The sequence below is a fragment of the Leucopleurus acutus genome (assembly GCF_964270905.1).
Source record: "Leucopleurus acutus genome assembly, chromosome: 10".
Taxonomy (NCBI): domain Eukaryota; kingdom Metazoa; phylum Chordata; class Mammalia; order Artiodactyla; family Delphinidae; genus Leucopleurus; species Leucopleurus acutus.
In genome coordinates, this window is record NC_139153.1 from 85,728,855 (window position 1) to 85,972,805 (window position 243,951).

A 243,951-nucleotide genomic window follows, 5' to 3' on the forward strand; every position below is an offset into this window, starting at 1 on the left:
AGCTCTTCTTTCCTTCCTTCTTTGACAACCATGTAAACCTTCCCCCTTCCAGTTTTTTCTCCCTCTTCGCTTCTGCGCGGATGGTGGCGTCCCGCGGGGTGCGCAGCCGCAGAGAGTTCGGGGCGGTGCCGGTGAGGGGCGGGTGACGCAGCGGCCGTCGCTGCCATTTTAAGTTGTTTGTTCTCGCTTCTCTTCTCAAACGCGACTCTGCCCCGGACCCGGGAGGCGTCGAGGTCGCCGCCGCCGCTGCCGCTTCCGCAGCCACCGGTGGGGGGGATCCGAGCTGTGCCACCGCGGAAGCCCACCCTCCGCTTCAGCATCTCTCCCCTCCTGGTCTCCTCGACCTTCTTTCCGAGAGCCGGAACTCGACCCGTGCGGAGAAGAAAGACTCCAGAGCAGATGCTTGAACTGAAATAACTTTATTTTGGGGGGTTTACTTCGCTGACAGGCCCCCCCCCCTTAGCGCAGGGCTCCCCTCCCCTTCCTCCCTTCCCCCTCTGCCGCCAGTACAAATCCGACCCCCCTCTTCCTCCTCGTTTCTCCTTCTCTCTTTCTCTCGCCGTCGCCGCCGTACCCGCGTCCTTCCAGTCCGCCGCCGCCCGGGGCGCCGAGCCAGACTATGGGTCCCAGGTGGGGGCTGAGCGGCGGCAGCAGCGCGGGCGGCCCGGTCACAGTGCGCACTGCAGCGGGGATGGAGGGGCTCAGTTGGCTGGTGGTTTTCTCTTGACATGGCTCCTGCCAGTGCTGCGAGCAGCGCCCCCGCCGCCGCCTCCTCTTCCGCCGCCGCCACCGCTCCGCCCGCGGGCTGCGGCTAGAGGGCCCGAACCCCACCCGAGAGTCGGTCAGTGAGTCCCGGTCTCCGCGGGGACAGGGAGGGGACTTCCCCGTCACCCACCCCCGACCCAGCTGCCTCGAGTCCACCCTCTACCCCTTTGGGAAACCAACTAACGACCCCGCCCTAAGCAATTCAAACTCGGGAAACATGGTCTGTTCAACGTGAGAGCGGAATCCGGGAACTTAATTTTTTTTTCTTGGGGGGGGGGTGGGGTGGGCATACTTTAAAAAATAATATTAACGCAACTATTTTCTTTTCTTCCCACTGATCCTTCCCATTTACCCTCTCCCTCCTCCTCTACCCGGGCGGGGATTGTTTCCACGATGAAATGAGTGAAAACCCGAGTGATCCAGTGTCTCCCGTGGTGCGAGTGAGTCGCTGCCGCTGAAGGCAAAGGGTGGGGGTGGGACCTGGGGGGTGGAAGGCCGGTGGTCCCCAGGCACTGCCTGGGATTTGGGAGAAGAGCCCGCCACCTTTGCCTCAGCAATGCTCACACGAAGATAAGTCGCACTCCCCACGGTCGTGCACGGGGGCAGATTCATAGGGAAGGCTCCCTTGGGGAATGTAGGACTCATTGCAGGACTTGGGGTGTTGGGATCCCGGGCGTTAATCAGGTCTAACCACAGAGCCGGAGTCATTACTGTATTCTGTACCCCCTTTCCCTGTGCCATCATGATTCTCCTTGGCAGCAGCATTAGCAGCCGCCTGAGGGTGAAAATGTGGGTGATGGGGAAGTTGGTAATGACTCCGCTGTTTTTTCTTATGGCTCCTTTGGGCAACAGCTGCCCGCCCCCGGTATACACTGTAGTTGATTGCAGGGAAGCCCTGTACCTCTCCCCTTCCTTCTCAACCGATTTTGCACTTTTCTCTTTGCTCACGACCAAGTGTAATCAATAACACGCACTGACAATATATAGCAATAGTGAAATCTGAAATAACTAAGAATTAATTAGGTACTACAGCCATGGATCTGGCTGGGTAAAATCCAATTGGATATTTCAGTTTCATTCACCTACCCTGTTTTGGGGGGTTATTTTGGTGGCTTTTTTTTCCCCCTTTCCTTTTTTTTTTTTTTTTTTGACATTCAGAAAGCAAGGATCACAGTCCCCCTCCCCATTCCTTTTCATTATCCCTTCTCTGAAAAGAGGGAAAAAAATCCGGATGGATTTTAAGGATTGGACTGATGTCAGCTGTGTTTTATTGCACACCTAAATCCTATTAATAGGTTTTTCAGTTCCCCCACCTTTATTTTGGCAGTTAAGCCAAATGTGTTTTCCAAAAAGTTAGTTCAAGTATTTTCTCCTCTTTCTTTCCTTCCTTCCCTTCCTTTTTCCCATCTGACCCCAAACGTTATTGTCCAAACATGACTGGACAGCAGCTTTTGTTTCTTGACCCTGTAATATGACAGTCTGCTAATATTGCCAGAAGGTGCAGTTTTTGGGTTACAGTCTTGATTTTAGCTATTCAATCATATTAGCAGGAAAAAAATGACTTGTTTCTGTTGTACTTGAGTCTTAAGAAAAAGTGCCCATAGTTTAGTGACAATTTCCAAAGGCTTTAGTACCACCTGTATTTCAAAATGGGGGACCCAAACTCCCGGAAGAAACAAGCTCTGAACAGACTACGTGCTCAGCTTAGAAAGAAAAAAGAATCTCTAGCTGACCAGTTTGACTTCAAGATGTATATTGCCTTTGTATTCAAGGAGAAGGTAATTTAAAGTTCTTAATGTGAATTAGCACAAGTGATTTTTGTAAGTGTATATTAGGTTAAAGAGTCTACATTTGTGTGCTTTAACTTTGACCCTTGTGGGTAATTATCTCAATCAAAGGAGTTGCGGTATAACTATGAACGGAAGGCTTGAGTGCTCTTGGTTTGGTATTACTTAATTCTAAAGCTTCTTAGGATCCACTTTTAGTTAACATGGGGTGGGTAGCATTTGTAAAACTCATTTATGTTTTACAATGAATTTCATTTATGTGGAGTTACATAAAGAACTTGATAACTGAATTTAAAGATTGTTTAAAGTATACAGAATGTTTGAAAGTAAATTAGAATCAAAATGTTTATATGCTGAAAGCGATCTGGTTCATCAACTCGTTACCTTTTCTTATGGTACATTTAACGAAATAGAATGCACTTTAATTCTTAGAGCAATTGATTACTGTAAAGGTTTAATTTGTGTTTAGAAGTGCAGTTGATTAAAATTCAGAATGACCAAAAGGAGTTTAAATTTTTTTTGTCTTAATCGGAATTAATTCACAGTTAAATAGCAAATAATAAGTTGTGAGGAGAACATGATAAAAGCAGTAATTTTTTGCAACTTAAAATAATGGACACTTTCTTAGATAATCGATCTCTCTCTGACATGAGGTCAGGTTATGAATATTAAGGAAATACTACTTTGATTTTGTGCTTAAATTATGAGCTAATTTCACATCAGAAACATCATCTTAGCTTGGTATCCCTTTAATTTTCCCACATTTTTACCCCACTATTAAAGATACTAGTATTCAATATTTAAGAATGCTCTTAGCTACTAGAGTATAGCATTTTAAAGTGGTTTCAAAAGTGGTTTGTTTTGAAATGATATCACGGATTTACTTCTTTTCTTTTTTTCCTTTTTTTGTTAATTGCAGCATTGATAAGATGAGATTTTAGTTGAAGCCATTATAATGTAGGTTCACTAGAAATAAATACAAGATATAAGTAGTGAGACTAGATATTTGAATGTAATCTGTGAGATGCCCCAGATTATACCATCTGGCTCTTCTAACACCTATGAAAACCTGCTTTTATTCTTTGAATGGACAGTATCCAGGCAGTTGTCTGAGCAGTTGATAAATTTTATAACCTAAGTTGATGATGAGCCCTTGATCTTAACTACGTTTGAAGATTTGGTAGACTTTTTTTTTTCTTGAATGTTGACGCTTGTAGTTACATAATATCCAGAAGGAGTAATGGAAATTGACCCTTTTAAGGAGTGAAGCAGTTAATTTGTCTGAAGAGCTTTGATTTTAAACTGCTGAGATTTTAATTTGGCTGTATATAGGACCAGTTAAGTGAATTTACATCAAGAGTAAATCACCGTTTTGTTTTTTTAACCTTAGGGGTATCTGGTTTTTGTTTCTCACACCATTTAAGAAATATTGTCTAAAATAAGTACTTGCTATGGTTACCATAATGCTATAAAACCATGCAGTTAAAACATTCTGATAATAGCCTGTTTGTGTGTGGTAGAGGAGTAAGGGGGTTGGGAGAAGAACAGAAGAATCCACCTGTTTGGAAATCTGTGTTTTCAGTACAAAAATTACATCAGTTAAGAATTTTGCTGGGTTAGAATAACGGTACATGACATTGTAATATGAACTCTGGGTGTTAAGACAGTGTGCTACCTGTGGGTTAATACACTTTTTTTTTTCTTTTAGAAGAAAAAATCAGCACTCTTTGAAGTGTCTGAGGTTATACCAGTCATGACAAATAATTATGAAGAAAATATCCTGAAAGGTGTGCGAGATTCCAGCTATTCCTTGGAAAGTTCCATAGAGCTTTTACAGAAGGATGTGGTACAGCTCCATGCTCCTCGATACCAGTCTATGAGAAGGGTAAATTCTATTTTTGTCTTGGTTTTGGTAGGTTTTTGTGAGTTAAACTTGGGTTTTTCTTCCTCCTAAGAATGGGTAGTTAATTATGGTCATAAATCTCTTTAAAAGTGGAATTTAAATAAAGCATGGATAACTTTCTTATGTGTTATTACGTTGGTAATTGTGTACATCGTTGCTGTGGTTCGTGGTTTATATTACTGTTCATTGGGATTTCCTTTTTCAGGGGAGAACATCATGCCCCTTATAAGTAAGGAATTTTGCTAAACTTCTGCAGCTCATTGAAAGAAAGTTAGTCTGGGCAAACTTGAACAAGAGGTCCCCGGGATTAGTGGGCTTGTTGGGGAGGCTGGAGATAACCATATACTGGTCTGGAAGAGGTTAGTTGGCCTCGATAATCAGCATACAACAAAAATAGCATTTCACCTGTGATTAGAAGGTAGTGATTCATATTAGAAGTTCTGATTTTGAAGAGTGAAAATAATGGTACAGGACTTTTAAAAAAAAAAAGAAAAAAAATTAGAGCTGCGGTTGGAGTTTTCACTATGCACTGAGTTAAGATCTTGATGTGAAAAACATTGGACTGAGTGATTATATGTGGACTCTATAAGATAAAAATTAGAATTAGGTCATGAGCTGTTCAAATTGTATACAAACCTCATAAAAGACATAAAGTGATACATGGTTGACCCTTGAACAACACAGATTTGCACCAACTGCCAGGATCCACTTATAAGCAGATTTTTTCAATAAATACATATACAATACTACTCAATCCACAGTTGGTTGAATTCACAGATGCAGGACTGTAGGTGTATGGGGGGCTGGCTATAAAGTTGTGTGCTGAAATTTCGACTCAGCTCAGTGCCCTTCATGCCCAAGCTGTTCAAGGGTCGGCTGTATAGTGGACCTTTTGCACTTGTAAAACGTTTCTGTAGTCAAACCCTGTAAGTTGTGACACTGCTTGTTTCGGCTTTGTTTCCTTGAAAGTAAATTTTTATTTATTTTTTTTTTGGCATTTTATAGGATGTAATTGGCTGTACTCAGGAGATGGATTTCATTCTTTGGCCTCGGAATGATATTGAAAAAATTGTCTGTCTCCTGTTCTCTCGGTGGAAAGAATCTGATGAGCCTTTTAGGCCTGTTCAGGTATTTTATTCTAAAATAAGTGTGGTGAACATGTAAACAAGTTGAAAACTCAGAATAGGGTCCAATTAAAGAAATTCTTTGGGAATATGCTCTCTAATAAGTTTTACTTCATGAGTCCCTCCTCGCCTTTTGACTGTTGTAATGCAAGAATAGGAAGCGTTTGGATTATAGAATCTCTTGAGAATGAGGTGGTTCTAACTATCCAGTGTGTCCTTGAAATTATGGTCAGAGAAAATCTTTTAAGGTAGACATTTGTTTATTTATAGAGGAGCCCATAGATGAACTTCAGAAAATCTCTTCCCCTGCACCACACACTCTCCTAAAATACTTTATACTTAACCCTGGTTGTCAAAGGAATCTAAGAAATGAATTAAACCCTTTTCTAGGAGTTGATTTGCATAAAAACTTTATAGGAGAAAAGTAAATGTAGTAGTGGTTCTTAATTAACTTTCCTTGACATCTTGCTATGTTTTGACTTGTCATTTGATGTGCTTGACAATTCTAGTGCTTTATTTCAGGGCATTTACCTGGGTGTTGATGATTTTAATTTTATTTATAGTGTGTGTGTGTGTATATAATATATATATATATATATATATATATATATATATGTGAATGGAAGGAAGTACAACAAGATCCACCAAAGTGTTAATTATGATTAGTTTTAGGTCAGATATAGCTAACTTTTCCTTTTTAAATATATGTGTTTCAGTAAATTTCTATATGAGCATACTTATTTAACAATCAGAAAAACAAAGAATTTGTTTAATTCGCTACCCTGTACTGTAGAAAGCTCCGCGAATGATAAAACGTTAACTTACGGACTGAATATAAGCAGTAAGATATAGGTAATAGCTTTATAATTTTAGAATTCTACTGCAGTAAATAAGGTAACAATGTAAAAACAAATACACTTCTCTGAAGTAATTTAATATACATAAATATCCTGAAAAGCTTTAAATAAAAATAACATAGTTTTTTCTCTCCAGATAGATGAGAAAAGGAAAAGTAAACTTTAACTCACACTTTTTTTTTTTTGACTTGAAGCAGTTTAAAATCTGAATACTTCAGTCGTGAGATTTAATAGGAACCAGAGTAAAGATTGTTTTAAAATATCCAGTTCTACTGTATTCATAGTGCTGTGAAGTACAGAGAAGTACTAGTAAAGTAGATCTCTTCTTTCCTCTTCATCCCTTATGCCGTTGCCTTAGGTTAGCTCTTCTTCACACTATTAAAACATTCATTACTTTTCTTCCGGGAATTATTTCTTACATGGTACTTATGAGAGTTTTCTTTTCAGTGTGGACCGCTTCTTCCCAAATCTTTGGATATTCAAATAGGATAGAACTGAAGTGCCATAGAAATACGGACAAGGCCTTTTCCAGTCTCACTCAAATCTCTTTTCAGTGTGATACTCTACTGGCCTCTTCCATCCACCCTGATATTTGCCATATTGAAACACTTGAGGCTTTCTTTCTTGAGCAGTGTCTTGATTTTGACACTTGTGTTTGTGTAGGTTCTGTTTGCTATAACGGCATTTTCCAAGTTACTTACCATTACTATTTTCTCCAAGGAAAATTACTGTCATCTTTCAAGGTCCAATGCAAAATCACTTCCTAATATTGCACTCTTGTCTACTCTGTTAATTCTTTCTTCCCATAGCACTTTAACAGTAAGAACCCATTTTAGGTTTTTTACAAATAACCACATCTTATTCGGGTAAAGATTTGAAGCAGGTTAGGTTTTATATTTCTGTGTGCTTTTCCTCTTCAGCAGTATGTGAGTCCCTTAAGGTTGAGATAGTCTTATTCATATTTTTCAGTATCTGATAACATGCTTTTTGTATTCTGAGTTAAATAAATATTTGAATTGTGCAGAGGTACAATTCAGTATTACATTTTACATACAGTAGTACATAGGGGATACCATAACATCTTTTGCGTTATGGTTTATGAGAAAAACTACTGGGTAGTAAAATCTTAGATAGCAGGAACTGATGTTTTTTCCATGTTAGTATTTTCTGCTGTCTTTGACATAATAGGAGAATAAAGATTGTTTGAACTGAATGGACTACTAATCATTTTTACAGTTCACTATCTAAATATCAGATTAAAGTTTCCAGGTTTCTCGAATTCCCCGTTAGCCTGGTGTTTTCACCTAGCATTTGGCCTCTTCACAGACATTTTGTGGGAGGATTGTGTTAATCTTCCTCATGTTAAAAGATTAAAAGAATATTATGACTGACTTGATAACTGTTCTTCATAACAAAAAGTTATTTTTTAATCATCTGAAAAAATACATATAAAAACGTTTTTTAAAAATTTGAGGGGGGGCTTCCCTGGTGGCGCAGTGGTTGAGAGTCCGCCTGCCGATGCAGGGGACACGGGTTTGTGCCCTAGTCCGGGAAGATCCCACGTGCCGCGGAGCGGCTGGGCCCGTGAGCCACGGCCGCTGAGCCTGCGCGTCCGGAGCCTATGCTCCACAACGGGAGAGACCACAACAGTGAGAGGCCCGTATACTGCAAAAAAAAAAAAAAAAAAAATTTGAGGGGTTCCTGTATCCTCAGGTGCTCATCCTTGTGAGGACTGGAAGCATATTTCAGGTGTGGGCTTTACATTTCGTTTACTCCTCTTAACTGATGGGTTAGAGCCCTGTTTTAAGTCTTAAAAAGTTAAGGGATTTGCACAGGTCGTATAAGTAGTGAGATGTGCAGCTGGGATTGGAATTTGGAATATAAATACATTTATTTCCAAGAACCATCTACAGTATTCCTTATATGTTATAATAGCAAGAAGGGATGTGTCATTGGGCTTAAAATACTAAGGTAGGGGTCTTGAGCTGAGTGGGTTTGAAAATCTGATTTTATGATATTTGGCTTAAAATCATTGAGTATTAGGATTTAGTCAGTTTGGTGTAGTTTTTCTTAAAGGTCAAACTATGAAGTGCTATCCACTAGAACTTTCTGTGATGAAGGAAATCTTCTGTATCTCAAGAGACTAGTTAGAATGGAGGCCACAAGCCACATGTGACTATTGATCATATTGATATGTGGCTAGTACTACTAAAGAACTGAATTTTAAATTGCATTTAATTAATATAAATTTAAGTAGCCTCTATTGGTTACCGTACTGAACAGCACAACTCTATGCATACGAGTGCAGTTGATGTTTCAGGTGGTATATAACATGTTTGTGGTTACACATAAACATTTATATTTCTTAATTAGGCCAAATTTGAGTTTCATCACGGTGACTATGAAAAACAGTTTCTGCACGTACTGAGCCGAAAGGACAAGACTGGAATTGTTGTCAACAATCCTAACCAGTCAGTGTTTCTCTTCATTGACAGACAGCACTTGCAGGTAAGCAGTTTTTTACTTTTCTTTTTTTTTTTTAAACCACATAAGGGCTCATTTTAAAAGCTTATTGGTTAGCATACTGTTTTCTATATGTTACTTAATTCTGTTTTGCTCCTTCGACATGGCATTAATTTTGAAGTTACTTAAAAATTAAGAAACAGACGTCCTGACCTTAACCGAGAACAGTGGTTCCCAAAACTTTGCTGCATATTAGAACTACCTGGGGAGCTTTTAGAAGTCATGATTCCAGTGTGCAATAATCAAAATCTTTACTTTGAATAAAATCCTCAAGTGATAACACATTATGTTTTGAGAAGCACTGGCCTAGACCTTTTAAATAAATATCTGAAAGGATGAGGCACATCTGTTTTTAAAAGGTCCACATGTGTTTTAAATAAGTACTACCAATTTAAATAGCGATCCAGGTATTCCAAATTGATTTTTATTCTGTAAAGTGTTGTTTATTCTTACCTATCTAAGCCTAAATATCATCACTTAGAATTTATAGTAGATAATCGATACTTTGTTATTAACTTTTAAAAATGGCATCATTTCAATTTATTTAGCATTCATTCAACAAATGAGCGCTAAGTGCCAGGCACTTAGTACGGCAATGAACAAGTTAGAAATTCCTTTTGGGTTGACATTCCATTGTGGGAGACCTAGAAGTAGATAAGTAAAATATATAGTTAGATAGTGATAAGTGCTAAGAGAAAAGAGGGAATTACATAAACTGTTGGGTGTGAATTCTTAGATGGTGTCACCAGAGAAGGCCTCATTGAGAAGGTGATTTAAATTAAGACTTATTTTAAAAATACACTATTAATTACATTGTAGAACATTTTTGTTTTTATTTAAGAGCGAGTCTATGCAAGGTACTAGAAAAATACAAATGGGAATCATACTGCTACCTTCAAGGAGCTGATAGGCTACATGGGAAGATTGTACATTTTCCATTTTGTAAAAAGTTAAGTAATTATGGTGTAGGTACAAATAAAAAAACTGGGAATTAAGAAGATTAGCTTCCCTGGTGGCACAGTGGTTGGGAGTCCGCCTGCTGATGCAGGGGACATGGGTTCGTGCCCTGGTCCGGGAGGATCCCACATGCCGCAGAGCGGCTGGGCCAGTGGGTCATGGCCGCTGAGCCTGCGCGTCCGGATCCGCGACGGGAGGGGCCCCGGCGGTGAGAGGCCCGCGTACCGCAAAAAAAAAAAAAAAAAAAAAAAAGATTAATTTCACTGGAAGCATCTGATAAAACTGATAGAAGAACCATACAATTTAGGTGGGGTGTTTTTGGCTTTGGCCTTATTGTTTGTTCTCAGTTTCTTCTTTACCTCAGCTTTCCTTTGGTGAATACTTTTTTTTTTTTTTTTTTGCGGTACATGGGCCTCTCACTGTTGTGGCCTCTCCTGTTGCGGAGCACAGGCTCCGGACACGCAGGCCCAGCAGCCATGGCTCACGGGCCCAGCCGCTCTGCGGCATGTGGGATCTTCCTGGACCGGGGCACGAACCCATGTCCCCTGCATCAGCAGGCAGACTCCCAACCAGTGCGCCACCAGGGAAGCCCTTGGTGAATACTTTTTAGTTGACTCTTTTTTCCTTTTTAATTGCCTGTAGTGTACTTTCATTTGAGTTACTTGTTGAGAAAATACTGTATAGCAGGGTATTGACTTATATTGTGGAATCCACAACAGAGATTTTTAGTCATAGATTTAATAATAACATACACTAGTGTAGCAACTTCATTTTCACGTGAATATATATGAGGTCAATAATACTGTATAGAAATGACTAGTGAATTGAAGGAGTTTCTTGGCTAAATAAGTTAACAAATCATCTTTTTATGTATCGAGGTCAGGTGTTAATATTTTATGAAGCAAACAGCTTGAATCCTTTTAATGAAAAGAAAATTATAAGCTCATAAGCTAAATTTGGGTTGAAGGTAGGATGTGACCAGTAGTCTCAGTTTGTCTGGAATGTCCTGGTTTTAATACTGGAAAGTCCCAGGTCCTAGAAACCCCTCAGTCAGTCCTGGGCACACTGGGATCACTGGTATCTGCTAGTTGTAGATGAATTTGTTCTTCAGTGCTCTTAGTCCCCTTCTTCCACTCAGGTTCTGTTCTCGATCTTCATAAGCTGGAGATGTGTTGCTGTATTGGCATTATATGGAAGAATCAACCTCCACTAGTTCATGAGGGAATTGATATAATAGTGGTGGCCACCACCTATAGTATACAGTTGATGCTTCAACAATTCAGGGGTTAAGGGTGCCAACCCCTGTACAGTTTGCATATGACTTTTGACTCCTCATAAACTTAACTAGTCTACTGTTGACTGGAAGCCTTACTAATAATGTAAATGGTCGATTAACACGTATTTTGTATGTTATGTGTGTTACATATTGTATTCTTAACAATAAAGCTGAACAGAAGATGTTAATAAAATCATAATAGAAAATACACTTACAGTACTATACTGTATTTATTGATACCTAAGTTTATGAATTTTATTTACAAGATGAATTGTCAGTAACTACAGTATTGTTTTATATGATACAAAACACTAGGTGTTATATTAGTAACATCTACTAATTATATTAGTAACATTAGACATCAAAAAGATAATGTGAAAAAGAAATTTATATTTATTTACAGGTATAATGATCCATATTTTGATATTGAAGAAGTGCAGTATGGTTGCTTTATGACAGCGTACTGTAATCGATACGATTGCTTCTTGGTAGCCTAGCTGTCCACTAACGAATGCTAATGAATGAATCATTATTAAAGTTTTATGGCATACAGTATTATAGGCATATTCATAATACAGTATTAGAAACATTGTAACATTTTTTTAAAAGCCACTTACAGGCTATGTTATTTCTCCAGTTGTGAGAGAGGCATACTGTATGGTAATGTAATCCTTTGAAAGCAAAGCAATATAACAGGTAGAAAGCTAACACATTAATTATATATTAAATGTCACTCACCTTAGGCCGATGTAAGAATAGACGAGGGTCTGCAGTTGACCCTTGAATGACACAGGTTAGAGCTGCGCTGATCCACTTAATACAGGAAGTTTTTTTAATAAATACATACTACAGTACTGCACGATCTGCAGTTGGTTGAATTCGTGGTTGGTTGAATCTGCTGATCTGGAACCGAGTATATGGAGGGAAGACTGTAAACTCTGCAGATTTTCAACTGCAGGTAGGGTCGGTGCCCCACCGCCTGTGTTGTTCAAGGGTCATCTGTACATATATTTTATGCATTCATGACACTTAACTGTTTTTGAAATTTCTAGACTGCGTGGTTTGTCTATTTTTTCAAATTATCACAAATCTCCAAAATTTTCCCAGTATATTTATTGGAAAAAAATTTGTGTATAAGTGGACCTGAGCAGCCCAAACCCATGTTGTTCAAGGGTCAACTGTATTATGCACCAGACTCTATACTAAGAGCTTTACGTGTATGAGCTTATTTAATCCTCACAGCAGTCTTCTGAGGTGTAGATCTTACTACTACCATTTTATAGCTAAGGAAATCCAGAAATTAAGAAATTTGATAAAAATCATCTAGCAGAGATCTTCTGTCCTTTATATCCTAATATAATATATATAAGGGCTACAGCAAAAAAGAACTTTGAATGCGCAATGGCATAGAGGCATATGCCTAGAGTCTGAATAGTCATAGGTTGTTTTAAAAGTTAAAATGAAAAAATATATATGTATAGGTTCATTTACATATGTAGGTAGCTAGTCTGCTTCAGACATTGGCAAAGGCAGTCTTTAACCTTTTTTTTTAAGAGGTGCTATAGTGAAAAGATGCAAAACTTTGAAGGCAGTTCTGGGTTCAGATTTGTCTTCCACTTACTAGCAGTGGTTATTTGTGAAAGCACCTAGCATTTGTTTATCACATGTTAGATGTTAAAATAGTAACTGCTTTTTAAAAAATACTTAGGGTTTGATTTAACTGTTAATACTTTGGCCTTCTAGTCCTTTCCCCCAGGATACACTTAAATCTTTTTTACCTATTTCTAATCTCTCTACCATCTACTCTCACCACATCTTCTGTCTTTCTGTATACAAATGTGATTGCAAACCTCTGTTCAAATCTGTCTCCATGAAATGCTTTTAACCCTGATTTCTTTCAGCAAGTAGTCTGTGTTTGACTTTCCTAACTTTCAATTTTTTATTCTGCATAAACTCTGTAAACATTTAGTTTATAATCATGTTTACTCTGTTTTCTCTATATTTTGTATGGCAAGGTTCTGTCCTATTTAGGCTAAGGTCCCTATGGATGGGAACCATAATTTCTTCCCTTACTCTGTATGCTTTGTTACTGTGTCCATTAAGTGCTTAATAAATTGTGGGAGATGGACTTCATGTGATAATCGGTCATTTATGTTAAAGTCTTTATTTATTAAGAATATTAAAAAAAATTTTCCCCTTCCAGACTCCAAAAAACAAAGCTACAATCTTCAAGTTATGCAGCATCTGCCTCTACCTGCCCCAGGAGCAGCTTACCCACTGGGCAGTTGGCACCATAGAGGATCACCTCCATCCTTATATGCCAGAATAGAGTGCTGACCAGCAAAATGGAGAAGATCAGAGAGTGCAGCAGCAGTTTTTTTTCTTTTTTTCTTACCACTTTATTCTTTCAGAGTTTAAAGAAAATGGACTCATGCACAGAACACTATGCATTTTGAAACTTGTTCATCCTGGATTTTTTTTTTATCATTTGTATCTCAGAACTTAAATTAGATGTCTTCTGCACAGACTGTGTGAAAGAAGATGCTTTGCATATTTGCTGCACTGCATCAGCATCTTACTAAAAATGTGAAATGAAAGGACTATTGTACACTGAAATGCTTAAATGTATCTGAAAGCACAAGGTGATACTCATTTTTGATAGTCTTTCCATTTGTGCTGGTTTTTGCCTCTTTGACATCTGTCATCAGTATTTGGAGGGTGAGAAGTGAATGTAACAGGTATAAATAACATTTTAAAAACTTAAAGCTTTGTTATAATCACATTGTTCCAGAGCACTGTCAGATTCATTCTAATGACCAGAAGTGGTTGTTTTAAAAAAAAAAAAAAAAGAAAGAAAGAAAAAAAAGAAAATACAACCATGGGAAAGAAATCTTAAATGAAAAAAGCATCTCATTGTAGGCATTCTTGCCTCATATATTACTGGGCCATGTTTGTTTCCTGGTACTCATAAATATATGTATTTTATTTCCAGATCTCTCCCCAAGTTGGTGTTATGAAAGAGCATTCTGCTCAGTGTGGATTCAGTTATACACATTAAAGCAGATCTGGAGTCTGAAGTAGCTAAGCAGCTATAAAACTGGGAGATACATTCATAGCTGCAGAAACCATAATAGGTAGAGGACTTTCCTTTTGGTTTTTGTTTTTAAAAAGATTTTTATTATAAAGGAAAAAATTCCAGTGAATTGTGCAGAAATACTGGTTTTTACACCACCCTAAAGGAAAACTTAGGGTTTTTTGAAGTAGAAAAGTTACTAAAGTTGGATCTTAAATTGTGAAAACATACAAAAACACCATTGAGTGTCAAAGTTCTAAAAGGAGAACTCATTTTGTGCAATGAACATAAGGAAAGACTACTGTATAGTTTTTTTTGGTTTTTGGTTTTATTTTTCTTTTAAATGAAGAAAAGCTTTGCTTAAGGGTTGCATACTTTTATTGGAGTAAATCTGAATGATCCTACTCCTTTGGAGTAAAACTTAGTGCTTACCAGTTTCCAATTGTATTTAGCTTCTGGTTGGAATTTGAATAAATGAAAACCTAAATAAAATAGGTGAAAGTTCCCTGACTATTCAGGTGAATACACAAAACTTGAAGTGGTAACTTTTCTTCTAAGTCTCTTGGGTACCCGTTATTGATGACCTTAGGAGGGTTTATAAACATGGCTAAACAGTAAACTCAAGAGAAGTTGGGTTTATAATTTCAACAGGTATGGGAATCAAGGACATTTTGTTAGCTTTTAACAATTATCATCCTGGCTTTATGCCTGGCTTCATGGAAAAGAAAAAAAATATTCTTAATTTTAGAATAATTTTTCACATGTTTTCTGATCAATTTAAAATTAGAATCTATTTGAAATTAACACTTTATCATGGCTGGGTACTGTTCTAAGCTCTTATCTTAACCTAACAACCTTGAGGGGATCTAGATGCAGAGGTTTAGGAACTTGTCCACACTCATTGTGAGTAGGGGAGGATTTAAAACCTGGCTGTCTGGCTCTGTAGAGTTAAAGTTTTTATTTTAGAATAATTTTAATTGGGAAAGTTATAAGTAATACAGAAAGCTCCTGTATAAACTTCACCCACAAAATAACTCTTGACATTTTGACGTTTTGTCTTTTTCCATATATTTATATGTATTTTCTGAATCGTTTGGGAGTTTGATCCCTTCCCCCTCGGTACTCCATATATCCCAAGTACAAGGATATTATTACCACAGTAAAATTATCAAACTCAAATGTAACAATGATATACTTTAATTTACCATCCATATTTCACTTTTGTTGATTGTCCTCCTATCTTTGATTATGCGGGGTTTTTTTATTTCCCTATAGTCAGGATCATTGCATTCAGTTGTCATGTTTCTAGTCTCCTTTAATCTTGAACAGTTCCTCAGCTTGTTTAATGACCTTGACAGTTTGAAGAGTACAGGCCAATTTTTTAAAACACAGAGTGTCCTTATTTTACATTTGAGTGATGTTCCTTCATGGTTAGATTTGGATTATGTATCCTGGCCAAAGCCCAATGTAAGTACCTTATGCCCCCTAGAAACACACTGTCCGTGTACACTGTTGATTTTCATTTTAATTGGTCAACGTGATGTCCTATTTCCCCATTTTATAGTTATTATTTTATATCTACCCCTCCACATTTACCAGCATTCTGTTAAAAAGGAAGAGCTCTCCTGTCTCTGCTGTTTATTCAATATTATTACCTAAACAGTATGGACTCCCTTTTCAATGCTGTATAATTTTCATGCCTCTCATCATTTTCTTGAGCACTTCCTTACTTTCAAAGCACAAGATATGTTCATCTTGTAATTTCCCTATCTCAGCCCCCAGCTCTGAAATCAGGTATTTCTCCAAGGAGCCCAAGTTACTTTTAGTGGGAAATACTAGATCTGGGTTTCTTGTGTGCTCACTGCTACTATCAAGTCTGCTTCTGTCTTTTCAGCAGACAGATCAGCATGTATTCTAATACAGCCTTTAACTGTTGACTGTGTTTCCAGTTTCCAAAGTTGCTTTGGAACTTTATGATCTTCAGTCATGAAATGTTAACTAAGACCCCCTGATGGCAGAAACCAACTATTATGAATGCCATAGTCAGGGAAACTTCGAGAAATGGACTAAACAATTTGTGAACTTGGTCTTTCCAGTACTGCAGATTGGGAGATTCAAGATCTGCATGGTTTTATCCTAGGTACGAGAAAAGGGGCTAATAGTATGCTGCCCCCACCACTATAAAATATGCTAATCCTGTAATAAATTCTCAGAAAAGCAGTGCACCCACTGGACTATTTATCACTAATGTGCTTAGCCTTAAACTTTGTTGAGGACTACTCAGTCTACTTTATTTTCCAGTGTGGCGTATGGTTCATCTATTTTGAAGTTCCATAATCTTGAAAGTGGGTTAAAAAATGTAACATTTTAGAGCTGAGAAGGACCTAGAATTTGTTAAGGATTAATCGTTAATTTGTATTTCTCCTTTATCTTGAATTTTAGTTTCAAGGTAATCTTATCTCAAAATGGTCCTGCTAGCTTTGCTTTACCTGTTTTCAAAACACTTTTGAGCTACGAATGTTTTCATCCAAGTATCATGTATGATTATAAACTAAAACTAAAGAGGCTTAGAATATAGACAACTCTATCCTATATTCCACTTGATCTCGATGGCATTTTCCCCAAAGAAAATATTTCTTAGCCACTTCTGGTTGTGCTAATTTATTTTGAAAATTATATTTGTTCAAGTCAGATTTCCTCTGGACATTCATTGTTGAGTTTCTTTAGGTCACCCTGCTGTTCTCAGTTTCCCAGGTGTTTTGTGTGTCTGCCTTGTGCTATTAATTTTCCCGTGGCCTTGTTCATCAGATCCACAGAAACAAATGCAAGTGTTTTTCCTTGCTTCAGAACATGTGCTGTAATCACTATATCTTCTCCCATTTTAGCAGGTGACATGTACCTTGAAGAGAAACATTTAAATTTAGTTAACAGCAAATAGGTTTTAAAAGAGAAAGTTGTGTGCATCTCATAACAGCCTTATGTTACTTATTTACTCCTAAATAGTTTAAGAATAATATCCTTTCTAATTTGAATAGCTGGTCCTGGCCAAGTTATATCTTACTGATTCCTTATGCACACAAATTTCTTTTCCCAAAAATATAGGAAGGGGTTTTCAACTGCCCCTGCCTCCCCGCACCGCCCTATTTTTTTTTTTTTTTTAGTTTCCCACTTAATATTTATTTGTGGCTAGAGGTTTCCTTGAGCTTTCACTTAATTGGCTTAACTTCCTAGGTGAAGTAACACTTGGTGTTAATATCTTGTCATATCAATATGCAGAACTTATTGAACTCTAAAATGACTTAATAAGAACTATAAGGAATTAATATGAGGCCCTTTTGAATCTCAGGCAGCTCTTGATGGTGGCCAATACTTTGGCAACACATTCTTTGAAAGGCCAAAATTATGTTTAGCTTATTAAAAATCCTTTAGGATTGTAGCAGCAGTATCTTAGAAGATCAGGAAATGCAGTGCTAGGTTGGAAGATCTCTCTGCTCGTAGAGAGATCTTAAGGCAAAGGGTCGTAGAGGGTCTTGAGGCAAAGCAGAGTCATCAAGTGGTCTTACCCTTATCATGTGGAATAAGGTAAGGACTGCTGAATAGGCTCACCAGTGCCCAAGCAGATCCTTCTTTTTGTACGTCTTAATTTCAAAACACCATTTGCATCTTGTCCTGTGATTTGCTTACTGTACTCTCAATTTATTCCCATAGTAGAGAGAGACTGAAAGTTAAGTTAGCCTAAGAAAAGATTTAGATTGTTTAAAAACCTGATACATTATTTCCATTGCCCTTGTGATATATCACATTGGCTTTCCCACCCTAACCCCTGCTTCCCCTTCCAACAAAAATCTTTCTTCTCTTGCTTAGGTGGAAAAATCAATTGTCTTGAAACTAAATCCCCGGGCCCTGCACTCTTTAGTGAACGGGACACTGGCAACAGTACTAGTTAATGTGGGAATTTAATTTTTTGCATCTGGAAGTGTTTGACCCCTGCAGGCATTTTCACAACAGTGAGTGACAAACCTGACATCTGGGGTTCTGCTTCCTTATCATGAGAGCATGTCTGTGCAGTTGCAGAAAAACATGAAGTATTGCAAAACTGGACATTTGTGTTACAAGGCAATGGCGATGTATACATGAAGGTTTCCTCAACTTTTATTTTTATTCTAGCTTTTCTCTATAGGTACTCAGTACAACCTTCATGAGACATTTGTACAAGTGGCACTTTTAAGGATTGTATGAAAAACAGTTACAAACCGTGAGTTTGTGATGATTTTTTTCCCCACCAGTATGCATATTAGAAGCTGAATGTTTGCCTTTTTGAGTGTTTAGATCATTCCCCATTTATTACTGGTTATATTACTGATTACTTATTATTACTGATATATATTGTACTTGGAAATTAATTCCTCTAGTTCTAGATTCTAAAACCATGGAATATTTTAAGGCAAATCTATAGCTGCATTTAAGGATGACCAGCTAAGGGCACCTCATGCTTTATTTATGTTACGAATGTGTTTAGTCTCGGTTGTTTGAAATGAGTTACCACGTTGGAAAAAGTTATTTGGGGTACAGTTTGGATACATACGTTATGTTCATGTCGACACTGACTCCGGGTGCTCCCCTTTCTGTGCACAGCAGAGCATATGTTGATACGACATCCACTAAAGTGGCTGTCATGCCACCATGGAGGGTGCCCATTTTATTGGTATGCTGCTCTTCTACTTTCACTTCACAAATCACTTTCCCAGGGACAGCAGAAACAACAGTCACCTAAGTGTAAAAAAAAAAAATTTTGAATATTTGGTGGTATTAGAAAAGCCCAAACAGCCTAACAAGAACTATCATTGGATTAAACCAAGTCACCCCCAAAAAGTTGATTCAGAAATTGAAACTCAAGTTACCAATCTCTCTCTGATAGAAATTAACTCTGATGTAAACTGTTTTGAAATAAAAAGGAATACTTAGGGAAAAACAGGAGTAGTTTTTCTTAATCTCCACTCCTCTGCAGAAATCAAACATTCCGTCTGAGCTTTTCAGCCTGTGTACAACAACCTGGCATCTCTTAACGTCTCCTTAGAAATTTTGCACCAACAAAGCCAGCTGGTCCTTGTGATCTGTTAACCCATTATAGTTTTAATTTGGATGTTCTCTAGTTTTTGCACAAAGTAGTTTTTTAGAATGACTTCATAATGAATGGTTTAAAACCATTTATTGGAAGAAATTGAGTAATTCAATGCATTACTAGAATTAATAAGCTTATACCATAAACTTATTTTAATATGAAAAAAGTTTGATAGAATCCAGCAAAGGTAAATTGCTGCTTTTAAGGTCCTGCCCCATTTATGGTATCATAATGAAAAACTTATATGAAAGATAAAATGTGGAACAATGAATTTAAAATGTTATATCAAACATCTTTAGAAAGGAAACTTAAAGAAAAATAATAGAAATATGTTTCTTATATCCTATCTAAATTACTAGGAAAAAACATCATAGATAATATTTAGAAGCTGGAACTAAACTGTGAATGGAATGTGCTGCATCCAGCAACGTAATTCTCAACGTCACTAGAAGTGTTCAGGCAGAATATGGATGAATATTTGATGTGTCTGTTTTTAGATACAGGAAAGGATGTCTCAAGCATTAAATGGTTTAATTCTAGATAACTACCATTTATTGAGCACTTTCATGTCAGGCACTGTGCCAAAGTCTTTCCATATACTATATAACAAGGAAGGGATTATTTCCAGTTTGTGTAACTTAAATTCAGAGTGGTTTACTCTCAAGGTCACCCAGGATGTGACAGAACTGAGATTCAGATCCAGGTCTGTCCACCTCCAAGTCTCCCTAGTTGCTAACTATAGAATCTCAAGGTATTCAGCGGCCTTTATGCTCCCACCAGGAAGACATTTCAGCATTTCACAAACTATGACTTTAGTTGTTTGTTGTTGTTTATCCCCTAGAAGGCCCTGATGTAAAACAGAAACAGAACTATAAAATATGAACCATCCTAAATAATATGTTTTGCTTAATGGGTAAATCAATGGAAAAGTAAACGTTAGAACGGGATCAAGTCTATTTATACAATAAATGACCTAGCCACAAGATGTCCTCATAAGCTAATAATACACACCAAGCAAGCCCAAGGTGTAAACTCACCTTATTGGGGGCATTTACCTGAGTCTGTCAAGCACTGCAGTCTAAAGATGAACGAGATCAAATCCCTGCTTTTAAGGGGTTCCCAGTCTAAAGGAATAGACACACATGCACACTGCAGTAGAGCAAATTACTGCAGATAGGATAAATACAGGTTGCTGGAAGTAAGGATCTTACTTATCAAAGTATGTTTTCAGGGAAGAGACATTAGGGGAATTATTTGTGGATTGAAGGACGGGCAGGGGTTAGGCAGGTGAAGACAGGAAAAAGCCAGGCAGTTCAAAAAATAGAATCGAATAGGAAAGCATCATAGTCACCAAAGGTAGTTTAGTGTAATTTTAAGGTATGGTGTGTTTAGTAGAGGTCAGTTCTTAAAGTTCCATTTTGTTATCTAACTGGCTGGGATGACAAAAGGTAAAATAAATGTCAATTGGATTTTCTACTGCAGACTACCGATTTTGGTTTTTTTGGTCTGCATCAGATCTTAATTGCAGCATGTGGGATCTTCGTTGCAGCGTGCGGGCTCGGTAGTTGCAGCACATGGGCTTAGTTGCCCCACAGCATGTGCGATCTTAGTTCCTTGACCAGGGATCAAACCCATGTCCCCTGCGTTGGAAGGCGGATTCTTAACCACTGGACCACCAGGGAAGTCCGCCAAAATACTGATTTTAATATTTATCTTTTTCCACAACTTGAAAGGACAAAGGACATACTAAGATACAAAACTGGTTGAAAAGGTACGTTGGAATAGAGATACTTTTGTACTGGTCAGCCAGATATGGCAGAGAAATGCTTTTATGTGTTGCCAATTCTTTTTGGTTTTTTTGGCTGGGCTGCATGGCTTGTGGGATCCTAGATCCCTGACCAGGGACCGAACCCGGGGCCCTCAGCAGTGAAAGTGTGGAGTCCTAACCACTGGACAGCCAGGGAATTCCCTGCATTGCCAATTCTTGTCTCCCTCAGTAAAAATAAGTAAACCAATGGAAGAAGGGATGTCCAACATTGGGATGTCCATCCCAATGAAGGGATGTGCTACCCAACCTCCCAGAACTAAGAAACAGTCTTGCGGTGGAAGAAACCAATGGAGAGCTACCTGTCTGATGAAGAATGGGGCTGGGGGGGCTTCCCTGGTGGTGCAGTGGTTGAAAATCCACCTGCCGATGCAGGGGACACGGGTTCGTGCCCCGGTCCAGGAAGATCCCACATGCCGCGGAGCAGCTGGGCCCATGAGCCGTGGCCACTGGGCCTGCGCGTCCGGGGCCTGTGCTCCGAAACAGGAGAGGCCACAACAGTGAGAGGCCCGCATACCACAAAAAAAAAGAATGGGGTTGGGGGGAGGACACTATTTTAAAAAAAAAGAAAAGATCTCAGTCAAGATATATATAGGCTGTAGAGAGCACACGTGTTTATTTGGTTACTAACTATGGCTAACTTTGTGTTACAGACCATGCTCAGAAATGTACATGCATTGTCTTATAGGCATTGAGACCCTGTCTCGATCCTCACAAATCTTTGAAGTAGATAGTGTTATCGCCATTGGACCCAGGTGTCTCTGGCTTAACCACTAATGCAAAACTGCCTCCCCTCACATCTCACCTGGACTGCTGCAGACAACTAGGACCTCATGCATCGGGAGGAAGATGGGCGTGTAGCCTTTTGTGATGCCATGGGATCAGAAATATAGCTGCCATGGCCCCAATAATCCTGCAGGTTGGATGACTGCAATAGATTGGCAAGAACTTTTATGGCTCAGCCCAGTCTGACACAACAGACTCCTCAGTTTAGCATAAAAATGGTCTTAAATGGACATGCGCTCATATAAACATCTGCCCCTTTTCTGTATGGCCTGCAGTGTACTGTCTCTTCCCTGCATCTCAGGCATTCACATGAGTTTATATGACTCATGCTACCACAGCATCCCCCACTGCCACCCCTGACCTGCAGGCTCAAATTCCATCACAGAGAGATATGCTTCAGGTGACGAACACAGTTTCTCCCTTCCTCACTTAGCTTTTCAGTAAAGACATTGAGAAGGGATCCCTAATAGTCAACAGCAATGAAGGAGACAGTCCCTAATAGGAAGCTCTGCCCAGAACCCAGAATTATTCTTAGGCCTTGAGGTTTCCAATCTTTCTGGTCTTTAGGAGTCACCGCCTGATTGGGACTGCTGCTGATTGCTGAGCAGCACACACAGGGCCTCTGCTAATGGATAAAGAAACATATGTCTCTGGCTGTGTAAGGGTGTCTGCAACGGGCCTCAAGGAGTGTGGCACATGGCATGAGAAAACCTGCACGTATGTACAAACGTGAGTCAACCAAGGAGATGGAATGCGAAAGACCATATGTATGCACAAAAGCACAGAGAACAGGTAATACTGGTGGATGAGAATTTTGTGTATTTGTAAAGGAGGCTGTTTTCAAAGCAATTTGCCCTGATGATGGACACAGCTGATTTCACATGTGACACAGTGCAGATACCAGAGGAAGTGTGTCTGAGGATGATGTAAAAATGCACCTGCATATAAGCAGGAAAAGAGGTAAAGAGTAAGGTAGAAGGTGGCAGTGTGATGGGGTGGCAACGGCAAGAAAAATAGTTGGAAATTATGTTAAGGGGCCATAAAAGGGCATAAGCTATTCAAGAATTGTGGTTCAGCCATGCTGCTGTATCAGCCCAACATTTCAGTTTTATAATAAATGTATGTTTTAGTAGCTTAATTACACAGGTGACTAGACCAATAGTTAAGAGTACTAGCTCTGGAGCCAGACTTAGGCAAGATCTTTTTTTTTTTTTTTTAATTATTTTTGGCTGCATTGGGTCTTTGTTGCTGTGCGGGCTTTCTCTAGTTGCAGGGAGCGTGAGCTACTCTTCCGTTGAGGTGCGCGGGCTTCTCATAGCAGTGGCTTCTCTTGTTGCAGAGCACAGGTTGTAGACGTGTGGGCTCAGTAGTTGTGGCTCGCAGGCTCTAGAGCGCAGGCTCAGCAGTTGTGGCGCACAGGCTTAGTCGCTCTGTGGCATGTGGGATCTTCCTGGACCACATCCCCGGCATTAGCAGACAGATTCTTAACCACTGCACCACCAGGGAAGCCCCTTAGGCAAGATCCTTAACTGACGTTTCCTTAGCTGTAAAGTGGAGATGATAGCACTACCCTCCTAGAGTTTTATAAAGATTAAGATAAAATTCAAATTAAGTTAGAATGGGGCCTGGCATATCATAGGTGATTAAAACATTTTAATTCTCATCCTTATCAAAGTTGTGACTCAGACACAACCATCAAACTTAAAGTTGGTTTGGATAGTTTCACATTTGCTTAAATTTTTAAAATTTGCTTAAAATTTTTATTTTAAGCAATTTTAAGGTGCAGGGATTTGCTTAAAACTGCCCAGTTGGAATTGTTTCTGTTGCCAAGATCAAGGATGACTTAATTACTAAATTCAGTGGATGCTTTTCAGCCTGTCCCTTACTTGACCTCTCAGCATTCTGCAACATCTAAACTGTTTTCTGGCCTTTCCTGAACTCCCACATTCACACCTCTGGATTCTTTTCCTCCTCCACTAGCCACTCCACATCCCCTTTGCTGGCTCTTATTCTGCAATGCCCGCCAGGAGTCAGAGGGTCAACTAATCATTCAGACTCACAAGCCCACCAAAGGCTACAGTTGGTGCCAGTTTCACTCAGGATACAGGACAGTTTCTCTAAGGTTAGGTACTATAATACAATGTTAACACACAGGCAGGGAGCGGACAACTTGGGTTTAGATCCCCCTTACTAGTTGCGAGGCCTTAGAAAAGTTAAGCTTCTATTTTCTCATGTGTAAAATGGGGATAATAATAGTACCTGCCCCATCGGGTTGGCAAATGGCAGATTTTATTAAATTATTCTAGGATGCCTATAAAGGTGGATGCTATGAAGGCCTCTGTCACATCAATCACATTGGCAAGATTTCTCTCAAATACAGCTTCTCTGCTGCCTTGAACCTGGAAAAGAGGGGCTAATAGAGGAGGAACTTCCTCACTACCTACAGACTGAGGATTGGGGCTATCCACTGCTCCAGATCTCCTCTCAAGAGGGAAAGCACAAACTTGGGTAGAATTTTTGCAGCTGATCTAGTTTGGAATGTAGTACCTGAATATAGAGTCATTCCCAGGAAGGAATTATGCCCTCCAGGAATGTAAATATGGTGAGCCAGTTATGATAAAGCCACAAGTCAAACAGCAACAAAGAAGTTGAAATAATCTCTGTTCACTGAGGAACAGTATTCCAGAAATATCAATTGGCATATCATGTTGATAAATTTTAAATAATATTACTGTCCTTTTGTGGTAGATCCCAAAGCCTCAAAGTTTTTCTAGTAAGTATAAGGTCAATTCTTACCTTCCTAATCATTTCTGTAGTCTTCAAAGGCTGCTTATCTTTCTCAACCCTGTATGTCCTCAAGGTTCAGTCCTAAATCCTTAATGTTCTCTCTAGTCTGTGTTCTTCCTCTTGAGACATCTCATTCACCTACACATCTTCACCTCTCATTTCCACAAGGATGACTCTACACAATTTTACCTTGCTTCGGAACTGCCCTCCCTTATTTCTTTGTGTGTTGGATTCCACATGGTATTTCCAGATCTCACCTGAGATTCCAGATCTCACCTGAGATATGTCCTTCCACATGTGTTATTGTGGGGGAAGGAGTTCCACTGGCAAGTTACTTAAACATAATAAGGTTAAACATGTTCATCACAGAACTAGTCAAAAGTTTTAAGATATAAAAGCGATATAATGGCTCCACTCAGAGGAGATACATAGTGTAGCCAAATTCAGAGAGACAGACTGTAGATGAGGGTTGCCAGGCTGGGGAAAAAAGGGAATGAGAAGTTATTGTTTAATGGGTAGAGTTCCAGTTTTGCAAGATGGAACTCTGCTATGGACTTGCTCCCAAAGAGCTCTCAGTGAGGAGAGGGAAGACAGAAAAATCAACAGATATTTTCAATAATGAATAGTAAATCCTATGATAAAAGTTATCATAGGAAAGTTCTGGAGATGGATGGTGGTGATGTTACAACCATGTGAATGCAATAATTACTATTGAATTGAATACTTTAATATGGTTAAGATGGTGAACTTTATGTTATGTGCATTTTACTACAATTTTAAAAAGGGGGTATACAACGTCAATGTTTTCTGAAATTATTTATTCATAGAACTCTTTTTTCTCAGGGCACATCTGATGGGACTGTTCCTTGGAACCCACTTTTCTCCTCTGAGACGATAAACTCCTAGAGTGCGAGGAATTGTGATTGGCATTTCTTTATAACCTAGAGTACTTAGTTTGTTGACTGATTTAAAAGTGATCTTATAGCAAGAACAGGACACTTTCTTTTTTGGGCTTAAAACAAAGTCATTTATTAGATTTTGATTCTGTCAGTTGGCAATTTAGGCTGGGCTCAGCCAGCCAGTTCTTCTGTCGGGCTTGCCTGGACTCACTCTTGTTTCTACAGGCAGCTGGCAGATTGCTAGGAGCTGGTTGACTTAGATGGCATAATTCACATGTATGGTGCTTGGTGCTGGCAGTTGGCTGGAGTGATGGGAGTGACAGACCACATGTAGGACATTTATTTTGCATGTTAGTTTTTCTGAATCAGTGTTTTATAAAAGATAGGTTTTGTGGGTATTTATAAACACTGATAAAACAGAGGTTTTAAAAAGAGAACAGGCTTAAATAAAGAAGTTCTAATGTATGATCTCATGCACTGACTTTACATCTGTACCATGACTAATTTTGCAATTTGCCTTTTTCAACAGATCATTTTTAGAGGAACAGAAAGTCACCATCATTTATCAGATTCTATATGCCAGGTCAAAACATCTGTCCAAAAAACAAAATCCCCACTGGAATATTATCAGCCAAATTTTCAAGTGTTATTCTACTTGATTCATTGATTTTGTGGGAGTGGGTGATGGAGCAGACTTGACACAATAGTACTGTACATCTCACTTGCTTCTTACACCCAGAAACATTATTCCTTCTCACCTTTGCAAAAGCAATGAGGTATAGAGGACAAGTGTGTCTGAGAGACCATATACATCTTTACTCCAATTTAGTTTTAACAATATTCTTGCATTTTAAAATCCTGCACTTAAAAGTGAGCATTTCTTGCCTTGAAAAATCTCTGGTGTCATATTTAAATCACCAAAGGGACAATTCTTTGACATAAAATAATTTTGTCAGTCAAGGTCCAGTGAGGCGCAAAAACCACACTAGTTATATTAAGAGACTTAAAGAATTGTTGGGACTTCCCTGGTGGCGCAGTGGTTAAGAATCTGCCTGCCAAAGCAGGGGACACGGGTTCGAGCCCTGGTCCGGGAAGATCCCACATGCCACGGAGCAACTGAGTCCGTGCGCCACAACTACTGAGGCTGTGCTCTAGAGCCCGCGAGGCACAACTACTGAAGCCCGCGCGCCTAGAGCCCGTGCTCCGCAACAAGAGAAGCCACTGCCATGAGAAACCCGTGCACCGCAAAACGAAGAGTAGCCCCTGCTCGCCGCAACTAGAGACCCAGTGCAGCCAAAAAATAAACTAATTAATTAAAAAAGAAGAATTATTGGGCTTCCCTGGTGGCGCAATGGTTGGGAGTCCGCCTGCCGATGCAGGGGACACGGGCTCGTGCCCCTGTACGGGAAGATCCCAACATGCCGCGGAGCGGCTGGGCCCGTGAGCCATGGCCGCTGAGCCTGCGCGTCCGGAGCCTGTGCTCCGCAACGGGAGAGGCCACAACGGTGAGAGGCCCGCCTACCGCAAAATAAAAAACAAAAACAAAAAAGAATTATTAACCAAAGATTTAGAGAAAGACCACATTCAGTTCCATGCCAACACATGTAGAAATCGCAAGATTTGAACAACCAACTGAAACTTCAGTGCAAAGACATGGTTCATATATTCCTATAGAGAACAACAAAGTTGCAATTTATCTAGTTTTGACCTAGGACAAAATGAATGATAAGAGGATGGTTTAAGTCAAGGGTTCAAAACCTCAGCACTGTTGACGTCTGGAGTGGGTGATTCTCTGTCGTGGGGACGGGGGAGGGAACCTGTGCAGTGTGGGATGTTCAGCAGCATCCCTGCCAATAGCCGCTAAATGCCAGTCCCACCCCTCCCACCACACTCCAGTTGTGATGATCAAAAATGTCTCCAGACACTGTCAAATGTCCCATGGGGAGCAAAACCACCCTCAAATGAGAACCACTGGTCTAGATCACGTTACCTTAAAATTTATGGTAAAAGAAACCATGTTCACGACTGGATTTATACATCACTAAGCATAAACCTGTACTTTAGCCTGAGCAACTCTTCCCACACGAAAAGTAGACAACTACAAAATCCATTTTTGATAAAATTAACAAATACAGAGCACCTACTATGATACTGACCTGTGCAGTTAACATGGTAGCCACTAGTCACCTGTCAGTATTGAGCACTTGAAACATGGCTAGTATGAATTGAGATGTGCTGTAAGTGTAAAATTCACACGGGATTTCAAAGATTAAGTACAAAAAGTACTCTTTTCTACTGATTACATGTTAAATGTTTTGGATATAATGAGTTACTTAAAATATTTTACTAAAATTAGTTTCACTTCTTTTAAAAATGTTTATAATATTGTAATAACAATTATATATTACAATTATAAAATTATTATTATAAAATACCTCATTCAAAATGGAGTTGGGAAGCCCTGAAGGGGGAACTTTCCCCCACTTACCACTCCTCCCAGCTTACTTTATAAACCCCAGCAGGAAAAAGGAAGATTTTCTCCTCGTCCAGCAACAACCCAGCTGCTGAGAAACCTCCGCAACTCAACCAATGAGACGACCACAGCCCCAGCTCTCCTCTCCTCCAGCGAACTTGTTCAAAACAGCTCCTCTCAACATTCTCTTCTCCTCGCTATAAAGTAACAGTTGAGGACTTGCCTATAGTTGGCCACAGTTTGCATGTCCCAAAGTGCAATTCCTCTGCTATTTTTGCTGGCTAAGCCATTTTGCTGACTAAACCACTTACGTTTTCGTTTTAAAGGCTGACAGATCAATGTAGGCACACCTAGCACATAACTGTGCTCCATTAAAGTAGTAATTATTATTACTAAGGTGAATTTAGGGACGCAGTCCAACAGAATCTAGCCAGAGACAATTTATTCAGCGCTCACCACGAACCAAGCATGGTGCGTTCTTTCCCTTCATTAGAAACCGCGCCTTCGCCTCTAATACCTTTTCCAAACTTCTGTCAAAACCGAGAGCCTTTCCTGAGAACTTTATCGCCTCCAGCAGACTCTTTGCCTTACAGCTCATCGTGGACCGTTCGCCGGCTCCCAGGCCCCACTCAAGAATGATTCTTGGAAGAGCAGGGAAGCCCGGAAATTCGCAAAAGAACAAGGACAGAAAGGGCTAAGGGTTTGCAACCTTCTGGGCCCGCGACGCGCTCCAAGTCCGCACTCGCGAGCACCGGCGGCCACGGTGCGACCGCGGCTCGCGCACTGACGTTCCGCGCCTCGTTGTGACCTCGCGCGCACGCGCCGTTTAGCCCTCGCCAGCCCGGGCCCGCTTTCCTGCTGCGCAGGCGCGCTGTCGTCCGCCGAAAGCGGAGCGCGTTTCCGCAAGAGGAGGTTGATGCTCGAGCGCCGGGGCGCTGGGCGCCTGCGCAGAGGCCCAGGCGTCTCCCCGCTCGGCCCGGGTTAGAGGGAGGTGAGCTGGCGGGGATACCATGGAGCAGAAGAGCGGTCCGGACGGTGCACCGGAGGGTGAGCGGGAGGAGGGAGAGCCCGAGGTGAAGAAGCGGAGACTTCTGTGTGTGGAGTTTGCCTCGGTCGCGAGTTGCGACGCCGCCGTGGCTCAGTGCTACCTGGCCGAGAACGACTGGGAGATGGAAGTACGCTTTCGCTGCTTCTCTCTTTCCCGCTCTTTACTTTGGTCCGTGCAGCGCACACGTCCCATCCCTGTGTCTTTGTTTTGCAGAGAGCGCTGGACTCGTACTTCGAGCCGGCAGTGGAGGAGAGCGCTTTAAAAAGCCATCTTGAGACCGCCTCTGAGCCCGAGCCATGGTGAGTGATGAAGGGGCGGGGACGACTCTGGGCGGGGGCAGTTTGTACTGGGTTGCGTTGGGCGTCTTGGGACCTGCAGTCGAGTTGGACGACCAGGTTTGAGTAGAGGCAAGTCTCGCCTCTGAATAGCCGGAGGCTGAGGGTTTTTGTTGGTGTGTAGGATGGAGACGCGTCCCAGCAGTGGAGCTGACGCTTCTCTCCCGAAGTCCAGGCTGTCACTTCGAAGGTACTTCGGAGTCGGGGGGTGGGGAGTGGGGGAATATCTGAAATGTAATTTTTTGACTCCAAGTTTAGGAAATATGTAAGCAGGAGTTTCAAAACAAATGAATGAGGCAAAATCCTCTACTGAGGAATGGCAACTTGGAAGTCTTCTTGCTTCTTGTATTGTTGTTGTTTATTTACTCTTTGCCGCCCGGCCAGGATAATAGTTTTTATAAACTGCATATCCGCCCCTATTATTCCAGTGCTCCCTCCCCAATTCATGCACTTCTGCTCTTAAAGTCCAGGTGCCTTACAGGTCCCTCCACGGTTTGACCATATTTCTGGGTTCGTTTCCTTTCACACTCTCTTTCCTACCCTACAAAACTTCCAGGCATACCAAACTTTCCCTTTCTCCAGTGGGCCATTTTTTCTTGCCTTTCAACCTTTGTAAAGATATTTATCATCTCTGCCTAGAACCCTTTTCTTCCTCCTTCCTTGCTAAGTAACATTTATCTTAAAAGTCCAGCTTAGACATTGTAAGGTCGGATCTTAACAAACGGCACCGCGAAACAGAGGAAAGCTTCAAGTGAGCTTTATTAGGGAGCGCTCCCGGGCGAGGTTCACTGGTCCGAGAGAAAGGGGCCAGAGAAGTCGCGCCCAGTCTTAGGCGTGGGAAATTTTTACTGGGGTGTAAGGGAGGGGTGGTTTGCTATGCAGGGTGATTCCTTATTTGGTGAAGCTACGGCTGGGCTAGGTATTGACCAGCTTACTTTCAGGGGTTTGAGTCTCCCACCCCTTACCCACCCCCCACCCCCGTCCTTGGGACAGGAAGTCTGGGGAGAGTCTCTGTTGATTCTCAGAATACGTGAGAACGCTCTGCCTCAGTGCTTCTTCTTCCTGGAACCAGCTGATGCTTCCTCTTTCCCGGGCCAGCTGGCCTTACAGACATGACTTGTCTTCAAGAAGCTTTCCCTGATTTCCCAAGTCTGGGTAAGGTTCTCCTCTTAAGTAATTCTATATAGCATCATGCATGACAACTTAATTCATATTATAATCGCTATTTAGTATTTTATATCTCCCACTAGACTACACGTTTGGTGAAGACAGTATCTGTTCATACATTGTTGATTTCCCAAAGTCTCATACAATATTTGGCATGTAATAAGCTCTCGATAAGTATGAACTGAATATATAAAGTTCTCCCAGCTGTATGGGCAGCCTCTACAGTTAACTGTTCATCGTAGATACTCTTTCCTCCCTGTGATCTTTTCAGCTGCACTGTCTTTTAAATGTGATAAGATCATTTCATTAGGCTCCTTTCTCCGTCTGCCTGGCCTGTTGTTGGGGAATTGGCTACCCATTCATAGTGACATATCTCTGGCTCCCATGTTGTATCAGCTAGAGCCAGTTAGATTAGTAGGTGTTCACCTAGCCCGTGCTGGCCAGTCAGATCCTCTCTCCTGGGATTAGGACCAAGAGTGTTTAGTGAATCTTCCTGTCAAGCTGGGACTGTACATGTTAACTCAGTACCTGTGGGGGACCCATAGCCATACTCTTTTGTGCATGGGGAAGCTGAGAATACTAGTCTGCAGAGAGAGAGTGAAACCAAGGGACGCTGAGTAGGATTGAGAGAGAGCCTTGATCGAACTTCCATAGGCATAGCTGTGTTCCTTTACTTGGCTCTGGGACACGATTGTTTCCTTGTGAATCCTTTTGTTTTACTCAGACTAGCCTGTGTTGGTGTCTGTTAGTTGTATCCTAAATTGTAGTCAGTAAAGAAATTGGAACAAAGGAGGTGGAGTCCCTGAAATCGTCCCTCAAAAAAAAAGTGGGTGGAGCTGAGTAATGGTGGGGTAGAGGACCATTAGGAGTCCCCTAGCCCAGAATCATGAATTGGCAGAAAACAAGCAAAGTGATGGATGAGGCTGTGGTCTGTTGTCTCTTGGAACTCAGATCAAATGCCAGTGAGAGTGAGGCTTTATCTATAGCATAGAATAAGAATCCACACTGATATAAATACATTTGTCCAGGAGTGATGGGAACACTTTCCCTCACAGTAGAATTCCAGCTACCAAATGTTGAAGGCATGTGAGAGTTAGAAAAAAAATTACCATTTGGGAACTATCTTGGTAGTAATTATCTCAGACAGGAATCATCAATGGACACTAAAACTAAGGGACTTGCCTGGTGGCGCAGTGGTTAAGAATCTGCGTGCCAATGCAGGGGACACGGGTTTGATCCCTGGTCCGGGAAGATCCCACATCCCACCGAGCACCTAATCCCCTGCACCACAACTACTGAGCCTGCTTGCTGCAACTACTGAGCCCATGTGCTGCAACTACTGAAGCCCGCACGCCTAGAGCCCGTGCTCCACAACAAGAGAAGCCATTGCAATGAGAAGCCCACGCGCCACAACAAAGAGTAGCCCCTGCTCGCCGCAACTAGAGAAAGCCTGCACGCAGCAATGAAGACCCAACGCAGCCAAAAAAATAAATAAATTTAAAAAAAAACAAAAACTAATAGGTAAAAGTTGATGAGAAACAAGACATTTACATAGTCTCAAAGTACCTACCCGCAAAATACTTATTACATGGGGGGAAATCATAACTGTGCAGTGGAGAAACCAAGGGATCAAAGTTAAAGTGACCAGTACTGGAGACAAATCCAGTACTGTTGGATCAGGCCTCCTGACCTGATGCACTGAGGAGGACACCCTATCACTTCTGTGTGATTCCTGCCAAAAAATGCACATCCTCAGAAAACATCAGACAAACCCAACCTGAAGGACATTCTACAAAATAAATGGCCTGTATTCTTCAAAAACATCAAGGTCAGGAGAGACAAAGACGGAAGAACTATTCTGGATCAAAGGAGCTTGAAAGAAATTCATGCCATCTCAATGCAACATGTGATCCTGGATTAGGACATTACTGGCACAATTGGCAAAGTTTGAATAGATCTTTATATAATAACATTGTATCAATGATAATTTTCTGATTTTTGATAATTGTACTAGGGTATGTATGTATGTCCTTATTTTTAGGAAATGCATTCAGAAGTATTTATGCAAATGTTTCAGAATAAAAAGAGTAAAGCAAGTAAATGTTAATTAAGTAAAACGTTAACATTTATCTGAATGAGTGGTGAGTAGAATTCTTTTTACTGTTTTCTAAGAGTCTAAAATTATTTCAAAAAGAGTTTAAAAGTTAACTAGACTTATCATGGTGATCATTTTGCAGTGTATACAAATATTTAATCATTATATTGTGTACCTGAAACTAGTATAACATTATCTGTTAATTATACCTCAATAAAAAAAATTTTTCAGGAGTTCCCTGGCAGTCCAGTGATTAGGACTTGGTGCTTTCACTGCTGTGGCCCGGGTTCACTTCCTGGTTGGGGAACTAAGATCCCAAAAGCTGCGTGGCGTGGGCAAAAGAAATTTTTTTTAATTAAAAAATAAAATTTTTTTAAAGAAGTTAAAAATTGGCATTACATTTATTAAAATTATAAATACAAAACCCTAGTTCTTAAATTTATGTATATTTTATAAATGCTTAGCAGTCGCCTTTTAATAATGTTTGTCCCTCCACTCAAATGTCTGGGCCTTGTTGGGAAAGGTGGGGTCAGGCAGACCTGTGGGCTGGAGCCCATACACATGGTCTCTCCAGCATGATAGTCTCAGAGTAGTCAGATTTCTCATGTAGCAGCTCAGCGTTCTTGTTGGGCAGAGTGTTCCAAAAGGCTTGAGTGAAAGCTACAAGGCTTCTTATGGCCAAGCCTCAGAAATCCCAGAATAACCCTTCTCACTATATTCTATTGGTCAAGCAAGTGACTAAGGTCCAGATTCAAGGGGAAGGGTATTAGTTGGACTTCACCTCTCAGTGAGGGGAATAACAAAGAATTGCAGCCATTATTTATCTGGCACAATGAGATCTTATTTCAAATGTGATTTAAAGTGAATCCAGATAAATGTGGAAATCTTACGTTACTCAATCTGATTTGGGGTCATAATTTATCAAATCATTTTAGTGACCTATGTCACTGAGGGATATTGAGTTGGTTCTAAGTGAGCAGACATTTGGATAACACAGTAAGAATCTATTTTTCCTCACTCATCAGACTCTTGCTCTTCTATAGGCAGATACTTTTAGGACTATTAAAGTTTATTTACCTGTAGAATGAGGGCTACAGAGAGTCACAAAATAATTTTTAAATTAATCAGTTTATAGATTATTTGCAAAGTTGTGTTTCATTCTTATCTTGCCAGTGTTGACCTAACCAAGGAAGAAACAAGTGATTCCACTAGTTCTAAAACCAGCACATCTGAAAATGTTCAGCAAGAAGATGGCAGCATGTTCTCTTTCATTACCTGGAATATTGATGGATTGGACCTAAACAATCTGCCAGAGAGGGCTCGAGGGGTGTGTTCCTATTTAACTTTGTAAGTATTATTACATCTGTGTCATGGTAATGTGATAACGTGTCTTACCTGCCTACAAGGAGGGTAACAGTTCAAGGTTATGGGCTTTGGAATTGGTCCTGACTTCAGAGTCCAGCTATCAGAGGAAACATCTGAAGGAATTGGGAGTGACTGCCTCTGGGAGCAGGATTGTGGCTTGGGGTACAGAGGGAATGCTAATTTTTGTTCATAGCCTTCTAGTACTATTTTATTTACTAAACTGTGTGTATAATTATTGCTATGAAAAGAAAATTACCAAAAGGATCCGTATCTGCCACACACTAGTTCTGTGACCTTGTGGAACCATTTGTAAGCCACTTCAGTTCTCCAGAGCTCAGTTTTCTTCATCAAGGATAATAACTGTTTCAAGAGGATTGAAGAAAATAACACTTAAAGCATCTGTTAAGAGTGAGGACCGGGGCTTCCCTGGTGGCGCAGTGGTTGAGAGTCCGCCTGCCGATGCCGGGGACACAGGTTCGTGCCCCGGACCGGGAAGATCCCACATGCCGCGAGCAGCTGGGCCCGTGAGCCATGGCCGCTGAGCCTGCACGTCCGGATCCATGCTCCGCAACGGGAGAGGCCACAACAGTGAGAGGCCCGCGTACCACAAAAAAAAAAAAGAGTGAGGACCATTGTAGGCTCTTAATATTATTGGTTTCTAGTGTCAGTGATTCCTGTTCTTCTAACTTTGAAGGGTTGTCATGTATATGTTTTTTTTGTTTGTTTTATCTTTACAGTATTATTTGTTAAATAGCACAGGTCTTTCTCATTTTATAGTTATCAAAGGTCAGCATAAATATTGAATATTAGGTGTCCTAGAGGACTATAATTTTGTGTTTCTTTTATGCTGTGGCATTTTCCTAATCTAGGTAGCTGCAAATGAAATGATATACCTCATATTTTTCATAAATTGATGTGTTTAATTAGGTACAGCCCAGATGTGGTATTTCTACAGGAAGTTATTCCCCCATATGCTGCCTACCTAAAGAAGAAAGCAAGTAGTTATGAGATTATTACAGGTAACAGTTTTCCTGTTATTTAACTTTTTTTTTGAAAAACAAGGTGAGAGATAAACCAAAGTTAGACAATTGGAACATAGACAGGAAAAAGCACAAATAAAGTAAGTTTGAGAAAAAGAAGTCAGACACAGGATACTAAAAAAATCATAGGAGAATATTACATATGTGGAAAAATGGTTGAAATGGATGATTTTTCAGGAAAATATAAATTGCCAAAATTTGAGGCACTAAGTAGCTTTTTGGTGAAATCAAATTGTTAGAAAATGTTTAAATGTGGTGATTGCACTGTGGTTATGCTTTTTCAAAAAGTCTTTATTAATTTTTTATTTATTTTGTTCTTTTTCTACCTTTTTGCCCTGAATATTTTAGTTTTTGATTTTTCATCTATTTTGTTTTTACTAAGTGCATTTTAATATACCACTGTGGCTTCATTTCGTGACTTTTGGTTAAATCTCATGTTTTCTTTGACTTTCACTTTTACCTAGTGTATGATTTTAATTTTGATTTACTTTTTAATCCAAAATTGCTGAAGAGAGGGTTCTCTCTATCTGCCTTTCTCTCTCTCTCTCTTTGCGGGACAACTTTTCTGCATTCTCTTGGGGATTCCTTTTGCCTGTCTTCTGTTTTGGTTATCTTGTTTTCTGAATCCCATGCTTTCTTCCTTGTTTTACTTCCTCATTTTATTGGAGCACATTCTCTGGTCACTTTCTAAGAAGTAGCACATGGGGAGTGAAGTTTTTGAATCCCAGCCTATTTGGAAATGCCAATGTTTTATTCTCATAGTTCCTTGATAGTTTGGCTGGACAAAGATTTCTAGGTAGAAAGTCATTTTCCCACAGAATTTTGAAGGCATGATTTCAGTGTTTTCTAGTTTCCATTATTGATGATTAGAAGTCTGATGCCATTCTAATTCTTGATCTTTCTTCCCCCCCTTCCCGCTCTGGAAGCTTTGAGGCTCTTCTTTTTTTTTTTGCGGTATGTGGGCCTCTCACTGCCGTGGCCTCTCCCGTTGCGGAGCACAGCCTCCGGTCGCGCAGGCTCAACGGCCATGGCTTACAGGCCCAGCCGCTCCACGGCACGTGGGATCTTCCCAGACCGGGGCACGAACCCGCGCCCCCTGCCTCGGCAGGTGGACTCCCAACCACTGCGCCACCAGGGAAACCTGAGGCTCTTGTTTTTAACTCCAGTGTTTTGGGGGTCTTTTTTTCATTTATTATGCCAAACACTTGGCAGGACCTTTCAATCTGGAGATTTGTGACCTTCAGTTCTGGAAAATTCTTTTCTCTGTCTCTCTCTTCTTTCCTCCCTCCCTCTCCCTCCTCCTTTCTCTCCCTCTCCTCCTTCTTTCCACCTGCTGGACTCTCCACCTGCCATCTTTCTAGTCTGCTGCCCTCCTCCCTGCCCCTCCCTTTCCCATTCTTCTCCTTTCTCTTCCTGTTCCTCTTTTCCTGGTTCCCCTTCGTTCTGATAAACCAGTTACCACTGCTCCACCTACTTAGTTCTCTGAAAAACTTGGAAGCTTTCATTCATTGCCCCTCCATTTCTGTTTCTTCTTGCAAGTTTATACCTTTCTAAAGTTTTTATTCACTTACTGTGATTTTTCTGGTGCTTCCCGAGTGAAAAGTAACTGCATGTCAAGTTGCCTCAGTTTAAGTGTCATCTACTCTGCCTTTCAGAAATTTTTCAAATTTTTATGTTTGGTATTGGCACTGTTAACTGTTTTGGGCACTTATGTAAATGCATTTTTATTTTTGTATTTCTTCCATACTTCCAGTTACACTTTTATATTTCTTCCATGCTTACAGTTACAGAGGGACTTGGTTGACCATCTTCAACTATTTTGAAATAATAGTTTACTTTTAAGATTTATATCCATTTAAATATCTATACCTGCTTGTTATAAAATTTTCAGTAGGGGAGCTTGGGATAAACTGCAGATACCCCTGATCTCTCAGCCTAAATTCTTTTCCGCACACATCTGAAGGTCGTGAAGAAGGATATTTCACAGCTATAATGTTGAAGAAATCGAGATTGAAATTTAAAAGCCAAGAGATTATTCCTTTTCCAAATACAAAAATGATGAGAAACCTTTTGTGTGTGCATGTAAGTAATTTTTTTAAATTGACTGGTTTTTTAAAAAAAAGAATGAACTGTTTTTTTCACAGTTCCATGATGGGGTCCTTTTTAAGAAACCATTGTCTTTAGAAAAATATTTACTCCTCACTTATAGGTTCTTTTAAATAGTCTTAAAGAACTTTATAAATTAAATTTTTACATACATTTCAAATATAGACAAATTGTAAAAATAAAATCCTTGATTCATTAGATGTTTTCTTAATGTATAAGAGTTTGCTAACATTCCACAGTTGCTTCCTAGTTTTTTAATTTTTTAATATTTTTTATTAAATGCACTGTACTTGGTACTGTGTTGTACTCTGTGAGTCTTACAAAAATGAGTCAAATAGATCTTGGTCTCATAGAGCTCATAGATTAGCAGGGGAGAGATTGTATGTGTAGTACCTAAAATAAACGAAAGGCATAAATGCCATGGGAGAGGTATAATGATATGCCATGGAAGTTTAGAGAAAGGAAAGATGATTTTGAGCTGCACTGTTTAGTGAACGTTTCATGATGGAAGTTGGGTTTGAATTGGGCCCTGAAAAATATGTAAAATGTAGACATTAAGAACAGTGCAGGGCTTCCCTGGTGGCGCAGTGGTTGAGAGTCTGCCTGCTGATGCAAGGGACACGGGTTCGTGCCCCAGTCCGGGAAGATCCCACATGCCTCGGAGCAGCTAGGCCTGTGAGCCATGGCCGCTGAGCCTGCGCGTCTGGAGCCTGTACTCCGCAACGGGAGAGGCCACAACAGTGAGAGGCCCGCGTACCGCAAAAAAAAAAAAAGAACAGTGCAGGTGGCAGAACCACCATGAGCAAACATTTGCAAATTGTACATAGCAGGGTATGTATATATGAAAGAGGGCATGTGTAGCTATAAACGAGCCTTCTATTCAGTGGGATGTAGAGGGCACAAAGGGGGTAGTGTGACGACAGGTTGGTAAAGTAGGTTGGATCCGGATTATAGGAGATCATGAATGCCCAATGTGAAGGAATTTGAACTGGACTCTGCAGGCAATTAGTTTAAATAATGAGAGATCTTACATTGTTGGTATCTTAATTGCAAATGGTAAGTGATTCTCATTCATTCATTTAACTGACATTATTTTGAGCTACCTATGTGCCAGGCTCTCGGTAACATAGTAATAAATAAAAGAGCCATCTTTGCTTTCAAATGACTCAGGGCTTTGTAGGAGAGAGAGAACTGTGCTGCAGTTCGATCTAGGGGACTTTATAAACAGTCTACACAGCGTGCTGTAGGAGGATAGGGGAGGGAGCCACTGATGCCTGGGATGCTGGGGAAGGGCTCCCAGTGGAGTTGACATTCAAGGGAGGTTTTGAAGTATTAGTGGGTACTTGCTCAGTATTCTTTGACCTTTAAGGATAAGCACAGTGCTGATTATATAGTTTCAGTCTAGTAAATATTGATATATACCAATCAGTTGAATAATTACTGATTCTGTTAACAAAGTTCAGTGTTAATTGTTAGTGGATCATTTTAACAACTCTAATTATTTATCTTGTTGCAGGTGAGTGTGTCAGGAAATGAACTTTGCCTTATGACTTCTCATTTGGAGAGCACCAGAGGGCATGCTAAGGAACGAATGAATCAGTTGAAAATGGTTTTAAAGAAAATACAAGAGGCTCCAGAGTCAGCTACAGTCATATTTGCAGGAGATACGAATTTAAGGGATCACGAAGTGAGTGATGAAGTCATTTCAGTGTTTATGGGCAGATTATTGCTGTGGAAACTCATTTAGGTTTCTTTTGACTAAAGCTATTAAAACTAGGACTTTGATCTGTTCATAATGTATACGTGACCTTGCAGGTGCAATTCAGCAAATGATTATTTAGCCTGTGCTACTTGCCTAGCACAGGGGAAGCAGAGGCAGAAGGGGCTGTTACATTATTGGGTGAAAACATATATATGGTATATGAAACAGACAACACAAAACAATATATATTGATTAACAAGAGGGGTTTAGAGAAAATAATGATTAGAAGAATTTAGAAAAGTTCATTTATTTGCAGTTTCTTAGTTGTAAGATAAGAAGAACAGAAAGATTTGACTAACATAGTTGTCCCTAACTCTCTTCCTTCTGGATTTTCTGTTTTCAACCTTTTTTACCTTCATGACATTGGATTTGGCAGTGATTTCTTGGATATGACACCAAAAGCACAGACAACAAAAGAAAAAATAGATAAGGTAGACTTCATCAAAATTAAAAACTGTAGTGCATCAAAGGGTATTATCAATGGAGTGAAAAGGCAACCCGTGGAATGGTAGAAAATATTCGCAAATCATATATCTGATGAGATATTCAGAATAGTCAGAATATACAAAGACCTCCTACAATTAAAAAAAAAAACACACTGGGCAGGGGACTTCCCTGGTGGTCCAGTGGTTAAGAATCTGCCTTCCAATGCAGGGGACACAGGTTCCATCCCTGGTCGGGGAACTAAGATCCCACATGCAGCAGGGCAACTAAGCCCACACACCGCAACTACTGAGCCCACGTGCTGTGGAGCCCAGACACCACAGCTAGAGAGCCCGTACGCCACAACTAGAGTGCCCACGTGCCACAGCTTTGGAGCCCACATGCTCTGGAGCCCACGCACCACAACTAGAGAGAAGCCAGCACGCCGCAATGAAAGATCCCATGTGCCACAACTAAGACCCGACACAGCCAAAAATAAATAAATACAATTTAAAGCTTTTTTTTTTTTTTTTTTTGCGGTACGCGGGCCTCTCACTATTGTGGCCTCTCCCGTTGCGGAGCATAGGCTCCGGACACGCAGGGTCAGTGGCCATGGCTCACAGGCCCAGCCGCTCTGCAGCCTGTGGGATCTTCCCGGACCAGGGCACGAACCCGTGTCCCCTGCATCGGCAGGCGGACTCTCAACCACTGCACCACCAGGGAAGCCCTAAATACAATTTAAAAAAGAAAAAAATGGGCAAAAGATTTAGACATTTCTCGAAAGAAGATATACAAATGGCCAGTAAGTTCATGAAAAGATGGTTAACATCATTGGTCATGAGAGAAATGCACATCAAAACCATGATGAGATACCACTTCACATCTATTAGTATGACTATTATAAAAAACCAGAACAACAGAAAATAACAAGTGTTGGCAAGGATATGGAGAAATTGGAACCCTTGTGCACCGCTTCTGGGAATGTAAAATGGTGCAGCTGCTGTGGAACATGGTGTAAGGATTCCTCCAAAAATAAAACAGACTTTCCATATGATCCAGCAAGTCCACTTCTGGGTGGATACAAGCAAGCAAAAGCAGAGCCTCAAAGAGATAGTTGTACACTTGTGTTGGTAGCATTATTCACAGTAGCTAAAATATGGAAGCAACCTAAGTGTAAGTGTCCTTTGACAGATGAATAAACAAAATGCATATATTGATACATGAAATAGAATATTATTCAGCCTTAAAAAGGAAGGCAATATTGACACATGCTATAACGTGAATGAACCCTGAAGACATTATGCTAAGTGAAATAAGCCAGTAACAAAAGGACGAATGTTCATGATTCCTCTTATGTGAGTTTCCTAAAGTAGTCAAATTCATACAGACCGGAAGGAGAATGGTGGTTGCCAGGGGCTGGGGGGAGGGTGGAATGGGGAGTTCGTGTTTAATGGGTAGAGTTTCAGTTTGGGACATTGAAAAGGTTCTGGAGCCGGATGGTGGTGATGCTTGCACAATCATGTGAATGTACTTAATGTCACTGAACTGTAATGTTAAAGTCGTAAATTTTATGTATACTTTACCACGTTAAAAAAAATTTTTAATCCTGGAGTGTGAATGGGAGGAAAAGTTAATGTTGTTAGTAAATTTCAAATAAAACTGAAGGCATTTGACATTATTGGATCATATAAATGGTATACTCAATTTATAGATTAGAGTAACAGTTTTGCCTTCTTTACACTTAATGTTCATTTTTTTAAAACTACTAATAGCAATAACTGAGACCACGGATTTTCAGTCTTCCGAGTTTTATCTGACTCCCAAAGTTAGGAAGCTACTTGTGGCAGAAGAGAGAAGGGGCAAATTTCAGACCTCTCTGTCTCTCTTGATATTTTTATATTACCTACTTATTATCATGCAGTAAAATAATTTTATAATATATCTGGTTGTATCTAGTTTTGCATTTGTGCATTAATAAATAATCTGTGGCATTCTGATTTGAAAAGTTGCACTTAGATGTGGTAACGGTAAAGACCTTTTTAATATAAGGGAAAAAAAGACTGAAAAGAGTTTTCTTTCTTTTTCTTTTTAGGTTTCCAAATGTGGTGGTTTACCCAGCAACACTTTGGATGTCTGGGAGTTTTTGGGCAAACCTAAGCATTGCCAGTATACATGGGATACACAGATGAACTCTAATCTTGGAATAGCTGCTACTTGTAAGCTTCGTTTTGATCGAATATTTTTTAGAGCAGCAGCAGAAGGCGGCCACATTATTCCCCGAAGTTTGGACCTCCTTGGGTTGGAAAAACTGGACTGTGGTAGATTTCCTAGTGATCACTGGGGTCTTCTGTGCACCTTAGATTTAATATTGTGAACTGCTTTTCAAATACGAGTTTTAAATGTTCTGAGCAATTTTGTTCTGTGTTTTTGCAAATATAATTGCTACCTGTCTGGAAAGGTAGTTTAATATGGAGGAATTAATATACTGGATCATTGTAACAAAAGAAAAAACGACTGTGATTTTATTTTGTGGATTGTGTCCTCAGATTTCAGAACTAAATCTTAGTGTTTATTTAAATGGAAGCATACCTGTGTTCAGAACATGAGGCCTCTTAAGGAAAGGTCACAAAGGCTATCTTGTAATAGTGCCCACAGCTGCTGGCTAGATCTGCATTTAAATAGAGCGCAGCTGCCCTACATCAGACTTTTTGTCAGCTAACAGTGCCTAATTGGTAAGCTAGAAATGAACTCATGATTTAAGATCCCTTAACTTTTAAAAATTCATGTTTGTAGTTATGTCACCAACAGAGGCAAAGTTAGGCTTGATAATGATTAAAGTCAGTTTTATAGAGGCATTGGACTTTTTTTCTAAGAGAAAAATAAATGTGTAAAAAGAATTAGCCTTTTAGTTTTGCTACTTGTAAAACTGAATTTTTTTCAAGACGTGAATGAGGAGCACTTCTACATGTGCTTTAAGGAAACATTTTTTTCCCCCATAAGAGAATGTACTTTAAATAAAGAATTCTGCTTGTTTATAGTTTGTTTTAGTATGTTTTTGTGCTCATGTTGAGATTGAAGTTTTTACCTGCTTCCTGTTTCTGGCTCCACTGCTACTGTTTCACCTTTGTGTGGAAGAAAACGGCTTTCCACGTTGCTTCTCACTCTGCCAAGTATTGCCAAGAATATATTGACTTCCTCAGTATATAAAAATGAAAACTGGCGGTAATAATTAGACTGAGAAGTGACAGAAACTTATTTTCATCAGGGGTGTCAAAATTAACAACTAAAACACCTAAAAAAAGACAAGCTGGGGCTTCCCTAGTGGCGCAGTGGTTGAGAGTCCACCTGCCGATGCAGGGGACGCAGGTTCGTACCCCAGTCCGGGAAGATCCCACATGCCGCGGAGCGGCTGGGCCCGTGAGCCATGGCCGCTGAGCCTGCGCATCCGGAGCCTGTGCTCCACAACGGGAGAGGCCACAACAGTGAGAGGCCCACGTACCGAAAAAAAAAAAAAAAAGACAAGCTGAATTTATATATAACATATGCTTTGTCATAATGGAAAAGTTTTATATGTTAATCATAATTTTAATCATTTAAAATGAGTATTAATGCTAATATTTTAGCATGTATTACGGAAGCAATAGTTCATTTTTGTGGGAAAAGGATATTTTTGGCATAAATAGCTTATTCACTTGGAAGCATAATTAAGTTAGAACTCTACCACACTTCAAATTACAAAAAAGAAAAAATCTAGATGAGTGAAAGGCTAAATATAAAAAAATAAAATATGTAGTAGTGTGTATTAGATTAAATAATTATCAAATTGTTTTAAAACTGGAAGGAGTATCATTTTATGACTCAGCATCCAAGTGAAATACCTTCCCATTTACTCCTTATAGTGACAAAATGTAAGAAACAAGTTATAAGTGAATAGGAACAAAACTACTTTTGGTCTGCTTTCGATGGGCAATAGTTCTCAAATAATGCAAGAATTAAGAAACTACTAATATGCAGTATCTTGAACTTTTTACTTTGAATCTCAAGTTTTCTCAGTATAGTAGCTTTGTGTACCTTACCCCCCTTCTTGGTGAAATCCCAACTCAGAATGTTATATATCAATATGCTAAGCATCATCTTTGCCACTGATGCAGAATGTACTTGAATCTTGCTAGGCCTGTTTCTCCCACCTTCAAAAAAAGATAGTTCCTTGTCTTTTATTGTGCAGTTTAGTAAGAACACATGTCCCAACCAACAACATATAAAAAGCAGACGAAGTCAGAAAAGCTGTACTAAAAATACATCATTTTATCCTTAGTATTTACTATAATGTCTGGCATGTAGCAGGAGCTCAATAAATGCTGAAATGAAATGAGACAGTGCCCTCACATTTGTGTCCTAGGGAGGCAGACTAACATTTTCATAAGTCAGTACCAAAATAGATATTATATGTATCAAAATAGGTATTCATTGTAATGGCTCTGAGTTTAGAAGTCTAGGCTAAGCTTATATATATGTAAATATGTATATATGTAAAGACTTTAAGCCCATGTATTAATGACTTAATTTTTATTTAAAGACTCCTGGGAACGGGCTTGTTGTCTGAGTACATCAGATTTATTGATGTGAGAAAGGTCACTCTGGGGGTACAGTAAATGCCACTGGTGAGAAGAGAAAGGATGGAAGTGTCTTGTAAGGTTTGGGTTCCCTTTGAAGGAGGGTCTTGGAATCAGATTGGTACTGTTGCTTACTCTTTCAGAGGCAGGTTAGGAGAAGCAGGGACTAACTATGGACTGGGTGCTGTCATGAGGCAAGGAGAATTCAGCAGTGGGGTATCACAAGTTACGGATGAAAATAGCAAAGCAAAGGGGGCGTCTGTGGTAGGAAAGCAGTAGTCATTCAAAGAGGGGATTGTTATGTCATTTTACAGCTGCTGCACGACTTTGGGGGAAATATTTCCTGTTAATTTTGCTTCTGGCTTAATCTGTGCCTATCCTCCCAGCCCGATAATTGGCAGGGTTGCCATTTTCTTTTTAGTCCAAACTGATTTTGATTCTTTCAGTCCCAAGCAGTTTTTATTCTTTTTTTTTTTCTTTTTTTTTGCGGTACGCGGGCCTCTCACTGTTGTGGCCTCTCCCGTTGCGGAGCACAGGCTCCGGACGCGCAGGCTCAGCGGCCATGGCTCACGGACTTAGTTGCTCCGCGGCATGTGGGATCTTCCCGGACCGGGGCACGAACCCGTATCCCCTGCATCGGCAGGTGGACTCTCAACCACTGCGCCACCAGGGAAGCCCAGTTTTTATTCGTTAAACGTGCATTTTCTTTTAATCCCCACTATCATCCTAAAGGAATGCTATTACCATCTCTATAACTGACAAAACAGGTTTAGCAAGTAACTCATCCAAGGCCCAGCCATAGCCAGGGAGTAGCTTAGTAGGGGCTTATTCATCAGGTCTAAGCACTGTACTGTAGTCATGGGGATGTGCAAGGAATGCCCTGGCTTCCTTTTGTGCCCTATGTTACCATACCTAGATGCATGAATCTTTCTTACAAGAAAACAGTATAAATACAAGGAAGAGTCTTCCACATGAGTTTTCTATTGTTCAGATGATCACCTTCCCATAGATGCAAATGTAATCTAAATACTTTGGGCACCTGGTTAACCTATAAAGCGTGGGGTTGACCTGGGCCCCTCCTAACACCTGTTTCCATTCTCATTCAGAAAGCAACACGTGCTCAAAACATAGGGCCTAAAGAGGCTACCGCTGGAGGAGTGGGACTTGTGCGTGTGGGGTGAATTTGCTTCGGGGGAGACATTTGCAAAGGGTTTTTGACCCAAGTAGTGTGCTCGCGCCTCCCTAGAGCCACCCTGGTCCGCGGCATTTGGAAGAGGCACTCATCCCCCAGGCCGTTTAGGACCACGGTGTCCGTCAAAGTGTTGGTGAAGGAAAGCGGGTGGGGCATGCAGGCCGCCCTGCTGCCCGAAAGCCTTCTGCTTGGTCGCCTGCGGGGTGGGAGTCCGTCACCTGGGTACCCATCTTTAGAGCCCGAGCTGGGAGTCGGGAGTAGGCAAGAAGGACTGCTGCCCGCCCATTCCCTAGGGGCGCGTGTGCGCGTGCGCGCGCGTCGCTATGGTAACGGCGCAGCGGAAAGGCGCTGAATCACGGGCGCGCGCTTTCCCAGCTCTAGCAGAAGCTGATGCGGGGGGCGGGCGGGGGTGCCCTCCTGGTTGCATCCTGACTAGACCGGGGCTGACCCCGGCGGGCCTGGCTGGCCTGGCGCAGAGGAGCGGTGGCCAGGATCTCTGTCACTACTGGAGGTAAGAGCGCAGCAGGAGCCTCATCCTGTCTCCGGTTTGGGCAAGAGTCTGTCCTCGGGGGCTATATCCTGGGGAAGAGAAAGCGAGGGTTTGGCTTGGATGGGGCGGTACCTCCTCCCTGACAACAGATGCGCGTGCCAGTGTGTAAAAGTGTGTGTGTGTGTCTGTGTCTGTGTGTGTGTGTGTGTGTGTGTAGGGCCGGGAGACGAAGAAGAAGAGGAGCAGGTGGGACGGCAGGTGATGCTCCTAGCCCGCTGCACCGACTAGGGCTAGCTTTAGTGCGGCCAGCAGCGCCTCGATGCAGTATCCCACTTCCCAACCCGTCTGGCGATTGATGGGAAGGGAGGGCAGCAAGTAGGCAGGTTATGCCAAAGAAAAATAAAATCAAGAGGCCCTGAGTTAGGAGGTGACTTTCTTGAGGTTCTTCTGAACATCTAGGAAAGGGCTTTTCTTGATTGCTGCACCGATTGATTGTTTCTCAGTAGGGTGGAGTCGAGGAAATTTGCATCTGTTCCCAATCTCATGAATTGAATTTCTTAGACCTGTAGAATCGGTTTTCTTTAAACTTCGTTTGGTAATATGTATGTGATCTTTGCTATTATTTGCTAAATTTATTTTGTCTCTGTATCTTACCGTAATCTGAAGCTTGAAACCTTTGAGTGGCTTTTTTTCTCTTTCCCTTTGAACTTCCTCCACAGAATGGATATGAATCACGGTATTATTAATCAAGAGCATAAACCTAAGATTATGAAAGTCGTCATTCTTTCGATCATTCATTCTCTTGAGTATATGGAGAGAGAAAAGAATATGATATACCCACTCATATCCATTTTTATTGTTAGATTTCTCATCTAAACATTTTTGTTTGTGGGTTAAATGTTAGTGGTTTTTCCAGTGCTTAAATAGAAAAATTGAATGATATTTTTGATGATAATAATAGAAAAAGTAAATTTTAGACACCCCCCCACAAAGAAAAAGAATTTTTGTTAGTGTTTATTTCTTTATTCTGAAATGCATGTTCAATGTCCATATGTTTCAAATTGTTTATTATAAGAAGACCACAATCACTGAGACTCCCGAGATTAGGCCAAATGTAAAATTTTATTTTGTGCTTATCATTTTACATAATTTTTCATACAGATGAGGAAATCTGGAAGTATCAGTTCAGCTATAGACTTAGGCGTCATACAGAAAGCTGAATTCCTCTGTAATTTGTAAAAGAAAAATATAATTATATATCAAGACTTCCTAGAGCCACAGGTGATAGAAAGATTCATCACACCTTTGCCATATAAAATGCCAAGTCAGGGAATTAATTTCCTTTCAGAATAACAAAAATAATTCAGCCAAACTCTTTATGTATTAAAAATAGTCAAAAGAGAGCTTCAGTAATTTATTAATGTACAAGAATGGATTTGCTGTTAAATTTTCTTGACTTATTTTTTTTTCTAGCCAGACAGATAAGCAGCATTCTCTTTAAATAAACCTGTAGGACCAGGCATGACTGTTTCTGGGGCCGTGATGTATTAATAGATTGCCAGGTCAGATGGCCTGGGTTTGGTCATGGCTCTGCCACTTAATGGCTGTGTCACATTTGGCAAATTCCTTAATTCCTCTTAGCCTCAGTTTTTTCATCTGTAAAATAGGGATAATAATATGACCAACTTAATGAAATTCCTGTAAGAACTAAATGAAACAATATGTATAAGAGCTCTTTGCTCATTGCCTGGTATGCAACTAACTTCAATAAAAGTTAGTTGTTATTGTTATTCTTTTTTTTAAATAAATTTATTTATTTATTGGCTGCATTTGGTCTTCATTGCTGCAGGGGCTACTCTTCGTTCCCGTGGGCAGGCTTCTCATTGCAGTGGATTCTCTTATTGAGGAGCACGGGCTCTAGACGCGTGCACTTCAGTAGTTGTGGCACGCAGGCTCAGTAGTTGTGTCTCGTGGGCTCTAGAGCGCAGGCTCAGTAGTTGTGGTGCACGGGCTTAGTTGCTCCACAGCATGTGGGATCTTCCCAGACCAGGGATGGAACCTGTGTCCTCGGAATTGGCAGGCGGATTCTTAACAACTGCACCACCAGAGAAGTCCCATTGTTATTCTTGACATAAGTTTTCTTCTCAGGAAATATTTTCTATGTCTTCAAAATAATTTCTCACTAAAAATACAATTATTTTGATGTGACCAAAACTTGTTCTTGTTTGTAATGTCAAATCATCATAAAATGCATAAATTTTTCCTTGCAGCATCTTTGCACCAACAATAATAAATATAATAATTACAATCTTAGAGGCACGTCAATTCCAGGTAATTATATTTGATACCCTAAGGAAGGAGCTTTGCTTTAGTAGGCCTGGAATAATTGCTGGGTTATTGTTTTATTTGTTTTTTAAAATCTGTATTTTTAGATACGATTTATGTGAATTCCATAGTGAGAAACTTTCTTATTTATTTCTATTAAGCAGTAAATATGGTGGGGCCAAAATAACATCTATTTTTGCATCATTTGACAGTCTTTTAACCAGAGGTGTTTGAATTTCAAAGTAAGTCTTCTTAAATGACGCACAGGTAGATAAAGATATGGTATTGGAGTTTTAACTCGAATCCCTTCCAAATAACCTTGGTAGAATATGTTACCTGTTGGAAAGTGTTACTATGTCCAACCTGCTGTGCATTCTTTTCCTTAAGTCAAATAAGCAAGGGATTCTAGTAAACATCTGTTTAAGCAATGTAGCTAGAGTAACAGGATAACTCCGACCTCAAAGTGAATTTTCAAAGTTGGTTTTATTGCATGCTATAATGTAAAGCACCAGAATTATTAAGTATCGAGGGCAAATTAACTCCAGTGTTGCCACCTACAAATTTTACTACTTTTTTTAAAAAATAAATTTATTTATTTATTTTTGGCTGCGTTGGGTCTTCATTGCTGTGTGCGGGCTTTCTCTAGTTGCGGGGAGCGGGGGCTACTCTTTGTTGTGGTGTGTGGGCTTCTCATTGCGGTGGCTTCTCTTGTTGTAGAGCACGGGCTCTAGGCACACGGGCTTCAGTAGTTGTGGCTCGCGGGCTCTAGAGCGCAGGCTCAGTAGTTGTGGCGCACCGGCTTAGTTGCTCCATGGCATGTGGGATCTTCCTGGACCAGGGCTCGAACCTGTGTGCCCTGCATTGGCAGGCAGATTCTTAACCACTGCGCCACCAGGGAAGTCCCACCACCTGCAAATTTTAAATGTTACAGTGTGTAGAATGTTTTTTCATGTGGTGGTGGGGAAGTAGGGCTTGCTCCTCTCTCGGATAACAATCCTGTTATTCTAACATTGTGATTATCAGCATATCTTACCATTTTTTTTCTATCCTCATTAAAATGAAGTGTAGGATGTCTTCTGGTCAATATAACATAGTTGCCTGTCTTAAAAATTTTTTCAGAAGAATCTCTTAAGATGACTTATCTTCAATAAAATTATTGGCTTTACCATCTCTCTCAGTATATGTGTACTTATCAGGAGGTTGAAATATTTTATTAATTTAGTATCTTCAGCCTCCTTGTCTTAAAGCTTCAAGACATTCAAATTCCAGGTGCCAAATGCTCAACACTTTATTGTTGTGTGGGGAAAGCTTCTTTCCAGACACACATGTGTTTAGGAGGATGCTACTAGCAGCTAACTAGTCTTCCCTCGTTTATATCAGGCTTTCCTAACTACTCCTATGCAGCAACTGCTCCTCCCCAAATCAGGAGAAACTTTTTCTGACCTCATTTTACTAGACCTCTTCCACCCAGTTGACCATTCTCACTTTCTTGAAACAAGAACCTCTCTTGGTTCACAAGTTCCATCCTTCAGTCCCCTCCTAGGGTTACTCTCTAAAGCAGTTATATGAACATGTCACACCTCTGCTTCAAAGTCTTCATTGTCATGTCCATCAGCGGATGAATGGATAAACAAAATGTGGTCCTTACATACAATGGAATATTATTCAGTCTGGAAAAGGAAGGACATTGTAACACATGCTACAACATGAATGAATCTTGAAGATGTTATGCTAAGTGACATAAGCCAAATAGAAAAGGACAGTATTGTATGACTCCACTTATATGAAGCATCTAGAATAGTCAAACTCATAAAGATAGAAAGTAGAATAGTGATTACCAGGAACTGCCAGAGCAGGTAATGTTATGGTTCAGTGGGTACAGAGTTTCAGTCTGGAATGATGAAAAGTTCTGGAGATAAACAGTGGTGGTGATGATTGTGCAAGAATGAATGTACTGAATGCTACTGAATTATACACTTAAACATGGTTAAAGTGGCAGATTTTATGTTATATATATTTTATCATAATAACAAAAAAAATTTTTTTAATCTTCAATGTCTCCCCACTGCCTACTAAATGAAATGCTGACCTCTTAGTGTGACCTGGACAGTATTTACTATTTCTTCTTGGTTTACATTTTCATCCTCTTATCGCAGCATTTCCCGCACATATTCTACATTCCAGCCATATGGAACCACTCAAAATATGCCATCCCTTGCACGATCCCACGCTTTCTCTCTGTAGTCAGTCCCTACAACCTAGAATGCCTTTCTTTCTTCAAGAAGCAACCACTCATCCCTCAGGATAGACCTTACATGTAACGTTTCTGAAGTCTTCCCTCGAGTCCTCAGTTCCTCTTGCTTTGATGATAGCCTAGCTTGTGGCTGTGCCTCCACAATGTCCCTTATCCCATTACTGTATCCTATGAGCTTCTATAGAGCAGGGACGTTTTATTTTAAAAATGCATATTTTCTTTAAAAAAAAAACCCTGAAGTTAATGTTTCCATTCTTCTCCAGAACTACATAAGATCTTAGGATACTTTAATCTGCCCCTCGTCTTTCACTTCACTATTGTTTAGCATTTTTTTTTTTTTGGATAACATTTTTATTATTATTTCCAACACTGTTAGTCAATTTCTACCGTACTGATGCTTCTTCTGTCCATCTGTGCAGTTTTCCTTTCATAGCTCTTTTAGTGAGGACTCTGTGTTTATGTAAAAAAAAAACAGAAACCCTTATTTTATTGTCACTCTTGAATGACAGTTTAGTGAGTATAAAGTTCTAGGTTGGCAGTTTTTGTCCTTCAGGACTTTTGAAGATGCTATTTCTATTCTCTTCTGGCATCTACTTTTTGCTGATAAATCGTGTTGTCAGTCTAATTCTTGCCCCTGTTAAGATAATCTGTCTCTTGTCTCTGGTTCTTTATAAAATGTAATCTTTGTCTGGAATTCTGCAGTTTCATTTCAGTGAGAATAGGAATAGAATTATTTTAACCTGCTCAGTACTTCTTGTACTTCCTGGATATGAAGATTTTTGTCTTTCATTGATTCTGGAAACTTCTTGGCCATTATCTCTTTACATTTTGTCTCTTCCCAGTTCTTTTTATTCTTTCCTTTTGGAGTCGTCAGAAGATGTATATTGGACCAGTTTTTACTTCAGGACTCTTACTCTTGCCTTTGTATTTTCAATATTTTATTTCTTTGAATTGCATTTTGGGTTACTTCCTCATACAACATAGCTTTCATTTCAGTTCATTGAATTTTAAAATCCAGTGGCTTTATTTCTAACTACACAACTTCTGATTTGGATCTTTTAAACTATGCCCGTAAAAAAAATCTTACTAGGGCTTCCCTGGTGGCGCAGTGGTTAGGGATCGCCTGCCAATGCAGGGGACGCGGGTTCGAGCCCTGGTCCAGGAAGATACCACATGCCGCAGAGCAGCTAAGCCCATGAGCCACAACTGCTGAGCCTGCACTCCAGAGCTTGCAAGCCACAACTTCTGAAGCCTGCACGCCTAGAGCCCGTGCTCTGCACCAAGAGCAGCCACCGCAATGAGAAGCAGGCACACCGCAACAAAGAGTAGCCCCTGCTCCCCGCAACTAGAGAAAAGCCCACGTGCAGCAAGGAAGACCCAACACAGCCATAAATAAACAAACAAATAAATAAATATCTTACTGTACTGTTACTTTATTATGATTTTTGTCTCCTCTCTTCACCTAATGTGTTTCACCACTTCAAACATACTTATTTTGTAGTGTCTCTTAGGGGTACTTTTACTTCTTTTTCTTGCTCCAATTTGTTACGTCTGCCACCTCTCCTTTGTACTGGTTTGCTCGCTAGCTTGTATTACTTTTGTTTTTAGGGTGGTTCACCTTCAGTGGGGATTGTTTTTCTGGTGGAGTTCTATGTGCTCTGTGTTGAGGACTGTCCTTCTAGACAGATTTTGCATTGCTTCTGCATAGGAGCTTAGCTATGTGTTAATAAAAAAAAGTGTTTTTTTTGTTGTTATATATACATATGCTTCATTTAGCCTGGAAATGGAAGTTATAAATTAGTTCTGTAAGGGTTGTTAAAAGAAAGTCCCCGTAAAGAGGCACATCTTGGCAATCCTTGCTCGTTTTGCTTTCAGTGTCATCATGACATGCCTCTGGTTTCTTCTAGTCCCTATTCTAGGATGCGTTAGTCCTTCTAGGCTGCAGTGGTCTTTGTGAGGCTCCTCATAATATTTTATAATGCCAGTAGATGTTCAGCTACTTTCCTGCTGCGTTAGTCTTTGACAATATCTAATTCCTTAACTGACCCAAATTATTTTTGTCCCTGCGTTTGAAACTAATATTGTATTTTCCCTCCTTCTCTTTCTTCTTTATAACTATTCCCATTTGGTTTTTGTTTGTCTTTTGAACATTCAAGTAGATTTTCCTTCTAGTTAGGAATATATAGTTATCATAAGGCATCTCTTAAAAAGTAATTCCCATCCCTTTGTTTTGTTACTCCTAGTTTGTTACAGAGTAAGTCCTAATAAAAAGTCAATTTGTTACCGAGTCCAAGCTCACTCAGCTCGTTCAGGGCAAGACAGGCCAATAAATGGGAGACAAGATGCTAAAGCAAGGAATACGACTTTATTCGGAAAGCCGGCAGACCGGGAAATGGCCGACTAAGGTCTCAAAATAGCCATCTTACCGGGATTTGGATGCCAGTTACTTTTATAGCACAGAGATGGGGAGGAGATGAGGTAAAGAAAAAGGCCATAAGTTTTGCAAATATCTCCTGGAATGGCCAGGTTCCTGGAGGGGATGTGTTAATTTCCCCTTTCTTGTAGCCATCCACAGGTGAACAGGGTCCAGATATTTCCCTGGACAAAGGCACTTTGGTTTAACATTCAAGCAGAGGGTCAGGGTTCCCCAGGCAGGCCATTATGTACAGACAGTATCCTTTTAGTGAACAAAAGCAGCGGAAAGCAAGTTAAAGTAAAAGAAACAGATCCAATATGTAGTCAGATTTGGTTCTTCCCTGTTACAATATTAGTTTATATATTTTAGGTGATTTTTGCTTTATAATGAGTATGAGAATCTACCATTGTCTTTTCTTCTCACTCCCCAAATATCCTTGCATATTTTTGCCTGTTTATTTTTTGCAGATGGATTTTGTTAAGTACTTTAAAGCATTCTGTTGAGTTTTAATTCATTTTGTTTCTTTGTTAACCTAATATATTGTTATCTTTAATACCTATTGTCTTTCCAGGTTATACAAGGTTTCCCTCCCCAATTATTCGTATCTCCCATTATCTCTCCCAGTACAGTTTTATTATTGTATTTAAAGAGATTCTCTGTCACATTGTAAGTCCTTTTGCATATTTGTAATGCTTCTGGCCATGCCTAGGAATGGGATCTCTCTCATTAGTGCTCTTTCTATCTGTATATTCGTCTGTTTTATACAGAGATACTGTTGCTTCAAAGAACTTTGCTGATCTTCACCAGCCTGCTCGTATTAATCCTAGTGCTGATGTTTCTTTCATTAATTTGATGAGTTTAATGATAAGGAAACATCTTGTGTTACTCTTTCCACCATCTCCTTAATCATCTGATTCTTTTATTTTCTTTTATTTATTTTTTGGCTGCACCACGCAACATGCAGGATCTTAGTTCCCTGACCAGGGATCGAACCTGTGCCCCCCTGCGTTGGACGCGCGGAGTCTTAACCACTGGACCGCAAGGGAAGTCCGACATAATCTGATTCTTAGAACATTATTAAAGGAGGGATTTGACACTTTTTTTTTTTTTTTTTTGGCTTGTATTTTCTCCTATTTGCTCCCTGGTCCGCCCTTTGGAGCGTCACAGAATCTGTTCACTCCCCATTCCACATGAATGCCCTTCCTGTGTTTAAAAACCAATGCTGGATCCTGTTTCCCTTAATGCTGCTTGATCTCCTAGTGGGAAGTCATCTTATACTGTAATTGTAAGGCATTATCTCTGATGCCAGTAAATTCTTGGGTAATCCTCTGTGTTGATTAGCACAGGCTTTCTAGAACTTATTTTACTTTATCAGCTTCCAGTGGAGAAATTCAGAGCATAGATTTCACTACTGAAAAATTGCCAAGTTTTTACCTTCTTGGCGAGACACCTAACTACATGTATTGTCTGAGTTTCCTCTGCCTTAGCTCCTTGTTTTTGTTGGTGAGGATTCGGGGGCTTGAGAGCCCCTTGTAGATGCGGGAGCGGTGGGTCTACACCTCTTCTACAGGTACTTTCTCAGCTGCTTCCTTTTCAAGACTGCTCTCCAGGCTCAGGCAGGTCAGGGGTGAAGGAGTGGGACTCATGGAGAGTTTATCAGTTGTCTTGGCAAGGGAAAGTGCTGCAAGTGAGAAAGACCAGGAGAGAGCAATCCTGACTCCGTTTTATCCTTTCTATTCCTTACCCACTGAAACTTAGAGGCTTGTTTTGGAGAAACCGGAAACTAAGTTCTGATTAGTGAGCCGCAGAATTTCAACTGATTCAACCAGAATATTCTGTGTACCTGTTGGGGATGACACATATCTATCTTACCTCTCTCAGATTCTTAATGGGAGCTTCAGATAATATGAAGTATGTAAAATTGCCTTGTGAATAAAAGGACTATTATAAATGGCTATTATGTTGATGATGAATATTATAAACCATTTGTAAAATGTTCTTATTACTAATAGGATAGATTATTAACTGACAGTATTCTACCTTCTTTCATTTTGTCCTTTTCTTTCATAGGGAATAAGTGAATAATTATTTCCTTAATGCCAGAAAGTTAAATTCTAAAGGTAAACTCTTTTTTTTTAATTGAAGTATAGTTGATTTACAATATTGTGTTAGTTTAAGGTGTACAGCAAAGTGGTTCAGATCTTTTAGTTTGCAGTCCTTTTCCGTTATAGTTTAATACAAGATATTGAATAGAGTTCCCTGTGCTATACAGTAAATCTTTGTTGTTTAAAGGAGAACTCTTTGACCAGCTAATCATAGGCCTGCTGATAAATGGAATTGAAAGACTGAACAGTCTCAGAATTGATGAACAGTTTGCCTGATTCATAATTTTGGTAATCACCAGCTGTCTTCAGAATCTGATGCAAAGCAGATTCACTGTCATTGACACACAGGATGTCTGGCATCTGAACTTGGACATCACAGAGCACAAACTGGGTTTTCCCCCAAAGTCTCTGGCAGATGGTGTCTGCACTCTCTCTGGCCTTTCCCTGTGCATGTTTTCTGAAGGTGATGATTTAGTTATTAGAGCGCAGGACAAAGCATTTATTTAGAGCACAGGACAAAACATATTATTTATTTAGTTGACCCCATTAGTAAGAATTAAATTTAAGGAGAAGGAAAAGTGCTGAGCCGATTGAAAGCTAAGCTACTCCCATAATTAGGGAGACTGTTTAAAGCCCCATGATGGACACTTAAGGTTTCACCTTCTGAAAATTTTCCTCTTGGTTTAGGAACAGTATCTCCAGGAATATAAAACTCTGGTGTTATTTATAATACACAGACCGTGAGGCAGTGTGTTCATTTGCAGCAGTTTAGAAAAGATGGTAAAATGTATACCCTAGGAATCAGTACATTAAAAAAATAAATATAAATGTCTCTTACCTTTTCTTCCTCCTCACATACGACCTTTCACTGAACGCTATCCACCTGACCTTTGAGTTGTTCTCTTACCTGTTTCATCTGGTTACTTCCAGGAAATCACCACTTCCTTTCTAAGGTTGCTTTGACTCGTTGAGTGCAGGATGCTCAGATGGTAACCCATGGCCTGCAGTCACCCCTGCGGTTAAAGGCTGCCTCAGCAAAGACAGTTTTGGTCACAGTAGTGGCTGATAAAGCAAGGAATGAAGAATAATAAAAGACAAGAGAACATCTCCGGCAGCCCCCAGGGGCTAAGCTGAAATAGCAAAATACAGCTCATCTTGTTTGAGTTCACTGGCTCTGAAAAGCAGGTGTTTACCAACCAAGTTTTGTTAGCCCGTAAACCACAAACAGGACAAATTATAAACACAGTCTGTTCTGAGTAGCCTGCAGGAAAATGCTGTCCAGAAGAGCCATTGGGATCTTTGAAATTAGGCCCCCTTTGAGCTGTTTTCATTTACCTCAGACAGGCAAGCTGCAACTTGCTTTTTTTCTGAGCCTGTAGAGGCGTTTCACTGAAGCGTTATTGATAAAAAAGCCAAATATCACAAACAACCTAATGGCCTAGCAATTAGGAAATGGTGAAGTCAGTTATAATAAGCACCTCAATGGGATGTTGCAAGATAACAAGAAAGAGTAATGAAGAAGAAAGTATCAATAGCGATGAAGGATACTTTTGTGATAGAACGTTAAATGAAAATGAGACCATGTTCCTCTAAGAGGGTAGCTTTGCTGAAGTGTACTGGCTGGCTTACTGGCTAACAAAACCCGGTTGGTGAACTCCTGCTTTTCAGAGCCAGTGAACATGCTTTATAGCATGTTGCCACTAGCTATCTAGTATGATTTGATTGTCATGTTTTTAGTGTACATTTTTGATATTCTAGTTAAAGAACGAGTTATTTCATTCACTCAGCCTCCATCCGGCCAGTGTGCCAGAGCTTGGGGCACAGACAACAACCAATAAAAGGCAGTTCTTCTGGGGTTTTGCACTGTATCATTTTAAAAATCATACTTTTCCCCTTGATCAGAAATGCTATCGCAGAAATAATGCAGCGCCTGAGGAACAGCAGAGTTTCATCACGAAGTTCATCTTTCATAGCTCATTCTGGCTTTTTATTTCAAAAACCAGCAGCAGCCACAATAAACCATCACCATTCAGCGTCTATAACTTCTGGCTACAACGTACCTTGTTCTGGACTGGAGGTTTCAAATATTCTGAAGTCCTCTGTCACTAATTCTACCTTGGTTCTGACTTGGCTGGTTTCCTTTGGGCAGAGATGAAAGAATATCCCCAGTGTCTGAAGACCTGAGTTATTCTTTCTTCTCACTGTGAAATGGTTGGCTTTTTTTTTTTTTCTTTTATCCTTAAACTTAGAGAATGCTCTCTGTTTTAGGTACCACGGAGTCAATAATGGGACAAGGTGGGAAAATTTCAGAAAGCCCTTCTGTTGAAAAATATAAAGGATGGTGTCATGGGTTGCATGTGTCCTCCCCAAAAGATATGGTGAAGTCCTAGCTCCTGGTACCAGTGAATGGGACATTATTTGGAAATAGGGTCTTTGCAGGTGTAATTGAGTTAAGCTGAGGCCTTTAATCCAATATGACCAGTGTGCCCTCATAAGAAGAGGGAAATTTGGACACACAGGCAGCCAGGGAGAATGTCATGTGACAACAGAGGCAGAGATTGGAGTGATGCGGCTGCAAGCCAAGGAATGCCGATGACTGAGGCAAAGAAGGATTCTGCCCAGAGTTTCAGGGGGAGCATAGCCCTGCTGACACCTTGACTTCAGACATCTATCCTCTAGAACTGTGAGAGAATAAATCTCTAATGTTTTAAGCCACCCAGTTTGCTGTGCTTTGTTATAGCAGCCCTAGGAAACTAACACAGATGGTAAAAGCAAGGATTATATTTTTTTTAATTTATTTTTATTTTTTAAGCTATTTCTATTTATTTATTTGGCTGCATCGGGTCTTAGTTGCAGCATACAGGCTCTCTGTTGTGGCGCGCGGGCTTCTCTCTCGTCATGCGGTTTGGGCTCCAGAATGCGTGGGCTCTTTAGTTTGCAGCACACAGTCTCAGTAGTTGTGGCGTGAGGGCTTAGTCGCCCAGCGGCATGTGGGATCTTAGTTCCCCGACCGGGGATCAAACCCACGTCCTCTGCATTGGAAGGCGGATTCTTCACCCCTGGACCACCAGGGAAGTCCCCGGATTATACTCAATAAGAAAGCACTTTGATGAGCATCCGAGGGAGCATAGAGATGGATAAGGCATTGTGGACCTGTTCAGGCTTTTAAGACCCTAGAGGACAATGATGCTTCAGAACTTTTGTATGAGTCAAACACAGCATATTAAAAGTAAAACAATTTAAAGAAGAGAACTTACAGGCTGGAAAATAGGAACACATAAGGTTACTTAGAAAACTTTTTGCATTGAAAGCAAAAGAAGTTAAAAGTGGGAAAATTCAGAAAATATGTGATGATTAAGTATGTTTGTACATTTTAAGTGCTAAAAACAACCTGGGCCTGGCACATAGGAAGCACTCAATATATATTACCTGCTAGTATCATCAGCTGTTATTTCACCTGTTCATTCAGTTTTTATTCTAGCAATCCTATCTGAACTTCCAAGAACCTTTTCTGCTCTGATTTTTTTTCTCCTCTTTTGTAGCAACTACTTTTATTTTATGGAGGATGTACCATCTCAAGTCTTTCTGAGGATATTACTTACCATGTTTAAAGTTTTTCTTTGTCCTTTTAACTGACCTCCTATTTGTTTGTCATGGTCCTTCTCTTCAATGCATTGTTTCTCTGTTTCTCAAATGTAGGGCAATTTCTGATTGCCTAGTCTTGTTGATTTCTGAAGACTCTACTGATGCGGGCGTGGCTGCTTTCCTCCGGAGCTGTCCATTCACTGTCTGAGTGGGAGGTTAACTGTGGTGTCTGAGTATGTGGGTAGGCAGGGTCCGGGCAGGTTTCCCTCTGGTGTGGGTGGGTAGGGACTCCCCAGGTAGCCACAGGGAGGAGAGCTGTGCTCTAGAGGTGCAATGCTTTGGAATGGAGTATGTTTCTTTCCAGGACAGTCTTCAGATTCTCTTGGCTCTCCTTTTTTTTCAGAGGCCCGCTGCTGCCACTGAAGCCCTATGAGGACAAATCTCTATCTCTTGAGAGAGAAGTTTTCTGGAATAAGCTTGAGATCTGTCTTTTAGTGCATCACCCAAAGTGCTATATGCTGGCCCATCCTGTTTCTACATTCCTGGGCTCAGGGCTTAGAGCTTCTCCAGTGACCCCTGAAGGTCCTGTGCGTTCTCAGTTTCTAGGGAGTGGGTTTCCTCTCTCTCCATCAGTTCCATGCCATCTGCTTTCTATCTTCCAGGGAGTTTTTTGGAATTTCTGGTCTATTATTTTTAGTAGTTCTCATTCTTATTTTTCTGCCGTTGTGTTGTATTTTCTTCCATCTGTTCACATGCCCCGCCTACCTTTCTCCTTTATTTATTTTATTTATTTATTTATTTTTAATATTTATTTATTCGGTTGCACCAGGTCTTAGTTGAGGCACACAGGCTCTTTAATTGTGGCATGCAAACTCTTAGTTGCGGCATGCACGTGGGATCTAGTTCCCTGACCAGGCATCGAACCCAGCCCCCCTGAATTGGGAGCACGGAGTCTTATCCACTGCACCACCAGGGAAGTCCCTCCCCTTCATTTTTCAATGGGAACATAGGAAAGAGGGGAAACAGATGTATTGATATGTCCAGTCTGCCATCTTGAACTAGAAAGTTTCCTTTTTATTCTCAGCTTGCCAAAGTCCTATTAATGAAGCTCATTTCCCCCCAGGAAGATTAATGTGAATATATTTGCTGTGCAGCCTGGGTCTCTGGACAGTCCTTGGAATAATGGTGACCCTTGTCTCCAGGATCTGCCTGTTTAGAGAACTCAACCGCTTCGAACAGCAAGGGTGGAACCATCCCTCTTTAAGGAACACCTAGGGACTTGATCTATTACTATAGCATCCTGCTTGTCTCAAGCTTTGAGGATAAAGTAGGTGTGTTAAGTAGCTATGATTAGAGAACCATAAGACAAGCACCTACCCCAAAATATCTCCTATACTGCCATCTGTCAAAAGTACCGAAAATAGCCTTTGGTCATCAGGAATCTCTGTGTGACAATGATAGCATTCTCATAAAGAATACGAGCTTAAGGCTTAAACAAGTAATAACAGCCAACATCTGTTCCTGGAAGCTTGGGTTTATAGAAACCTGAAGGGAGGGGATTGATGGACGGGAAGGGGAGAACCCGACCAAGACTCCCTAAAAGGGGAGAGAGGCATAATTATGTGCTTCTTCGTTGTCCCGTGTGCCCACGCTGGCTGCTATCATGTTGCTTCTGTTTCTTGCTTTGAAATGAAATACTAAAGAGAATTGGCAGCAGGAAGGTAAGGCCTTTGCCTGCACAGGCACAAGGGATAGCAGTTCTTCAGGGATAGGTTGAGGATAGACAAACACAATTATAGATTGTCAGCATTCCCTTTCAGGGCAAAAACCGAAGAGGCCCTCATGTTTGGAATCTTCCTAGCTAAGATTAAAGCCAAGCTCTGAAAGGCTGCAGCCCTGCTTACAAAAATTGACTTATAAAAAATTTCTGAAGTAAAATTTCATATTTTGTCGTGTCTCAATGTCAAGTTCAAGAAGCCTGACTCTCCTACTCACCTCCAGTGTTGATAAAATATATTGAAAATAAATTTCTAATTTTTTCCCCCAGTGGTAAATTATTAACCAAGGATATACAGAACAGGATTTTACATCAATTAATCTGGTAGTGTTCAAATTAGCAGCAATCAGAATCCACTTAATTACGGCTTTTGTCAGTTGAGCCTTTTAATCAGCCCGGAGCTATATTTGGTTTGCCCTGGCGGAAGCAGCCAGGGAGTTGCTACCTTGTGACTTGCACCCCTGCTGACAGCAAAATGTGGCACTGTCAAGATCAGAAGACCTCCCTGTGGGTCCATCTGACTAGATGAGAGCTGTTGTTTATGGAACCGTTTGAAGATGGGCCAGTCCTTTCACATACACACATCTCCCTTCTCCTACCCAAGTCCACCACTCAGGCAGTTCTTCCCCCTCTTCTCTTTCCTTTATACTTCCTCTCTTGGTGTTTAAGCGGTTCTGTGGCTTTCAATACCAACTCTACGGCTCCCCATTTATACCTCCAGCACCTCTCTCCTCTGAACTACAGACTTGTTTATCTGGTGCCCTGTTCAACACTCCACTTGGATGTCTTGGGTTGGTGCCCATTTCAGGTCATGGCAACCCCATTCTTCCGGTTGCTCAGTCATCCTGATCACTTGTCTTTGTCTCATATCCTACATCCCATCCAAGAGCAAATCCTCAGGCTCTCCCTGCAAAATAAATCAGGAATCTGACTCCTCAAGACCTTCACTGTTACCAGCTCGGGGCAAGACGCCATGCCCCCACCCAGATAACTTCACGGGCTTCTAACTTAGCTCTCTGCCTTCTACACGCTTGTCAACACAGAAGCCAGCAGCTGAGGGAGCTAATCCTGCAACACTTCCCATCTCAGAGGCAAAGCCAAAGATCCCTCGTATTGACCTACAAACCAGCGTGGCCTCCATTGCCTCCGTAACATTGCCTCCTGGTGCCTCCCCATTTTCTAGCCATGCTGACCTTCTTGCTCTTCCTGGAATACAGGGCACATTCCCTCCTCCAAGCCTTTGCATTTCGTGTCCCCTCTGCCTGGAACTCTTCTTTCAGACAGCCACGTGTTTCATTCTCTCATCTCTTTTAAGACTTGGCTCAGATAGGACCTTCTAAGCTCATGAATTCTTCAGCAGTGTCTCATCTGCTCTTTAACACATCTGTTGAGCTTTTGATGAGCAAAAAATGTTATCTCGTTATTTTTACACCTGTGCTTGGTTATTTTTCAAATCTGCCAGGGTCTTTGTGTGTGTGCAAATCTTATACCTTACTTTTTCTTTTCTTTCTTTAAATATTTTAAGCATCTTATTTTATATTTGTATGCCATGATTTCATTATTTGAAAAGCTCGGGGACCTGATTCTCTTGTCTTTCTTTTCTTTTGTTTTTAAATTTTATTTATTTATTTATGGCTGTGTTGGGTCTTCGTTTCTGTGCATGGGCTTTCTCTAGTTGCAGCGAGTGGGGGCCACTCTTCATCACGGTGGGCGGGCCTCTCACTGTCGCGGCCTCTCTTGTTGCGGAGGACAGACTCCCGACGCGCAGGCTCAGCGGCCATGGCTCACGGGCCTAGTTGCTCCGCGGCATGTGGGATCCTCCCAGACCGGGGCACGAACCCATGTGCCCTGCATTGGCAGGCAGAGTCTCAACCACTGTGCCACCAGGGAAGCCCTTGTCTTTCTTTTCTGTTACCTTTCTTCATGGTGCCTGTGTATTTTGTAATTTGGAATTCTAAGTTCATGTTTGTCTGGGTTCTCTTCAGGGGTTGAGGAGAGTTCTTCCAGAAAGGATTTATCATTGCCTCTGCCAGGTATGTGTGGGAATTACCAACCCAGGACCACTTAAAGGTAATTTCTCCCCTTGGGATTAATTGGACTAAACTTGTAATGAAAAATGGTGCAAACCTGTGGTTGTCAATTCTCAAAGGAGAATTATTTCTTTCCATAGAGCACAGTGGCCAGACTTTTTTTTTTTCCTAGTTCATCCTTTCACCCACAAGGATGCATCTCTTAAAGGTTCCTGGTTTTATGAGGCACTTTAGTTCCAACACCTCATCTCGAATGCACCCAAGGCTCTAACTTTTGTCTGTGTTGTAGCCATGAAACTCGCGTCTCTAGGTCTAGAGACCAGCAGATATCTCATGCAGCTGCGGCCTCAGCATCAGCTTTCCAGCTTCCTGTTTGTTCTCAGCCTTGGGGGATTTTGCTTATATTCTTGTGAATGCAGTTATATATTTAAAAGGTGTTTGTTATATTTTCCCCAGTAATTTCAATATTTTGCTTTGTTGCCATTTTGCTAGACACAGAAATCCAGACTTTCCCCATGCACGTGTAATACTGTTTTCTTTTTAAAATCTGCATCTTGCATGTAGTACTGGACCATAGACTTCATAGTAATAATACAGGGATGTTATACATCCATGGGTTATACAATAATATTTAATTATACCCTAATATTGGATATTATTGCTTTTATAAATTAGAAGAAAACCCAATTAGCTTTTTTTTTTTTCTTTTAATGGAGAGAGACACATAAGGCAGTACAGAATAGTGGAAAGAACATGTTCTCTGGTGTCAGACATACCTGGATTGGGTTCCAGTTCTTGGACATTTTAGATTTTCTGAGCCTCGGTTTCATAATCTATAAAATGGGATAATAGTATGCAATTGGAGGGGTTATAGAGGATTAAAATGAGTGCATGTAAAGTGCCAGGGACATTATGAAATAAATGGAATTTTTACACGTTAATGTACTTCTCATACAATGTTATATTTGTGGTGATAATGTAGCCTTGATGTGTCCCGAGGGGACGGAGCAATGACTGAAGCTTGGAGGTTATGTTTGGGAAGCTGAGGAAGGCTTCTTAGAACTGGCTTTTGAGCTGGCTATAGGCAGGGTAGGGGAGGCTGGTCGATGCTGGAAAGAAGACTGGGAAGAGGGGGACATGAAGAGTTGTGTGATGAGTTTGCTCTCCTTTCTCAAGGTGTCTGTTCTGGCATATTTCAGGGATTTGTAACACTGTCTCCAGTCGTCATCTGAACCGTCTGTGTAAGATGTACGCAGTCACCGTAATCCCAGGAGGCCTGCCTGGGGCCACGGGATGCTTCCTACTTGGTTGACCTGAGTTTATTGGTCACAGCTACTACAGTGACTTTTTCTTTCTTTTTTTTTTTGTGGTACGCGGGCCTCTTACTACTGTGGCCTCTCCCGTTGCGGAGCACAAGCTCCGGACACGCAGGCTCAGCGGCCATGGCTCACGGGCCCAGCCGCTCCGCGGCACGTGGGATCCTCCCGGACCGGGGCACGAACCCTTATCCCCTTCATCGGCAGGCGGACTCTCAACCACTGCGCCACCAGGGAAGCCCTCCTTCTTTTTTTTTAATGAATTTATTTATTTATTTTTGGCTGCACTGGGTCTTCCTTGCTGCGCGCGGGCTTTCTCTAGTTGCGGTGAGCGGGGCTACTCTTCCTTGTGGTGCGCAGCTTTCTCATTGCGGTGACTTCTCTTGTTGCGGAGCACGGGCTCTAGGCGCGCCGGCTCAGTAATTGTGGCTCACGGGCTCTAGAACACAGGCTCAGTAGCTGTGGCGCACAGGCTTAGTCGCTCCGTGGCATGTGGGGTCTTCCCGAACTTAACCATATGACCCCACTATGCTGCAGGGGGTGTTGGGAAATGTAGTCTTTTAGCTAAGTACTCTGGTGCCCCAAATAATTATCTGAATCTTATTACTAAGAAATAAGGGGAGGACATTCACTGAATAGACACCAGCAGTCTTTGAGCCTCGCTTTTCCTGCATCCTTGACCCTCATCCCTTTCTTGTCCAGGACAAGATGTGCGCCATCTTTATTTGTTGAATACATTTCTGTGCTTTGCTCTTCTCTGAGCTCAGCCCATTTCTAGGACTCATTCGCTCTCTAACACCATCCCTGAGCCTTATGTCATCTCTGAGTCAGTGATGTCATCACCATTATCCAAAGAGAAAGAAAAGTTGGGGTGAGGCTTCCAGGATGGTCACGGATGACAGGAAGCTCAGAGATGGGGTGATGTTCAAGAACAAGATTAGGCCAGAAATATAAAGAATCAGAAATAACCGTTTTACATACGGCTTGGTAATTTTTTTTTTTAATTTTTTAAATGCTATGTTAGAACAACCATGGCAAAATACCTAAGCCTTCTTTAAAAATGAAAATATAATTGTATTTTATTAATACAAAGGTAAGATGTATTCATTGTATATAAAAAAAGAAAATACAGATAAGAGAGGAAGGAAAAAAGGAAGAGAAAAAAATATCAGAAGGGAGAAAAAAATTACTTTCACCTTGGAAGGGGCATTTCTTTCAGAACTTCACATGTATAAAGTTGATCCATGCAGAGTTTATGTAAGGATCTATGCATCTGTACTATTTATAACGTTTTGAACTTGTTAAACCTTATTTTAAAAGCCCTATTTTACTGCTCAGATTCAGCTCTATCTTTGACTGAAATTTTTAGGAAGCTAGTGAGGCTTTCTATGTGAATTCTTTAATATTTTTCTTTCCCTTTAATGAGAACATGAAACAACGGGAAGGTAGGCAGAGGCAAGCAGCAGGAGAGGGCATGATTCTATCAAGAGAATCAGGCAATTCAGAGATTCAATAATAAGGAAAGAGGGGAGGTCTTCTTAAGTAACCCGGAGCAGAATGTTCTTACTTCCGAGAACCATAGAGGAGGACTGGGGCAGCTACAGGGCAAGTCTGAGGTCCAGAGTCTCAAGACTGACTCTAAAACTCAGTTTCCTTTTGTGTAAAATGGGAATAAGAACTCCTACCTCAGAGAGAGTTATTATCAGGATCAGAAGGGAAAATATATGTCAAAACATGGTTTAACTCATGAGGTACTCTATATCAGCGATCCCCAACCTTTTCAGCACCAGGGACTGGTTTTGTGGAAGACGGTTTTTCCATGGATGGGCGGGGGATGGTGGATGGTTCAGGAGGTAATGCGAGTGATGGGGAGTGACGGGAACCAGCAGATGAAGCTTCCCTCGCTCACCGCCGCTCACCACCTGATGTGCAGCCCTGTTCCTAACAGGCTGCAGACCGCCACCAGTCCACGGCCTGGGGTTTGAGGACCCCTGCTCTATATGTATAAAAAAACCCAAAACCTAGGGACTTCCCTGGCGGTCCTGTGGTTGGGACTTTGCCTTCCAATGCCGGGGGTGTGGGTTCGACCCCTGGTCGGGGAGCTGGGATCCCACATGCCTCGCGGCCAAAGAGACAAAACATAAAGCAGAGGCAATGTTGTGAAAACTTCGATAAACACTCGGATCATGGTCCACATCAAAAAAAAAAATCTTAAAACAAAAAAAGCCCCGGGCTCCCCTGGTGGCGCAGTGGTTGAGGGTCCGCCTGCCGATGCAGGGGACACAGGTTCGTGCCCCGATCCGGGAAGATCCCACATGCCGCGGAGCAGCTGGGCCCGTGAGCCATGGCCGCTGAGCCTGCGCATCCGGAGCCTGTGCTCCGCAACGGGAGAGGCCACAACAGTGAGAGGTCCGCGTACCGCAAAAAAAAAAAAAAGCCCCTGTAAACTTAGAGCTAAAAAGATTTTTGATAACATGAAGTCCATACGCCTTTTAATGTTGAGGAAATGCAGATCCATTGTTTGCTTATATTAATGTACTGAATAAAGGAACCTTACAGATGATGTTGAGAATAGGAAATGCTTTTGTTGCTGAGCACTGTAAGTTTGCACTAAGATAATTGCTTTCCAGAGCTTTCCAGGTACAATATGTTTGTGAAGGTACATTGCACAAGGGCATCTGCCGTAGGGTCAAGGGTTTGGAAATCCGGCCCTTTTACCAGGCTGTGCGCCTTTGGAGCAGTGTCTGCCCACAGATACACCTTTTATTAATTCGGCTTAAGGTACCCTATGGTATGGCAGGGGCCCAGTCTTTATCCGTGGGGTTCCTGACCAACTGCCCCCGCCTGACAGCACCTTTGCTACTGTGGGCAGCGTCTTGGCAGCTGGCATCACGGGAGGGCCAGTTGCTCTTCTCCTGCCTTTTAGGTAGGGCGTGGTCAATCACTGCAGACAGGAGATGGCCAATCTTTTCTTCTATCCACTTCCCATCCCAAACCACACTTTCCTTGCTGCAGGGCAAGGAAGTTCTTAGTGGCAAACTGTTTGCACCAGCAGGCGGTCTCTCTCTGGGTTGTTAGGCATGAAGCTTATGGGACGCTTACTGAACGTTCACATTCTCCCCTTTACCTTATTGGAAGCTCGTGTTCTGATGGCCTCTGTTATCCTGACACAGAGAAACGTTATACCGGCCTCCTGAACTTACCTTCGGTCACCTGCACTCTGGTTCCTTTCCAGTCTCTTGACCTAACTCGGCTCAATAACACAGAACCCCTGGAGGCCTCTTTTGAACTCCGCCGGGCACCGGCCAGTGATGCTTGCAGGCTGGGCAGCAACCTTGTTCCAGGTGGGCAACGACAGAGCCATCAGTGCGGTTCAGTGGGAGGCCTTCTTGTGATTTGAGTTGTTTCTTGAGGAAGAGTCAAAGCAAGGTCCAGCAGTTTCCAAGCCCTCCTTCTATAGGATGCTGGGTTTGACTGTTTTAATAGGCTCCTTGTTCTTTCTGGTTGCCTCTGACAAAGCTAATTCACATATCAGGACCTTCAAAGTGGAAGCTGCCCCGGTGGCCCGGTCCACATCCCAAATCTAAACCACAGTCAGCCTGATCTCAGGTGGCCTTGGCCAGCAGCGGCCTGAAGCAGGACCTCAGTTTCCCGACCAGAGACTGAAGCCAGGCTGTGGCAGTGAGAGCACTGAATCCTAACCAGACCATGAGACCACGAGGGCTAGTGACAAGGCTCTGGCTTGTCTACTTTGTAGAAATGAATTTCAACTAAGAGATGGAAAGCAGCGAAACAAGTAAAGTGTTTATTAGGAGGGGAAAAAAAAAAGTACATGTGAATAGACACATGGGCGGGCTCAGAGAGACAGCTGTGCCTTCGCGGTAGTTTAAGTCACTTATATGGGGCATTTCTTCTGGGTTTCCTCTGGCCAGTCACCTTGCTTTGCCTGGCTCTGAGTTCATATTTGGTATAACTCAGGGTCCTCCCCTGTGTGTGTCTGCATCTCTTAGCCAAGATGGATTCCAGCTCAGAGGGCTGTGGAAAGGTTGACATCACCTGTTATGGGGTGGAGACCCCTCCCTTTTGGCCCCCCGAGGAGCCTTTCTGCACAGGTGTAGTCAGGAAGGTCTTCTTGACCTCCAGAATGAGGTATATGTGGTCTCTTTATCTCTTATCTGGGCAGGACTCAGCTCCTCTCTGCTCCAGCTATTTTCTTTGTCTTGGAGTATCTCAGCCTGGGGCCCATCTATCTCCTGCCTCAAGCTGCATTTATGGGAAACGCCTGTCAAGGAACCCTCAGATACACCAATCGCAATCCTCCAGCTCAGCTTAGCTAGCTCACCTTACCCTAGAAAGTAGGACCTGCTTGCCTCGTAAGGAAATCCCCGACCTCCTAGCCAGTCATGCCCTGTTTCCACGTTGCCACTTCTAATGTTCTGCAAAACTTACTCTTGCCCACAATCCCTCAGGGAGAGTGGTCCACTGCTTATGACATCCTGTTCTCTCCCAATCCGTGGATTATTTTCCCTTGAATAAAGGACAGCCAACTCATTACTAAATTGTTTCTTTTGTCATCTGATACCCCTCACCTCCCCTAGATTACCACATCATTTCCCCCCAAATTTTGTGTATTCTAATAACATATAGAGAGAAAAATATACAATATATTGGTAAAGAGGGAAAAAAATCACCCAAACTTCAATGTATGAACCTAAGTACTGTTCAGTGTGTGAACCCAAGACTGAGTTCCTTCCGGTCTTTCTCCAGTGATAATAGTTTTTCTGGTTGTAACCATAGCAAAATGTAAATTTGTGTCTCTGGTGGATCTTTGTCATTGTGTTTGAACACAGGGTATCCAAAAAAAAAAAAAAACTCTGGCTAACTTCTGCAATATAAGGAATTTATTTAAACAACATTAGTTTCTGGGGAACTGGGAAAACAAGGCTGGAAACTACACAGCCAGGAATGTGACAGACCTAGTCCAAGGAAGATGCTACGCTGTTGTCACTGGGCACAAACATCTCACCTGCAGGGCCAGCAGTGCTAATGCTGGGGTCTCAACACAAGCCTGGAATCACTTCTGCTGCTCCTCTGGAAATTAAATGTTACTATATGACACTTCCACCACCACCCCACTGGGTGGAATCTTGCATTCCCTGTAACCTCAAGTCACCAGTTTCTGAGGGTGTCTGGTTGTTCCAGGACAGCACTTTGGGTTCAGAGGACGTCATGAAAGCAAGGATGTGGCATTTTCAACTACTATAATGGGAGGAAGACCCTGTCTGTTATGGAATTCTCCATGTCATTCTTAAATGACTAACTAGGAGGCCTCTTCTGGGGTGTCCCACTCTTTGTCATCCCTAGTTCACATGTAAATTTCTAAATGTACTGAGATGCTTCTGGAAAGGGGGCGGGAAGAGGGAAGGTGATGAGTCTTGTTCTCTCCTAAAAGAACAAGTGTAAGCTGTGTGGGTGGGGAGGGAACAAGGAAAGGGCGGGGAGAGAGTGGTGTGCACTGGGATTAAACTCTACCATAACATACCAACTAGTAACTCACAGCAAGGCTTTGGCACGCTCTAGGAAGCCCTTATCTAGGTGTGCTTACTCCTGGAAGCCTTGTTACATATTTGAAATAACAAATACTTGGAGTCCAGACCTCCTTGTACTGGTTCTTCTTCAGCCTTGAGCAAATCAGTGAACTTTTTTGAGCGTCAATTTCATCATCTTCGTACTATCGAAAGCGTAGATTATTATATTGCCTGGGTTGTTGTGAAGATCACATTGAAGAAAGTGCCAGGTGAAAATAAAATGCTAATATTACTCTAGTTCATTGAATCTAAGATGCTAATGATTGGAAGAGCCATCATTATTTTAAACACCTTGAAGGAAGAAAGAAATCCTGTCAGTTATACCGTAGCACATCACTTTCTTATCCTGTGAACTATTTCTACACATTGAAAGAGATTTTTGGGGGTTGCTTTGGCAGATTTTTATCCTGAGTCTTTCTTGTGCATATATAAAAAGGAAATATAAGTGAATATACATTAAGGTATTTTTAAATTTCCTGACAATATTTGTCCATTTCTGCTGAATCACTTATCAAAGCATTTAGTGAGGTCTGTGTTTTTTCTGCACAATTTTGCCTCTCTGTCGTCATGAGCATTGGGGATACAGCATTTCTGAAAAGAGTGCTTCACATTGCCTTATTTCAAGCCTCTGACACCAGTTCTGCAGAGTCCACGTGTGTGTACAAGCAATGGCATTATCTTCTGCCCAGTGTTTGGCCAACTTAAGACATCCCAATTTCAGAGATGGTAAAGCATGAAAATATTTACATGTTAGAACTGATGAAATATAGTAGTATGATTGACTCTATTTCATTCCCCAGGTTTGGCTTATAAAGGGAGAAAGCATGAGAAACCCTTTGCCCCTTCTTAGGAACTGTACTTGCTATTTGAACAAACTTCAGTGGATGGTTTGCCTGAGATATGGTTGTCAGGGTGGGGAAAATTTCCCCCTTCTGCTCTTGGTCCTTTTGCCTGGTCAAATAATTAAAATGACATAAGGCAGATTAACAAGAGAAAACCAAATTTAATTGCTTACGTACAGGAAATCCACATAATGTGAGAGATTCCAGGTAAAATGAGAGTCAGTAAAATGAGGTATATATGTCATCCTGGACCAAGGAGAAGGGGGTAGGGGTCTGGGACTTCAAAGGGAAGGAAGGCAATTCACAGGAAGATGAAAAAGAGCACATGTTTGGTAAACAAATGTTTGCTGCATCATACAGAGACAGAAGAACACAGAGAGGAATTTTAACAAACAGACTTTGCTATGTTCCTCCCTGTCTACCACACCTAGTTCACATTATACTGTATTTATTTATGGTGAGAAGTCCCTTCCTGGAACAGGTCTTCTATCTAAATCCTTTTGGGCAGTTAGGGGGAAGGTCAAAGATTCTTCCTGAATCCTTTAGACCTTGACTGAAATAATCCACATGCCAAAGTGGCACATCTTGGCGTGTCCTGCCCTGAACCCCACTATGGCCCTGGGATGTAAACAAGACAGGCTTCCCATTGCCATGAATAAATAATAGAAGTAACTTTGTATGTTTCTGCGTTTACCTGTTTCTTCCTTCCTGTCTCTTTTCTGTTTTTCCTTTGAAGTTCTTGAGGCCGAATCTGGCTCCTAAGAAACATCAAAGGAAGCCTGCCCCAAAGACCCCCCAGGGCCATCTCTGAAGCCTGCTTCCACCCACCGTGTGAGTCAAAATGGCTCCCCCCACAGGTGCGCTCTCTTCATTGCTGCTGCTGGTGACCCTTACAGGTAGGAAACCGTTACCCTGGAGACACCACCAGACATCACACTTGGACTTCCTATCTTTGGCTTAAGTAACTCAGATCAACCTGAGGAGGTGAAGGTGCTGTGTGTTTGCTTTCCAATAGACTTATTTCACATATAAAAAGGCAGACCTCGGGCTTCCCTGGTGGCGCAGTGGTTGAGAGTCCGCCTGCCGATGCAGCGGACGCCGGTTCGTGCCCCTGTCCGGGAAGATCCCACATGCCGTGGAGCAGCTAGGCCCGTGAGCCATGGCCGCTGAGCCTGCGCGTCCGCAGCCTGTGCTCTGCAACGGGAGAGGCCGCAACAGGGAGAGGCCCGCGTACCGCTAAAAAAAAAAAAAAAAAAGAAAGAAAAAAGGCAGACCTCATGCATAAGTGGTTTCTGGAAACAGGCATTTAAATTTTTTATCATGACTATTTTGGGGGAAATAAAATCACATTTCATATATACCAGGAAAACTTCATGTATTTATTTAAATAGTAGATCTTTTTTGGAAAGCAAATGACAGACTTTTTTTTTTCGTAAATCTTTATTTTCATATAGTCTGTTTGCTTCTTGTCGACACACCGTGGCGTAAAATCATTGGTGAGCATCAATTCTGATGATTCATGCCCCAACTAGGCCAGCCAAGCCAGCTGAGCCCCTTTGAACTTACCAAAGATTGAGGATGGAGATATGGCCAGGGAAACTGGTTTTATATCCGGGGTTTGTCCAAGTATGGTAAAACCAGGCTGAGGCTTCCCTGAGAGTGACCCTGGTTAAAATGTGGTTTCCTGGGCCACATCCAGACCTACTGAATCAGAACTTCTAGTGGGTGTGACGCAGGAGTCTGAAGCATCTAAATTTTTATAAGCACAGTTTTAGATCATACAAGGGCCACTTCAGGAAATACTACAATCGGGAAAGCCCTATCGTTTCCTGAAGTTTACTCTCCCCACGCCATCCGTCCGTCTTATTAAATTCACCACTGCTTAGTATGCAAGGCAAGATGTTCCTTTATTCCATACTCAGTGTACTCTTTACTCTGGAGAATGCTGTCGTTAATGTTTGAGCCCTCTTTTCTCTCTCTCTCTCTCTCTCTCAAATCCCCACTTTTTCACTGCTTTTCGTCTTTTTCTTATGAGTTGTTTTCCATTAATTCAAAGTTCCTGAGTTACTGAGCCCAAATAATGTGATTCAGGGTTTGTCTGTCTTTTCTCTCTATCCTCTTTACCTTTGATAAGATGCTAACCGATGATTTTATTGATCTGTCAACAATCATGGAGTGCCCACTGTGTTCATGGATTGGGCTGCCAATTTGTAGAGGGGACAAACATGTGAGTGTTTCCGGTCTCTTCAAGAACGTTCTTGAGTGAGTCTAATGGATTCTAAAGTAATTATGGCAACTTGGCCCAAAGGGAGAATGGTTTAGTTGTTGCGAAACCCACCTTTTCAAACTTCTTTCTTTAGCGTTCAGATCTCTGCTTAAGGTATGTATATCTAAACAGCCCATTCAGGTGATTTTTTGCAGAACAAAATGATGATCTGTCCCAGAGGTATGGGGTTGGCCAAAAAGTTCTTTGGGTTTTAAGTAAAAATAAAAGACACATTTTTCATTTTCACCAAGAACTTTATTGAACAATGTATTCACCATTTTTTTTTTTTTTGGATTCACCATTTTGTTCCACTACCTTTTGCCATTTTTCAGGCAACTTCATAATTCCGTCTTCCCAAAACTTTTTATTTTTTTGAGCAAAGAACTGTTCCAGGGACCTTTTACAGTCTTCCAGGGAATTCAAATTTTTTCTGTTAAGAGAATTTTGTAAAGAATGAAATAAATGGAAATCTGAAGTTGCAATGTCTGGTGAATATGGTGGATGAATCAGAACTTCCCAGGTAAGCTGTAACAGTTTTTTCCTGGTCATCCAAGAAACATGAGGTCTTGTGTTACCCTCATGGAAGATTATGCGTTTTCTGTTGACTAATTCCAGACTCTTTCATGGAGTGCTGCTTTCAATTGGTCTGATTGGGAGCAGTACTTGTTGGAATTAATCGTTTGGTTTTCCGGAAGGAGCTCATAATAGAGGACTCCCTTCCAATCCCACCATATACACAACATCACCTACTTTGGATGAAGACTGGCCTTTGGTGGGGTTGGCGGTGATTCATTTCTCTTGCCCCATGATCTCTTCTGTTCCACATTATTGTACAGCATCCACTTCTCATCGTCCGTCACAATTTGTTTTAAAAATGGAACGTTTTCATTATGTTTCAGTAGAGAATCACGTGCAGAAATACGGTCAAGAAGGTTTCTTTCACTTAACTTCTGTGGAACCCAAACATCAAAGCAATGATCATAACCAAGCTGGTACAAATGATTTTCAACACTTGATTTGGATATTTTGAGCATGTCGGCTATGTCCCGTGTGATATAACATTGATTGTTCTCAATTAATGTCTTAATTTGATTCCTGTCAACTTCAACTGGTCTACTGGACCACGGAGCCTTGTTCAGTGAGAAATCTCCAGCACGAAACTTTGCAAACCACTTTTGACATGCTCGATCAGTCACAGCACCTTCTTCATACACTGCACCAATCTTTTTTTGTGTTTCAGTTGCATTTTTACCTTTCTTGAAATAATAAAGCATAATATGCCGAAAACGTTGCTTTTTTCTTCCATCTTCAATATTAAACTGGCTACACAGAAATTCACCAATTTTGATAAGGTTTTTTAAAATGCACGCTGATATGACAGCTGTCACAACTGAATCTAACAAAATTGTTTCCAATGAAGTTAAAGACAACTAAGTGCTACTACAGCCATCTTATGGCAAAAAACCAAACGAACTTTTTGGCCAACCCAATAAATGGCGATCTCCACCTTCAACCTGATGGAAAACTGCTTTAAGCTTTGTGTTGAAGGTTCCTGCCATGCTTCTTACCCACGTGTAACAATTTGCTTATTCCAGGATCACAGCCTTTTCCCTGTATAATGGTTTCTGTGACACAGTTTTATAAATTGGCTTTTAAGCTTCTGGTGGCCAGAGCCAGAAATGAAACATGATAGTTCTTATGAATCATATTGCCCAAAAGGAGAGGACCCAACAGTTGTTCAAGGGAAATAAAATATATCCTACCATTTGTGTTTGAAAGAAATTTCTAGTTTGAGTCTTCATTTAAAGGCCCCTTCATTTAAAGGAATGTAGTGATGTCTTTACAAATAAGGACACTATTTTTGAGAGTAGAACTGGAAGTTGGAGGTTACCTGCCTATTTTATACGCTACATCGTCTCTTGACCTTAATTAGAAATGCTATTTTGTTATGTTCAGCAGAATTATTTTTTTTTCCTCCTCTCCATATCTGAGACTAAGCTTTTCTTTAGAAAATAGAAGGCTAAAACTATTAAGGTGATTTTTTTACAAAGTAGATTTGGGGCTTCCCTGGTGGCGCAGTGGTTGAGAATCTGCCTGCTAATGCAGGGGACACGGGTTTGAGCCCTGGTCCGGGAAGATCCCACATGCCACGGAGCAACTAGGCCCGTGAGCCACAACTACTGAGCCTGCGCGTCTGGAGCCTGTGCTCCGCAACAAGAGAGGCCGCGATAGTGAGAGGCCCGCACACCGCAATGAAGAGTGGCCCCTGCTTGCCACAACTAGAGAAAGCCCTCGCACAGAAACGAAGACCCAACACAGTAAAAGTAAATTAATTAATTAATAAACTCCTACCCCCAATATCTTCTTAAAAAAAAAAGTAGATTTGGTTTGAGAAAATGTCATTTCAATTGAATTAAAGTGGTTTGTTGCTAGCTTATTCATTAGGAAAGATGTATATTTATTATATCTAATTCTTATTGAATTGGACCAATTAGACTTTCCTGTAGAGCCAGTGTTAGTCATTGAATGATTCTGAAAAATTTATAACAATGATGATATGTATACAGGTAAAAAAAAATAAGATGATTCTTATACTGTATTTAACCATTTCTCTTACCTCCAGTTAGAAGTGATCTCTGACTGTCATTATGAAAAATGTAACAGTTATTAAGAGAATGATCAGTGATGAGCCCTCACTAGAAAAGAGATCCTTTGCTGTTCTGAGTTCTGCAGCAGAACAGTGCTCATCAAACTATATGTGCTGAGGGACCAATTCGTTTTTATTTCCAATCTACCACCGACAGATTCTTTGGTAAAAAAAATCAACACACAATTTCTACTGAAAGAAAAATGCACAGGGTAAAAGTTGTGGGTTTCAGTTTTATTCAGGGACCTTCCCAAAGACTATAGCCCAGGAAACAGTCTCTCGGTAGCTCTAAGGGAACTGTTCTGAAGAGACAGGAGAAGCCCATATATATATGATTTGGGGCTAGAGAATTCGTGCAGTCAAGCACACATTTTAGTAAACGATTACTGCTAGTCACAAGGAACAGATATCTCAGCTGATGATTTTAGTGCTTTTCTATGTAAGGGAAGATACAAGAATCTGGGCTCATTAAAATTCTTCCTAAGATATGCATCTAAGTATCTATGGGGCCTGTTTGTCCAAAGCACGGAGCGCCTTATCCTGTTTCTCATCCTGAATTCATTTCTGGGTGCACTGTCAGTGACTGCAGTGGGTAATGACTTTATCCTTGTAGAACTGGGTGGTGGGCAGCATTCTTTGTTTTACAAAATAAACAAAAAAGCAGGAAAGTGATTTTTGTCCTTGGAAGTCAGGGAATGACAAATTGCTGCAGGGCTTTCTAAAAGCCCCAGTTGCCCTTATTCTTTATGGACTGGTCACAGTGTTTGTGGCCTGCAGGTCACACTTACGTAGCACCGCTCTCCTACCTGCTGTATTTGCCAGCTGGCACCATTTGTAGTTCATGGTTTAGAATGTGCTTAAAGCTAGTTGTTACAGACCCGTATTTAGGACAAGTTTTTCTCTCCTTTGATATGTCATCAGAATTGATCTATCATCAGAATAACCTGAGATGTTTAAAAATTCAATTAACAGCATGACATTGTTCCTAAAGCAAACCTTTATAGCTGGGTTTCGGGTGAGGAGCAAAATATTGTAGTGTAAAGGCGAACACGCACGTAGAAAAGAACGCCTCTCTTCGCTGAGTGGAGTAACATCATATAAAGAGAGAGGGTGGACGGTTAGATGGACAGGTGGGAGAATCGATGGATGCATGGATGGGGGTGAAAGGATGGGAGGACAGGTGTACGGATGGGGCTGTTGATGGATGGGCTCTAAAGCCGTGGACTTTCTATAGGAGATGCTGGTGGTTTATTTGCTTGCCAGAAGTGATATGCCTCGCTTCCTTATTGGAGACCGCGTGTTTGTAGGTTGTGCCTGTACGCAGTGCAGTGAGGGGAGGACGTATTCCAATGCCATCATTTCTCCTAACTTGGAAACTAGCAAAATCATGCCAGTGCCTCAAACCACGCCCGTGGCAGACTGCACATCTGCCTGCTGTGACCTGTACAGCTGTGACCTGGCCTGGTGGTTTGAGGGCCGCTGCTACCTGGTGAGCTGCCCTCACGAGGAGAACTGCGAGCCCAGAAAGATGGGCGCCGTCAGGTCTTATCTGACCTTTGTGCTCAGGCCCGCCCAGAGGCCCGCACAGCTGCTGGACTCCGGGGAGCTGATGCTGAACAGGGGCTCCCCGTCAGGAATCTGGGGGGACTCACCTGAGGATATCAGAAAGGACTTGGCCTTCCTGGGCAAAGATCGGGGCCTGGAGGAGATGTCTGAGTACTCACATGGGGAGCTGGAGCAGAGCCTCTTCCGGCCCATCGGCAAGCAGGAGCCCCGAGGGAGCTCCGGGTACACGGATTGGGGCTTGCCGGCCCGTGGCAAGGGAGGTTCCAACTCCTCTGCTGGAGGCAGCCCAGCAACATCGGCGGAGAAGCAGCAGGAGGGCCCAGAGCACCGTGAGCTGAACGAGTCGGCGTGGACCCCGGCCCCGAAACCCTCCCCCGGGGGAAGGTTTTTGCTTCCCTTGGTCACTACTCCACCTTCCGGAAAGGAACTGGAGAAAGAGACTTTGCAGCTCCAGGAGCAATCCAGCAACAGCTCTGGAAAAGAGGTGGGTGTGGCTGGCGTGTGTAGGAGAGGGTGGGAGGGGCTGAGTTCGCTTTCAGAGCCCGGCCCCCATTAGGACACACGTCGCGCAAAGCTTCCTTTTGGGGGCACCTATTAAGGTATCATCTAAAAAAATGACTCTCAGAACCTTCCAAACAAAACATCCTCCTCCTCTGTTGTGCACTCATGACCAGACTGTTTAAAAGAGCAAATATTTCTTCTGCCTTCACAAGTCAGCCGCCTAATGATGATTTAGTGCTTCTCCTTAGAGATGCCTCTACCGGTATCTCAGATGAATGAGGTTTTATAGAAGTTTCTGGAGCCAGCCCATATACACAGCGAGTGTAGCCAGAGGCTTTGCAAATCTCTCGTGGTAGGTTTTGTAGGAGCAGAAAAAAATTTTCTCCTTTCCAAGTTTTTTGGTTGGGGTAATAATTAAATTGACGTAAGATAGATTAACAGGAGGAAAACAAATTTACTTTGGTAAATTTACTTTGGTAAATTTGGAGACCCCATAAAAATATGAGAGGTGACCAAAGCAGGAAGGCTTTGTATCTTTTAAACAAAGAAACAATCAGTCTGTGAAGAATTGACAAGCCAAAGAGGATTAGGCTTGGGGTAATAAATTGGTGACAAAGTATCTGTTAAAGAGAAGTATCTGAAGCATATTAACATTTTTAAGGGTTTGAGCAAAAATGCATTGAAATCAGTCAGCATCCAGCATAGCGGGTATAAAGGAGCTCCGAGGAGCGGTACAAAATGAAAGACTTTTTTAGGCAGGAGTGGAAACAAGGAATATAAGGCAAGAAAGTGGCTTGGTTATTACAAGGTTACTTTCTTTTAAGGGGTCGTAGGGGTTTATCAAGCAGATTACCTCAAAATTATTCCTGATTGACTGGTTTAAGATTCCATTTCTGGGAGGGCTGAAACTGTAATTAAGTCTTGGTTTGGGGGCCTAACATAAAGGACTCTATTTGGGGCCTGTTGCTTTAACACGAGGTTTGTTTCTACAGCCTTCTCAGCCCTAAATTTCCCCTCTATGGTGATAAGGATACCTTCTATCCTCCTGGTACAGTGTTTTATTTTCCACGAAAGTACATATTGTCCCCTATAGTCAATTAAATTTTTTTGAGCTGCATTAAGTTGTAGATAATCCTTGAAAAGAAGGGTACCTTTTGCATGGGAGATTTGTCTCTTGCTTTCAGGGGGGACAAAGGAGGGTCAGAGTGTTCTTCTTGCACTGGCTGTTTCTCAAGTACCTTTCATTCAGAATAATCAGCATGCCAAAGTGCTATATTTTAGAGTGACATTCTGACCCGCTACAGTTTCTTCAAGACCCAACAGGTTCTGAGGTTGCTTGAAACTCACCAGTGAAGAATCAGTTGGATAGGAGGAACAAGATACTAAGGAGAGAACATAAGCTGTACAGAACTTTCCATGAAAAACACAGGTGAAAAGAATGGGAACCTTTGGGAGAGCAGACATACCCAAAACAGAGGGAAGGTTCAAGTGCTAACAGCAGAAGGTCAGGGAGATAGAGAAGGAGGCTGCACTGTGGGGAGAGTAGTTGGGAGCTCAGAGACTGCTCATTTGGGAAATACCAGGACAAGGTGAGGATATAGTGAGTGTGTCGATCAGGAGAAGCCAAATGCAGTTGGCAGTAAAGTGACAAAAGGACAGGTCATGGGAGAATTTAGTGTATTTCAAGATACAAGAGAGCAAATCAGAATGTAAAGGGGCATAAACCAATTAAGATTTTTTTTTATAAAAAGGAAAATATTATTTAAGATATCAGTGCTTAGGTTAGAATAAGTGAGGAAAGCTGGATTGAATTGACGAGACATTATAATCTCAACCATTAAAACTTGCTAAACATTCTTTTAAGCTGTGAGATTATCAGCTTTTTTCCTGCTTTGATGTATTTTTCGTTTCAGAGTTTTCATATTTTTCTGTCCTTGTACTTATCTTAAACATTCTGAAGACTTTCAATTAAAAAATAAAGTCTCAGGGCTTCCCTGGTGGCGCAGTGGTTGAGAGTCCGCCTGCCGATGCAGGAGACACGGGTTCGTGCCCCAGTCCGGGAAGATCCCACATGCCGCGGAGCAGCTGGGCCCTTAGCCATGGCCGCTGAGCCTGCGCGTCCGGAGCCTGTGCTCCGCAACGAGAGAGGCCACAATAGTGAGAGGCCCGCGTACCGCAAAAAAATAAAATTAAAAAATAAAGTCTCAAAGAATAACGGTGTTCTTTCCCCCCATCCCTGAGTATTAACACATTTTACCTTCTTTTATGTGGCTAAGTGAACTGCAAAAAAGAGTAGCTGTGTTTTCAGTAAATACCAGCGCCCCCCTCTAGTTAACATTTGAGGTGCAGCTTTGCTTCCTGTGGTTCTCACACTCAGCCGCCCCTTTGGGTCTCCTATCTTCTTAGCCTGAGTTTTACTTATCTGGCTCCATACAGGCCCTGGCAGTTGGAGCTCAGAAGAGCATTTTATTATCATGTTGTGAGATTTTCCCCCCGGCACATAATATTTAATTTAAAACTTTAAGTTGGATAACCCTATAACCATAATCTTAAATTATAAATTATATGCAGTGGATGATATGAATAGAGATCATTTACTCTAGAAACCTGTTCATTGTTGAATTATCTGATTGTCTTCAATCATTGCTACTCTAAGTATTTTCTCTCTTTTTATCTTGAATGTTTTCTGTATGTGTATGTTTGCCTATAATAATTCTCCAACCCAGAGTTGCCTTACATTTTTAGCAGGTAGCAGAGAATATTTAAAAGAGATGGTCTAGAGTTCCAGTGGTTTGCAATGTTAGACATGGTATTTCAAATGCTGCCGAGTCTAATTTTTGAAAAAGTCAATGACATGGTGTTGTCTTAAAGAGTTCAACCTTTGTTTTTCCCCCATAACAACTATGCTTGTAATTGATCTCCTAGGTCCTAATGCCTTCCCATAATCCTTCTCCAACCAGCCTGGAGTTCAGCCCAGCCACCATGGAGAAAAGCCCAGCTCTCACAGTCACCCCACGGAGCACAGAGCATAGCATTTCAACCCTTTCCGCTAGCACCCTCCCCACTGAGTCTGCCCCATCTCAGCAACCTGTATCTGCTCCTACTGCCCCCAGGACAGGTAATTTAAAAAATATAACTGGAAGGAATGTACTGAAGACACGCTGTAGAATATAGTAGTGACAACTTCGAAAGTTTACTCATTCCCTCCGGGCACGTTTTTGAGCATCTATCGTGTGCCAGAAATGATGCTAGGCACTGGGAATAAAAAGATGAATAGATATTGTCTTTTCCCTCCTTGACTCTATAGTCTAGAGGATGAGGCTGACAGACAAATAGATGGTTTGATACAATACAGTAAGTGCTTTGAGAGGCTGCTATGGGAGCAGAAAAGGAGCAGCCCGGCTGACCGGCTCAGAGAGGCCACAGAAGCCTTTCCAGAGGTGGTAATGCTAGGATAGATGAGCCAGCAAAAATGGAGTCAGCATGCTGTTCAGGTCGAGGGAGCGACATGTGTAATAACAATAATGATAATTACATTTACTGAGCACTTACCCAGGGCCAGGCACCACGCTTGGCATTTCCTGCCCATCCTCTCATTCACTGCCTGTGCCAGGGAACAGAGGGACAAGAGCTCAAGGGGCATTTTGGGAAGAGCTATAAGGGGTTCAGTATGGCTGGCACTGATCATGTAAATGGAGTGGAAATGGCAAGGTCTGAGTCTAGAGTATTTTGAAGGATCCTGTGTTCTGTGCTAAGGAATTTGTGCTTTATTGGATGAGTAGAGAGAATCCCTGAATGGTTTGAAGCAGGAAAGTGAAATGATCAGACTGGTATCAAGAAAATAGTATGGGGTTGACCTGAGGCAAGAGGATCCATTAAAAAAACTGTAGTGAGTGGTTGCAGGGATGGAGGGAAGGAACCAGATTCAAGCGGTATTAGAAGGGCAGAATCATTAGAACTTGGTAAGTGGTTGAAGGTCACGATGAAGGTAAAAGGACTCTAAGATATATGAACACATGGAACTGAAAACTAGATGAGTGGTTGGGCTGAAGATAAAGGACTAGGTGTCTTCGGTGTAGAGGTGATAGTTGAAGGCCCTCCAGGGAGAGCCACGGGGTGGGCTGGGGAGAGGCCTGAGGGGTGGAACTTTGGAGCCATCATTGTATTAGGAGCTGGGACAGCAGAAGGAGCCTATAGAGCTGACTGAGTGGCTGTGACAGAGAGGTAGAGAAAGAGGAGAGCGTGGACTGAGAGAAGGAGAGAGGAGAGGTTTCCACGTTGGAAGAAGTGATGAAGGGGCTGGGTGTTACAGGAGGATTGAATTTAATACAGGAGGATTTAATACTAAAGAAGTTACTAGAGACTTTTGTCATGTTTCCTGAGCCTTTCTTTGGTAACGTACTTTGAGGGTTACCCTCTCTTCTTTGGTTATTTACTTTGATCCTGAGTTGCAGTAGAGAGAAGGATAATGGTGGAAGAGCTGTACAGTATATGGAAAAGGAGACTGGCCTGGGAATTAGCATCCTTGAGTTCTAGTAGCACCTGTTGCATAGAGTAGTTAGAGGATGAAATGAATTGATAATCTTCAAGTCCTTGGAACAGAGCCTATCAGAGTTCAATCTCGTAGATAAGTGGCTGTTGACATAAATACAGTTTAAATTAGTCAGATATTGGTGGGTCTATTGCTAATGACCCACATAGCCTCAAGAAACTTATATTGCCTCTCCGGGGCTCAATTTCTTTATCTGTCAAATGATGGGTTTGGACCAATATCCCTTTTTTAGGTCCACAATGGCTGATTTTTCTTGAAAAGAGTCAGTGAAAGTGACAGGGAAGAAGAGCCAGAGACGTCAGCGAAGCCTCTGCAGCTGGTCTAGGAAGGCACTCGAGGGACTGAGTACAGACTGAGAGAAGTAGATTTAAAGGAGCCACACCTCCATCTAACATCTCCAAGCAGCTAGGACCTCTAGAGAGCACGCAGCTTTTCTTTAAATCTTTGCTTTTCTCTATGTGATATCTTGACGATCTCAATTGTATTTTACAAAGGGAGACTAATGTCCAGTTGAGTCAAGCCAATTGAACGTATCAGTATAATCCTGGTTGTGGAGCAAGGAAACAAGCCTTGTTCTGAATGCTGATTTAGTGACTACGTGCTTCTGATGAGAGTGGATGTGCTTTTTGCTGCTTGAGTTAAAATAGCCTTTTTATATTGAGGTTGACAGGCTTTTCTCTTGGAAAGTTTCCAAGACCAAGACCATTGCAGTAATTCATGGGGTTACTATCAGAACTGAGTGGCGTGTGATTAATGCTACAGAAACACTTATGATTACACTCCATCTTTTTAAGACTAAAAATAGCACATACCAGGGGGTCAAGCAAAGCTGGAAGCAAGAGAGAAAATAGACCCAGTCCACAGTACCCTACCTGTTTTTGCGCAACTCTTGTCACCGACACCTTGCTCAGTCGATCTGAAGCGTTTTCTCCACAGTGCCTACTCACGTTGACAGTTTTAAATTTATGAAATCTACCCTGCAACATAATATAGGGCACAGTTCAGTTACTAGCCAGAGGGAAAAAAGTATCTTAGATAAAATCGCATGAAGAACTATTACAAAAATATGGGTTATCTTATGGATACTAAAAACAAATCTATCATAGGGCAGTAAGTTAACATCATTGAAGTATATGATGAAATGTACTATTTCTAATTAACTTTTAGTGAAAGAACTCACGGTGTCTGCTGGTGATAACCTAATAATAACTTTGCCGGAAAATGAAGTTGAACTGAAGGCATCTGTTGTGCCAGCGCCACCTGCAGGTGAGAGTTTGACTTTCCTCTGGGACCAGTAGGGGCCCATTAGCTGGTGTGTCCTTAAGGTGTCTTTACTGGTTATTTACAACTTTGATTCATTTTCACAACATAGTGAATGTCACTCTCGAGTGGATGACAAGGCTTTGATGATCATAAGATTTAAAGTTTATTGAAATATTTTAAAATGGAGTGAGAGTATAGGAATTAAATACAGAACATTTCCTTTAATTGGTCAGGATAAGAAGTCATACATTTCTGATGATGCAAAGCAGAGTGATATCTTAGAACAGGAGAGGTTTCCATATACCAGCTTTTGACTTGTAATAACCCACAGAGCCTGGGAATGTTCCACTGTCAGGTGAGGGAGGTAGCACGTGCACAAAGGTTGTTTGCAGATATTGTAGTGGCAACACGTCTCTCAGGTTCTCAGGATCCTCACACCAGTTGTTCAAAAAATGTTTAAAATACTTTCTTCTGCTGATCCAGCACTCTGCTCTTCAGCAAACATTTGACCTATTCCTGTGACCTGTCAAATGCATTCTTTCTTAAAAGTATATTCATTTTTAAGGTGTTTGAATATTTCTCATTCAGGTTAGTTCCTTTATTCATTTTTCCCTATCACACATGGATCAAAATTTAAGCATAGATGTTAATATTTGGCATTTGTCATTTACTCCTTTCAGCTGAGGTAACTCATGCTTTAACTATTACTAGAATCACAAGGTGGAAGACAGCTTCATCTTAATATAAAGATATTTAATCTGTTCTTAGGCCTTATATAAACCCCTACGACAGATGGAATGAATTTAAATCTCCTTGCCTTTTATTAAAAGGAGAAAAGTACAGTGGATTATACTATGTTAAAATTTATATGTATAGTCAGGTGTAGTAGTCTGGAAGGAAAGTCATCAAATGCTAACAATGAAATTAGGGCAATTTTTAAAAAACTTTCTATATTTTCTAAATTTTTATAAGTTGTATGTTCTTATAATAATAAAGAAATTTTACATTAAAAAGATATAGAGGGCTTCCCTGGTGGCTCAGTGGTTGGGAGTCTGCCTGCCGATGCGGGGGATGCGGGTTCGTGCCCCGGTCCGGGAGGATCCCACGTGCTGCAGAGCAGCTGGGCCCGTGAGCCATGGCCGCTGAGCCTGCACGTCCGGAGCTTGTGCTCCGTGGCAGGGGAGGCCGCAGCAGTGAGAGGCCCGCGTACCGCAAAAAAATATATATATAATTAAAAAAATAAAAATAATAAAAAAATAAAAAGATATAGATACCTTACTGTTCCTTACCTGAATGATAGTTGAAAGTTGAGTGCAGTCTATCTAAATTAATTTCTGCTAGTAGATTGAAGACTGTCATTTCCCTCCCTCTGCCCAGATTACAGTGACATCTGAGAGTTTATAACTACTCATATTTTTCTTTGCTCTCAGAAACAACCTACAACTATGAATGGAGTTTAATAAGCCACCCTGAATACTACCAAGGTGAAATAAAACAAAGACACACGCAAACTCTTAATGTCTCTCAGGTAAGTAACTGGTAACCGGTAGTAACTGACAGCATACCTTAGAATTCAGGTAACACCTTCTTAGCTGTTGAATCTAGAAGTCTCTCTTACGATTAAGATTAAAAGAAGAATATAAATGAATCAGGTTTCAAGCATGTAGGTAGACAGGTAGATTTAAGTAAAGGGGCTTGCGGGACCTTTTCTTTATTTGACTTACGTGGCGTATCAGCCCAGGGAGGAGAGGCTGGCCCAGGCTGCTACGGGTCTCTGTAGTGAGGTTAAAGCCTGTGTTCCAACTCTTGATCCCTTTGCAGTGTTAGAGACACTCTGGTCATCTCTGATTCTTAGTCAGGCACATTTCTAGGATTGCCAAAAATTCCATTCCGGTTCACATATGGTTTGACTACCAAATATTGCTCCAAGATATAAGTCCTCCCAAGAAGAAATGTTCCCTCTTCTTGGCCCATAGATGATTATGTTCGCTTCATTTCTGATACTGCACAGCTACTGGTGCAACATGGGTTAGCATCACCCCCATGCCACTGGGCGCTGTTTCTCGAAGTCTGGTACCCAGACCATTGACAGCTGACCCACCAGTGCTACTTGGTAAAAATGCAAGATTCCCATACACTCAAGTTTGAGAACTGCCGCCCTCGGTTGGTCCGTGTCACATATGCCTCTGTAAGCCCCGTGAACATCTGTAACTAAGCTGAAGGCCTTCCTGGGTGATCTTCAGTGTTGCAGAGTATAGGCTTCAGACATGTGGCAGTGTGTCCACAGGTCCCGAGCCCCTTCTCTATGCTGATTCCAGGAGAACGGCTTCTGGAATATTTAAGGATTTTCTAGGCAGTGGACCCATCCTGTTGTTTGCATGTTTATCAGTATAACTTTTCTTCATCTTGCAGTTGTCAGTAGGAATTTATTCCTTCAAAGTAGCAGTTTCTAGTGAAAATGCCTTTGGAGAGGGATTTGTAAATGTCACCGTTAAGCCAGGTAAGCCTGTGTAAGAGGACAGCCTCCTGTTTATCTCAATTTTTGGTGCCTGAATAACACGGTAATATATATTTTTAGTCTTACGTTAGGCTCCATTGTAGAGAGAACATGCAAAGATTATACGGTTTTTTTCTTTCTTCTTTCTGTATAATTCTTAGTACTTGCTTGACACCGCTGTGTAAGGTTGCAAGGTTATTGCTTGCTGTTCTTAGGTGTGGCAATAGCCTCCTCCGTCTGACATTTGCTGTGTTCACCCTTCTACCTCCATTCCCCGTGACTCAGCTTGTCCTTAGGTGAAGGGAGCAACTCAGGGGTCAAGGGAAATGTATGCCATGGGCTTTCAAGCCCCCTGGTCCTTTCAGGCCACCACTAGTCCATAGGTCAGTGCACTGGTGTGAATTAGAAATAGTGGCCCTTTGTCTGGGTGGGCACAGCCCTGGCTCAGTGCATGGAGCATGGGCCTTGAGCCTCTGCCACCCCCTCCTCTGGGCACAAGGGATGTGGGCCAGCTCAGTGCCAACCTCACCTCCAGCCTCTTCCCCAGGGGCTGACAGCTCCCCATTTTGCACATTCTGCCTGGTTATTCTTAGAGCTAAACGTGGTTGGCGGGGGCGGGGCCGGGGGCGGGGCTTCAAAGAGTCAAGAGCCCGCTAATCGTAGGAGCTGGAACCCTACTCCGTCGCTCCTCTCTTGCAGTTGCTGCTCAGGTTCTGTGACCAACCCCTTGCTTGTTATTACATGTGTTCATTGAGCCTGGGCTTTCATACAAAAATCTAAACCTGCAGACGTGCTCCTAAAGTGTATAGGGGGGTTCCAAAACATTACAAGTACTTTCCATAGTTGAGGCCTGCAGGATAAACACCTTCCGGACAGGATATTTATAACCAGTTTTTGAAAATCAGATGCTTTATTTGGGTGGTGACAACTTGGGCTCAGCCCGTGTCCTTTTTTCTGTCACAGCCGGAAGAGTCAACCTGCCTCCCGTGGCAGTTGTTTCTCCCGAGAGACAGGAGCTCACTCTGCCTCTGACGTCGGCCCTCATCGATGGCAGCCGTGGGTATCCAGCCATACTTCAGGGGGTTTTGCCCTCTGCACTATGAGACGTAATGGGAGGTCTCTATTGAGGCTGTGAGGACTTATGGGCTAACTCACCAATAGATGAGCATCTATCTGTATCTTCAAGTCCTTCAGCTCCTTTAGCACAACTTCTCTGTCTTAGGCTGAATTTCCCTTCAGTTATGTCTCATTTGTCTATGAAAAAATTCTTTAGGGTCTGGCTATTTGATCGAAATTAAAGCAATTATTAAAGAATCTCATTTCGATGTAGTATATGTGATGAGCAGTTGGAAACCACTTTTTAAAAAAAATTATTATTTATTTTATCTATTTTTTTTTGGCTGCGTTGGGTCTTTGTTGCTGCGCACAGGCTTTCTCTAGTTGCGGTGAGCGGGGGCTACTCTTTGTTGCAGTGCACAGGCTTCTCATTGTGGTGGCTTCTCTTGTTGTGGAGCCCGGGTTCCAGGCACGAGGGCTCAGTAGTTGTGGCTCACGGGCTTAGTTGCTCTGCGGCATGTGGGATCTTCCTGGACCATGTCCCCTGCACTGGCAGGTGGATTCTTAACCACTGCACCACCAGGATAGTCCCTAAAGCCTGTTTTAAATGAAAATATTTACATGAGAAAATACATTACATTTTGATTCCTCTAATTCAGTGCGATTTAGTTACAGGAAACTGTTCAGGATTATTAATCTGTTGCATGAACTTTTCTTTCCTTAAATGAATTAGATGAAACTGGCTCCCTTCCAGGTCTAAACTTAGTACATTTTGTTTGCTGTCTTTTAAAGTAGAAATAGGAGGTTTTCATGTAGGATACTACCTTTATCTGGATTTACACTTAATGATTAGGGTAGTAAAAGGTGTTTTGTAATTATATAAAACATCTCAATTCTTTATGAATCTGTCAGTTCAGATACCTATTTGAATTATCAGTAAGATATCGTGTGCTGTAGTTGAAGTGAGTTAAAAAAAAAAAAGCAGCAGTGCCTGTCACTTTGCTTTTTAAATTCACAACTGAGTCGAAACACCCTCACTCAAATCTGGTGGAAACCCAGAAGAAAAATCATGATGATAATTTAGAAAGAAGAAGTAATCCTCCTTCTAACACATAATATATGGCCATTGAAATCTGTGCAATTATATAATTTCATATAAAATCAAATGTAAACCCCAATAATGTAAATTACAAAATTTATGTTTTAATATTCTTGTGTTTAATTCTAGTTTTCATTTATTTGTCAATCTTTCTAGACAGTACAGATGATACTAAAATAGTGAATTATCACTGGGAAGAAGTTAATGGGCCCTTCCAAGAGGAGAAGACCTCAGCTGATACCCCCGTCTTACATCTGTCTAACCTTGTTCCTGGAAACTATACTTTCAGGCAAGTGGGTTCGCTTTCCAGCACTGATAACTTGACTAGTTCTGATAGATGCCGATAGAACATTGTGCTGCTTTTCATTTTGATCAGGAGGCGGCAGATTTGGTTTCCTCTGGGGTTTTGGTTGTCAACCACTTTGCACTCTGATACCATCATCAATAATATAAATTACAAGTGTGTATTTATTGGAAACCTTTGGATTTTGTTGTCAGGAATAGTATGGGATGGCATCTATTTTGCTGTGTTGAGATACGTGAAAGAAAGTTTCTCTCTTCAGAGTGAAAGTGAGGCAGATTTATAGGATTTACCTGTTTCTTTATCTTTTTACAACTTTTAAAGATATAACTGAAATGTAATAAACTGAACATATTTAAGGTATAAAATTTGATGAGTTTTGACATTTGCATACACCTGTCAGACCATTGTCACATTCAAGATAATCAACATTTCCATCATCCCCAAAAGTTTTCTCATGCCCCTTTGCAATCCAAACCTCTCTCTATTCCTGTCCTTGGGCAACCACTGACCTGCTTTCCCCCACTTTAAATTATCTTGCACTTCCTAGAATTTCACATAAATGGAATTGTACAGTAGGTGCTCCTTTTTGCCTGGCTTCTTTCACTCAGCAAATGATTTTTGAGATTCATTCATGGTGTTGTCTCTATTGATAGTGTGTTCCTTTTTGTTGCTGAGTACTATTCCAATGTATGGATATACCACAATTTATCCTTTCATCTAGTATGGACATTGGGTTGTTTACAACTTTGAACTATTACAAATAAAGCTGCCATGAACATTTGTGTACAAGTCTGTGTGGACATGTATTTTCATTTCTGTGGAGTAAATACCCAAGAGTGGAAAGGCTAGGTTCTATGGTGAGCTTATGTTTAACATTGTAAGAAATTGCCAAACTCTTTTCCAAAGTGGGTATATTATTTTATATTCCCATCTCTAGTGGTTGAGAGTTCCAGAATCCACATCCTCACCAACACTTGATGTAATCAGTCTTTTTAATTGTATCTAATTTGATGGGTGGTTGTATCTCATTACGGTTTTAACTTGCATTTTCCTGTTGACTAATGCTATTAAGCATATTTTAGGTGTTTACTGACCATTCATATAACTTCTTTTGTGAAGTCTCCATTCAGATCTTTTTCCTGTTTTAAAAATTACATCTTACTTAGTTGTAAGATTTTTATACATTCTGAAACAAGTTCTTTGTTTTATATATGTGTTGTGGATATTTCCCAGTATATGACATTTTGTTCTCTTAATGGCATCTTTTAAAGAGCAAAAGTTTTAAATTTTGATTGTCTAATTTATCAATTGTTTCTTTTATGTTTCATGCTTTTTGTGTTCTATCTAAGTAAACTTTGTTTAATCACAAGATTGCAAAGATCCTGTTTTCTTTCTAAGTTTTATAGGTCTAGGTTTTATTTTTAGATCTGTGATCTGTTTTGAGTTATTTTTATGTATTGTGTGAGATTTTTGAATGTTAAATCAACCTTGCATTCATGGGATAAACCCTATTTGATCATGATATTCTTTTTGTTTGTTTGTTTGTTTGCGGTACGTGGGCCTCTCACTGTTGTGGCCTCTCCCGTTGTGGAGCACAGGCTCTGGACGCGCAGGCTCAGTGGCCATGGCTCATGGGCCCAGCTGCTCCACGGCATGTGGGATCTTCCCAGACCGGGGCACGAACCCGTGTCCCCTGCATCGGCAGGCGGACTCTCAACCACTGCGCCACCAGGGAAGCCCCCATGATATTCTTTTTATGTAGCATGGGATTCAACTTGATAATATTTTTGTCAGGATTTTTATGTCTGTCTTCATGAAAGATTTGGTCTGTGCCTTCTTCTCTCTTTCTCTCTCTCTCTCTGCATTGTCACAAGGTTTTGATATGAGGATTATACTGGCCTAATAAAGCAAGTTGACCAGTGATCCATCCTCCTTTATTTTCTGAAATACTTATGAACAACTGGTGGTATTTCTTCCTTGAAAGTTTTATAGAATTCACCAGTAAAATCATCTGGGCCTGGAATTTTCTTTTGGGGAAAGTTTTGATAACAAATTCAATTTCTTTCATAGATGTAAGCCTATTTAGATTTTCTGTTTTTTTTTAAATTTTTCTTTTTTATTTTATTTTTATTTTATATTGGAGTATAGTTGATTAACGATGATGTGTTATCTGTTTTTTTCTTGTGTCAGTTTTTAGTAAGTTGTATTTTTCAAGGAATTCACCCATTCCTTCTAAATTATCATATTTTTTGGCATAAAGTTGTTCATAGTATTTTCATATTATCCTTTCATGTCTGTAGGATCTGTACTGATAACCTCTTTTTCATTTCCAATATTGGTGATTTGTGTTCTTTTTCTCTTGATAAGTCTAATTAAGGGGTTTGTTAATTTTATCTTCTCAAGGAACCCTACCTAGAACTGTTTTAATTATATTTGCCTGTTTTGTAATTTGTTCTTTTCTGCTCTTTACTGTCTCCTTACTTCTGTTTGCTTTTGATTTGCTTTATTCTTTTTCTTCTAACTTCTTAGAGTAGAATCTTGGTTCATTCATATTAGAGCTTCCTTAAAAGCTTATAAATCTTTCACAGGTATAATTTTCCTCTAAGTGCTGCTTAGCTGCACCCCACACACTTTAGCTTATTATATGTTTAAGACCTCATATACTGCTTTAAGAATCTGATGATTTCAGAGAAGGAGCCCGTACATATGTATTTATGAATCCTCAGAAGTCTAGCCAGCTTAAGAAACTCTCAAGCACCTGACTGGATTCATCTTTGACTAAAAAGTCCACAGAGGTGCTCTAAAATGCTTTGGATTTTACACATGTTGTAAAAACTTCTGTTTTGGTTTATTGGAAATCTCAGCTTAAGAAGCAGTTTACTCCATTAGGATAGCTATTATTTAAAAAATGGAAAATAACAGGTGTCGGTGAGGCTGTGGAGAAATGGGAATCCTTGTGCATTGCTGGTAGGGATGGAAAATGGTAGAGCTGCTGTGGAAAATAGCTCGGCAATTCCTCAAAAAGTTAAACATAGAATTGCCGTATCTGCAATCTCACTTTAGATATATACCTCAAAGAACTGAGAGCAGAGACTCAAATAGATGCTTGTACACTATCTTCGTCCATTCAGGCTACTATAACAAAAATAACCATAGGCTGGGTGGCTTTTAAATGACAGAAATTTATTTCTCATACCTCTGGAAGCTGGGAAGTCCAAGATCAAGGTGCTGGTAGATTTGGTGTCTGGTGAAGGCCCTCTTCACACGGTTTATAGACAGCCATCTTTTCACTGTGTCCTCACATGGTAGAAGGGGTAAGGGAGCTCTCTGAGGTCTCTTTTGTAAGAGTACAAATCCCATTCAGGAGGCCTCTGCCCTCATGACCTAATCACCCAGAAGGTCCCACCTCCAAATACCAGTCGCATTAGGGATTAGGTTTCAATATATGAGTTTTGGGGGAACAGAAAACATTCAGTCTATAGCATACTCCAATGTTAATAGAACAACACAAATGTCCATCAACCGATGAATGAGTAAACAAAATGAGGTATGTACACACAAAGAAATATTATTCAGCCTTAAAAAAATGAACTACTGAGACATGCTACAGCATGGATGAACTTTGAAGACATTTGGTTAACTGAATGAAGCCACTCACAAAAGGACAAATGTTGTATGATTCCACTTAGTTAAGGTGCCTAGAGTGGTCAAATTCATAGAGATAGAAAGCAGAATAGTGATTGCCATGGGGTGGTGGTAGAGGAGAAATGGGGAGTTAGTGTTTAATGGGTACAAAGTTTATGTTTGGGATGATGAAAAAGTTCTGGAGATGGATAGTGGTAATGGTTATACAATAATGTGAATGTACTTAATGCCACTGAATGGTGCACTTAAAAATGGTTAAAATGGTAAGTTATATGTACTTTACCCCAATAAAAAAAAAAGAAATTTACCTAGCTCTGAAAGCTTATTTTATTATTGAGTGGATTTCTGGGAATCTATAGGCCTTGTAGGGGTAGAGTGAGTAGCCACATGGGGCATCCAGTGCTCATGTGTGGGTTTTTTTTTTAAACTTTATTTTTTTAAGAGCAGTTTTAGGTTTACAATAAAATTGAAAGATACGGAAATTTCCCATATGTCCCCTGCTCCCCACGTGCTCAGTCTCCCTGTTATCAACATCACTCACCAGAATGGTTCATTTTTTACCAAGGATTAACCCACATTGACACATCATAACCACCAAAAGTCTACAGTTTACCTTAGGGTTCATTCTTGGTGTACATTCTATATGTTTGGGCAAATGTATCATGACGGATATCTATCATTATAGTATCATACAGAGTATTTTCACTGCCCTAAAAATCCTCTGTGCTCTGCCTATTCATCCCTCTCCTTTTCCCCCTCCTCTGGTAACAACTGACCTTTTTACTGTCTTCGTAGTTTTGCCTCTTTCAGAGTATCATACAGTTGGAAGTATATAGTAAGTGGCCTTCTCAGATTGGCTTCTTTCATGTAGTAATATGCATTTAAGATTTTTCCGTGTCTTTTTATGGCTTGATAGCTCATTTCTTTATAGTGGTGAGTAATATTTCATTGTCTGGATGCACCAAAGTTTATTTATTCATTCACGTACTGAGGGACATCTTGCTTGCTTCCAAGTTTTGGCAATTGTCCATAAAGCTGCCATAAACATTCATGTGCAGATTTTTGTGTGGACAGAAGTTTTCAACCCCTTTGGGTAAATACCAAGAAGCATGATCGTATGGTAAGAGTATGCTTGGTTTTTTTGTTTTTTGGGGTTTTTTTGGTGGCCTGTTTTGTGGCTTATTAAACATACATTGTACATTTGGTTTGGCCATTGAGGAGGAGAATGCATTTAAAAGTCAAAATAGAGTAGCTTTTGTTTGTTTATCCAAGGTAAAACTAGGTGGCCATTGTAGACGTGATTTCAGACATGTTTGTGTATTGCTGAGAACTTGAATTTTCTGAACTGTATGGGATCTAAGGACACCACCAGTCATTCTCAAAACAACATCTGCTAGTAGCTTCCAGCTGCAACCTTATTGTCTGAAAGTCATCATCTCTTATAGAGTATGTTCAGTTTTGTAAGAAATTGTCAAACTGCCTTCCAAAGTGGAGGCGCCATTCTGCACTCCCACCAGTAATGAATGAGAGTTCCTGTTGTTCCACATCCTCTCCAGCATTTGGTGTTGCCAGAGTTTCAGATTTTGGCCATAGTATAGGTGCGTAGTGGTATCTCGTTGTTGTTTCAATTTGCATTTCCCTGATACCGTATGATGTGGAGCATCTTTTCATATGCTTATCTGCCATATTCTTTGCTGAGTAGGTATTTATACTAGTTTGATCCCTGGTTGGGGAACTAATAAAAACATGTCGTGTATTTATGTTTAGTTTACCACACTGGCTGCCGCAGCTTGATCCAGAAGAAATATATGTTTCGAGAGACAAGTAACAATGCAGGTGTTTAAAAAAAATGATACTTTCTTCTTATAATAAGAATAATGCATGTTTGCTATAAAAATAAAAAACAGAATGTATCTAGAAGCAGAAAGAAGGAAATTAAACACCTCCCATAATTCCACTACCTAGGAATAAACATCCTTAAGAGTGTAGTACTAGGGAGACGCAAGAGGGAAGAGATATGGGAACATATGTATATGTATAACTGATTCACTTTGTTATAAAGCAGAAACTAACACACCATTGTAAAGCAATTATACCCCAATAAAGATGTTAAAAAAAAAATTAACATGAGCACATGGCAAATAAAGAAAATAACATAAAAGAAGAAGAAAAAAAGAGTATAGTACTTATATTTATGGTCTTTTTTCTATACACATAAACTTAAAACTCTTTTCTTACTTGGATCAAAATGTATAAGATGTTTTACAAGCTACTTTCTATATTTTCTTCTAAAATTAAAACATTTTGTCTTTCACGTTTACATTTTATCCTTCTAGAATTGACTGCATGTCTGACGTGGTTAGATCCAATTTTATTGGTTCCCACGTGGATAATCAGTCTATTGTCCCATTACTGTTTATTGTCTAGTCTGTCCTTTCTCAATCTGCAAGACCACATCTCTTCTATATCAGGTTGTCATATATGAGTGGATCTGATTTTGGATTCCCATTAATTATGGATATCTATGTCATTAAATATTCTGCAACATCATGTTTGATGCTGATACATCTTAGAAAATTAATTTAGCCCCATTATTCAACGTTTGGGGGAACATTCTTATAGTTAAATTTTGGAGTGCAAGTAAAATTTCTGGGTCAGAGGCCTGTATGTTTTTAAGGAGTTTGATGTATGTTGCCAAATTATTGTCTACGTCTTATCTGAGGGTTTTGCTAAGGTAAACTTGTGGAAACTTTATGACATAAAAGTCTAAGGGGACTTCAGAAAAGTTATTTTTAAAAGTCTTTCTATAACACTTATTTATTGGGGTAAAATTTATATACAGTGAAATGCCACTTTATGAGGTTCTTTTGATTAATTTTAATTTAATGACTCTTTACCTGTCTCATTGAGACAGGCCTACTTTGTTTTTATGTTGTTGTTTGTTTGTTTGTTTTAACTCCCCAACCAGGGATCAAACCTGTGCCCCCTGCATTGGGAGCACGGAGTCTTAACCACTGGACCGCCAGGGAAGTCCCAAGGCAGGCCTACTGCTAACCCCATTTTACTAGGAAGAAATTCCCTTAGGGGCCCAGAATGTGTCCTGACTCAGCCTGGTTGAGGAGGAAGGACCTTAGGTGTTTAGTTTGCCATCAGAGCGAGAACTGGAGTTTGGACCCTGGTTGTATGGAGTATGTGGGATAGAGGCCCAGAATATGGGGGCCCCCTGTACAGGTACCTTACCTACAAATAAGGCCTGTGTTCTTTCCAGAGCTTCATTCTCATATTCTTGTTTATACCTGTTACACATGCATTGCTGCTCCAAACTAAATCTTGGCCCCAGAAGAATGAAGTGACCTCATTTCACTGATCCAGTTGCCACATCACCAATGAGTTTACTACGGGAGGGTCAGTGCAGCTCTCTGTGTTGTTTGTGTAGGCAGAGTGTCGTTTGTATTTCAAAGTGCTTAATCCTAAAATTGCTTTGCAAGGAGTGTCCTGAAACACTTCATATTAAGTCCTCTAGAAAAGAATGAGAAAATGAAAAAGCTTTGTAGCTGAAAATTCAGGAGTGATTTGCTGTCTCTACGTGCTCAGGCCTGCAGGCAGGACTTAAAGCGGATACATTTCGAGTGTCAGGTGGTAGAGAGAGGCTTCTGTGTTGTCTGAGGATGGTCTTTTCATCCAGCATCTCAGAGAATAATGAGAAACCCAGACAAAATAAAACTCCATCGTGTGAATATATTACTAGCTAAAAATAAAGTACATCAACAGAAACAAAGAAAAAATATAGCCTCAGGTCTCTGTTCTTTCCTCAGCTTCATCCTCAAATTTCTATTTACACCTGCTCTCAGTTGTTCTGAGAAATGTACCATAAGCAGACTAAATTGACCACTTGCCTTGAGATTTCGCATATTCATGCAGTGTAATAGCTTCCTCTCCTTTTCACAGACTGACTGTTACAGACTCAGATGGAGCCATTAGCTCCACAACAGCAGCCCTGATAGTCAACAGTGCTGTGGACCATCCACCAGTTGCCAATGCGGGACCAAATCAGACCATAACTTTGCCCCAAAACTCCATCACTTTGAATGGAAACCAGAGCAGTGATGATCACCAGATTATCCTCTATGAGTGGTCCCTGGGGCCCGGGAGTGAGAGCAAAGAGGTGGCCATGCAGGTGAGTTCTCCATCCTGCCTTCAGACTTTTATTTGTCTATCTGTGTGTTCATCTGTCCGTCCATCCATCCATCTATCTATCTATCTAAAATATTGGTACAGGGGGCAGCTAAATTCAGAAAATGTTTTATAAAGTTGTCTGATATATTACAACTAATAGAAGAACAGCTAAACTCACAAATCTTCCAAATTTATGTCACTTTCCTTCACCCACTCTATATAAGCCCAGGATAGCAACTAAGCAGCTCCTATACAGACAACTTGACCTTGAGGTTAGCTTAGGAAAAGTCTGACCTAACATTTGCTACAGAAATATTATTTTAGTATTAGGATAAACCTTAGGAATAATCTAATCTAAACCTCATTATCAGAAAATTCCTTTTTATTTTGTTTCTCCCATTTTTAGAAACTGCATGTTACCTTTTCTGGATCCAGTGGGCTCTTGTTAAGATCTTTTTGTATTTACCTTTTGATTTGTTCAGATTGCGAATATATCTGTCTAAAGTCATAATAACCTTGAAACATTGCTGTATTTGTATGCGTGAGCATGTGTGAGCTGTTTGCTTATTCTACTTCTGGTGATGGCCAGCTTGTTGTTTTTTTTTTTTTTTTGCAGCACGCGGGCCTCTCACTGTTGTGGCCTCTCCCGTTGCGGAGCACAGGCTCTGGACGTGCAGGCTCAGAGGCCATGGCTCACGGGCCCAGCCGCTCCGCGGCATGTGGCATCTTCCCGGACCGGGGCACGAACCCGTGTCCTCTGCATCGGCAGGCAGATTCTCAACCACTGTGCCACCAGGGAAGCCAAGCTTGGTATTTTTGAAGTTATGTTATTATTTAAGAGTTTAATGGAAGAAAGATAGTACCTTACATTACCACCTTCCTCTTCTCCTTCAAACTCCATCTCACCAGTCCAAGACAAATTTCTCATTAGTGTTTATGGTGAAGTCAGACATTCCATGAAAACTGACCTACTTTACTTTTTGATATTTCTGGAAAGTGCTTTGTGATTATGATGAATTAAAAATGACTGGTTGGATGCATGGGTCTTGAAAGAGCCGTGAGTCCTCTAGATACCCTTGGAGAGCACTTAGTACAGAGTTCATCTCTACCTAAGAGTTGTGGCAAATGCTCTGTTTGCTTCTGTTAGGTTAAGAATTCGCATTTGGTGGGGTTTGGATACAAACAGGAAGATGGGTATTTTGTATTTTCTCAGTTAAAAAATATTCCAAATTTTCTTTCCCTAATTACTGGGAAGTATGTGCCCAGAGCTAATGCCCCAGTACATCCAAGTCTAATGAACATATATCCAAAGGAAGTCACTAGTGCTGGGCTGCAGACCTAGCCTCGCTGCTCTGAACACCTGCCCATCTGCTGCAGACACTCTTAGATTATCCACAGTAACAATGTCACTGCCTTGTGATTGACTGATAAGATGTCAAAAGGGGTGACGCTTTTTATGAATTGGGGCAATCGCAAAGATCAGCTCTTAAACCAGCCTCTCTTACACTAGTCTAAAAATCGCCAAGGCAAGCTGCAGAGGCTGTGCTTTGCGCTGGGGAGGTCACTGAAGGTCACTGAAGCCTGTGCAGCTACCTGAATCCTATGGCGGCTTTGAGGGCTCTCAGGGAATTAGTCTGCTCACTTCGCATTTGCCACAAGATTCCTTTTTACTGTGTGCATAAGCATTCATGTAACCATATTAATTTTGAGGCACATATTACTAGGAAATTATACTTTATAGAGCTCTTCAGAAAAAAAGTACTTTGCTCTACTGAGTCATAGTAGGGAAAAGCCCTTTTTTTAAGTTCTTAAAATAATGCATTTCAAATTTCAGAAGTTCCCCTTGTGATAACACACTTGACTTTCTATCCATTTTTTTTCCATTTTTCCACTAAAACTCTAAAACACACACACACACAGGGATTTCCCAGGTGACACAGTGGTTAAGAATCTGCCTGCCAATGCAGGGGACACGGGTTCGAGCCCTGGTCCGGGAAGATCCCACATGCCGCGGAGCAACTAAGCCCATGAGCCACAACTACTGAGCCTGCGCTCTGGAGCCCGCGAGCCACAACAACTGAAGCCTGCGCGCCTAGAGCCCCTGCTCCACAACAAGAGAAGCGACCGCAATGAGAAACCTGTGCACGGCAACAAAGTGTAGCCCCCACTCACCACAACTAGAGAAAGCCTGCGCGCAGCAACGAAGACCCAACGCAGCCAAAAATAAATAAATAAATAAATAAATAAATAAATAAAACAGATACATTTATCTTTAGACAATCTTGTGATCTGTGAAAATAAATAAATTATAATAGGACTTAAAGTTAAAAATTCTTTTCAGGATGCCATGAACTTCAAACATAGGCAATAACTGGAAATATTACCAACAACACAGCAGCAACAAAATGAAAGGGTATTAACCTATAGGCAATAAGTAGCTAGCTACTATATACTCAATTGAAAAAATGCCTTATTGAAAAGATTTGTTGTCCTAGCATTTAAAAAATTTATATTTACAGCAAGGACTTACTGTATAGCACAGGGAACTATATTCAATATCTTGTAATAACCTATAATGGAAAAGAATCTAAAAAAGAATATATATATATATATATACACAAATATATATAACTTAATCACTTTGCTCTACACCTGAAACATTTTAAATCAACTATACTTCAGTAAACATTTTTAGAAAAGAAATACATGCAGGGCTTCCCTGGTGGCGCAGTGGTTGAGAGTACGCCTGCTGATGCAGGGGACACGGGTTCGTGCCCCGGTCCGGGAAGATCCCACATGCCACGGAGTGGCTGGGCCCGTGAGCCATGGCCGCTGAGCCTGTGCATCCGGAGCCTGTGCTCCGCAACGGAAGAGGCTGCGACAGTGAGAGGCCCACGTACCGTCAAAAAAAAAAAATATATATATATATATATATTTTTTATTATTATTAAATTAAATTTATTTATTTATTTTTGGCTGCACTGGGTCTTTGTTGCTGCACGCGGGCTTTCTCTAGTTGCGGCGAGCGGGGGCTACTCTTCGTTGCGGTGCGCGGGCTTCTCATTGCGGTGGCTTCTCTTGTTGCAGAGCACTGGCTCTAGGCACGCGGGCTTCAGTAGTTGTGGTACATGGGCTCAGTAGTTGTAGCTCACGGGCTCTAGAGCACAGGCTCAGTAGTTGTGGCTCATGGGCTTAGCTGCTCCGTGGCATGTGGGATCTTCCCAGACCAGGGCTCGAACCCGTGTCCCCTGCATTGGCAGGCAGATTCTTAACCATTGGGCCACCAAGGAAGCCCACAAAATTTATTTTTGATTATAAAAGTAATACATTAATTACTTCCTGTGGTTAAAAACAAACAAACAGGGCATCCCTGGTGGCACAGTGGTTGAGAGTCCGCCTGCCGATGCAGGGGACGCGGGTCCGTGCCCCGGTCCTGGAGGATCCCATGTGCCGCGGAGCGGCTGGGCCCGTGAGCCATGGCTGCTGGGCCTGCGCATCCGGAGCCTGTGCTCTGCAGCGGGGGAGGCCACAACAGTGAGAGGCCCACGTACCGCAAAAAAACCCCACAAAAAACAAAAAACACACAAAAAAACAAACAAACTCAAATTCTGATAAAGTGAAAATACACCTTGACCTCTTCCAAGTCCCTTTACTCAAGATAATTACTTTTATGAGTTTAATGTGTGTGCATACCGAATCTCCTCTGTGTGTTTGCATACATGTGTATGTGCATGTAGCAAATATCTATCATGCTGTATCCATTGTTTCGCAGCTTTCTTTTTTTGCTTCGTAATATGTCTTTGACATCTTTCCACTTTATTCTTTATAAATCTACTTTATTCTTTTAAACTTCTTTTTTTTCAACTAGCATCCCACAGTGTATTGTGGTGGGTTTGGCCATTCTCCTGTTGATGATTGTTTAGATTGTTTCCATTTTTTTTGGTGTCATAGGCAATGCCTCAGTCAGCACCTATGGGCGAGTCTCCATAATTACACACGTGGGCGTTTCTCTAGTGTAGATACTCAGTAGAAATGCTGGGTTGAAGAGCATGTTCTTTTAACATTTGAATGGATGCTGCCAGATTGGCTTCCAAAAAGGCCATATTAATTTATATTCTTTCAATAGCATCTGAGGATATACAGTGGACTTCAGATCCCATTTTCCTGGGACATGCACATTTTTTTTTAAAGCAGGATCTCCACATTTAGTAAAATCACTAGTTTTTCATTATGTCATGCTAATTACTTGTGCTTCGTTAATATTATTTTTTCTTTTTCATTTTTGTATTTGCTGTTACTTAGGGAGTAGAGACACCGTACCTTCATTTGTCTGCGATGAAGGAAGGAAATTACACATTTCAGCTGATGGTAACAGATTCTTCAAGGCAGCAATCCACAGCTGTGGTCACTGTGATTGTCCAGCCTGGTAGGTGAGATGGGAAAGGGATTTAGCCCCAGAGATTAGAACAGAAATGACATCTGGGCTTTTGGGCTTCAGACCAGCCAAATTTGGTACAAATTCTCTAAATCTTTGAACTATCAAGAAATCAGGGCTGCAGAGCTGAATCTTAATATCAAGGCAATTTGCTTTTGTGGTTCTGAATTATGTCCCGGCTGTGTCTCCAAACCATGGCATGAAGGACAAAATGAGAGCTATCTCCAGAGTCACTTTGGGCTCTGATGCCATGCCCCACTCTGCTGCAAAGCTCTAGGGCATTCTTGAAGAGGCTGGTAGTTATGTGTGGCTTGATACTCAGATGGCTTGTGGCCAGACATTGGGGAATTAACTACAGTTCCACTCCATGACTTTTAAGGTATTTTAAAGAAACCAAAGACGTACATATTAGGGAACAGTATTTCTTGCTGCCTGTAACCCCCATCTCAAACTTAGAATGTTTAACTCCTGGGTCAGCTGGGAGACTGCAGTGTTTCACCCCAGGATTCCCAAAGGACAGGGCATGCTCTAGTAGCTGCCTGAGCTGAATATGAGTAATTTGCTTAAATAAAGAAATCAGGGGATGGCAGACTTAATGCACAGAGATAATATTTCTTCACACCGTTTCTATAATTCTAGAAGACAACAGGCCTCCGATGGCTGTCGCCGGCCCGGATCAGGAGCTGGTCTTCCCGGTGGAAAGCACCACCCTGGATGGGAGCAGAAGCAGTGATGACCACGGCATTGTTTTCTACCACTGGGAGCATGTCAGGTAGTCAGCGCATCTCATCGCTGAGTGCTGGGTTCACCCCCTGGATGAGAGCTAACATTACCCCTGCTCTGGAGGGTCTACGTTAAACACTCAGCTTGGGAGTGTTGAGGAGTCAGTATTCAAGCACATTTCTAGAAGTGGCCAGGGAACTATTGATTGGATTCTGTATCAGGTGTGGATGGGCAAGATGGACATTCCCTGACAGTGGAGAGAGGTGGAGCTGGGGCAGGTGGACAGGGCAGTCTTGGTGTGAGGTGAGCTTCATGACAGAAGCGGTGCAGGGGAACCTGGGTGGGGTCCTCACGAGGCCCCCCAGTCTGCACTCACTCAAACCACGTGCAGTGACTGTAGACAACAGAAGTGCAGAGTTCAAGGGGATTCCTTTATCCTCCAGCATTTTCTGTGCTGTACATGCTTAATCTCATGGAATCCTAGGTCATTTCTTAAGAGGTAAGTGATAATATTATTCCCATTTTAAAGATGAAGAAACTGAGGCTTGCAGAGATGAGTCAGTCACAGGGTCTCTGGTTGCCCAGATAGTAAGAGCAAGAGCTGAGGCTCAATCGTGGGTCTTCCTGACTACAAAGCCCACGATCTTCACGACTCCGCTGTGTTGAATAATTCCTCTTGAGCCAGGAGATCAATTACCTGGCTTGCTCTCTCCTCCTCCACACTCTCTCGAAAGATAACTGAGGATTTCAGCTGATTTTATTCAAAGGAGAAACAGGAATCGTTTATAAGGCTCCATTCTGATCATCTCACTGACAGTTCAATTTAAAAAAACAGAAGACTCCAAAATCCTCTTCCCAGGAATCCAGCAGCCTCTGTCTGAAATAGGCTTTAACTTGTGACTCTTACATAGAACTAGAGAATCTAAATGAATACAAAATTATCTTAGAATTCTCTAGATGGTATATATTATTGCTGTGAAAAGAAGCATTTATAAGGACACAAGCAACATACCTACCGTCGTCAGAATCCCGTGCCCCCTGCCTTTTGTTAATGACTGTCCTGTTTCACAGAGGCCCCAGCGCAGTGGAGATGGAAAACATCGACAAAGCTATAGCGACAGTAAGCGGTCTTCAGGTGGGTACCTACCACTTCCGTTTAGCGGTGAAAGACCAGCAGGGACTAAGCAGCACGACCACCCTCAGCGTTACCGTGAGGAAGGGTGAGTCAAGGCAGAGGGCAGGTGGATCTGCCAGTGGAGGAGGTTGGGCCCCTTCTGCTTTTCAGTCTCACAGACCCTAAGCCAGGCCATGGTTATCCAGAAACGTTAGTGTTTGCTTATTGGCTATAGCAGATACCGAACTCTGCTTGGCCAAGCAAAGGTCACTCTTCTCCCGTCCACGTGCACAGCATTTCCTTCTGTTTGTGGAGTGTGTGTCCTAATAGCTTCATTCTCCTTCTGCAACTACTGGCAACTAAAGCCCCATGTCCTAGTGACCACATGATGCTTTGCTTTCCCTCTTCCTTGGAAATCTAAGAGCAGAGATGGTTTCAAATTCCCTGTTGCTTCTTAATATGAAATGTGTGGTCCAATCTATGACATCCTGCTTTATGTACTTGTCTCTTTTTTCTTTTCCGTTTGACCATGATCTGGTTGAAGACCTTTGTTTCAGATATTTCTGTCTCTTCCGCGTGGCACAGTGCTAGACTCATGGCAAATCAAAGATGTTGGTTACTTCAGTGAATGAATAAATGATTATGATGTATTGAAGATCAGAGGTGTAAAAGAGCATGGCTGGATGGTAAAATCCATTCACCAGTATTATGGACCAGCAAGAGTGTCAGTTCATTGGGGAGGGTGGCTGAGACAAAGGCAGAAGCTCAGCCTTGAGGTATTGTATGTGTCAAGTGTCATGCTGAGGTATTTGGACTTTATTTGCTGGGCAGTTGGGAAAGGATGAAACAATTTTATCAGCACAGTGACATCGATTTGAGTTTTTTTCAAACGTTTTATTATGGAAGTTTTCAGCCATATATAATAGTAGAGAAAGTATGGGGACATGTGCATAAAAGGGGGTGGTTGTCTTAAGTTCCAGTTTTGAAGCTCGATAGGGTCTAGATATTGTTTTTTATAGAAGGATTTTTGGGCTTACTCAATTTACTGCCAGTCTATTTCTATTCTTTCTAGCCTTTCCCTGTACGGACAATGGAATTAAGCCTCCTCAGTGCCAGATTCTCCCCACCGCCCTGAATCCTCCCTCTTCAATTTACTTAGACAAGCAAGATTTGGTACTGTTAGAAACGAAAATATTTCTGTGGCCAGATAGTGTGGACCAGTACAAAATAATCCATAGCATATTTTAAACCAAAATATTTTCATTTTCCAGACCCCGAACATAAGTAAGATCATGATTTCTCTTTTTTAAAAAGAGAAAAAACTGTAATGATAATAGAAAACTGTCCAGCGTATAGGCTGACAAATTACAACTAGCTAAGTGCAAAAAGAACTTCAAGAAAGTCTGTATGTTATCTAATGGGTATTTGGGGCAGGAAATTATGCTTTTCGGATATTTTAAATCTACATGTCTGCAAGATGGAATAGTCGTGGATAGTTCGTGATACACTTCTATCACAAGTGTTTTAAATCAATTTCTTTGCTTTCATTTTTGCTATATTTGACTTAGAAAATAATAGTCCTCCCAGAGCCCAGGCTGGTGGCAGACATGTTCTTGTGCTTCCCAATAACTCCATTACTTTGGATGGTTCAAGGTCTACTGATGACCAAGGAATTGTGTCCTATCTGTGGATCCGGGACGGCCAGAGTCCAGCAGCTGGAGTGAGTACTTGAAGAGAATTGCCCCTGGATCACTAATCATTACGTCTGTATTAGTTTGCTAGGGCTGCATAACAAAATAGCATAGACGGGGTGACTTAAACAACAGATATTTGTGTTCTTCCAGTTCTGGAGGCTGCAAAGTCCAAGATCAAGGTGCTAGCCAGTTTGGTTCCAGATGAGAGCTCTCTTCCTGGTTCTCAGACAGCTGCCTTCTTGCTGTGTCCTCACAGTGGTGGGGCAGGGGTTGGGAGTGGCAGGAGAAAGAGAGGAGAGAGGGGAGGGGAGGGGGAGAGAGAGGGCTCTTGGGTGTTTCTTCTTGTAAGGACACTAATCCTATGGGATCAGGACCCCACCCTATGACCTCATTTAACCTTAATTACCTCTTAATAGACCTTATCTCAAATAGAGCCACACTGGGGGATTAGGGCTTCAGCAGATGAGGGAACACAGTTAACTCCATAGCAATGTCTCTGTTATGACCTCATCTCCCTTTCCATGGTCCCCACTAAGGTGTTTATGCTTCTAGGTTTCTTCTGAGGGCTGGAGGCAGCAGGCTGCTGTTCAGTTTAAACAAATCTGAAGTCCCTTCCGACTTTTTCCTTGCCCAGACTTTGCGTAGGGTCAGAAACCATAGCCTGGAGGGACTTTGAAACCATGTCTTCTCATGGGACTCATTCTGCTCCTTAGCTTCCCCATTGTTCCTATTTTGGTCCAAATGGATTCTTTCCTTTTCCTCAACATTGTACCAGATAGGTCAATAGATCGAGGATTGCTATTCCCATTTCCTAAGTACAGAGAATGAGATGCAGGGATGGAAAGAGACTTGGCCAAAGTCAACTAACGCATCCTTAGTCAAACCAGATAGACCTTATACCCCAATAAAGATGTTAAAAAAAAAAAAACAAAAAACCAGATAGACCTAGGTTTTTAGCTCCTGGCAGGCCTTTTTCCCCATTAGATCACTCTGCCTCTTAGGCTGTAAATTTAGGTACATCTTCATTCCTCCTGTTGCTAAGGACTTGAGAGATGCAAATTTACTCTTGGAGATGTACTGAAGGAGTGGTCCCAGGGAAAGAACTGAAAATGCTTTATAATTTCTAAAGTAACTCTGGAATGAATACTGTTCAGCCAGATGGTGGGTTAGCCTCTAAGTGTAATTATAACAGCTGTCTGATCAGAGCCCTTGTTACCACCCTCTTCTGTTAGCAAGTTCAGAGAGAGGGTCTGGGAGATTCTTCTCGAATTCTTTGAGCAGAGATGTTGCTACTCAGGCTCTTGGGTCATTTGAGAAGGTGAACCTGATACACCATGAGGAAACCCGAGATGAGAGCATTGTAAAACTATCTTTAAAAATAAGACCCAGAAAGCTCTTCAAAGAGAGTGCTTCACCCTCCAGGTCTCTGCCCTAATTTCGGTGGTTTCCCCCTCTGTAGGGTGGAATTTGGTAATTCCTAGAGAGCCCTTGGGAAGCAGCTCAGCTCACAAAGTCCTGTCTGAGGATTGTGCCTCCTGGTGCTTTAAAAGTGGGAGAGATGCTGAGGATTACCTGGACCTTCACTAACCCACCACCTTGCTTCCTGTTCACCCTGCCCCTTAGAATCATGCATGTGTGACAAAGACGGGACCCCGAGGTTTGGGATCAACAGAGGCCCAGGTTGGGAGCTGACTATTGAATCATGAACTGGGTTATTTCTCAGGATGTCATGGATGGCTCTGACCACAGCACGGCCCTGCAGCTCACCAACCTGGTGGAGGGGGTCTACACTTTCCACCTGCGAGTCACTGACAGTCAGGGCGCCTCGGACATGGACACTGCCACCGTGGAAGTGCGGCCAGGTGCGCTCACAGGCTTCCGGGCCTGGGTTTATGGGGCTGGTCCGTGAGCGGGGGCCGGGGGGAGAGGTCAGCCTTTGGGGCTCCTTGCAGGTGACAGTGGAACCCGGTGTGGGAAGCTGGGCCCGCTTGGAGGTTTCCTCTGCCTGTGGTTATCTATCCCCAAACAGATCCAGCCTCCTAGCTCATTAGGGAGAATTGGGTCTGGCAGCAGGACTCCCTGGTCACTTTGGTTTTCCTGCCAGAAGACAAAGACCTAATGTGAGGTGGACACGAGGCCTTCATTCCTGGGAGTGCGGAGAGGGCAGCTCCAGCAAGGTGGCCATACCGACCCCCGGCATAAACTGGGCCAGGCCCGCAGTGCTCGGAGACATAGTTCTCTTACCAGGCCCGAGGAGGTGTGTGAGGTCCCAGAATTTCACGTGAGCCCAGAGGCAGATTAGTCACACCTCCTTATCATCTGGAGAAAAATGAATAGACAGCAAGCTGATATAAAAGAAGGAAGAAGTACTCTCGGATAGTGGCCCCCGTGGTACTTGGAAGAATTGACCTGAGCCCTAGAACCTAAGCGTAGAAATCACACAGGGGTCATTTAAAGCTCTTTAACTATAACACAGGCCTTGCTCCTCCTATTATCAAGCCTGGGGTTTCCAGGTGGAAAGCCCGTGTCTTCTCATTTCCCCAGACCCGAAGAAGAGCGGCCTGGTGGAGCTGATCCTGCAGGTTGGCGTTGGGCAGCTGACGGAACAGCAGAAGGACACCCTTGTGAGGCAGCTGGCGGTGCTGCTGAATGTGCTGGACTCAGACATCAAGGTTCAGAAGATTCAGGCCCTCTCGGATCTCAGGTAAGAGCTGCACCGTCCAGCCTGAAGCTCGTCATTTCCTCTCGTTCTCTGTCTTTGCACGCATATTTATCCCATGCATATTCTTTTTTTTTCCTCAAAGGGAAGCAGTAAGGACAACATCATTATAGGTCCTTCCCACAAGTCTCGGTAAATGTTTGTTGATTGAGAATGTTCTGAAGGAAGGCATAGGGAACGTCAGAGGGAGCTGGGTTTTAGTTCTGGTATCATCGGAGGGCGTGCGCATGGTCTGGGGCACGCACGGGGGATGCCTCACAGCCAGGCTTCATCCCTGCCCCGTGTTTAGGGGCTGAGACTTCTCTCAGTGTGAGAGGATTATGGGTTACCATTGCTGTCTTCTGAGGGTCTATAAGGTTCAACCTCTTCCTTGATTTCTTATAAGATTTACAATTTTAATTGAGTTTTTAAAAAACTCTTATCCAACTTATGAACAGGGAAGTGGGATGGGGAGAGAGAGAGAGAGAGAGACAGAATATGGGAATAAAAACCTACTATTCATAGTAAATCCATCTGCCAGTTATTGTCAGCTGTTCTGTTTAGGTTTGCTTTTCAGATAACTGAAATTTACTTAGAAAAATAATAAATTAAAAATACTAGTTATTTTTTTACGGAACTCTTTCAAAAATGGATCATACATTTCCCTTTCTTATATCAAACACTGAACCGAACACATCTGAAAATCAATAAAACCAAAAGTTGTTTCTTTTTTTTTTTTTTATAAATTTATTTATTTATTTTTGGCTGTGTTGGGTCTTCGTTTCTGTGCGAGGGCTTTCTCTAGTTGCGGCAAGCGGGGGCCACTCTTCATCGCGGTGCACGGGCCTCTCCCGTTGCGGAGCACAGGCTCCAGATGCGCAGGCTCAGTAGTTGTGGCTCACGGGCCCAGTTGCTCCGCGGCATGTGGGATCTTCCCAGACCAGGGCTCGAACCTGTGTCCCCTGCACTGGCAGGCAGATTCTCAACCACTGCACCACCAGGGAAGCCCCAAAAGTTGTTTCTTTGAAATATCAACAAAATCGATAAAGCTTTAGCTAGAATGACCAAGAAAAAGAGAGAAGACTCAAACTGCTGAAATCTGGAATGAAAAGGGATATCACTACCAACCTTATAGAAATGAAAAGGATTATAAATGAAAAGGAATTAGTTAAGATGAGGTCATACTGGAGTAGGGTGGACCCTTAATCCAACATGACTGTGTCCTTATAAGAAAAGAGACACAGAGTCAGACACACAGAGAGCCTGCCATGTGATACTGGAGGTAGAGATTGGAGTGATGTGTCTACAAGCCACAGAACGCCAAGGATTGCCAGCAACAGCAGAAGCTAAGAGAAAGGCATGGAGCAGATTCTCCCCTAGAGCCTTCCGAGAGGATGGTCCTACCAACACCTTGATTTTGGAATTCTAGCCTCTAACACTGTGGGAGAATAAATTTCTGTTGTGTTAAGCCACCCAGTTTGTGGTACATTTTTATGGCAACATTTGGAAACTAATACAGATTTGAATAAAATCTCTCCAAAGAAAATATACAAATGCCAATAAGCACTTGAAAAGATGCTCAGCATCACTAGCTATTAGGGAAATGCAAATAAAAATCACATTGAGATACCACTTCACACCCACCAGGACGGCTGTAATCCAGAAGACAGACCATAACAAATGTTGGCAAGTATATGGAAAAATTGGAACACTCATACGTAGCTGGTGGGAATGTAAATGGTGTAGCCACTGGGGTAAACAGTTTGTCAGTTCCTCAAAGTGCTAAATGTAGAGCTACCATACGACCCAGTAATTCTGCTCCTGGGTATATACCCAAGAGAAATGATAAACATATGTCCATACGAAATCTGGCACGTGGGAGACTCAAGAGGGAGGAGATATGGGTATATATGTATACGTGTAGCTGATTCACTTTGTGATACAGCAGAAACTAACACACCATTGTAAAGCAAGTATACTCCAATAAAGATGTTAAAAAAAAAAAAAAAGAAATCTGGCACGTGAACATTCACAGTGGCGTTATTCATATAGCCAAAAAGTAGATACAATCCAAATGTCATCGACTGATGAGTGGATAAATAAAATGAGATATATTCATACAATGGAATAATATTTGGCAATTCAAAGGAGGGGGAAATACTGATATATGCTGCAACTTGGATGAGCTTTGAAAACATTATGCTAAATGAAAGAAGCCAGATGTGAAATGCCTCATGTATATTCCATTTATATCAAAAGCCCAGAATAATTAAACCTACAGAGACAGAAAAGTAGATTAGTGTTTGGCAGGAGCTGAGGGGCGGCATGGGGGCGGCTCTTAGTGGGTGTGGAGTTTCTGTGATGATGGAAATGTTCTGGAATTATTTATTTATTTTTATACTTATTTTTGGCTGTGCTGGGTCTTCGTTTCTGTGCTAGGGCTTTCTCTAGTTGCTGCAAGTGGGGGCCACTCTTCATCGCGGTGCGCGGGTCTCTGCACTATCGCGGCCTCTCTTGTTGCGGAGCACAGGCTCCAGACGCGCAGGCTCAGCAGTTGTGGCTCACGGGCCTAGTTGCTCCGCGACATGTGGGATCCTCCCAGACCAGGGCTCAAACCCGTGTCCCCTGCATTAGCAGGCAGATTCTCAACCACTGCGCCACCAGGGAAGCCCATGTTCTGGAATTAGATGGTGGTGTTGGTTGCACAACTTTGTGAATATACCGAAGGCCACTAAATTGTACACTTCAGAAGGGTGACTTTTGGGAGTTCCCTGGTGGCCTAGTGGTTAGGATTCTGGGCTTTCACTGCCTTGGCCCCAGGTTCAATCACTGGTCTGGGAACTGAGATCCTGCAAGCTGCACAGCACCGCCAAAAAAAAAAAAAAAAGGTGACTTTTTATTGTAAGTGTATTATATCTCAACAAAAAGGTAAAAATGAAGATGTGTCTGAAAGTTTTTATTCTGTGTGTGGTTATGTCTGTTTGCACACACACATACATTGCTCCTTTTATCCAAAGGTCTATCTATCATCAGCTGAACTCTGGGACCAAAGAGCCTTTATTTGTGAATAGAAACCGATCAATCCCTTGACGCTCAGAATACACCCCTATGTCCTTGCCAAGCGGCAGAGCTGTGGCCATCTGTCTTCTCAGCCCCACAGGTCAGATGGCTGGAGTGGATGTGTCACATTGGGCACTGCATAACCATGTGGCTGACCTCTCTCTCTGTCTCCTCTGCAGCACCGTGATTGTGTTTTATGTACAGACTGGCCCACCTTTCAAGGTCCTCAAAGCTGCGGAAGTGGCCCGAAATCTGCACAGGCGGCTCTCAAAGGAAAAGGCTGATTTCTTGCTTTTCAAAGTCTTGAGGATTGACACAGCAGGTATGTCCCCATCAGAAATATTCTTTTTTATTTTTAGTTTTAAAGATCAAGTAATGTAAATACCTAATTGTTGTATATTCAGAATTGGATTCCACTGGACTAGACATCCCATCCAATTAAATGCAATGGGAGTCTTATAGAAACATAATTACCCAGGTTAAAGGAAAAGATTTTTCAGAGAAGGTGAAATATGATTTGGTTCCTATATGGTGGGACAGTAGCCAGGTCTCATAGTCTGTTTTTTTTTTTTTTTTTTTTGGCGGTACGCGGGCCTCTCACTGTTGTGGCCTCTCCCGCTGCGGAGCACAGGCTCCGGACGCGCAGGCTCAGCAGCCATGGCTCACGGGCCCAGCCGCTCCGCGGCATGTGGGATCTTCCCGGGCTGGGGCACGAACCCGTGTCCCCTGCATCGGTAGGCGGACTCTCAACCACTGCACCACCAGGAAAGCCCTCATAGTCTTTTTTGACTTAAGTAGGAATGAAGTTCAATATTTCATTATCTTTCCAATTTCTCCATGTCAACCCCTACGGGAATATTCTAAAAGAATCAGATTTGCTGATCGTGGCTATGTTTTACTGGCACAGAAAGAGGACATGTGGACATCTTTGCTTTAGCATCCAGAGATTTGTTATGCATTTATGTCTCCAGCTGGTTTCCTGCAACATACATTTGCCAACCATGCTTTGTCTTTGAGGGAAACTGGAGACAAACAACAGTTATGGTCTGTTTTTAAAACCATACTCTTTCATACTGGTCATGGTCAGAGATTTCATACTTAGATGGTCAGAACAGTATTAAAAGACAGATACGTGTTATTGGTTGGAAAAGCCATGTTTATATAATTTATTGACCTGGGACATCGTGCCTTAGGTTGTGAACATGGTGTTATGTAGACTCTTGGAAATTTAAGATAGCTTTTTTTTTTTTTTTTTTTTTGGCGGTACGTGGGTCTCTCACTGCTGTGGCCTCTCCCGTTGCGGAGCACAGGCTCCGGACGTGCAGGCTCAGCGGCCATGGCTCACGGGCCCAGCCGCTCCGTGGCATGTGGGATCTTCCCGGACTGGGGCACGAACCTGTGTCCCCTGCATCGGCAGGCAGATTCTCAACCACTGCGCCACCAGGGAAGCCCTAAGATAGCTTTTAAGTGCCTTCCAGTGGTACCTCTTTTCTTAGTGGCTTGCCTGACGCCTCTTCCTGGCACCAAACTCATTCATATGTGTGGATGGAAATGTGGTCTTTATCCCAGGTCATTTCAATAAACACTGGGGACTGTGATACCATTTGGGGAGTAAAATTTAATTTGTTTCAGATGTATACCTATCCACAATTGACTTTCTTTGTAATATGGAGTAAATTAATTTTTTTAAGAACTCCTTTTTTTCTAGCTACAAAAGTAGTATTTATTTATTGTAGGAAATTTGGAATATCCAAGAAGACAAAAAAATTAGAATAATCCTTTAGATTCTAGAGTCTAGAATTCCCACCATCCGAAGATAACTTTTGTTAATATTTTGATGTTTTTCCTTCCAGTTCCCCCATCTCTAGATACACGTTAATACAATCAGGATAATTTGATATATAATTTTTTAATCTGGTATTTAACTTCAAATCATATTATGACCATTTTCTCAAATCTTTTAAAATTCATCCCTCAATAACATATTCATGACCTCACAGTACTCCATCCTAGATATGTTCCACAACTTACACAACCAATCCTCTACTCACAGACCGTCAGGTTGATTTTAAATAATGCTGCAATGTAGATAAGTTTTTGTGCACATCCCCAGTCATTTTCACTGAATAAATTCTTAGAATTTCTCTTTCTTAAGCCAAAGGGTGCTACGTTTCTGCTACATGATTAAGGCTTTTGTTTCACAGTTCAGGTGTTGGCATATTTCTGCCATTTGCTTCCAGATGAGATTGTCAATTCGAGAGACTTTCCCCGGGACCCCTGTTCATAGCGTAAGAGTCTCTTGATTCAACGAGATGCCTCTGTTCAGGGTCTATGCTATGAAAAGACACAGCTGAAGCCAGGGAGCCTCTTTTCTCCATGGTGACCTCTGCCCCACTCGCCTCCTTGCAGGGTGCCTCCTGAAGTGTTCTGGCCATGGTCACTGTGACCCCATCACAAAGCGCTGCATTTGCTCTCAGTTGTGGATGGAGAACCTGATCCAGCGTTATATCCAGGATGGGGAAAGCAACTGTGGTGAGTCCTGGTGTGGTGGCTTTGGGCGAGGAGCCTTCAGACAAATCATTCTGAACTGTCAGAAAGATCTGCCCAGCTTTGCAACTGTAAACTCAACCCTTTTCTCACCCGAAGCCCAGCGAACGAGCTCACGTGGTGATGGGTTCAGATCTTCCCACAGTTCACCTTGGGGGTGTGTTTAAGGCTTTTCGTAAAACTTCCCAATGAGGAGATTCACCTTGGCAGAGCAGTTGGCTAACCATCACTGGCATTGCTGAGAAGGCTGCTTTGGGCTACGTGGTCCCCATTTCCACATTGCACCTGCCTTGTCTTGAGCTGAGTGTGACCTTCTGGTGAAGTGGTCCCTGGTGTGGACCTGGCTGGAATCAGATGAACAAGAAAATTGGCCCATTCTTCCAGGCTGTCTGCCCAAGCAGGCAGCAAAAATTGGAACCACCGCCTCAGCTGGCCAAGCTGGTGCCCTTAAGTCTCTTCTGAGGAGGGAACTGTATTTCAATGCCAGTCTATTCCTAAGAGTGATTTTGTTTTCTTGGGGATGTAGATGGACATAATTGGCCGAAAAATTAGGATGAGCTGACTGCCAAATTATGTTCCCACCCTCTACTACATAAAAATTTGAAAATAGCCAGCCCTTGGATTGTTATTCCAAGGAGCACATATAACATTTAATAGAGGTAAACCTTCTGTTTTTGCTCCATTGGTTTCTCTCTTCCTGAGTTGCTGGTGCAGAACTTTTTACCCTGGATTTCCACAAGGATGTGGGGGAAGTGAAGATCAGGTAGCTTCTGAGTGACTGTCTGGCTCTGTGAAAAGCATCTTCATGTCATAGGCGACCATACAAATACTTTATTTGCTTTATTCAAACCAGGCCAGAACTAGTTTTGAGGTTCTGTGATTCTGGAATGAATATATATTTGTTTGTTTGTTTTGCGGTATGTGGGCCTCTCACTGCTGTGGCCTCTCCCGTTGCGGAGCACAGGCTACGGACGCACAGGCTCAGCGGCCGTGGCTCACGGGCCCAGCCGCTCCGCGGCATGTGGGATCTTCCCAGACCAGGGCACGAACCCATGTCCCCTGCATCGGCAGGCGGACTCTCAACCACTGCGCCACCAGGGAAGCCCATGGAGCGAATATTTTGATGTGACTTTCATGGGTGTTTAAGAGGCCTTACTTTTTAACTGATGAATTTATTTTTTTCAGATTATTCTGTTCTCAGGTCAGTGTGGAATATGTGCTCCATGAGGTCCCTGAACCAGTTGGATGAAAGTCGGGTGGTTTTAAGTTGTTCTTGATTTATTTGTATGTCACCTTGCTTAGGCTCTCGACCAGCCTGGCGAGGTGGTAGCAGCACCACAGATGGCTTTGCTTGTAAGGACTCAGAAATATTCATTGTGAGTCATTGAAATAAAGCTGTTTTGCAAATGGTATGTAACATGTCCACTCTGGTTTTCTTGTTTTTCAGAGTGGAGTGTGTTCTATGTGACAACATTGGCTCTAACTCTTGTCGTGCTAACAGGGGGTTTAACTTGGCTTTGTATCTGCTGCTGCAAGAGGTACCTGGCACACTTACTTATGTCTTTGAAATAAAGACGCAACATTGAAGGTGATATGACAGTTCTAGCGGCTTTTGCTCGGGTTTGTGAAGCTGCTGAACTGTTTGAGTCACTCTTTTTATGAAGAGAAACTTGACTTTAAAAGTACTTTATAATGCATTCTTCCCCACGAAGCTTATGTGCCTAGTTAAATAGAGTAATACTAGAGACAGCTTTTTTTCATTGCAGCTCTCATATTTTCTAGAAGATTCAGTGATTCTCTATAAAATCTAATGCTCTTTTCTATCAGTCTCGCATTATGTTCACTAGAACAGTACCTAAGTGGCCTGACTAATCCACCCTCGGTAGAGAAAGGAGTTGTAGAAGTAGACTGATCTAAATGCTAGATTTATATTATTTTACGTATGTGAAGCAACAATCTAATCTACCTGAATTCTATTTCATAAATGTAAAACTGTAAGCGAACTGAATACTATCACCAAAGAGAGGTTTTGCTTTAGATTTTCCCTTCTTCTTTTTTCCCATGGAGCTGACCGCTGAGAAGCCCCAGAGATGCCTAATTGTCTGAACCTTCCATAACCCCATGCTTGACCCTCTATAAGGAGATTTGTAGGAACAGTGATTACTCAAGTCCTTAGAAGACAGCATTGGGTCCACTTTCCTATATGGAACTCTATAAATGTTCTCCAAAGAAGACATGATAAAAAGAAATAATGGTTATACCAAAATAATAGTTATTTTTCAGAGATCACTTATCAATTTTTTAGTTTTATTTGTGGTTATTTTCCCAAAGGTAGGACTGGTGAAAGAGAGCACAGGCACTTAGAGGCCTCCATCCCATTAAGTTTTCCCAGAACCATCTGGGATGATGGTCACCCTGCTGTGCTTGGCTTTAAAAATTCTGCAGCTTTGTGACATTTGTATCAAGTAGATGAGCATGATGACGATGAGAGTGACTGACTGTGAGCCCTTATTAAGTATTTGCCATTGTGATGAATGGTTCTAAGTGCTTTCTGTGTATTATCTTATTTAGACCTCCTATCAACCATATGAGAAAGGGACTATTCTAACTCCCATTTTACAGGTGGGAACATGGAATCACAGAGGTAACAAAAAATGATCTCAAAGTCACCCCGATAGTAAACCCAGGGTGAGAGGCCCATGCTGTTAATCACCAAGCTATCAGAAAACTGCCTTTGTTTGTTCTCTACATATCTTAACCATAGTGTTGATGTGTATTTTCAGATTATCCCCTGAAGCATAGGATGGGCTCCATGGGATCAGCCCAGTTGTCTTTATGTGTTGACTGAGTTATTGCTTATTCCCTTGGGGGAATTTATTATAATTTCTGTTGGGTTTTTTTTTTCTGACTGCCAGTTACATCATCTTTTCATTCCCGCATCTCTGGACATCTCAGGATAGTATAGGTTGAGGGGAGAACTTGCTAATCCAGGTTTTTATGAGGAAGGAATGACTCATGGAGAAAAGCTTGCTAGGCCAACACACAGGTATTGAGAGTTTCTGGAAGGGTCCCTGGCACCTCAGCCTGAGGACTGGGTGAGAGCCTGCAGTTAGGAGGGTGGTAGCAGTGTGACCTTTCTTACTCTGACATGTGTTTCTTCAAGATGCGTGATGTACCTCAGACTCACCAAACTCAGGTCTGGCTGTGTATGCATATCCTTAATAAAAGATGCCAATTAACAGAATGTAATAAATTCTAAAGGCAAAACATTTCCTTTGGCGTCCTCCACGTGTTTGAAATCCTGGATCCTAGTTACCCTTTCTGAGAATCTGGGTTGACCTTTTCTTTGTTCTTTTCAGACGAAAAAGGACTAAAATAAGGAAAAAAACAAAGTACACAATCCTGGATAACATGGATGACCAGGAAAGAATGGAGCTGAGGCCCAAATATGGTAAGGCAGCCTCCAAGATGATTTCCTGGTGCCTTTCCATTTTTTGATCCAGGTGTCTGAGTGTCACCGTAGGTGAAGGGAGAACAGCAGGCTGGAGTGGGCGCTTTAACCGGGGAGGAAGAGCGAGACTGGGAGTCTGTGAAGAAAATCAACCTACTTCAATCCCGGGGATATGCTACCTGGGAGGCGATAGTTGAATTATACACGTAATGAAATCTTGGCAAAGTGCTTTGAGGCATGAATGGGTGAGGGATAGGAAATGCCTATTATTGGTCGAACCAAATGACCCCAGGAATAAGACTGCTTTTCAAACAGGTGTCCCCAGTGCCTGGCTTTTCTCTACTCATGGTTGGAGAGTGGGGCCTGTGATGCTGTTTCACCCTGGCTCATCTCTGAATGCTGTTCCTTTTAGGTCTGCCACACACAAAATGCCGCAAAATAACATTTGGACTTCAAAACCAAACATTTTTCAGTGTCTGCATTAGCTAATCAGCCATGTGTATAGATGGACACAAAAGCTTTTACAAACAATTGACTTTGTTCACAGCATGAATTGATCCCCATGCTGAGAACTACCTCTTGACCACCTCAGTTAACTCTCTGATTCTCACTTATTAACTCTTGGAGACTAAAAGAACCTTCTCTGGCCCCCTGAGGCTGCTTAGCACTGATTCTATGGACTTGTCATAATCCTGGATTGATAACTAAATTGATTCTTACAGAGGGCTGTAATCACTTTCGAAGTTGTGAGATGCAGAATGTTGTCCACGGCAAATGTCATGTATCTACCCATGTATCTGTCATGTATTTTTACCCATGTACATTTACCCATGTAAATGTCATGTATCTGCACAGACCCTGAGTTAGGCCCTGGAGATGGGGAGGAGAATGAAGCATAGGGCCTGCCTTGGGGCGCTCAGAGCCCAGGGGAGGATAATTACACCAGAGTCAGAGCCCTACAGAAGCCGGATGAGGCCCTGTAGGAACATAGAGGCCAGAATGACTGAGCGCATACGGAGAACGTGGTTCGGGCCTTTGGCAGGGGAAGCTTCTCAGGAAATCCACATAATCGCGTGCATTTATCATGTGTTCACCATCTGTATTACATAACTAATATCAGAGGTGTTATAAAGAGACTTTGTACCTAAGAGCTCAAAGTGCTTTTGGGTGCATTGTCTCACCCACCTGCCTCCCAAAATACACTCCCCCTTCTGGCAGTCCTGTTTCTACTCACAGCCCCCCTGTGTTCCTCATTACCAGGCTCTAAAGCTCAGACACTGGTGCTTGGTCCAGGATGCCTTGTCCCCATTCCAGCCACTCCATCTTGCCTAATCTCTTGCCCTCTTTCCTCATCGTTCTCACCACCACCCTAGTTCAGACCCTTGTGATCTCACCTGTGGACTAATAGTAACAACAGTAATAGTTAGCAGGTACTTAATGTTTAATATGTAGGAGGTACAATTCTATGCACTTTACCACTGAATTCCAATCCTGCCAACAGCTCTATGATTATCCCCATTTTACAGAAAGGGAAACTGAGGCACAGAAGAGTTTAGCAACTTGCCCAGTTACAGAGCTAGTAGGCGCCAAAGGCAGGCGGGACAGGCCGTCTGCTCTAGAGCCTGGGCTCCCTTCCTCCATGCTGCGCTGCTCCGTGTGTGTGGCTGGCTCTCCAGCTATTCCTCTCTCTTCCTTTTGTCCTGCCACTGGGTTTTAGTAATATCTTAAAACAACATTTTAATAGTGTCACTCCTTTGCTAGTAGGACAAAATCCAAGCTTCATGGCTTCCCTTGGATTCATGTGCTTTTCTATGAGATCCCAGCCTCTTTTTGTTTTTCTTTTTTTTGCATTTCCTACATGCATCATTTGCTCCAGACTGCTTTCTGCAAATATTTCTGGATGCCTCCGCATACTCCATGCTCCTCCACTGTCCTCCTCTCCAAACCCTTCCCTCTCTTCAAATCCCATCCTGTGTGAACGATCCCTGAAGCTTCTACGTGTGCACTTGTCTCTTCTTGATTCATGTAAAATTTATTTTTAAAACTTTCTTGCCTGTCATGAACCCTCATCTCGTCTTTGTCTTACATCCTTAGCTAGACACTATAAATTCTTTGAGAGCAGGGGTCACATACCTGTCCCTTCTCTTATTTTAACTCCCAGCAATCAAATATTCTACTAAAAATATTTGATGGGAACAAGTGGTAAAATCATAATGGTTTTCATTTATTGCGTGCTTACTAAGTGGTAAACGCCGGCAGGAGCTTTACATGCACGAGTTCACTTAACCTTCACCATAAACCCGTGGAATAGATGCTTTGTTAGCTCCTAATTTAATAGATGAGGAGACTGAAAGCCCAGAGACGTTAGGTACCTTGCCCAGGGCCACACAGCTGGAGAGTGACAAAGCTTGGGCTCAAGCTCAGCAGTGATTCCAAAGCCCCTGTTAATACTCACTAGGAAACCCCAACCGCCTGCTGCGTTGTGAGTGATCGTTTTGCATGTGCAGAGCGCGTGACTCCGTGCATGGGACCAGAATGATGGGCAGCTGAGAGGGAAAATGCCCTTCCCCCCAAGATGCACCTGTCTGCTTCTCCCTAGGTATTAAGCACCGAAGCACAGAACACAACTCCAGCTTGATGGTGTCTGAGTCTGAGTTTGACAGTGATCAGGACACGATCTTCAGCCGAGACAGGATGGAGCGCGGGAATCCAAAGGTTTCCATGAACGGATCCATCAGAAACGGAGCTTCCTTCAGCTATTGCTCAAAGGACAGATAATGGAGCGGTTGTGAAATGGAAGGACGCTCACAGGAATCCTTTAATCCAGGACAGTCAATGGGAGTTCAAAACAAAACTAACTCTTGTTAGAATAGCGTGTTCCCATCCTTTCACACTGGGCTGGAGGTGTGTCCCCATATTTTAAAAGACCTGTCTTCTGGGGGTTTTGAGACACAAACCAAAACAAAAACATTGCTCTTTTAACTGAGATGCTTGTTAATGGGAATAAAGGTTGGGTAAGAGGCTAAGGTAGATACTTAAAAGAGTTTTGTGTTTTTGTAGCTGGCACAGTGTTATGTTCCTATGTTAAGAGAAAGATTAACCTGTTTCTATCTGCAGACCCTTGCAGAAGATGAGTTCAACATGAGGGCCAATTTCTCTTAGGAGCTGTGATTGCCTTTAAAGACGACTTTCCAAGCGTGGTTTCTGTCGTAGGACCCTTGGAGTCTGAGGGCTGTGTGTCTATATATATATTTTTATATATATATATAAAAGATACTTTATCTGAGGAATGGGTTGTCCTCTGTCCAGCAAGTTTTCTGTGCTGAAGAGACACCCATACAGAGCCCAGCTCTCCTGTTTTCACTCTTTCGCTATGCCAACCGCCATTTCTGTGCTCTCTCTACAGAGCAGCTCTTGGAAGTTCGAGAGCTAAATAAGAATTGTATTCTGAGGACTGGAGGCAACAGAGAGGGAAGTGGCGTTTGCTGACTTGTAGGTTGAAGGTTGAAGGTAGCATTTTAGCATGTTTCACCTTTTCTTTCTCTGAGAAAAACAAGCCACACTGAGGCCTCTCTCAGTCCCAGTTTACATGAAACACAAGAAAAGTGATTATTAATTCCTTAGACATTTATTGAGTATGTGCTATAGGCCATGCATTTGGACCTCTATCAGTAGGAATAAAGACTCAGCAACTTGGTAATATATACAGTCGGGCCTCCGTGTCCATGGGTGCAGGACCCGTAGGGATGTGGGCCCCATGGATGCAGATGTGGGAGGGTGGGGGGGGGCCGACTGTATTCCCAAACTCTGAAATACAATCAGTCTTAATGAGGATGGTGTGCTTATGATACTCGGCCCCTACAGGTACTTTCCCTAATAACTTGCCACAGATATCCACTTCATATGTTTAAAAATATATTAAACCATTTTCTACTAAATATCTTATTTTAAATATATGAAAAAAACATTAAAGCATCCCCAACCCCAGAGCAGCACCCCAGAGCAAGGACTTGGAGTTAATTGTAGCCTGACAAGTTGGTTAGCTGATGATTGTTCCCCATCCGCCCATGGTCCTGAGGCTGGGGGCCTGGGTGGTGCCCTTGGCGTTCTTTGTGGAGAGATTAGAATGAGAGGTGGGGCCCGTCACAGACAAGCGTGACCACACCTAAGCAATATTCTGTTGCATAAGCCTCTGTCACACGAGGGGAAAACTAGGATTGCTTTGCTATGACTAAGTGGAGAAGCAACGTGATGAAACTGTCAGGTTGAAATCATCAGGACAGGACAATAGAGAAAACAGTTCCCATGGGCCTTGGAAAAAATTAAGCTTTCTGGTGCTTTTGTTCCTGCTGCTAATATTCATCCTCATGAGACCGTCTTATTTTTAATTATTCTGCTTTATAAGGAGTGGCAAAAAAAAAAAAAGTAAAAAGCACAGGAGTGTGATTTTATTTTTAAAATAATTTCTCTGCTTATGTCTACACTTTCTCTATATCCAGCCAGTTCAATACTATCGATGGTGTTAGAAGGAAAATGTGATGCTTTTTACATGAACATTTAGCTTCATACACTTAAAATCTGCCCTACCCGCTGGCCAGGGTTACATTGTTTTTGTGCACAACTGGAAATTTCTGGCACAGAGGATGGCAGCCTAAATATGAGGTCAGTAGAGCACAGTGATGGAGAAGGGAGTGATCATCTGTGAAGTGCTATGTATTTTACATACTCCATTGATCCTTACGGTCATCCTGGAAAAGTAGATATTCCTCTCATGTTGCACATAATGAAGGCCCAGAGAGTTTAAGTAACTTGCTCAAGGTCACGGCCAATTAGTGGTGGATCTAGGAATCAAATGCAAATTTTGTAAGCTGCAAAGTCCATGCTTTCCACCCTCCTCCCCTACACAAAGAACTCCCACCTCCAACTGTTGGAGGGCAAATTCTGGTGGACCTTTTGGACCACTTGGAAGTTCTGTTCCTAGGACCAAGAAAGACAAAGGGAGAGAAGCCTGCCTCATCTCTTCTGTTGGATCACCCCCAGGGCCACTGCTCCAGGTCACTCCTCCTTTTCTGTCTCCAGCCCCGCTGGTCTGATCTTTCCACCACAGATAGATCTTGAATCTATGGTGCAGCAGAAATAAAGACCACACCAGTGATCAGAAAGTGGGTCCTCTCTTGTTATCAGAGGAGCAGAGCGTGAGGTGGAATGGCAGCCAACATTCTTCTCTTGTGCACTTTGCATTAAGGGCCTTGGGAAGATGAAGCTCACTGGCAGCTCAGGATAGATGAGAAAAGCAGGGCCCGAGAATGTGGGAGAGGGCATTGGTAAGGGCTCACAGGCTGACAAGATTCTTAGCTGCTTTGGCTGAAGTCTTGGTTTTATTTTTTTAATGTTATCTTTTTCCCATGTATTGACAACGTATCATTTCCAATGTAACACTATTAAACATATATGCTAATCTGAATAAAGGTGTCTGTAGTCTCTGTAATGCCTCCTCGTTGTTGAGGAGGATGGGAATACTTATTCTTTCTGCTTCTGTGTGGAGGGATTTCCCTGGAGTAGGAGGCAGCAGGCTGGCCCACGACCTGTTTTTGTGCAGCTGGTGAGCTAAGAATGGTTTTTACATTTTCAAGTGGTTGAAAAAAAATATCATATTCTGTGACACGTGAAACTCACATGGAATTCAGATGTCAGTGTCCATAAATAAAGTCTTACTGGAACACAGGCACACTCATTCATTCCTTTGTGCTACAATAGAGGTGAGTAGTTTCAACACAGACTGTCTCAAGCCTAAAATATCTACTATCTGAACCCTTACAGAAAAAATTTGCTGGAGCCTAGAGTAGCACCCCCGGCTCCCTCCTCCCCGTGGGGGACAGGATTTGGGGAGGCACTGAGGGTGCTCAGTGCTGCCTGTCTTCTCTCCCCTGCTTAGATTCGGCTGCCTGCCGGCTGCCGAAAGAGTGCATTCCCCTGGTTTCTCTGACATTAATGGGTAGTCTGCCCTCTGCTGGAAAATGCCTTCAGTTGGGGGAGGTGCAAATTAGATTAAGGTGTGTTTGTGCTTAAACTACATCCCCTAATCTAGTTTCCATCATCCGTGTGACTCTTGCATGGAAAAACTGGTGAAATTGGTATAAGGATCGTATGAACGGTATGTATTTCCTGATTTTGATATTGTGTTAGTTACGTAAGATGTTAAGCTCTGGGGGAAGCTAGGTGAAGGGTACACAGGAATCTATTACTTTTGCCACTTCCTGTGAACTTATAATTACACTGTGCCCTCTGTATCCGCAGATGCAGAACCGCAGATCCAAAGGCCCGACTGTACAGTGCTATTTTTACATCAGGGACTTGAGCATGGGTGGATTTGGGGATCCATGGGGGTACTGGAACCAATCTCCCACGGATACTGAGGGACGACTGTATTTAAGAGTAAAAAGTCAAAAGATTTTGAGGGGAAACATACAGATTCATGATTAATTGCGAAACACTAGAAGTGTTTCCATTAGTCGGGAACAAGTTTTTTAAAAAGGCAAAACCATCATTTCTCCTACTAAGTGGTCCATAGAGCCTCCCTTTTTGAGATGAGCTTAGCAAACAGCCAAGCTTCCTTTATTTGAAGCCTACATGGTGAGAGTTACTACTCTTCTCCTGAAGATGAGCCCAGAGTTTCAGTGCTGAGTCTTAGCACAACAGGAAAAAGCACATAGCCTTATATAATCTGACAGAACATCTGAAAACACATCCTTGTCCACTAAACCACCGGGACAGTGGTGTTGCCTGTGGTCTAAATGGTGGCGACTCCTTCCTGGTTAGCTGATAAAATGGATGGATTATAGGTAAATGTACAGACCACCAATTTCCAAATCCACTTCCACTCATGTATCAATAGCGCACAAATAGAATATCCCTGTAGCCTTTCAACACTCAGACCATGCAGGACCTGTTCTTTTTCCAGACAGGTTTCCCACACTTGATAAATGAAAACCACACTAATTTGCTTTTTAAATTTGTTGCAAGCTAAATCAGAGATAGAGCAGCTGTAACAAGTGAAAATTTCCTGTTAGAAATAGTAGGAAGATGAAAATACACTTGCTTCTAAGCAGACGCCTAGGCCAAGCATTGAACAAACCCACAAATTGAGAGTATAAAAAATGAACAGAAACTTCAAGTAAATAGAGTCGGGCGACCAGAAGGGGGAGCTCTCACACCCTGTGATGATAGTAAAGCCCAACAGGAAGAAGGAAGACTTCTCTTTCCTGGTAAGGACTCAGCCAATGAAAAGTCATGAAGTTTTTCATTCTAAGCCTCCCAACTTCCCTTTCCTTCCGATAAAAGTGTTCTTCTTCCCTTGCGGGGCAGGGGCTTGCAAGCGGCTCGCTATGGCTGCAGGCGCTGTGTTGCGATTCTCTGCCGATACCAAATAAACCCATCTTTGCTGGAGAAATATCTGGGAGTCTATTTGTTTCAGGTCAACAAGAGGTAAGTGGATCGTTTTTCCTGGTGACAAAGTAATTTTAAAAATCAAAAGCAGGTTAAGAGAAATGCATGCAATAAATGGAATGACAAAGGGAGATGTGTATTCTTTCTTCCAGAGAAAACCTTACCTTTGTTCAAGGTCTACTGCTACAATTTGGATTCAATGAGGCCACGTGAAATTTCTTAGAATATAAATGAACACTGGATGAAAATATAAGATATGCTGTTTAAATAATTAACAGTGATTATATCTGAAAGGCAGGGTTTCAATAATGTCTTCCTCATACATTTCTGTATCCAAAAAACCCAACCTTTGAAAAAAGTACATAATGGATAACAGTGGCACACGTAGAGGAGTGAAGCTGGTGTATTTGAGAAAGCTGGAGGCTCCTCCTTTCTTAGGCAACCACACCTGCAAACCAGGTAAATTCTCAATTTAGTTCAGCAAACATTTAATGAGCGCGAATCATACGACAGGCCTGTTACCAAGTCTAAGCTTGTACTGCTCACTGCACAACAGGCCAATAATCAAGAGACAAGGAATAACGACTTTATTCGGAAAGCCAGCAAACGGAGAAGAACATGCCCCAAAGAACCATCTTGCCTGAGTTGGAATGCAGGCTTCTTTTATACTAAAAGGGGAGGGAGTGAAGTCAAACATTTCCAGGTTCCGGTCGGCCTCTGTAGGGGATATGTTAATTTCTTCCTCCCTGCAGTCATTCACAGGTGGGCCTGGTCAGGATGTTTCCTGTGACCTAAACAAAGGTATTTTAGCTTAATGCTCATTACCTGGGAAGCACCGTTCCCAGAGATGGGCTGTTATGTGTAGTTTAAGCTTATAGGCAACATCCCTTTAGGGATTAACTTGTAATAGAATGTAAAATGTTCTTCCCTGTTACAGGCCGTCCTGTAGGAAGGTGCTAGGGTACCAAATTTCACAGGCAGGTTCCCTGCCCAAGAGATTCACACACTAGTCAAGGGAGCACCATTTATACGTGTAGGAGAGGAAAAATAATTTTCCCTCTACCTTTCTGAGTTCTTGCCTGAGACCACTGCAATGAAAGATTAACAAGAGAAAGACAAACAGAAGTTTATTAACATGTATATCTCATGTAAACATGGGACACACTCAGGGAGAAATGAGTAACTCGAAGAGGTGGCTTAAAACTTCAGCTGACAGAGCATTTCAACAAAGAACAATAAATCTCTGGAGAAATGACAGGAGGGAGGAAAGCAGCTGTAGGCTTTCAAGGGCGGAGATAAAAGCTAATGAGTAAAATTTGTTATTTAGATTCCAGGCTGATTGGGCCTGAAGTTGTCTCTGGGAATTAACCTTTGTCCTTCCCTCCTGATGCGGGGAGGGGAGCAACTTTATAAATCTGTATCCTGCTTTTAGGCAAATGGAGGGGGAAGGGAAGAGAGAGGGCTTTTCTTGTATCTGCTTCTTAATTGCCTTCAGCTCACAAAAAACCTATGCCAAAGTGGCATCTTTTGGGCTGGCATGTCCTGAACTCCTACAGTCGTATTTTGGGGTGGCATACATATCCAAACTGGTCTGATAATCTCCAAAGTAAACTCAAATGATGAACTGGCAAGAAAAAAACCCACAAACCAGAAACCTTGACATAAAAAGAGGAAATTCTGTTAATTCAACCTTTATTAGTTACACACGCACAACTCTGCTGACAAGACATTGACACACACATACAATGATCAAAAACTGGAAAAATGAATTGTGCATGTTTAAAAAACAAAATATTTCCACACTTCCAACTACACTTATTCCCAAGTTTTATCCCATAAAATACAGCACAAAAAAAATCACAGCATAAATATCATTCAAGTAAAATGCTCTCTACCATAGCTGCTCGTGAACAGTTAAAACCCTGGGCTCCAGCCTTCCGAGAAGGCAGTCATGTGGCACAGTTTAAAGTTAATGATACAAGTTTACAATAAAATAGTTATTTGCATTGTGCTTCTGATCTTTACTGAGTCTTTACATAAAAATAAAGGTAGATGAACCAGCGCTTGACATAAAATTGTATTTAAAAGCTACTCAAATGGATAAAGATAATAGGTACAGAGGAGCTTTTTAAATGAGAATCCCTGCATAGCTGGGGAGAGTAAATTGAGAAGTGTTCTTTTTCAAGGCCAATAGACTCCCATTCTCTGGGTAATTTCACATGAGTTATGTGATAATTGCTGGGAAGTTCTTGGTGAGAATTCACTGGAGCAAGGCCCAGAAAAGTATTTTTTACACAGTAGGTGTTCAATAAAATGATATAATGCCTCATAAACGGGGGGAAGGTCAATATCTCCCTCTTGGTTTAGATCAGGGGTTGGCAATTATTTCTGTAAAAAGCCAAAGAGTAAATACTTTAGGCTTTGTGGGCAATACTGTCTGTGCTGCAGATACTCAACTTTGCCAAGAAAGTAGCCATAGATCATATGGTAAATGAATGGATGTGGCTGGGTTCCAATAAAATTTTATTTCTGGACACTGAAATCTGAATTTCACAAAATTTTCACGTGTCATGAAATACCATTCTTTTGCTTTTTTTTCCCCCAACCACTCCTTTGGGAATATAAAAACCATACTTAGCTCTGGGTTGTACAAAAGCAGACGGCAGGCCAGATCTGGGCTGTGAGCCAACCCCTGGTTTAATGGTCCTTTTCTATTTCATATTATAACATACATTAAAAAAAAATCCATCACATATGGTTACCTTATTGAAAAACAGCCCCCAAAATGTTCATTTAAAAATACTTCTCTGTTTTCCCCACAACCCAGAACAATTTTACTAACAGTAAGCTACTTCCTTTTCGAATTATTTTAATTCCAGAATTAATCAAAGATATTGGAATGAGTGTCTGGCCCTCACTTTATGTACCTGGTGAACCAGATATACTAGAAAACTCGAAATTGCCACCCAGCCAAGACATTCACTGATTTACAAAGTTACAAATGTATTTGAATGTATTCCTCCAAACATTTCAAGCACCAGTATTCCAGACTTCTAAAAACGAGTGTTAGAGCATTTTTACTGTTAATAGCAACCAGATGGACACACCTAAATATTAAGTAATTAGGGTGTTACATAAAACAACCCTAAAACTAAAAAGTAGAAACTCACTGTCAATATGATGCGTACGTGATTCTGGACAGGGTCTGAGCAATGCATGTTACCAGGAGGTGGATTTCAGCTCATTCCTTATTGGGCCTTAGGGGAGATGGCAGATGTAACCCAGGGCAAACACAAGGCAGCTCCAAGACTAGCCGTGGTACTTTTTTTTTTCTTTTTTTTTCGGTACGCGGGCCTCTCACTGCTGCGGACTCTCCCGTTGCAGAGCACAGGCTCCGGACGCGCAAGCTCGGCGGCCATGGCCCACGGGCCCAGCCGCTCCGCGGCACGCGGGATCCTCCCGGACCAGGCACGAACCCGCGTCCCCTGCATCGGCAGGCGGACTCCCAACCACTGCGCCACCAGGGAAGCCCTAGCCATGGTACTTTTGTGCACAGGGACATCTCAGACCTTTAGCTATTCAGCTCCCCATGGCTCAGTGAGGGACGCTACATCCCAGCTGGGTCCAGGAGTGACTGCCTCTAGCACTACTTTCATTCATGTTTTCCTTCTGCTCCCCAAAATACCCACAAAATGTCAGTGGAGTGTGCACACAGAGAGAGTGGAAAAGGAGGTGCTTCATCCTTGTCTATTCCACCAGGAACAGCTTTTATTCCTTTTCCTTGTATATCAGGACAAACGGAGACATGATACAGAAAAGCCTAGTGTGTTTTTAATCAGAGTTTTCAGAGTGACAGGAAACAGTGGTCATAGGGTTTTTTTGTTTTTGTTTTAAATGATGAACTATAAAAACTCTTATTGGATAAAAGGTGCCTGAAGGGCAAAACCTCATGCCTCTTCCAATTGGCAATTATGGAAATTCTTTTTCCTTTTGGGATTATTGTCGTGAAAGTGCTTTTGCTCTTTTGCAGGTGAAGGAGCAGCGCTTCATGAGAACAGAAACAGCAGGCTGCAGGTGACGAGCCCTCACTCAGGCTCAGGTGCTGGGCAGGTGGGTACCAACCTCCGCTCACCTTGGCAAAGCCACTGCCGGACACCCAAGCGGGGCTGGGACGTGCTGCTCATAATAATGACGACTCCTGCACTTACACTGAATTTTTACTTTTTGGCAAACACTTTCACTTTCTCTGAGGCTCACAATAGCCCATGGAGCTAAATAAGGCATGTATAGAATCTCCGCTCTCCTGAGGGATGCGGGTGGGGGGGGGGCGGGGAGGGGTTGAATGGCACATCCACGGGGACAAAGCCAGGCCAGGCCATTACTCGTGGGCCGTCCATCCCACCAAGCTGCTTTATGCTTAGGCTCATTTCCTAACGGAAACAACATGACATGGAAAACGGCACAGAAAGGAAAAAACCTTTAAGCGGTTAATTTAGGACAATGGAGACTTCAATTTAAAAAATGGTCGAAAAAGGGAGAGGGGTTCCTTCATGTCTCAAAGAAACACAGGCAATTCCGTGCTATTTCTGAAGTCTTAAAAAATGAGTGGTTCAGCCTCTGCAGCAACACCCCGGAATACCCAGCAAGTGTCTTTAGTGCGCCCAGGCAGTGATCCAGCCGTGACCATGGGGCTGCGGGGGCCGGCTGGCCTCACGCTGCACTTTGCTCTGAGGCAGGTGGGGTCGTGGTGGAGTCCAGGGCTTCATTCTATAAACCCTACGCTGGTTCTCGGGGAGTCTGCGGCCTCAGGCGCATGGCATGTATTGGTCCCTAGTCAGGTAGGGGGAGGGGTAGGATTTGCATCTGTTTAAGATTACGAGGATTGGATGAGCTTTAAAAAAATTCCTAATTCAGGGCTTCCCTGGTGGCGCAGTGGTTGGGAGTCCGCCTGCCGATGCAGGGGACATGGGTTCGTGCCCCGGTCCAGGGGGATCCCACGTGCCACGGAGAGGCTGGGCCCGTGAGCCATGGCCGCTGAGCTGCGCGTCTGGAGCCTGTGCTCCGCAACGGGAGAGCCCACAGCAGTGAGAGGCCCGAAAAAAAAAATTCCTAATTCAGATACCCTATGGGCTTATTTAAAATAATGGAGGGCATGTCCCCATACATGTGGCGAAGCTTCCTTTCTTATTTTTTAAAGAACTAAGGAATCCTATAAGCCTCCGAAGCACACGTACTTGAGCTCCAGGTACTCGTCAATGCCGTACTTGGAGCCCTCTCGCCCAAGGCCAGACTGCTTCACCCCACCGAAAGGGCACTCCACGGAGGAGATCAAGCCTTCGTTAACGCCAACCATGCCGACTTCTAGCCGCTCCGCCACCCTCCAGATCTGGGCTGGGTCTTGAGAGTAAAAGTAACCTGTCATGGGGATAAAGGACATGGGTGTAGAATAGTCATTAAAGCCAGTGGTCCCCAACCTTTTTGGCACCGGGGACTGGTTTCATGGAAGACAGTTTCTCCATGGACAGCAGGGGGAGACGGTTCAGGCAGTAATGCGAGCGGTGGGGGGTGACGGGAACCGGCAGATGAAGCTTCCCTCGCTCGCCCGCTGCTCACCACCTGCTGTGTGGCCCGGTTCCTAATGGGCCGTGGACCGGTACCGGTCTGCGGCCCTGGGGGTTGGGGACCCCTGATTAAAGACATCATGTCCACAGCTGAGGATGCCATGGATGACCATGTGCCTAGTCATGCGGGCCTGGAACCCTCCCTGCTCCCCTGTGGAGCCCCGAGTTGGTCCTGTGCACATCTTCACCTCAAAACCTTTGGAAATCATCTTCCTGCTTCTATTCCACTCTCGCTAGAGCTCTCACCGTCTCCTATCAGGACTGTAACAATAATGAACGCAGCTCCTGTGGCCTCCTGTTCAGTGCATCCTGCACACGTCAGTTAGGTTATCCACATGATTGATATATATATATATATATATTTTTTTTTTTTTTTTTTTTTTTTTTTTTGCTGCGATACGCGGGCCTCTCACTGTTGTGCCCTCTCCCGTTGTGGAGCACAGGCTCTGGACGCGCAGGCTCAGTGGCCATGGCTCACGGGCCCAGCCGCTCCACGGCACGTGGGATCTTCCCAGACCGGGGCTCAAACCTGTGTCCCCTGCATTGGCAGGTAGACTCTTAACCAGTGCGCCACCAGGGAAGCCCTTGTTGAGTGCATTTATGCACATATAATTTTGTCAGGGTCATAGGGTACATTCTGTGGTCACCTTGTCCATGTCCAAACTGAAAGAACGGCAGCTACTCTGAGGCTCCCTCTGCCTGTGCTGCCTTCGCTTCCTTCATGGCCCCTGATGCTCTCTGTGAGGTCGGGTGCTATCTCTTTTGTTCAGACTTCCAGGAGCCACACAAAATGGGAGGAAAACCCCTTGGAATTTCCAGGCATGGAGCCTCTGGGAACATGGGAGTTACAGGGTGCGTGTGACTCTCCCCCTGAAACACGGCACTGCTTCTCCCACGACCATACCCAGCTCCAACCAGGGAGCCCCCATCCTGCATCCGGGAACGAGGCAAAAGAACACGGACTTGCACAGGCCCACCCCCGCCCCTGGGAAAGCAGTGAAACACATGCTCCAATGAAGTTGCCCTCTCAAAACCCAGGGTGACGTTTAAAAGGCCACCCTGGCGTCAGCTGGAGAAGTGATTATGACAGCTACCGAGCGAGGACGGACGCCTACCTGCCAGCCCGACGTCGGCCACGTTAGCGATCGCCACCGCCTCCTCCTCTGTATCAAACCTGCCAAAGTCAAGATGGGTCATCAGCAAAATCCCTAAGGGGAGAGTAAGGAAAACCAGCTGATTTCCTCCTGATTTGTTTCCCAAATAAGGGCGAGGGGTTAATCAGAGCTTTGCAGAGAGTACAGAGGAAAACACCATCACTCGCTGCAACCGTGCAGAGCTCAAGGCTAGCGAGCTCGGATCAACACCAGTTCGTCTCCTCTAGGAGATTGGGAGACACACAGGGAGCTGCGGAGTATTCAGAATGTCGAACAAAACGCCTTAAGAAAAGGATTACGGCTCTTGCTACCTACTAAGAAGAATAATATGTACCGATCGGACTTCCCTGGTGGCCCAGTGGTTGGCACTCCACGCTTTCACTGCTGTGGCCCCCGGTTCAATCCCTGGTTGGGGAACTGGGATCCCGCAAGCCACAAGGCGAGGCCGAAAAAAAAAAAAAAGAAATGTACCGATCATAACAACTACTTTAGAAGCAGCCATAATGTAGGAGAAGGAAAACATCCAGAGGCCACTGGGGCCCAGGGCTCTAGTGTCGGCCCCACCACTTATGCTCTGAACAGTGTGACGGTGCTGGGGGTCTGTTCCCCTTGGAAATGAGACTGCTAGCGTGGAAGCCTTATGCAGTCTCTTCCAGCTTTATCATCGTTATTTCTGGAACAACATTTCAGAGGCCTTTTTCTGTTGCCCCAGAACTGTAACTGGGGGCAAAACATTGTCCGCATCCCGGATCCTCAATTCAGAGGTCCAGCAGCAGTGGCAGCCGGCCAGCCAGGCCTCTGAAGGCACTGGGCAGAGCTGGCGGACCCCAGTCAATGCAAGAGGACGACTGGGAGAGAAGAGAGCGCTCTGGGGGAGGGCAGGTCAAGGAGGGTGACCCCAAGAGAATTATTTCTTCCAAGGATGACCAGCTGTGTCTCCCAGGGCTTGGCTCTCCACCTGTAGAGAGCAAGCCATTCTATCCGCCAGAGAACAGAAAACAGGGCATCACCCATGTCCTCACTGGCCACCTGTGCCTCGAAAATGCAGTCATCGGGACTTCCCTGGTGGCACAGTGGATAAGACTCTGAGCTCCCAATGCAGGGGGCCCGGGTTCGAGCCCTGGTCAGGGAACAAGATCCCATATGCATGCCGCAACTAAGGAGCCCGCCTGCTACAACTAAGGAGCCCACGTGCCGCAACTAAGGAGCCCTGGAGCCACTAAGACCCAGTGCAACCGAATAAATAAATAAAAAGAAAATGCAGTCATCACATCATCAGTTGTGACATCCTTGAGGATTTTCACCTTTCTTTGCTAATGTGGGTGGTGCTCCCACCGCCCTGTGTCCCAGAAGAAGTGTGAGACTAGAGACCCCTAGTAACAACTGTGTCCCCCTCCCTGGCCTAATGCTTTATTTACACAACAACACCCATAATGATATCAGGCAATGTGCTAAGCGCTTTACGTACATTGTGTCATTTAAACCTTAAAACTGTCCTGTGAGGCAGGTACTAGTTTTTATTCCTTTTCCCATCAAGGACCCTGAGGCTCAGAGAAGTTAACTTGTTCAAGGGGACACAGGTATGAAGTAGCAAAGCCTGAATCTACACCCAACTCAACTCCAGAGCCTGCATTCCTAACCACTGCATCCTTTTGGAAAATGTCAAGTTCATACTCCAGGTAAAAAAAATTTTATTGAAACAAAGAAGATGAAAGTTCTCCAAGTGGTTCATTTCCTTAATGTCAGATTAATCTATAATTTTTAATTTAATTTAATTTAATTTATTTATTTTTGCGGTACGTGGGCCTCTCACTGTTGTGGCCTCTCCCATTGTGGAGCACAGGCTCCGGATGCACAGGCTCAGTGGCCATGGCCCACGGGCCCAGCCGCTCCATGGCATATGGGATCTTCCCAGACCGGGGCACGAACCCGTGTCCCCTGCATCGGCAGGCAGACTCTCAACCACTGTGCCACCAGGGAAACCCTAATCTATAAATTTCATTAGCAATAAAAGAGAGAGAGATATTTGGAGAAATAATGACCAAGAACTTCCCAGGACTAAACAAACACTTTAGACATTAAAGAAAGACATTGGACCTCTGACTGAAAAAGCTCACGGTGTACCATACCCAAGCTACCATGGTAAAATTTAAGAACGTCCGAGGCCTTGAGGAATTTTAAAAGTCTCTAAAGAGAAAAAGCATATCCCTTCACAGGAGTAAGAACCAGGTATCAGCTTTCTCAGTGACAACCCTGGAACTAAGTAGACCAAGGTGTGACATCTTCAAAGTGTTGAAGCTAGAATTTTATGCAGGTAAATTATTATTTACTTGTGACTGTGAGATAAAAGGTCACATAAGAACACACAGTCCATTGCCCACAGACACCCTTGAAAGAACTCTTAAAGTATATACTTCATTACAAAGAAAAAGGAGTTCAGTAGAAAGCAAGAGAGCAAAGTAGAGAATTTGGTAAATTTTGTGGTCTAAAGAGGCAATAATAGAAACAAAATTTTTTAAATGTTACATTGAACTTAGTGCTTCCACTGATACAACCCTGCTCTCTACTTCAGCCCGTCCCCCACCCAGGCCTCAAACGACACAGGAACTGGATTTCTCTCCGGGTTTCCTTTTCCTTTCCTATCCTTTCTCCTGTCTTCCGACCCGCTGGATGACCTTACTTGATAACGGGTGCCACGGGCCCAAACGTCTCTTCCCGAGAGCAGAGCATGTCTTGGGTGACGTTGCTGAGCAGGGTGGGCTCGAAGAAATTTTTTCCAACTTGATGTCGCTTCCCGCCTGTCACAACGGTGGCCCCTTTGGAAATGGCATCACTCACATGTTTCTCTACCTGTGTGAAGAGTAAAAGAAGAGCCCTTGGGAAAGGTGGTCGAGGATACTTGGGAAACGTTTAAACTGCAGAAAACTGTAACTGGGTTTCTTTCTTTTTCAAAAAAACTGTAACTGGGTTTCTTTCTTTTCCAAATAGGTTAATGTACCCTGCTCCCTTCTGGGTAGAAAGAACCAAATGCACAGAGGTACAGAGGCAAGAGGGCACATGGTGTGTACCATGCTGTCTCCTCCCACCTCTGATTTCCTCGCTGTTTGCTCTTACAGTTTGTCTAACGGTCTAATACACATATGCCCATGTCTTTGCAGGCCTGATGCTCAGCTGTCTTCCTGGGATTTGTTCTCATCTCCTTCCTGGGTTAGTTCCAGGCTCTTGGATCCCATGTTGTTCTCCTCCCTGGATTTCACTTTCATTTTGTTCTAATACATTCTCCTCGAGTAGTTGTTTCAAAAAAGGTGCACTGAAAATGGTTTACCTTCAGAGTTTTCTGACACTGCATGTCTGGTGTTTTACCTTGCATTGGTTGGTGACGGAATTTGGACCCAAAGTAATTTTCCTTCAGAACGTTGAGTGCAGGTTCGATCCCTGATCAGGGAACTTAGATCCCACATGCCAGCAGCGTAGCCAAAAAAAAAAAAAGTCCTCACTCCTTTGTGGGTTTGTGGTAGCTTTTCCCGCCTCTGGAAGCTTCTTGAATATTCTGGTATGTTCCTGACATTCTAAAATTTTAATGAAACATATCTGGGTTTTTCTTTTTATTATTCTACTTGGCAATTGATGAAGTCTTTCAATTTTGAAGAATTGTTATTTTCCACTAGCTCTGAGAAGTTTTCCTCTAGTATTTGATAATCCTATTTCTTCCATCTCAAGTCTTTCTTTCTAGAGTTCCTATTACTAAAATGGATACACCCCTCACCTCAGATCGATTTCTTTGTGCATTCCTGCCATACTTTTGCTTTAAATTCTAAGAGCTCTCCTTGATTTTGTCTTCCATCTTCATTCCTGAGTTTTAAAAAGATTTTGACCACCATGTTTTCAATTTCTAAAAACATTCTTTCTAGGAGTTCCCTGGTTTCCTAGTGGTTAGGATTCCAGGCCTTCACTGCTGTGGCCAGGGTTCAGTCCCTGGTCAGAGAACTGAGATCCCACAAGCTGCACGGCACAGCCAAATAAATAAATAAAAACGTTCTTTCTTGTTCTCATTGCTTCATTTTCATAGAACCTACTTCTGTTTTATAGATGTACTATCTTCTCAGAACTCTTGGAGAATACTATTAGATTCCTAGAAAAAATCCTGTCTGTTCACAGAGTCATCTACTTTCTTGAGGGCCAGCTGTTCTGTTTGCTCTTCTTGACCCTCCTCTGATGTGCTGTGGGTTTTCCTCTAGGGCTGTCATGATTCTTGGTTGTTCATCTTTCTAATGAAGGATGGGGTTGGTTAATTTCAACGGGTGACATGGGTGACCTCTGCTGTTAACAGTCTCTTCCCCGAACGAGAGGGACAACGCCAAGCTTGGGTTTATCTCACTCGGCAGGCTTCACTTTAGGGGTAGCCCCACCCGAGCAAAGGGCAAAGGCAGGGGAGCTCCTCTCTGGCGTGCCTACCCTCACTCTTCACGCTGTACTCCTCGTAGGCTGGCTGCTCTATTTCTTCAGAGGCGTTTTCCTGCCCAGAGCAAATGCCTCTGTTACGTTGTATGTGTTGGTGGTGGGTGGAGGGAAATGACCCAGAAAACTGTGCAGAAGTAGAACCAATCAGCACTATTTCTCCCCTCCTCCCATTGCTACCCTCTACCCCAGCCATTTCTAGAAAAGCTCCATCGTAGAAATGACACCCATTTCCTCTGCAGGCTTCCCCTGGGCCTGCCTCATTCTGCTTTGACCTTTCTGTTAACACGATCCCTGCTGCTTTCCAGAAGTTCATCACAATCCATGGTCCACTGGAGTCTCCCCCTGCCTCCCATTCTCAGCGGAATATGCTGTAGGATTTCAGAAGAGAGAAATAGAGGCTTGGGCACAGTCTGCCATCGAGTTTCACCCTTTTGAGATCCTCACCCCTTCTAATGCTCTCATAGTTCACTGTCCGCAACAAATCCCCATTAGCTTCCTTTCTATGATTTATATCTCTAAAAATACCTCTATTTAGCATACTTAACAAGGCCCCATTCTATTTGACCTCAAATAGAATATGCTCTGTCCTCCTCTTGTCACATTAAAAGTGATGTGCACTTTTTCCCCCCAGGTATTTACCCTGTGACTGTATGTACACTAAAGCCAGCACAATGGATTATTTTCAGACAAGATGTTTTCTACTAAACTCTCAGAGGGAAAAACACAAAAACAAAAACAAACCCTTCAACTGTAGTTGCTTGAGGTCCTAGGAAACGCCGTCCTCTAGAGAGCAATGTCTGTACAATCACTTTGGCAAGAATAACAACAAAATCTCCAGACAGGTTTCCCAGTCCGCAAACTAGCAATAACTGGGGCACTAAATGCCTAGGCCCTACTCCAGACAAATTCACCCCCAATCTCCTCAAGTAGGACTGAGGCATCTGTAGTTGTTAAAGGTGCTGGGTGGGTTAAGAACCACCCTTCTGGGACTTGAACCATAGCTGGTACAGAGCCACATTTTCTTTGCTGGATGAGTGCCCAGGGTCCAAAGGCATCTCAGAAATGCAGGTGGTACCCATGTAAACTTCAATGTATATTCTTAATGTAGAGTTAGAGAATCCCAAGGCAAGAACTAGACATGTTATCAGAGCTCTGTAAAACCCCAGTGCTTCCTTGGTGTCTACTGGGGAAGGCACCAGATAAGATATTCAGCCAACCAGACTGCCCACTGGGTCAGGGCAGCCATGGTGGGGCTTGGTCCTCAGGCCCTCAGGAGGCCAACGAACAGCGAATGGGCTGTGCTTCCCACCTGGGTGCTGACCTGGCTCTAACTTGATTTTGGTTCCTCAGGTGACCCAGGAGGCTCTCTGTGCCCCCCTTTTTCCCCCACACACAACCTCCAGCCTCCATTTTCTACTAAAATCCTATTGAAATCCTTTCTACCAAGTAAGGACTTATCTGGGGAGCATACCGGATGTTTGGTATCATACGAAACCTCCTTGGAAGCCACTCTGAAGAGGATTATTTTTTTAAAACAGAACAAGAGGAGAAAACTCACCTCGCTAGCAGTCAAGACTGTGACATTATTTGAACAAACAGATCCTTGCTTAAGGAGTCTCCCTTTCTTGCCATCTCTAAACCTTAACCATGATTTCTGTGGCTCTGCATCTCCTGCCAGGGTGTTTTCGCCAAGGACTCTTCTGCAAGGGCATTTTGTTTTCAGTGCCAGCCAGCAGTTCAGCTGAAACACAAACGATCTCAAAAACAAAGCCTTTTTCCTTTCCTTTCCTTTTAGGTGTTCCAGAAATTAAAGAACTTTGTATTTCAGGATCTTAATTCCTGAGGCAGCAGGAGATAGAATTAGCACCACTGTAAAAGGAAATTTAGGGAGGGCGGTAGGAGAACAGAAGTGACAGATCTCATGGGGACTCAGTGAAATGATGGAGCTGGAAAAGCTTATAACCACGTGGTGCCACTCAGTTTATACAAATTGGCAGAAACTCAGTTGTTTTCCTGATTTCTCCATTGTTTCCAAAACCGCCTTGCCGGCCACCTTACCAGAGTGGTTTTGCTAGTTAAGCTTCTGATACTGAAACCATGACATTGAACAGATGAAAAAACGAACTTACCTTTTCTACAGCTTTCTCATTAATTAACGGGCCTTGAGTAGTTCTCTCCTCAAATCCATTACCCACGTGCAGGTTTGTTTTCATTGCCTCGGCAAATTTTTTCACAAAGGAATCATGGATACCCCTTTGCACCAAGAAACGGTTTGAGCAAACACAAGTCTAGACAAAAAGAAACAAACTCACACTGACAGTTTGTTGGAAGCTATTGACCCAACCAATAATCGTGTGACTGCTGCTACCTCTGAATGTGAATGCACTTTCCCAGGTGATTCCCGTCCTGTGTTCTACCTGCTGTGTTCCTCCCCACGTGGGCTTGGCCCTAAAGACAAATGTGCTGAGTGCATGGACTTCTCCAAGCCCCTCTACACCCGCCACATCTCTGTGGTTAAATAGGTAAGCGAGGATAAATATCTGTGCACAAAAAACCAAAAAGCCACCTAACCCAAGTTTTTTCGAATGGCTCTTATTGGAAAGAATAAAACCAACACAAGAAACTGTAACTCCCTGAGACAGTGATGCTGCAGTGACAGCAGAGCTAGAAGGAAAGGGATTCAAAGGCTAACTTACATCCACTAGATTAAGCCTTTCAAATGCTTGGCGGAATCCAAGATTTTGAAAATGGATGCAAACCATTCTTCCGTGTCAGCCTAAATTATTGAAAAGCACTTTGCTTATTATTTTTTCTAATTAGACCTAATATTTAAAAATTATGTAATATAAACACATTACAGGAAATGTAGTTACCCTTGGTACATTTTCTTGGCTTTTTCTTTTTTTTTTTTTGGCTTTTTTCTTATTGTGTATTTTTCTAATAGAAACAAGCCTATAGATAATTTTGTATCCTATCCATTTTTATTGGCTTAAAGCAATACACCCCAAAGTTGTAGCTTTGTAAGTGTAACTCTGAAGGTTACACACCTTGCCATTTTGTGTTTCTAAAAGGAAACATACCTGTTTCTGAAACAACCAAGCTTATTAGGTTATGTGAAAGGAGAAAAATTAATTACCAAAGGCCAAAACAAGGATGAAAGCTATTTAATATGGAATATTGTACAACATTTCACCTTTTTTTCCCCCAGATAACCTTTCAGGAGTTGTCATTCCATTTCTGGAATGCATTTAAAACTGCTTAGTGATGGTACTCCAAGACAAAGTGCCTAAGAATATTGTATAAGAAGCCAGGATCCTGGCAACAGCTTGGATAGAAGTTGGGAGACCGGGCCCTAGGTTCCCAGTCCCAGATCCTGAACCCAAGGATGTATGACTTCAAGTCAATTAGTCTTTCTAGAGTTTCATGTCTTCAGCTGTAAAATGCAAGGTTTGTGTCAGATAACTGGGAAGGTCCCTGCTAGATCTGATGCTCCAGGATTCCCTACAAGGGGTGAGCTCAGGCCACCACTCTTCCAAGGACAACCTGGACCCTCCTTGGGCCACTGTAGTGTGTGCAGCCCTGTAGTGGGTGCCTGTCATGCCCCCTCCATCTCGGGAAGAATGAGATCCAGGCAGCAGGGTTTTGAGTTTTTAAAGGCTCCGTCTCAACATTTTCCTCCCTTCTTTTCCTTAAGACTGTGGGCCTCAGACCCTAGGTGTTCAGGCTATTTTGTGTCTGAGGAGATGTTTAAACCTGTTCAGCAGAGAAAAGCCCAGTGAGGTAAAACTATGAAAATAACCAGATTCAAAGAGGAGATGAACGATGAGATGAGGGAACGATTTGATTAAAAGGCGTCTGCTGTTCAGGAAATGCCTTGAAGCCCGGGATAATACCTTATTTCTCTTTGGACCCTCTGAGCCTAGCAGAGTCCCAGGCAAAGAGGGGGCACTTACAAAACACCTGATGAAAGAGGGCGTGGACGAAGAACGAGGGGAGTGTCGTCCTAGGAGGTGAGGAAGGGGGTAGGATCTGTAAAACACACGACCCAGAAAAATGCCCTGGGACTCACCTGTCCAGAGTTCCTAAATTTAGATGCCATGGCCCCAGCGACAGCCTGGTCAACATTGGCACTGTCAAACACGATGAATGGGGCGTGGCCGCCCAGCTCCATGGACACCCTTTTCACAGAGCTTGCTGCATGATGCAACAGGACCTGGGAGCAGATGAGAGGATGCTGTGAGCACCGAATCAACTACATGGCCCGGGAAGCCTTTGTTTCAAAAAATTGCCCAGTAGTGGAAAAAGCCAGGTGCACAGTCATGTATACGAGATGACAGTTTGCATAAGAAAAGGGGAAAATAAGAATCTATATGTATTCATATTTGCTTGTATTTGGTAAAGAAACACAAGGAAGATAAAAAAAACTAAAAATTATTTATAAAAGGGAGGAAATCAGGGATGGGGTGAGGGTGAAACTTCTGAATATAACCATGTTTATACTGTCCCGGTTTTTGAACCATGTCAATGTATGACCTATTAAAAATTATGATAAATTTGTTATGATAAACATAAAAAATTATGATAAAAATTATGATAAAATTGTCGTATTATAGAGATATGCTAATAAAATCACCCATAACCCCATAAGGTATATCCATCCAGAATTTGGCTACACACACCAGGGACATGTGCCTTTTTTTTTTTTTTAAAGAAAACAGGATGGTAGAGTTACACAGCTTTATAACCTGCTTTATCTTCCCAGTTAGTCATATATCTGGAACATCATAACATGCTCACAACACTTTAAACACACCCATATCAGCATGTGTTTCGTGTTTCTAGAACATCCTTTAGCTGCTTGCCTAGTATTCCACTGCAGAGCTATTCATTCATTTATTTATTCAGCCCCCATCTGTTGGAAATTTAAGTTGCTTCCAATTCCTTGCTATTAAAACAACACTGCAGTTATTCCCTCAGTATAAATAAGTAGAAGTAGAATCACTATAACAACAACAAAAAGAAGTATAATCACTAGCTCAATGCACAACTGTAAGGCTTTTTTTTTTGCGGTACGCGGGCCACTCGCTGTTGTGGCCTCTCCCGTTGCGGAGCACAGGCTCAAGGACGCGCAGGCTCAGCGGCCATGGCTCACGGGCCCAGCCGCTCCGCGGCATGTGGGATCGTCCCGGACCAGGGCACGAACCCGTGTCCCCTGCATCGGCAGGCAGACTCTCAACTACTGCGCCACCAGGGAAGCCCCTGTAAGGCTTTTTGATACATATAACTATGAGGCTTTAAATATCCAGGAAGAGATTCTTACGGCCTAGGAAAGCTGCCCAGGGATGTTTGCTTTATTACACGATAGTAGGTCTTTATCCAACCACAGCTATGAGAACGGTGGACCCACTTGGATGGTTCAAGTGCAACGAACAGTGGTCACAAGCCCAAGGTCACTCCAGGACTGGTCCGTGTGATACACAGCTGTGGGTTTTATGATAGGTCTCTTAGTCAAAATTCAGAAAAGCTGGAAAATTGCTTCAGTGCTGGTACTTCTCTATATGCCCAGATGTTAAGATTCCAGCAATGAACTAGTAAAAACGGTCTTCTCAATGAAATGTTACTATTCAACAAAGTAGTATGAGTTTTAAGATTAAACTTCTTTTTTTAAAATTTATTTTATTGATGTATAGTTGATTTACAATGTTGTTAGTTTCTGCTGTACAGCAAAGTGATCCAGTTATATATACATATTTATGTGTATATGTGTGTATATACTTTTTCATATTCTTTTCCATCATGGTTTATCACAGGATACTGAATAGTTCCCTGTGCTATGCAGTAGGACCTTATTGTTTATCCAGTCTATATATAATAGTTTGCATCTGCTAATCCCAAACTCCCACTCCATCCCTCCCTCACCTCCCCTCCCCCTTGGCAACCACAAGTCTGTTCTCTATGTCTGTGGGTCTGTTTCTGTTTCGTAGATAAGTTCATCTTTCAGATTCCACGTATAAGCAATATCATATGGTATTTGTCTTTATCTTTCTGACTTCACTTAGTATGATGATCTCTAGGTCCAACCATATTGCTGCAAATGGCATTATTTCATTCTTTTTTATGACTGAGTAGTATTCCACCGTATATACATACCACACCTTCTTTATCCGTTTATCTGTTGATGGACATTTAGGTTACTTCCATGTCTTGGCTACTGTAAATAGTGCTGCTGTGGACATAGGGGTGCATGTATCTTTTCGAATTATAGTTTTGTCTGGATATATGCCCAGGAGTGAGATTGTTGGATCATATGGCAACTCTATTGGATCACAGTTTTCTGAGGAACCTTCATGCTGTTTTCCATAGTGGCTGCACCAGTTTACACTCCTACCAACAGTGTAGGAGGGTTCCCTTTCCTCCATACCCTCTCCAGCATTTATTTGTAGACTTTTTAATGATGGGCATTCTGACCGGTGTGAGTAAACCTATTTCTTTATTTTCTTTTGAATTTTTAAGAACTGCTCTCTGCCAGGCCATTGACTCTGACTCTGCTCGCTCTTGGGTCGCTTGCCTCCACCTGTGTCCTCTGACTGCGTCTTCTTGCTACTCAGTGCGCATGATGAGGGCTTGAACCTGCCTCTGACCTTCATGACCCCTGTGGCACTGCCTGCAGTCCTGCTACGTCTTAAGGAATCCTTTCTGCTCCAGTTCCCCCTGCTGACCTTCTCAGGATCTCAGCTTTCAAAGCCCTAGAAAGGGAACGTGAGTGCCCAGCTCATCTCTCTATGGCCAGGTCACTCGTCCTAGGTCACTGGCCAGCCTATGAATCTGTTTTCCTCGGGTCAAATGACCACTCATGGTTGAATTCTCTGTGGGGGAACAGATGAGGTATCATGTGCTATAAAGCATGGCTGCTGTCCCCACAGCAGGCCCCGGGAGGGGTGGTCCCCCTGGAAGGAGTGAGGGCAGGGCAGCATCTCCAGAACAGGCTGACGGAATGGGGTTCAGTAGAGGCAAGAGTCTACGTTGCAAGACCAGGAGCTCAGCCACTGATCCTCTGCAAAGATCAGCTCAGAAGAGGCCCCTGGCTATTCCTTTATCAGTGACTCCTATCACTCTTCCCTTTAAACCACTTGAAGTGAATCACTGTCCTGCGTAAATAATTTAAGAGGCACAGTTGGACTTGGCAGGAACATGGTCGACATTTTCCTTCGGGGTCTATCCAATGGGGATAGTTCACTGAGCAAAGCGAGGTTGAGTAATGAGTGGCTGGCCTTTGTCCAGCATCTGAGAATTTCTCTGGCTTCAATGGCAAAGGTTTACCACCCTTTTTCCCAGGCCTCTCTCTTTTTCTCTAACTATTGATATCTTGAAACCCTCTGAGAGTAAGTTTGCTCTGCAAGATCCATTGATCAGGGTGGTAGCAGTTTATGGATCTAAAAATTCCTGCTTCTGGAATGAATGGCAGGCTTCCCAAGTGTGCGTTTATGGCATGACAAATGTGGTTATGGTTGGGAGCTACTAAAATTGCTTTATTCTCTCCTGTTTCTCATGGTGTCAAAAAATGACCAGTTTCACCAAAACTTTCAGATTAGATTTATATTATTTTTATCTGATATATGTTTATGTGCGTCTCTAGCATGAGTGTGTGTGTGTATATATAAATACCAGCAGAAAAAAGTATACTATCTGGAGAGAAACACCATAAATAAGAACTTTTGTTCTCCTCTGCTTTTTTTCTCTTTTGAACATTTAAAAGGATAAGTAAAAATACACTCACAGGCACACAGATTTTTTGGGAAAGAACTTTTCAACATACGAGGGGGGAGAAAAAATGATAAAAAAAAAAAGACCTTTCTATTTCTGTAAGCACCTTTATACTAAACACAATTTTTGTTCAATTCTAAGACATCCACTTCTTTAATTCTAGATTATGAAAGAAACATGCATTCCAGAGTTATGGGAATTCCAAAGTTATGGACAACTTTCAGCTACTTCACATGCAACAAATAATGGGAACCTTGTCTACCCCTAAACTTTCAGTTTTGTCAAATAGAAACCTAGGTCATGTCACAATAAGGAACAGCATCCAGATATCTCCAGAAAATGACTGGACGTTATGTTATGGGACAGAGCTTTTAACACTGCCAGAAATCTTCCTACAAATGGTGATCGAGATGAAATAGTATTTTGATACTCTATAAAGACAAGATATTAGAATGCCATTTGGTTTTTTGAGACTTGAGTCACATACCTTTCCGGTGGCTGTTGAACCAGTAAAGGAAATTTTAGACACTAGGGGATCTGTGCAAAGTGCTTCCCCTACTTCCTTGGCCTTCTTTTGAGAGCAGGGAATAACATTGTATACACCCGGAGGAATACCAGCCTGGTCTGCAAGCTGTAAAGAGAAACAGCAAACGTGGCAGCAAATGATCAAACTGGAAAAACAGAAAAGAGAAATAAATAGATGTTTTAATCTAAAAAGTAATGGCAAAAAAAAAAAAAAACTAGGCTGACTTTAGGGACAGAATATATTTGGAACTGAACTAAGATTCTTAATAGTGCTAATGTGATATTAATATGAATGTGTTGTTGGAAGTTTCTGTATGAATTTAAGCACTATTTTATTGTGTGAGTGTGTGTGTGTGTGAGAATACATATATGTATATTTTCTAGCCCTGACACTAAAAGGCCTAGAAACAATGACCAACTAGTAGCAATGACCATCCCTAGTGCCCCAAATGTAGTCTTAAAATATAATTTCCTACCAGAAGAAATAAGGGCTTTCTGCAAAAATGGTTAATCCCAGGTCTGAGGCAAGAAATATATATAATAAGTCTAAAATATCTTGTCATACTAGCAAGGAAGTTCTCAAAAACTGTTAAGAGTTATGTTAAAAGATAAAAGAGCCGGGCTTCCCTGGTGGCGCAGTGGTTGAGAGTCCGCCTGCCAATGCAGGGGACACGGGTTCGTGCCCCGGTCCGGGAGGATCCCGCGTGCCGCGGAGCAGCTGGGCCCGTGAGCCATGGCCGCTGGGCCTGCGCGTCCGGAGCCTGTGCTCCGCAGCGGGAGAGGCCACAACAGTGAGAGGCCCGCGTACCGCAAAGAAAAAAAAAAGATAAAAGAGCCAACTCGAAGAGGCTGCCATTGGACAAAACTGGGGGCAATCTGAGCTTCATCAAGGATAATAACCACAGCAAACTGAAACTCATCAAATACGTTAAAATCTACTAGCACATAATGCTACTAACAGACTAATTGGGAACCTTAGGCAGATGACAGGAATAGATGCATTAATTTGGAAAACTAAATAAAAAGAAAGAATCAAACATACTGTCTTTCCTATGGGAATTTACCATTGGGTAACCACACAGGAGATGATGGGTAGCTTTGATTTACAGAAGTGGTCTGGTGAATAAATGAAAGAAAAAGGAAAGAATTCAAATATCACCATTTTTGCACTCCTAATGAATTAACAGACTGAGTGGCATTGCACAGCAATGGCTGCAAATATGAAAACGGAGACACCCAGACATTACTCGCCTCCTGACAAAAGGACACAAAATGGGATCGAACCCAAGTCTAAGGAAGCGTCTGGATGCAGCTGCCAATCTGTGGAAAGTGCAGCAGACAGAGGAACCCAGTGCATGGTATGCCATCTGCAAAGCCCAGACTATGGGGAACTCTACCGGTCAAACGTCTCGCTTCTTCAAAAGATAAATTGTAAGGGACAGAAAAGGATGAAGGGGAATGTGTAGAACAGGAGAAACTCATCAAACATTCCCAATTTTAAAAAAGTGAAGGCCACTGCAGGTAGCCTGAATTTTACTCTGAGAGACATGAGAAGCTATTAGAGGGTTTTAAACAGAAGAACAAGATATGACGCAGATTGAGCTGGAGAAGGGAACAGTAAATAAGAGGTCCCTGAATCTGAGAAATGCCCATATTTTAGTCACATTACTATGACTTAATAAAAATGATGGCTAGATATCATTTTTAGGGTAGCCTAAACAATACATTGCCTACAGATGACAGAAAACTCCCCCATCTGTTATTTTTTCTAAAAAGAACATCATCTGGGTTAAAATAATGGCTAGTGAATTAAAACACAACACCATCAAACAGGAGACGCAGGCAAAGCAGGTTTCGAAAGTCTTTCCTTCTGTCCCAGATAACATCCTTTTTTTGGACTCTGTGCAGAGAGGCTCACCGCGGCCAAGGCCAGCGCAGAGAAGGGCGTGTCCTCGGCAGGTTTCACCACTACCGTGCAGCCTGCTGCCAGGGCGGCCCCCACCTTCCTCGTGATCATGGCGCTGGGGAAGTTCCACTGGATCAGAAGAGAAAGGAGGTAAGTGAGAGGAAGGACTGCCCCCTGGTCCAAAGGCAGGCAGGTTGGGAAGTCAGCCAGCAAATTCCAGTGCAAAACTGCCTGGCAGAGCTGTTCTTGCACAGGTGAGCTCTCAGAACACCTGCTGACTGCAGGGACTGGGGAGACAAAGGCTCATAGAGACAGGAAACATCTTCAGAGTTTAAAACACTACAAAATCATCTACACTGGGGACAGCCGACTTTCTCTGTAAGGGGCCAAGTAGTAAAAATTTTAGGCGTTGTGGGATGTCCAGTTTCTGTCACGAGGACTCAAGACCACAGACAATACAGTACGTATATGAATAGGCGTGGCTCTGTCCCAATAAAACTTTATTTACAAACACAGGCAGCAGGCTGGATTTGGCCTGAGGGCCATAGTTTGCTGACCCTGCGGGGGGAAAATATTAGCAAAGGTGATTTTGAAAATGGTAGACGATATATTACTTTCCTCTCTCTCTATATATTTATAGATAGCTCTCTGTACACATCTCTGTATCTATAGTAACAATGTTTTATTTCAGCAAAAACTCATATAGTGCTTATTCTCTCCCAGGCACTGTTCTAAGCACTTTTAAACTATAATTAATTAAATCCTTATCACAACCCAATGAGGTTGGTATTTTTCTCCTCATTTGCAGGTTTGGACAAAGTGAGACAGAGCAGTTAAGTAATTTGCTCAAGGTCACACAGCTAGTGGAGAGTCGGCTCTGAGTCAAACCTGGTCAGTCTAGGCAGTGAGGGCGGCAGTTCTCTGTAACTATGGTGAGCAGGGAAAGATAAACAGTCTTGAGACCAGCTGGCAGATACTGTAGAGAAGTTAATATGGGATCTAGAAGGTGGACCCAAGAAAGGCAGTTCATGTAGAGAAAGCTGGGTGCCCCACAAGTATACTGCAGCCCTATCCAGGCAGACACAGTATCTTTTTTTTTAGCCTTTTTACTTTCAGAACCTGGCCCAGTGCCTGCTGGTAGATACATAAATACTTTGCTGTTGATGATAACCATAAATTAAGCATAAAATTTTCTCAAAACTATAGCACATTTAAAAATTGTCAAATCTTAAGTCTTTTTAAAAACTGATAAATACCAAAGATCTTTTTAGATGTACTAGGCAATGCCAAGAAGAAGCCTTTATGCTAAGTCAGAGGAGCCCCTGGGTCCTCCAGTGGGTCAGTCCCCTTCTGCAGGCATTAGAAGTGCCCCCTGGCCACCACCACACCTCTCACACCTATCGCAGAGGACCAGGAAACACACCTCCACATGCAGCAATGGCATCAGGAAGCCAAGAACAGGTGACAGAGCTAACAGGATGAGCACACCTGCTCAAACCCCACTCAACCTCCTCCCCTAGGAGCTTGCAGATCCTGCCACATACTGGGGTGATGACTGCGGCCACACCGAGGGGCTGCTTGAGGACCAAGGCCCGTTTTTCTTTTGCTGGGGTGTAGATAATGTCTCCGTAAACGCGGCGGGCTTCCTCTGAAAACCACTCCAGGAAATTTGCAGAATAGAGAATTTCTCCCTGTGCCTCCTTTAGTGGCTTTCCCTAAATTAAATCAGAAAAGGTGACACTCATTACCTTCTAATAACGAAAGCATGATTCTGAATTTCTAAATTCTTCAAGGATGCAAGCAGAGCAGGAAAGTCTCCCGTTACAAAACCCACAGGGTAGTTGAGAAATTTCTAATGAGAAATGGAATATTTCCTGCCGCATCAGTAAACAAAGAATGTCACAGTCATCAGCGATTTGCAGCCCTCCAATGTGAGCCCTGAGTGAACTTAGGATGTGAAAACACAGGATACTGGCCCCAGAGAGCTGAGGTGCATATCAAGGGAATGATTTCAGTGAGCCCAGAATCTTGCATCTTCCCATACAAAGAAAAGCGCTAAATTCCTTATCTTGGGATCTGGTTTTCTTTACAATAATCTTTTGACATTCAGACTACCTGCTCTTCGTTGCAAAACTTCTGTATAACCTGGCTCTGCACTTCACCTCCTCAGAGCAGTTCTCTCAGGGTTACTTGAGATGCTGCCTCCCGGGCTTGAGGTCCTAAAAATTCCCACCGAATAAAACAAAACTCTCAACTTTTAGGCTGTGAATATATTTTAAGTCAACACTAACCTCAGTGTGAGTCTTAGAAAGCAGAATCACAAATGGTGATGGAAGGAAGCCTGCCAGGCTGATAGGAATTGAGTAGGATAATCAAATAGCTTAGAAACCCCATTAGGGGACTGTAGATAGAGAGGGGACTTTAGGAGACCACAGTAAGGTTAATGATCACTCAAGAAAGTAATGGGAAAATCCTGAAACAATGTGGGCTTGCTTGACTCATAGAGCCGAACAAGTCGCTTAGCATCACAGCCAGATTGGCTTGCTTAACAAAATCAAGCTAACTTGATTAGCAACAAAATCATACAACAGAAGCATGAGACATGCCCCAATACAATAAAACAATGGTGGCATGAGACTTACAACCTGTCGGTGGTGTCATCAAGTTAATGACCCCCAGCACATGTTCTGTGCACACAAAAAAATCATTTATGGAAAGGACATTTCAAAGTGAAAGACCCTCATTGTAGTGAGACCTGAAATAATTTTTCCAAAGTGCCATGACAGTCCTGGCCTGACCATGTAGGGACAAAAAAGCCCAAAGTGGAGGCGGAAACGTGATACCAACTCAAGAAAGACAAAGAAGGTCTTCCCCCCTCCCCTCTCTTCCTTTGATTATAAAAATGTAACCCACTAAGTACTTGGGGCAGCGCACTGCTTGCCTGCCCGCTTGTAGGCCTCGCAAGCAACCTATTCTAATAAATCACTTTAAAAAAAAATAAATTTATATATTTATTTATGGTTGCATTGGGTCTTTGCTGCTGCACACCGGCTTTCTCTAGTTGAGGCGAGCAGGGGCTACTCTTTGTTGCGGTGCATGGGCTTCTAATTGCGGTGGCTTCTGTTGCAGAGCACGGGCTCTAGGCGCACGGGCTTCAGTAGTTGTGGCACGTGGGCTCAGTAGTTGTGGTTCATGGGCTCTAGAGTGCAGGCTCAGTAGTTGTGGCACACGGGGTTAGTTGCTTCGTGGCACGTGGGATCTTCCCGGACCAGGGCTCGAACCCGTGTCCCCTGCATTGGCAGGCGGATTCTTAACCACTGCGCCACCAGGGAAGTCCTAAATCACTTCTTATCTATCACTTTGCCTCTCGTTGAATTGTTGTTTCTGCACTGAGACATAAAGGACCAGGCTTCTTGGAGGCCCCCGAAATGACACCTAACAGTTTTCAAGACCGCCCTGAGCCACAATCGTCATTTGCATTCTCAATATGTTTACAATTAGGAGGAGGCACCTAGAACTGCCTCTTCAATTTTTTTTCCTTCTAACATCTTCTAAATGTTGTGAACGGTGGAGAGTAATTTATTAGAGCAACCAAAAAACTGGTACCTTTGAAAATGTACAAAAACAACATGAAAAATCAGTCAAAGCAATCCCATGCTAAAAACCTGGAATGGTGGAAAAGCAGTATTCACGCAGTCCCACTCAAAATCTATTTCTTGCATATTATTAAATAGGCGTGCCTGACTTAATTTTGTGCCCAAAATAAGAATTAGCTGATATCTGATCGTTAGGCAAGGAATTCACGTTTTCTATAGCTACAGCACTGAAGTTAGAGGCTTCCCCATGCTTCAGTCTAAGAACTCCTGGACAATTTCTTCAGGTAGTAAGTTAGCGTCCTGAACTTACACTTTCAGCTGTGATTATCTTGGCAAGGTCATCCTTATTTTGTATCATTAAGTCGTACCATTTCCGAAGTAAAGAACTCCTCTCCTGAAAAAGAATTAAAAAATAGTAAAATGCCAAGTGTAAGAGAGACTATTAAATAATCTTCAGTTTCCTAAAATATTTGCTGTGTGGTCTCATTCTTGGGGAGACATACATTGACCTTTTTTTTAAATTGAGGTATAATTAACACACATTATATTTGTTTCAGGTGTACAGATCTTTCTTTGATAAGTGATAACAAAGATCCAATTTTCAAGTTGCATCTAACAAGGTGTGCGGAGTCATAAATTGTAAGAGAAAAAAGTTCTGTGGAACAGCTGTTATTATTTATGGTAAATATGAATAACTTGAATTTCACCACACTAAGGTATAGTTCCTTACTTTAAAAAAAAGGTATGTTTAATTGCAGTGAAATACACTAAAATTTGCCATCTTAATCATTTTTAAGTATGCAGTTCAGTGGCATTAAGCACATTCACAGTGTTGTGCAACAGTCACCACCATCCATCCCCAGAATGCTTTTCGTCTTGCAGAACGGAGACTCTGTACCTGTTAAACAATAACTCTCCACTCCCCGCAGCCTCTGACAAGCACGATTCTACTTTCTGTCTCTGTGAATTGGACTGCTCTAGGTACCTTACATAGGTAGAATCATACAGCCTTTGTCCCGTGACAGGCTTATTTCACTCAACACAATGTCCTCAAGTATAGTTCTTTATTTTAACGACTCACTGGCTAGTTAAATTTGTCCCACAGACTGGGGCGGAGGTTGCAGGGTGTGTAAGGCATCTGAAGGGGTTTTGCACACTTAAGAAGGCACAACACCGTGGATGCCCTTGATGCCACTGAACGGTACACTTGCAAATGGCTAAAATGGTAAGTTTTATGTTATGTACCTTGTATCACAGTTTTTTTAAATTTCCAAAGATAAAAGGATGAATGAATAAATTGGATTATTAAGTATATTATGGAAGAAATGGTTTCTTAAAAAAATTTTTTTAGGGCTTCCCTGGTGGCGCAGTGGTTGAGCGTCCGCCTGCCGATGCAGGGGACACGGGTTCGTGCCCCGGTCCGGGAAGATCCCACATGCCGTGGAGCGGCTGGCCCCGTGAGCCATGGCCGCTGAGCCTGCGCGTCCGGAGCCTGTGCTCCGCAACGGGAGAGGCCACAACAGTGAGAGGCCCGCGTACCGCAAAAAAAGAAAAACAAAAAAAAATTTTTTTAAAGGAACTCATATAAAACCATAAAAAAAAGAGGGCCCAGAGAATGCAGGTCAACCAGGCCACACAGAGGTGCCCCGAGGAAGATGTGCCCCCAAGCTCTGGCTTCCTGCATCCAAACAGGTGTATCCGAAGCAAAGGAGAATCTTTGGTTTATTCCTACCTGCTGAAAGGTTGCCCACAGCAACGAGCAAACCTTGTTTGTGATTCTGTCATCCTAATCCATCCAGCAGGTGTTAAGATTTAAATTATTTTCTCATTCCACTCATGAGCAGGGAGCCTGAGACTGTAAGCACCACTAACCATCTTTCTCTGGGTTCTTTCCCTTCCCTATTTTGGATAAGCTAATAAGCTTCGTTATCTTAGCTCTCAAGGGTGTTGTTGAGATGAAGTCTTCTGAATCTCCAACCCCCAGAGAACAGGCATTGACAGCTCTTAAAAACAGTATTACTGCAGTAATTTCACCCTCACTCTGTGCAACACTGGTTAAGAATCTGATGACTGTGGGCCTGTGTGCTGTGAGTTATTCTGGGTAAGAAAGGAAAGACTAAAATCTAGGAGGCCTGGATTAGAGAAAAAAAGAAATGTGAGTAAATGGCCTGCAAGGAATAGAGCACCACACAGAGTCTGAGAGAGGATGAGAGAAGAACACAGAAAGCATGAGAACGGTAAGAATAAAAAGCAGATTCTGCTTGCTGGCAGAAAACCCAGGGTCCAGTCTGAACACAGAAACCAGCAGAGACCACAAACTGCCCTCAATGTGCGCGGCCCGTGTTATGGGTTAGTTGCGCCTGCGCAAAAAAGGCGTGTTGGAGTCCCAGTTCCCAGCCCCTCAGAGATGGGGAGATGGGGTCTTGACAGAGGTCATCCAGTTAAGACAAGGTCATCGGGATGGGCCCTAACCCACTATGACTGATGTCCTTATAAAAAGGGGAAATTTGGACAAGACAGAAGCACGCACAGAGGGAAGATGACACAGAGAGACACAGGGAGAAGATGGCCATCTATAAACCAAGGAGAGAGACCTGGAACCGTTCCTTCCCTCGGAGCCCTCAGAAGGAACCAACCCTGCCGACACCTTGATTTCAGGCTTCTTGCCTCCGGAACTGAGGTGACACATTTCTGTGGTTTAAACCACCAAGTTTGTGGTACTCTGTGATGCCAGCCCCAGGAAACTTCTCCAGCCTTTGTAAGGATCTGAGTAAGTGTGCAGGCTTCAGACAGGGGGCTGGGGAGGCTGGTGGTGGATGGAGTAACATGGGGCTCAAATCCCAGACCCTCCACTTGAGCAACAGTGAAGTTACATAACCAGGAGCCTCTGTAAGCCAGTTTCCTCGTGCACAGCATGGCTCGACTGTCTACCTCACAGGGCCATTGAAAGGACTAAACAAAACGCACCTGGAGCACCAAGAACAGTACTCAGCTGTGGAAGGCACAACAAAGCCCTCAAAAAGGGCCTCAGCCTAATCCCTGGAACCTGTGAACATATTACTTTACAAGGCAGAAGGGATTCTGCCGACGTGATTAAGCTAAGGACCTTGCGGTAAGGAGACGATCCTGAATTACCCAGGTGGGGCCAGTGTAACCAACAAGGATGTCTATAAGAGGGAGAGAGGCGGGGCAGAGGCAGCGTGGGAGGTGTGATACAGAAGGAGAGGTTGGAGTGCTCTGGGGCCACAGACCACAGACCGCGGGCGGCTTCTAGAAGCTGTAAAAAGCAAGGAAAGCCCTAGAGTTCCTGAAGGAATGCAGCCCTGCAAACCCGCTTTGGACTTCTGACCTCCAGAACTGTGAGAGTAAGTTTGTGTTGTTGCGTTTTGTTAAGTCCCTGAGTTTGGGGTGATTCGTTACAGCAGGCCACGAGAAAGTAATGCATCAGCTTCTAAGGCGGTCAGTAAACGCGTCAGTAACCATCTTTCCCTAAACTCCTCCAGGAGTTCACAGGGTGGAGAAAGGAGGTCATAAAACGCGTGAAAAGAAAGACGTGAAGTAATGCAAAAGACGTCAAGGGGAAGGGCGAGACGAGGGTACGGGCCACGCTACGGGTTCGGGGGAGACTGACGGAAGGCTGTGTGGTCCAACGGACGCCATGGCAGACATGATACGCGAGCCAGACCCCAGGAATGGCGGGACGTGAGTGGGCCTAGAGAGGAAAGCAGAAGATAGCTGGGGGGCAGCGGGGTGAGCAGCAGAGGCCTCGGGGCAGGAAAGCTGCCTTACAAGCTGCGGTTGCGCCCCACCGTCCAAGCTGCAGAGGTGGACCCAGCTTCCTTAGAAAGCCGAACCCACCACTTCCTGAGGAAGACGCTCCAAGGTCCTTTCAAGAAGCCCCAGGCAAGACCACCTGACTGCACCTGGAAGAGCTCCAGGGCACTGTAACACCCCTACACGGCAGGCTTGAGGCTGCGGGCCCGGGTGGGGCTCCAAAACAACGGCAGAGGGCCCAGGGCTCAGCCTCGATGCCCACCCTTCCTGTAAATCCCCACAGCTGTGAGTGCATACGCGTGTTGTCTCTAGCTCAGGCCTCCCTCTCCTGACTCACGTAGCCAACATCCTACTTAACACCCTCACTTGGTGACTTAACAACATCTCAGGCTCAATGTGTCCAAAGCTGAGCTCCGATGTCTCGCCCCAATGCTGCTCCTCTCACCCCCTTCCCGTCTCTGGATAGTTACTCCTTCCTCCCAGGGGCTCTGGCCAGAAGCCCTGGGGTCATCATTCCATCCTGTCTTTCTCTCACACCTCGTCTGTAATAATCAGGGAATCCAGTTGCCTCTACCTTCAGAACATATCCTTGATCAGAACACTGCTCACCGCCTGAACGGCTCCCACCCTAGTGCAGGCCCGTCAGCATCTCCCACATGAATCACCGGCACAAGCCTCCTAGCCCTCTGGGCTTCCACCATTGCTCCCCCTTCAGTCTATTCTCGGCACTGGGAATAGACTGAAACCCTTTGAAACGGAGCCCCGCCTCACTCGCAGTAAAACCCCACTCAGTCCCTAAAATAGCTCCGCAGCCCACTGGATCCAGCACCCTCCTCCTAAGACTCTCCCCCCACGTTAGTCCCCTCAGCACACAGGCCTCCTTGCTGATCTACACCTGTGTCAGGCATGCCCCTGACTCAGGATTTTTGCTCCAGCTGAATTCCCTCACCTCCTTTGGTCTTTGCATCTCATGTCCTCAATGAGGCCTACCCTGATGTTATAGGGTCCCCCCCAATTCATATAACCCCCCAGTACCTCAGAATGTGACTGCATTTGGAGATAGGGTCTTGAAAGAGTTTTTTTTTGTTTTTTGCGGCATGCGGGCCTCTCACTGTTGTGGCCTCTCCTGTTGCGAAGCACAGGCTCCGGATGCGCAGGCTCAGCGGCCATGGCTCATGGGCCCAGCCGCTCCGCGGCATGTGGGATCTTCCCGGACCAGGGCACGAACCCACGTCCCCTGCATTGGCAGGTGGACTCTAAACCACTGCGCCACCAGGGAAGCCCGAAAGAGGTTTTTAAGGTTAAATGAGGTCATTAGGGTGGATCCTAACCCAATATAGCTAGTGTCTTCACAAGAAGAGACGAGGACACTGACAAGTTCAGAGGCAGAAGCATGTGAAGATGGGGGACAACGGCCATCTACAAGCCAGAGAGAGGGGCCTCAGAAGAAACCAAGCCTGCCCACACCTTGATAGCAGATTTCTAGCTTCCTGAGCTTTGAGACCAGAAATTCCTATTGTTTAAGCCACCTAGTCTGTGATACTCTTATGGCGGCCCTAGCAAACCAATACACCTGCCCACACTACTTATTTTGCATTTTGCCCGTTTTCTCTGGCCTCTGATCCTCTTAGCCTTCCTTCTCTACCTTTTTTTCCCCTCATATTTGTTTAGCTATGTTTTGTTTACAGGTTAGAACTCCCCTCCCACCCCTCACCCCCAAGTGAACTCCAAGAGGGCAGGAATCTTTTTTGTTGATTGCTGTATCGCAAGCACCTCCCACAGTGCGTGGCATAGCAGTTGCCCAGACAACATCTAATGGACGAATGAAAGCTACGACTCCCTCGGGTACTTGGACTTTATTGCTGGATTTGTATCTTCCTTCAGAGGGAGGATGCTGACGGACAGGGTGGACAGTCACTTCACTGGGCTGACTCCTAGGTGTCACATAATAAATGCTCTAATAGCCCCCATCCCGCACCCCCAATTCTCCACTATTCTCTATGTCAGTTAATAGATGGAGCTCTCTAATCAGGCCCCAAACCTGGAGACTGGTCCTGGACTGGTCCCTTCCCCTGCTCGATTCTTTTCCCCAGTTCTCTCCACTGCCGAGTTCGTGACTCGAGCCCGAGGCACTCACTACCAGCCTCCTCGTGGACCACTGAAGATGCTCTGAAGTCACTCGTGCTCTCACCTTCCCTGACCCTTCCCGCCCTCCACCCCCAACACACATGCACGCACGCACCGGCCTGCTCGCTTGTAATCGCATGTTGGTGTTCTGCCTCACCTACTGGATACTTTATGAGGTTTGAGGCTGGGGCTGTGCTCCCTAGCGCCGGCACAGGGCTTGGCACAAAGCCGACGCTCCAAACGGATTTGTTGGCCATCTCTTTTCTTGTTACCATGACTGTCCGCGTGGTGTATGCCGGAGCATTGGGGAGGGGAGGTGACAGCTGGTTCCACTAGAGGGCAAAGCCCGATCGGCCCCTGGACCCGGCGCGCACTCACCTTGGCCGAGACCCCCCTCCAGCTGCAGAAAGCCTCGTAGGCGGCACGCACGGCGGCGCGGGCCTCGGGTACCCCGCAGTCGGCCACCAAGCCCAGCTCGGCGCCGCTGGCCGGGTCGTGCACCGGGAAGGTGGCGGCGGCCGAGAGCCAGCTGCCGCCCACGAAGCCGTCGGTGCGCAGCAGGGCCGAGGAAAGGCCCGCTGGGCCCCGGGCGTAGCCGCGAATCCGGGCCACCGGGTAGTCGGCGCGGGGGCGGAGGACCTGGCTGGGAGGCGTCCGCGGGAGGTGCAAGGCCAGGCAGCTCCGCAGCCGAAAACAGGTCGCCATGGCCCAGGCGGCGGCGGCGGCAGGAAGCAGGCAAGCGAGCGTGCGCACCCGAGTGCAGGGATCCAGGCGGCGGCGGGGACGCGCCGGGTGGCGGCGGACGCGGGCTGAAGGTGGCCGAGACGCGAAGCAGCGCCCTCTCCCCGCGCTCTTCGCTCTGCATCTCCGCGCAGTCTGGACCTTAACCCTGAGCACTGGGCGACTTGGCTTCCTACGCGACCTGGGAAGGGTCGCTGGGAGAGACACCTGAGGACCGCCATGCCGTCACCTTTGTCCCTCTCGTTTGTCTAACTTTTCCTTAGCGCCTCAAACCGCTGCAAGAGAACCGCTCCCTCTCTCCACCACTCCCCCAAACCGGCATTCCCCCGCCACCGGAATTTGTGCTTGGCCCATGAATATGCTGGTGTCTGCCCCAGCTTCTAAGGACGTGATCACGATTCTTTATTGCCATAGTTCCTGTGCACTCAGGATTTGGGGCGAGGGTTCTCCGAGGGGGTGCAGTGTGGTCCACCGTTCTGCTGCCTGGATGCTTTTCTAGGTGTGTGTCTAAGTGTTCTCTCCATTAACTGGGAGCAAGCAGGGGTGCCCATGATATAAGCGCCTTTGGAGACGAACAGACTTGGATCTAAGCTCAGAATCTGTTGTTGGCAAGCTGTGTAACCTTCTACAATTTATTTAACCTCCTTCCTCTCCTTTGTAGAATGGAACAATACCTACCCCATAGGTTTGTTGTGATTTAACATATGCTCAGTACAGCATTGTTCAAAGCCATGCTAGCTGCCCTGGTTCAAACAACTAGTAAGACTAAAGTTAGGACACCTACAAGTCAGTGGGACCCTTTTGTCAAAATCATCAACCAAGGTATAATCACAATTAGGCTTGGCCTAAAACCCTGGAAGTAGCAAGGAAACCTCAACTTCAATGAGGATAAAAATAAAAATAGCAGGCCTGTACTCGGAATTTGTGGGTTCAAATGAAGCCTAACTCTAGGCGTTGATTGGATCGCTAGTCTCAAAAAACTCCTTCCGTATCTCTCCTGAGTGGAGAGTCTCTTGCTGGCTTTTGCAGAGCCTGTGGGCTATTTACCTTTTCTAGATTTTTATTTGCAAAAGGCCGAGGCGGTACTTTATATTTTGACTTTGGTTTTTGCTGAGTCACTGTCACTCAATCTTGAGTCCGCCACATTTGGCAGAAATGGGAATAGCACTTAATTAAATAGTGTTTAATCTTTTGTGTGAGTGGGTTCACTTTTGGGTTCTGTATTCTATTGAAGGAATTGGGAGGTGAGAGTCCTGATGGAGACCACAGCTGGTTGGGTATCACATTCGGGACTGGGGAGCTGGTGTGCTTCCACCTACGGTCCTGCAGAGGGAGCTCTACGGATAGTTGATTTCTAAGGGTTGGGGAAATCCATTCTGCTGAGCAAAAACTAAGTCCCAGAAAAGTGAAGTCCGCTGTGGCTGCCTCTCTTGATGCAAAATTACTTTTTTTTTTTTACTTATTTTTTCAAGGTTCTATTTCAAACGGTGCCCTCTCTGCCTAGGGCCCATAGGACTTTTAGGGGAATACAAAAATATTGACCTTCTTATAAAATCAGAATAAAAAAATAAGCTTTTACGTTCGGTATTAATAACCTTTATACCAATGCAGATGTAAAATGTGATTTTTTAAAAGTTTATTTTTATGAAGGAAGGGACCCTCCCCTCCCACACCCCAACCAAGACAAAAGTGCCCAGGGCCTAGGAAATTCACCATGTCCCCTGCCCTTCTCCCCAACTCACTGTTCTGTGCTCTTTGCAAGTTCCCATTTAGAGTGGGAAAAATTCCCTCCTGGTTCCGGGCTTGCTTCTAGGCCCGCCCAGAGCTGGCCAGTTGTGTTCACCAGGGCTTAAAAGGATAAGACCACCAGGTGACAGGGACCTTTCTTCCTTTCCCCTTGGCTTTCCCCTGTCCTCTACCTCTAATTCTCACTTTCTCCATCCTCTCTTCCATTCACTATAAGGGCACTATGATGACAGCAACATATTAGACTGTGCAGAAGCGAGCTGAAATTGTCTGCTTTATCTCAAAAGTTTCTGGACCTCAAAATTGTATCTCATTTAACTGCACAAGGAGACCCACCTTCACTTCAAAAGTCCTACCCTGTGTTGGCTTCATACACCAATCTAAACTGTTATAAAAGGTATATTGCTGTATATCTGAGTGTAAAGTTTTTATTTTTAAATTCAATAAGGAATATAGTTACTCAATAGAAGTCTAAGGTGCATCTTTTAGAAAGGGAACATTTCTTTTGAATGATAATAGTTAACATTCATTAAACACTTACTGTATACCAGTCACTTTTTTTTTTTTTCTTTTGGCGGTATGCGGGCCTCTCACCGTTGTGGCCTCTTCCGTTGGGAGCACAGGCTCCGGACGCGCAGGCTCAGCGGCCATGGCTCACGGGCCCAGCCGCTCGCGGCATGTGGGATCTTCCCGGACTGGGGCACGAACCCGTGTCCCCTGCATCGGCAGGCGGACCCTCAAACACTGCGCCACCAGGGAAGCCCTATACCAGTCTCTTTTAAGCATGTCACCTATATACTCATCTGATCTTCACGGCAACCCGATATGGTAGGCATTATTATCCCCATTTTTATAGATAATTTTATAAGTAAGGAAACTGAGGCAATGAAACTTTTAGTAACTTGCCCAAGCTCACCCCAATAGAAGGTAGCAGAACAGGGACCCAAATGAAACCCAAGGCCTTGTGGCTCTCAAGACTGTATCTCCCCACTCATTCCTTAATACACCTGCATGTTTACTTCTCAGCTTGTGTCTCTATTTCCAGAAAAGCTCTAAATGGTAGACTCATGATGTCTATTTTATAACAAAGCCACCTGTATTAGGAAAAGAGGGCGTGGGGTAGAAAGAAAAAATTCCATACACCTTTGTCAGGTAGTTTTCTTAATATTGCCAGCTCCATTTTAACTTTCCTTTAAAAGTCATATCTTTGTTACAAGCAGCATTGTCCTACAAAGGCCCTATCTCAAAACCATCACACTGTACTGCCTAAGCAAATAATTCCCTCCCATTCTATTACATACTTAAAATTAAGTCATTCTGAATCTTAAACACAAAAAATATATGTAATGAGAAATTTGGCATTAATATGGCTTAGTTACTGAACCCTGAACCCTATTTCTTTCTCTGGTGCTTTTTGGATAGGTTTGCTTTATTAAACCTGATTAGATACTGTCTTCAGGCAGTGTTACATTTTCCCTGTCGACCCTTTGCAACCCTTTACTGTTATTCATCGAATACTCCTGGGTCTTCTGGGCTTACTAGAGCCCTAAGTTCTAATTGCCTCCCCCTCACTTGCAGGCTTTGGAAAGCCCGGAGTGACGGGAGCAAACTCCATGGCCTCTGATGGCCAGAGGGGCATGGCAACCTGTACACGTGTGTGTGGGGCGGGCTGGAGGACGTGGGGAGGGCACCCTCTGTCTGTGGAGGGGAGACTGCTGGCTCTTCAGCTTCAGCTGGTGGTCACATCACATGGGAATGTCAGTTCATGTAGCCAGTTTGTTGTTTTGCTTTTTTAAAGAGAGCTAGAAATCTAGGTTTCTATGTGGATTTTCCCCATTAAAAAAAAAAAGTTGGCCTAAATTTATAAAACACCCTATTTGCCAAACAAAACACATCAGCTTATGGCCTCTGACCTACAAACAGGAGCAGCAGGGCCTCATGCCATCAGGGTTGAGGGAGAGCTGTAGGATTCCTTTCCTTGGGGCTTTGCAGACGCAGAGTTAGGGTTACAGAGGAAACTTGGCAGACACCTAAGGGTCTCAAATCATCCCATCTTCTATTCTTCTCTTCCGTTTGGCTAACCTGAGAAGGAATACCGTGTCCTCCCACTCTTTTAAAATCTCCTTTCTTGTTTTTAAGGTATAATATGCATAATTCGAGCTTTAAGATCACCATCATTTCTATGAAGAGTTAAACCTAATGTTTCCCATGGGTTAAGTGCTATAGATTGGATACTTTGTCAGGTGTATTCTGAACCTAGCATTTTCTGAATCCTCCTTTCTTGGTCCTAAATCTGTCTCTCCCCACTTGCCCCTCCACTCCCCACCCACCGACAGTGGTATTGGCATCTTTGTTTGGGCTGCAGGAATCTGACCAGGCAGCAAGCTCTGGATAAGCCCTATAAGAATAGCCAGAGATAAAAAGACCAGGAGTGGCTGCTGTTGTGTAATCAATCCCACACAAGTGTCATAATTTGTTGCCAGATACTGAAAGAGAAGCTGGTTCCAGCTGATCGTCATAAAAGATTTCCCAGCCCTTGTGGCTTCAGAGGCTAAGGAGACAGGGTAACCAGACGTACGTGTGGAAAGATGCAAGAGAAATCGGCTCTTGTAAGGTGAGGTGGTCCAATATACTGATTATCAATAGAGACAGGTGAGTCTTTTTTTTTTTAAAGCGAAGAATATTTGGAGACAACTTTGCTTGTGTCTCCGTCCAGATTTCATGTTAAAAAGAAATCCAGGGGAAAGTGGGGTCAGAAGATGGGAATGCACCACCTGGAGGCATTTAGATTTCAGTTTATCGCTTTTTTCTTTCCCAGGTGGAGTTTGTTTGCTGTTCTGGTGAAGTTAAACAGTAGTTAAACAGTTGACTTCACTGGAAAATGATATTATTTTGAAATGAGGCTGGGTTTCCTGTGTCAGTGACCTGCTTAGCGGGAGAGCAGTGGGTCTGGGCCAGGATTTCAGACTCCGTGCTGCCGCAGCTCTGAGCATTTCTCGTCACCATAGGAGCAGGGAGTAATGAGAGCATGTCTACTTTCAGATTCTGGTCAGGAGTGCTGATTGCACTGGGCTCCCTCTGCCCTAGAAGTTCACCGTGTGGCATTTCAACACACGTAGAAATAGGTAAGTGTCGACCCCTGGTCATGGTATTAAGGACAGTATATCTGTCAGAAATGTTAAGGGATTTAAAGTCTAACGCGTGTATTGATAATGAGTTTCCCTGCTGCACTGAGCCGTGGGGCAGTGGAGAAGAAAAAGCCAGGGATGGAGTCGTCCAGGATTGGGGATTGACTACTGGGGTGAGGTCCGTGGAGGAACAGGAAGCCTCTTTGGTCATTGGGTCCCTGGCTGTTTCTCCGCGTGGGGAAATAGGAACCGGATAAACTAGGGGTTCCCATGAAGCAGAAGAACTGACAGAGTGGGAGAGGAGAAAGACGGGTGGAATATGGTAGGAGTGAGGAATTTATGCTTGTTTTTACATTTCCAAGTATATGTAAAGGACCATGTGTGGCCACGGGAGTGGGTCCCCTGAGTCAAGTGGCTTTAAAGATGGTTGGCTTTAGGGAGGGCAAGGAATGGTCCCTGGCACTAGAAATGCCCAGAATGATGGCAGGATTTGGGGAACACAGGGGTACAGCAAGCTAGTGCCTATGAGCTCAGGGGCAAAGGCTGAGTTACCTGGATAGAGGTAAATGGTAACGCAAAAAGTTGTTTCTTGGACAAAATGTATTTGTAATGTTTTTTAACTCTTTAGATAAAAACAATAACAATATTTTATAGTTATGCTACTTCTAGAAGATTCAAAACAGAGCAAGATTACAAATAAAATATAAAAATTTATCAATGCAAAACAGACCTAGAATATTGAGCTCAGCTGGGCAAGAACTATATTATCATAGAATTCTATTATCTGAAAGGACACTAGAGGTCACTGAGTCCAGTTCCTTTATTTTACAGCAGAGGAAACTGATCCCAGGGAGTTTTCACAGCTCACTTGTTAGTGACCTGGTCAAGAATTACATATCCTGACAGCTGGTCCAGTGTTCTTTCCATTAAACATCTATTGCTGGGCTTCCCTGGTGGCACAGTGGTTAAGAATCTGCCTGCAATTGCAGGGGACACAGGTTCGAGCCCTGGTCTGGGAAGATCTCACATGCCGCGGAGCAACTAAGCCTGTGCACCACAACTACTGAGCCTGCGCTCTAGAGCCCGCGAGCCACAACTGTTGAAGCCTGCGCACCTAGAGCCTGTGCTCTGCAACAAGAGAGCCACCGCGATGAGAAGCCCGTGCGCCGCAACGAAGAGTAGCCTCCGCTCGCCGCAACTAGAGAAAAGCCCACGCGCAGCAATGAAGACCCAATGCAGCCAAAAATAAATAAATAAAATAAATTTATTAAGAAACCCAAACATCTATTGCTAAAAGGGAGTCAGGCGACAGTGGAAAAGGAAATTGGACCTAGGTTCTAGTACCAGCTCTGCTGTAAACTACATGAGTGACTCTGAACAATTCACTTTCTCTCTCTCTCCTTCTTCTGCAAAATGAGAGGGCTGAACTTCTTAATGAATTCTAAATTATTTTGCACATCTAAGTTCTCTGAAAATGAAATTGCTGAAATTATAGCAGTGGGCCAAAGAGGAACAAATATAAGTGGGAATATTCAAGTTCTTAATCTTTGGATTTTAAAAATTAGACATGAAATCTAAAAATTTTTAAAAATCAGATAATTATGTTTCTTCAGTAGTTGCAAAACAAAGGTGCTAATAATATGTTAATATATATTAATCTAATATATGCTCAATATAAAACATGTAATAAAAAATAATAAACATGTTTATGTGGACATAATTGAAGGCAACTCCTAATCTGCACACTGAATATTTTTCTATAAAAGGCGATTAAAACAACACTTATTTACTAATAACTTAGATTTCATAAATATCCTGGTTCTTGTTTTCACCTCTTATGTAGGCCTGTGTGGATGGTTGACATTTATGTGAGTTAATTATTAGAATTGGCCTCATTCAGTGATTTGGGTTTATAAATCACTGGAATCCTATATACAGGTTATTTGTGGGCTGTGACCTTGTCTCTCTTATGGTATAAATGCTTATAATATGGTAGTGGCTATATTTTTGTTGTATGAATTAAAAAAAAATTGGATGTGACTTCCAGTAGAAATAAGGTATCACCTCTGAATGTCTCTTCATAATTAGTGTTCGTTGATTCTAAGGAGATTCAGGGTGTGGGCGTGTGGGTGGAGCAGGTGGCTTTTTGAGACTTTTGTCCTTCTGAAGTAGTCCAGTGATGAAACACTTAAGGGACACTGATTCAGTCCATGGTTTAGGCCCTGTATTATATTTCCTACTTGGCTTTATCTACCCCAGTGAGCTGCAAAATATGATGATGACAACTTCTGTTTATTGAGTTCCTGCCATGTGTCAGCCATGAGCTCCTCACTTAGCATTTATTTTCTGTGGTTCTCTTAACAAACCTGTAAGGTAGATATTATTTACTTAATTTTACATAGGTGGGAACCGAGGCCTGGAGAGGTTAAGTAACTTACTCAAGGTCATAAGAGCTAGTTAAGCAGAAACTTTAAATCATCATGCAATTTTGATTTGTATTATAACAATATAAATATTGTTTGAATCTAATTATAGCCAATGAAAATTACTTGTACAAAGTTAACTTTCATTTCCCGCTTCCTTGACAGTTACAACCACAAAATTATATATTTTCCTTTTAAAATGATCTCTAGGAAGTTCTGTTTTCAGTTATAGTTGAATTTAATTGATTTATGTATTTATTTCTCTCAGGTCACAGAGCTCTGGAGCTTCTCCACCTTCAGGATAGGACTGTTAACTACAAAGAGGTAAGAAGTTTGATTTTTTTTTTTCCCTTCCTTGGGCATTAACTTTCTATCGTAGGTGACAAACAAAGGTCCTAACAGATATTGAAATAGTAATTTTAAGAGTCATTTATATGTCTTTATAAAACATTAATATTTGGGGTTACATGTATATGTCTCCTCTAGCACAACTTGAACACATATAATAATTTAAATAATATCATTGAAATATTTTAATTATATTAATGATAGTTTGAAAAATATTTGAGAGCATTTAAATTGAAATCTTATTTGTTCTTATAAGGAAAGGTTACACCTAAGATGAGCCATTTATTTTCCACCACTTATCTCTGTGTGCTGTATAAAAATTGCCTCACCGTGAGAAGAAGGAAGTATTTATTGAGAAGTATGCCTTGAGATAATCCTTCCAATTTTTCTGCCTACTGTATTCTTGGTAGGACTAGCTGATGGCTCACCTTTAACCATCCTCAAATTAGTTGAACCCATTCTGGCCCTATACACTCTTTCTAGTCCTATAGCTAAATAAAACTTTGTGACAAAGATGATTCTTAAATATTACCTTTGAGAGAAATGGTTAAATTCCCTCATGACATCAGAATTGGATCAAATTATTTACCAGTGAGTCTTGACAATCCAGTATGGAAATCAGTATGGTTAAAAACAACAACAACAACAGAACTGAAATCTAGCATCATCCATAAATCACTTTTAGTCATTAGTTTCAACTTCCTTATTCACCAATTTAACAGGCCCTCTAGGGAAAAAAACAGCATTTATATTTGATTGTCATCTTCCTTGACCCTGATAGAAAGTTGACAGGAAAGAGGAGAAGCAAGAATCTAATTCATGGTGTGAACAATCAATCCTGAGCAGAGTGATTTTCTAGTAGAGGCATTCAAGCTCCTATCACTAACTTAAAGCAGGTTAAATGGACACACATACTTCCCCTCAGCATTGGTCCTAATCCAAATACTGATGTCATCATTGGAAATGTCCTGAGGACACACACCTCCCCCTTTTAACTTATGAAGACAGATAGAGATTACTTTACCTTTTATCTTGTTGTCAAAAAATTCCTTTTCAAGGATTGGTGATCTATTTTATATCTCCATATGTGGGAATCTTTGGAGTTTCTCTTTCTCCCTACTAAAACCTGCTCTTTGGTGACTGCTGGACTCATTGGTCCAGTTTGGTGAAAGGATAGAGAGGGAGGTTACCCAAAGGATGCCAGACAGACCCCCACAGGCTGGCGGTATCTCAGCAAGCCCTGCACATTCGGGGTCTGAGTTTTGTTGGTTCTGGGATTATCATTTGCTGATACAACCAGAGGTGACTACATTTTAATGACTTTGACTTACCCTAATCAAGTTAATAAGAGACTAATGCATAAAGCTGAGAAAACCAACTTACTAAGTTATAAGAACTGTAAGGACCAAGTGTACCTCACATTGGTGGTCATTATTGCCCTGATTTTATTCTCTTTCTGCAACAATAAACAGAATGTGGTATGTTAACCAGGAAACCAAAACAATGGTATTTGGTTGGTTGCTGTCCTCTCTTTGCTCTGCTCCTCCCTCACTGCCCATAGAATAGATTTCGTCTTTTCTGATTATAAAACTAATAGAAACTCATTGTAAAAAAAAAAAAAAACTTAGAAATAACCAATGTTAACATTTTGCTTTAAATCATGCCAGGCATTTTCTCTGCATTTATTAGCACTTTCTCTCTTTTTTTTAAGTTACGCATTATTTTGTAAACTTGCCTTTTTTGTCATTTACCATATCAGAGATATAGTCATATATCTGTTCATGTCCATATCAATAGACATCTTCAGAATAATTTTAAACCATTACATATTTTCTGTACCATAATTCATTTAACCAGTTCCTTATGTTAACTTTTTATTTTGAAATAATTTAAAACTGATAGAAAAGTTGAAAAAATTAGACAAATAATTCTTGTATGCCTTTTACCCAATTTCCCCAGTTGTCGATAACTTTTCCTATTTGCCTTTTGAGCCTCTGTATACGTATTGATTTTCCCCTGAGCCATTTGAGAGTTAGTTGCTGACGTGGTAATCATTACCCTTCAACACACCCTTGTGTACAGTAGTTCCCCTCATCCTCGGGGGATACATCCCAAGACTTTCAGTGGATTCCTGAAACCATGGATAGTACCGAACCTCATATATACTGTATTTTCCTATACATATGTTCATACTTAGGATAAAGCTTAATTTATGAATTAGGCACAGTAAGAGAAACAACAATGACTGGTGATAAAGTAGAACAATTAAAACAATATACTATAATAAAATTTTGTGAATATGGTCTATCAAAATATTGTACCAATTTAATGTCTTTTCCATTTTATCTAAGCACTTAATCACACACTGTGGCTGTAACTTTTACAGTTTGAGGTGCAGCAGCAAAATTAGCACAAATTTCCTTTTCCTTCTTCACAGTTTCATGGCTAGAAGGTTTGTTCTTACTGTACAGTAGTTCTTCCTGTATATCTTACTGTATATCAAACTCATCATACACTTTCTTCCCTTATTAAGTCTACAGTGTTCACCTTTTCACTTAAAGGAAGCACTTTACAGCTTCTCTTCAGCATATCCAAATTGCCAGCATCATTATTCTTGTGCTTTGGGGCCATTATTGAGAAAGATAAGAGCTACTTGAACCCAAGCACTGCGCTACCTTGATAGTAGATCTAATAGTGGAGACAAATGGGCAGGATACACTGGACAAAGGGATGATTCACGTTCCAGGCAGACAGAGCAGGATGGCTCGAGATTTCATCATGATACTCAGAATGGCGCCCAATTTTAAGACTATGAAATTTTTATTTCTGGAATTTTCCATTTAATATTTTTGAACCATGGGTAACTGAAACCAAGGAAGGCAAAACCATGGATAAGGAGGGACTATATTTCCTAAAAACAAGGACACCATGTATATACATATACATATATATAACTACTATATGTATCTATATAACTACAGTATAATAATCACAATCAGGAAATCAACATTGAAATAACACTATCACCCAATCCTCAGGCTCTTAAAATTTCACCAGTTGTCTCAATATACTTTATGGTTCCAGGAGCATGTGTTTAGTTGTCTGATCTCCTCCAACATTTAACAGTTCCTCAGGCCTACCTTGTCTTTATTGTCCTCAATAGTTTGAAAAAGTACAGTCTAGTAACTCCGTAGAATGCACCTTCATTTGGTTTTGTCTGATGGTTCCTCATGATTAGATTCTCCTGAAGGTTATTTTTGGGCAGAAATATTATAGACCATTGAAGTGATGCTGTATTCTTCTCATTGCCTCTTACCAGAAGGCACATGATGTCAACTTGTACCATTTCTGAACTTTTATTTCAGCTAGTGTATTTTTCAGTTCTATAATTTCCATTCAGTTCTTCTTTATATCTTCTATTTCTTTGACTCTTTTGTTTGTTTCAACTGTGTTCGTAATTGTTCACTGAAGCATTTTTATGATGGCTGCTTTAAAATATTTGGCAGATAATTCGAAACATTCTGCCATCTCAATGCTGGCATCTACTGATTATCTCTTTTCATTCCTTTTGACATCTTTCTAGTTCTTGGTATGATGAGTGATCTTTGATTGAAACCTGGACATTTTAGGTATTAGGTTATGAGACTCTGGATCTTATTTAAACTTCCTGTTTTAGTTGTCTTCTTCTGATACCAGTCAGGTCGGGGAAGGGGTCAGGGGACACTGCCTCCTAACTGCCAGCTGGGGTTAGAATTCAAGGCTCCCCACTGGGCCTGCCCTGATGCCTCTCTGGCCAGGAGGGGTAGGAGTGCCTAATTGCCACTCCTCACCATTGCCTCTACTGATATCAGAAGGCAGAGGTGGCCTCTTATTGCTGGCTGGAGGTGGATGTTCTGACTTCCCCTGGGCTTCTTCTGACACTGCCCCCCTCCCCAGTGGGGATGGGGAGAGATTCCTTGTTACTGCCAGTTGGGATTGGATGCCTAGGCTCTCCTCATGGTCTCACTGACATCAAAGGGTAGGGGTAGGGGGCAGGATGGGAGGGATGAAAGTCCTGGCTCCCTCCTTAGCCTTTTCTGATACCACTGAAGTTGGGGCGCTGGGGCACCTTACTGCAGCCTGGTGAGGGGACAAGTCTAGGCTCCCCACTAGACCTTAGCTGGTGGTGAGGAAGAGTGGGACCACAGGTTTTTCTGTGATGTTTACCTGGAGTAGAAAGGTTATTGTGTGGAAGTCCTCTGTCTTGCTAGGCTGTCCGTTTCCTGGTTCTGTGGCTAGAGAGAGCAGGCTTTTGTTGTGGCATTGTTTTGTTCTGTCTCTACCCATTGGAGTTTCTTGGTGGCTGGCTTTTCCATTATCCAGTTTGGGATATATGAAGTAAAAAGAAAATCCACAGAACTCACCACAGTGTTATTCTTCAGGTCCTGAGTTTCTTAGCCAATCTGCATACTTATCTCCACCTTTAGTCATCTTATATTCGTTTTGTATACAATGCCCAGGGTTTGAGTTGTATTTAGCAAGAAGAATAGGGAAAAGTACACCCACTTCTGGAAGCAGAAGTCCTATTGATGTTAATTTTATCTCTTGGTTAAGATCGTGTCTGCCGCATTTTTATATTGGAAAGTTAATAAATATTTTCTACTTTTTAAATTAATTAGTAAATATTTTGTGAGGAGATATATTGAAGTAATGTAAATATCCTGTTTCTCCTCAAACTTTTTAGCATCCATTGCTTATTCTTGCCTGAAATAATTTTGGTGGTTGCCAAATTGTTTATCTGATTCCATCATTCCTTCTACATTTATTAGTTAGCATTCTGCTGTAAGGTAGAGCTTTTCCTTATTCCCCATTTATCTATTTCTTTATATTAGTATACAGTCATGGATTCCTATTTTATTCAGTGGTTTATATCACATTACTAACATTATTTATCTTGATGCTCAAACTGTCCCAGATTTCACTTGAAGTTGGCTTTTGTGTCTGTCTCTTTACCTATTTAAAACCCTGAGTTCACACAAAAACATCTCCAGTTCCAACCCATCAGCACAGGATTTATTCTAGCTTTCTCCCTGTGTGTATCTGTAGCTCCTTTCTCCAACAGTGAGAAACCTGGCCTCCATCATCCTCAGTATATATTCTTACACCTAGATCTCCTTGTATGTGATCCATTACCTGGCAAATCCCTTCAGCCCTGGCCCTGCTAGTTGAATCCCCTTGGCCCAGAAACAAATAAAAAAAAAAAAGAAGGAAAAAACAGGGAAGATATACATGACCAAGAAAGGGTTAATATCCTTAATTCATGTATTTCATTGAAATTTCTTTATATTCAGATTTGGAAATGGATTCACTTTTATGGTCTATTTTTTAAAATTATTTTTTCATTTTTGCCAGTTTCATATGTGAAAACGGTATTTTGTTATTGGTTTAATAGACATTTAAACGATTGATTTACTATTAATGAGGTTAAATATATTTCAAGTGTCTATTGACTATTTCTATTGCCTCTTCTGTGAATTGCCTATGTCTTTTTTTTTTTTCATAAATTTATTTTATTTTTGGCTGCTTTGGGTCTTCGTTGCTGCGTGCAAGCTTTCTCTAATTGGGGCGAGCGGGGGCTGTTCTTCATGGCGGTGCGCGGGCTTCTCACTGCGGTGGCTTCTCTTTGTTTCGGAGCATGGGCTCTAGGCATGTGGGCTTCAGTAGTTGTGGTACATGGGCTTAGTTTGCTCCACAGCATGTGGGATCTTCCAGGACCAGGGCTCAAACCCATGTCTCCTGCATTGGCAGGAAGATTCTTAACCACTGCGCCACCAGGGAAGCCCTTCCCTGTGTATTTTGCTCATTTTTCTATTACGATACTAATCTTGATGTGGAGAATGGCTTATTTATTAAAGATAGTAGCCTGTCATGTGTCAAGTGATTCTTGTGGTTATTTATTTTTCTCTTAAATTTGTTTCTGATGCTTTTAACCATGCAGAAACATTTAAATTTTTGTGTAGTTAAGTGAGTCATCTTTCGTGGTTTCTGCCTGTATGTTTTCCTTAGAAATATCATTCCCACTCTGAGATTAAACAAATATTCACTTAAGATGTGTCTTGTTAATTTCATGGCTCTATTTTTGACATTTAACTCTCTAATTCATCTTGTATCATTTTGACATAAAGCATGATAGTGATCCAGTGACCTGTTGTTGGTAATGTCAACTTCAAGTCAGCGTCACCTAGGCTAAGTATGGATTCCCTGCAAAAATGGAATACTCATTGCCGTGGGGTTGTGCTAACACAATTGTTGATTACTCTGTCCTTTATTCATCTCTATCATGCATTAAATTATTATCTATGCTTGAGTCTGTTTCTTTACTCTTCTGTTTCATTGATCTGTCTCTTTTGGTTCTGATATCATACTGTTTTAATTTCTGTAGCTTAAAAATACATTTTTATATCTGAAGGATACCTCCTCCCTCTGTACTTTTTTTCCCCCTAGCAGTTTCTTGACTATTTTTCTGACACCTTTACTTTTAAAATTTTACTTTAGAATTATTTTTCCCTGTTAAATGACACAGCCTCACTGGGAGATGCAGATTCAACAAGTCTTAATGCATATAAAGTGAAAAACAGTGGCTGGAAGGTAAATATTCAATAAGGTTAATTATTACTTTTAAGTGGCAAAAGTCCAACTCCAGCTATCTTTAGAAAAGAAGGAGACTTTATGGGTTCATGTAACAGATAGACCTGAGAAAGAGCTGGACCCAAGAGGTCTAGATGTTGCTCTCTCTTCTAGTGGAAGACACTGGCCATCCAGGACTCAACCTCTAAGTTTAAAATCCCCGATGAGAGGAAGGTATCTTCCCCACAGCTCTAGCTGAGAAGTCTTGGGGAAAGTTCTAGCTGAACTAGCTTCCATCAAATGTGCAGCTCTGAGCCAAGCACTGTAGTGGGAGTGGATATGCTGGCCTTGTACCCCTATGGTCAGCCTTACTGATCAGTATGGAAGAGATTCTATCTTTAGAAGACTGGGGATGAGACACTGCTTGAAAAAGCAAAAACAAAAAGTAGATGATACTATATTTCCTCATGTTTTAAGTTCTTTGAGGTACTTCTTTGTTGCTTTCATATATAGCCTATGTTATTAGTAAGTCCCTACTGAAAAATTACAAAGTTGGAGTGCCAGACTTCTACTTTGCCCATGGTGTCAGAGTTCATTTGCAGATCATGGAAACCCCTCTGGCTAGCGTATGCTGAGAGGGGCATAAGACCATGTATTAGGGGATTCAGTGCTGATAAACTGTGAGAAATGGAGGAGCGAGCTCTAAGCTGAGTGTCCAGAATGGATTCCCAGGAAAACACGCAGAACTGGCCTGCCAGGACCACCATGCAATCAGACAGCCACTGTCCCATTCACTAGCTCCACATCCAGCTGTCTCCTGTGTGGTTTGGAAAGGAAGAAGCCACCACCTTGACTGTTGGCTCTGGGGTCTCATCACCTCAGCCACCCTCCGTACAAGTAAAATAGATGCCCTGCACTCTGCCTGTGATCACCTGGGCCCCCTCCACCTTTGCTGCGGAAAGGCCAAGCACTTCCTTGCTGGCTGAAGGAGCAAAAGAGGGAGAAGTGGGCTCCTCAGTAGAGGCTGGGAAATGTACTCTTTATTTTCTAGACTCTGGCGTGCATCTGGGCACAGCCATAAGGGGGTCGGAATGGAATGGAGTGAGCCAGGCCACCAAGGAAGAATGCTGAAAAGAACACCTCTACCACTGACTTGTACGTCATTTTAATGGGGGAAAGGATATTTTTTAACTCTCCAAAAGCTTATAATCTTAACCTTTAACTTATAAAGGATATAATCTTACTCTAAAGCACAGGTAGCAACTCTAAACATATGTGTGTGTGTGTGTGTGTGTGTGTATATATATATATATATACACATACACATATATATGTACATATGTCTGTATTTTTCTCATTTCACTGATTGTCACTAGATCGTTGAAAATTTTACCACACACCAGTTCTGGGTCAGTGAAATAGCCTTGGGGAAATCCTGCTCTAGTGGGTGGACAGAAAAAGTGAAAGGAGATAAAATTCAAACAGGTGATTTTTGCTGCTACTTAATCAGCCTGTCTGCTTTTGGTAGGAAAGAACTTGAAGTTCTACGTGGCAGGGTGCTGTTTGGATTATACATGAATTTTTATAATTTCTTTGTTTACGCCTTCCTTCCTGCACTCCTTCCTTCCATCGCCCCCTTCCCCGCCATCACATTGTTCTAACTTCCCAAACTTGGAGATTGACTGGGCCTGCTTTTCCCAGACTGTTGACGCTTGCCCTCTAATCTCTATATTTTCCTGCTCCCCAGCTGTTACTTGAACACCAGGATGCATATCAGGCTGGAACCGTGTTTCCTGATGCCTTTTACCCCAGAATCTGCGGAAGAGGTAAGCGAAAGATTTATAGACCAAATGATGTCACTTTTCCTTGGGTGATAGGAATAGCTAGGACTCAAAAAAATATAAAATAACACATTATATTTTCTACTATTGTTGATCAATGACTTAGGTGCATTTTCCATTTAACCAAAGCTTACCTGCTTAAGCATAGAAATTCTGAAAGCTTTATTCTAAGCACCCTGACTTGCTTTCCTGCTTCATGGCAGTAAGAGAAAACATTTTGAAAGAAATCAAAAGGTCTGAGTTTTTGTTCCTTCTATATTGTCTGTTAGCATGTGACCTTGAAAAAGTCACTTCCATGCTGAGTCTCAGTTTCCACATCTAAACACAGTAATATCTAGTTAATTACTATTTAATTAATAGTAATAATTAATGCCTGCTTTGCAGCTTTACTGAATTGCTGTTGCCATTAATGCATGTTATTTTGTCAAGTCTTATGCAAATCCAAGGTAATGTTATTAGTGAACCGGGTTTATGAGTTGTTTCAGTCTGGGCCCCCGGAGGCATAGAAGAGATACTCAAACTGAATAATCTGAGGGGAGTTTTATAAGGGAACAGTTTGCAAAGGTGTGGACAGGACACAAGAAAATTGCAGGGCATAGTGCAGGGGAGGGGGCAGACACAGCTGTGGGGAGAGGGTCGCTTGATGGGGCCAGACCTTGAGTCAGGGACGCAGCCAGCCCCCTGTGACCCCACAGAAGGGGAGCTGGGAGAGTGAATACCCCACCCTCTCTCTCCTCCTTTTCTCTGATCTCCTGTCAGTTCTCCCCATTGGCCAAAACCAGCCCACCTCAAGCCAGAGGACAAAGTATTCAGTTGAAGCAGGTCACCTCAGAGGAACAGTGCAGGAGGGAGAAGGACGGAAAGTGAGTCTGGGGGGACCAATGAAAGGCATCCAGTACATTGGGTTGCCACATAAACCATTTTTGGAGTCTTAGGGTCATCAGCCATTATCTCATTTTTTTTCCAGTACAGTGATACATTTAAAGTCAATGAAATGTTTACAGCTGCTCACGCCTCTAGTTACGATCCCAGATAACTCAGCTTTTGTGTTTCTCTATTTGTACGTTTTTTTTCCTGTTTCCCTCTTAGTCTGTTCACTATCCTTTCTCTATCCTATTATTATATTTTGCCTGCTTGTTGTAGTTCTTTCTAATAATAGGATAACCTATAACTTCTAATTTAGCATTTCCCAAACTGTATTTAGGAGGCTTTAATGTCTCTTGATATTTTTAACAGCTTCTTGATATCTTGCACAGAAAAAGAAAGAAGTAAAAATGATTTTTTTGTCAATTAAATTTGAGATACTTTTGCTTAACATATGCCCTTTTTAGAGACCAAAAAACCCCAACACAATAATAGGTTCTGAGAAGAGTGTAAGAGGAATGCAAACTCCAGCATTTTCTCTCTCTTTTTTTTTTTAAAAATACATCAATAGATAAGATATACCCTTTTATCTGTTATAAAGATTGGGACCAGTATGTGACTGAAGTGAAAAGGTCAATTAGAATTACAAAACATGTACCATTACATGGAATTTCACCCAGACTCCTCCTAGATTTTCTCAGTTTTTCTAAATCTTATCTTTCTCTCATACATATCTACTTCAACAGTTTTTTCTTCTTTGGTGATTCACTTTTATTGCATCTTTCGAAAGGACTTAAATTTCTTAGATACTTAGTTGCCAAAGAAGCCACTTTTTGAACTCATATTTCATCAGTTTACCTAATTAAATTCTATCATCATAGTAACAAGGACAATTGACTTAATAAACAGGATTAGAAACAGACATGACTGACCTACCATAAACTGTAACAGAGCCATGGGGACCGAGATGCTTGGGCCTATGCACAGTGGCCTGCTAGTTGCCAGCATCCAGCAGTCCTGGGATGTGGCTTTCTTTTGCTTCCAGTCCATATGATTTACAGAGGGAACAAGGAGCTTCGGTTAATCCAGCAATTTGGTTAAATGAAGTTTTGTCAAAAGAGCTACTGGTATACTTAATTCTGGATTTTTGCTGTATTCTGTAGAATAGGAATGGTAAGTTTATCTCTAGGAAAACTGTTGGAGAAAATCAGATTGCTTAGTTACAACTTCTTTGAAAATCATCTTCAGAGAGACCAGTGATTTAAAACTGGTTAGTAGGTCTTTGTTGTTTATTTATATATATATATATATATATATATATATATATATATATAATAGTGTATATCTGTTAATCCCAAACTCCTAAATTATCCCCCTCCCTCCCTTTTCCTTTTGTAACCATAAGTTTGTTTTCTATGTCTGTGGGTCTATTTCTGTTTTGTAAATAAGTTTATTTGTATCAAGCACAGGGGACTATATAACCTATAATGGAAAACAATCTGAAAAAGATGTATATGTATAACTGAATTACTTTGCTGTATACCTGAAGCTAACACAACATTGTAAATCAACTATACTTCAATTAAACAAAACCCGATTAGGTTATTTTTAGTTTCACAACGGTATAAAAAAGTTGACCTGAGAGATCTGAGTGGAGTTTTGCTTTTGATTGCCGCTGTGACATGTGACACTCCCTGAAGAATCTGGCACTTGAAGGTTTTGAGTAGATGTCAGTTCCTGTCTTTTTCACTCCTCCTGTGGGAATAAAGAGGCATATGAAACACCCCATTTAAAAATATTATAAACTCAAATGCTTGAAAGCCTTTGGAGTATCTACTTTTGTCTTTTGTGCTGTTAGGGAGGCTGACTGTGATGGAAAAGAAGATTGAAAAAAAAACCCAAAACCTAAAAAAAAAAAAAAAAAAAAAAGGTTAACTTATCTCCTTAGCTTTAAGGCACAGAACTTAAATACTTCCAGCTTTTCTTGCAGCCCAGCTGTTTCCAGATGCTATGAGCAGTTAAGGCTCCTTTTTCTTTTGACTGGCCCTTCTGTTCTAGAGGCTTCCTTGGAACATTGACTCAGGAAAATAAGAGGCTTGGAGGAAAGGCGAAGGGACCCAGTAACACATCAGGTGGTGGTGGAAGATTTGATTGAGAATGTCCAACTTTTTAAGGAGGAATTCTGAGGGTTGCTTTTGTTTTGTCAGGACAATTTCATGAAGTGTCAGAGAGTACTCACTGGACTCCATTTCTTAATGCAAGCATTCATTATATCCGGGAGAACTACCCCCTTCCCTGGGATAAGGTAGGCACAGCCTCTAACCCTAAAGATACTCAGTTCCTGCCAAGTACTCTTTCTGCTCCTACATTAACCCCATTTGTGACCCGCAACCCCACCCCAGACTCTGTGAGGGCTGCTCATCGTCGTGCCTGCAGTGCCAAACACAGCATGTGGGACATAGTAGATGGCTAGTTAATACCTGAATAAATGATGGGTTTGTGTTTTGAAATTTATACCTTCAATTTTATCTGCAATAAATGATGTTTTTAAAATTTGGGCTATGTCACTTGGTCATTTTGTTCTAATAGTAAATTAATCTGAAAGCAGTTCCAAGGCACTCAAAAACATTTTTAAAAGTCCTTTGTGTTTTTTGGGAAACTACAATATCCCTGTCTCTGATTTTTTTGTTAAGTCTCGATGGAAATGAATTCATCTGTATTAATCCTTTAATAAGATTTTTATAAAATAACCCCCCTCCACACACACACACACACAACTCTAATTTGCTCATTTGGCAGGACACAGAGAAATTGGTAGCTTTCTTGTTTGGAATTACCTCTCACATGGTGGCAGATGTCAGCTGGCATAGCCTGGGTATTGAACAAGGATTCCTTAGGACAATGGGAGCCGTGAGTACATATCTTCAGGTTTTAATGGCTTTATGGGAGTGATACTGTCATACCCAAGATCCAAAACTGACCCTCTTAGGAAAAGGAAAACTTTAGGTTATTCAGATTCACATGGAAACAAGACTTTGCCCAACGCGGTATTTGTTAGATTTCCATCTTTCCTGTTCATTCCTCTTACTCTTCTTGCTTCCCGGGTAAATTCATCCACGTGGGCAGAATGACCAACGTGCACTGAAAACAGCAATGGATGTGATATTCTGTTTTAGTCACAAACCATATTTGAAAAATTGTATGTTTTATTCAAGCTGTACCTCTTAACAAAGGTATAAATACCTACTACTTGGTTCTACCGTTTTTAAAAGTAAGTTCACATGTTTTTGTTTTCTTTCCTTCTTACTTTTCTATATGAGGATGCCGTATCACCACTAAAAATTGTGATCTTACCTGGTGACTTAGCTTCTGAAAGTCCCCTCTGGTCATTCATTGATATTAATACCGTTCTGTACCAACTTTAAACTTGCACTTAGTAGAGATTTTCCATGCATCCTGTTCGATGCAAATGTCTGCAGTAGCTTTATCTGTCTCAAGATATTAAGTATACAACTCAGCTGCCAATATCATTTTTTAACAAATAAAGCAATAAAATTAAATGTTTCTTTGAAAAGCGAGTCCATCACTAGGCATTCTCAACAATCATTGGGTTAGACTGTCACCTCTTCACGACTCACTTCATTGTGGGCTTTAATTTGTGAGATATAACAAATGGGTCTCTTTTTTTCCTCAGATTGATTTTCACGGCTCCTATTCTGAGGCACATCAGGCTGGTGATTTCGGTACTGTTTATTTACATTTACCAGATTTTCTTTTGTGCTAGTTATATTTCACTTGCAGTCACTATTGTACCTTAAATGTGTATTTTTAAAAATCTCTTGCCACTAGCTTTCTATTTTAATATTTCAGTTTGGAGTACAGTAACACCTCATTTCATATAGAGATATACTTCTGTAAAGTTGCATGTTTTTTTCGGTAAAAAAACCCATTACCTTTTATCATTTATTTGCGTCATTATTTTAGAAAAGCATTGCTTTTTAAATTGGATTTAAATTCATTGCCTAGTGTCTCCTAATACGTTAGCTTTAAATTGGTAAACTCCATCTTTTTTTTCTATAGTAAATTACCTTTAAATATACAAAGTATTGGTGAGTGGTGTTTATTTACAAGAACCCTTATGGTCCTTCTTAAAGTAAAAAACCTTTTGGTTATATGGGTGACTCTTTCTTAATTCATGTGTTTCACTAAAATTTTAAAAGATCACTTTTTCTTAAAGACGTGCTTATACCTAAAACAATGAATGGGAACCTATAACAATGTGAAGAACTAATAATCTGGATTGTGCAAACTTGTGTTCAAAGAAGCATGCTATGTGTTGTCACTAACTCACCAGATGCAAATATTTTTCTCATATCATAGGGGGAGACGTGTTGAGCCAGTTTGAGTTTAATTTTAATTACCTCTCACGGCACTGGTAAGAGCAATGTATACATTTAAATGTGTGATACCAAATGGCAGTTAGGAGCTTGACTATTTTTTCCTTAGGAAATATAACTTGCAATGTAATTAGGAGCCTTCTGCATTTGTAAATTTTGAAAAGTAAAACTAAAGATTAGAATAGCCTAAGTAGATTCTTCTAAAATTTTGTGAATTATGCCAAACATATAAAATAATGTATTTTTATAAATAAAAAGATTAGATGATGCACACTGTGTGGCTGCCACCTAGCTTAAGAAGTAGAGCATTGCTGGTCTCTAGAAGCTCCAAGTCCTTCCCGCTCTATCACATCACCTTTTCTCCCACCAGATGTAATCACTACCCTAGATTTTCTTAATCATTTTCTTAATCAACTAAAGTTGCTTTTCTCTATAGTTTTACTACATGTAGCTATATCCATATGCAAAATATTATATGGGTTTTCATTTTAGATAAATAGAATTACACAGCATGTATTTTGCTTAAAATTAAATTTAAATTTAATGTAATTAAACTTAAAAATGTTTTTGCTTAAAATTATTTCTCTGACATTTAATCATATCGATATGTTCGGCTGTAGTTCCTTGATTTTCACTACTATATGGTCCTCCATTGAGTGGATATACCAAAATGACTTCATTCTAATATTGATGGATGTGTAAGTAGTGTAAAGTGTTTTTGCTTTACACATAGTGTTGCCATGTACTTTTTGCACATGTATTTTTGAACCAGAGGGGAATGTCTTTCAAGCAAGTGGCACCAGAAGTGGAATTGCTGGGCTGTAGGGCTTATGCATGTTTAACTTAAGTAAATAATCCCAGACTGTCATTCAAAATGGTCTTCCCAATTTGTACTCCCATCAGCTTTGTTCTGCTTCTTGTGTGTTCTCCAATACTTGGTATTGTCCAGCTTTAAAACTGTTCTAACCTATCTGGTGTGTAATGGTATCTCCTTAAAGTTTTAATTTGCATTTCCCAGACTACTAATGAAGTTGAATATTCTTTTGTATTTTATCGATTGTTTGTATTTCATTTTAAGTGAAAACATTTTGTTTGGTTTTTAGCCTATTTTTCTGTTGGGTTGTCCTTTTCATTTCTCAGTATTCTCTGTATATTCTGGTTTCTAATCTTTGTCCATTTATCATTTATTTGTTATAAATATCTTTTTATAGTTTGTGGCATGTCTTTTTACTTACGGTGTATCTTGATAAACAGAATTTGTTAATTTTAATGTAGTTGAATATATCAATCCTTTCTTTTGTAATTTGTACTTTTGATGTCTTATTTAAGAAATCCTTCCCTACCTTGAGGGAATGAGGTTATTCTCCTACGTAGCCTTCTAAATCATTTATAGTTTCATTTCTTAACTTTATATCTTTAATTTACCTGGAGTTAATTTTTTGTATATTCTGTGACAGAAATTTTACTTTTTTCCTGTAGAGATAACCGATTGTCTCAGAACCATTTATCAATAGTCTGCCCTTCCTCACTGATCCGTAATGCCCTCTATGACATAAATTAAAATTCCGTACATATGTGGGTCAGTTTCTGGGCTTTCTCTCATGTTCTGTTGGTCTAATTGACTTTCCCTGAGCAATACTGATTTTTTAAAATTACAACAGCTTTAATACATCTTGACATCTATTAGGGCTGATTTCCCAACCTGTCCTTTTTCTTCAAATGTACCTTGTCCCTTCTCTTGCCTTGGCTCTTGGTAGGATCAAGTTGCCATGTTCCAAGAAAAATCTTGTTGGAATTTTGTTTAGAATTCTATTGACTCTAGAGATGAATTGGAAGAGAATTAACAATTTTGCAATATTGAGTCTTCTTATCCAAAAATATGCTATGTTTTATTTAAGTTGTCTTTAATGACTCTAAAATTTTATAAGTTTTTCCATCGAGGTCTTACACATTTTATTAGACTTAGTACCATAAATGGTAACCTTTGGAAACAATTGTATTTTCTAATTGATTGCTGGTGTATAGAAATGTAAGTGACTTTCTAATTTTGATTTTGTATCTAGCAACATTTCTTAGCTATCTTATTCTAATTATCAGGAGATTCTTTTGAATTGACTCACAATTCATAATCTACAAATTGTAACAATTTTTTGAAATTCATTTATTTATTTTTGGCTGTGTTGGGTCTTCGTGGCTTTTGCTTTTCCTTTTCAGTCTTTATACCCATAATTTCTTTCTTGCTGTATCATATTGGCTAGTATTTCCAGTACAATAGAAGTGGTGATATTGAGCATACTTTTCTTGTTCTTTATTGTAAAGAAAATGTTTTCAATGTTTCATCAAGTTTGCTGTAGATTTTTGGGAGTATCCTTTATCAAATTAAGGAAGTTTCCTTCTATTTCAAGTTTGTTAGTAGTTTTTATTATAAATTAATTTCATGTGTATTGAACTCTTATTCTTCATCTGTTGAGATATTTAATCTGTTAATATAGTGAATTATACTAATCTATTTGCAAGTATTAAATCAACTTTACCTCCTGGCACAAAGCCAATTTTGAAAAGCTATATCATCTTTTTTTATATTTGCTTCATCTCTTCTTGATGTTTAGGGTTTTTGCATCTATTTTTGAGTTAGTTTGTACTGTAATTTTCCTTTCTTCTATCTGTGCTTGGTTTTGGTATTAAAGTCATCCTGGCTTCATGAAATCAGGTGGGGAGTATGCCTTCCTTTGCTATTTTCTGGAAGTCTGTGTAAGATTATAACTTTGATTTCTTGAATGTTTGGTAGAACTTGTCTGTAAAGCTATCTAGGCCTGATGTTTTAAAAAGTAAGGACTCTTAAAAAACTTTTTAAATGGTTTTAGGACTGTACAGTTTTTCAGTTTCTTCTTAAAGAGTTTTATATTTTTCTAGGACTTTTCCATTTTGTCTAAGTGTTTAAACATTTTGGCATAAGGTAGTTCATAATGTCTTATGCTTTTTTCTTGTTTTATTTGTACCTATGTTCCTTTGTTATCCATAATGTTTTTTATCCTGCCTTCTCTTATATTTTTAAACAATTAATCATGTCTAATATTTTCAGTTTTATTATTAAAAAAATAAACTTTTGGCTTTGTTGATCCTCTTTACTATATGTTCTTTTTCTCTTTCATTATTTTTTCTCATATTTATTTTCTTCCTTCTACTTTTCTTCGGTTCCTGTGAAATTTGAGTCTTGATTTTAAGGTCTAGCGTATGATCAATTTTTATCGATTTTCCATCTGTACTTGAAAAGAATGTTAATTCTCCAATTTTTGATTTAATGTTATGTATATACTTATTAGCGCAAGCTTATTAAATGTACTGCTCAAATCAGACGATTTGTAAGCTATAATTAAGATAGTCTTACTATTTTTATCTGGTTGGTCTAACAATTACTGAGAAATTTGTTTAAAAATCTCCCCCTGTGATGGTTGAATTTTTCAGTTTCTCCTTGTAGTTAGTTTGCCATACATGTGTTTGAAGATATGTTGTTAAGTATATTCGAGTTTTCAAGTCTTATATTTTTCCAGTGAATTGAACTTTTTATCTGGTGACTCTTTATATCTCACAATGCTTATTGTCTTCAAGTCCGCTTTACCAGATATTACTGTAATTACTTTTTGTTGTTTGTTTTTTCTTCATATGTTCACTAAGCAGTCAGGTGACATAACTCTGTCCCTCAGTCCCAGCCTCAGCCCCTGAGCATGGAGAGCTGAGAGTTGGGAGGAGTGCTTACAGAACAAAGAGGAGGTAGAGCTGGGAGCTTGGCAAGTTGCCCATTCCCATCCCTGGTCCATCTACCTTAGAGCTAAGGGAGGCCCAGAACCAACAGGTCACTCCCGGATCAGATGAGGCCAGCTGGCCTTTGGATGTCCCAGGAAGAGGTGGTGGTAGCAGTGACATGAGGTTTCTCTAACTCTCCACACAAGGTCATCTGCACCGGATTAGACGTCCATTTCAAATTGTGCGTCATCAGGGATCTTGTCTTCTTTTGGTTATATTCACTGGTGCTTGAATTACTCGAGGCTTGCATTGGAGTTGCATTTCTCCAGAGAAGGTTTGTCTTGCCTTCTGCATGCTACCTCAAGGCACCACCTGGGACCACATTAAGTTACTTTCAACCCTTGAAGTTCTTCTGACCACACAGCTGGCATGAATGAAAGACAAAACATTTGTGGGGCTGGGTAGTTGTTACCGGTCCTCAGGGGAGATATTTTCCCCTCTCTCTATCCTTTGCCAAGATGAAGACAGGCAGGTTTCTTTGCTGTCCTTGTTGGTATGTTGAGTTTATTTCTAGCTAATATTTGTGCAGAAGGTATAGCCTTTAATGAGGAGTCTCCTCTGAGATGGCCCACTTTTGGTATTTGGTGGTTCCTATACTTTATCTCCTGTCTCCTGCATACCACACAGCCATCAAACAAACAAAACAAAACAAAAAACTCCTAGGTTCCCAGGTTTAGCAGATGTCTCCAGGGCAAAAGCTGGCTTCCCACATGCTTACCTCCCAAAGTTTCCAGTTTCAATTTGTTTTTGGCTTTTGGAAAAATTTCACTTTCTTGTTAGCTTGGTGATTCATCTAAACAAATATTTTTGTTATTTTGTCTAGCGTTTTAAGCTATGTTTATGGGGAGGACCATTCTGGTGCGCTTGTGAAGTAAAAAATGGAAATCTCAATAGATTCCTTCTTATAAATACACTAAAATCAGGTTTTATTGGTTGTGATTTCTGTCTGGTATATTCTAAGGTTTTTTTTAAATAAAGATAAAAGATAACAGTATAAATCTAATTTTTAAAATGCTGCTCTTCTTCCAACTGAAATAACTAATATCTGTGAACCAAAAGATTGACTTAGAATTCTCTTTTACTACCTTCCACTATGTACTCTGAAAGTAGGATGTTGGGGTAAGGAGCCATTTTTGGTGTTTTTAAAACAATGGTTCTTGAGAGTAATTCAACTCAAGAGAATAAAAATACTTTATATTGCTCCTTGAACTCTGAATTCACAAAACTAAACATTCTTTTTATATTTTATAGTTACTTATCTTTGTATAAATATTGGATTAGGGTACCAGTTTGCTCTGCAGCATTGGACAAATTATCAAACTTTTCTGTGCCTTAGTTTCCTGTATGTGAAGTAGGACTATGATAGCACTAACCACTCGGGGTTGTTGGTAGGATTAAATAAATAATGAATGTAAAGCCCTTTGCATGGTGTCTGGCACATAATAATCCTGGAATAACTGGTAGCTGCTACTGCTGCTGTTATTATCTTCAACTTCAGAATCAAAACAACTCTTATTCTAATGCTTTTCTCAGGTATGTGCCTGTTGACGATCTCCTGGAAATTTATAAGAAACTCTATGGCCGAGAAGTCATCACCAAAAATGCCATTGTTGGCTGTTCATACCTCCAGTTCTTGGAAATGTAAGTGTAACTAGAGGAATATTTGCAGTCGATTTTATTGTGACTTCCTTAACTTTCCAATGTTTTAGTTTTCTGAGAATGGATATTGCATTTATGGATTTTGCTTGTTCAAAGGCAGTTGCTTGATAGTGGATACATGTTGCTGGAGTCTTATCTTCATTAATTTGCCTCATTTCTTTGTGGAAACCACAGCTCACGGTCAAAATTATTGCTTATGTTGCAGGTATGGTGAGATGTTAGCTGCTTCCAAGGTAAAGGCGTTTATTCTTCAAAATCTTAAAGTGTTATAAAGATACCATGAGAAGCACTTGATTCATTTATTTATTGACTTATTTTTCTTTCTCTGTGCCATAGCTTTATCCCACTTATTCTAGAAAGTCCCCATTTTTGGTGGAACAATTTCAAGAATACTTCCTAGGAGGACTGGATGATATGGCATTTTGGTCCACTAATATTTACCGTCTAACAAGTTTCATGTTAAAGAATGGGACCAGGTGAATTCTTACTCTATTTCTCCTTCCAATCACTCCCTGCTTTGCTACCCTGTCCCCAACATAACTCTCAGGTTTTTCAATTGATCAAATGAAGAACAAGTAAGTCTCATGAAGTGCTATCCTCTCCTAATCAAGAAGGAAAAGAATGGGACTTCCCTGGTGATCCAGTGGTTAAGACTCTGTGCTTCCACTGCAGGGAGCATGGGTTCGATCCCTGGTTGGGGAAGTTCTACATGCCACGTGGCGTAGCCAAAAAAAAAAAAGAAAAGAAGGAAAAGAATGGAAACTGTTCTCTCAAAACTCCAACTAGCTCCCATCTGTTTAAGTTTGCTGATGTCTCTCCTGTCTTAGGGATGAAGAGGTAGATATTGCAAGGTTTGTGGTCTGGGAGAAATGGCTCAGGTGGGAAGGAATCTGCTTCCACAGCTGGACTGCATCTGTTTCTTTTGGGAGACCCCATGCTGAGAGCTGGGGTGTCCACCTCCCCAGGCTCCAGCCGTGGATGTGGCCATCCTCCTCTCCACCCGATCGAGCTCTCAGGGCTCTAGGGTTTAAAAGGTTACTTCACCTAACCCCCGCACTCCAAAATGAAATTGGAAATGAATGCATTCATAAAGCTCAGGCTTCTGTTGGAATTTGACATCTAGCCCAGATGGGACAGTTGCTCAACCTCCAGCTCCTTTTCTGTTCCTCCCCAGCACACCTAGGAGGAGCGTCCATCAGAGACTCAGATGGCGTGTAGAAGAGGGTAGACTGGTCTTGTCCCCAGATCCAGCTGTAGTAGACATTTCGGCTCTCACAGAATCTGTTCATGGCCCGAGGGAGCCAAGGTTCTCTCAGAACCCATGTCCGACCATACCGCTGAGGATGCAGCCCCTCCCTCCCACGCTGTTGAACTGAGCAGGGTAGGGATGGGTCTGGATAGGGACCCCTGGAGGCAGCACCTGCTGCAGGGAAAGGGCAGGGTGGGAAGCTGAAGCAGCAGTGGGCAGGGAGAAAGAGGGTTCTGTGGCAGGAGCTGCACTGGGGTGGCTATTCTGGGTGAGGATCATAGGAGGGTTGAGCTTTTTAAGTTCAGGGGCCTGTATGAGCACAGCTCCAGAACAGTGTACACTGCATGATGGTCCTTTGCCCTTAAAACATTTGCTAGTATTCAAAGAATGTTAACCATAATTATATATTATGTTTTATATTATATACACAACATATGTATATATATGTGTGTATATGTATATACAACACAATTATATATATTGTGTTGATTTGAAACAAAATTCCCTTTGATAAATTCAACCTTAGCCTTGCTTTTAAGACTCGGCAAGTAACAGTGTGGCAGATGGAAACCATCCAATATGAATAGCACTTTTAATAGTGAAAATTAACCTTCATTGAAATCCCAAGCTCTTTTATGGCTGTGGGTGTTTCAGTCCATGTGTGTGGTAGAGAGGATGAACTTTGGAATTTAAGAGACGTGTCACTCTCTATTGAGCTATCCCAAGCAAATTGTTAAATCTCTCCAAGTCTTAGTTTCCTCATGCATGAAGTGTAGGCAGTAATAATTCTATCTTTCTCATAGGACCTTGTGAGGAGTAAATGAGATCACTCATGTAAAGGGTTTAGCCTACAGTAAGCACTTGATAAATGTGGGCTACTAGTAGTAGTGTTAGAAAAAAGTTAAGTTTATATTGGAGGGATTCATAACACATGGCCATGTTAGAGTGAATGACCTACATTTTTTTGTTTTATAAAGTCCAAGTGTATTGATCCTTAAATTGGAAAAACAATTTTGGTGTTTGTCTTTGGCTCAGTTGTCCAACATAGCTAAGGAAAGTTCTGTAGCTGGACCTTATTCTTTAATTAGGAGGAGATAACTGAGAAAAAACAGATTTCTTGTCTCTTGGTCTGTCTTAATTTATCAAGGCAGAAAATTCCATGAATTGATTGTATCTTTACAGACATTTGCAAAGAAAGATTCATCAGAATTTATGCAACTTTATGGGAAATTTGGAGAATGCTCCAAAGAAAGACAACGCAAACTCATGACAGAAAGAAAAGCATATGTATTTTCACATTATAACCACTTCTTAACTTACTGATATGTGATCTTCCAAAGCAAATTTGTGTTACTTGAAACTCATAGTATATTTTCCTAAAGAAACAGTGAAATAATGGTAGTTACGTTCCCAGCCAGAACTCTACTTAACTCAAAAAGCATTTGTAATTGTAGTGCTAACCTTGTAAGGCTGCCGTCTAAATCCCGGTGGTGCAGAAAAGAGAATTTGAGGAAAAACCTTTTCCTCAGCTTAAAGCTGTGGCCCTAAGAAAGATTTTGATGGGAAAAGTTTGCCTTCAGCGTCTTTCACCTCTTTTCTGAATTCCTTTTCCAGCAACCAGTCCTTTTGCCCCAGGCTCATACTTCCTTCATAACTGCCCTGAAACTCCCTCAGTGACCTCCAAAGCTTCCTCTCCTTCAGAAGAGTCTTCATTCTGGAAGAGACTCTTACAGTGTAATACCCCCTCCCTTAGTGCTTCTGTTCAATGTTAGAGAGAAAGTTCACCTCTTGCATTCTATCAGCAACCTTTTCACTTGTAGAAAGGGATACTTAGTTACCTATTATTAGTTTATAAGTTTTTGTTTTTAAAGGAATGAGAATGAAAATTCAAAACATTAAGCATAGATGGGCAAAAGGTGGCTCAGTTGGGCATCAGTTTCTTTCAGCCTGTAACTCTGAGATGGTTCATGTCAGCAGGGAGAACTCAGCAGGTGGAATCGGGAGGGAAGGGGAAGGCTGTGAGTCTAGGGTGACCAGCCGTGTGGCGCTGCCTGGGTTACCGTAATAGCACCTGCATATCCACCCTCATTAAGTAGGACTCAGGCCCTTTACCAGTCCTGCCTGGCTAAGTCATCAAACCACTGCATGAAGACTTTTGGAGGTGGTTTGAAATGTTACACTGATTCTCAGAAAAATTCATGCTTGAGAAGAAGGTAGAAAACTGCCTAACTCATTTGACTATTTCCCCAGTAACTGCACCCTACCTGAGAACCCTCTGTTTATCGCATGTGGCAGCCAGAAAAACCATACCCACAGGTAAGTGGATTCCAAAATGGCTCATAGAAAAAGAACATCTCACTCGCTCAGAGGGGTGCTCAGTAGACTCTGAAAGCATGGGCTTTGTAGACAGAGGTTCAAATTCCAGGGCTGCCATTTATAGCTGTGTGAGTTTTAAACAAGTTGCCTAATTATTTTTTGAGCTGCAGCTTTCTCCTTTGGCAAACTGGAATAAATGCATATCGTATTCCCAGAATTATGGTATGGATTATGTGCGAGAATGGATGTAAAGCAATTAGCACATTAGTAAGTTGCTCATTAACTGGTAAATGATAGTTAATAGTATTATTATTATTACCATCATTATTGTTATTATTCATAAAGTTTGGCCCAATTCCACCCGGAAAAAGTAATTATCAACAAGACAGGGTGGGGAGAAGTCCTCTCGGTTTCTGAGGAAGAGGGCCAGAGGGTCTGCTTTGTATTCTAGGGGGTGGTGTTCCCTGCTGGACTCAGGTACCAACCACCAACCATTCATTCATGCATTTAATAACTATATTAATCCTAATAAATATTATTCCTAATAATACAATAAAGCAGTACAAGTTATAAAAATAATATTTCCTCATCATTATGTGCCAGGAACTAGTTCAGGCATTTAGAGACCTCATTGTGAACAAGACAGAAGCAGTCTCTGCTCTCAGAGGATGGCGGGTGGATGGGCGCTGTAAATACCCTTGAGTATTAGGAAGGACAAGTGTTGGGTGCTCAGGATGTACCACAGAGTGTCCTAACTCAGTCACAGGAGACTTCCTGTGAAGAACTGATGCTTCAACCAAGATATTTAGGGTGAGCAAGAGTCCGATACTCAAAAAGAGGGCATTGCAGTAAAAGATGCTAAGGTGAGGGCTTCCCTGGTGGCGCAGTGGTTGAGCGCCCGCCTGCCGATGCAGGGGACACGGGTTCGTGCCCCGGTCCGGGAGGATCCCACGTGCCGCGGAGCAGCTGGGCCCGTGAGCCATGGCCGCTGAGCCTGCGCGTCCGGAGCCTGTGCTCTGCGACGGGAGAGGCCACAAGTGAGAGGCCCGTGTACCGCAAAAAAATAAATAAATAAAAAAGGATGGCTATTAATAAAAAAAAAGATTAAAAAAAGATGCTAAGGTGAGAGAGAGTTCAGAGCTTCCAAAGAATTGAAAATGTGCAAAAAGTGTTCAGGTAAGCCCTCACTTTTTAATTTATGTGATTAGGTAAGTTTTGTTTTAATTAAATTGAACGCCTTCAGGTTGGGTTTGCAAGCTCTAGATTGTCGGGATCCCTACACTGGCTGGTGTCTTACGCGGGCCTCCTTTGTTTATTTGTTGCCCAGCTTCCACTGTAAGCATTTCGGAAACCTGTCTGGCTTCTTTAGGCATCTGATTGGTAGACTGGTTAAAACATGAATTTGAAAATGTATTTTTATTGTATAATTAATTCTTGCATGTCTTTAAGGATAAATCAGTCTACCTGCATACTGCTTTCCCGAACAGCTATGACCTTTTCTTGGCCATTTGTATGAAATGTTGACTTTTGATTTTTTTTTTTTTTTTTTAATCTGGAAGGAATTCAAACTTATATGCCTATAGAACTTACATTTGTAAGGACAGGTTTTTTCAACCTTGGAAATGTGTTTATTAAAAGATGTTGTGGAATCTCCTATAAAAGGTTTTCTAAAATTTTTTGTGTGTTGCTGTTCCTTCAACTTGCAGATGTTAAAATTTTATGGCCTTTTAACCTGTGATTAACTTGACTATAGTTTTCAACTCAGTTATTCGGGGGGAGTTGCTATTTCCTCAGTCTTAACCAGTTTATTCCTCTCTCTTTCCAGCAGCTCAAAAGTACAGAAAAATGTTTTTCATAGAAACGTGACTGCAGCCCTAACTAAAGATATTGGAAAAAATATAAACTATACCAAACGAGGAGTGTTCTTTAGTGTGGATTCCTGGACTGTGGTAAGAATTTTTGGCTTTTGATGGAGAGATAGGCACCTGCCGCTTCCTGCGATACCGTGTTTTGTAGAGTCGCTGGTTGTTTAATCGTTCATTGAAAGTCACCTGGGCATGAGCCAGGCTCGCAAGTATCCTTGGCCTCCAAGTCTGGCTTGTTCCAGAAACATCCTATGATGAGAGTCTGGACCTCAGTGGCCTTTGGCAAGCCAGGTGGAGCCCAAGGTGGCCGTGGGGCCAGTTCTGCTCTGTCCTTAGGCAAAGTGTGTCAGCAATATTGTAGGCTCACTGTGCAAGGCCCGACACCAAGGGGACACCACTGCATATGAAGTTCCTCCATGAGATCATCTTAAGTGTCATTCCACCAGGGAGATAGACGATGAAAGGGAAATAGCCTCTGACATTTAGAAAATTTCAGTCTAATAGGGGAGATAAATACAAAAATAACCATTTGTGAGTAGGATGCAACAAATCCTATGGTTGGGGGTGGGGGTGGGTACATAGACCCTCATGAAGATAAAAAATTATATCCCTACTATCAGAGAAGGTTTCATGGAGGAGGTGGCATTTGAGTTAGGCCTTGAATACTAGATGGTTTTTCATCAGTGAGCATGTGTTTCTGGTAGTGGATTGGGAAAGGTTCATGATGTTTGGAAATCTGAGTAGTCTTGTTTGCTTGGAACACAAGATAAGGGATACAAGGTACTTGCGAGAGTTGGGGAGGGAGAAGGGTTTAGACGACATTGTGAGCTGGTCGAGGGCCCGGGCAGGGCCTGCTTCACAGGTCTGCAGCCTGCATGGTCACACAGAAGGCCGCCTCACTTGGTTTAATGCTCTGCTGTCATTGCTTTAAAATTCTTAATAACTTGGGAACAAAGAACATTGCATTTTCATTTTGCAATGAGTTCTACAAATTATGTACCCACACCTAGACCTGGGAAGCTGTCAAAACAACTCTCATTTGGTCTTGCAATTATGTAGATCAGTCTCCCTTGCAAAGGGAAAATTGTGTAAGAGAAGGACTTTATAGTCCCAAGGCCTGGGTGGTACCTGGCATGGTGCTTCCTGGATGAATGAGGATGCCAGAGCTGGGCAGCAGATGAGCAATCTGTGGATGGCCTGCCAGAGGTGTTAGACTGGAGAAACAGAAGGCACGGTCCCTTCCTGCAGGGCCCTTATAACCTGCACTTCTCTGGAGCCTGAGCTGTCCAGGGCTGTCCCATGGCTCTGAGCTGATTCTGCTCTGGGGCAGGCCCGGGAATTCTTGTTTGGTCTTATGTTACCCCTGGGTGGATTTTGAGTTGTGTTCCCTGAACTTGCATGGATCTGGTGCCTGGCCAGGTTGTTCAGGGCCGCTGAGGTCTGTATTTGTGTCTCTGCAGTAACCACGCTAAGAATAATTCAGCATCCCAAGCTGAGGGGCTTGCTGTCCCCTCATTTCTCTCGCATACTGCTTCCAGCACTCCACACGTGACCCCTCGTGCCTGCCCGGTTTCTTGGGACTCAGAGCAAATCCAGCAGCCTCTCAATTTGAGTGTGGTTGGGAGGGTTTCTAGCATTCCTGGTGGTATTTCAGTTCATTTTTTTGAGGGGGAAAAGAAAAGAAGGATATATATATATATATACACACACATATATACACATACAAATATAATTACAGTTCTAGATTTGAATGAACTTATCTTAAAAAAAAACTTTAGATCGTAACAATTATTTTGTTCAGTTACATTCTGCAAAGTAATAGACCATCCTGACTTGGTTTAGGTTAATCCCAGCTGACTCTTTCTTTCCGTGATGGCCCTGACCTCTAGGGCTATAACTCCCATCTGTGAGCACACACTGGGGGTGTGATTTCACTCTCCTAATTGCCAGTCTTAAGTCGTCTTGTTGATAGGAATCGATGTTATTTTTCAGCACTTGTAAAAACTTGTTTCCTAAAGTCTAATGCTTTTGGCAGGAAACGGTAGCTTTGTTGATTATGCTGTGTCTTCTTCTGTCTGTAATCATTTTGTTTCAGGACTCCTTATCTTTCATGTACCAGTCTTTGGAGAGGAGCATACAGGAAATGTTTACTGGCAGCTCTCCGCCACTGAATCATGTTTCTAGCCCCTCAGCATCTTACTACTTGCCATTTCCCTACACAAGGCTTGGTTGGTACGTATGAGTTTATCTAATTCCTGAACATTTTTATCAGTATTAATTTCAAGCAGTCATTCACAAATGTTTTAAATGGTGCCTGTTAGCACTTTATTTTCCAATCAATTCATCATCAACAAAAAATAGTAATTTTGTGGTTAAGTTCTGGTAAAGATAAAATTATCTCCTTAAAATTGGTCAAAAATATGTTTAAATACAAACAACTTTTACTTTATTAAATAACCACAACAATAAACTATTACTTTATAGAATATTTGTAAAGCTTCAATGTTTTCGGAGATAGATCATTACAGATATCTTGGCATCTAAGGACATTAGAAAGATAAAAGCAGGTAGCTATTATGTGTCTGGACTATTATAACTTCATAAGGCAAAAGCCTAGCACACCACAATAATTTTATAAAGAGAATGTTAGGGATTCCTCTGATTTTAAAGATCAACTATTACCAAACTAAAATTGGGTCCCCTCGCCCGAAGCACAGCAAAGCCAATCTACTGATACCCAGCTGCGGTGAAGGAAAGTACAGCATTAATCGCAGGGCCCCAAGCAAGGGAGTTGGAGACAAGCCTCAGGTCCACTCCAATTTGGTCTTCGAGTTAGGGGTGTTTTTAAAGGGGGAGACCAGTGAAGCTGGGATCAGTCATCGTCTTGTGACATTTCTTAATCATACTTTCAGGGGTCAGGATGTTTCGGTTTATGATTCTCTGGCCAGGTGGTCCATGGCTCGGGGATCTGGTAGCTCGCTTGGCCTGGAGAAAGAACCTGACTTTGTTTATATAATTAACAACCTTAATTATATCTACAACAGCCATTTTAGTACATTAACGATGTTATCGACAGCAGCTGTTTTAGTCATCTGACTCTGGTTGATTAGTGTTCAGTTAGCAAAGGATTGAGGTCGGAGGGGACAAGAAAGGGAATAAAGTTTTGGATAGAAAGATTAATCATAAACTCAGTAAGGGAACTTGGTTTTAGGGGGACTCAGTTTCACAACCAAACTGAGCCCAAGGATATAAAAGTGACTATTTTTTTGGAGGTTTTTGTGAAACCTCTTTTTTTAAACCACACTTTTAAAATCCAAATAACATTGCATTTCCCTTGGAACAATATACTGACAGCCCTTCCTCTTCAGGCTGCTAATGCATTCAGCTCCAGCACAAGGAATGGGGGGTGAATGCTGTCTTTACTGGCCATTCATTTGTGAATAATGAATAGCTCTTCTTGGCTGCCTTCCTGCAAATCCAAATGAGGGCCTCCTGCTGGGCTGTCTGCCACATGGGGCGGGGGAGTGGGGGGGGCAGCACAGAGGTCCTTCCTGGGGGCCATTACTGGCCAGAGTCCAGCCTCGGGAGTGCAGAGACCAGCAGTGTCTCCACGGTGTGCATCTGACCCAGTTCACCAGGCGTCACACCCGTTAGAAACTGCTCTTCTCTTTTTCCTCTGTTCTGCTATTTATTCTTATGTGGTCATCAGAACCAAAATAAATAAATGACTTTTGGTCATTCCAGCCCCGCCAGAGACATTTGAACCATTGACTCAGTTTGTCCAACTCTGTAACTGGTAGGTCATGGGCTCTCATTTAGAAACATCCACTAAACCTGTTAGGCATTGAATTTTTTCCAGTATAAGCCACCCTATGTAGCTATGGTAGAGATAAAATGGTCTACTTACCACAAACTTGTCTTTGATCAGGTAACAAGCTGAAATGAGTTGAGCCGATTATAAACTAACCTGTGCGATTGGCTGATGGCGAATTTCCTCTCTGTTCTCAGGTGGAGCCTGGGACGGTGCTTTGGCTGCTCCGGGTTTTGCATGTAGGACAAGGTGCTTTCGTGAGGATGCTTTTTATGTGTTCAGGTTATGTGGTCCAGAAATGCCCAGAGACCTGGATTTGTCCAGTTTTGTTGTTATTTTTTCTGCCGGAGAACAAGGCTGAATCACACACACAGTATAACCTCAGACGTGACTATTCACAACAGTCATACAGGATGGAAAAATCCACGAGAGGAAGTTAAATTCTAGAATCCAGAAAGGAAAGGAGCAGAAGACAGTTTTACTCATAGCTCTCAGTAGACACTGCAGTGGGCTGCCTCTTCTTCCCTACAGGGCGATGACCTCGGCTGACCTCAACCAGGATGGGCACGGTGACCTGGTGATGGGCGCCCCGGGCTACAGCTGCCCTGGCCACGTCCACGTGGGGCGCGTGTACCTCATCTATGGCAGCGACCTGGGCTTGCCCCTCGTCGACCTGGACCTAGACAAGGAGGCCCATGTGATCCTGGAGGGTTTCCAGGTGAGGCCCCCATCTCATATTTTCCCTTTTAGTGTCAATAAGCCACTGCCCGCATTTCCCGGCAAACTCTTCCAGGGTGAATGACCAATAGCAAGAATAATGATAGTAACAAACAGCTGGTGGCCAGCATTTGTGTAGTACTTTTCATGTTCAAAAGCATGTTCACATCATTAATCTCATTCTATCATTAACTTTGAGTGTTTAGTCCAATACCTTCCAGAAACACCCATACTATTTAGTGGCTTGGAGTAGCCAATCAGAATGTGATATCTTGATAATATAAAACCTCGTTTGGTGTGTTTCTTTTAATATGAATAGTTTATCTTGTAAGAATTTTAGATTCACAGAAAAGTTGTAAAGACAGTACAGAGAGTTCCCATGTACCCTTGACCCAGTTTCCCCTTTGTTAACATCTTATGTAATTATGGCATACTTGTCAAAGTTAAGAGACCAACACTGGTAAATTGCTATTTTTTTAAAAAAATTATTTATTTTCGGCTGCATTGGGTCTTCATTGCTGCGCACGGGCTTTCTCGAGTTGTGGCGAGCAGGGGCTACTCTTCGTTGCGGTGCGCAGGCTTCTCACTGCAGTGGCTTCTCTTGTTGCAGAGCACGGGCTCTAGGCACACGGGCTTCAGTAGTTGTGGTATGCAGGCTCATTAGTTGTGGCGCACGGGCTTAGTTGCTCCGCGGCATGTGGGATCTTCCCGGACCAGGGCTCGCACCCATGTCCTCTGCACTGGCAGGCGGATTCTTAACCACTGTGCCACCAGGGAAGCCCAACACTGGTAAACTGCTATTAACTAAACTCCAGACTGTTCAGGTTTCGTTCCGTTGAGTCGTTATTCACCACCAGAGGAGTCCCGCAGTGACTGTACAGATGTTCCGCAGAGGCAGCATGAATTCCTCGTGGGAGCACTAGAGACCGGGAGGGTTTTCCTCCCTGACGTGTTTGGTATTAGTCCTTACATGAGCAATAAATAAAGAGGGGCCGACAGAGCCCTGCTACCAGCCACAGATGAGTATGGGGGCTTTGGTGACACTGCAAGCTCCAAATATCAAGCACCAGGGGAATTTGGGGTCAGATGGTTTCTTGCCCCAGACATACCGTTAAAACGTTCTCTGTGGAGTTAATGCTGTGAAAAAATAAGATGGTGCACCTGAACATACTTTAAATAATGAAAAGCCCAATGGTTTATAATCTAGGTTTTTTAAAAAATAGATTTATTTATTCTTGGCTGCGTTGGGTCTTTGTTGCTGCGAGCGGGCTTTCTCTAGTTGTGGTGAGTGGAGGCTACTCTTCGTTGCGGTGCGCGGGCTTCTCATTGCCATGGCTTCTCTCGTTGCGGAGCACAGGCTGTAGGCACACAGGCTTCAGTAGTTGTAGCACATGGGCTCAGTAGTTGTGGTGAACGGACTTAGTTGCTCTGCAGCATGTGGGATCTTCCCGGACCAGGGCTCGAACCTGTGTCCCCTGCATTGGCAGGCGGATTCTTAACCACTGCACCACCAGGGAAGTCCATATAATCTAGTTTAAGCTCTGATGAAAGGAGCCTTTGAGTCCGAAAGGTGTTAAGTTGATGACCAGTGTAGGAGGGACAGCATTTTCTGGAACCTTTTGACACCACATGAGAAAGTTCCGAAATCAACTCATTCTTGTTACTTCTTTCTTCACCAAGCCATTCCCCTGTCAGACTGTGGTGTAAAGTGTAATCCTTTGGTCTCCTGTAGACAAGGAATAAGAAAGGCAACTGCTTCCTGTGTATGAGAAATTCTCTCAAAGACACTTGGGGTGAGGAAAGGGGTAGCTCCGTGCTCTGTTGTCCCAGTGACCTTTGATAATTTGGAAGATGGCCAGATTAAGGCATGTGCTAGGGATGGGAATCCTGTACTCATCTCTGGTCTGCAGTTAACCTTTCTGGTCCTTGTCTATAAAGTGGAAGATAGGATAGATAAGCATTTGCCTACTTCTAGAATGCTGTGCTTTTCTTGGAATGATGGTTACCCTGCAGGACGGCTTGATGGTAAAGCTGGTGGTGATGAAACGAACCCATCTTCAGTTGGCAGGGACCCCTACTCATTGGTCCCCATACTGCCCCAATGTGATTGTGTCCCGGGGCAGTCCTCTCTCGTTTATCAAGTTCCTGCCTTGTAGCAAGTGGCTGTGTTCTCAAATGCTATTGCACCACAGGTATAGGGAGATTAGCCAACAAATAACAGACGTGGGTTCTGGGGCGTGTGTGTTATGTGGCAAGCATCACTTGTGCAAGACTCTTCATTGTTAGATAAGTTGTGAAAGAATAGGAGACCCTCATGAGTTATATTTAGGTCTAGGCTCATTCTAGACAGTAGGAGATGAAAAATCTAGAAAATCCACCTTGGAAGAAAACTGTCCCTGAATGGAGTGAATTTTCCATCTGTAAACCACAAAAGTAGGAGTAATAAAAGTATGTACGTTAATCCCTGTGAAATGCTTAGTATCTACAGCACTGTCATCGATAGAACTCTCCGTGATGATGGAGATCCTTTACAGCTGTGCTGTTCAGTGTGGGAGCTACTAAGTGCTTTGGCTTTTGAGCGTTTGAATGTGGCCAGTGCAACTGAAAAACTGCTTTGGTTTAATGTTAGGTAATTTAAATTTAAAAGTAATAGGCACATTTAGCTAGTGGCTACCGCACTGGACAGCATGGCTCTAGAACCTCCTGAGTATTCGACAGATGTTAGCTACTCTTATGTGATTATTATCTTGGATACTTTCCAAGAGGAGCCTGGTCCTTAACGTGGGGCATGATACACACCAGACCATTATCTGAAAACCTAGAACTTTTAAGAACCAACATTCTTCTCTCCGGCACCTCATCTTCCCCTCGGGGCAGACAGATGGATGAGCCAAAAACATCCTTAGGGCAGAGCTACCCATCTGGCGGGTCATGGGTGTGTTACAGGTGGCTGCAGTTTTGCTCCTCAGTCCTGGGGTGCTGGGTGGGGTCCCCCAGGGAGTCAGGTGTGCTCTTCCTGAGGTTGTGGCTCAGCCCAGGGGAAGTAACTGGTGCCTCTTCAGCCTTCAGGTCGGTTCGGCTCTGCCGTGGCCGTGCTGGACTTTAACAAGGACGGCGTGCCGGACCTGGCCGTGGGAGCCCCCTCAGTGGGCTCCGAGAAGCTCACGTACACAGTAAGGAGGCTGCTGGGGGTGATGGTGGTGGATAGGGCGGGAGGGGAGGAGACACTGAGCGAAGGCTCTGGAGGAAAGCAGGCAGCAGGGGTGCCGGGCAGAGCTTTTGTAGGGAGATGGTCCCAGCCCCCCACGCAGGTCCTTGATGGGACTCCGGTTACCTGGCAGCTCCTGTTCCTGCCTCCCTGGCCTTAGTTGGGCTTCACGGGTGGCTCTCCACCGGGTACTGTACTCTCCCTCCCCCCCCCCCCCCCCCCCCCCCCCCCCCCCCCGCCCCCGGGATGCTGAATGATAGGGAAGGTAGAAATTCCAGCTAATCTATAGCTTCCTGTCATCACAGCAGGGAGGCGACTTCCTGGATCTTTCCTCTCATGCAAGGAACCCAGCGGGTTCCCTCTTTTCTTACCGAGAGCAGAGATCCTGGGTCCTGGCCCTCAGGGCTTTCCTCCCACAAGTCCTCCCACAAGTCCTCCACACCGTAGCCGGGCACCGCGAGTGACAGTGGAGTCAAAGGCCCTTCGTTTCCCTCTCCCACCTCACCCTGTTTCTAGTCCCGTGAACAATTTGTCATCCAGACCCATCAGGTGCCCTCACGTTAGGACTGGAGCTCACCTAGCTCCCTCCACCTGGAAAGCCCTTTCTCCCCTCTTTTCCATAGGGGTGAAATGTCACTTCTTGCAGGAAGTGTGATCTAATCCCTGGCTCAGGAGACATTTCGTTGTTCTGTGCTCGCTGCACCTTTGTAGCTCCCCACGCTGTGGTGTCACAGTTGCCAATTGGCCAGCTTTTGGCGTGGAGAGAGGTTGGTCTTACCCACCACTGTGTACTCAGTCCTTGGTTCACTATGGTAAATAAATGCATGTAGAAGGAGTAGGGATGGAGACAGGCAAGTTATAAGACGAGAACTGAGAACTAGTTCGTAACACAGTAACAGCACAGTCTGCATCCCAAGGCAAGTAAGCAGTACTGACACAACGTGTTAGTGTTCAGAGAAATAATGGGCTGGGCCGGGGGAGGGCCTCGTTGAAAAGCCAGAAACTGAGCTCGAGCTTGAAGGGGTGGGGAGTTGAGTAGGTCATTCTGCAAATACACTGAACAATTATGGATGGCAGATCCGGAGCAAGACGCTGGGGAGGCAAAGATAAAAATGACAGTTTCTGCTTTGGGGGCTCTAATAGTCTGATGGAAGTGGCCAATACACAGGACTGGACACCGACTTCTGGCAGTTACTAAGCTCCTGACCCTACAGGGCTCTGATGGTGATTTATTTCATCATCAGTCACCTTTGTCTTGCTATTCTTTAAGGTTCTCGGGTCACCACCAAGCCTTAACGATCAACCTGTGGTTTGTCCTTGTCTAGGGTGCAGTGTACATCTACTTTGGTTCCAAACAAGGAAGACTATCTTCTTCCCCCAACATCACCATCTCTTGCCCGGTATGTTGAGCACCTTTGACAGGTACAGAAAACTAGGACTCGCCATATCCTACTTGCCTCGAGGGCTGAGTAAGACGTACTTTCCTGTTTCCTCGTTAGGACACGTACTGTAACTTGGGCTGGACGCTCTTGGCTGCAGATGTGAATGGAGACAGTGAACCTGACCTGGTGATTGGCTCCCCTTTTGCTCCAGGTGGAGGAAAACAGAAGGGAATTGTGGCTGCGTTTTATTCTGGCTCCAGCCACAGCGACAAAGGTAGTGCTTTCTGGGGCTGGGGGTGGAATGGGCGGAGACCTCCGCTGCTCTAGTCTGTGGTGCCTTCTCTTGCATATGGGTTTTTGTCCTATTTTCCTCATTGCATAGCATTTCACCTAAATTTTCTAACACTCTTATTCTTACAGATGTTCTGGCAAATGATATGGATAGATTGACTGAATAAACATAGAGGGATCTAGCGTGTAGGTCCAGATCCAAAGGAGGGAGCGATAGTTATTCTTACAGTGTCTCAGTGGAAAGAAGAGTAGAAACACTCAAGCGTCCCAGTGATGCTCTAACTGTCCAAAGGCCCTTTTTGCTGTGCGGCTTGTGGGATCTTAGTTCCCTGGCCAGGGATTGAACTCGGGCCCTTGGCAGTGAGAGCACGGAGTCCTAACCACTGGACCGCCAGGAAACTCCTAACAGGCCTCCTTTTTTAATTTATGTATGTATGTATGTATGTATGTATTTTTGCGGTACGCGGGCCTCTCACTGCCGTGGCCTCTCCCATTGCGGAGCACAGGCTCCGGACGCGCAGGCCCAGCGGCCATGGCTCACGGGCCCAGCCGCTCCGCGGCATGTGTGATCCTCCCGGACCGGGGCACAAACCCGCGTCCCCTGCATCGGCAGGCGGACTCTCAACCACTGCGCCCCCAAGGAAGCCCCAGGCCCTCTTTTTAAATAGCATCCTCTACTCCACAGAAGTGAGCTCTAGAAATGCATTGCCTATATGAAGCGTGAGTTCCATTTCTGACATTGGGGCCCTGGGGACAGCAAGGGGGCACATGAGTTGTGGCAAAAACTCAGCCCAGTGAACCCGTTTCTCATTGTCCTACAAAAGGGGCCCACTCTTTCCATTCTGGTAGTCTTTCCACATAAAGTAAAAGGCACAGGTTTTCTTGTGTAGAAGAGCTGAATGTGGAGGCGGCCAACTGGATGGTGAGAGGCGATGAGGACTTCGCCTGGTTAGGATACTCCCTTCATGGTGTCAGTGTCAACAACAGGACTTTGCTGTTGGCTGGGAGCCCGACCTGGAAGAACACCAGTAGGTGAGCACTGATGTTGGGGCCCAGGGACCAGTGAGCATGAGGGGCAGGTGCCTGTAGCCGTGGGAGCCCACCGAGTGTGGGGTTCAGAGGAAGCAGCTAAGAAATTCTTACCCTTCAAGGAAACGCTAAGGCTCTGGGGCAAGGTTGCAAATGTTCCTTTTTAGACGTTTAAAAGAGAGATGGGTGTGTTAGTTTGCCAGGGCTGCCATACAAAGTACCATAGCCTGTGTGGTTTAAGCAGCACGAATTGATGGTCTCATAGTTTTGGAGGTTAGAGATCTGAGATCAAGGTGTCAGCAGGGTTGGCTTCCTCTAGGGCGCCTCTCCTTCGCTCACAGACGACCACCTTCTCCCTGTGTCTCACACAGCCTCTTTTCTGTGCCCCCGTCCCTGGTGTCTTCCCCTCTTCTTACAAGGACACTAGTCATATTGGTCAGGGCCCCACCCTAATGACCTCATTTTAGCATGATTACCTCTTTAAAAACCTTATCTCCAAATGCCATCACATTCTGAGGTACTGGCAGTTAGGATTTCAACATATGAATTTTGGGGGAACATAATTCAGCCCATAACAGTAGGCATCCCTCTATTTTGTCAGTCGGGAAGTAGAATGGTTAACCTCACATCTGGAGAGCCTTGATATTGGGATTCACTCTGAAAGCACCCCACGCTCGCTCATGTCTAGGTTCACAGGGACCAGGGACGTACAGGGAGGGGGGCATATGCGTGGGGAAGATGTGGGTTGTCTTTCCTTGGACCTCAATACCTGGCCAGCATTGAACCCTGTGCCCCATCAGCTAAGACCAGTGTGCTTCATTCCAGTCTGGACCATTTGTTCCACACTCGTGATGAGAAACAGAACCCTGGACGGGTATTTGGCTATTTCCCGCCAAATTGTCAAAGCTGGTTTACCATTTCTGGAGACAAGGTATGACAGCCCCTCCCTCCCCAGGAAAGTGGACACCACAGTGAAAGTTTTCTTAGCTGTACTATATTGACTTACTGCTATTTCACAGGCAATGGGGAAACTGGGTACCTCCCTGTCCAGCGGCCATGTGATGATGAATGGGACCCGTACACAAGTACTGCTGGTTGGGGCCCCGACTCAAGGTAGGTCGCCCGCCATGAAACTTGCTTCCTTTTAGTCATGTGGCTCCTTGACCAAGTCATATTGGGGGAAAGTTAGGAGATATGGAGGCAGACAGACCTGCGTTTGAATATTTCCTTTCCTCATTAATAGCAAGCTGGGTCACCTTGGGGAAGCTAATTAAACTCCCTGAATGCAAAACACAGCTTATAATATCTACTTCAAAGATTTGCTGAAAATCACACGTGAAAGTAACACGTGAAAGTAACATTGAGCTTGGAGACGGAGCAAATTTTATAACCCCGTTCACCAGGAATAGGTCCACTCTGAGGGTGTATGTTAATAAAATATTATTTTGTTTAATTTATGGGTGAGTTAAAAGAACAAAACAAAAATCTACTCCCTCCAAGAGTATAAAAGTAAATTATGCTTATTGTAGAAATTTGTGAAAATATAAGGAAGTATAGAGAAGAAAAAAATCACCCCTTACCCAGATATTTTAAAGCTTAAATGCATACGTTTTTTCACACCTAATATTTTATATCTTAAGCATGTTCTCATGTTAAATATTCTTCTAAAACATTACTTTTGATACTTGTATCACATTTTTTCCATACACACATGCCAACATTTACTACCATCATCCTATTGCTAGAGGGGCTAATCTTAAGACTCTTACTACATATTGTGAAATTACTTTTCAGAAAGATTTTCGTTTCATACAATATATTTGAATGATACGTAAAAGTGGATTGGGCAAAGGAATGGTTAAATCTTTCCTTGCATGAGTGAGGACAAAGCATTACAACAGAAAGTTGCTGACTTAGCTTTGGAATATTTTTTTTCTCCTTTACAGAGTCTAGGTAGTGATTTCTAAACTCTTGCAACACACATTACTAATTTTGTCTCAGCACGCTTGCCCCCAGAGTGCTGCGAATTAGAGCTTCCCAAATTTTCTTAGTTTTAGTCCCTTTACTGCCTTAATAATTTTCTCCATTATCAAATATTGTATAAAATACAGAATATAAAGGTTAATTATATATATCATGATACATATATATAAATGAGGCTTTTTGAGATAATTATAAATTCACATGCAGTTTTAAGAAATAGAGGTCATGTTACATTTTATCCAGTTTTCCCCAATGATGATAATCTGCACACCATAACCAGTGTCACAACTGGGTTATCAACAGATATAATCCACCAATCTCGCTCAGATTTTCCTATTTTTACTTGTATTTTGATTGTATTTCACCCACATAACTTGAGGGGCCCAGACAAAATTTGTTACCTGAAATTCTGGGTAATTTTTCTTAACCAGGAGAGCATAAAGCCAAGCACAGGGCCTTTCTCACGATGGGGCCCCGTGTGACTCAGTAGGTTGCAGATGCTGTGTTTATGTCCTAACAGCTCCTTTGGGGTACTGTACCACTTCTCAAACCCTGGAATCAGATTAGACACCACTATCCTCATTTCGATCCACACTGATTTTCTAGTGGTACCTGCATTTTACCATAACAACCCATTATGATAAAATCCCAGTTTTGCAAAGATGTGACATCATTGAAAGGAACATAGGGATCTAATGTTGAAACTATGACCCACCTCCAGCAGGTAGGTCATGTGGCGTCAGACAGATGTCATTGTGTTACCAGCAAAAGTTCAAGACACCTGCCGTATCCCCCGTGAGTTCGCTGAAGTGTTTCAGTGTATAGTTGGGGAATTGCAGCTCTATGGACAGATTAAGTTAAATGTGAAAAATCTGATCCACTTTCAGGGCAAGTTTGAGTAGGACAGTTAGGCTTGTCCCTCTCGCCCTGTCCCCTGCCTTGGCAGGATCTCTGGGTCAGGCTGTGGCCACTATACACAAGTTTGAACATTCAGTGAGGATTTTAGGGTGCTGATTAAACACTGAAGTACTTTCAGTATGAAAAAGAATACTCAATGATGGCAAAGTTGAAGTGAGACGGGAACTGACACACTGCTTGTGAAATGTGAACCGATATACCTTTTCTAGAAAGAGGTCTGGCAAAGAGCCATTCCCCAAATCCAAGGCTATATGGGCCCCTTCTAAGAATCTGTTCTCATAAACCACTCAGAACTATGGGGAAGGATATTTATCATAGTATTCATTATAAAAGCAAAAAGTTAAAAATGGCCTGAGTGTAAAAAGAATTTTATAATCTGCAAAAACCCCCATTAAAGTGTATGTATATGTAAGTACAGATCACTGTCCAGAAAGAAATATATGCTTTATATACGTTTTCTTCTTTATACTTTTTTGGGGTGTTTCCCACAACCTTTTATAATGATCATATATTAAAAAAAACCTTGGCATTCACAAATTTGACCATCTCACAGTAATCCTGAAAGTCAATGACACAAAGTAACCGATAACGTCTATGCCCTATCTTCGTCCTTGTGATGGCAGCAGTTACCATACTGTGGTTTATTTCAGATGTCGCGGGTAAGATGGCATTCCTGACCACGACCTTGCGCCAAGGTGGAAGCACTCGGATGTACAAACTGCCACCTGACTTGCAGCCTTCTCTGCTCAGCACCTTCAGTGGAGACCGCCGCTTCTCCCGATTTGGTGGCGTTCTGCACTTGAGTGACCTGGATAACGATGGCTTAGGTAGGAAGGAACGGTGTCTCGGGCCAATAAGAAAGTCCTTTGCTTAATTGATGAGTCCCCCTAATTGGCTCACCTAGGCTCTACCCTCATAATGAATGAAGACCAGAGCCGGATGTACAAGAGTAGTACTTTTTGAACATGGTGACATGAGAGCCACCCACATCAACTATTATTAATGAATGATAACAGAAAACAAAAGCCTCTGACTACGTTGGAATGAAATCAGGACAGACCTAGTAAAAGATGTACTAATATTATTTGTGGAAGGTTGGGTCAGGATCCAGTAGTGTAGTGGAACAATGACAGTGAGTAGATACTTCCTGCTGCTGGTTTTCATTGTTTACAGATGAAATCATCATGGCAGCCCCACTGAGGATCACAGATGTAACCTCTGGACTGACAGGGGGAGAAGATGGCCGTGTCTATGTGTATAATGGCAAACAGGTCACCTTGGGCGACATGACAGGCAAATGCAAATCGTGGGTAGCTCCATGTCCAGAAGAAAAGGTAACTGTTCTTGTACACAATTCCATAGCATCCTGGGAAAGGATGGCTACTTGCTGATGCCTTAGTAAATTATGTCCACTACAGAACTCTTATTAGTTTCTGCCTGAACTCAGGTAACCTGCCCCTTACCTGGGGTCAGGACACCATCCCATGCTCCTGTTTGTAGGCCCAGGCTGCCTGCTTACCGGCAGTTCTGCAGTGTTCACCCCCCACAGCTGCAGTTGGATGGGGTGTCATATTGGTTCTTGGTCATAGCCGGCCACTGCTTGGTTAGGAGCCCACGGCAGAAGAAAACAGGCCACGGCCATTGGAGTTTCATGAAGACTCCCAATCTTTTTATTTCATCTTTCATTGCTTTGTTTTATTCCTTTTCTCAGGTGGGTTTCCTTAACTTGGCTGTTATTTTTAAACTGAAAAATTACTTTTTAAATTGCAAAAAATGAAAGTTTATTGTAAAAATATTAGAAAATACACAGTACAAAGAAAATTAAAATCTATCTGGAATTCTACTCTACAGAGATAACGTCTATTACCCTTTGATGTTTATCCTTCTAGGATTTTGCTAAACTTAATTGCTACCATTTATTGTGCATTCACTCTGTGCCTAGCACTATGCTACACATAAAAAATCTAATCCACATCAAAGCTATTAATTTGGTATTTTATTCCCATTATAAAGAAATTGAAGATTGGAGAAGGAAGTTGTTACAGGTCACACAGCTAGGAAATAGCAGAACAGAGACTTGAACCAAGAGCTGATTCTAAAGTGCACTCTTAACCACTACACTGTGCGTATCTTATTAACGGGGGTGACCATATTGTACATGATTTTGTATACAACTTTGTTTTCTACGCCTTCCTATAGTCTTATACAATATATCTACCAGATACCTAGTATTTTATCTGTAGATAAACCAGTCTAATCATTAAGTGATTATTAGTCACTTAGTCCATTTCAAATTTTTGCTGTTACAGTAAGAAATATTCACATATAAACATTTTTATACATCTATTTTTCTGAGCTAAACTGTAAGAAGAATTTCTGGTGACAAAGGGCTTCTCTAAAATGAAGAAATGTGAGTGTAAGGGTGTAATTAAAATTGGTTTAAAAAAAACCCCATGAACAGTAATAACATTGTCTCCCTTTCTCATCACTTTCTTTCAGGCCCAATACGTATTGATTTCTCCTGAAGTAAGTACCTTCTGAAAAAAATGAAAAACTACCAAAAAAAAAGCAGCCCTTTCCCTTATTTCAAGTTGATAAAATCACATGGTGGTTTTTTTTATAAATTTATTTTTGGCTGCGTTGGGTCTGTGTTGCTGTGCATGGGCTTTCTCTAGTTGCGGAGCACGGGCTCTAGGCACGCAGGCTTCAGTAGTTACGGCTCGCGGGCTCTAGAGCGCAGGCTCAGTAGTTGTGGTGCACGGGCTTAGTTGCTCCACAGCATGTGGGATCCTCCAGGGCACTTGTGTCCCCTGCATTGGCAGGTGGATTCTTAACCACCGTGCCACCAGAGAAGCCCCATGGTGCGTTTTCAAAGGCTACTAACAGGGAGTTAACAGAGTGTGTTTTTCAGGCAGGCTCAAGGTTTGGGAGCTCTATGATCACTGTGAGGTCAAAGAAAAAGGTGAGTACCAAGACTGTACCACTTTGATATCTGCATTTGTTCTAAGGCTGGGATTTGGGGATGATCTCATTTTGTATGTATTTTAGATTTTTTAATTTGAAAAATAGAGGGACACACACAAAAACACACTCGCACATAATCCCATCAGTTTTGGTGAAAAGTTTCCCTTGCTACCCCTCCAATTTCATCCTCTACAGCAGAGGTTAGCAAATTAGAGCCTATGGGCCAACTCTAGCTGGCTGCCCGTTTTTGTATAGCCCATGAACTAAAAATCATTGACATGTGTGCAATGATCAAAAAATATATTTTGTGACACATATGAAGTTCAACTTGCAGTGTCTCAAGTTTTAGTGGGATATAGCCACGGTCATTCCTTTCTTTACAGCTGCTACTATACCGTTGATCAGCTGCCTCAGACTGACATCCCACAAAGCCTAACATATTATCCTGGGCCCTTCACTTGCCATACTGGCTAAGCACTATTAATATTTTGGTTCTTTTTCTACAAGACTGTTTTTGTATGACTTTAGAAACATACACATGTAACTGTCTTTCAGTGCCTCCTTCCAGACAAGTACATATAGAACTATCTGATTCTTTTCAATGACTGAATAGTAATTTATTGTCTGGATGCACCATATTTTATTTCTTTGGTTTACTTTCTCAATAGACATTTAGTTATTTCTTGTAGTTACTTCCATTTTTTTCCTATTACAGACAACGCTCTAGTGAGCATTCTTGTATCTTTATAATTTATATCTTTATAATTGTGCAAATTTCTCTGCTGGTAAGATTCCTAGAAGACGGCTAGGTCAAGGAGTATGCACATTTTGAATTTTAATAGATACAACAGATTAAATGGGTTTTATCTTAAAATATACAGCTAAACCACTGATTCCACTCATTTATTTTAGGATATGACATTGTATGGAATTAGGCTATGAGAGAGATAGAAAGTTAAGATTTATACACACGGGAAGTTAAGATTTATACACACGGGAAGTCAAGTAAAATGCAAATCAGTGTAGGATTAAATGGTAAAGAGTAAGTGAACTATGGGATGAAGTTCAAGTAGCCCTTGCTGTAACTCATTTATAGAATACTCAACCATTTATACCAACTGAAAGGGGGTAGTACAGATCATCTAAAAGTATATTTGATTCCTTTCTGTATAACAATGCAAATTCATCTTCCTTTGAGACTGGGGGCCCCTAAAGCACTCTGAGTGTAAAGATAAATCAAAGGTTATATTTAAAAAATGGACACAGACAATCTGAGGATGATCAGAGTGGGTGGCCTTTTACTTGAGCAAAAGTTGTGACTTTGAAGACTCCTTTCTCTACGTGAGCATTAAGTACTGAACTAGTAACCAGCTAGAACCAGGAGGACTTGGCACTTACCTGAGTGGTACTGCCACCTCCCGTGGGGCTGCCTTCAGTCAGCCGAGGGCCCTGGCGGAGCAGTGTTACATTGGGTACCAGAGAGGCAGACAAACCTGGTCCCTGCCCCCAGGTTCTTAGTGGAAAAATGAAACACCTACAAGACCAGCAAGTCCATTTAGGATGACCAAAGGCAGTCAGAGATCAATGGAAGTCTATGCTGGTGGCCTTGCAGGGTCCCTTGGGCCTGAGTGGATCTGGAACTAGGAGTAGGCTGACTGGGCAGAGAGGGCAAGCAGCAGGGGAACACTTGATTTTAGGCATGAAGATGGTTTAACCAGGAAATGGAGAGGAAACTTAGCTCACAGCCAAACTACAGGCAAATCCAGTAAATGAGTAATTCCATAAATAAGAGTTGAGCTTTTCCCTCTTATCTGACACTAGTGTATTTAAAAAGATACAAGCAAAGGGTTAAGCATAGTATTTGACATATGGTAAAGGCTCAATATGTTAGCCTTTATTTCTGGATTCCATTGGTAGTTTTCAAAATTAAGTCAATGAGCAACGTCACAGTTTTATGGTCACACCCTGCTCTACCACAACCCTATCAGCCAGTTTGATCAGCTACACCTCATTTATCAGCCATGGTCCAGAAAAACTCTTGGTAGTTTCCAAAACTAAAATCCACCTCAAAAACTGTTTAAAAACTTGTCCAAGCTTAGACCATTCTGAAAAACAGTTCCTACAATATTTCAATCAGCAGGGGCAGAGTAGGTGGTGTGAACACACTGACAAAGGCCAGCCTGTTTGTGGAAGTCTTACTACTCCAAATATGCCGTCTACACTGCACCACAGCTCAGATGCTGAATAAAAACGCATGGACACACTTTTCCTTTATGTACCAGAGAAGGGACCTTCCTCAGCTGTAGTTTTCTGAACCTACAGATCTGCCAAAGGGGTATTTAAGCTCAAGCCCTGGGGTCTGGCCAATGTCTTACTCATCTTTATATTTCCGAGCATAACATGATGCCTGGACTACAGCAGGAACTTAATAGATGTTATGAACGGAAAATGAATCCTGTTTTGTGTCCCCTACAGAACCAAGTTGTCATCGCTGCTGGAAAGAGTTCTCTGGGAGCCCGACTCTCCGGGGCACTTCATATCTATAGCCTCGGCCAAGACTAAAGGTTTCACTCCATTTTCCTAACCTGCCCCTCCCTCTCTCATGCCAAGTCATCTCCAGGGTGAGCGTTCTGGTGGACAGAGTGATGCCTCCAGTGGAGCCTTGTAGATCCCACCACAGGTGGGGCTCCTGGGGGTGGAGACATACACACTAACAGCCGAACTATCTGGAAATAGGATACAGTAAATGGGGACAACGTCAGAAGCATGTGAAGCAGCAAATACTCTGGTTAGTCATGTCCCCTTCCAAAATTTGTTTCCTTTGTACCTAAACTTATTCCTAACTTGTTTCCTGTGCTCAGACCTGCTGTACAACCTATTTCCTCTTCCACATGAGTACCTGTGTCTGATGACTGGAAAGGCCTCTCTCTGGTTATCTCTTAGGAAAACCTCTGTAACACAATTCTTCCTAAAAATGTCCTTTTAAAGTTGGTGACCCATTCCAATCAAACAAATAGAAAGCACAGTATACAGGAAAAGGGCACGAAGAGCAGAAACAGAGTGAGGAGAAAAGTAAGGGGTGAGGCATAACCTCACAACTCCAAAATCATCTTGCAAATGATATGGTCCTTTCTTATGAGGATGATTGTATTTTCAATGTTTCATATAGTGAAAGACAAATATAAAAAGTAAAACATCTTACTGTGCCCTCAGATGCTTTCGGAGAAACGACTGTTCTAACAGCAGATGAACCTAGTGAGCTAGCCTGAGTCATCCCACGAAGCGTTGGGTGCACTAGGCTGCCACAAGCTGCGCCAACACAACTAGAGCAGAAAGGAGAGAGATCTGTCCTGAGCCGGAGGCCAGGGACCAAGAGGAGTGAGGCAGGCCTTGGCCGCCCTTGTTTCTGGGCTGGTTTTAGCAGAGTAGATCTCATCTGCCAGTCCTGCAGGGTGGCATATTTAAGGGAAAGGAAATGTACCATAGAATTTCAGCTTCACTAAAAATCTGCAGGCATTATTATCCATAAACAGTAACTAGTTGATTCTCCATCAGTCAGGGTACAACCTCTTTCTTCTGACAGTAGTGAACTGATACTAAAAAGCAGGAGAAAATTAAAAATGACCAGAGCCCTTCTCTTAGCTTCTCTGGAGGCAGTATACAGAGACTGGTCAAAGGAGACAGGAATTCAGCTGAAGAGTAAGCTAAATCAGAAATCAAGGAAAAGCTAGTAGAATTACAACTGTGAGCATAAGGTGAGTATGTATATAGGAAAACAGCATAAACAGGCACATACCTAGATAGGACCTCTGGATCACTCCTGGGACTGTCTCATCTTTCTGAAAGAGGAATACTAGCTGCATGGTTCCCCTATGGCACAGCGAAAAGCACATAGAAACACAGTATGGTTTTTGGTTAACAATTATTGGCAGCTCAACCTATTTGAAGAATTCCTATTTGAAGAATTATTTTTAATTAAAAGGAAGTTTATTTTTAGGGGACCAGAAATTAGCTGTAATTATGAGTTTTTATGAATTGAGACGTCTGAGTGTAGAACAAACTAATGACACTGCATTTTAGTAAAGGCATGTTTTCACTATTGGATTAGAAGGACGCATACCTTCATATTGCCGTTATTATAGAAAGTGTTATGCTTTACTAAATGATAGGGCCTATGTTTAAACATGATTATTCTTTACCTGAGGATTTTTATTTTCTCAATGCCTGAACATACCACATAGCAAGAAGCAGGAGGAGAGGGTTAAAATTTACAACGTTAGAAGCAGGTTTTCATATAGGATATCAAACCATACTAACCCCATATTCAAAATTATATAAATTGTACTTCTACTGAGTATATGGCAAATATGTAAAAACCCAGCATACAGGAAAAAAGTCTAATACCTGACAGTCTAATGTATTATCCTAATAGGTGGATTAAATTTTCACTCTACTAAGTATTAACTGTAGTTCCAAGCATTGATTCTGAAATACTTAACAAAAATACCTTAGGGATTTAATCTCTCCTGAACACAAACCTGAACTTATACAATTTAACTCAAAATTACCTTTACGATATCAGAACACATTTACATATTTGCAATTTTTATCTATTACCTGTATATGCCAAAACTTTCATCAAGGCTTCAATACTGGAATTGTTCTATGCCTTTGTCTCACAGACCTACAGAGATTTGAAGTGAGTCTGGGAATAAACTCAGGTCTCTGAATTCCCTATTCCATGCTCCATCTGCATAGCTATTACTAAGGTAATGACAATAAATCCTGAATTTAGAGTGAGTTTAATATTGCAATTCCAAAACATAAAGCTTGTACAACTCTTGGAATAACTCACCAAAATAAATGGCTTTTTAATATGACTATTTAGTGGTTATCAGTCTTTATCAAGGATGAAACAACTGTTAACAGCATCTTAAAATGACGTCTATTCTTGCCACATTTTCTTAAAGGCCTTACAAAGGCAATCTGTTAAGAATATCATTCCTTGTACTTATACATGTTAAACAGAATACGACTGCCTGCTTACTCGTAACTGAATGTTTGGTATTCTTTCACCTTACTTACATACTCCGTCTATTTAAATTCAAAATTTAAAACTGCTGAACATTTTTTTTTTTTGGCATAAGCTATTATTTGAGGGCTCTTTAATATAAGAAGCATCCTGCTACCTATCACCAAAGCAGAGCTAGCTGACATCTGGAAATCATACTTGATTTAACCACCTTCAAGAAATTTAAACCATTAGTACCTTCCCTTTATCAGACTTATGAGGTAGTTGCATTTATTCTCCCATTTACTGATGCGACATGACTCATCAAAAATTTTATATAAGCCCACAAACTAAGCAACATCAGAAAGAAAAAAAGACCAAAATTCTATCCTATGCCTGATCTTAACCAAATCAAGTTTTGCCCTCTTGGACTTCCAATTCTTCATGTCACAGTTAAGTGATATTTATTACCTTATTTTACAGTGATGACCTAAGATCAAATAGCAGCAGAGTGCTCTGAGGTGTACCGGAGAAGAGTGCCCTGTGAAATCTAAACATTGTCAAAGATACTTCATCCTGGAAATCATCAAACAGATGTATGATGCTATTCACATTCCAACAACCACACCATAAAGTGTGCTCCAAGACAAGCCCAGCCTGCTTCATGCTATTCTAATGTCCTCTCATAACCAGACATGGGAACAGGGAAAACTTAATACTTGTAACTTTTCTTTCAAATCGGCTACTAGAAGATCATTTTTATTCCTAGCACTAAACCACCTAGTAAATGGACCCCTAAACTCCCTCATATGACATAATAGGGTATCAGGTATCCTCCAACATCATCAGGGTACGCGTATTTATTTTACTACTAAATTTGTAGCGCAAGAGCTGCTCTGAACACTCTATAATCTTCTATGCATCTTTTGGAGGCAAATATAACTGTCATGTTCTATTGCATAACTGTACTTAACCTCCAGAAAATAATCTGGGTTCGCCAAAAAGTTCGTTCAGGTTTATAAACCCAACATTAAAAGAGGCAGAAGATGTTAAGTACGATAGGAGCTTTTTTTTTTGCGGTACGCAGGCCTCTCACCATCGCGGCCTCCCCCGTTGCGGAGCACAGGCTCCGGACGCGCAGGCTCAGCGGCCATGGCTCACGGGCCCAGCTGCTCCGTGGCATGTGGGATCTTCCCGGACCTGGGCACGAACCCATGTCCCCCGCATCGGCAGGCGGACTCTCAACCACTGCGCCACCAGGGAAGCCCCAGGATAGGAGCTTTGAGACACACAAATATCAGTCATTTGTTGTAAACCCAAATCTGATTGTGAAAACAAAAAGGTATCACAATTTTAAAGTTTATCTACCCTCTTGTTTTAGGAAGCCCATCTGTCAACCTCCAAGGTGTAGGCAAATAGATTAACTAGGCTACATATATTTTCCTTTTTGGGGTGACATGTCTATCTGTTCTAAAAACCAGGGAATGACCAAAACAGCTATAAAGCAGTAATAGAATGGAAATTCTTTCAGCTCAATTCCCAAAAGCTTTAATTATAGTCAAGCAAAGAAAAATAGTTTCATTGGTTGAGGAAGTAAAATTCTGATTAACTGGAACCTATATAAAGCTGACATTAAACTCATTTCCTTTTTTTTATTCCTTATATAAAAGGGGGGCAAATACAAGAAAATAAGGTTATGTCAAAGACTGGTTTAAAGCACAAACTCCTAGAGTTTGTTTTAAGGTTAATATATATTCTGCTAGCTTTTCAGTCACCTGAGAGTGACAAATTCACAAGAATGTGATTCCTTGTACTAAGAACTATGGCAACCTGGTCTCATAACTGTGGGCTTGTCAAGTTTCCAGGCTTCATTTGGCATGAGGTTGCACTTTTGTTGACATGTATAAATTAAATAAAATTGATACCACAATCTATTCTTGTGTTAAGTTAATCTCTTAAGTTTGTAGGAAATAAAACTTTGGTGTTTTACAAAGCAAGCGCTTTGTTTCTTTACTCAGAATCCTGAAAATGCAATTAAGTTCTAGTACTGTGACTGCCGTTAATATTTTTAACATCAGACACTATAATTTAAATGTCAGTGGTTTTTTCCCCAAGTCTCTGACTCTTATAAAAGAAAATAATAGAAGAATATCAGAATTCTCCTGTGACTACCATAAAAAAATAATTCAGTTTCCACCGGGTTGTGCCTAACGGTTTGTTAGGACACTCCTGCTTGATTCAAGTCCATCCGGCCTGAAGCTGTGTTTCATTTCCGTCCTTCTATCTGCCTGCAGTGTCTTTTTAGGTAAAGAGGCCATCTAAATGAAGCAGAAAAATTCGTAATTTTAGTTGTGTCTGTTTAAAAGAAAAGCCACCAGTAAAACGATACATTAACCACTAAACGAGGAAAGGACTGCAAGCCATGTACCAGTGTCTTGAGCTCCAGGGGTATAAACTATAAGTAGAAACGTAAGAAAAAGAGGTAACCTGTGAATCTTTTCCTATACACGATAAATGTTCTCTACATTTCAATTTTGGTTATGACAAAAGCTGCACCACAAAGTTACTAACATCTGTCTAAATGTACAATGCTTGTCAGTGTCCCACACAGAACAAATTTCTAACTTATTTACTGTGCCAGGCCCTGTGCTCATAAGTGCATTACACACATTATCTAATTCTCCCTTTATTACATGAAGCAGGTGGCAGATGCGGAAACTGAGCGAGGCTTAGAGAAATTAAGTAACCTGCTCAGGGTCACAAAGCCCGTGACAGCTGAAGCCCAGGCCACAGGACTTCAGAGCCCAGGACTGTAAGGCCCTCTGCGGTACTGCTGTGAACCAGACCCTTCGTACCAGAGGAGGCAAAGGAGCTTCCAGCTGTCGTCCAAGGAATGACAGCAAACGCCTCCAGATGAGGCCACTTCCCATGAACATAATTCCTGTGATCAGCCAAAATACTCTATGGTCCTAAAAGAGAACACACAGTTAATTTCAGTCACAAAAGGTTAGTTTCCTTAGTGATAAAATTTCCTGGGGCTTCCCTGGTGGCGCAGTGGTTGAGAGTCCGCCTGCCGATGCAGGGGACACGGGTTCGTGCCCCGGTCTGGGAAGATCCCACATGCCGCGGAGCGGCTGGGCCCGTGAGCCATGGCCGCTGAGCCTGCGCGTCCGGAGCCTGTGCTCCGCAACGGGAGAGGCCACAATGATGAGAGGCCAGCGTACCGCAAAAAAAAAAAAAAAAAATTTTCCTGAACTTATCATTGCCCCAGAGTTTAAAAGAAACCTTCTGTTATTTGTACTGCTCTTTCCTATAGGAACTAAGAACAAATAGCACCCAGAGACCAAGCGTCAGAAAATAAATCAGAAGGAAAACATGATTTAAGAGTATTTTACAAAAAAAAAAAAAGAGTATTTTACAATCATCAATGAACCCACATTAACTATTTTTACTTTGTGTTTCCTTCGTCTGTTTACATTCACACAAATTTCAATAGTTATAATAGTTAGGATCACATAGGACATACAACTTAATTTAAATTTTTGGCTTATAGCCACATTTGCCAAACTGTGAGCTGAGGTGTCCTGGCATTACAGCACCACAGAATACTTTAAATTCTCAAGGAAATCACAGTGCCATCTGTGGAATACCATGAGAACTGCTACTCTTAAATTGTTTTGACCTACCTTCTTCATAAAAGAAACTGTAAGGTAACACGACAGAAACTCTAACATAATGAAAGAAACTTTTGGTCTAGGGATGCTGCAAAAAAATTACTAAGACACTAAAAGCATCATGAACCAAGAAAGTTTGGGAACCTCTGACTTACAGTGAACATTTTCCCTCACTGTCATTTTCTTTTCTTTTTTTTTTTGTGGCCACGCTGCACGGCTTGCAGGATCTTAGTTCCCTGACCAGGGATCAAACCCAGGCCCCCAGAGTCCCAACCACTGGACCACCAGGGAATTCCCCTCACTGTCATTTTCAGAATTGTATTATCTTTTGCAGTGTGATGCTTTTGAGTGCATGTGTGAATGTATAGAATCACAGAATTTATACTAATCTCCCACATGGAAGGAGTCTCAGCTACAGAAATGCCATTTGTTATTATCAACAATGGCTTGGTCTCCAGTGATTGGGAGCTCAATTTCCTCCAAAACGATCAGTAACCACCGATGGAAATTCAAGCCACATATGAAAAAGAAATCTGCCTCCTTTTTAACATGAGATTAGATGTTAGACATAATTTATCAAGAAGACAAGTGCTAATGTGAGTTAACTGTTTGGATGAACACATTTCCAGTTATCCTAAACGAAGGCGCTAATTTATTAAGTAAAAATTATGTTTAAATGAGATTTAGCATACCCAGATTACTGTTGTTTTTTGCTATAGACTGGTTCTGTAATGCCCTATGAACCAAAGTCTGGGAATGCTAAAATGTGATCAACTTGAGAGGTAAGCAAGTCCAAAATTCTATGTGTCATTAAAATACACACACAGCACAGTGGGAGACCTCTAGGAGATTAAGGGAAGGGACAAGTATCTAAGAGTTGGATTTTTAATGCCCCCTCTGCTCTGGGCGTGCCCTGCAGTATTGTATGTTTAAGTACCTACCTTTCAAGCTCTTCATCTCTGCCACTGTTCAGTCTATCTACTCCTTAAAAATAAGATGCCTAGAACATCTTGATGTGCCAAAGGCTAAAAAAGCACTAAAACTGATGGGGACATGTCAAAAGTACTCAGAAGTCAGCATGAAAGGAACAATTTGAACACCACGATAAATAATGACAGTAGTGACAGATTATAACTCATTGATTAAAGCAAGACCCCATGAGTCCATACTGATACAAATGAATAAATAACTGGGAGAGAAGGAAGGCTCTACTTTACAAAGAATAAAAGTAGGAGGAGTGATGGAATTAGAAATCCCCATGTGATAATCATCATTGCAGTACTTGATCCAGACATGAATCCACTTTGGATCAATTAGTGGATGCTAAAACTAGAGGGTGCAAATTATTAGAGAACTGCAAATCAAAACCACAATGAGGTACCACCTCACACAGGTCAGAATGGCCATCATGAAAAAGTCTACAAATAACAAGTGTTAGAAAGGGTGTGGAGAAAAGAGAACCCTCCCCTACACTGTTGGTGAGAAATGTAAGTTGGTGCAGCCACTATGAAAAACAGTACAGAGGTTCCTCAGAAAACTAAAAATAGAATTATCATATGATCCAGCAATCCCACTCCTGGGCATATATCTAGACAAAACTATAATTCAAAAAGATACAAGCACCCCTATGTTCATAGCAGCACTATTCACAACAGCCAAGACATGAAACAAACTAAAGGTCCATCGAGAGAGGAATGGATAAAGAAGATGTGGTATGTGTATACAATAGAATATTACTCAGCCATCAGAAAGAATGAAATAATGCCATTTGCAGCAACATGGATGAAACTAGAGATTATCATACTAAGTGAGTCAGAAAGACAAATACCATATGATATCACTTACATGTGGAATCTAAAATATGGCACAAATGAACCTATCTAAAAAACAGAAACAGACTCACAGACATAGAGGACAGACTTGTGGCTGCCAAGGGGAGGGGGTTGGGGGAGGGATGGAGTGGGAGGTTGGGGTGAGCAGATGTCAGCTATTATATAGAGAATGGATAAACAACAAGATCGTACTATATAACACAGGGAACTATACTCAATATCTTATGATAAACCATAATGGAAAAGTATATTAAAAAATGTATATATATGTATAACTGAATCACTTTGCTGTACAGCAGAAACTAACACAACATTGTAAATCAACTATACTTGAATTAAGAAACAAAACAAAACTAGAGGGTACAAATTTGATGAATAGCAGAGTTCTTACAAGATACTTAATTCCACAGAGAAAAAGAGTAACTTCACAGGACAGAAAGTGGGCAGATACCACCTTAACCAAATGATCATAGTATCACCAGTAATGAGACAAACTGACATCAAGGGTCTCCTGATGGGATTCAATGTGAGGAACACACTGACACAATGTGTAACCAGAATCTAATAATGAAGAAAGAGTATCAAGGGCCAAACAACTGACCTACATTCTTTGTGAACGTCAAGGCCATGAAAGACAAAGATCGAAAAACTGGCCTAAAGAAGCCTAAGGAGACATGACAACTATATAACAACACACGATCCAAGATTTTCTATGAGGCAAAGGGCCCTACTGAGCTGAGTGGTGACACCTGACCAGGTTCCACAGATTAGAAAATAGTGTTGTTTCAATGTTAATTTTCTGGAGATGTGGTTATGTAAGAGAATACATGTTTTTAGGAAATATATACTGAAATATCTAGATGTAAAGGAGCATCATTTTTTGTTTACTCTCAAATGATTTAGAAAAAAACTATGTATATATTGATAGAATGATAGAGTAAATATGATAAAATGTTGCTGTTTGAAGAATCTGGGTAAAGGCTGTATGGTAATATTTGACTATTCTTGAGACAGTCTGGTATTATTTTTAAAAAGAAAAATGTTTTTCCTATCTTGGATTCACCATTGTAAATATTAACTCCAACTATACAAGAACAGGGAAACCTCTGATATTCACAGATTTAAAGAACATCTCTCAACTCTTCTCCAGGAAACCTGGAGATATCATTTGCGACTCTGGTGAGACACTGATCTGAATCTTGCTCTGGGAGGCAAGCCTAGCTCACTACTTTCTACTCAGATCTCATTACAACCAGAATTATTGCATATGCTGAAACTATCAAAAAGGAATTTCTAAAAACTCTTTATTTTTTTTAAGTGGGCATTTAGAGAAAAATATTAGAGTAAGCATAAGATAGAGTTAGCTTGTAAAGTGAGTATATGTACATAAAAATAGTTCTTAACAATAATAATTTGGGAGAATAACAGTAAAGAGTTCTGCAATTACAAATTGGGGAATTTCCAAAGGTCTTTGGAAGTACCTTCTGAGAATGCCCAGGGTTGGTCTATGTCGCACAAGATATTTTGGCGACTCCTGGACTTTCTACTATATTTGGGCTCAAAAGTCTCCAAGAGATTCCTATCACACTTAGAACAAGCCCAAACTCTTAGCATGCGCCACAAAATCAACATGCCCTCCCCCTCTGTCCTTCTGACATTCCCCCTGCCTTTCTCCACTCGACGCACCTCCCCTACCACTCTGGCCTTCTTGCGGTTCCTTCAACAAGCTCAGTGCATCCCTGCCTCAGTCTCACATGCATGGTCCCTCTGCTTAGATCACCTTCCTCCCAGGCCTTCCCACTTTTTCTTTTCATTCAGGTCTCTGCTCTAGGGTCACCTCCTCAGAAAGATCTTCCTCGACCACCCTATCTCTAGGATGCCCCTCGTCTCACCTCCTGCTAACAGTCTCTCCCTTTACCTGGCTTTATTTTTCTTTATGGCTCTTATCACCTAATATACCATGGATCTGTTTATTCTCTTCTACCTCACTGTAATGGAATCTCCACAAGGGCAGGGACTCAATGCTATATCCCCACGGCTAAAAGCAGTGTTTAGTGTGCAACAGGCACCAAAACCCGTATCTGTAAGATGAATGAATGAAGTGTGCTGCATTTATTTTTCTTTCACGTCTTATAAGGAGCATTAAAATGACTACTGCTGACTTTGCTTCAGGGAGCTATAATCTTTTGCAGACTTTAAACAGCAACTGCAAACTTGAGGAACACGGCAAATGGGAAGTGTGGGATTATTTGGGCACATATAACCAGGGGAGTAATTTTGCTCGGCTGGGTTGGGGGTGCAGTCAGGGAAGAGTCTCCTTGGAAGTAACACATAAGTTGAGACCTGAGAGAGAAACAGATGTTAACTAGGCAAAAACAGGTGGATGCCGAGGAGAGACGTGTGGAGGCCCCGTGAGTAAGAATAGTGATGAATCAACCGACGGTGATGGCAAGGTGTCTGGAGACAAGATGGAGATGTGGGTGCAGCAGACCAGGAAAAGCCCTACAAGCCAAGGAATCTGGATTTTTATCTTAATGACAATCAAAACGCCCTCAATAATTTTACACAGAAGAGTGACCATCAGATTTGCTTCTTTTAAAGACCACTTTATAAAAGTGAATAGTGGTCCTGATGAGATGACGTGGGCTGGACTTCGGCAACAGCCAGAGACAGAGAATAGATCTGTTAACTAGGACACAGAACCCAGCGCCAGAGTGTGCCTGCCAAACGCACATGCAGATTCATTTCTAGAAATCTCACAGTAAGACATCTTCTGAAAGTACAAGCCTACAATGTTATGAAAAACCCTGCGAGGGACTTCCCTGGTGGTTAAAAGAATCTGCCTTCCAATGCAGGGGATGCAGGTTCCATCCCTGGGCAGGGAACTAAGATCCCACCTGCCGCAGGGCAACTAAGCCTCATGCCGCAACTACTGAGGCCTTGCACTCTGAAGCCTGCGTGCCTTAACTACTGAGCCTGTGCCACAACTAGAGAGAAGCCCACGTGCTGCAACTAGAGAGCCCGCATGCCACAACTAGAGAGAAGCCCACGTGCTGCAACTAGAGAAGCCCGCATGCCACGATGAAAGATCCTGCATGCCACAATGAAGATCCCACGTGCCGCAACTAAGACCTGACACAGCCTAATAAATAAATAATTTAATTAAAAAAAAAACTCTGCGAGTTCAGTGTTATATTAAAATGGAGCAAAGTGGAAAGTGCAAGTCTTGGGGACTAAATCCTAGTTCTGTTATTTCCTAGCTCTGTGCCCTTGGTCAAGTTACTAACATTTTCTGAGCCTCAGTTTTCCTACCTATAAAGCAGGGAAAATACATTCATTTTCAGAGTTTTGATAACTGAGTCAAATAAAGCATGCAACTGCCTGGAACACTGCCTGACACACAAGAATTTAAAATAAACAAAAAAAAGAATCCCTCTTTAACACTGCCTCACAGTGTACTACTGTTCTGTCAAACCTTTCCCATGTGTAATTACATGTTTTGGGAATCATAAGGTAACCTAGGCTATCTACGTTATAACAGAGTCTAACAATACGACATGAATTTTAAATGAGTTAGAGTATATATTTTATTTCACTAGGGGAGTATACATGTTAAAACTTTCTTTTTTAAAATCCATTAAAGGGACTTTCCTGGTGGCACAGTGGTTAAGAATCCACCTGCCTACAAGCGGCTCATGCAGCTAGATATCAAAAAAACCCAATCCAAAAATGGGCAGAAGACCTAAACAAACGTTTCCCCAAAGAAGATATACAGACTGCCAACAAACACATGAAAGGATGCTCAACATCACTAATCAGTAGAGAAATGCAAATCAAAACTACAATGAGGTATCACCTCACATCAGTCAGAATGGCCATCATCAAAAAATCTATAAATGCAGGAGAGGGTGTGGAGAAAAGAGAACCCTCTGGCACTATTGGTGGGAATGTAAATTGATACAGCCACTATGGAGAACAGTATGGAGGTGCCTTAAAAAACTAAAAATAGAACTACCATATGAACCAGCAATCCCACTACTGGGCATATACCCTGAGAAAACCATAATTCAAAAAGAGTCAAGTACCACAATGTTCACTGCAGCTCTATTTACAATAGTCAGGACATGGAAGCAACCTAAGTGTCCATCAACAGATGAACGGATAAAGAAGATGTGACACATATATACAATGGAATATTACTCAGCCATAAAAAGAAATGAAACTGAGTTACCTGTAGTGAGGTGGATGGACCTAGAGTCTGTCATACAGAGTGAAGGAAGTCAGAAAGAGAAAAACAAATACCGTACTCTAACATATATATATGGAATTTTAAAAAAAAAAAGGTTCTGAAGAACCTAGGGGCAGGACAGGAATAAAGATGCAGATTTAGAGAATGGCCTTGAGGACACAGGGAGGGGAAAGGGTAAGCTGGGACGAAGTGAGAGAGTGGCATGGACATACATACACTACGAAATATAAAATAGACAGCTAGTGCGAAGCATCCGCATAGCACAGGGAGATCAGCTCCATGCTTTGTGACCAACTAGAGGGGTAGGATAGGGAGGGTGGGAGGGAGACGCAAGAGGGAGGAGATATGGGGATATATGTATATGTATAGCTGACTCACTTTGTTATAAAGCAATTATACTCCAATAAAGATGTTAAAAAAGAATCCACCTGCCAATGCAGGGGACATGGGTTTGAGTCCTGGTCTGGGAAGATCCCACATGCCACAGAGCACCTAAGCCCATGTGCCACAACTACTGAGACTGTGCTCTAGAGCCTGCGAGCAACTACTGAAGCCCGTGTACCTAGAGCCCGTGTTCCGCAACAAGAGAAGCCACCGCAGTGAGAAGCCCACACACCACAACGAAGAGTAGCCTCCGCTCACCGCAACCAGAGAAAGCCCATGCACGCATAACAATGAAGACTCAACACAGCCAAAAATAAATAAAGTTCTCTTTTAAAAAATCCATTAAAAAAATTATCTTCAAAACATTAAAAACAACCTCTAGATTACTGAAATAATACATTCTCACCTCCTCAAGGGAAGATTCCAAATTCATTCCAAAAGCAACTCCCATTAGTCCAAAGAGCGAAAGAGAGAAGGTTCCCATGGTCAACTGTAGGTTCAACCTCATCATCACATTACGGTGGCTGGGGAGGAGAACAACTGCTTAGTTCAGAAGATCTTACCAACTACACGCAGCAAATTCACTAAAATAATCTATTAAAGACCACATGGATTAAACATACACCTTAAAAAAAAGACACTTCCATGTAGTAATTACAAACGATAATGATGGTATAATTCTTTCCAAAATGGAAAAACAAAGCTATCCTTAAAAGCTTTATTACCGTGTATTATTTTATAAAGAAAAGGCTTACTGATTGTTTTATACGAGGCCTTCTTACCTGTCCAAGTTGATGAATATGATACTCTGTGAATCATCAATCAGTGCCCTAAGTTCCCGAGCTGCATTGGAAAGATCCTCAGCTAGTCGGTAGTAGTTTTCCAACAGCAACTCCATCTCTTCTGCATGGTCAATCCCAGCACTGCTCTTTTCACTTTAATTAAGAGTTAACATTATTAACATGCCCCCAATACATGCATTATACATTTAGTACCACAGAACTTCCTGAATTAGTATAAAATATTCAGCTACCAGTGAAAAAACTACCCTTTGCCTTTACTATTATTGTGATTGAGGCCAGTCTGGAGTGGCTTTGCCAACTGACCCTAAACATGACACAGGTAGTTGAGGACACGGGTTCCATCCCTACACAGGCCTCACTATATTCCATGGCCCTGATCCCAGGGAGGCTCTGCAATGCTACCAGTTACAGGAAAATGCAGACATGTGAATGCTGATGAATTAGTGCAAATCCCAAATCACTATCAGGTAAAACAAAACCAAAAATTAAAAATGAACATAAAGAGCATTTCCTTTCCAAGGTAAACATATAACATCATTTTCATATATGAAGTAAACTGTTTTTGAAAAATGTCAATACAGTCAGAGGCTCAAGATGGCAGAGGAGTAGGACAGGGAGCTCACCTTCTCCCACAAATACATCTACATGCGTAACGACTCTCACAGAGCACCTACTGAACGCTGGCAGAAGACCTCAGACTTCCAAAAGGGCAAGAAAATCTCCACATAACTGGGTAGGGCAAAAGAAAAAAAAAAGAGAGAGAGAAAGCAACCGGGAAGGGACCTGCTCCCAGGAGGGAGCTGTGAAAGAGGAAAGGTGCCAGAACACTGGGAAGTCTCCTCCCTGGCGGGCAGATCAGCTGGGACTTGGGGGGGGGGGGGGGCGGAGCTTCAGAGCCTCGTAGGAGAGCACAACAAGCAGTTTGTGGAGGGCAAAGCGGAGAGAGCTCCACACAGTCAGTTGGTGCCGCTGCCTGGCACTCCCCAGCCCGAGACAGTCCTCCACTGGGGCGGGTGGGGGCCGGGTGCTGAGGCTCAGGCTTCGGAGGTCAGACAGGGGAGAAGACTGGGGGTGGCTGCCTGAGGGGGCTAGGGTGTGGTGTGCCACCACTGGGGGAAGAAGCCTGGGCCCCCCAGAGAGGTAGGGCACCACTGCTGGGGTGGGGGGGGCATAAGGAGAGGGGTGGGACCTCCACAGGAGCTTATTTCTCAGGCAGCAGGGCACCGCTTACATGAGCTCTGGGGGCGGGCACGAGCCACCACTGCCATCTCAGGCTCCAGAAGTGGGAGCAGCCTGCCAACGCCAAGGGTCCCGTGACCAGGCACCAACCGCTGCCCCGACCTCCTGGGAGCGTGCGCAGGGCACGCACCTGCTCACCCTCTGACAAGGGGATAATGGCCAGCACACGCTGAGGAAAGAGATGGCAAACATCCAAACCAAAGACAGCCCTCAAGCCAAAAAAATATTAAACCCACAAAAGCTAAGCAGGAATGCTCCCGCATGTAGATAGCCCTCCAAGCCTACAGTAGATAATTGTTTCTCCTAAACTCAGAGTAAGAGAAATATAAGCAAAATGAAGAAGCAGAGGAACCACTCCCAGTTAAGAGAATTGCCCTGAAGGAACAAACAATGAAACAGACCTCTTCAGTCTAAAAGACACTGAGTTCAAAGAGGAGGTAATGAAAATACTGAAGGAATTAAGAAAGGCTATCAACAGAGATGCAGATTACTGTAAAAAGGAACTAGAAACTATGAGGAGGAGCCAAGAAAAATTAGAAAATTCATTTGCTGAAAAGAAAGCTAAGCCAAAGGCAATGAATAGCAGAATGAATAATGCAGAAACATAAGTGATCTGGAAGACAGAATAATGGAAATTACCCAATCAAGACAGCAGACAGAAAACCAAATGAAAAAAAATGAAAGCAATATAAGAGACCTATGGGATAATACAAAGTGTGCCAATCTATGTATAACAGGGATTCCAGAAGGAGAAAAGGGGATTGAAAATGTATTCGAAGAAATTATGGCTGAAAACTTCCCACATCTAAAGAAGGAAACAGATACCCAGATACAAGAGGCACAGAGGGTCCCAAACAAGATAAACCCAAACAAACTTACACCAAGACACACTATAATAAAAAATGGCAAAAGTTAAAGATAAAGAGAGGATTCCAAAGGCAGCAAGAGAAAAACAAAGAGTTAATTACAAGGGAATCCCCTTAAGGCTATCATCTGATTTCTCGACAGAAACACTGCAAGCCAGAAGGGAGTGGCAAAATATATTCAAAGTTTTGAGAGAGAAAAATCCGCAAACTAAAATACTCTATCCAGCAGGATTACCATTGAGAATAGGAGGGGAAATAAAGAAGTTCTCAGACAAGCAAAAACTAAAAGAACACAGCAATACCAAACCTACCCTAAAAGAAATATTGAAAGGTCTTCTCTAAATACAAAAGAAGAAGATGTAGGAAAGCGGAAATCACAGTTGAAAAGTAAATCACTTAAGTTAGCCAGTATACAGATCAAAAAGAAAAAAAAACCCTACCGTGAAAGGATGATAAACACAAGAAACAGCAAAAGGATAAATATGAAGCTGTAAAAAAGGACATCAAAATCATAAAATGTGGAGAAGGAGAGTAAGAAAATGTAGATTCTTGTTTTTTAGAATGTGTTTGAGCTTATATGACTATCAGTCTAAAGCAGATATAGGAAGGGGTTAACATACTTGAAAAACAGGGCAACCACAAATCAAAAACATACACTAGATCCACAAAAACCAAAAAGAAGAGAACACAAGCATAAAAGGAAATCATCAAACCACAAAAAGGAACAACAACAAAAATCCATAGAATCAACTGGAAAACAAGGTTTAAAATGGCAATGGATACATATGTATCAATGATTACCTTAAATGTCAGTGGACTGAATGCTCAAATCAAGACAGAGTGGCAGACTGGATAAAAAAACAAGAGCCTACAATATGCTGCCTACAAGAGACTCACCTTAGGGCAAAGGACACACAGAGATTGAAAGTGAGGGGATGGAAAAAGATATTTCATGCAAATGGAAATGACAAGAAAGCAGGAGTTGCAAAACTCATATCAGACTATAAAATAGACTTTAAAACAAAGGCCATAAAGGAAAAGAACACTATATAATGGTAAAAGGATACATACAGGAAGAGGATTTTACAATCATCAACATATATGCACCTAACATAGGAGCACCAAATCCATAAAACACTAACAGACATAAAGGAAGAAATTGACTGGAATACAGTAATAGTAGGAGATTTTAACACCCCACTCACATCAATGGACAGATCTTCTAGATAATCAAGAAGGCAAGAGAGATCCTAAATGATGGAATAGGACAGTTAGACTTAATTGATATTTTCAAGACATTACATCAAAAAAACCAAAAAACAGAATACACATCTTTTCAAGTGCACGTGGAACACTCTCTAGGACTGACCATATACCAGGGCACAAAACTAATAACCTCAACAAATTTAAGAGTATAGAAATCATGTCAAGCATCTTCTCTGACCACAACAGCATGAAACTAGAAATCAACCACAGGAAAAGAAATGAGAAAAAAATGATTATATGAAAACTAAACCATATGCTACTAAAAACCAATAGGTCAATGAGGAAATCAAAAAGGAAATTAAAAATTACCTTGAGACAAACAACAATGAAAACACAACCACACAAAATCTATGGGATGCAGCAAAAGCACTTCTTAGAGGGAAGTTCATAGCGATACACGCCTTCCTCAAAAAACAAAACATCTCAACAACCTAACATACCACCTAACATACCAACCTAACATACCACCTAAAAGAATTAGAAAAAGAAGAAAAACTAAAACCTAAAGTCAGCAGAAGGAAGGAAATAATAAAGATCAGGGAGGAAATAAATTGAGATTAAAAAAATAGAAAAAAACATCAATAAAACCAAAAGCTGGTTCTTTGAAGGGGTAAACAAAATTGATAAACCTCTGGCCAGGCTCACCAAGAAGAAAAAAGAGAGAACCCAAATAAGCAAATTAAGAAATGAAAAAGGAGAAATCTCAACCGATACCACAGAAATAGAAAAACCCATAAGAGAATAGTATGAACAATTATATGCCAACAAACTTGACAACTTAGAAGAAAGAGACAACTTTCTAGAAACATATAGCCCACCAAAACTGAATCAAGAAGAAGTAGATAATTTGAACAGACCGATTCACTAGAAGTGAAATATAGTCTGTGAAAAAACAAAACAAAACTCCCTACAAACGAAAGTCTAGGACCAGATGGCTTCACAGGTGAATTCTACCAAACATACAAAGAAGAACGTATACGCATCCTTCTCAAACTCTTACAAAAGACTGAAGAGGAGGGAACACTCCCAAAGACATTCTATGAAGCCACCATCACCCTGATACTAAAGCCAAAGATACCACCAAAAAAGAAAATCACAGGCCAATATCTTTGATGAATATAGATGCAAAAATTCTCAACAAAATATTAGCAAACTGAATCCAACAACATATAAAAAAGATCATACTCCACAACCAAGCAGGATTCATCCCAAGTTCACAAGGATGGTTCAACATATGCACATCAATCAGTGTAAGACACCACACAAAAGTAAAAAACCACATGATCATCAAAAGATGCAGAAAAAGGGCTTCCCTGGTGGCGCAGTGGTTGAGAATCTGCCTGCCAATGCAGGGGACACGGATTCGAACCCTGGTCTGGGAAGATCCCACATGCCGCACAGCAACTGGCCCCGTGAGCCACAACTGCTGAGCCTGCGCGTCTGGAGCCTGTGCTCCGCAACAAGAGAGGCCGCGATAGTGAGAGGCCCGCGCACCGCGATGAAGAGTGGCCCCGACTTGCCGCAACTAGAGAAAGCCCTCGCACAGAAACGAAGACCCAACACAGCCATAAATAAATAAATAAAATTTTAAAAATGCAGAAAAAGCCTTTGACAAAATTCAAAATCCATTCATGATAAAAACATAGTAAAAGCCATTTATGATAAACCCAAAGACAGTATACTCAATGGTGAAAAGTTGAAAGCCTTTCCACTAAAATCTGGAACAAGACAAGGATGCCCACTCTCACCACTTCTATTCAACATAGTATTGGAATTCCTAGCCACAGCAGTCAGACAAGAAATAAAAGGTATTCAAACTGGAAGGGAAGAGGTAAAATTGTCACTATCTGCAGATGACATGATACCATATACATAGAAAACCCTAAGGACTCCACACAAAAACTACTAGATCTAATAAGTGAGTTCAGCAAAGTAGCAGGATATAAGATTAACATTTAGAAATTGGTTGCATTTCTTTACACTAACAATGAAATATCAGAAAGGGAATATAAAAAACAATACCTTTTAAAATCACACCAACAAACCAAAAAATCCTAGGAATAAACCTGAGCAAGGAGGTGAAAGACTTACATGTTGAGAACTATAAAACATTAATAAAGGAAATTAAAGAGGATTCAAAGAAATGAAAAGATATCCCATGCTCCTGGATTAGAAGAATGTTGTTAAAATGGCAATACTACCCAAAGCAATCTACAAATTTAATGAGATCCCTATCAAACTACCCATGACATTTTTCACAGAATTACAACAAATAATCCAAAATTTATATGGAACCATAAAAGACCCAGAATTGCCAAAGCAATCCTGAGGAAACAAAAACAAAGCAGGAGGCATAACTCTTCCAGACTTCAGACAATACTACAAAGCTACAGTAAGCAAAACAATGGATCAATGGAACAGAATTGAGAGCCCAGAAATAAACCCACACACCTACAGTCAGTTCATCGTCTACAAAGGAGGCAAGAATATAAACAGGAAAAAGTCTCTTCAGTAAGTAGTGCTGGGAAAGTTGGACAGCTGCATGTTAAGTCAATGAAGTTAGAACAAACCCTCACACTATGCAGAAAAATAAACTCAAAATGGCTTTAAGACTTAAACATAAGACACGACACCATAAAACTCCTAGAACAGAGCATAGGCAAAACATTATTTGACATAAATTGTACCAGTGTTTTCTTAGGTCAGTCTCCCAAGGCAATAGAAATAAAACCAAGAATAAACAAATGGGACCTAATCAAACTTACAAGCTTTTGCACAGCAAAGGAAACCATTAAAAAAATGAAAAGACAACCTATGGATTGGGAGAAAGTATTTCCAAATGATGAGACTGACAAAAACTTAATTCCCCAAATAAACAAACTGCTCATACAACTCAGAAACAAAAACACAACCCAATCGAAAAATGGGCAGAAGACCTTAACAGACATTTCTCCAAAGAAGACATACAGATGGCCAGTAGGCACATGAAAAGATGCTCAAAATCACTAATTATTAGAGAAATGCAAATCAAAACTACAATGAGATATCATCTCACACCAGTCAGAATGGCCATCATCAAAAAGTCTAGAAACAATAAATGCTGGAGAGGGTGTGGAGAAAAGGGAACACTCTTGCACTGCTGGTGGGAATGTGAATTGGTTCAGCCACTATGGAGAACAGTATGGAGATTCCTTAAAAAACTACAAATAGAACTACCATATGACCCAGCAATCCCACTACTGGGCATATACCCTGAGAAAACCGAAATTCAAAAAGAGTCATGTACCAAAATGTTCATTGCAGCTCTACTTACAATAGCCCGGAGATGGAAACAACCTAAGTGCCCATCATCGGATGAATGGATAAAGAAGATGTGGCACATATATACAATGGAATATTACTCAGCCATAAAAAGAAACGAAATTGAGCTATTTGTAATGAGGTGGATAGACCTAGAGTCTGTCATACAGAGTGAAGTAAGTCAGAAAGAAAAAGACAAATACCGTATGCTAACACATATATATGGAATTTAAGAAAAAAAAAATGTCATGAAGAACCTAGGGGTAAGGCAGGAATAAAGACGCAGACCTCCTAGAGAACGGACTTGAGGTTATGGGGAGGGGGAAGGGTGAGCCGTGACAGGGCGAGAGAGAGTCATGGACATATACACACTAACAAACGTAGTAAGGTAGATAGCTAGTGGGAAGCAGCCGCATGGCACAGGGATATTGGCTCGGTCCTTTGTGACAGCCTGGAGGGGTGGGATAGGGAGGGTGGGAGGGAGGGAGACGCAAGAGGGAAGAGATATGGGAACATATGTATATGTATAACTGATTCACTTTGTTATAAAGCAGAAACTAACACACCATTGTAAAGCAATTGTACCCCAATAAAGATGTTAAAAAAAATATATATATATAAAAATAAAATAAAAAAATAAACAAATGGGGAAAAAAAAAAAAAACTACAATGAGGTACCACCTCACATCAGTCAGAACGGCCATCATTAAAAACTTTACAAATGGGCTTCCCTGGTGGCGCAGTGGTTGAGAGTCCGCCTGCCGACGCAGGGGATACATACGGGTTCGTGCCCCGGTCCGGGAGGATCCCACGTGCCAGGGAGCGGCTGGGCCCGTGAGCCATGGCCGCTGAGCCTATGCGTCCAGGGCCTGTGCTCCACAATGGGAGAGGCCACAACGGTGAGAGGCCCGCGTACCACAAAACAAACAAACAAACAAAAAAAACTTTACAAATAACAAATGCTATAGAGGGTGTGGAGAAAAGAGAACCCTCCTACACTATTGATGGGAATGTAAATTGGTGCAGCCACTATGGAAAACAGTATGGAGGTTCCTCAGAAAACTAAAAATAGAACTACCATACGATCCAGCAATCCCAGTCCTGGGCATATACACCTGGACAAAACTATAATTCAAAAAGATACATGCACCTCTATGTTCACAGCAGCACTATTCACAATAGCCACAACATGGAAACAACCTAAATGTCCATCAACAGATGAATGGATAAAGATGTGGGGTGTGTGTGTGTGTGTATATATATATATATATATACACACACACACGCACAGGCACACACACAATGGAGTACTACTCAGCCATAAAAAGAATGAAATAATGCCATTTGCAGCAACATGGATGCAACTAGAGATTATACTAAGTGAAGTCAGAAAAAGAAAGACAAATACCATATGATATCACTTATATGTGGAATCTAAAATATGGCACAAATGAACCTATCTACGAAACAGCTGCCAAGGCGGAAGGGGGCGGGAGAGAGATGGACTGGGAATTTGGGGTTAGCAGATGCAAACTATTACATACAGAATGATAACAACAAGGTCCTACTGTATAGCACAGGGAACCATATCCATCCAATCTCCTGGGATAAACCACAATGGAAAAAAATATAAAAGAAGGTATATATGTGTATAATTGAGTCACTTTGCTGTATAGCAGAAATTAGCACACATAGTAAATTATCCTCCCTACCAAGGAGGATAAGTGGGAATGAAGCACTCTGTAAAAGACACTTATAAAGCATATTAGAGATAAATTGGTCTAAGAAGCAAAGAAAGCAAGAGTTACAAGAGTGATCAAGTTTCTGCTACTATATCTAGCTGCTATAATATCAAGCGTTATAGAGCCCTTTTTATCTTAATCGTTCATTAGAATATAGATAACTAATTTCTCAAAATGTTGAAAAATCTGTACACACTACAGAAACTATGCACATTACAAAGGTGTCTGTATTAATCTCTGATACTGATCTGCGAAGTACAAAAATGAAATATTTGGGGTATTTAAAAGTCAACATTTAAACTTGGGTGTGCACAAGAAGTGTAAATGATTCCTGAATTCATAAGAGATAAAAGGTTTACAAGATGAGAGCGTTTTTATATTAACCAGACTTACAGAATCTGTGCCAGTGTCTCTACTCGCCTCCCTGCACCCCATACCCTTTCCCTCCTCTCTCCCGCTGAACTCTCCAGGTAAGTTATCTGGGTAGATGTGTATGTTACTTTGGTGACCAGTCCTTTGAAGATAAAGGTAATGGTGCGTGTACAGTCAAAGCCCAGCATATTGTTGTGTACACAGTGTGCACTTAATAAGTCCTCATTAAATTCAATCAGATGCAGTATGGTACAGGAAACAGTGAAACAACTGGGGATGAAAAGTGCCTACATCCTCTACCCCAGGAAAACGTTGTGACCTCCCTAAAAAGTCATCCTGAAAAAGACAAACAACTGATCCTAAGAGAGAAACGAACAAAGCATGACTGTCTGCTTACAAGACCTGTGGGTCGCTCCACTTTGTCAGACAGAGCTCCTCCAGCAACTCTTCTTCATCCAAGATCTCCAAAATGGACTCTTTGAAGATTTTAATATCTGTTTCTAACTCTGACAGGCTGTAAGAGTAGTTGCATAGAAATGATCAATAACATAAACCTATAAAAATATTTCCCTACAAGAATAGTGTCTTTTTGGTGTCTTATCAAGTAGATCCACTTATAAATTCATGGTAAACACTGATTTGTAAAAAAAAATTTTTTTTATATTTACTATGCACTCTGAGAATCAATTCCCAATCCCAAAACTACATTAAGTGGTATAATTAACCAATGATATAATTTTCAGCATATATTATTTATCTCAGAAACATATAATCACTGTGATTTAAGCTTCTGGGCTCAGATATTTACCTTTACTCTTAATAAGTATGGCAGATGATGAACAGACTGTTTACTTTTAATTCATAAAAACATCCTAATATTTTCAGACAAAGACCTACTGATTCAGGAATTTTAACTGTTAACTCCTGAATGGATTTTTAGGGGGTACAAATCCTGAGGGCATGTTCATTCAGTCTGTAATATAAATTAAAATATTATCCTTAAATTCTGGAATGCATTATGATAAACAAAAAAACCCATGGACCTTGAAGGGAAAGAAAATTGGATGAGTCTAGATTTGCTATTTAGTAGCTGTTAAAGTTTAGACAAGTTACTTAGACCTCAGTTTTCTTATCTTCAAAACGAGGACCATGTCAACAGGATTGCTGACAGGATGAGATGACATCACACACATAAGAGAGACTGATACAGCATTTTATGCAAAATAGCTTTTCAATAAACATTAGTTTGTGTGCCCCCTTTAGCTCAACTTCCTACCTAGGCTACTTTCTTAAAGTTATGAAAGACAGTGAAAATCAAATATGGAAATGAAGGTACTGAGAGTAAGTCACAAAGTAAAAAATGTCATTATCATTAGCAAGACTAGTTGGTATTTTTAAAACAGCTAAGAATTACACTAATTTTGGACCTGAATATACGTTAAACATTTCACTGTTAAGACTACTGAAAGAGAAGTTTAAGACACCTGTGTCTAACTCCCAACTTGGTAAATCACCCATATTTACCTTTTGCCATTTTGTAGTAAGATGTGCAGTTTGCTTCTGTCTATGGAAGAATGTTTGGGATCCACTAAAGCTTCCAATGTCTCAAGGATCAGTGGTTGCAAAATGCTAAGTTTCCCCTGAAGAGTGTTGATCTAGATAACAACATGACCTTTCATAAGAATTAAAACAATCTTTTTAGAATACTCAGGGTCAGTGAATGCTCTGATTAAATACAGAAATCTGTAATAGCTAGGAAGGCTGGTAACATTTCAGAACATGGTCACTGCTGGAATGCCCATCCCAGATGATTAAAAACTAGATCTCCTAGGTTAAAATATAACCATGCATAATATTGTTAGTAAGCTCCCATTTGGTTGCCAGGGAATTAACTCCCATAAGACTCTTCCCCCTACAGACACCAGACACTTATAATGAAAGGAATGGAGGACTGATTAAAAGAAGAGCTGCCGTTCTTTGGTTAAAACATAAACTTGGGCTTCCCTGGTGGCACAGTGGTTGAGAGTCCACCTGCCGATGCAGGGGACACGGGTTCGTGCCCCGGCCTGGGAAGATCCCACGTGCTAGGGAGCGGCTGGGCCCGTGAGCCATGGCCGCTGAGCCTGCGCATCCGGAGCCTGTACTCTGCAACGGGAGAGGCCACAACGGTGAGAGGCCCGCGTACCGCAAAAAAAAAAAAAGCCAACATAAACTTTACATCTGGTAAACAATACCTATGTTCTTTGTAAATAGGATACAGTTCAAAACTCCTATGAACAAGGCTCTTTTGAAAACCAAAACATACCTTAGACTTTACAAAATAAACTTGAAAAGTCAAAAGTGTATTTATTATTCGGGTTAATATAGGCACAGCAGGAATCAATCAGCAGATATACATTGATACAGCTATACTAGTTCTTAAAATATTAAAATTCTTCCATACCTGTTGGTAAACAGCATAACAGCAGCTGAATTAAGCAATAAGATTAATTAATTCCAACATATACTGTCCATCCCAGCATTAGCTGCTGAGAGCTTAGTCAGTCTGTGTAGCTTGCCAGCAACCACTGTTTACACCTTCATTTCTTCCCATTTTTTCCCTGCTTAGTAACTGGCTTCAACGAGTCACCATCTCACTGGCTGGCACTAGCTGGTGCTATTGCCTCATTAACCTGAGTAAGGAACGGACCCATCTCCTACTCCCTCAGTAGAGCAAGGCAGACAAAGAAGGGTGCCAGGTTCCAACAACCCCCACGCACCTCATGTCCCCTTTACTCTCCCCTCTTCTTCTCCCACTCTGGCTAGCATGCTCATGGCACTGACTCTTGCATGTAGCCAGGTCCTGAACAGTACTATCCTGACTAACAGGGGGAAGAAAAGATGATGAAAGATTTGTCGGGGCCAGGAAAGCAGTGACCATCCTTGCTCAGAGCCTGACAGGATCCCCAGACACTCAATGATTATCAACTTAAAGGAGGAATTGTAAGAAGAATTGTACACGGTTTCTACGTCAAACTAGGTCTCAAACACAGGCATCATTTAGCTAGCTCAAACAAAGGATTACACAAACAAATCAAAGAATGATATGGAAACTAGCAGAATGATTTGATGAAAGATTTGTGCTATAATATTTATCATGTGCAAGCAGTTACACAACAATTTAGTTAGAGAATAAAATGGAGTACAGTTAAAACCTTTTGATATGTTCATTTATATATTTAGGATAAGTATTTTGAATTAGCATCCCTGAATACACTTATTAAAATTGAACAACGGATAGACAACCTGAAATGAGCTTCACTGAATGTCATAACATGACTGTCAAAGAGACTCTATGTATACCATACCTAGAGACTTTACATCTATTTGTTTGGGTCATAAAGTTTAAGAATTAAGTACTTTCTGCATATAAGACCCTTAAAAATGTTTTTATTTGGGGGGAGGGTGTGGTTAGGGAAAATGCTATTAAAACAATACCAATGTGTCTTCCTCCTCAATAGCACTGTAAAACCAGAAAACATTCAAGAATCTAAATAAAAACAGGCTTACCCGATACTGCAGGAGTGCTTCTATAGCTCTAAATTCAAAAGGTAAAGGGTATGTGACAAGTTGACCCTCTCCAGCCAACTGTGAAGGGAGCTCCCGGAACAGCCACTGCTCTAAATTTAAATTACGATAATCTAGTATCAGAAGACACTCTGGAGTTATCACAGCTTTCAAATACTGGGGAAAACAAAAACAAAACAAAACAAAACAATATATATACATATATGTACACACACACGCGCATATGTAAGTTGTAGAGTTGTAGGGAAAAAATAACCTTCATAAAATAGGATTTAATACTCTATTTTGGACTAAGCCTAAACCAAATCACTGTTCATTTGGTTTTTCAAAAAAAGTCAAGACTTTTTTTTTTTAAAGAGAGGAAGCCTAAAATAAATCCAAGTCTTGATACCTCTAACTCAGCCTCAACAGAACTAGAATTAAACAAATTATGTATTTATTAGGACTTCCAGGGTAATCATGAGAAATATAGAGAACAAAGGAAACAAGATAAGGTCTTCTTAAAAGTCAGGTATTCAGCAGACTTTTAGAAAAGATTTAGTTTAATCATGATTAGTTTGGCTGAAATGGGAAAGTTTCCTTTTTAAAATATCACCAAGACACATTAAGCTAATTCAAAATGATAATGATAAGACGTATCCTTAGCGCTCTAATTTAGAACACTATGAAATTAAAAATTTATTCTAAAAGGAAAGACTGACATCTTTTATGTCAGAAGAGTAACACAGAAGAGTAGCCTGTGGCCACTGTATTAGTGATATAAAAATCAGAAACTTTTCTTTCACATTTTCCCCATTTTACAGCTGACCCTTGAACAACACTGGCTTGAACCATGCGGGTCCACTTACATGCAGATTTTTTTCAGTAGTAAATACCACAGTACTACACTATCTGTGGTTGGTTGAATCTGAGGATGTGCAACAGCAGATATGGAAGAACTGTGGCTATAAATTATATGTGGATTTTTGACCATGTGGAGGTTCAGCGCCCCTGACCCCCATGTGGCTCAAGGGTCAACTATAATATGAACATTTTTATTCAGAAAAGTTGAAAAATTACACAGTGAATACCTATACACATACCAATTCGATGATACAATTAACATTTTGCTAAATTTGCTTTATCACATACTTCTCTATCTCTTCATTAAAGAGGTACTGTTTTGAAGGGTGCTAGCTATTGATAATAAAAGCGAAGAATGTGTTTTGGAGAAAAATCACTTGGGAAAAGACTGCTTCCCTTTTTAATTTTTAAAAAAATTAATTCTAGATAAATTGACAAAAACCTGCCATCAAAGACTTTTTGAAGAAAGCAAGTCTCATGTCCACTGCAGGGCCGATACCATTGAGACCTGCGTCCCCTCATCTATTTCCAAACCTTAAACGTTAGCCCACCAAAATAACTTAAAGCTTTCCATAAAAATAAAAATTTAAATTAAGATGATAAACTTTAAACGATAGTCTTAGGCTATTTGGAAAACCAGAATATATTTTTAGTAGCTGAAGTTACACTACAATTACACATAACTGTATACAACTGAAAATGTCTATTATAAATCAAGATTCTTTCTCTTATTTCAGAAACTAGAGACTAAATTCAAACAGTGAGAATGGAGACCAAAGTCAGATCTTTTCCATCATAAATAGAGCAGTGCTATGCCTGCTGAGTATAGGTATATAATCCATTTAAATGAGTTTTACTCTTAACAACATGTTATATTATAAAATATTCTATGTTTCACATAGCTATTTTTATTATGAAATTACTTTTAACCTAGTTATTGATCAAGATAGTTAGGAACTTTTATAAGACTGCAGTGGAGAAATGTATATGAAATAAAATCCTTTACCTCCATTCTCATGATAATCCTATTGTTTCTGGTTGTGATGCTCATTAAATGCTGAAACCTCAAATCTCTGGCTTGAAGACCTAATTCTTGATATAAGTCAGTTTTCTTCTTTTCTATAAAAGAAACATGTTCAATAAAAAGAGTGGGTAAACCAATAAACCGAAAAGTTTAGATTTTTATATCAGAGTACCCCTCCCACCACCAAGATAATCTTCTATTACTACCAGAAACAAGAGCTAAACTGGGTCTTTTTAATACCCATTTCTACCTCAAAAACATACTCAGGCTAAATCTGGTCAAACTAATTTTTCTTTTCTCCTTTTAACCATACTTCATAAAATTTCTCTGTACTTAGAAAAGCCCCTTGGGACCAATATAAAAACCATAGCTATACATCATTGGAATTTACAGTATCAATTTCTAGCTCTAGATTCATGGATTTTTAAATATGAACTGTATAGAACTACAGTTCTATTTTCTATTTTTTTCCTTACTACATTATCAACTTCAGCATTTTAAATCTATGAACAGACAAGTTCAATTTTCTTTGTTCTTGGACTAATACAAAATGAGAAAATAAAGTCAGTTCTCACACTAGATTCTCCTACCCAAGAACTAAATTTATTACCTAAGAGAAAGCAAAACAGATGAAGAAACTCAAGAAATGATGCTGGTAGTAGTAGCATCTATTCTTGTAGTATCAAGCCACACCTGCGACAGAGCTCTAAGTAGAACAACCTTTTGAAGGAGATGCCAAGCCAAAAAATGCCCAAAATACTCCACTAGGATCTTAGCAACAGCAGGAACAGGACCACGGGGTGGGAAGGACATGGGAGACCTGAAACCTGCACCTGAGGTCACAGTAAAGTAATGCTTGGTTTCATTTAAAAAAGTAACCATCCATAAGAGCCATCACTGGCAGAGTTCCATCTGATTGCCATCCAGTGCCCTGTCCCTTCTGTCTGCTGTCACCCAGTGCTACTGTAATAACAGTGGTATCATGTGATTCTCTGCCTTCAACATGGTACAGGAAGAGAGGGACATGAGGACCGGGGCAGTGAAAGGGAGACTAATGAAGAGAAACAAAAGGGAGAAAAGTGTTTCTCTCTCAGCTGCACACCAGCCTACGCTCTTAACATCCTGTTAGAGTGAAAGTGTCTCCTGACACAACAACAACACAGGTCAGGTGTTGCCAGTTCCAATTAGGACAGATGGGCAAATGCTGAAAAAGATCTCCTTCAACACATCCATATATGCAAAGAATATTCTACTCAAAATATTATAATTTCTTGACTTCCAGTGGGTTCACTCATTCACTGATGAGTGATTTAAAAGAAAATTACAGATACTCACCAAAAGAAGTAACCTTTCCCCCTTTGTCAAATTTTGTCTGGAGAGAGATAATAAAATATTATTTTCTCCGAAATCAGTACACTATTTATGGTATCATATCATATGGTATTATAATCCTCCCAAATACTGAAATACAGATAAAAACTATAACTGCCCTTAAGTTAAATTCAGTTATGAGTTAAGGGTAAAAAAAAAAATTCCCTTTCCCTTTGACAGGACAAATCTGACCTTGGATTAACTTTCTAACTTGGTTCCCCGGGAGATCTGATAAAGGAGTGTCAGTTGTGTTACTAGGCAACAACGCTTATGGCAAAAGTGTCCAATGACTGGTAGACAGACTGCTCTGGACTGGAAAGACTAAGAACAGACTACAGACACCTGTTGGGAAGCCATGGTTCTGCCTTTCCCGAGTGTAGTGGTTCTTGTAACTGACTATGCTCCTTGTGGGAGCCCTGGATGTGTCTCTGGGATGGTTACAAGATACTGGCACTAGAGGGCCTGGGGATTCTAAGCCAAGGTGGATCTCACACCCACATTTGAGAATATCCTCTCCTCGCACCTGAGCTGTCACACAGGGGGCCACAGGAGCCCCTGCATGGCTGTAAGGACTTCTTTTGAAGAGAAAACACCTAATGCTGCCCTTCTGCACTTCCTATCCTTTATCCTTCTGAACAGACTGGGACCAAGTGTGGCTTATCTTGTGAATCTAATTATCTATGGGAGGCTATGAAGTCTCTCTGGTGGGTGTTGCAGAATCAATAAATGTTTACAAAAAAGACCTCTTCTGATAGTTTAAAAAGAGGACACAATGCAGAAATTGTGCTTATTTCCTATAAAGCAGAGGGAAGGTTTTCCTGTAATACTTGTCCATAGTCAAGTTTGAAGATGTCAAATAATATTTAATGAATCACTAGGTACTGGGCTGTATTAATTACTATTAAATATGCATTTTCAGGAAGACACACTCTAAGATACAGTTGTAGGTCCAAGTCCTGGGTTATTACCATGGAAAATACACATGCTGTGTTTAATAACACAATAAAATCTCACAATATATATTTCAGCTTGCTTCTCATGAGCAAAGATAAGATCAACAGGAATATATGAGTATCATAAAACATCAGAGTTCAAGGGAAATTTACATCAAGGGAAGCTTTATGTTTTGTGTAATACACACTAGCTTTCCTCCTTAAACTTATTTCACAAATATATACATCTGCTGCAGAAAATTTGAAAATAAAGATAAATAAAACTATGTGGTCACAAATTTTAGAGAAAACCATGCTAATATTTTACTGAATGTCCTTCCAGACTTTTTCCTATTAAATATATTCATGTTACACACACTTCTTTGCAGTCTCCCCTCCACTTTCAACTTAACAATGTATGGTGAATATTTTTGCATCTCAATATTTATATTTTTTCCTTAATGGGATTTTTTTGATTTAAAAAAAACCATGAGATCATACAAACTGATTTTTTTAAAAAATGTTTACCTTGTAATATAACTCACATTATTTCAAATAGCATCAACTGATTTTAAGTGCTCTTGGTAGACAATGATTTCACCTGCAAAGAACCTTCTTTCAATATTTAACACCTGATTTTGTACTGTTAATTAAACTGGCTAACTCTTCCAGAACAGTGAATAAGAGTGATAACCCCCAGAACTACGTGTAAAAGTTATCTTGCTCTGTATAGCTGATAAAGAAAAGTTCTTATGTTAGTAAGCCTAAATAATAAGGATGATATATAATGGCTAATATACACTGAATGCTTACCATGCATGAGGTATTATTTTTAAGAGTTTTACATATGTGAGTTAATTTAAATCTCACAATTCTATAAGGTGGGTACTTTTAACCCCCGTATACAGATGAGAAAACTAGGGCACAAAGATGTTATAACTTGTCCAAGTCCATCCAGTTAGTATGAGACAGAGTTGAGATCTGAAATTAGAAACTCTGGCTCAGAGCAAGCACTTTATTTTTCTCTCTCTAAATATGTGTGCGTGAGACACACCATTTGTGTTATTTTATTCAATTTTTTTTCTGAACAAAAGAGAAAGCTGCAGAGATCATGACCCTTCAAAGCATGCACTCTCAGGTAATACACTATGCTGCCCTCAAAATGCTTCTGCATATATTACGTTGCATAGCACAGGTTCAAGCCGTTTTGTAATTAACAGCCTTCAAGGATTTCTAAATAGATTTCTGGAGAAATCTTGAGTATTCAAATAGGAAGCTCTGAATTGTGATTTGAGCCATCTGTTCTAGTATTAAAAGATGAGCTCTATAGTCATTAGCAAAGTTTCAAGAGTGCTGTGAAGCAAACCTAGCTGGTACTCAGGTCACTGGCTAAGCAAAAGACAATGACTTATAAGGATTCATTATAAAACAAAGTAAGTAATATCATCAAACAGACCACACATACTCACCACAGTAAACATCGGGGCTACACTGGCTAAAGTGGCTTGAGAGACATCAGAAGTTCTAAACCGGTGAATTTCACCTGAAAAACGAATCAGAGAATTCCTTGTGATCATATGATTGGTTTTCACATGCAGCTAAGATACAATTCTCACAGTATGTGGAGGTCTTCAGCCTATTTTACTATGTTTTGAATCTTTTTCCTAGAGGGAAAATAAGAAACACTCTTGTTAATATTTGTAGGTGATAATGTTACGTTTGGCAATGAATGAGTAGCTTAGGTGAGGCATTAGAATAATCTATGGATTCCAGTCACCGCTTTTCCTTTCTAAGTATTATTGATATCTTATAGTAGGATGAACAAGTGTATAACAATGTTCTGAGATTAAAATAAAATGTCCATTCTTTTTTGCCTAGTTTAGAAAGGCTCTTCATGCAAGTTACATTGGTACAGTTTAGAAAACATACATTCCAAGAACCACGTGACCTTTCAGCATTCCAATATCAGGATTATTTGACCTATAAATTATGAAACCTACTGATTTTACTTCTATGTACTAACTTCTTTTCCACACATATACTTTAGAGTGAACATACTTATGAAATAACCTACTGCACTGGAATGGAGACCACAGTGAACTGGAATAAAGACAAATCTTTATCTGAAAATAAACCTATTTAAAACATGTGATTTAAACTGAAGTGAGCTCTCCAGTATAACCAAGTAAATTTAATGCCTGACAAAGGACACTGTTCAAAATACTAAACATAAGAGGAATGAACAGAATTCCTATCTACAGAACGTGTAGATATATTCTCACTTCTGATCTTATTCCTTCCTATTACATACATTTAAAGACATGTAATTTGTTACCACCTGAGGTGTGTTGGTTCCCTTCTACAAAATACAAACTATGTTATGAGGGTCAGCTGAATAAAGGTTAAAGAGCTACACATCAGCTTTTGCTAATCAGTCACAAGTTAGATAAAATGTTACCATCTAATGCTTTGTCCTAAAACATTAGATGGGCTGAACCTGGGTTCCCAGGCATTTACCAAACAAAGAAGGGAATATGAAATGTAACCCAATTTGGAAAGAGTCTCCTAATGGGTATGTGGAAGAAGGTGGAGATGGTGAGTTACTTCGGGAGCATTTTGAGAGTACAACTGAGAAACTTACTTGAGGACGTTTTTTGCGAAGCCATATATTTTAATGTCTTTTGTTTCTCAGCAATATTAGCACCCACACTGTCACAGTTGTGAAAATGTCAACGTATTACCGTCATGCTCTATCATTCAGGGGGAAAAAAACCCTCAAATTTCAACCCCGCTCCCCCCATCCCCCGACTCCTTCTGGCTGTCTGGTTACACAGTACTTGGAAAAAAAGTCAGATCTTTCTCAGAAGCAACTCTTCCCATTAAGTTTCAAAGTCTTCAGCCTCACCTCTAGGTGCGTCCCCACCCCTTACCTGAGCAACTGAAAAAGGTATAAATGTGTCCGTCCATAAGGAAGAGACAGAAGACAGGGAAAATACTTAAAAAAATATTTCAGTTAGATAAGCCTAATCTTAGCTTCAGCACTATGATGACAGGTAAGAGCGAAACTCTTTAAAGTCTTTTCACAAGCGCACTTAGGCCTGGAGATTTGCAGCCGGGGCGGTGGGAAAGACAAAGAGGCCTGTCGGGTCGGGCTCTAGCTGGGCACAAGGCGCAGTGCTCAGTCGCGTTCGGGGCTGGTGGGACGCAGCTCGGCACGCGGACCTGTGCAAGGGGACAAGAGCCGGGCGCCCAAGGGCGGACCTGGAGGCCGAGGTCGGAGCAGCCACAGCCACGTGGGCTCCGGCGGTCGGGTCGGGGCCCCGGGATCACTGCAAGCCCGGCGTCCCGGGTCTGCGGGGCGGAGAGGGGAGTACCTGCCGTGGGGAGCCGGCGGGGCCCGTACAGTGGCGCGGCCCACCTCCTTCCGAGCAGTTGGGCAGCGCGGCCGCAGGCGGCAACGGGGCGAGTCCCGGGGGTCAAGCCCAAGGCCAGAGAGCACAGGGTGCGCCGGGGCAACCTCACCGCGCGGGGCTGGAGTTGGGCCAGGCTCCGCAGGCATTCCATGGCGCTGGAACAAGGAGGAGGCAGCTGCAAGACCCCAGCTCTTCATACCTGACGGTAGCGGAGCAGCCGGCACTTCGCGACCCCGCGCGAGCGCCCAAGCTGCGGCCGCTGCCTACCGGGCATGCGCGGAGCGCGCCTGCGTCTAATTTACCGCGCATGCTCGGACGGTGCTTTGGGGTGGGCATCTCGTGTCCCTCGGCCAATCGGAGTTTGCCTCCTGCACCTGACTCTGTACCTGTAAAGCGAGTAGGGACCGGCTCGGGGGGGCGGGGCGCGTTTACCTGCGTGAGTCGAACTATCTAACCCAGATTCGCCTTTAGGGGTTTGGAGCCGTCAGGTCAGCGCATAGAGTGTCGATTATTTCTATTAACTAGTAATCGTTAAATGTGAAAAAATACCCATCATGTATATAATGCTTTGCGGTCTCTGGAGCGTTTTCATACGTATGATGCAGTCTGCAATTTGGAAGTGAGGAAATTATGCCCATTCCCAACTCAATTTATATTTAAGTTTAATGTAGCAAAAATAATTAACCGTCATATGGAATGATATATTAAATTTTGCTAGTGAAGACTGAGGAACATAAACGCGTAGGATTTATAGTCCGTATTTAATCAAATGTAAGATAGTATCAATTTCAAGGTGCCATTTTATATACCACCAAGAAAGAAAAATCGCTGATAAACTTTGCTCTCTAATTATATCATTTAGGAGTCATCCCAATTTCAGTCTGTAAAATAAAAAAAAGTGAGGCTTAGAATTGATGAAATATAGTATATATACATCTTTTTAAAGTGTGAGTTAATAGACTTGTCCCTTACAAGGTAGAAATGCAAGGCAGACACAAGTTTTACAGATTCCCATTCAATCACTATGTATGAATACAGAGCTGAGGAAACACGAGAGAACTTCCCCCCCCCCCCCGCCCCCGTAGGGTATTGAGACTGAGGATGGATTAGGCGGCAGTAGACAGAGAGAAGGCTTCCAAAACAGGGGACATTTGACTTGAGCGTTGAGGGCAAAGGAGGACTTCAAGCAGTGCTTCCTTGGCAGTGGGATGGGGTGGGGTTTGGAAAAGAGCCCTGGGTATATAGTACATGGCTGGTAGATTTTTCATGTAACTAAGGGCAAAAAGGATGAAATACATCTTTCAAGAACATTGCGTGCCTTCAGAGACATTTCTTGGAAACAATATGTGATAACTTTTTTAATACTTAGTCCCCAGCATGAAGAGACAACTCTGTTTAAGATGACCCTTACAGAGCCTTAGAAAAACTCTGGGACATGGCCAGACACATGGCCTTAAAACTCATGTCAAGGATTTAGAATTTCATCTGAGAAGGGTGGGAGCTATTGTGGGGACTTTGAGCAGAGAAGTAAATCTGATTTATGTTTAAATGGATTGTTCAGGCTGTGTGGGGAAGAGATTACAGAAAGGTAAGGGTGGAAGCAGAGAGACGGTGATGATGGTTTGGGTTAAGGTGGAGGTGGTGGAGACTGGATGGGTTTGGTGGTGCTATAAACTGAAGGCTGAGTTGACAAGATTTGCAGATGGGATGTAAACAAAGAGGCATAGAAGCTGACTCCAAATTTTTTGGCCTAAACAACTGGGCAATCATGGTGCCATTTACTGAGCTAGGGAAATTTGGAGAAGAGCAAGTTTAGATGGAGAGCAGATGATGGCTTGGCGTTTGTTTCTGGGCATGTTAAATTTGAGAGCCCTACTAGACAGATATCTAAGCATAGATATCAAGTAAGCAGTGTGGAGTCTGGGGAGATTTTGGAGCTAGATATATACATTTGGGACTATATAGAAACATTTAAAGCCATATGATTGGGGAAAATCTCTTAGGAGGTGAGACAGGAAAGAGAAAAGTTCCTGTGATTCAGCTCTAGGTCCTCCAACATTGAATGGTTAAGAATCGAAGATGGATCCAGCAGAATATGAAAAGGCATGGCCAGGAAGGAGAAGTAAAATTAGGGAGGGTGGGATCCTTGACGCTAAGTGGAGAAAGTGTGTCAGGAATGAGGAAGTGATCAGTTATGTCAAATACTACTGTTTGATAAGTGAGAAATGAGAATTGTCTATAGTGGATGTGTTGCTGTGGAGCTTACTGGTGATCTTGACAGGAACAGTTTTCAGAGTGGTAGCAAGTGGGATCTGGATTATCACCTTCCTTTTTAAAAAAAAATTTTTTTATTGGGGTATAGTTGTGTTACAATGTTGTGTTAGTTTCTACTGTTCATCACCTTCCTTTTCATCTCAAGCCATGACAGAATCCCCAAAGATTCTGCACCTATATAACAATTTGGCTTTAACGTTCCTTAATCTCTTTCCTTACCTCTTGAGCTTCAAAGCACGTTGGTGACCTAATCCCCCAGGATCACACTCCGGATTGTGTTCTCACCCAGAATCGTTTCATCTCAGAAATGTTATACCAGTTATGCACACCATAGCCTCCTGGAGGCTCTACACCCACAGTGATTATATTCTCCCATCAGACCCTTCCTGGATACTCTTCCTTCTCTACCCAGCCCAGATTAGGTAACTGATCACTGAAACCACTAAGACTTGTACTTGGAGCATGTTGCACTCATGGGATGTAATCACAGAAGCCACTTTATTTTTGTCGCTTTAATCCTGCCGAGTGGGGCTAGTCTTTCTCTTGCCTCTTGAAAACTGGAGCTCATTCCATGACTTCTCCGGTCTTTTAGTCCTATGTTCATTTTAGTCTCAATTCAGCAATTTAAAATATCCACTCCCTATTATGTTTAGTGAAATAAGTCAGAAAAAGACAAATACTATATGTTATCACTTATATGTGGAATCTAAAAAGTAAAATGAATGAATATAACAAAACAGAAACAGACTCATAGATACAGAGAACAAATCAGTGGTTACTGGTGGGCAGAGGGATGTGGGGAGGGGCAAGATAGGGGTAGGGGATTAAGAGGTACAAACAACTATGTATGAAATAAATAAGCTACCAGGATACAGCACTGGGAATAGAGCAAATATTTTGTAATAACTATAAATGGAGTATAATCTATAGAAATTTTGAATCACTGTGTTGTGCACCTGAAACTAATATATTGTAAATCCACTATACATCAATAAAATAAAACATCCACCCCGTATACTTCAATTCAGTAATTTGCAGTGTCAGACCCAGTATACTAATCGCTGTTTCAATCTTCATTCAAAGGAAAAACTCGGTTCCTCTTTCCTTGTTAGGCCTGGGGGCAAATAAGAATTTTGGGTGTGGGTAGAGATTCTGGGCAGCTCCTTCTACCCTTTTCCCATTGCCTTTCTTATTCCATGGCTGCTGTTTCTGACCCTGCTGGGGCAGTGAAGCAAAGTTAAGAGTGAACCAGGGCTTCCCTGGTGGCGCACTGGTTAAGAATCCACCTGCCAATGCAGGGAACACGGGTTCAAGCCCTCGTCCGAGAAGTTCCCACATACCGCAGAGCAACTAAGCCGATGGGCCACAACTACTGAGCCTGCACTCGAGAGCCCACGAGCCACAACTACTGAGCCCACATGCCACAACTACTGAGCCCACATGCCACAACTACTGAAGCCCACGCGCCTAGAGCCCGTGCTCCGCAACAAGAGAAGCCACTGCAATGAGAAGCACCGCGACCAAGAGTAGCCCCTGCTCGCCGCCAACTAGAGAAAGCCTGCACACAGCAACGAAGACCCAATGCAGCCAAAAGTAAATTTAAAAAAATAAATAAGTTTAAAAATACATAAATAAAAAAAGAACTAAAAAAAAAGTGAACCAAATGTGTTTATTGAAAGATGGCCCCGTGTTCTCTCTAGGCAGGGCAGATTTTAAGCTGATTTCATCGTTGGCATATTCACGTGGTCTCCAGAGGACCACCTCCCTCCCTCTCCCATCCCACCCCCCAACCCAGGGCCAACTGATTGCCATTGCTTTGATGTGGGCAGTGACCGTCCTGATCACTTTCAGATTCTTCCCCTTCTTGCCTCAGATGACCAGGTTCCTCTCTTCCTGACATGCTGCTCTTTGGGGCAGGATCCTTTTAAAAACAACTTCAGATTGATATTCCTCTTGTCAGGTCTGCATCTAGGATTTCATGCACGTTTAGAAGGAGTGCAGTTACTTCCCTGCAGAGCTGGTCTCCCTTGCCCAGGTGTGAGTCTAGGATCTCTTCCAGCTCTTGGAGGGCTCGTAAGTTCCTCTCACTAGACTTGAAGTGAGTGGGCAACACTTCCCCTACTCCTTTCTCTTGATGGTCGTGGTAGATTGGGTGGGATTCCCAAGCACAGTTTTTTTTTCCAAATCTTCCATATAATATCTGCCCCTAAGTCTTCAGTCTTACAATCCTTTTATATTGTGAGAGGTGAGAGGTTGAAGAGCCCTGTGATGGCTGCTCATGTGATGGCTGTTCCCTGGCAATCCTCTTTTGGAGGCTGGGAGCCCAAGATCAAGCTGTTGGCAGGTTTGGTTTCTCCTGAGGCCTCTTTCTTTGGCTTGCAGATGGCTGCCTACTTGCTGTGTCCTCGCATGGTCTTTTTTCTGCACACGCACATCCCTGGTGTTTCTCTGTAAGTCCTAATTTCCTCTTCTAATAAGGACATCTGTTAGATTGGAGTAGGGCCCACCCTAATGGCCTCATTTTTAACTCAATTACCTCTTTAAAGGCCTTATCTCCAAATATAGTCATATTCTGAGGTCCTGGGGGTTAGGGCTTCAAAATATGAATATGGGGACCCAATTCATTCAATGACAGAAGGTAAAGATGAAATCCATGACTCTGGGAGAAGTAAAATACTGAATTATGGTACTGTTGACTGAGTGAGGAAAACCTGGAGGAAGAGATAGTTCAGAGGAAAGACTGGGAATGCTACATTGGACCTGCTGTGTTTGAGACTGCCTAGTAAGTAATCCAACTGAA

General features: G+C 41.9%; 7 protein-coding genes across 17 annotated transcripts; 4 read left to right on the top strand and 3 right to left on the bottom strand.

The window, feature by feature from the left end:
- The first annotated feature begins 217 nt into the window (after positions 1–217).
- On the top strand, positions 218–15,525 carry LOC309967388 (uncharacterized protein C6orf62 homolog). Its single transcript, XM_082848016.1, has 5 exons — positions 218–2,543; positions 4,261–4,437; positions 5,461–5,583; positions 8,810–8,944; positions 13,396–15,525. The coding sequence occupies exons 1-5, from the start codon at positions 2,415–2,417 to the stop codon at positions 13,519–13,521; spliced, it is 690 nt and encodes a 229-aa protein (XP_082704142.1). The 5' UTR covers positions 218–2,414; the 3' UTR covers positions 13,522–15,525.
- An 835-nt stretch (positions 15,526–16,360) lies between these two features.
- On the bottom strand, positions 16,361–28,949 carry ACOT13 (acyl-CoA thioesterase 13). Its single transcript, XM_082848798.1, has 3 exons — positions 28,675–28,949; positions 18,851–19,035; positions 16,361–17,164 (listed from the first exon to the last, which is right to left on the bottom strand). Exons 1-3 carry the CDS (start codon positions 28,753–28,755, stop codon positions 17,008–17,010), a joined length of 423 nt encoding a protein of 140 aa, XP_082704924.1. The 5' UTR covers positions 28,756–28,949; the 3' UTR covers positions 16,361–17,007.
- Positions 28,950–29,018: 69 nt separating this feature from the next.
- TDP2 (tyrosyl-DNA phosphodiesterase 2) lies at positions 29,019–42,531 on the top strand. 2 transcript variants are annotated; one of them, XM_082848796.1, is made up of 7 exons: positions 29,019–29,332; positions 29,419–29,504; positions 33,976–34,149; positions 35,095–35,186; positions 37,171–37,289; positions 38,830–39,000; positions 41,591–42,531. In XM_082848796.1, exons 1-7 carry the CDS (start codon positions 29,168–29,170, stop codon positions 41,870–41,872), a joined length of 1,089 nt encoding a protein of 362 aa, XP_082704922.1. In that variant the 5' UTR covers positions 29,019–29,167; the 3' UTR covers positions 41,873–42,531. The 2 variants fall into 2 exon arrangements, with proteins under 2 accessions (XP_082704922.1, XP_082704923.1); XM_082848797.1 differs by lacking the exons at positions 29,019–29,332; positions 29,419–29,504 and adding an exon at positions 29,597–29,730.
- Positions 42,532–46,040: 3,509 nt separating this feature from the next.
- KIAA0319 lies at positions 46,041–118,103 on the top strand (the record flags this gene model as incomplete). Of its 6 annotated transcripts, none has more annotated exons than XM_082847989.1 (20): positions 46,041–46,117; positions 76,252–76,994; positions 79,937–80,129; positions 82,731–82,829; positions 84,257–84,354; positions 85,239–85,326; positions 86,287–86,379; positions 87,635–87,767; positions 95,376–95,604; positions 99,906–100,029; positions 100,678–100,810; positions 101,833–101,981; positions 103,444–103,595; positions 105,293–105,431; positions 106,114–106,273; positions 109,507–109,649; positions 111,737–111,859; positions 113,322–113,412; positions 115,234–115,325; positions 117,925–118,103. In XM_082847989.1, 19 exons carry the CDS (start codon positions 76,332–76,334, stop codon positions 118,101–118,103), a joined length of 3,081 nt encoding a protein of 1,026 aa, XP_082704115.1. The 6 variants fall into 6 exon arrangements, with proteins under 6 accessions (XP_082704115.1, XP_082704111.1, XP_082704112.1 ...); XM_082847985.1 differs by lacking the exon at positions 46,041–46,117 and adding an exon at positions 70,873–70,927; XM_082847986.1 differs by lacking the exons at positions 46,041–46,117; positions 82,731–82,829 and adding an exon at positions 70,873–70,927.
- On the bottom strand, positions 109,062–154,433 carry ALDH5A1 (aldehyde dehydrogenase 5 family member A1). Of its 2 annotated transcripts, none has more exons than XM_082847996.1 (10): positions 154,078–154,433; positions 148,109–148,192; positions 145,747–145,917; positions 144,215–144,331; positions 142,259–142,402; positions 138,077–138,220; positions 136,137–136,295; positions 132,227–132,396; positions 129,498–129,566; positions 109,062–109,123 (listed from the first exon to the last, which is right to left on the bottom strand). In XM_082847996.1, exons 1-10 carry the CDS (start codon positions 154,402–154,404, stop codon positions 109,090–109,092), a joined length of 1,419 nt encoding a protein of 472 aa, XP_082704122.1. In that variant the 5' UTR covers positions 154,405–154,433; the 3' UTR covers positions 109,062–109,089. The 2 variants fall into 2 exon arrangements, with proteins under 2 accessions (XP_082704122.1, XP_082704121.1); XM_082847995.1 differs by lacking the exon at positions 109,062–109,123 and adding an exon at positions 127,875–128,186 and having other exon boundaries at positions 129,508–129,566.
- Positions 154,434–158,686: 4,253 nt separating this feature from the next.
- On the top strand, positions 158,687–209,079 carry GPLD1 (glycosylphosphatidylinositol specific phospholipase D1). 4 transcript variants are annotated; one of them, XR_014326508.1, is made up of 27 exons: positions 158,687–158,800; positions 159,229–159,311; positions 162,006–162,061; positions 170,439–170,517; positions 173,604–173,701; positions 174,196–174,306; positions 175,091–175,139; positions 175,777–175,831; positions 181,131–181,238; positions 181,462–181,489; positions 181,593–181,732; positions 184,756–184,821; positions 186,647–186,770; positions 188,782–188,918; positions 191,029–191,215; positions 194,277–194,387; positions 195,748–195,822; positions 195,922–196,078; positions 196,986–197,127; positions 197,950–198,055; positions 198,144–198,237; positions 200,676–200,852; positions 201,199–201,359; positions 202,525–202,551; positions 202,937–202,987; positions 205,465–206,014; positions 206,051–209,076. XR_014326508.1 is itself a non-coding variant. In XM_082847991.1 (26 exons), the coding sequence occupies exons 1-26, from the start codon at positions 158,775–158,777 to the stop codon at positions 205,549–205,551; spliced, it is 2,532 nt and encodes an 843-aa protein (XP_082704117.1). In that variant the 5' UTR covers positions 158,687–158,774; the 3' UTR covers positions 205,552–209,079. The 4 variants fall into 4 exon arrangements, 3 of the variants coding, with proteins under 3 accessions (XP_082704117.1, XP_082704116.1, XP_082704118.1); XM_082847991.1 differs by having other exon boundaries at positions 186,650–186,770; positions 205,465–209,079; XM_082847990.1 differs by having other exon boundaries at positions 205,465–209,076.
- A 124-nt stretch (positions 209,080–209,203) lies between these two features.
- Positions 209,204–239,122, bottom strand: MRS2 (magnesium transporter MRS2). Its single transcript, XM_082848015.1, has 11 exons — positions 238,839–239,122; positions 236,934–237,007; positions 234,497–234,533; positions 233,144–233,256; positions 231,277–231,450; positions 229,252–229,382; positions 228,125–228,241; positions 218,922–219,074; positions 218,546–218,663; positions 210,856–210,969; positions 209,204–210,318 (listed from the first exon to the last, which is right to left on the bottom strand). Exons 1-11 carry the CDS (start codon positions 239,026–239,028, stop codon positions 210,208–210,210), a joined length of 1,332 nt encoding a protein of 443 aa, XP_082704141.1. The 5' UTR covers positions 239,029–239,122; the 3' UTR covers positions 209,204–210,207.
- Between the last annotated feature and the right edge of the window lie 4,829 nt (positions 239,123–243,951).

What these genes read in the sequence shown, in the direction of transcription:
- MRS2 (XM_082848015.1), bottom strand. Translation starts at nt 239,028, where the DNA reads ATGGAATGCCTGCGGAGCCTGGCCCAACTCCAGCCCCGCGCGGTGAGG. An exon ending in TAGCCCCGATGTTTACTGTG is followed by an intron (nt 234,534 to 236,933) that starts GTGAGTATGTGT and finishes ATCTCTCTCCAG; the next exon opens with ACAAAATTTGACAAAGGGGG. An exon ending in GGGAAAGGTTACTTCTTTTG is followed by an intron (nt 233,257 to 234,496) that starts GTGAGTATCTGT and finishes TTTCTTTTATAG; the next exon opens with AAAAGAAGAAAACTGACTTA.
- ACOT13 (XM_082848798.1), bottom strand. Translation starts at nt 28,755, where the DNA reads ATGAGCTGTAAGGCAAAGAGTCTGCTGGAGGCGATAAAGTTCTCAGGA. An exon ending in TTGACAGAAGTTTGGAAAAG is followed by an intron (nt 19,036 to 28,674) that starts GTATTAGAGGCG and finishes TTTTACACTTAG; the next exon opens with GTGACTGTTGTTTCTGCTGT. An exon ending in AGTGTCGACATGAACATAAC is followed by an intron (nt 17,165 to 18,850) that starts GTATGTATCCAA and finishes TTTCTCTTCAAG; the next exon opens with GTACATGTCACCTGCTAAAA.
- GPLD1 (XM_082847990.1), top strand. Translation starts at nt 158,775, where the DNA reads ATGCAAGAGAAATCGGCTCTTGTAAG. An exon ending in ACATCAGGCTGGTGATTTCG is followed by an intron (nt 175,140 to 175,776) that starts GTACTGTTTATT and finishes CTCATATCATAG; the next exon opens with GGGGAGACGTGTTGAGCCAG. An exon ending in CAGAAAAACCATACCCACAG is followed by an intron (nt 184,822 to 186,646) that starts GTAAGTGGATTC and finishes CTCTCTTTCCAG; the next exon opens with CAGCTCAAAAGTACAGAAAA.
- ALDH5A1 (XM_082847995.1), bottom strand. Translation starts at nt 154,404, where the DNA reads ATGGCGACCTGTTTTCGGCTGCGGAGCTGCCTGGCCTTGCACCTCCCG. An exon ending in GGAGGGGGGTCTCGGCCAAG is followed by an intron (nt 148,193 to 154,077) that starts GTGAGTGCGCGC and finishes ATTCTTTTTCAG; the next exon opens with GAGAGGAGTTCTTTACTTCG. An exon ending in GGCCGACGTCGGGCTGGCAG is followed by an intron (nt 128,187 to 129,507) that starts GTAGGCGTCCGT and finishes TCCCCATGACAG; the next exon opens with GTTACTTTTACTCTCAAGAC.
- TDP2 (XM_082848796.1), top strand. Translation starts at nt 29,168, where the DNA reads ATGGAGCAGAAGAGCGGTCCGGACGGTGCACCGGAGGGTGAGCGGGAG. An exon ending in AGAACGACTGGGAGATGGAA is followed by an intron (nt 29,333 to 29,418) that starts GTACGCTTTCGC and finishes TTTGTTTTGCAG; the next exon opens with AGAGCGCTGGACTCGTACTT. An exon ending in GAAACCTTTTGTGTGTGCAT is followed by an intron (nt 37,290 to 38,829) that starts GTAAGTAATTTT and finishes ATCTTGTTGCAG; the next exon opens with GTGAGTGTGTCAGGAAATGA.
- LOC309967388 (XM_082848016.1), top strand. Translation starts at nt 2,415, where the DNA reads ATGGGGGACCCAAACTCCCGGAAGAAACAAGCTCTGAACAGACTACGT. An exon ending in CCTTTGTATTCAAGGAGAAG is followed by an intron (nt 2,544 to 4,260) that starts GTAATTTAAAGT and finishes TTTTTCTTTTAG; the next exon opens with AAGAAAAAATCAGCACTCTT. An exon ending in GATACCAGTCTATGAGAAGG is followed by an intron (nt 4,438 to 5,460) that starts GTAAATTCTATT and finishes GGCATTTTATAG; the next exon opens with GATGTAATTGGCTGTACTCA.